The sequence below is a fragment of the Siphateles boraxobius genome, unplaced genomic scaffold, assembly GCF_051911475.1.
Source record: "Siphateles boraxobius isolate OS27281-9 unplaced genomic scaffold, OSU_SipBor_1 31, whole genome shotgun sequence".
In the NCBI taxonomy this organism is placed as follows: Eukaryota; Metazoa; Chordata; class Actinopteri; order Cypriniformes; family Leuciscidae; genus Siphateles; species Siphateles boraxobius.
Window position 1 is genome coordinate 4990155 of NW_027508931.1, and position 288358 is coordinate 5278512.

At 37.6% G+C, this 288358-nt stretch overlaps 16 protein-coding genes, 2 long non-coding RNA genes and 1 pseudogene across 36 annotated transcripts; 11 read left to right on the top strand and 8 right to left on the bottom strand.

The window, feature by feature from the left end:
- Positions 1-831: 831 nt before the first annotated feature.
- On the top strand, positions 832-6544 carry mterf2 (mitochondrial transcription termination factor 2). Its single transcript, XM_077193505.1, has 2 exons — positions 832-943; positions 4139-6544. Exon 2 carries the CDS (start codon positions 4200-4202, stop codon positions 5328-5330), a length of 1131 nt encoding a protein of 376 aa, XP_077049620.1. The 5' UTR covers positions 832-943; positions 4139-4199; the 3' UTR covers positions 5331-6544.
- A 533-nt stretch (positions 6545-7077) lies between these two features.
- On the bottom strand, positions 7078-11561 carry LOC143696799 (dihydrofolate reductase). Its single transcript, XM_077193507.1, has 6 exons — positions 11302-11561; positions 10437-10486; positions 10213-10318; positions 9808-9934; positions 9605-9720; positions 7078-9356 (listed from the first exon to the last, which is right to left on the bottom strand). Exons 1-6 carry the CDS (start codon positions 11412-11414, stop codon positions 9278-9280), a joined length of 591 nt encoding a protein of 196 aa, XP_077049622.1. The 5' UTR covers positions 11415-11561; the 3' UTR covers positions 7078-9277.
- Positions 11562-11867: 306 nt separating this feature from the next.
- On the bottom strand, positions 11868-29211 carry cry1b (cryptochrome circadian regulator 1b). 2 transcript variants are annotated; one of them, XM_077193491.1, is made up of 13 exons: positions 28498-29211; positions 24962-25070; positions 24693-24835; positions 23619-23803; positions 23445-23533; positions 22741-22881; positions 15617-15928; positions 15280-15431; positions 14981-15183; positions 14750-14851; positions 14132-14224; positions 13970-14020; positions 11868-13374 (listed from the first exon to the last, which is right to left on the bottom strand). In XM_077193491.1, the coding sequence occupies exons 1-13, from the start codon at positions 28653-28655 to the stop codon at positions 13289-13291; spliced, it is 1824 nt and encodes a 607-aa protein (XP_077049606.1). In that variant the 5' UTR covers positions 28656-29211; the 3' UTR covers positions 11868-13288. The 2 variants fall into 2 exon arrangements, with proteins under 2 accessions (XP_077049606.1, XP_077049607.1); XM_077193492.1 differs by having other exon boundaries at positions 23445-23521; positions 28498-28859.
- Positions 18202-20446, bottom strand: LOC143696791 (general transcription factor II-I repeat domain-containing protein 2 pseudogene; annotated as a pseudogene). Its single transcript, XR_013186061.1, has one exon. The product of XR_013186061.1 is annotated as a general transcription factor II-I repeat domain-containing protein 2 pseudogene (transcript).
- A 2716-nt stretch (positions 29212-31927) lies between the features above and the next one.
- btbd11b (BTB (POZ) domain containing 11b) lies at positions 31928-108187 on the top strand. The gene is made up of 17 exons (XM_077193511.1): positions 31928-33008; positions 80044-80187; positions 93350-93554; positions 94431-94583; positions 94864-95029; positions 96664-96753; positions 99494-99595; positions 100455-100548; positions 100650-100785; positions 100899-101119; positions 101953-102131; positions 103725-103830; positions 105058-105160; positions 105371-105452; positions 105607-105675; positions 106757-106870; positions 106961-108187. Exons 1-17 carry the CDS (start codon positions 32147-32149, stop codon positions 107168-107170), a joined length of 3036 nt encoding a protein of 1011 aa, XP_077049626.1. The 5' UTR covers positions 31928-32146; the 3' UTR covers positions 107171-108187.
- A 2528-nt stretch (positions 108188-110715) lies between these two features.
- Positions 110716-120170, top strand: mlc1 (modulator of VRAC current 1). 7 transcript variants are annotated; one of them, XM_077193478.1, is made up of 12 exons: positions 110716-110848; positions 114410-114664; positions 114758-114847; positions 114928-114981; positions 115208-115309; positions 115596-115697; positions 116280-116348; positions 116452-116568; positions 116665-116721; positions 116909-117031; positions 118495-118647; positions 118945-120170. In XM_077193478.1, exons 1-12 carry the CDS (start codon positions 110768-110770, stop codon positions 119023-119025), a joined length of 1284 nt encoding a protein of 427 aa, XP_077049593.1. In that variant the 5' UTR covers positions 110716-110767; the 3' UTR covers positions 119026-120170. The 7 variants fall into 7 exon arrangements, with proteins under 7 accessions (XP_077049593.1, XP_077049596.1, XP_077049597.1 ...); XM_077193481.1 differs by lacking the exon at positions 110716-110848 and adding an exon at positions 111659-111755; XM_077193482.1 differs by lacking the exon at positions 110716-110848 and adding an exon at positions 112590-112855.
- Positions 120171-121185: 1015 nt separating this feature from the next.
- panx2 (pannexin 2) lies at positions 121186-130706 on the top strand. Its single transcript, XM_077193473.1, has 7 exons — positions 121186-121418; positions 121536-121592; positions 123041-123601; positions 125266-126380; positions 126490-126628; positions 126717-126908; positions 128608-130706. Exons 3-7 carry the CDS (start codon positions 123373-123375, stop codon positions 128895-128897), a joined length of 1965 nt encoding a protein of 654 aa, XP_077049588.1. The 5' UTR covers positions 121186-121418; positions 121536-121592; positions 123041-123372; the 3' UTR covers positions 128898-130706.
- Positions 130707-134645: 3939 nt separating this feature from the next.
- trabd (TraB domain containing) lies at positions 134646-143597 on the top strand. Of its 2 annotated transcripts, none has more exons than XM_077193514.1 (10): positions 134646-135048; positions 135732-135778; positions 136368-136425; positions 138639-138805; positions 138919-139059; positions 139174-139284; positions 139505-139644; positions 140309-140481; positions 142289-142385; positions 142475-143597. In XM_077193514.1, exons 2-10 carry the CDS (start codon positions 135758-135760, stop codon positions 142644-142646), a joined length of 1080 nt encoding a protein of 359 aa, XP_077049629.1. In that variant the 5' UTR covers positions 134646-135048; positions 135732-135757; the 3' UTR covers positions 142647-143597. The 2 variants fall into 2 exon arrangements, with proteins under 2 accessions (XP_077049629.1, XP_077049630.1); XM_077193515.1 differs by having other exon boundaries at positions 134648-135048; positions 138642-138805.
- A 2865-nt stretch (positions 143598-146462) lies between these two features.
- selenoo1 (selenoprotein O1) lies at positions 146463-155604 on the top strand. Its single transcript, XM_077193512.1, has 9 exons — positions 146463-147151; positions 147650-147853; positions 149533-149710; positions 151230-151360; positions 152108-152385; positions 152489-152657; positions 153823-154008; positions 154207-154363; positions 154624-155604. Exons 1-9 carry the CDS (start codon positions 146598-146600, stop codon positions 154819-154821), a joined length of 2055 nt encoding a protein of 684 aa, XP_077049627.1. The 5' UTR covers positions 146463-146597; the 3' UTR covers positions 154822-155604.
- Positions 155605-156605: 1001 nt separating this feature from the next.
- On the top strand, positions 156606-162088 carry mapk12a (mitogen-activated protein kinase 12a). The gene is made up of 12 exons (XM_077193490.1): positions 156606-157060; positions 158270-158399; positions 158524-158582; positions 158692-158803; positions 158878-158907; positions 158994-159041; positions 159134-159248; positions 159504-159575; positions 159729-159808; positions 159924-160002; positions 161056-161229; positions 161443-162088. The coding sequence occupies exons 1-12, from the start codon at positions 156942-156944 to the stop codon at positions 161514-161516; spliced, it is 1092 nt and encodes a 363-aa protein (XP_077049605.1). The 5' UTR covers positions 156606-156941; the 3' UTR covers positions 161517-162088.
- A 1575-nt stretch (positions 162089-163663) lies between these two features.
- Positions 163664-167001, bottom strand: LOC143696789 (uncharacterized). 2 transcript variants are annotated; one of them, XR_013186059.1, is made up of 4 exons: positions 166891-167001; positions 165256-165312; positions 163821-163858; positions 163664-163709 (listed from the first exon to the last, which is right to left on the bottom strand). It is a non-coding gene; the product is annotated as an uncharacterized LOC143696789 (long non-coding RNA). The 2 variants fall into 2 exon arrangements; XR_013186060.1 differs by having other exon boundaries at positions 163664-163712.
- On the top strand, positions 166875-198253 carry mtss1la (MTSS I-BAR domain containing 2a). 6 transcript variants are annotated; one of them, XM_077193483.1, is made up of 15 exons: positions 166875-167401; positions 172752-172813; positions 173231-173304; positions 185712-185796; positions 187446-187537; positions 187622-187696; positions 189361-189518; positions 190604-190711; positions 190937-191034; positions 191414-191546; positions 191653-191727; positions 192130-192279; positions 192572-192727; positions 193679-193847; positions 196916-198253. In XM_077193483.1, exons 1-15 carry the CDS (start codon positions 167330-167332, stop codon positions 197689-197691), a joined length of 2283 nt encoding a protein of 760 aa, XP_077049598.1. In that variant the 5' UTR covers positions 166875-167329; the 3' UTR covers positions 197692-198253. The 6 variants fall into 6 exon arrangements, with proteins under 6 accessions (XP_077049598.1, XP_077049599.1, XP_077049601.1 ...); XM_077193484.1 differs by having other exon boundaries at positions 192575-192727; XM_077193488.1 differs by lacking the exon at positions 166875-167401 and adding an exon at positions 171178-171258.
- An 11477-nt stretch (positions 198254-209730) lies between these two features.
- On the top strand, positions 209731-223190 carry tshz3a (teashirt zinc finger homeobox 3a). Its single transcript, XM_077193510.1, has 2 exons — positions 209731-210453; positions 219390-223190. The coding sequence occupies exons 1-2, from the start codon at positions 210414-210416 to the stop codon at positions 222422-222424; spliced, it is 3075 nt and encodes a 1024-aa protein (XP_077049625.1). The 5' UTR covers positions 209731-210413; the 3' UTR covers positions 222425-223190.
- On the bottom strand, positions 212775-215902 carry LOC143696807 (uncharacterized). Its single transcript, XR_013186063.1, has 2 exons — positions 215789-215902; positions 212775-213900 (listed from the first exon to the last, which is right to left on the bottom strand). It is a non-coding gene; the product is annotated as an uncharacterized LOC143696807 (long non-coding RNA).
- Positions 223191-239504: 16314 nt separating the features above from the next.
- uri1 (URI1 prefoldin like chaperone) lies at positions 239505-249343 on the bottom strand. Its single transcript, XM_077193513.1, has 11 exons — positions 248583-249343; positions 247086-247120; positions 246665-246743; positions 246065-246200; positions 245889-245980; positions 245708-245768; positions 245434-245620; positions 244482-244737; positions 241685-241836; positions 241356-241599; positions 239505-240331 (listed from the first exon to the last, which is right to left on the bottom strand). Exons 1-11 carry the CDS (start codon positions 248664-248666, stop codon positions 240149-240151), a joined length of 1509 nt encoding a protein of 502 aa, XP_077049628.1. The 5' UTR covers positions 248667-249343; the 3' UTR covers positions 239505-240148.
- Positions 249344-249521: 178 nt separating this feature from the next.
- On the top strand, positions 249522-252265 carry pdf (peptide deformylase, mitochondrial). The gene is made up of 3 exons (XM_077193522.1): positions 249522-249643; positions 249884-250503; positions 250678-252265. Exons 2-3 carry the CDS (start codon positions 249918-249920, stop codon positions 250833-250835), a joined length of 744 nt encoding a protein of 247 aa, XP_077049637.1. The 5' UTR covers positions 249522-249643; positions 249884-249917; the 3' UTR covers positions 250836-252265.
- Positions 251105-254748, bottom strand: spata2l (spermatogenesis associated 2-like). Its single transcript, XM_077193521.1, has 3 exons — positions 254612-254748; positions 253099-253438; positions 251105-252997 (listed from the first exon to the last, which is right to left on the bottom strand). Exons 2-3 carry the CDS (start codon positions 253435-253437, stop codon positions 251585-251587), a joined length of 1752 nt encoding a protein of 583 aa, XP_077049636.1. The 5' UTR covers position 253438; positions 254612-254748; the 3' UTR covers positions 251105-251584.
- Positions 254749-255281: 533 nt separating this feature from the next.
- Positions 255282-259043, top strand: LOC143696811 (uncharacterized). The gene is made up of 6 exons (XM_077193523.1): positions 255282-255439; positions 256045-256152; positions 256259-256398; positions 256583-256679; positions 257578-257702; positions 257882-259043. The coding sequence occupies exons 1-6, from the start codon at positions 255355-255357 to the stop codon at positions 258056-258058; spliced, it is 732 nt and encodes a 243-aa protein (XP_077049638.1). The 5' UTR covers positions 255282-255354; the 3' UTR covers positions 258059-259043.
- Positions 256259-285950, bottom strand: vps9d1 (VPS9 domain containing 1). Of its 4 annotated transcripts, none has more exons than XM_077193519.1 (16): positions 285800-285924; positions 285124-285196; positions 284269-284460; positions 283508-283667; positions 278756-278867; positions 276486-276548; positions 275070-275122; positions 274755-274842; positions 274233-274318; positions 273635-274143; positions 273245-273374; positions 270063-270268; positions 268881-268965; positions 266420-266524; positions 263275-263391; positions 256259-256389 (listed from the first exon to the last, which is right to left on the bottom strand). In XM_077193519.1, exons 1-15 carry the CDS (start codon positions 285896-285898, stop codon positions 263280-263282), a joined length of 2073 nt encoding a protein of 690 aa, XP_077049634.1. In that variant the 5' UTR covers positions 285899-285924; the 3' UTR covers positions 256259-256389; positions 263275-263279. The 4 variants fall into 4 exon arrangements, with proteins under 4 accessions (XP_077049634.1, XP_077049635.1, XP_077049633.1 ...); XM_077193520.1 differs by having other exon boundaries at positions 256283-256389; positions 263279-263391; XM_077193518.1 differs by lacking the exon at positions 256259-256389 and adding an exon at positions 259988-261043 and having other exon boundaries at positions 263279-263391; positions 285800-285950.
- Between the last annotated feature and the right edge of the window lie 2408 nt (positions 285951-288358).

The window sequence follows — 288358 nt, forward strand, 5'->3', positions numbered from 1 at the left end:
CTTTAATCAAAATAACTTCCCCTCACTCTTGCAGCTCATCTCTTCTAGTCTTTTCTCTGATGACGTGTTTACTGGCTTGAGGGCGGGACAACCAACACAGCAAGCAAACCACAACAATCCTCAATTCGTGTTGGGGAAAATCAAGTCCCGGCCTACATTTGTTTGTTTCTTGTTCGAGAAGCCAGTTCACACTGATATGTCACAAATAGGGAAGAAAAGATTATCGCAACTTCCGTTTCATGCCAACCTTGTGTGTGACCACATATGCCCCCAAAATTATGTTTGGAAGATGTCTAATATGGTTCCTCAAAAACGTTTCTTTTTGAGAGACAGAGATTTAAACGTGAGAAAAATTAGTAATTTCCTAGTCTTCAAAATATTGAAAATCCTTTGTCTTAACCTGTGCCTTGAACGGGTACCTGTATTCGTGGGGGCCGTGTGAACGCAAGCTCTTTGTAAATCGCCAGATTGTAGAGACTTCAAGGGTGGGCTGAGTGAACAGTTTGAGTAGGCAGGCATGATCCAGCATTGTGATTAAGCTCCAACTGTGACTCACTCTCCACTGCCTTTCAAACAAATTGCTTTCTGTGCTGATTATAGAACTCAGTCTCTGATGCCATTTTAAGCAACGTTTCCATTTTGAAAACACTGTCCCTTAAAGGATGCTGCAAAATATTTCAGAATTAGGCTATCTGTTTGCTTGAAATAGTTTGTCTGCTATTCACAAATGTTCCAATTATTTAAGTGTTTGTAGTTCTTTCCGCTGCGCTCCTGTTATCTATCAAAATCTAGAAATCAAAAGGGTTACATTTTTTCTCCCGGACTGAGGGTAGCGCTGTTGTGCTCAGACAGAATGGCCGTCACATTGACACACTCACAACAAGAACAAGAGGTGCTCGTATCTTACTGAAGAAGATGTGACCGCTGTCACTACAGTACAGAGGTAATCAGTCTAATTTACTGTATGAGCACGTTTCAGATGTAATATTACTGCGACTAATACATGCAAGCCGTATTAGACTGTGGAGATGATTTCTTTATCTCAATGTCACGACTTCTGTTTTGTAACAGAACACCCTTCCCCCTCATGTTCTGTGGAGATTCACTCGTTTGTGTTTGATAAAAGTGTAATAATCACACTTATATAATTATTTCTTTACCTTTACCTACCATTTCTTACCTTTTTCCATTCCTATACTATATATATATATATATATATATTCTCTCACATTTAGTTACATTGTTTTTTTAATGTTTATAAAATAAGTCTTATTCTCACCAAATAATGCATTTATTTATATGATAAAAAACAGTAATATTTTGAAATATTGCAATTTAATTCTGTTTTCTAATTTAAACTGTTTTTTAACATGTAAATTATTCCTGTGATGGCAGAGCTGAATTTTCAGCATCATTACTCCAGTCTTCAGTGTCACAGGATCCTTCAGAAGGATATATTAAAATAGCCCCACATCATCACATTCCCTTCACCATACCTATAGATTGGCATGGTGTTATTTCAGTTAGCCCTAATGGCTTTTTTGTGTTGCATTGAGAGATGATCTTATGGAAAGTGCCCCATGCCAATCTCTAGGTATGGTGAAGGGAATGTGATGTGGGGCTGTATTAATTCCAAAGGCCAAGGGAACTTTATCAGGATGCATAGTATCCTGGATCCATGAAACAACTGGCCTTTAAAAATAAAAATCTGCCTGCCTCTATGGGAGTTTAACATAGGGGTGTCTTGACTTATGCACCCTGTATTTTAAGGAAGAACATTTATTTATTTACGATACATAATTCATTAACAAAGAAATTTATGGAAGTAAAATAATGTCAAATGTTTTTGAAATAAAAAGCCTGTTGAATTGCACTACTTGAAAAAAAATAGGCATTGCATTAACCATGATTGCATTTTAATGCATTGTATTTTTAGGGCTTGCATTTTATGGGCTGAAATTCAACATGGTTGAATATTTAAGCTGTGAATATTTCAATTAAAAACATTTCAAACACATTTTCATTGTTAAAAATCCAATAATCCATATTCACCATTCATATTTAATTTCCAAAATATTCAAACTGTTTAAAAATACAACCAATAATATTCAACAGGCAATTTTCGGTCCATTTTATTTCGCTTTGCAAATTCGCTTCCACAAATTCAGTGGTTCAAATTCGACAGTAAATTCAACATTGACGTCCAGGAACTGCAGGAAAAGCAGTCGATTGCCGAGCATAATCTCCATCTGCTGTTAGTCGACCTCACCATCAGATGGTGCAAAAGCGCGTGTTGTTGACGAAGACATTCATTTATAAAATGGAAATGATTATCTGTGACAGTATATGCGGAAAAGATGAAGTTTTCATTCAATAACTTCATTGTTACGTTCCCTGTGTATTCTACATGTCATCAGCTTTCTCCACCATGAACAGGATTATAATCGGTTTCCCTCAATACCTCATACTCAAGGATTCCCTTTCCGTTGGGACAAAACGCTTAACAAATACAGTGATATGAAAGACCAATCTTGCACCTTATTGGGGATGTAGGCTGTAGGCTACTATATAGGCTACAGGCAAGAAGATGGACTCAGATTATAAACTTTACGCGCAAAGTTTCATGCTGAGCGTTTCGTGATATACTGGCATAAAATCAACACTTGATCAATTAATACTAACACTTTCTATTCTATTCTCTCTCTCTCTCTCTCTCTCTCTCCATATATATATATATATATATATATATATATATATATATATATATATATAAAGTCCAAGTCCTAAAATGCTTATGTGTATTGCATTAGCTTAAACTGGGATCATAGCACTTGCAAATTGTTTAACTGTAAATCGCTTTGGATAAAAGCGTCTGCTAAATGACTAAATGTAAAATTGGCTTGACATTGGACATTCGGACATTTAGGGACCGTCTCTAAAGTTGCATACAACATTGGCATGTACGTTTCTAACTTCAATAGCAAACTTAAATTTATTTGAATAAATATCAAAAATCCAAAGGGTGAGTATTATGCCTGACACTACATGAACACTTTACAGTTGGTTTTATGACTGTAAGTCGTTCTATTCAAATGCTATTGAAGTTAGAAACGTGTATACCAAAGTCGTATACACTTTAGAGACGGTCCCTAAATGTGCGAATGTCCAACATCAAGCCAACTTTATGCCAGTCTATCACTGGGAAACGCTCAGCTGTGCGTGTTATTCTGAGTTCTTCTGTTGAATTTCAGCCCATAAAAATGCAAGCCCTAAAAATACAATGCATTAAAATGCAAGCATGGTTAATGCAATGCCTATTTTTTTCAAGTAGTGCAATTCAACAGGCTTTTTTTTTTCAAAAACATTTGACATTATTTTACTTCCATAGAGATTAGTGTCCTTAAAGGTTGGATTTGTCCTGATTTTTTAAATTAAGGCATTAAGATCAATTTCCAAAAGATGATTTTGTACTCCTCTTTTTCTCCTCTTTTTAGTCAACTTTAGCATGGGTGTGTTCACTTATGCTATCCACTGTAGATTGCATAAAAATCCTCACAAAATGTTAAAAGGTTTCTTTAAAGGCATGAAAGACCCTAAACAGAACATAAGGGTTAATAGTTTCGTCTCTTTCAAATTCAAAAACTATTGGGACGTCCTGGTCCCTCAAGGTATTTAGTGTTTTTTTTTAAACCTCAAGAAAGTCTCGATCTCATTATAAAGGAACCATCTAACTGTAACTTTTTCTGTTTGCATATCTAACAATGGTTGTTGTGTAACTTCACCGTTTTCTCCAAAGCTAATATCTAGTTATCATAAGTAAATAATCTTATAGAGGTGTTGTTATAAAAAAAAAACTTTGCTCTTTTGTAATAATAGCATTTTGCGGGTATTAGCTACCAGATAGAAAGCTAGTTAATATCAGCTGGCAATAATTAAATGAGTACCTGGGCATGTATCAAGTGCATCTTCAAAATAACATCCTATGGGTAGATGGTTCGTAGTGTCTGGATTCTCATTCTGTTCATTAAACTCCAAAGATTGTGCATATGATATCAGCTCTGCATAAGTAAATAGGAATGAGGAAGTGTTTTATTAAAATAATTTGAAACTATCTGAAATATTTTTCCAATTATTTCAGGCATGTCACTTGTATGCAATGACCCAACGGTCCCACCCACAGACCTGTAGATTGTGCAACCATGTTGCGATTAGTCAAGACATCACTTTCTCTCTACTGCCAGCGGGCTCAAGTAACAACTTCACTCCTCACAAGGCCCAACTCCTCGATCGTTCATGAAGAGAACCTGGTTACCGTAGACGCCTTGTACGACTTGTCCGTAGACATCAGTAAAGTCCGGAAGGTGAAGGGTTGGGTGTTGCGGCAGAGCCCCGTATACGTGAGCGAGACTGCCGCCCTGCTGAGGGACATGGGGGCTAGCGGGCCTGTCATCGCCCGTGTTTTGGAGCTCCATCCTGAGGCCATCCTCTGCAAACCTGAGCAAATGGAGGCGCAGAAAAAGCTGTGGATGTCTGTGTGCGCCAGCCAGAAGGATCTGGTAGGAATCATTGAAAAATTCCCCGCCTCGTTTTTCTCCTCGTCCTCTGATCACGACAACCAGAAGGCCAACATTGTGTATTTCCAAACGCTGCATCTTAACAAGCGCATTATTAGCAAGCTCATGGCCAGCGCCCCTCAGAGCTTCAGCCGCCCTATGAAGCAAAACGAGGAAATGATCCAGACCCTGCAGAAGACCTATTTGGACTTGGGTGGGAAGGAGGACAATCTGAAGATCTGGTTGCAGAAGCTGCTTACTCAGAATCCTTATGTGCTTCTCAAGCCCCCCGAGGTCCTGCGCGAAAATTTGATGTTCTTGCGCGACAGGGGCTTCACCAGCAATGAGCTCTTGCGGCTGCTTTCCAAACTGAGGGGTTTTGTTACTGAGCTGAACCCTGAAAGCATGAGACTCACCCTCAGCTACTCACAGGAGACCCTGGAATGCACAGAAGCAGAGTTTAGGGAGGTCGTACTTCAGTGTCCAGCCTTGTTATACTATTCTGTGCCTATACTAGCTGATCGCTTCAATGGACTCCTCACCGCTGGAGTAAGTATTGAGCAGATCATGGAGACTCCCACAGTGATAGAACTGACAACACAGATTGTTCAATATCGCATTCAGAAACTGCGCTCTTTTGGTTATGATGTACGTACTGGCAGCCTGGAAGTCCTCAACGGCACCAAAAAGGACTTTGAGATGAGCTACGGGAAGCTGTGTTTTAGGCGAGAGAGGCCACTGTTTAATCCAGTAGCTCCACTGCGAACGGAAGATTAGATTTCTAATCCTAACCCTCAATCCCTAACCCTCACCCTCTAACCCTAACCCTATGGAAGCCCGTTTCCACCACAGAATAAAACATTTTAAAATGTAATTGTGACTTTTTATCTCAATTCTGACTTCATTTCACTCAATTCCAAGTTTATTCTGAATTTATTTCTCTGCAAATCTGAAAAAGTCCTAATTGCATGTTTTTAACACAATTCTGACTTTATTTGCCCCAATTCAGCAAAAAGTCAGAAGTGCGACATATAAATTGGAATTGCATAGAATTGTGTGCAAGTTTTTAACAAAAGATTCTGACTTTATTTCTTGCAATTTCAAGTTTACATTTTGCAATTTTAAGCTAACATCGTGCAAGTTTATATCTCGAAACTCAGACTTTCTTCTTCAGAATTGCTCGTTTTTTACATACAATTCTGACTTTATTTCTCACAATTCTGAGTTTATAGAGAAAAAATTCAGAATTGTGAGATAACATCTGAATTGAGATAAAAAGTCGCAATGACCTTTTTAAGTTTTTATTTCATGGCAGAAACAGGCTTCCGATCGTGATTAAGATTGTAAGTGCTAAATCTATTAACGGTGTTTTCCTTTGTTTTCTGTATGAATACATTTATTTATTTATATGAATAAGATAAATGATTGAAGATTCTGTTTATGTTGTGGAAGTGATTCTTTCCAAATAAATGTCAACCCATATTGTGCTCAAAGAAAATGTAATTTCTCGACTTTACATTGCACATTTTGCGATTGTGGCACTGATTCATTAGTTGTATTGTCATATACAGACATGTTGTGCCAAGAAATTGATGTCGCTTTTGAAATTCCTCATCTGAGTCTCTCATAATGAACAATGTAAAATACCTCTCGGAGGTATGCATTATGCAGATAAATATTCAGATCAATGAATGTTTACCCGTATGGTGCCAAATCTCATTTGCAAGCATTTCCCAATATTTTGGCCTCTGGGCAGCATTTTGAGATAATTTTGTGCTTTTTAATGATTAGACTAAAGACTTTACTGGAATCTATAATGAAGTTACATTACATATTGCCTTGTGGCATCTGCTGTTTACACGGTGGACTTTATGATTTCTTTAATGGTAAGCTATTCAATTTCTTACAAGCTTCTCATAGCCTCTGAAATCAAAATAAGGATGTTTCTGAGTTTGATTAGAGTTGATAATTAAATTAATTTATGCATGACATTTTTGGGCAGGTTTCATTCATATTTATCGCTGTTCTGATGTTTCCACATCTCCAGATTTTCTGCCTCTCTCTTTTGTTCTCTATTCTTTGTCCACTCATAGTGTACGGGCCAAACGGATGGCTGCTTTATCCTGCAAATGACACTTTGAGTTATACCCGAACACATAGGAGGTTAATAAGCGGGGGTATAAATAGCTCTTTTTCATTTGAAATGTGACAGTGGGTATTATTAGCAAATGTTACACATTAATTTTATGGGGCATAACTCAGAGAAATTATGAAAATAGATGACATGCAATTAAAGTATATAATTTCCTGCCCTGGTCTTTGCATGCTGGAAAATTAAGGTGGTAAATATTCCATGCTGAGGTCATGCTGAAGCATGCCGCTGTCCTCTGTGCAATCTGCTCTCAGATCTCCTAATCAGAGTGGTGTCCAGAAAAATCTGCTTTATGTAGTCATGAGACTATTTTTACAGATGTCAATGTGAACATTGTGGATTTAAAAACTCAAACAATTCAGAAAATTTTCATGATTTATCAACTTTTTTTATTTTGTCAAATCAACTCAAGATTATTAATGTGGTTCAGATAACATGATATTTTAAGTTTCTGTTGATTAAACCAATCTCCATAGTATTACAAATTTTTTTTAATTTTAATGGACTCAAAATTATATATATATATATATATTTAACAGTTTACCAGCCTTTCATGTTGCTGTTGGCTGAGTGACTTTATGCCACTCCTAATGCAACAATTCAATTCAGCTTGGCTTTGTTTGATGGCTTGTGACCTTCCATCTTCCTCCTGATCGCATGATAATGTTCCCGCAGGACAATGCTCCATGCCACACACAGCCAGGCCTATAAAGGTGTGGATGGAGGACCACCTGATCTAGAGTCTGTCATGGCCAACCCAATCTCCAAACCTGAACCCCACTGAAAAACCTTTTTTGTTCCTAGCTGTTGACTCCATCTAGTGGGGAAAGGCATTCGCTGTTAATGTACACTGGAGATTAAGCATTTATTCCAATATATACGTATTATCCCAATTGTTTGTGGTCATTAAGTTGTTGCACACTTAAAATTTTAATTTGTTTTAGAAATTAACTTTAATATAGCACCAAAGATAATTTAGTAAACAAGTGTATAGAGTATCACAAATCTGAGAACTGCATACAAAGCACACACACACACACACAGCAAAAAAATGTATACTAACTGCAGTAACGCAGTTTGCACAGCAGATAGTATGTATACACAAACCAAATGTGACTACTGTGTCCCATCCTTTGATTCACTTGTGTCACCATGGTGACAGTGAGATGAGTAAAACTGGATCTGGTGAGTGGTCATAAACTGTTTCATGTGTAATCGTGAGGGAAGTGCTACTCATCACTGGAAGCATTGTCTGATTCCATCTGCTGTTTCATATCATGTGTGGTGTGATTTCTTATGTAATAACTGAGCAAAATAACACATGAATATTAGGAAAATGATAATGGGATTCATAGGGTTTATATACCTGTACTGTAGAAATGGATATGGTTTGGATGGTGGTGAAGTACCACAAGTTAGCTGCTAACAGAGCCTTTGAGATAAAGTGTTCTTCTGTGCAATAGAGTGGTGCAGGTATGACATCAGAACCCGCAAGTCTAATTCGCCGCTGGTTCCTTCGAGATTTTCCTGTGGGGTTTTATAATGAGTGTTTTCAATTTATGAGTAAAATAAAGCCTACGGTAACTTGACGATACTTTGACGTTTTGTTCTACAACGTACACTGCACACACTCACACCCAAAACTGTCTTATCTAGATACGTATTAAAGGGTTAGTTGACGCTTCAAAAAGTTCATTAAGAGATTTTAAAACTAATCTATATAAATTGAGCAGTTCAGTCCAATTTTTTTTGATCGCTTTATATGATGAACCGATTTAATTTAGACTTTGATTCACATATAAACATTGATCAGCAAACATAAACAGAAGCTCAACCGAACATGCTTGACACGTGAGAACAAACCTCTTGCAGAAGCTCAAATGGCTGCGTAACACGAAAATGAACCTCATTGGTTCTCGCACGTTAAGCGAACATACTTCAGCTTCCGTTTACCACAACTGATGTGTGTTGATGAATGTTGTGAAGATAGCCTAAAATAAAAGCCTAAATTCAATCTGTTCATCATATAAAGCGATCGTGTCTCTTCAGAAAATTTTGACTAAACCGCTCAATTCATTTGGATTAGTTTTACAATCTCTTTATCAACTTTTTGAAGTGGCAAAGTTTCAGTTGTGTAGCTGCCAATGGAGGGACAGAAAGCTCTCGGATTTCATCAAAAAGACCCTCATTTGTGTTCTGAAAGACGGGTTGAGAACGACAAAACTAGTGTTTTTCAATATGGGTGTGTGCAGTTTATGTTGTAGAACAAAACGTCAAAGTATTGCCAAGTTATGTTTACCACAGGCTTTGTTTTACACATAAAAAAACAAACAAAAACATTATAAAACCCCACAGGAAAATCTCGAAGGAACTAGTGGAGAATTAGTCTTCAGGGTTCTGATGTCATACCTGCATCACAGTGTATAGTTAGATTCTATAAAGCTGACATAACTGTATTAAAAACAAATAATATGCTGTAAAATACTGTTTCATACTATGTAAATATCTAGCATCAACAACAAATCAAGCTTCACGTTTGACAGTCTTGATTCCAGTCCTCACGGCTTTGGTTTTAAGTTTCTTTCTTGAAGACTTGAAATTGAAATTTAATACCATTTTCTTCATGAATTTCATCTGGTACTCCCGGAAAGCTATAAAGAAAATATACAAAGACAAATCAAGGTTATATAGTTGACTACAACTGAAACGAGAAGCATCAAAAATACATTTTCATCACTGAAAATTAAACTTTAACTCAAATAAAGTAAATATAAAATCCGTATTGTAGTATCTCAATGATACTAAAATAACCAACACAAATAAATAAAAAAACATCAGTGCTCAAATGAGGTAAGTATTATCATTGAAACACAAATAATAAATCAGAGGATAATCCTACCCCTTTTGTTTTCTGAAAACGTTGCGGTCAAACTTTGGGAAAAACACATCGCAGTCAAAGTCGGCCATGATGTTGGTGAGATAGATGAGATCACACCATGGATGCTCAAGACTTTCCTAAATAGCACAGTTACAAAAATAAACTAAATTATTGTATTAATAAACATTTGCATATGTAAACATTGCATAAATCAGGCTTCTCACCTTATACACTTCTGGGCCCCCTAAAACCCAGATGGTCTCCACAATGTGACATAAAGGAGGCTCAGAAACCAGGCGAATTACTGACTCAAAATCCTTACACAGATAGTGGGCACGTGGAGGATCTGCACTGAAGTGATGCAAAATAATCAAACGAACTTGACGTACAGTAAATAAACACAGACATCAGGGTAAGTAAAAAAAATGTAAAGAAGAAAAAACACCAAGGCTGCATTTAATTGATCAAAAATACAGCACAAACTGTAATATTGTGAAAAAAGTATTACAATTTAAAATAACTTTTTTATTATTATTTTAATTATTATTTTTTAAAAAAATATATTTTATTATTTTAGATGCATAAAAGAGTGTAGATGCATAAAATTGTTTATAAATGAATATGCTTACTTCAGCTTCCTGCTCAATACCAAATTGATGCAATTGGCCAAAGGGAAGACTGTCTCAGGACAGGAGAACCAGCTGACTCTGCCCCAGACAACCAGGTTCTTCTTCCCTGAGGTGCACACCAAAATAAAATTCTTTCATTTATTTTGTCTTCATACGTACTATAAGAATTAAGCTCACTGTGCCAATTAGAATATAAATCAAACCAAACATTAAATTAACCTTACCAGGTGCGGACACAGCTGTAATTGTATCCAGAAAGAACTGAAATTCTTTTCTGTGAACAACATGAGCACATTAGGCATATTGTGTGCCATTTGGATATATTAATACAACTTTGTTAACTGCATAGTGTGCAAAATGCAATTTGAACTGCATGACAAATATCTTTGATGTGTTTAGCTTTCAAAGAAGAAGGGCTGTGTGCCTAAATCTAAACTAAATCAGAGTTGAGCCAAGGTTATCCTGCATGAATGATTTTATTTAATATTTATGGCTGAACAGGCTTATACCAACATAATATTCTATACAAGAAAGATTAAAAAAACAACAACAATTGGTTACAACCACTATGCTATCTGTCTGCATGATGTTATCTCTTATCTGGAATGGGTGGGCGTTGGGGTGCTGCTCAAAGTTTCCACCCCTCTAATTCAAAAACCTGCTGACAATGACATTCAGTTAGAGTTCTAAAGTTCAATGGCATATTCCACGAACAGGACACAAAATAGGGCGTCAAAATCAATTGTTATTATAGGCTAGAGTCAAGGAAGACCTCTCTTGACAGACACAGGTGATGATTTGATGTTTTTAAAATGAACTGCTTTCCATGCTAATCTCGTTTTGTGTTATAAAACAATTTATATGAGCTAATATATATCTTTTTTTTTCTCACAACATACATGAGATTTTTGTGCCTCTAATGCTAAAAAAGTAAAGAGACTGTGTGTACGTACGTCAATGTTCGGTCAAAAATTCGCCAGACGTCGCGTCGTTTATGAATTAATTTGTTTATTCAGTCATGTCTAATATAATTTACAAAATACAGGTATTCCAACTGCATAAAATTACTGATGATTTGGTATCTCTTACGGAAGACTCCAGGGAAGCTGTCCGTTCTTTCCTATGCCCATGTCCCTGCAGGCAGCCGCGATGAGCCGGATTGGTTTGCACATCTCCTCCCCTTCGATGTTCATCGCCATCATTTATCACTTTCACTAAGAGCAGATTATCTGGTTTCTTTCTGTTACAAACTACCGTCGTCCATTGGGCTTTGGTTGAGGTGTTTGCTTCTTTCTTCGACCTCAAACCCAGTTAGATTATGGGGCATTTAAATATCTGTTTGGTTCACCATGTGACATCCAATGGGAGTGGCTGGATATAATAATCAGATAAGTAAAAACCTTTGCTACTTGATTATTTGCTAATATTCGAATTCTTTCTTTTCTTTTGCTGCCTACATCTCTAAAAGGAACATATTATATCAACTTCCCCTTTATCAACAACACAAAGGGCCCTGGCAACATTGTCTTAATAGCATGTTTTGATGAAAATCTAATGTAAATTGTAATTTGTACTTACAAACACTCCTTCCATTAAACAAAAGTAGAAAGTGACAGACCTTTACATTGTCACAAAAAAAGATTTCAAGTAATAGCTTTTTTTTCTGAATTTCTTTTTATTTTCCAAATAAAAAGCAGATATTAAGCAGCATAACTGTTTTCAACACTAATAATGTTTGATGAGCACCAACTCATCATATTATAATGATTTCTAAAGGATCACGCAACACTGAAGACTGGAGTAATGATGCTGAAAATTCAGCTTTGCCATCACAGGAATGAATTATATTAAAATACAGACAAATTATTTAAAATCCCAGAAATATTTATAAATATGATGTTTTTTACTCAAATATACAGCCTTGGTGAGCACTAGAGATTTCTTTTAAAAACATTTTGTCAACCCCAAACTATTGAACAGTGTATTGTAAAACATACATTTTTGGAAAGCAAGGACTTTAATTGTGGGGAAAGCAATGTGTTTTCCCTGTATATCTATATTTTAAAATGTAGTAATAGGGCGTAATCTAGGGAAGTAATCTTATCACGTATACTAGATTACATGTGGTCCATTACTAGCCAACACTGATAATGAATGTTAAGAAAATTCTAATTTTTCAATTATAATATTTTACATGTGAATACTGATGAACATGCTTAAAATTATATATTAATTCCCAATCATCTCATAATAATTGCAATTTACTAACAGGTCTATCATATTTTAATGGTGATTTATAAAGACGTTACAACAATCCAAAAAAAATCTCATATAAAAAAATAACAGCGAGTCTGTAAATAAGCAAGAAAAAGTTATGTACAATGTTTTGCAGACTGAATTACGGTATACGTTTATATACATAATAGGCATGGTTTCCCAGTAATCGTCTTGAAACAAATCCACTTGTGCTTAAGAGGAAAAGGCCTCCTTGATATAGTTATTTCATTACAAAAAACAAATCTGACAAAATATACAGATTTTTTGCTCTGGACTTTACAGACATGTTACTGTGTCTATTTATAAATTAGCCTAGTTATAAATTAGAATTGAACATTTAGATCAAACTAATTCTTTGACTTGCTGAAGAGCAAATAGTTGAAACATTGTCAATTGGGGGATTGTATACATTTCCAAATAAATCCCTCTTAATATTATATAGAATTGTATAAAACAGCTATTGCCAAAACAATCAGATAACATTGCACAAAGGTACATCAAATGGTATGCAACATACACAGACTTGGAAAGAGAAACCGATGAATGACAGTAGGATTGTGTAAATACTACAAAATAATTTCCTCCACAATTCATCAAAATACAGCTGGAAATAGTACCTCCACGCTTGACCTCAACGCAAACTCGAGCTTTACAAGCAGAATGACACCATGCCAAAGCAGAGGGCAAAGCTAAGCATGGAGGAGTTGATAACGGGCATGCGGAGACACTGTCCATCATGTCTTAGGATCCCATTAAAAGACTGAAGAGAGGTGTGTGTATATCCTTGCTTCAGTGGTGGCTAGTAACTATATTGCCTCTGAAACTTCAATGCATGTTCTGATGCTTGTTCTTCACTATGTCGCTTCAAAGTACTCATCCCACTTCCTGGACACACACACACACAAACACAAAAAAACAGCATGTGAGGTTATATATTTTTTATGCCATTTTTGTTGGATTTCCATTCAAAATTTTGGGTTCAGTAAGATTGTTGTTTTTTTTAAGAAGAAAGTAATACTTTTATTCAGGAAGGATGCATTAATTTGATCACAAGTGACAGTAAATACTTTATTTGGACAATACGGTTCTTTTGAACTTTCTATTTATCAAAGGATCCTGAAAAAAGCATCATGGTTTTCACTAAAATATTTAGCAATCAATGAGAAGAAAGGAAGAAATGTTTCTTAAGCAGCAAAACGGCATATTAGAAAATTGAAATTTTCTAAAAATCACAGGAATGTGTTACATTTTAAAACATATTAAAAATAGAAAAAATATAAATATAATATTTCACAATATTACTGTTTTAATGTATTTTTTTGCTGATTGGTGATTTGGTTTTTTTGCTGATTGGAGAACACAGTATGGAGTCGTTCAATTAAATTTTATGCCACAGTAAGACAAAACTGCATTGCGGTTCAAAACAGCTTAAAATGAAAATCTGTTACAACTCCTCGGAGATGGTTTGGACAGAACTCACCACTTTGTAACTGTTTGTGAACTTGTCCAACTATATCACCACCTGAAAGACCTGGTTTGGAAAGAAAGACATGCTATTCAAGTAGCCTACGAACTGGTTCACACTTCACATGTAAGCAGCATTTATTTATTTCAAAATCCAAGAATCTGTGTCAATACACACCTGGCTGTGGCTGCACACTGTTGACAGGCTGTTGATCACATGACACTGTTAAATGTGGGAACTCTGGTTGAGAACTTGCTGTAGGTGGGTGCACTGGTAAATAAAGGGAAAATATTTCAACACCAATGACTGAAATTATCCAAACTGCCAATAATACACATAATGAATAAAAGTCCATAATTTTACAATTCGTATAAATTCAAATTTTTTTGGGACAGAAGTTTACAAGAATTCCGCCAAACTTTTCCACCAAAATACAAGATAAGAGGAATGCAAATGTTTAAAGCTCAAAAGTTTGTATACTAGTTATGTGACTTGTAGTTATTTTTTAACTTTTTACAGTAGTTACTTTTTCATAGAACAATTGTAATATACAACAGTAACATTTGTCTTAAGTATATTAATAACAATTTTTGTTTTTTAATTATTTGTAAATATTACATTTTATTATTAGTAGTATTCAATTTGATTGGTTTCCTAAAACACCTGTGTGAATGTATTGTGGACCGAGACACCATCACAACTAAAAACGGGTATGAGTCCACTACAAAAGTCAAAATAAATTATTTATAGAAATAATTTAATTATAGAAATATGAGATGCATGACAATGGTATACCTGTAATGTGAGTGCTCTCCTGTGAGTTGTCTGCTGAGGAAGGACCTGCTCCATTACCATCTCCATTGTTGGCTGTGCTGGATGGAACAGTTTCAAGGAGGCCTGACAAGCATTACGAGAAGATCCATTAAAAAAACAGTGGCATTTAATTTGACATATCACTCAACAAATGGACTCTCAAGCGAAACTAAAAGTTCAATAGTTAAACTAGATTTTTAAGAGTTCTCTTACCAAGGCCCCGGTAGCAGGACAGCTGCTGGTAAATCTGCTTCATTCGCTCAATGTTTATCCTGCTGGCCTCAGCGTGATTAACCATGGGTTTGGGGTAGTGCACTCCAATTATGCACTTAGCGATCTTCTGAACATTTTCTGGGGCATTCCAAGGTTCATAGATGAATTTGGCAGGGAAGCCCCTCAATATGGGCAAATACCGCCTGTAATAATAATAATAATAAACAGCTTTAACCAAACTTGTAATTTACAGTGAATTGAATATTAGTATGTAAACAAGGGTTAAGAAGGAGTGGCACCTTATATAGTCTCCATTAGGGTCGGTACGTCGACCGAAGCTCACCGGACAGTAACAGTGAAAGAACTGCTGGAAGAATGAGCTGCATGAAAGCCACATCCAGCTTCCTGCGTTGACGCTCCAGTCAGCATCCAGCAACAACTCTTCAAACACCTTTGAAAACAAACATAATATCAATATGGATTCTAATGCAGAAAGCAACAGCAGATATTTGAATGAAATCCAGAGCACTGTTTCCATCCACCTATTTTTATGATTTCACATAAAATGCTAATATTTTTTATACAATATTCCAATTTTGCAACTTTAGATGGAAATAGAGCTACTGATGGCAGTACCTTCATACCCTCTTCCCAGCTGATCCACAGGTCTCCACATGTGAGGAAGCAAGCAACAGCATGCCTGGCCAGATGGTGGATCCACCCCTCCTGCCTCAACTGGGTCATTATGGCATCAATCCATGGGAAACCAGTCCGACCCTCAGCCCACTTCGCCAAGGCTTCGGGATTCCTGTCCCACGGGATCTGCACGCAGATGGGATTCACCTCCATTTTGTCGAAGTGTGGGTTGTTAGTGGCAGCGGTGTAGAAGAACTCACGCCAGAGCAGCTGACCGTAAAGGGACAGTGGTGGGACGCTGTTCTTCTTGACCTGCGATCGAAAAGCCAAGGGAAAAAACGTATGAGAATAACTTGTCAGCCACTTACGATCTTACAATCAATTATGACAATGATGAACAGTGTTGGGCAGTAACGCGTTACTAATAACGCATCACTGTAACGCAGTTACTTTTGACAGTAACTAATACTGTAACGCATTACTTTTCAAATAAATTAACTCCGTTACCGCTACCATATGGTGCGTTGTCTGTTACTTTTTAAAATTAATTAATTTTGGCTGAAGTGTAGCCTACAGGCTAACCTGTTTGCAGCAGCGACGGATTGTAGGATTGGTGGTAGGGTTGCTTGCCACCCATCCCTTCAGATACGGAATTGTCCCGTATTTACAAGTAAAATGATGCGTCCCGTATCAAATCAATAAGGGAAGCGATTTGTCCCGTATTTTACATAAGGCCCACACATAGCCTAGTTGGATAAAAACATAAGGATTTACTATACTAATAGCAAATAGCCTATAAAGAAATCAATTTCACAATAATGTTACATTATGATTAGAATCAAATTAATTTTGTCCATTTTCTAAGCTTAGAAAATGCACATTTATACGGGCTGAATTTTATAGGCCTAAAATATTGTTTAGTAATTCTGTGAATTACACTTCGCAAACCAAAGTAATACTACCCACCGGATGAAGAAGGGTTGGCTCTCAGTCTCCACAGAACAAAATATTTATTTTATTTTATTTTTAGTGTTCGCATTTATGAGGAAGAAACAATGTTATGGACGTGACAGTTCTCCGTACGTGAGCGCTCTGAAAGCGGCACTAAAAGATGCTTTAAAACTTTCACAGAGACATCAAACAGAAAGCACAAAACCTTTCTTTAAAGTGAATTTCGCTTTGTATTAATTGTATCTTAATTTTAATCAATGTTTCATCAACCAATTGCCTGGATTTAATAAATAAGAAGTAAATATAGCAGACGATAGATAATCACGAAACGGAGGTGCCAGCGCGTGAACTGGAGCTCGTCTCATAAATGAACCGAAACTCGGCGTATAAGGTAGCCTACTTGCCTCACAGACATGTCTACTTTTAAACAGAACAATTCAAAACGAAAGAAAACAGACTACAGACTGCACTCTGCTTATGTAATCCATATGAAATGTGCATTTCTCTCTGGCGCGTCTACTGCGAAGATCACGAGTCAGCATAGCGAGTCACCTCAGAAATCCTTGTGATATATTCAGTTTGTGCTGGTCTGACTTAAATAAAATAGTGTTTAAAAATTACTTTCTGTTTAAGTTAGTTTTGTGTTTGTGTAGACCATAACGCATAAAAGACCATTAAAGGGAAAATTAAATAATGTTTTTTTTTAAAGTAACTAAAAAGTTACTTTTAACAGTAATGCATTACTTTTCGGTGTAAGTAATCAACAAAGTAATTGAGTTACTTTTTGAATGAAGTGACTAGTAAGTCAAGTCAAGTCAAGTCAAATATATTTATATAGCGCTTTTCACAATACAGATTGTATCAAAGCTGCTTCACAGTATCAATCAAAACAACTTAACAATGTTTGTTTATTACTGGAAAAAAAAGACATCCAAGTTTGGTAGAGTTAATCAATGGTATGATTGGTTAATTAATTTGAATATCCCCAACTGAGCAAGCCAAAGGCAACAGTGGCAAGGAACCGAAAAACTCCATCCAGTGACCTAATGGTGTCCTAACACCCCATCAAATGACCCAATGGAGAAAAAAAAAAACTTGGGAGAACCCAGGCTCAGTCGGGGGCCAGTTCTCCTCTGGCGTTTATGAACTAGAGGCCGAATTTACAGTAACTGTAAGATAAAAATTTATATGAATGCCTGGCTAAATAGATGCGTCTTCAGTCTAGTTTTAAACTGGGAGAGAGAGTCTGAGCTACGAACAATATCAGGAAGGCTATTCCAGAGCTTCGGAGCTAAATGTGAAAATGCTCTGCCTCCTTTGGTGGATCTGGTTATCCTAGGAATGACCAGAAGCCTCGAATCTAGTGATCTTAAAGAGCGCGATGGATTGTAAGGCGATAGAAGATCCGTTAAATAGACTGGAGCTAAACCATTTAGAGCAGGGGTGTCAAAGTCAAATGGACGGAGGGCCAAATAAAAAATTTAGCTACAAGCCGAGGGCCGGACTGTTCGAATGTTCATTGAAAATTTTTTAAATGACGCATATAGTCTAGTGAACCTAATTGAACCTACTGAAAACCTAACAAATATATTCCAATATGATCAGATAAATAAAGCAATATTTTCTTATGGCTCTGTCAGTAATCTTTAATTTTCAACAGACACAAAAGACAAATTTCCTTTATATAAAAATCCCCATAACATGAACATTAAATGAAAGAAACCGGTATTCAAGGCACCATCAGTAGCCTATATTTTCTATTTTAGCAAAAGTGGGCTAAATTTACTTCAAAGAAAAAAACAATAATAGCAATTTTCTATCATCCACTCAACTGAAATATTTTTAAAATATAATTGGATTGAAATACAATAAAATAAAGTGCAGAAATCTATTAATCAAAAACAACACTTTGTTTAAGGAGAAGTAACATGCAGTGAAAACAAATATTAAACTTTAACTTTTAAACTTGAACTGAGTAAAAACTCTAAATATGTGATTGCACAGTAATGTTCACTTGTTTGAGGTTGAGGGTGATACTTGGTGGTGTCCCATCTTTTCCACAAGTTCATCAATGTTCGGGGTAAGGCTCTGAGCTGAGGAAATCCTCAGAATTGAGTGGAGGTGTTCAGCAGTAAGTCGACTTCTGTGTGATGTTTTGTTCAGGTTCATCAAAGAAAACAGTTGTTCACACAGGTATGTGCTGCCAAACATAGACAACGTTTGAGCAGCCTGGATGCGCAGCTGGGGCATTGTGTCGGGGAGGAAACGGGCGAACTCCGCAGCACCCACTGCCGCATATTTTGCCCTCAGTGCATCATTGCATTGGAGGTCAATCAACTCCATTTGGAGGTTTGGTGGTAAGCTTTCCACGTCAACAGCAAATGGGTTACCGAGCAGTTCCAACCTGCTTTTTTGTGCTTCAAAGTCAGCAAATCGGCGTCGAAAGTCAGCGGCAAGCATACCTATTTTATCAGCCAACTGTGCGCTCGGGAACGCACTGGTAGAGAGCTTCTCTTTCATGGTCTGGCAGCTGGGAAAGTAGCTCAAATTTTCTTTCCGCATCTGCGTCTCCCACAGAGTCAGTTTGGTTTTAAATGCCTTCACTGTACTGTACATATCAGAGATGACACGATCCCGACCCTGCAGCTGCAAGTTCATTGCATTCAGATGACTCGTAATGTCACACAGAAAAGCCATTTCACACAGAAAAATTTCGTCTCGGAGTTGTGTTGTGTCTTTCCCTTTGCTGTCCAAGAACAGACAAATCTCCTCACGAAGCTCGAAACATCTTTGAAGCACCTTTCCCTGGCTTAGCCATCGCACCTCTGTGTGATAAGGCAAATCACCATGCTCCGTTTCTAACTCCGTCAGAAATGCCTTGAACTGGCGGTGATTCAAACCTTTGGCTCTGATAAAGTTAACTGTGCGCGTGATGATGCTCATTACATGCTCCATTTTCAAGGCTTTACCGCACAACGCTTCCTGGTGTATGATACAATGATAAGCTGTCAGCTCACCTGTCGCGTTTTCCTCTTGCATCTTTTCCCGTATCTTCGCCACCAGTCCGCTCCTGTGTCCACACATCGCAGGTGCTCCGTCGGTTGTCAAACCCACGAGTTTTTCCCAAGGCAGCTCCATCTCATTTACACATCTTGACACCTCTTCATACAAATCATGCCCCGTAGTTGTGCCATGCATAGGACGTAAAGCCAAAAACTCCTCTGTCACGCTTAGGCTGGAGTCCACTCCGCGGATGAAAATTGACAACTGGGCAATGTCAGAAATGTCGGTGCTCTCATCCACAGCCAAAGAATATGCAATGAAATCTTTTCCCTTTTTCACAAGCTGCTCTTTTAGATTGATGGACAACTGGTCTACTCTCTCGGCAATGGTGTTTCTGCTCAGACTCACATTTAAAAAGAGTTGCCTTTTTTCTGGGCAAACTTCGTCACAAACTTTAATCATGCAGTTTTTGATGAAATCCCCCTCCGTAAATGGCCGGGCTGATTTAGCGATCTCTTCTGCCAAAATAAAACTGGCCTTGACAGCAGCCTGGCCTTGTGATTTGGCTTTTTTGAACAGAGCCTGTCGAGATTTGAGGCCTCGTTTTAATTCCTCTGCCTTTTGTAGCCTTTGTTCCATGTCCATATTCTTGTTTTTGTCCGCGTGTTTCGTTTCATAATGTCGTCTCTGATTATACTCTTTCAGTACCGCCACACTTTCTCCACACAGAAGACACACAGGTTTTCCAGCTACCTCCGTGAACATATACTCCGACTCCCACCTTGTTTGAAACCCCCGGTTCTCAGTGTCCACCTTCCGTTTTGCCATTTTTGATGGGTATCTGAAAGTTAATTTTACTGTGATGCTGACGACTGCTGTGCCAATAAATATTGAAATGAAGCAGCCTACTGCTCGGTGCGTCACCGTTGCATTGTGGGAAATGTAGTATTGGTGCGTGTAAAAGATCTGCGGGCTGCCGGCTTGCTGCGGTCTGCGGGCCGGTTCTAATAATAAATCAAGATCATCCCAGGGGCCGTAAAAAACCTTCTCGCGGGCCGGATGTGGCCCGCGGGCCTTGACTCTGACATATGTGATTTAGAGCTTTATAAGTCAAAAGCAATATCTTGTATTTAATACGGAACTTTATAGGTAACCAATGAAGTGATGATAAAATCGGTGTTATATGATCATATTTTCTTGATCTAGTAAGAACTCTAGCGGCTGCATTTTGGACTAACTGTAGCTTGTTTATTGAAGATGCAGGACAACCAGCTAATAAAGCATTACAGTAATCTAGTCTCGAGGTCATGAATTTAACATGAACTTACTTTTCCGCCACACTTTCTCCACACAGAAGACACACAGGTTTTCCAGCTACCTCCGTGAACATATACTCCGACTCCCACCTTGTTTGAAACCCCCGGTTCTCAGTGTCCACCTTCCGTTTTGCCATTTTTGATGGGTATCTGAAAGTTAATTTTACTGTGATGCTGACGACTGCTGTGCCAATAAATATTGAAATGAAGCAGCCTACTGCTCGGTGCGTCACCGTTGCATTGTGGGAAATGTAGTATTGGTGCGTGTAAAAGATCTGCGGGCTGCCGGCTTGCTGCGGTCTGCGGGCCGGTTCTAATAATAAATCAAGATCATCCCAGGGGCCGTAAAAAACCTTCTCGCGGGCCGGATGTGGCCCGCGGGCCTTGACTCTGACATATGTGATTTAGAGCTTTATAAGTCAAAAGCAATATCTTGTATTTAATACGGAACTTTATAGGTAACCAATGAAGTGATGATAAAATCGGTGTTATATGATCATATTTTCTTGATCTAGTAAGAACTCTAGCGGCTGCATTTTGGACTAACTGTAGCTTGTTTATTGAAGATGCAGGACAACCAGCTAATAAAGCATTACAGTAATCTAGTCTCGAGGTCATGAATTTAACATGAACTTACTTTTCTGCATCAGAGACTGATAGCATATTACGTAGCTTAGCAATGTTTCTAAGGTGGAAAAAGGCTGTTTTTGTAACATATGAAATATGCTTTTCAAAAGACAGGTTGCGGTCTAGTATAACACCCAGGTCTTTTACTGTAGCGGATAAAGTAACAGGGCATCCTACTATGTTAAAGTCGTGCTGTGAAGGGTTTTGTGGACGGTTTTTAGAACCGATAAGTATTACCTCTGTCTTGTCTGGATTTAATAAAAGAAAATTACGCGTCATCCAATCTTTTATATCATTAACACAATCTGTCAATTTGGATAATTTAGCGTATTCATCTGGCCGTGATGAAATATATATTTGAGTGTCATCAGCATAACAATGGAAACTAATTCCATGTTTCCTTAGAATATTACCAAGTGGCAGCATATATATTGAGAATAATAAAGGGCCTAACACTGATCCCTGCGGCACTCCATAGTTTGCCGAAGTTATAATCGATTTTTCTCCATTTAAGTAGACGAAATGGTAGCGGTCAGATAAGTATGACCTGAACCAGCTTAATGCTTGTCCTTGAACACCAGTGTAATTTTGTAGTCGATCTAAGAGTATTGTGTGATCTATAGTATCGAACGCAGCACTAAGATCAAGTAAAACTAGTACTGAGATACAGCCTTGGTCCGAAGCTAAAAGTAAATCATTTGTGATTCTAACAAGGGCAGTTTCAGTGCTATGATGTGGCCTGAATCCAGACTGAAACTTTTCATAGATGTCGTTTTCTTGCAAGAAAGAGCCGAGTTGAGCAGACACAACTTTTTCTAATATTTTTGACATAAATGGAAGATTCGAAATGGGTCTGTAATTTGCTAGGTTATTTGGATCTAATTGTGGTTTCTTAATAAGAGGTTTTATAACTGCCAGCTTGAACGTTCTTGGAACATGACCTAAAGATAAAGATGAGTTAATAATATTGAGAAGAGGCTATTCCACTACAGGTAACACTTCTTTCAGTAGTTCAGTTGGTATAGGATCTAATAAACATGTTGTTGTTTTAGATGAAGTGATAAGTTTATTTAACTCTTTTTGTTCTATGGTTGTAAAGCTTTGTAATTATATATTATATATATTATAAAAATAACTGTAACTAGTTACTATATCTTAGTAACTAGCACAACACTGATGATGAATAGTGCCTTAAATATCAGAGTAAGACAGTGTTGTACTCTTTACCTTTCTGTAGAGGTCTGTGAGTTTGAAATAGAAAAGTCTGCAGGATAGGCAGCCAAACCGAAGGTAAGGGCTCAGGCCGGTGGGGCTGGCCAGCAAGGAATTAGAATTCATTCTGGGACGCTCGAAATTAGCCACCCAAGCCTGCAAAAAAAAAAAAACCTTAGGAAGTAGTTCACATACTACAGTTCAAAACTTTGGTGTCAGTAAGATTTTATGCTTTTGAAAGAAGTCTCTTATGCTACAGTAAATCCCGTAATATTGTGAACGTTAAGTAAAACCGATTTTATATATTTTATAATTTATTCCTGTGATGTCAAAGCTGGATTTTCAGCATCATTACTCCAGTGTCACATGATCCTTCAAAAATCAGTCTAATATGCTGATTTGGTGCTTGAGAAACATTTCTTATTATTTTCAATAGTTACGTTTACGTAGACACTTTTTGTTTCAATTGTTTCAAATCATTCCAATGGACGAATCCGAACGTAGTTTGGATGAGCGCTAAATAAAGTGATTGGGAATGACTCTGTGCTTCCGTGTTTGTAAATATGTCATGCGTCGGGTCAGAGTTCACTCTTCCGCAGGAACTAGACTCGCGCATGGCTGTTATCAGAAGCCAGCGATTATAGTTTATTAAAGTTATAAATATGGATATATTGTCTGTATTTATAAATGTAAGACAATGTAACAGAGTAGATGCTTACTTTCCTCTCCAGGTGTCTCTCTAATCGAGTCAGAGCTTCAGTCTCTCCACCAGGCCACACAGCTGTTGACAGCCCCTCTGTTTCAAAACCTGAAGCCATATATACTGTTTCAAAATCTCATCTACAACAGACACATGCACACATGTGCAAAGTTAAGGACCACGGGTGTCTCACCGAGCTCCTCCAGTGAGGGTACGCCAAACTTGTCATCATGGTCTTCGCTGATGGGTGTTACGCATTTGCCCATGACTTCAGCCGTAATAGTCTCCGCTGAAATTTCCACAGGACCCATTCTGCTGATGAGTGTCTGAAATCGTTTATAGGTGAGAGGAGACTGTCCTCCGTTTAACTCTATAATCCTAGAGACAGAAAGTGAACACATGAGTCAGTGATTAGGATCTACTGTATAAGCAATATTATTGGATATTAGTGTTGTCAAGATATCAAAATTCAAAGCCAATAAAAAGAAATTGCATGATTCTCAATACAGCAAAATCTACTATGCTTTTGAACAGGCAGGCAACATTATATATATATTTACATATAAAATTACATTAAAACATTGAGTAAACACTTTTTAATAAAAAAGTTACAGTTGATATAACAAATAAATGATCAACTAAAAGATACAAATTAATGGTGAGGTGTGTAATTTATTACCCACAATTTTCTCAGGTAAACCGCAATATCAAGTATTAATGTAAACATAAATTCAGGAATTGAAAATATGAAAAATTACAACAAAGGTAAAATGTAATCTATTATTTAATATTAGGGGTGGGGGAAAAAATTTCTCTCTCCAACGATTCTGGATCGATTATGAAAATTTCAAAATTGATTCTGAGCTCAGTTTTTAACCACATGAGCTATGATGCAGAGAGTGTTTTAGAAACACATGAGCGATGATGCAGAGTGTGTTTTAGAAACACCCGTATTCTGCTTGCTTCCAATTCCTCACACACACATAAAATAATCTTTCATAAAGTTCGGAAAGGTTGAAGCGAATTCATTTTTATTGAGGCTGGCAGACTGTATTTTTTATTTTAGTATTAGAATATTTAGCACTTTTTGACATTCAAATGACAGATTAATATAACTCTGCATCTTGTGTGATCTCTCAATATCTGTCTACATGACATTCTCAATAAAGAGTTAAATACCAGACATGATGGTTAACAGCTTCCCACAGGACTGCTGGCAACTACGTGGGAGTCATATGGGCATATGGCAATGACTAGATACACTCACTTGTCCAGATCATAGAGTGTGTGGGAGATCCTGACGAAGACTTCCACCCCTGCCTCACTGGCCAGCTTCTTAATGGCTGCATCACGATCCTTCCCGAAGGGCTCGGAGTCGTACTCATATGACAGCCGGCTGATTTTCCACTCCTAATCAGAAAAAAAAAGAGAGGGAGAGGCGAGTCAAATAAGTGGCACAGCATAAACACACAGAGCAAGTCATGTACTGGCTTTACAGAAAACGGTTGACTAGTCTCAAGTGGTCAGTTCGCTGACCTTAAATAGTTTTGGAAAGACATCCGTGGGTTGTCCCCTGATGACAAAGAGGCGAGAGTTAAGTTTGCGAAGGCTGGCGTCCAAGTCCTCAAGACACTGCAGCAAAAACCTGTAACACAAATAATAATGAATCAACATTTAATCTCAACAGTCAGTGATGAGCAAATAAAACAGTACTTTAGATAGACATAGTTATTATTCATTTAATTCAATCTTGCAGTCAAAGAGTCCAGCAGAGGGCACTAACGAACTATCAGTATGAAAAGCACACTAGTTCCATTCTGTATTACATTGACTGTTCAGAATGCCTAATATTTCTTAAAATAGAAAGTGAAAACTTTGCAGAAATACATTTTGCTTATTTATTAGTTTGCAACACTAGCCTAGTGCTTCTCAACCTTTTTAATTCCAAGGCCCCTCATTGTCCACAACTTTTCGAATCTTAATCTATGGGTGCTGCTACATCCTGTTAGGAAAGTGTTGCTAAAATAATAAAAATAAAAATGAGTACATTTCAGGATTCCATTTTTAAAAGCTGAATGTTCTTCAGGGATCCGACTCTTCTTAACCAATAAATTTGCATGAATATGCGATTTGCTGGATGAGGATTAAGAATATTTTTACTTTATAAAAATGCCCATGGAGTTTTAAGACTTAAATCATTTACAATACTTTTGAGCCTCTTAAATGAGTCTACCTCATTTATCCAGTTTTCCAAGGCTGTGGGGTTTTTAGTTGTTTCAGCTTACTTTAACAGTCGCCGTTTTGTTAAATGACCCAGTTAAAACCACTTATACCTGGATTGAATCAATAATGAAATGAACACTGGGCACATTTTAAAATACTATGCATGATTTTCTTTTTGGCTGCACTAAATATATAATGTAATAAAGGAGTAATAGGGGTATAATCCTGTAAGAGCTAAAGTTGTGTGTTCAGCAGACTACAGTTCCCTCTTGTGGGACTGTATATTAGTAGCATCCAGTCGAGCCTGTCTGCAACCCTTCCTCGAGACGTCTGATCCCCTACAGCACGTCCTGGCCTCCAGGTCAAGGCTGTTTCAATTTATCTGCATATGCAAACATATATTGGCTTGTGCTACTACGCCAGCATTAACCAGAATGTATGCTACACCAGCAAATGTTTTGTGTTTTCCAGCGCAAATTTTACTAGCCATACATTAATGTTTGGGGTCAGTAAGATTTAAAAAAATAAAATACAAATAAAAATAATTCAGCAACAGCAAGGATGCATTACATTGGTCAAAAAAGACAGTAAAAACATTTAGAATGTTACTTACAACAGATTTCTATTTCAAGTAAATACTGTTAATTTGAACTTTCTATTCATCAAAGAATCATGAAAAAAAAAAACAGTTTCCACAAAAATCATGTTTTCAAACTTGATTATAAGAAACGTTTCAGGGGCACCACTTCAGCAAATTGATTTCTGAAGGATCGTGTGACACTGAAGACTGGAGTAATGATGCTAAAAATTCAGCTTTGCATCACAGGAATAAGTTACATTATTAAAAATATTAAAATAGAAGTTATTTTAAATCATTATAATATTTCACAATATTAGTTTTTACTTTATTTTGGATCAAATAAATGCAGCCTAGGTGAGCATAAGATAAAAATATCTTACCGACCCTAAACTTTTGATAGGTACTGTTCAATTCTGTACAATTATATAAAATCATTCAAATTTATACACAGTCTTGTCCTTTAAGTGTTTACTAAATATGTTAAAAGAAAAACTATCAATACTTTATCAACAAACATTTCACCATATTTAAATCCTTTTTGAAAATCTGTTATGGTCATGACAGGGCATGCATTTCATAATTAAGACTTAGCTAATAGTTTCAGATTTAATACATTTTTACCATTTAAATTGAAATTATGCTTCTGGATAACTCACTTCAGATGCAGTTTCTGATCTGCATTTGCATTGTAAAGATGGTACAGTACAAATGAGTGACAAAGAAACTATACACGTGGCCAGCCTTTGCATGGGTTATAATTTTGATTACAGTTTAGCAACTTTAAAGAGGAGTGGTGGCATAATGTAGGCAAAATGCTGTTAGGAGGAGAAGGACAAGTAGGTCAGTGCTGACAGGGAAATGAGGTAATAGCATACTGACACACTGACCTACTTCCTCACATCCTGCACCGGTGGAGAGGAGAGTTGGCAGAGTTGTACGTTACATCAGAACTCTGCTATGAGGGTGACCGCTCCAGGATGTCCCACCACAAAGTACGCAAGATACATCTTTCCAGCACCAACAACAGGCCATATGGCAGTTTCTTACTGCAATAGTCTGAATTTACTCTATTAATCCTTACAAAATTTTTAAATAACTACATAAAATAGGGCTATTCATGGCTAACAAGTTAAATTTTTTAAGCTGGTCTTACAGCTAAGAGAGTATATAAAAGACTAAAGAGAGTATATAAAAAAGAGAGAATAAAATAAAATGGCACAGCTTACAGAAACTCTTTTAGATTTCATATTCATATTTCGACAAAATATGACAGGTAAAAGAGGTCACAAGAGATCATTTTGACCATTCAGATGCAGACCTGTACTCAATTCAAGTCTTAAAATCATCTCATCCAAAGATTTTTTTCCACATTAAAAAAAAAAATGCAAATATCACCATCAGTAATGTTTTAACATCTTTCCCACAAAATGAACTAGTATCTATATTTTGTCAATAGTAATCCAATAGTGACTAGTATCTTTATTTAAATTCACTATAAATTATAGATGGCGTAGATGGTATAGAATAGTACTAGTCACTATGTAAATAGACAATCAATTTTAGCATTGATTAGTGTATATACAGTAATACAGAATGAGGGAGAGGTGCTAGTGATTGAGTATAGTATTATATATATAATACAATTATATAACTATATAATTACACATTAACATTTATGCCACTGAATTCTATGTGGATCTGTGGTTTTTTACTTCATTTAAGTAATATGTTATTCCAATTGTTTGCTGGTACCCATTTCAATTTAACCAGAAACTATAGTAGTACTTATTTTTAGTCACAACAAGTAACTATTCTAGTTTACTAGTGCATGGTTCAGATAATAACTGTTCACTTCAGACAAGTAGGCCTATGTATTCCCCTGGCTGTTGGTACCAATTCCACTATTACTAGAAATGACTCATTAGGTAATAATATTACACGTACTGTATACTAGTATCCATGCCTTGTAAAAAATTTATTAAAATAGCTAATGTTCCATTGGACTAGTTATTTGTCTCTTCAGGGATGGTGCCTAGTACTAGCAAAGGACTAGAGACTAATTTAACAGATGCTTGTCACTTAAATTACTAGTCCCTAATGAATAGTTACAAGGGAAAGTGAAAATATACTAGTTATTATTGGATTACTTTGTTGTTAATTAACATGTACGTACTACGTAGTATAAACATAAGTATAGACTACTGCATAGACTACATACGTGCTGATGTCTGATCCCATCTGTCCTCTGTGTGATCCAAAGGAAACTCACCTCCATCTGCTGATTCCCACGTTGGACGATCCTGCAAACCAGGGGTCCAGTATGTAAACACATCTCAGAGTATCAGCTCCTATTACAGAGTCCAGCAGTGATGGGTTATCATGGAGCCTTAAGCCCTTTCTGAACCAGTGGATCGTATTGACAACCATTACTCCAAATGAACTGCAGACTGAAAATGCTCCAGCTACTCCCAAACTAGATTAGACAACACAAGACTTCTCAGTTCAGGTAAAAAAAAGTAGATCCGGTGACGTCTTCTTGCTCAAAATAAACTTTTCGCATGTCTAAGCTGGATCTCTGCGCCCGTAAGTGACTGATGAAAATATGACGTGTCGTTTAGCTGCTTTACACACGCTGTGTGATAGACACGATGCGAGTGCCTCAGCAAATTTAGAGTGTGTTCAGAATATACGCCGTGACAAAACAGTCAACACTACTGTAAAATGACGTAATAATATATATGGGGAAAAAAACACTCATAGGAAAACAAGCACGCGAAATTGACGTGTGGACACGAGAAGACAGAAAAAAACATCCGATAAACTTATTTTTCCTAAAACAGTAAATACATGTTTTTTAAGATTATATCCATATGTAAGCGTACGTACTCTCCATCTAACTCTAACTCTCCACACGATTGTTGTCCATTAGTTCACCCGAGTTCACCCCGCGAACTGTCAGCCATTAGTCGACTCCACCCACTCATTGACGCAAACTGGCTCCTACGCAGGTGATTGGTCTGATCCGCCCGCATACGTATTAGAACATCACGTTTCTGCGGTGTGCTTCGCGCGAACCCGCACTTTTTTTCACTGTCAGAAACTATTAGTTTAGTGAAGTCAGTGGTTTGTTCTCGATTAACTTGTCTTTGACCACGATACCAATTGACCACTTAAAATAATAGTGCATTTAGATAAATACATAGGAAAAGATTGTTGTTACAATGTTACTGCTCGATTCTGATTGGACAAATTGTCAGTACCCGGATAGGCACATGAACAGAGGTACAGGGGAGCAGATGGGTTTTATTATGAGAAATATTTCTGCACTAGTAGGACGTAATTCACTTAAAGTGTATAGAATATTATGGCCAGAATTTCACTTAAACTTTAAGGTAAACTAGTAGCAATCTAATAATATATTATAACTGTATAATTTAGTGGTGACTGGGGCTAGTTGACTTGGGCTAGATTTTGAGTCAAAAGTCCAATAACTCATCTTTTTCTAGCAGTAATTTTGTATGTTGGTTTCAAACACCTTGTGAAAAACCCTCCAAAATCAAATGACGAATTTGTCATATTGTTGTTGTAGATATGGGTAAACAACAAGTGAATACAATAAAACCACACTGGCATACATTAAGCAACAACTACTTATTGTGAAAGCAGGACTAGAGAGTGTCAGTCATAAATGCCTTGTCAGGGTAAGTTGTCATGTTTTAAAAGTTGATTTTTACAATTGTTTGTACTGTCTAAAATTTGCTGCAAAGACTCTAATAGTCTGGCAGGTTCCTACCTTTGTGTCTAACTAACCCCATAGAATGTAACTCAGATGCCCTATTATTGGGGCATGTTGTCATAAAAGGTCGACAAGCTGTGTATATTTTTCCTGGGCAACAACAGTGGAAATGTTTGATCACTTTGTTGTATATTTGCAAAGAATTATCATGTTTCAATCTGCTATTACTTTTCTTAACATCAGCAAAGCGCTTTTGGTACAAATCTTGTATTTGGAGGCAATGCATGGCCTGGTTGAAAGATCTTTATATTGATCAGTGTGGGGAGAGAAAAACATTGCAATTCACAGTGGGAACTACTACATCGATTCAAGACATAATTAGTTTATTGATTAGGTTTGCACTTGCCTTTAGATTCTGTCACTGGGAACATTAACATACAATAAAATAAATGAGGAAATTCATCTTAAAAAGCTCAAACCCTTCTGCTACTATTACTGCTGATTTAAAATTACTGCTTTTCATTTTAGTTGTTAATCACTGAAATTAGTCTGGACACACCTAAATGTCAACCAGCTATAACATATATCTTACATCCCTTATAAAATTATTGACGGATTTCAAGTGAATGAGTTTAATTGTAATGCACCTGACTCATGTCTGAGCTTAGTTTGTTGAGTGAATAAGACATGATGGTTTGGTTGAAGTTTTGTTGAACACTAGATGGCAGTCTATCATAACAATATGCTAACTCATATTGCATATCTCAAGTGAAAGTTCATTGATCTGATACTCGTTAATTATGACATACAAATTAATTATCAGATTAAAAATAGAATTGTAATGAAACTATGAGGTTCAGTGTCTTTTTTACTCTCGGCAAAAACAGCTTTCAAACTGTTGTATCCCCTTTAGTCTCATGTTTCTTAAGAGGTGTTGTCCGAAGAGGTCAGTGTTGAGTAAAATAAGGTCCGCTCTTTATCAAAGCCAGGTTGAAAATACTTAAATGGTTAAGTGTATTTCAAGTCGAAAAGTGTTATGCATGCTTTCTTATTATACAGTTACCGGTACTGATTCATGCTGTTATCTTCAGTCTTTAAACATAAAAGTCTTGATGTCATTTTTAACTATTTTAATGTGTTTTTTTTGGTGCCAAATAGTTACTGCATTCGTCAAAGCTACTAGGGAAATAACAAGTGGTTGATGCGCAAATTCTATTTTATATTGAAAACATATGACCTTTACAGACTCTGGGAGTGAAGTTTACAAGCACCCTCCATTCAAGATGACTAATATATTATGCATACTCTTTATTATTAATGAACAGGAATCTCGTTACCCTGAGCCCCATCTGAAAGGGAGAATGGGGAAGAGGACAGGTGTTCATGTGATCCCTTGCTTTTTCCCCTTTCATGCTACCCTGGTTGGTCTACTGGATCGGAGCAGTTTCATGCATGCTGACTACTAGTTGTATAAACTCTATCTATTTGTTTCGGCCACTTAAGACCACTATATCTAAAGCTCTGTTTCCACTCCAGAGATCAATTACAGTTGATTTACTGATGGTATTCTCAGTAAATGAAATGCGTTATCTGATCAGAGTCAAAATAGTTTTAAACGATATAATTAAAGAGAATTTAAATTTTATTGGAAACATCTATCTATCTATCTATCTATCTATCTATCTATCTATCTATCTATCTATATATATATCAATGATCTGCAATGATATTTGGGTTTTACACAACACAGGGAGATTCCACAGAAATTACAATACTTTATGCAAGTGGGTATCTGGCAGTTTCATTCTTATACTGTCTGACATCTCTCCATATTTTTTAGAGAGGATCTCCAGATCAACAGAAGTACATCATGCAGTACCGTGCACATTCAAAAGGAACTGTACGCAGCAATGGTCCCTTCAGCGTATTGGATGCAGTGTTGTATTTGGCTCCTCCTCCAACTGACGCTTCACAGCCTTCAAACACACTGGTGTGTGCCATAATAACACCACTGCTCCTTCAAAGTTGGGGGCGCATTTTCAACAGTGAACGCAACAATTTGGAAACTCGCCTGTGTCTTTCCAATAACAGTGGACATAATAAAGCCGTCAAGCAGTGGCGTTTGTTTACAAAGGAACGTTTCCTTTTGCTTTCAACCTTGTGGACAATATGAAGTGCAGTTATGGCAACAAGGGGTAAATCCGTGAGGACCCTGGAGGATTTGACGCTGGATTCGGGTTACGGTGGAGCCGCGGACTCCTTCAGGTCATCCAGCTTGTCTCTGTGCTGCTCCGAGGCGCACATCTCCTATGCGCATGGAGGGCACTGCTGGCATCTGACCGACTCCATGCGCAGTCGACACAACAGCCTAGACACCGTCAACACCGTCCTGGCCGAAGACGGCGAGACCCTGGAGTGTTCCGGACACTGTGCGAAACTTCCCGAGCTTGAGGATGTGCCCTGGAGCCTCGGGGAGGTGGAGAACGCGCTCAACAAGGAGGAAGAGTTGAGATTCGGGACCGTGTCCGCGGATATGCTGGCGCGCCTCTCCGCGCTCGTGAGCCGCGCGCTGGTGAGGATCGCCAGGGAAGCGCAGCGGCTGAGTTTGCGCTACGGAAAGTGTACCAAATACGAAGTCCAAAGTGCCATCAAGATGATACTGTCATGGACCATCTCGGTCAATTGCATCGCCTCATCGCTCAGCGCGCTGTCCATGTACAACATGAGTACCGAGGATAAATTTAGCCGTGGGAAATCGGAGAGATGTGGCTTGGTCTTCTCCGTAGGGAAGTTCTTCAGGTGGATGGTGGACGGCAGGGTTGCGGTGCGCGTCCACGAGCATGCGGCTATATACCTGACCGCCTGTATGGAGAGCCTCTTCCGAGAAGTCTTCACTCGGGTGTTGAATAGCTCGGTGGTGGAGAAGGATAACGGGATCCCCAAATTTACATTGGAATCCTTTGAGCAGGCTCTGAGCAATGATGCGGAGTTGTACGGCCTACTTTTGCCCTATCAGCATCTCACATGTGGGAAAAATGCCAATGGTAAGTTCTGCCCTTCAAAAGCAGTTTAACAGTCTCACAAAATTAACAGATAGTTTTTCTTGTTTTATTCTGGGACAGGGTGAACACTTGTTTATGTTTTTCATGCCTCACCTTCGTTTCAGATTTTAATTATTGTAATGTGATGCTGGAACTGACGGAAAAATCGTAACTGGCTATGATGTTTATAATGTCAGTGACATTAATTTTTGGGCCCATTGCCCAGAGACTGACAGAATCTCTGTGTATTATTATGCAGCCTCAATGACTGTGTTTATGTGCACAAGAATATTATATTATTAATCAGAATTTGTGGGTCATACATTCTGGTTATAAGCGTCATGTAAATACATTAATCTGATTGCCATTGCCAGTTTACGCCAATATTCAGGTTATGCCAATGTTCAGGTTAAAGATAGTTATGAAATGTCAAGCTAATGAAGATGTGCATGTAAAATTGGCTACTTAATTTATTTAAATTAGCTCATTCCGTTTTATTGTTAAGGACATGAATGGGATTTAATGAGCTGATTAAGTTACTGTTAAAAATGACAAAAATGGAGCTTAATAAATGGCAAGATCATAATTCAGTTTCTTTTACGGATGCTAGAATATGGACCTTAATTGCAAAACAATGTGCATGTAAACACGTTAATTATGATTTTTGGCCCTCAGATATAATGTATAACTTAATTTATCTGGGATGTTCTTTGATTTATGTGTGCTTGGACGTATTAGACATTATACATAGTTTTGTTGTGTGTGCCTTGTGTATCATTTAATGATGTGTTAGGGAGAGGTTCATTTCTAATACCAAGCTCAGCTGCATTTGCATGGGTAATCAGCTCACAGTACCATCTTGTTCTTCTTAATGTATCATTTGTACAGTTATGGTAATGGTACTTATGCATGTGCCATCCAGAATGTTTCCAGGCTGTAGTTTACATGCATGATAACATAATCCAAGTGATTGACCCTGGAGGAAAGGGACTATTCAATGTATAACTTCCAATAATGCTTGCGCAACAATGTGGACTTGACAGTATTGCAGCACCAAAGAGAGTGATGATGTCATTGATTTAATACAGATGCCTGGCAGAGGGGTTTTTCTACTGTAGTCTATTGGTGTCCACACACATACTAACCTATACACATCACCATATATCAAGTAAAGTCTTAATGAATGACGAAACAAAGGAATCTCAGATAAATTGTAATGGACATAATGGACACAGACGTCATTATCCCATTACAGAGTGCTCTCACCTCAGTCGGAATGCCTCATTTTGCATAGATTAAGAGGTGAGCGTTTTAACAAACTACTTATGAGGAGATTACATCTCCTCCATGGTAAGGCACATTTCTTCCTCAAGGGTGAATATAAGACGGGCTGCCAGATAATAGCCCAGCCTTTGTTATTCTCTGGAGTAACAATTTATCAACTCTGGGGTTTATTTTAAGAAACACTGAGTCTTCTACCCCTTAAAATTCTGTTAAGAATAAGCATACATTTTTAAACATGCAATTGTTACACAACCTCTTAATTTCCTTGAATATGCATAACTGCATTACATGCGTCCCGTAATGCAATCTGCAAGCTTCCTCCAGCCTGCCCTGCTGTGGTTTAGATGTGGAGGCAGTTGGTTCAGTTGCAGAGGTGGCCTGCTTTGAGTTACCAGGGCTGTTGTGTGCCTGTGTCTGTTCTGTGGCAAGCACTGAGGGGCATTTTAGTGTGTGTGTGTGTGTGTGTGTGTGTGTGTGTGTGTGTGTGTGTGTGTGTGTGTGTGTGTGTGTGTGTGTGATAATGGAGGCAGTGTTAGGGAGCCCAAGCATGACACGGCTCTAGTTGTACCAGGCTGTCCCAGTACACAGCAGGTTCTTTACTGTCTGGAGATTTGGGTGTCAGGGATTTCTTCTGCGGCGGGTTTGCTGGAGGCATTAGAACAATTAATGGTAATGTTGGAGGATGAGGTAACAGTGGAGTCTTGGTTTCACAGATTAGAGTTTTAATACTTTAAACCCATTTCTCTTTTTATCTATCAGGAATCACTGAGAAATGGAAGGGCAACACAATCGTAGTTGGAATTCTAAAAGCTATCAATTGATTCTGATCTTAATGACTCAATTCAATTTGTCACATTCAAAATCCATTGATGTCTTGACTGATCTCTCAGACAAATTAGTTCTTATCTCAGAAGAATGCAGGCAGTACTGTTCATTTTTTTCCAGGATATTCTGAAGGCTCTTGGCCATCAGATTCTCTGCCCACTGACTTTACTGAAAATGTAGATGATAACATCACTACGAAATTTGCATTCTGCAGTGCATCAATCCAGCAGGAAAGACAATTCAGATAAAAAGCAAAGGTAACAACACACAGATACACCTCCTGGGGTGAGATATCTGCCTTACTTGAGTCTATAGGGAACAATTTAAGCAAGCAAGAGGAAGTTTCATTTGATCTACTTGTGCAAACCTTTGCATTCCAAAATTGCACAATGATGTATTTTAAAGTCATAATAAGGTTGTGTGACCTTATGAAGATATATGACCAATATCTTATCTCTCAGAATGACAAATTTTGTGTCACAATACATATATGACATAACAGTATTTGTCATGATAAATATATGACACATAGAATTATGACAAAATAGTTTTTAATGGAATTTAAAGCCTCAGATGGTTTATATATTATATTATTTTCTTAGTGTTGCATACTTGCATAGATAATGGGCACTATAGTAATTACTGTATATGTTTATAGCAAATCATTAAAATTATAAATAGACAGTAGAGACAAAACTGATTTATTTTAATAACAACAACAACAACAATAATAATTTGGTATGATTTTAATATTATTTTATAACCCTTCATTTTTATATATTATTTAATGATACAATTTGCATTATATATAGATAACGTCACTACATTATAATCAAGTTTAGAAGACCAAGTAATATTATAAGAAGACAGTGGCTAGTAAATTGTATAATAATTATTTTAATTATAATTATAATAAGACAAAATGACTCATTCACATGATTTTTTTTTATCACTTTTTTGATTTTGATTTCTGACACTTGTTCTATCCTGGCAGTTAAACTTTTTTTTATGACAATAGATATATTAGAGAGTGAAAAGTACAGACGATGATCTTCTGTAGGCATGTGATGTAGCATGTATGAGAGTGAAGCCCAATCGCACAGATGGCTCTCAGCATGACCGATGTGGCAGGTCCTGAGAGAGGAACACTTCTCTATTCATCAAAATTTACTGAGCAATGAAACATAATGAGCTGAGCATTACACACTGTGTTTCTCACTCGAGCACAAGTATGTGTGGATTCACCCACACATGCACACATTCCAGCTCTTGTAAATAAACAGACACACATATGGATGCGTGGCAGGAGTGAGGGCACCCACATTCACACGAACACACATACACACACACTCTTAGACAACATACTGGGTTAATAACGTGACACAATTTTTTTATGTAGAGCTATTCATTTATTTAAATTAAATAATTTATTATTTTCTAGTTCAAGTCCTGATTTTTTTTATGGGGCAAAAATGTCAAGGTCGTATAACCTTGCCTGTGATTATAAAAAATCTCATTAAATGTTTGAAATTCTAGGGCGAAAATATAGTTTGGCATTATCTGGTTTTTAAATTATTTCTTAAAAAGAATAAGAATTAGTGAAGTAATTTTAAATAAACTTAAGTCTGTCAAATCAAATGGAGTAACTAACATGCGGGAAGCTGTGTTCTTGTCGTAACAAAAAAATGATAGTCAAGGTCAATAATAATAAATGTATATAAAAAAAAACCTTAATAACTTGCAAATACTGCTCTGGCAATGTATTTGAGTATCTATACATAGGCACATACCCTAAACATCTTTTCAATTCAATTCAATTCAATTCAAATTTATTTGTATAGCGCTTTTCACAATACACATTGTCTCAAAGCGGCTTTACAGAAATTGCATTTCGGAAATGTACATAGAAAAATACAGTTAGTTAATCAAGTATTAATTTATGGCATAACATATCGCCGGCTTTGAGTCGTCTCTTCACAGGCGTCGAGTCGTCTCTTCACAGGCGTTGGGGCATCTGAAGTCTCCGTGAGAGGCTGGATACCTTTTCTATATTTCATACTGACTAGAATGAGATTACAAGCAGTCCTCACAGCAAAGAGTCATGATAAACAAAGGTGTCCAAGACCAAATGAAAGACTGGATTTTTATCAATGTAATGTCTAGACTGAAGTTTACAATTCAACATTACAACATTCTGAGGGGAAAAGACATAGATTCATTTGTGGTGACTGCTATCAGCTGGCTCTTGGCAGTAGACAGTAATGACAAAAATCAGTTTGTAGCGCAACATAATGAACACATTCACACAAGCCCAAGGTCAGACAGAGTTCAGACAGCCTCCTTCAATAGCATTCGATACCACTAAGGGTTTTAGCTTACTAGATTGTCTCTATGTTCAATAGTTATTACAAGCTTCTGTTGCTATCCACTTGGTATTCCTATCATATACTAAAGGAATGTTCTGGGTACCATTCAAGTTAAGCTCTATTGATTGCATATGTGTCATGCTCATCACAGGCAACTCATTGACTCATCATTCGTTTGCTGAAAACAAACAAAAAACTTGTTTGCATTTTACCTACAATGGCAGTCTATAAGGGCATTCTAGATGGTTTAAAAGAAAAAAAAGCTTTATGTATTGTTTATCCTTGTATATTAAAGGCATAGTCCTATGCATAGTATATATATATATATATATATCACTTGAAACATTGTCATTGTATTTTTATGGTGAATTTCTTTTAACCGCAGCCATTTTTTTACAGTAAATTTAACAGGATTTTTTTTTATTGTTTTGACAATTTGTATTACAGTAGCCACATGTATTTTTTAAATCTCAAATACCTAATTTAATACTTAAAAAAAATCTATTTGACCCAAAAGATGTGCTCTCAATTTTTTATCAAGAGCTCCTTACCAAAGGGAATGCTGAATTTTGAATACTCTGTGACATCCAACACCCACAACAAGATAACACATTAAGTTAAGCTTTATTGCGGTAGACCTGTACCTACCCTTACCTGTTTGATTGTTTGTACTTATCTAGAAGATGACATTGCTGCTCACATCCTGTGGAGATATCTTTTCTGTTAGTGAATAGATTAGTGCTCCTGTAAAAGAGAAATACATAAAGAATGAAAGAGATAGAGAGAAAAAGAAAGCAACACACAGTGAATGTAGTGGTGCTCAGATGAAGAGGTACTGCGGGCAGCCAGCACACAAACAGCTGATGTAATTCAGAGCTTTTTTAGAGTGGAAGGATTCATAAAAAAACTCCTTTTCATGTCAGACAAAACTATGGTGTGCGTTTTGTCTGTGTGCATGTATGTGTGCAAGATTTATGTGTGGGAAACCACCACATGTGCAAGATTGAATTTATAAATGTGCACACCAAATCAAAACAACAGAAACCATAGTTCATATTAAGGTGTACAGGGTTCTTTTACTCTAGACTTGGAAAAACAAAAGTTTGTCATCCTGTGTGACCGATTGCTACAGCTTCATCCTGTGTAGTTGGCATATGGTTTATATTATTTCAAGGTATGTGTGTGTGCATGTATTTTTTTCTCCTTTCATGACATTTTTATTACAAACACATGCTCCTTCCAGAATAAGACATTTCATGTAAAAAAAGGGGCCACTGCAAACATGATAAGGAGCCCCATGTATCATCATGTACCCATGGGTCACTTTCTTGAATGGACGGACACAGATGAGTTCAATTAACAGCTCAAATAGCCTCAATTTATACCGCAGAAAATTACGTTTAGAAAGAGTCTACTTCTTTCTTTTTTTTTCAATGACATAAGAGAAATCAGTGTGCAATTACTGAAGTTGGTCTGTTGTACTTGATTCTGTTTTCCATTAATGTGGCTATTTATTAAAGGACTGCTTTGCTGCTTAATGGCATTAGACATTGGTTGAGACATTTATGAAATATAGCAGAGTTTAAAAAGCATTCTGACCTAATTTGAGTTGAGTATCTCAAGCCCTCTTGTTCGACCATCAGTTCAAATGCGCAATTTTACATTTACAGTCACATTTATTCATTTTGCAGATGCTTTTATTTAAAGCAACTTCTACTCATAATTTTAAATCTGATGTTATGGAACCAAATTACCACCCGGATTTTAGGGTTGCCAATTCCAGTCGTTGCGCCTCCCCGATTCTGCACAGTTTTTTTGGCTCTATTATCTGAAACACCTGATTCAGAACATCAGCTCATTAGAATAGAGTTCCATGAACTTGGGTGCGTGCCAACTGACAGGGTCCCTATGCAGTGTTCACTGCAACCTACTCCCTGAGCACGGACTCTCTGTTGAAGTTCACTTCACTTGACAGCATCAGAGACTGACAAGGAAGAGAGGAAATTGTTGAATATAGTGATTATTTTAGTTTTTTGTGCACAAAATGTATTCTTGCGTCATACCATTAAGGTTGAACTACTGCAGTCACATGGACTATTCTATGTCTTTTCTACCTTTCTGGGCCTTGAAAGAGGTAATAACATTCCCTTTCGTTGTCACTACGAGTTCCGTCATGACGACGAATGGGGTTCGCTTAGAAAGCCTATCAGCTTCGAGGATACATAACGAGCCAATGGCAAAGAAATGCCATGGGTCTGCAGAATTTGTATAGTGTATCTCCGCCCCACCTCGTGGGTATAAAAGGAGGACGCCGGCAACATGCAGATATGTTTTCGCTTCGGAGCCAAGAGTATTCTTGACTCCACAAGCCATTCTGAATCATCTCTCTTCACTCTTCGAGACGAGCTTCTCTCCAGGTTTTGGTGTGACGGTGATTACCAGCGAGTTTCACATTGCCTGCTGATCTGTGCAGTGGTTTGCCTGTCGTGTGTTTTTCCCTGGTCGCTTCAGCATCTGCAGAGTTTTCCCTCTCATAAAAAGAGCTTGCACGCGGAACGTCTTTTTAAAGACGCATTAAAAATGCCTGTGCACTTCTGGGTGTGGTAGTCTGGTTGATTTTGCTGTTGGGCGTGAACGCTGCTCGGCGCATGTGGCTAAAAATAGATCACGCTCGGGCAGTGTTCATGGATTCGTCATGTTTTCATTGCGGGAACATGACCATCGCAATGTCGCGGGCAAAACTCAATGAACTCATTAGAGTGAGAGTCCCCTCATCCACACCCCAATCTATTTTCTCTACACAAGGAAATACTTTGGCTGGTCGCCAGGGTGACCGGAGGCAGTTGATGTGGAAAAAAAACAACGATTTCTCCTCGGTACACACACATCTCTCTCACATTGCAAACCGTGCGGTTTCCGGATGAGATCGCTGACCAGTCGCGTTCAGTGGACGTCGACTGGCCCAGCATCTCATTCGGTGCCCCGGGAGATGAAATCATGTCTATTGCTGCATCACAAGGCAGGCTGGAGTCCTCTGGAGATGAGGATTCAGCTGTGCTGCCGCCTTCGGGTGTGCCAGCATTGCAGAGTCTGATCCAGTGTTGACAGCCATGCTTTCCCGGCACGATTAGTTTTGGAGGCGGTGCGTGCTGACACCAGCACCCGCCCTCAATTCCTTTCCTCCTGGACGTGCATGAAGAGGTCATGAGATCGTGGGAGTCTCCTTTGACTTTTCGCGACAGCTCAGTGGCCTCTTCCGCCTTCTCTGCCCTCGCAGAGGCCGCAGCCAAGGGTACACTGAGGTTCCCCCCGTGGAGTGTTCTGTGGCTACACATCTGTGTCCCCACAGCGCCTCCACCTGGCGTGGCGACCCTAAGCTAGGGGTCAAACAACTAAAAATCAAGTCAGGAATCTGGGTGTGTCTCTGGAGTCAGACCTTAGTTTCAGTAGTCATGTCAAAGCAATAACTAAATCAGCATACTATCACCTGAAAAATATTGCAAGAATTAGATGCTTTGTTTCAAGTCAAGACTTAGAAAAACTTGTGCATGCTTTCATCACCAGTAGGGTGGATTATTGTAATGGACTTCTCACTGGCCTTCCCAAAAAGACCATAAGACAGTTGCAGCTCATACAGAACGCTGCTGCTAGGATTCTGAGCAGAACCAGAAAATATGAACACATCACACCAGTCCTCAGGTCTTTACACTGGCTGCCAGTTACATTTAGGATTGATTTTAAAGTATTATTACTGGTATATAAATCATTCAATGGCCTAGGACCTCAATACATTGCAGATATGCTCACTGAATACAAACCCAACAGATCACTCAGATCATTAGGATAACATCGGCTAGAAATACCAAGGGTTCACTCTAAGCATGGCGAGTCCGCTTTTAGCTACTATGCCAGCCGCAGCTGGAACCAGCTTTCAGAAGAGATCAGATGTGCTCCTACAGTAGTCACATTCAAATCCAGACTCAAAACACATCTGTTTAACTGTGCATTTACTGAATGAGCACTGTGCAACTGTTCGTCCGACTGTTTGTACTGTATTTTATTTTATGTTTTAATTATTCTGATTTCATTTGATTATTTCTGTATTTTATCTTTTATTCTAAACTGTTTTAATTATTCTGATTTCTTTTGATTATTTTAATTTCTTCTATGTAAAGCACTTTGAATTACCATTGTGTATGAAATGTGCTATATAAATAAACTTGCCTTGCCTTGCCTTGCCTTGCCTAAGCACCCCTCCAATGCCTGTAGCTTTTTTGTATACTCCGGTGGCAAAGACCTATAGAGCTGCGGGGCAGGCTGCTGCCTCACTGCATGCTATTGCCATCCTTCAGGGTGCTCAATTTCATGCATGAGGGTAGAGATGATTCAGGGTTCATCCAAGAGCTGCATGCTGCCACCGACCTCGCTCTGAGCGACGAAGGTGGCCGCACGCTAGAGGTCTGCACGGGCTTTAAACTGAAGCCCGAACCCGGCCCGTACCCGCGATCATTTAACCCGACCCGACCCGACCCGACAATTACATTTACATATTAAGCCCGAACCCGACCCGAACCCGAGGTCCATTCTGTTTCTCACAGCAAATACCATTTATGCAATATGCTATGTTGTATTTAATGATTGCTTGACACATTAAACAAATACATGTAGGCGCAGCGGCCCTATCAGCAGGCAGCACAGCAGTAAGAGAAAAAAACTTACCAATTACGTAACTTTGCTGTGGTCGAACAGGTGTAACAGTCACAAATTTCTCTGGAACTCAAACTTTAAACTTTAAAAAGTTCACGCACTGTTGCAAAACTATTTACACAAACATCCTTCTCAGTATGAGTTATGAAGGAAGAGAACGGCATCGACAGTTGATGGTTTCAGCGCCGTCCTCCTCTGATTGAAAGTTAGTCCAGCTGCACTGAAGTTCCTCTCGCTGCTGCTGCTACTTGCAGGGATGCTGAGGATACTACGGGCCAGTTTTGACAGTAAGGGGAAAACACCGCTGTTGTTTTTCCACCAACCCAAGAGATCCCGCTCTTCTTCCATGTCGTGGTTGCGGCTGGAGTATTGCGTAACTTCATCTGCGGTTTCACCGAGGGGCACGTTCACCCACTCCTCAAACTCTGCCACTATCTTGCTTCTTTTAGTGACCGGTTCAGCCACGCGTTCAGCTGGCTCGTTGCCTGTGGTAAAGCTGGCTATCCGAAGCCTGGCTTCTTGCTGGATATCCTCTCTGTCAGGGAGAGACAGCATGCGGAGCTGACAGAACTTTGGCCAAAGGAATATGGCAAGCTTATGTAGTGTCTGTATTTTGATTTTACGGTTCAGCCATTCAAGATGCCGCTCACGAATGATGGCCTGATGAGGACTGTCTGATGCCACAGGTCTGCAGTGGCGCTTAAGCCTCTCGTGCCACAAAACAACCAGGTTAAGTGTGGGGTACTGGTCACCCTCTAGTTCCCTCTGAGCCTCCTAAAATGGGCGAAGAAATTCCAGCAGGAACTCCAAGACATCTGGAGATATTTCGTCGATTTTTCGGCTTTCCCCTCGGCTTTCAAGTTTTTCTCGAAGCTCAGCGTACACCTGCTTAATTGAATCCAAGGTAAGGAACACCGTGCTAAACCTGGTTTCTGACATTTGCCTGACAGTAGTTGATAACTGACTTATTATACCCGTTTGCTTGACATATCGCACAAGTGCCTTTGCTGCCAGTAAAGTCTGTGTGACCTCTGGTGCGCTGTCTCGTAGTTCGGCAGAATCAAGCGCGTGTTTGAGAACTGTGTTATAAACATGGTCCTGACAATCCAGTCGATGATACGGCGCGAGTGCAGCAATCATGTTTGATCCCTGGTCAGTGACCCAGACGACTTTGTTCATAACACAAGCATCAAATCCTAGTAGAGATACGAGCAGTCTCTGTAATTCTCTCCGTATGTTGTCACCAGTTTTCGCTTCTTCAGGAGGGAACATCGCTGTTGTAAGGACTCTGCTTCGAAGCAAAAAATCAGGTGTGATGTAGTGGCAAGTGATAGTTAAGAAACTGATCTTGCGATAGTCGTCAGTCCACATGTCAGTGGTCATCCCAACACTAATATCAGACATGATCTCCGATATTTCTTTGACCAGCGCCTGTCTTTTGGAGGCCGTGGTTTCCTTGCATCTCCGAGAGATGGTTGTGGGATCAGGTAACACACTGTCCACTGAGACACGGCCATATGTAGCCCCCACATTTATTAGGTCTTGCGCTAGGTTAATAAAACCTCGTCCAGCAACCGTATGAAACGATCTAATATCCCGACAGCGAAACTCCACACATTTTTCTGTTACATTAGATTTTACAGAAGCTGGTACTGACTTGGCTGTTGGAGATAGATAGTCCGAAAGAGATGACTGTCTGTTGTTACTAGCGGCTAGGCCTGCTGTTGGACGAGTGCATCCACGGTCAGTGTGTCGCTGTAAAGAAGATGTACCTGTCTTTTTGCTGTCATACGCCAAGACAGCTTTGCAAGCTCTACACTGCACGTAACCACTGGGCTCTTTACTGGATGAAACGACAAGATCATAATGCTTCCAGATTGCAGCTTTTCCTGCATCATTTGGAACTGTCATAAGTTTTCCCTCAGTAATTTTTTGCTTTATCAGACTCATGGTTTGCTTGTTGTCGTCTGCTGTCTGTCTGTATTGTGACTGAAATAGCGCGCGAGAGCGGTAGCACATGCGCAAAACAGCTTGTGATATAAATAAAACAAATAATTAAAAAAATATATTTATATAAAATTATATATATATATTTATATATCATTATCATTATATTTGAGAGAGAGCCTGTGTGTCTGACTGTGTGTATGCACATATTGCACATCTGCGGCTGCGCACGTGTACTTTCTCTCTCTCGCGTGCCGGTCACCACAACACAGCAAGCAGGCAAAGCACACGGCACGCAAACTATATATAGCATATTTAGTTTTTCTTAGTTAAACCCGAACCCGACCCGAACCCGAGGCTGTTCATTAAACATTAACCCGAACCCGACCCGAAACCCGCACATTTTTCGGGACCCGTCGGGCTCGGGTCGGGTAGCAGACCTCTACCGCACGCTCCCTGCGGTCAGGTGATGTCCACATGCGTGGTCAGACTTCTCTGGCTTAACCTGGTTGATATGTGCAAGGCTGAGTGAACCCACTTCCTCAACTCACCCATATCCCAGGCTGGCCTCTTCGGCGGCGCGGTCGAGGACTCTGCCGAACAGTTCTCGGCCGCCCAGAAGCAGACTGAGGCTATAAAACATTCTGCCCTGAGGGCCTGCTGCTGCCTCCACAGCCGTCGGCTCAGAATCCTCAGCCTGCTCGCCGCCGAGGGCGCCCTTCTGCGTCCTCGTCCCTCCCGCCCGGCCCCAGCAGTAGCCTTCACCGGGCCGCGCTGTGGAGGTGGTCACAAGAAGGCGTCCAAGCCAGCTCCGGCCCCGCGCCCCGCTAATGCCAGGCTAGCTGCACCGCTGAGATGGTGTTCAGTTCTTCCAGGAGTGGTAGCAGGTTCACTCCTTCCCCCAGTGGAGCGCCGGGGGAGAACTTCTTCTTCTAAGAACTGACTTACATCTCTGAGCACATAGAGTTCTCGGATGATGGTGCGCACCTCCCCCGGGCCGCACCATTCTCATCCTCCTTTGTCATTAGACCCCTGGCAGAGCAGGTCCTCGCGGAACACTGGTCCTTCCCTGGCATCCTCTGTCAGGGTGCGGTTAATCACCGTTATGCCATCCACGTCCAGGCCGGTCATTCCACTTCGCTGCACCACCGAGGGGACGTCTGTGGTTCGCATGACCCCGCTGGCACAGTTCTTGGGAGCCTGGCTAGAGCTTCCCAGCATGTCGCGCTGGGTCGCACGAACCATCAGGCATTTTCGAATGTGTGCGGTCACAGGATTGGTTTACAGCAATTGACCTGAAGGACGCCTACTTTTATGTCACCGTTCTCCTTCGACTCAGACCATTCCTGCGGTTTGCTGTCAAGGGGCGGGCATATCAGTACTCCGTTCTCCCATTCGGGCTAGCCCTGTCTCCTCGCGCCTTCACGAAGATTGTCGAGGCAGCCCTTGTTCCTCCATAGGAACACGGGGTTCGCATCCTGAACTATCTCGGCAACTGGCTATCCTAGCTCACTCTCGAGACCAGGTTTGCGAACACAGGGACGTAGTGCTCCGGCATCTAGCTCATCTTGGCCTTCGGGTCAACTGGGAAAAGAGAAAACTTTGCCCCGTGCAGAGGATCTCTTTTCTCGGTCAACTTGGTCGCCTTCTCCACTCAGCCACTGCTGATTTGCTTTGGACAAATCAAACGCAAGAGTGCGGTTCCACTAAAGTTATTTCAGAGGCTCCTGTGGCTCCAATGGACACGCTCCCGCGGGCTCCTGGACAAGACCCTAGCACCCTTAGCATGTCTATTGCCTCGAGTTGCAGGCAGTACACCTTGCTCTGCAGCGCTCTCTTGCGTTGCTCAAAGCTCAACACGTACTAGTCCGCTCAGACAATACCGCGTCAGTAGCATACATCTACCATCAAGGTGGTCTACGCTCCTGCCGTATGTGGCAACTCGCCCGCTACCTTGTCTTATGGAGTCAGAAGCATCTGAGGTCGCTTCGAGACATTATTTTCCCGGAGCCCTGAACTGTGCAGCCTACGAGCTCCCACGACTTCAGCCCCTCCCTGGAGAATGGCGACTCCATCCCCAGTTGGTTCAGCTGGTTTGGGACCAGTTCGGGGACGAACAGGTAGTCCTGTTTGCCTCCCACGACTCGTCCCATTGCGCCCTGTTTTACTCCCTGACCGAGGGCACGCTCGCACGGACGCACTGGCGCAGAGCTGGCCACGGGGCCTCCGCAAGTATGCGTTCCCTCCAGTGAGCCGTCTTGCACAGACCCTGTGCAAGATCAGGGAGGACGAGGAGCAGGTCATATTGGTTGCGCCTCTTTGGCCCACCCGGACCTGATTCTCTGAACTTTCTCCTCGCGACAGCACCTCCCAGGCCAATTCCTCTTAGGAGGGCCAATTCCTCTATGTCACCCTCAAAGGCAGGTTTGAGTACCCAACCACCACCGGTGGTAGCTACCATCACTTCCGCTAGAGCATTGTCCACTGACATGCCTACGTGTTGAAGTGGAACCCCTTCGTCAACTGGTGCTCTTCTCACCGAGAAGAACCCAGGAAATGCCCGATCAGTGTCGTGCTTTCCTTCCTGCAAGACGGGTTGGAGCGAAGGCTGTCTCCCTCAACTCTGAAAGTGTATCTTGCCGCTATCGCCATGCATCACGACACAATCTCCGAATGGAGCCTGTGTCCTCTCATGTACTCGCTTCAAGCAGCCAGTACTAGGACCCGCTCAGGTTTCTTCGCTTGCTCACCATTCCACTCCGCGGACTGGATACGTGCAATATTTCTTCAGGTGAGCTTCCCCGACAAGCCCTGAGTTCCTCCAGCACTGCCAACACCAGTGTCTATTAACGTTGTGCGTTGGCTAGGTGTCTCCGTGTGCATGGTCCCCCCTCTGGGTGACCCCCATATGTGTATTTCCACTGTAAGCCTCTCTGAGCATGTGTCTTTCCCTTGGCAAGCCACCTTCCCACCCCTGGGGTTGAAATATTCCACCCTGCGGGCTGGACACCCCAGTGTTCTCCATTTGCATCCCCCTCCGGGTCATATGTGTATTCTGTAAGTCCCTCCCCCTTGGGTTGGCATTATTTGCATATTTCCTCTGAGATATGCTTCCCAGTGTACCTTGGTATTTCTGTGTTAAGTAAGAGTCCTTCGTCCGTGCTTGTCCACGACAGGGAGCTCAGAACTACGCAGGGCACTGCAATACAGCTGTAAAGGTGGCGTGATTAGACTGGAACTCCATTCGTCGTCACGTCGGAACTCGTAGTGATAACAAAATGTAACGTCTCGGTTACGTATGTAACCCTCGTTCCCTAAATAGCGAACGGAGACGTTCCGTCTTCCTGCCACTTCCGCTGTACCGCGGGGATCGCCTGAGTTCAGTCTTGGCTCCTCAGCGAAGAAACATATCTGCATGTTGCCGGTGTCCTCCTTTTATACCCACGAGGTGGGGCGGAGTTGCGCCATGCAAATTCCGCAGACTCATGACATTTCTTTGCCATTGGCTCATTTTGTATACTTGAAGTTGATAGGCTTTCTAAGCGAAACCCCATTCGTCGTCGCATCGGAACGTCTCCGTTCCCTACTTAGGGAACGAGGGTTACATACGTAACGAGACGTTTCTGTCTATAGTAGGGTCAGAAAAACATCTTCATTTGTGTTCCATAGATCAGCGAAGGTCTTACGGGTTTGGAACGACATGAGGGTGAGTAATTAATGACAGAAATTTCATTTTTGGGTAAACTAACCCTTTAATAAACATGCATATCTGTATAAAATTTAATTATAAATTGCACTATATATAATCTGTCAAATTCAAAACCCCAAACCCTGAATGATTAATTTACATTGGAATCGTTAATATGAAAATAAACGTAATTTGGTTAATTTAAATATGTTTTTTATTTAACCCGTAATCATGATAGTTGACTTGTAACTGTCGCATCTCACGTACTTTACACCTACAAACAGTCGCATACAAACACACCTGCTTCGAGGATGGCAAAATACACTTTTAAGTCCACTTCACAGCACACTTAAGGTTGAATGGAACCCACCCCTCAACTGAGCATGTCAGATAAGAGAGACATACAAAATGTGCAGAGCGGGGATCTGCAAAGCTAGAATTGGGAACCCCATGGAGTAAACCAATGTTCCATTGAAGACTTTTGCATTTTACTATTGGCCATTTTATTGTACTGCTGTATTTTTCCAATACTTTAGTCTGTTCAGATCAAGGTTACCTGAAGATATGTATTTGTGCATATTGGTCGTTCTGTTTTTGCACTTTGTGTTTATCCATTTGTGTGTGAATCTTAGCCATTGGGAAAGTTTTGTAACTGAGTCATTAGAATATTCATACTTTATTCCCCAGTCATGGAATCCTGGCTGGCTTGGTGTCTGTGATTAAGATGATGGATGACAGAGGGTTTGATTTATGCAAACAAAGAATTAAGTTATGACTAAAATACTGTGGCACAGTGTTTGACATCTGGATCGAAGCATAATTTTATTGCGAGGTGTTTGGACATAGAAAGGACTTTTTGTGACCTTTGACCTCTTCAAAATTACATCCAGTAGAGGTGGTCAATCTGGTCAGATATCTAAAAATCAATCTCTACATTACCGTTAAAATGTTTGGGGTCAGTAAGACGTTTTATAGAAATTAATACTTTTATTCAGAAAGGACACATTAAATTGAAAAAAATTGACAGTAAAGACATTTATAATGTTACAAAAGAGTTATTTTGAACATTCTATTCATCAAAGAATCCTAAACAATGTTTTTTAACTGATCATAATATTAAATATTTCTTGAGCACAAAATCAGCATATTAGAATTTCTGATATATATATATATATATATATATATATATATATATATATATATATATATATTAAAATATGCATGACGTTTTTAAATTTTATATCACCAGCAAAATTATTTTGAATTTATCTTGTTTGAATATTCAAAATATTGCCCAGCAATAATAACAGTTTAAATGGTATTGTGTTGAATTTTTGTTATATCACATGCTTAACTGTCATGACCCATCCTGTCATCTGCCTTTAGTAACTTATTAGTCTGCTCTCTTTCTGTTTCATCAAAAGTTCCCCCTTTTTAGAATTTTCCTCTTGTAGTTCTCTTTCAGGAAGTCTTTAAGGAAGTCCCCCTAAGCTGTTATAAACATTTTCAGAGAAGTTTGCGTAATTTTACTGGTTTCAGGTGACTTGTCTTTGATGTAATTAAGGGAACTGGTCCACAAGCAGATGGATCATGTTGTGACCATTAATCACATGCACATGGGCATCATGCCTGAACGCTAATGATGATAACCAGTTGTTTGAAAGTATGACTGATGGTTTTCATTTCTTCAGTTATGTAATACTTGATATATAGTCTAAGCTTTAGGTGTCTCACTCTCTGAATTTAGTTTACAATGCCGCCTTGAGAAAGTACCTAACAAGGGTGCACACAAAATAAAATTACTACATGCCCAGGCATGTTAACAAATGAGCACTATGTAGCACGTTTGCTAATATACGGCATCAGAGATGCAGAAACTCGTAAATTCTGACCCGCATGCTGTGGTCTTATCTTTTACACTGTCTGCGGGGCCACCGGAACACAATTAATTACTGTTTACACACACCTTTAGGTGTTTCATTGACATGCTGACTAGTCTAACTCACTGCACATCTGAGATTAGCCCTTATCTCCACATCAAAATACTGCCCTGATGTGCTTATAGCTGCATTTTTCCAGAAAGGTATCAACTGAGTCTCAAGTTACTCACTCTATCCTTGCCATCTAAAGCTATAAAGCTATAAATAGGTTTCTACTCCAGTATATCCAGAAAAAAAACTAGCCTGCCATTTTCTATTTGTCTTTAGAAAGTATGCTCCCAGTTGTGTCTTGTGCATTTTCCTTAGGAAGTGGGTTCTAAGCGCCTGCATCATAGAAGTCAAAGAAGTAATCTTCCCGTGTGTCTGCCTGACCAACCAAAAGCCTTGTGGTGAACGGTCAGAGTTCCCAGCGTAAAAACGTTTCCATCCAATTTAGTCCATTCACTCTCACAGTCGAGGCCGAAAGTAGGGCAGCCAATGGCTAAACGCTGAGCTGCCTGAGTAAGCCTTTATGCGAATGGAACGATATAGGGCTGAAGCTGGCAGTCGTTTCGACCTGGAAAGCATAGTGACGTATAGTCTAATCAAACATACGCACTGAAAATCCACTCACCGTAACTTCACATGCACCAGACCGCATTAGCACTGTCAAAAAGAGTGACCATCTGGAAAACAAAGTATTGGATGGAATATGTCATAAAATGTTGAACTTTTCCTCTCTGCATCAGCTCAGAAGCACACTACCAAGCTTTGCTTGACTTTAAAGAAGTTATATGATGAAGAAATTCGCCATCTTCTGAAATAAAATAATTTGATGTGCTACGAATTACGAAAACACACTGCAGCTTTCAAAACTTGAAACTTTGTTTCAGCACGGATTGTCATTTTAAACTGTCAAAATGTAATCGAGATTTGGCGAACAAACTGTTTTTGAAGGATGGAGCTGTTAGAAACTGTATTGGAGCTGACAGCAAATTCAAAGTTCTATTACTGATTTTATGTTAAAAAAAAACTTCACATTAAAGTCTCAAAGGCAGCATTTCATACAAATAAAATAAAAATGACTGTTGTCTTTTACTTCATAAGTTCATGAGGTTATGAGAAAAGATTAAGAATATTTATCAAAATGTGTCATTTTGTTCCACAGTAGAAATAATGTCATACAAATTTGGAACAACATGAGGTAATGAGTAAATTATCACTATTTAAAGGGGTCATGAGTCATGACATGGATTTTTTAAAATTATTTTAATATGTTCCTTGAGGTTCATTATAATGTTAATAAAGATTTGTGCATAAAAAAACAACGAGAAGTATATATGTGGAAAAACAATTATATTTTTCCCTCATTCTGACCCTCCGTTTTTAAGGGGCAGCTCCTTTAAGACTTGTCAGTAAATAGCCACTTTTATGATTGGCTAACATCGTTGCATTGGAAACAGTATCATCGCCCACTCGCTATTGGACGTGAGTACGTTTTTTGAAAACATCCATATTAAACCGTCATTTACAGATAAAGCATTTTGAAATAATTTACTTAGGATTTTTTCGATATACTGTAGCTGCTGTCAGATACAAAACAGCTGACTACTTCATCTTTCAACAAAAGTGTTTTTGCAAACTCTACATTACACTGGGCAGTCAAATTCTCTGAACAAACATAATCCTCCGATGCAATCTCGAACGCCATTAAAAATAAACCATCCTCTTGTTGACACTGGTATCCTTCTGAAGTCTCTACAGAAATAAACAAATGAGTTGTTTAAGCAGGACGCATCAAAACGAATGTTCCTTTACCCTTCTATTTACTCTTCCATTTGTCCTATTGTCGACAGACTCAAGTGTGTGGAGTAAAGTGAAGGGCATCTGTTTACTGTATACAGTGTAGACAGCATCAGATATTATAATGGGTTTCATTTGCTTTTGACTCGCAACCGGTGTTGGGAAGTGTCAGAGGTTAAGCGACTGAACGGCAGTGGGCGGGGCCTATGGTGAGATGATGTAAAACTATTCGTCGATGTCTTGCTCTGGAGACAGGCATATGCAAATGCTTTTGCATGTGTGACGTCACAAGGCCCCCATTATCCAAACGAGTCGTTTTTGGAGCTTGATTAAATAAATTGTGTTTATAATGAAGAAGACTTTTTAAGCTATGAAACGTACAAGATGTTTTAATGGTATGAAGACCTCTTATTTCTTAAAGATCAAGGCAAATTTGATTTCTCATGACCCCTTTACATTTTTGCCTGAACTCTTGTTTTAATTCCACAGGTCAGATAGGGTGGACAATGGTCAGACAAGCTCAGGAATTATGTTTTAATATTTTAAGTTAAGAGTGAAAATAATAAGGAAATTAAAGAGCAGTTTTGGCTAATTGGAGAGGGTTGAAGCATCTTATCAGTGACTCATATACAACACTATCCTCCCACTCTAACAGGCATTCAGAGGTGACATACGTGCTGATTTCTGTTTCTTTATTTCTCAAGAGAAGTTAGCCTTCGTTACCATCCATGGCAAAAGAAAATTCCATGGTTGTGCAAGATCTTTCAATCTTTTGCTATTGTTTTAAACCACACCTGCCAAGAAAGTAGGACATCAGATGACTGACTGATTCTGCATTGATCTCAAAATATCTCAGATTGAAACTAAAAAAAAAAATGTTAAAGGAAGATTTGACTGATTTAGAAATCAGCTTGTGTTTATCATATGACCTATATTTGATGAAACCATTTAAAGGAAATTTCTTTAAAAGAAGAAGTAGGGGTTTATTTTGAAGAATATATAGGAACATTGTGGTTTAGGATCAATGTCTTATGTCTTGTCAGAATAAAAACTGCTGTACATTCAGTAGATAGTGAGATGCTTGTCTTTGTTGTTTCTGTCAGCAGTCCATATTTAAGCAATATATTTCAAGGGATCATGACAGAACTGGTTCATATTTAACAAATATTGGTTTTCAGAAATGCAGCAAAAAATATTTAGATTGTCCAAGCCTGGGGTGATCTAAGGATGCATTACCAATTGCTAGCTGGATCAGATGGATTCTAATGAGAACAAATCCATATCCGATTATTGAATGTTCCACGACTTTGCAGCATAATTGCCCTCTTCATCCAAAACACAAACCCGTGTCTGTATTAATATCAGATCAGTTTCGAAATTGGTTCATTAACAACGAATGTGAATCTTACCACAGTTGATTTTGATGTATAACAAATTATACTGCAATATCATGCATAAAGCATACATAAGAAAACAATACATACACTTCCGTTCATAAATAATGAAATTACTGATTTTATTCAGAAAGGATCCATTAAATTGATTCAAAGTGTCAGTAAAGGCATTTACATTGTTACAATATATTTCTATTTCAAATAAATGCTGTTCTTTAAAAATTGTATCACGCTTTCTGCAAAAAATATGAATCTACACAACTGTTTTAACATTGATAATAATAAGAAATGTTTCACCATATCAGCATTAAATGTTAATAAGAAATGTTTCACCATATCAGCATTAGAATATTTTCTGAACTTCTAAAGGATAACGGGACACTTAAAATAAATAACTTTTTAAAATGTAGTGTATTTTTGATCAAATAAATGCAGCCTTGGTGAGCATAAGAGACTTCTTTCTCTCAAAATTTTTAACGGTAGTACATATCAAAGTTATATGAGATTATAAACTGCATTTCACACTGTTACACCATCACCAAATGAAGTCGTCAAACCTCGCTAGAGTTTAAAAAAGATCAGTTTTGGTGATTTAACAGTTGTTTTTTGGGATCCTTGCCAGAGTTCTTCACTCGCTTGCCTCTCTGGAGACTTTTGAGTCTCTATTTAGAGTATGTCGATAGATGTTTACACAAAAAATAGCTCAACACGCTAAAGGGCCCGCGTGTCAAAAGAAATCAGTGAACAATAAAGCTGTGCCCCTGCCAATCCCTCTGGCTTTTGTTCAGAACTCATGCAACCAGCCCATCTGTCCTGAGATGCTCCCTCTGAAACGCTCCTGCCTGGCTCGCTTTTTATATTAATCTTCCTGCCAAGCGCAGCAATTCCCTTTGGTAGAGTTGCACTGTAGATTGGAAAAATGTGTTGTGTGTATGCTAATAATGAACCATGCAAAAGGTATTTGTGATACTTCATCTCCATCTCTGAAGTGAGATGCTTTTAAAGCAGGTATGCCCACATATAACAGGCTATTTACTTCTGAACCTCATGACAGGTGCTTTATTTGGTATTGAGAGCATTGGAAGGGATTCTGCGATCGTAGTTTCGGAATAAAAATGCAAGACTGCACTCATTGACTGAACTCTCTCCAACTGAGGTTCTTGTGAAAGAGGAAGCAGTGCCTGTCAGCTGTATTAATAGCATTGATATTGTTGTTTAACACCGTTTTCTTATACACTGCCTTTGACATGGTGGCCTATCGCCTTAGGATGCATTACGCAGAAGAAAAGAACAAGCTTGTTTGAATTACGTTCTGCATGAGGGGTTATGCCACTGCTGCTCTTCCATGTCTGATTGACGTGTTCTGGCAGCAGTCTGTAACAAAATATAGAATTTTCAGAAGGAATACAGATTCTTATTGACAAAATAAAAAATAGATGGTAATTGTCATTTATTTCTCGATTTCATTTCCTAATTTCCTGTACTCAACCTCCAATTCTCAAAATATCCCTGTTCAGTGGTGGTAAGTAACGAAGTAGAAATACTTCGTTACTTTACTTAAGTATTTTTTTCGGGGATCTATACTTTACTTGAGTATGTTTTATTTGCATCTACTTTTACTCTTACTCCAATACAATACTGAAGACAAAGTTTACTTTTTACTCAGTTACATTTCCCCATGCCTGCTCCAAGTATTTATTACACTGGCTTTCCAAACCAATGAAAAACTTGGTTTTATTTTGGAAAAAAAGAACGCGCAAGCTCTTTGCCAGCATACGCTCACATAGCAGTCAGTTCGCCATTGTGGAAGATGACCGCAGAAACAGGTGAAGGTGCAGCTCTGCCCAGCAATGATCCTGAGATCCCTTGTAACTTGCACATCTTCTGTTTGATGAAGCTAATGTTATGGAACATGTCTATTGCAGAGCTGCCAACTCTCACTCATTCAGTGTGAGACTCACGCAATTGACACTTTCCACACGCTCTCACGACACACATCCATTTTCTCACGCAGAGAAAAATCGCGAAGCAAAGAGGACACTGACACCGACAGACAAGACAGATTAGGTTACTTTTGATATGAAACAAATTCTCAGCTCTCAGATACAATAAATACCGTTTTGGGGCTTTTAAATGCGATGTGACAGATAGCTAGCGCCTGCTATGGGGTGCCGTTAATCTCTTTACTACTAGTTAATTGTAAATAAACACAAATGAACAATAATAGGTAGCCTATGTTGAAAGATAAAGTACAACTTACCGAAATGTATATACATTATACATAATATCAATAAATCAGTGTTTTTCAACTGCAGATAGAGATCAATAAATCAGCTGGAGAACAATGTCACATAACGTTACATTTACCTCAGGAAAAAAACAAACATTTAATGACCATAGTATGTTAGTTGGCTAGAAAAATTAGTATTTTATAATATATGTAATATTAGTATAAATTAGTATTTTGTTAAATGTGCACTATATATTTATTATATTTTTACTTATATCATTAAAATATTATAAAGTTGTTATTATAATAAAAATCATATGTATTTTTAACATGTAATAATACCAGCTGACAGGGCTCTCTGTAGCCTATGTTTACAGAATTAGGTGAGATTTTCCTAATTTAAAAATTAACATGCATCTACTGTAGCAAATATTTATCAAAATGAATCTATTGAATCAAGATCAGAATCAAACCACAATAATTGAATTGAAATTGTAAAATTTGTATCAAAGAATGGCCTACCAGTCATTGCACCATAATATTCTGTCACTAAACTTAATGAAATTGTTTAGAATTGATGCAAGGTGCTTCATTGTCTCTTATGATTGCAAATCTAACAAATTCTTAATTGCAGTATCTAATAATTTGTTCAATTAAAACAGATCAATTGTTTTGGGAGTGATATGCAATGTTTAATTATTGATATTTACAGTTTGAATATTTACGTTTTACTTTCTGTACTTAAGTACGTTTTAAAACGGATACTTTTGTACTTTTACTCAAGTGATGTTTGAATGGAGGCTTTCTACTTTTACTGGAGTCATTTTTTATTTAGGTATATATACTTTTACTCGAGTATAATTTTTGAGCACTTTTACCACCCCTGTCCCTGTTCGACAGAACATTGTGATGCTACATTAAAGGGATAATTACTCCAAAAATTACTTGAAAATTACTCCATGATTTACTCATCCTAGTAAATTTAGTCATCCTAGGTTTATATGACATTCTTCTTTCATACGAATAGAATCGGAGTTATATGAAAAAAATGTCCTGGCTATTCCAAGCATTATAATGGCAGTGAATGGCCGTTTATGTTTTGAAGTCCATAAAAGTGCATCCATTCATGATAAAAGTGCTCCACACGGCCCTGGAAAGGGTTAGTTCACCCAAAAATGAATATTCTGTTATTAATTACTCACGCTCATGTCGTTCCAAACACGTAAGACCTTCGTTCTTCTTCAGAACACAAATTAAGATATTTTTGATGAAATCTCAGAGCTTTCTGTCCCTCCATTGACAGCAACGTCATTGGAACTTTCGAGGCCCAGAAAGGTAGTAAAAACATTGTAAAAATAGTCCATGTAACTACAGTGGTTCAGCCTTAATATTATGAAGTGACGAGAATACTTTTTGTGTGCAAAACCCCCCCAAAATAACGACATTATTCAACAATCTCTTCTCTTCCACGTCATTCTCCTACGCTGTTGACGTAGTGTAAACAGTGCTGTGCTTCTGGGTTCTACGTCAGAACGTGAACGTCTTACGGGTATGGAACAACATGAGGGTAAGTAATTAATGACAGAATTTTAATTTTGGGGTGAACTAACCCTTAAATAAAGGCCTTCTGAAGCGAAGCGATGCTATCGTGTAAGAAAAATATACATATTTAAAACTTAATCGACTAAAATAACTGTCTTCCAACAGACGGCCTATGCAAGTCGACTTATGCCAAAAGAGTAACACTTGACGATGTATGACGTAGGAGTAGCGTAAGCTTTGGCGCCTCTCGCAGTTCGAAAAAAAATAGGGCTGGGCAAAAAACTCAAGCTCCCACAACATTTCTCTTTAAAAATTCTCGTTTTAGACTTCTAAATTGTGACTTGTGTTTTGTTTTGCTCTATCGTCTACGCTTCTGCATTCGTCAATCCATCATGCGTCATGTCAAAGGTTACTCTCTTGGCGTAAATCGATGTGTACGGCCATCTGCCGGAAGCTAGTTATTTTAGTTGATAAAGTTTCAAATATGGATATTTTTCTTACACAAAAGCATCACTTCGCTTCACAAGGCCTTCATTAACTCTCCAGGGCCGCATGGAGTACTTTTATCATGAATAGATGCACTTTTATTTACTTCAAAACGTAAACGGCCATTCACTGCAATTATAAAGTTCGGAAGAGCCAGGACATTGTGTTACTATAACTCCAATTGTATTAGTCTGAAAGAAGATCCAATCCAATCCAATCCAATCCAACTTTATTTGTAAAGCACATTTAAAACAAGCAGGTTGACCAAATTGCTGGACATTGACAAGATTTCGGACAGATTATAAATACATGAGTAACAAAAACAAACATTTAAAACAAAGGACAAATAAAAATAACTAGAAAATAAAAATGCAGAATACAACTCTCAAGCAGGTTTAAAGAATGTCATAAACACCTAGAATGACTTGAGGGTGAGTTAATCATGGGGTAATTTTCTTTTTTGGGTGAACTAGGCTATCCCTTTAACACATCACATGCCTACATATATGGCTTAAGCCTATTGTATTGTATATAGCTGCACTTGGTCAGATGGCTTTCCTATGTAGTGACTGATTTGTAGCCAGGGTCATTATTTCCTGACCTGGGTTAACATCTGCCATGATCCCTGTTTGTTTGACCACATAGTGCTTGCTCTAAAAATAAACCAGCAGCAGGCAGTTCCTCCCCTACTGCTCAGTTCACAGTGTATGTGTGCTTTTACCCGGAGTGGTCTTAAAACTACTGATAATTAAATATAATATTTGATACATAAAGTAAAAGTTAGTATGTGAGCAACTTTTGTCTGTTGGCCAGAGGGTATGGAATGAGTCAGAGAAGATCATTTCCATTATTTGATAATGGACAATGACGACATGCTTGATTGGTTCGTTCACTTCATTGTTTTGTCGTTTAAGTCTAATTTTAGTCATTCATTGCCAGTGGGAGAGCGTCAGAAACATTTAAATTCCATTTCAGCAGCACAAAGACCTATTAAAATTATCCTCATTTTGTTGTAATTGCTTCATTTACAGTTGAATGAAAAGAGATTATTTATTTGTGGTCAGATACAACCAACATATAGTTCAGTTTACATTGGGTAGAAGATTAAATGCATTGGGTTTGGGTAAAGGAAATGCACTTATACCAGTCCTGGGTCTGTATTTATGATTAATATACGACATATTCTGCTAATCTTTTACTGTGGCTCTGAAGCTTTATTTGCCTCTGAAGTCACTAGTTAACCCCTCCTATAGGAACAGAAACACAGCATGGAACATTTCATGTCTGTGGCCACAACTCACTACATGACTGGAAACCATTGAAATAATCTCTTGCTAACACCCAGCAAACTGACATCATCCCTTAAATATCCAGAGTAAACAAAGTTTCCTACTCCACCATGGAAGAACTCCCATGTGCTCAGAGTATGTCCTGCAAATGCTGTGGAATTTACAGCCTCATTATGTGTCATCGATTCATATCATCCGCCTGAGACAGCAGGTCCTTCCTGAGGGGGATTTACCATGGGGGAGCCACCATTAACTATCTCAGGTCCGCGAACCAGGGCTGATTCGGCCAGTTCGGGGCCACAAGGATCACTGATGCTCTCTCCTTCCTGATTTTGCACAACACCATTGGCAGAATCTTCACCAGAGGGAATGCGTAAAGCCTGGCTTCCGGCCAACGCGATGTCAGAGCATCTCCCGTCAGCGGGGAGTGAGATAGCGAAAAGAACGTCTGACAGTGCGTGTTCTCGCTTGTGCGTGTTCTCCCAAGCACACTGCTCCCCAGCCTGAGGTTGACTCGTCCGTCGAGACCACGGTGCGTTGTGTCACTATACCCAAAGGAACTCCTGGGCTAAACATATCCGGGTTGCTCCACGGTCGCAGAGTGTTGACGCAACTGTGAGTGACCGTAATGCGCTTGTGACCTGAAGACCACGCCCTCGGTGAAACTCGAGTTTTCAGCCAAAACTGCAGTGGACGCATATGTAGCCGGCCCAGATGGCACACTGAAGAAGCCGCCGCCATCAGTCCCAGAAGCCTCTGAATTTCCCTCAGTGAAACAGACCTGCCCGGTCTGAAACGACGTAGAGGCGATGAGATTGTCTCTGTGCGCTCTTGAGAGAGGTGGTGTCGCAACACCATCGAGTCCAAATATACTCCCAGATATGTTATAGTTCAAATCGGTAAAAACACGCTCTTCTGCATATTCACACGCAGTCCCAGCGTATCCAGATGGCGAAGCAGCGTTTCCACGTGACTGATTAGCACATCTCTTAAGTGGGCTAAAATCAGCCAATCGTCCAGATAATTCAGGATGCACATTCCACTCGATCTGAAGGGAGAAAGCGATGCGACCGTCCACACACTTTGAAAAGGTGCGGGGGGCTACTGCCAGCCCGAACAGAAGCACTGAATACTGATAAGCGGTGCCTTCAAAGGCAAATCTCAGAATGCGCCTGTGGCGTGTCGCTGTTTGAATATGAAAGTACGCATCCTTTAAATACACTGATGCGAACCAGTCCCGGGGGAAGATCTGTAACAGGATCTGTTTCAGTGTTGTCATTCTGAATGCGCGCTTGTGAAGTGCTCGGTTGATGGGTCTCAGGTCCAGTATCGGACGAAGTCCTACATCCTTCTTTGGCACCACGAAGTAGCGGCTGTAGAATCCACTCTCCTGCTCGCTCGGAGGGACACGCTCTATCGCTCCTTTCTCGAGCAGACTGAGAAATTCTTGCGGTCCGTGTCCTTCAGGTCAGCTAGGGTTAGCCATAGGTGCCTGTTAAGGATGACCATGAACCCAATGGAGCGACCGATGGCCTGTGCAGAGCGCTTGGTAGCCATCAGCGCGAGGTCCATTGCCGCGCACATCCCTAATGACGTCCGTGTCAGTGGCGCCGCCGTCCAGGGATTGTAGCAGTTTGGCCTGGAATACCTGCTGTATTGCCATGGCTTGAAGAGCTGATGCTGTCCTGTCCGCAGATGCATAGGCCTTGTCCGCCTGGTGGGCCATGAACCTGAACGGCTTGGAAGGCAGGCTGCAGTCTGAACCCAACGCAGACGAAGACGGGCACAAGTGCGCGGCGACGGTCTCCTCGGTGGGGGGCATGCGCACATATCCGTGGGCTTCCACCCCGTCCACGTGTGCGAACATGGCCTGCGTGGCAGAGTGGGTGTGCGCTGATTGGGGTGCAGCCCACAACTTCACCACGTGCTCATGCACGTCTGGAAAGAACAGGGTTCTTCTCCTTGAAGCAGCCTGCCGGCGGCTCGACTGGAAGAATCACGAGTCCAACTTACTTTTCAGGGGCTCGTCCGGAGCGTTCCAAGTGAGGTCCAGCTACTTGACGGCCTTGCCGAGGACCCTGACGAGCTTCTCCTGGAGGTCTGCAGGGCCATCTTGGTCGTCGTCTTCCCCGGTAGCTCCGAAGGAGACAAAGTCCGCTACGGCATGGAGGTGGTGGAAGCTGACAGTGCCAAAATCCTCGCCTTCGGGCGGGAAGGGCCCACCAGTGACTCGCTGGTGGCAGTGGGCCTCATCCCCGCTTTTGCCCAAGCCACTTGCTTTCTGGCTCTGAGGGCACCCATTGGCAGCTCGCCGCAGTGGGCGCACGTGTAAGTGCCACCTCGGCACAAAAGTGGTTAAGGTCGGGCGGGTCGATGGGGCCCGCACAAATCTGGCATGGGGCCCGCACAAATCTGGCATGTAGCAGCCATCGGATGCAGAGAAGAAAAAGATAATTAGTCCTCTATGTACAACTTCCACGATTACTTCTAAGCGTGAAGAAAGAGATTATGACGTAATTGTCGTGCCCATGCATTTTATACTGCCTGCGGACCTGCCAGTATTTGCATGCTTCGCGACAATCGGCCTGCTGTCCCCAGCTGGCGCTAGCCCATTAGATTTCAGCAAAAGTGGAGAAGGGAGGAGTTCCCATATACGTCACAGCTGACGTAATGTTGTGTTACCGCCTCGAAAGGGAACATTAGTTTACCAAGGAACACAAATTCAGAAAGGCCAATGTAAGATGTCCAGGGCATTATCACTGATTTTGCTGATTTTTTAATTAGATCTGCTGAGGCATTAAAATGACTTTGAAAACATTAAAGAACTATTGAGAAAAAGTTTTGCCCTGATGAGATCTGTAAGATGGAGCCAATCCACACAGACAAGCTTGCTGACATTGGGTTTCTCTGTTACTGAACGATCTTCATCCTGAGTGTGCGATTTGATCTCTAGAGACTGAATTTGTTCCTGCTCTCACAGATATGCCCGTGCTAGGCTGCTTCCCACACAGTAGTCAGTGCCATATGGAAATTATTTCACCAATCCGCCTGGCAACTCACAAGGCCAAAAGTGATAAGAATATTCCCTATAATCTAGCTAGACATTTGAGCCTTTGTGTAACTGACGGGTTCACTTTTCAACTCAGCACACCTGTCAGCTGTCTGTGTATTATGTAGAGGACATATTCAGTGTTCATGGTCCTATATATGATATTCTGGAGCATCAGTGATACAAGCAGCTTAGGTCAGATCTGTTAGTAAGTGTACAAACATGTCATCAACAGCCAAAGCTGTGGCTGCCATATTTGTGGCTTACTCATTACTTGGCCAAACCCCATTATGCACTTGACATTATGGGAATATCAGCAAACTAAATGTATTCAACCAGGATGGATAGATGTCCAGTTTTTCTCAACACAGTCTCAAATTTCACCCAAAAAAATTACTCACCCTTATGTCTTTCCAAACCTGCCTTTCTGTGTTTCTTGCCCACTCTTGTCAATATAATGAAAGAAAATGTGGACCAAAATGCTCTAAAATGACAAAAAAAAGCACCATTAAAGTGTCATGAGACTGGAAAATGCACTGCCTATTTTGTCTTTTGAAGCCATATGACAGAGAAAATAAGAGAAGCAATATCTATTTTGTGACAAAATCATTATTTTCAGTCATCTTTTGAATGAAACTTTATTTCTTTTCACAAAACAGTCTGATTCAAAACAGTCACAAATTGGACCGATTTGGTTATCAAGTTCAACTCGTTGACTCAGTGATCTAGAAGCATTGATTAACAGTGGTTATTGATGAATAATATATTTTTCTATCTGTTTCTCACTCAAATTGATCATATGTCTTCAGAAGTTAATACTTAATACTAAAGAAGATCAAATTAATTAACATAGCACTGAGGTTTGTGTGATCAAGTGCGTTTTGTGAAGGTCATGGAGGTTTTTGTGTTTTGTGGTTTGGAAAACTGCTGATGAAGTCAAGCTGTCTAGCTGACAAAGGACTGATTGTATTTCATATGCTCCAGCAACAAATTTCATGCTTTTTCAATGCAGTCAAATCTTATGCTTTATATGCAGGCGTGTTTAAAAAAAAATCTATTTTGTGCCTATATTTTATATCTATTAAGGTTAGCCATTTAGTACTTTTCCCAGGGATCAAGGTCAAAGTTATCATCCAAGACATTTCACATGGTTAGATCATGACTGAGGTATAGTGATGTATTGGTGACTAAAGAGGTGGTCACACTGTGAATTTGTCAAGACCCACCTGCACTATTGGTGCAAAATAAAAATTAAGTTCTACTCAGGTATGCCATTGTTTTTCCACTGCTGGTAGATAATGCTACCACACCATCTGTCAGAAAAAGCATTTTTCTCTATGGACGATTAGAGAAATTCAAATGCATGTATTTTGCATGTATAGCAGAGAATTTACTAGTGCAAACATGTTTAAAGTGTAAAAAGGACAACTGAAGGTTATTGGTGTTCTTGTGTTGCCCTCAGCCAATTAAATACTAAATACCAAAGTAATTTATAAGTAAAGTAAATTAAAAAATAACGAAGTAATTCAGGGTTTTTTCTCTCTCATTTTTTCTTGTTATTTGCAAATTAATCAAGTTGTTTTGGTACAAAAGTACATGTTGAGAACATATAGTGTGTTTCTTTAAGTATGTGAATTTATGTTATTAAATATATGAATATGTTATTTCTAGCACTTTCACTGCAAGTGATTTATTTTTTCCCTGGCAGTGGAGTGGTTTGTTGTTTCTTTCATCACTTTGTGTAAAATAATTTTTCATTACCATGTACTTCTGGAGGATGAACAGGGCAGATTTACTGTATACTAGTTGTTTGTCTTAGTTTCCTCTCATTTTTGTTAATTTGCCCTTTATTACACACTCCAAGCGAGCAACAAAACCAAAACAGTCTCGTTATAATCAATGGAGCTGTCAATGCTCCAAGCATGCAACATTGATTATGTCAGTCTCAGTGTAGACAGTGTGTTAGCCTGAATATGAACTGTATGCCTCTCAACAGAAGCTTCACTGCAAGATCTCACATTTCCTCTTGAAACTCATTCAATAAAGTTGAACAGAACAGAATTAAAAGCAGAAGTGTAGAGAGCCACAATTTAGCCCAAGGCTGATGTTTTGTGATATGGGGATAGATAACACTAATACCATCGTACAATCACTCTCGTGTGACATTGCCAGATTGCTTACTTTGTTTCAGCCAAAATGGTACGTAGATTGAATTAAGGCCAGAGATGGAAGCCGAGAACTTATACTTGTCCACGAACTGTTATTGATAAAAATAGTGATTTTTTTTCTGCTATAGATTTTAATCTGTTAGTTACCTTTGGCCATCTCTCAACTGCAAATTCAGGAAGTCTGTAATTCTATCAGGTTTACTCAGTCACCGAGACCCAAGAGACGGACGGTGAGTTCAAATCCACTCAGCTCTGTTACGCTGAACAGTATTATGTACGGATGTCATGTCTCGGCTCACAGTCAAAACGCGATAATGTTTAACTACTATGGACTTTTCCCTCTTGGAAACATTTTGGTGTGTTTTGAATTTTATTAAGTTTAATAATACTATTCTAAACTTAGTTTGCTTTTGACATTTAATTCGCTAGTTCACCCAAAATCTTTTTTTACTCTAAAAAATGTTTTTTGCCCATTCTATTAAAGGATACAATGTTATTTGGGCGCCATTGACTTTCATATCTTTCTTTCAGTCTTGCCAGCTTAATGACTTTTTTGCTAGATTAGTGACCCTTTCAGGGTTTTTTGCAACACAATGAGTTTTCATTTTTGGGTGAACTGTCCCTTTAAATAGCCAAGAAAAGTTAACAAACCATATGAACATTTGGTCAAATTAATGTTGCATGTTAACCAAGCCCTAGCTAAGTATCTAAATGCCTCATTTCTGTTCATTCAACTTCCAAGTTTACAGTGAACTATAAAAGGTGTGTTTTAGTAATTAAGATTAGGTAAATGGGTTTAGTCTTTATTCTCTGACGGGGAACCTTTCCAGTTCTCCACACCTCTGGAAAATCAGGAACGCTTTCCAAATTCAAGCACAGTAGTAACATTAAGCTGGTCTCTGCACCTCCAAAACGTCTTTTATTCTTCAGGCATTTTCTACAAATCTCGTACCTTGTAATTACAGCATGAACTTTTCCCAGTCTTGTTCTTCACTGAGCATTCATTGCTCATAATTGCAGCAATCACGTTTTATGAAAAGTGTGGTTTGGACCATTCTCTTTAAGCTTATTAGTGTGTGTTGATTGGGTAGGAGTTTGGTGGAACGAGGCACAATAAGATGAGAAGGATGGAGGACATGAAGTGAATGGGGTATTGCTTGTCACCGAAGCAGAAGTTGTCCTTTACAACACATGCTGTCACTTGCACATGCTAATCTGCAAAGCTGTTGCTCGTAGGAGTAAACAATGCCAAAGCGGCGTGGCACCCACATGAAGGAATGACAGGGCGATATTTCACATGAATAGTGCAAGCTGACTCCAGGTGACGTGTGTATTTCTGTGAAGTCGGTTTCGGTTGACGACTATTCAACAAGCTTTAATGTAACACTACGTAGTTTTTCAACCTTCATAATATATTTCCAAGACCCTTGTGATGGTACATCGACTTACAATAGGTTAAATGACACGTCTGCTATAGCCTGACGTGGTCTGTATCGCTTTTACTGGAACTATGTAACTTCGGGTTTCGGGTAGTAACCGGAGCACAAAAAGAACTACAAAATTCGACTGCTTTAAGGCATACATAGTTTTTCTTCGTTTGTGATGTCTTTCATAAAATCATGCATCATACTCTACCTTGTCTGTGGCCATTGTTGATTCCAAAGCCGGTGCTGGATAAACAGCGAGCGTGCGCGTGCGACAGTAGGCTGCGGTAGGCTAAATTATTTACGACAGCGGTAATGGACAATTCCGCTTTCAACCTGTAGGGCGACTGCAGAGGAAAAGTTCCTTGATGTTGCTTTAATGTTCACTTCTAGTATTTTGAAGAAATGGCCATTTTTTGTGGTTTTTGTTTCTAAATCATTCTGTTTTGTCAGAGTGGTTTTCAAGGAGACCTTTAGAAATGCTGTTGATTAACTCTTTCAGGAAGCATTCTGTAATTTCTGTGCTACACTTTTTAGTCATCTTTCTTTTAAACATGTTTATGACAGCATTTTTATGATGAGAACTCTGTTGCACAATTGAATTAAGCCTATGATTTAGTGTTGAATGATGTCACCGCCACCGCAGAGTTTCAGTAAGTGGATTTTGAAGCAGTTCTGTGAAGCTGCACTGATAGCAAAAGTGTCACCCAACAGCAAAATTGCATTGGAAACGTAAGGAATAACCTGGAAATTATGTAATACTTCTGCAGTGCTGGTTAATGTCTACAGACAGTGAGGATTAGAGCTGGAGTCCAGGGGTCTGGAAGTATAAAAAATAATCTCATTGATTTTAAATATGTTTTGTTACTTGACATGCAATCTGTTGTAGGATGTACTTGGTCTAGCCTTTAGAAACATTCCAAATTGGACCTCAGGATTGGAAGATCACCACCCAGATAAGCAAAGTCAAGGTCAATGCACCCAAGAAGTTCGCTAAATGAACATTTTAGTCACAGGAAGTGCTTATCATAGCTGTTGACATCATATATATGGAGTTTAGAAGGGTTTGTAGTCTCTTCTCCTCCTTGCGCTTGCATTTTTCTTAGAGATATAGAATTCAGAAGTTCACCAAACCCACGCACGCACACACACACAAACACAGTTTTGAAAGTGTAACTTTTTCATGTCCTATTTAATTTTTAAAAAGTGAATTACTGAAAAAAGTGTATTTATCTCCCAAACACAGGGTTAGATTCTAGCATTAACATTATTATTTTTGTATTCCTGTCAGAATTTTCCAACATATTTTTTATTAATTTAGCTTGAGTCATTCTTGTGTGATAGATTATAATTTTTTTTACAATTGACTATTATTTAATTGACTTTGAAATAACCTTCTAAAGTACAAGGCATGACTCATATTGGCTCAAGCTAGCTATGCAATTAAAGATACATAGCTATTAATACAAAATCTTTTCCCCCACAAATCTAACATTATTTTGATTCACCCAAGATTGGACTTAAATTTCAAATTTGGAAACAAATCCTGGAGACTGGTCTGATTTTCTTAGGGGGTTTCCACCCTCTTTTCAAACAACATTAGGTGTGACCTCTTTGGCAGTCAATTCAACATTATGTAATGCATGTGAATATGCCTATTGAAACACTTTTAGCTGGGCTTTAATGTATTTGGCTATCACAAATAAGAAAGCCACAATCGGTCATTAGAGGTCTAAAAACAAGCCTAAAAACAATTTTTAGCTTGAAACATTGACCTTGACATGTGAATTGTGAAAAAGTTTCAGCAGGGAACGTTGAACTTTAATCTGTAGTTAAGAGGCTGTTTCCAATAATATTTTTCATAAATGTGTTGCATAAACCTCTCCCAGTTTTGGCTCTCAGCTTGAGGAGTTTGTTCAAAGGGGAGGAACAAGGCAAGTTGAACATTTGGAAATCAAGTTAACACGCTTCATCTACTCCGGGTCTCTGGGTTGGAGCTGGTTTCTGCTAGACTGCGAGCTGGAGCCAAACTCAGAGCTCTGAGTCAGAATATGCTAGTAGTGATCCGCTTCCAGTGTGCCACAGCCGAGATCATGTCGAACAGAATAATACTTACACTTTTGTTCCATAAACACAGGCTCTGTTGTCTTAATGGATATGATTATCTTCGAGCCCTCTTGCTTGCCGTAGAGGGGAGCACCAGCTGTTGTTTTGCATGCTCAGCTAATGTCGTATAGTTTGTTTACAAAGGTTAGAAAGTGTGTCTCTGAACACACCAGAGCTGATACACACCATCATTCAAATTCATTAAACAAGCATATTTTGCCAGCTGAGCCCCAAATGCGTCTTGCCACAGTTTATTCATAAGAATTAAAGCAAAAGATATATAAAAAATAATAATTTATTTCTTGACATCTATATTCACCTTGTGTATATGAAAGGGTTTTTGCAATGTTAAAGTGTGAATGAGGTGCTATGGTGGCATGCTGTTGAGAACGTTTGAGAAAACTTTTCCCTATTTTCCCATCACTTTGCTATTGCTAGATGCAATTGTGTGTGTAATACAGTATACGTTTCTATGTGTTAGTGTATGAGATGAAGGGAGCAACAGTAATGTGATGGTAATGCTATTATGCCTGGAGGAAATGCTGTGACAACAAGTAGGTAAGATGCATTTGTGAGTGATCACCTGCATAAAAATTGGACTAAAGTTCATATATCTACATGCTTATTTTGCAAGAACAGAACGGTTTAATTTGAAATAAGCAATGGCACCATAAAATGAACAGGTCTAATCATTTTGCTATGAAAAGCTCATAAGCTTATTTCTCCAGTGTGTATGACAGGTTTTATTGGTGGATAATCCCAGAAGTCCTGTGTTCAGAAGTAATTGAGTAGCTGAATAAAGAGGTCAAAGCCATGCCCTTGTGGAATCTGTTTGGCAGATTTTAGCAGTTTTCCAAACAACTGGACTAATCTTCATTCAAAAAGTTCTACTTTATCTGTATTGCGAGATTCACAGCTATAAGAAACAAAGTCACAATTACTGCACCTTTTTGTACTCTGTGGTAAAAATGGGCTTTCATAAACAAAAGTGTAGTAATCTAATCTCACATTTCACCACATTTTAAATCCATTCTACAGAATGACCAAAAAAGTTTGAGAACCTCTGACCTAATGTAAAAAATCCTGCACATTTCACTTGGCCCTGGCCAAAACTCAAATTTTTGTCTTAAAAGGAATCGATTTTTTCTTCTTCCCAAAAACAACGTAGATTGCAGTAACTGAATAAAAATAGACTGATGAATGACAATGCATGAATGTTGTTCTTAATTGTATTAAATGCCATAGAATCTGGCAGACCTTGTTAAAAAGTGGGTGTACCATCAGAAAATTATAGGAAACTATTAACTGTTGCGTAATTATGCTCAGCCTTTTACTGGAACTCATAAAAGATGTGGACTTGCAAATGCCAATTTCAAGTATCAAATGACAATTTTAACTATTGGATTGATTGGTTACTCTTCTGTGCTGTTTCAGAATTCCCTCATTAGGCATCAATCAAATCATTATCTGACTTCATGTGCGGCCCACATTAAAGAGCCAGTTACCCAGCGTGCTTGTCAACAAAGTCAAAATGATGAATCCTGCAGATCCAGTCAAACAATTACTGTGCAATTTGGAGCCCAGTTGCATACGAATTACCACTCAGCACCGGGAAGAATGCAAAGAGTAATGGGTTCCAACTAAAAATAAAATAAAGTTTTCAGATACGAATTCCTCAGAGGAAATGCTCACTGGAATCTCCTCCGAACTGTTTAACAGTGTACAGTGTACCCCTCTGTATGAATGTCCGGAGATTGGTCTTCGTGGGGGTTGGCTGATAACACGCTGTCCCAGATTGCTGAAAAGAGAACAACGTGTGTTTTTGATTGTTAGTGACAGCAAGGCTTACTTCAGCAGGGGAGAGCGGGGGGGCAAAACTCGTGCTGTTTTGGTGATGTAATCGGGGTCACTGCAGGCGGTAGTGCTTTTTCAAGAGTTTTCCAGAGAGAAGTACCACAGGCTATCCGGGCTAGCTATGACACAGACACTTAGTTCAGTATCACTTTGTTGCACGCAGCAGGCAGACACAGCATGGTCATTACCCAATATCCATTCACAGGGCAAGTTTCCACATGTAAACACAACCTTATTTGTGTTTTAGTGCCTTTCATCTCTTCTGATAACAGTTATTATCAGCTTTCCCGGAGATTAATATCAGTTCTGCCTGTGTGAATCGTATTATTTTGAGGTTTTTATCAATAACAAATGCTCCCAATGAAGATTACTGAATTTCCAATAGGACATTTATTCATTTGGCAAGTCAATAATTTACAATAATTCCATACAATTTAGATTTTAATGCAACACTGATTCTAAAGATTCCATAGTGAACAAAGTAAATAGAAAGATGATAACACTAAAAAATACTGGAACCGGATGACAATCAGTTGAATATAGAGCGAAACGTACGGGGTGACAAGTCTGATTCCCAAAGAATGACTCAGTTCAATGACTCATGAGCCAGTTCTTTTACTGGAATCAAAATATACAGTACCAGTGTAGTTTGAAACCCAAATGAATGACTCTTATGAACCAGATCTTTTTATTGATCAAAACCATAGAGCGTGACCAGGTCAGTTCAACTGATTCCCAAACTAATGATTCTTAGGAGCTGGTTCTTTTTAGTGAATCAAAACCATATAGTGAACCAGTTCTTTTTACTGAATCAAACGCTTACCGTATACATTTAACCTAGGCTTGTGAACACATTTCTGTTTGTTTAGTATTGTTATTTAATATATATTTAAGACCATAGATTTGCATTTATGCCATGTCTAAAAAGGCCATCATTAAATATGTTATGTAAGCACACCTTTTGCTTTAATTGTGGTAAATTATTGATTAATTTATTTTAATAATTTGGCAGTGGCATTGGGGAGACCTGTCTGAAACGGTTGTAGTTTTTGCATTTTATGAATTCCAGTGGCTCATAAATCGCACCCTTCACTTTAAAACTCAAGTCAATGAAGACTGGGAGAAAAAGAAGTTAAAAACTTTTGTGAGCTCTTGTTTATGTGACCTGCAATTTAGAACCATCTTGAATCATTTTGAAGTCAACGCACAATCTGTCCATCCATCATTATTGTTAATAGGCCTTTTATGGTGAATGCTGTTTATGTCACCTTTTTTATTGGCCTTGTGTTTGCTTGTCCTAAATACGTTCTAAGTGTCTTCAGGGTAATCATTACATTAAATACTATTTTTGTACACAATTTCTTTGAAGGAAGTCTCTTTATTCTCTCTAAAGTTATCAGTTGACTTAACTTAAAAAATTGAGGAAACCTGTTGCCATAAAATGTAGTAAATAAACTTTATGCTTAATCGAAAAAAAATAAGTAATGTGGAATTGTCAAGTTCACATAACTTAATTTTTTCAATTAAGCATTACGTTTATTTACTTAATAATTTTATGGCAACGAGTTTACTCATTTGTTTTAAGTAAGTGAACTGAACACTTTTTACACATTTATTTGATCAAAAATACAGAAAAACAATACTATTGTGGAATATTATTCCTGTGATGGCAAAACTGAATTTTCCGCATCTTTACTCTATTATAAAAGTCTTTAATGTCACTTTTGATCGATTTTAATGCATCTTTGCTGAATAAATTTTTTCTTAATGTGTATAGTGTATGTATGTGTGCGCAGTTGCTTAGTGGGAATGTTTAAGGGTTTGTGCTGACCGTTTCTCTGACAGTCATGTGTGTCTTAAATTAGAAAGAAAGAGACATGTGAAGGCCAAGTATGCTAACCCATACTCGGAATTTTTACTCTGCAGTTAACCCATCCAAGTTAGTGCACACACGTTAGGAACAGAGTAGTGAGTTAGTGAACACACACAATGCAAACCGTGATACACACCCAGAGCAGTGGGCAGCAGTGATGTGCTGGTTGATCCAAAATGAGCGGGTGCCTGTGGTCACCCGCGGTTACCCGCGGTTACAAGTCATCCAAATATTTTTAATGATATTCGGGTCTCGGTCGGTCGGGTGGTTTGAAATAAAGATGCCAATTAAACCTTTAAACGCAGGACAAAATGCCCGATTTCCCAACACGTTGAACTGAGCAATGCCATTGTACCATTTTGATAGGCTACTTTTAAACGCATATAGCTCAGTAATGTCAGTTTTATGTATTTTCTGAGAGGGGGCGGGATTTTTGTTGGGAAAGTCGAGGGAGAGACGCATACTTCGATTAGACTGGATAACACATGCAGCATCTTAATTGTTAAGAAAATGAAACAAATTAAATGAATAAATCAAGCCTTTATTAAATAACACTAGGCTGTATCATACAGCATTCAGAAACAGAACAGTTTGCGCTCCTAATGGCTTTCACACTTTTCTCTCAGTTTATCTACTGATGAATTCTCAAGCAGGGTCGAAACAAAAATATTGCACACCGCACCGCACCCCTAGTTCCTACGTCTATGGCCCAATGACGCTACGATGAGCATTTACTACTTTTAAAAAATGCGGGTCAGGAAGCGGGTCGGGTACAATATCTTCTTTCTTTTTTTGCGGTCCGAGTTGCGGGCGGGTTGGTTGAAAACGTTGGTCGGGTGCGGGTTGTTTATACATTGACCCGTGCATCACTGGTGGGCAGCCATTATTCTGTGTTGCCCTGGGGAGTGGTTATGGGTTAGGTGCCTTGCTCAAGGGCACCTCAGTCATTTCCTGCCAGAATCGAATCAGAAACCTTTGGGTTACCAGTCAGACTCGCTAACCATTAAGGCCATTACTGCTTCCCCACAAATAGACATATGCCGTCAGTGACAAATCCGTGGACCTATCCAACTTTCTGATCACCGAACAACTCGGAGCAAATCCCTGGAGATGATTCCAAAAACCATTAAAGCTCTGCGGTCAGCCAGCACTGGAGACATACTGCGCAGTCACACGACGCATAGACATAGCCGCATCTCTCTCTTCAAACTCCTCCCTCCGTTCCCCAGAAATGCAGCGTTCCTGGTTCTTATTGCCGTACATATGGACTCCATCTGTGGGGCTGCCATAATTCAGCATGTGTGATTTAACCTATTACAAAACTCTCTCTTGTTGTTTCGATTGTTCACTACATGGTTAAAATGATTTTGGATGTGTTCATGCAGGGCGTAGGATATAACGCCATTGCACAAGTCTCTAGTGTGTCACTGAAACACCATCTTGCACAAGAAATATTGGATATTATTTTACTTATGTGTGGGTTTTAACCTAGCGTAGGGTTAGTAAAGGAGTTGACCAAGCACATAGCTGCGTGAGTGTAATAGGTGTTGTGGGTGTAGGTTTACATGGTGTGGCTTGAATCACTTTCTAGCTTTTGCATTCTGGCATTGCTCTGTGAGAAATCCAGGGAGTTGTTTTTCCACATTTGTGCTTGGAAAAAGACAGAAAATGTGTGTATGTGTGTGTGTGTGTTTTAATCTGCATTCTCCGGCTAAGAGAACAAGCTGGGCTTCACAGGCCTTTAAAATAGATTTAAATACAGACTCTGAGGTCAGTGGCGTATCCACACTCGGCACGCGTGCATGGGAAAGCTGGGAAAACTCTGGTATGTCTCAGCGGTTCCTCCCCATTGACTGCCCAAGCACACAGCTCTTCTAATGTCGCCTTGTTAGCCTGTCAAAGTGCTTTTGGTCAACTGGTCCACTGTAAAGCAATTCTGGCACCCTAGAGGTGAAATGCAAATCATTTTATAGAGCCTCCTATCTGAGCCATCCTGTGGATGATGTGTTTTCCAAACCAAAGCCTCTGGTTTTGGCCAAAAATGGTGTGTTACCAATGTGAATTCATTAGGTTTTGACATTGTTGCAGGGTTCTGACGCCTGTATACCCACAATCCTAAGCTGGTTTAAACCTGGCAAACGCCTTCATTAGACGTTCCCTCGTATTCATCGACTTATATTTAAATCTTCTCGGTTTGTTTAATAACAGTAACAGTTTTCAACGTCCATTCTGCTGGTGTTTTGATAAGCTCAGCGGTTGTTTAGCGAAAAACCCTTGGCAATTTGAGGCCAACCAAAAAGCTTTATTAAAAACAAACTATATCACAATGTTATGACTTATCACTCTTATAATAACACACTCCAGTTGTAATGTGGGCTCCCCCCCAGGTTTGTTTATTGGTTTTCACTCTTCACACACACACACACACACACACACACACACACACACACACACACACACACTCACTCACTCACACACACACACACACACACACACACACACACACACACACACACACACACACACACACACACACACATTAATCACGATTAATCACGATTAATCGCACCTAATGCTCAAGGTTTTAATATATTTTTATATTGTAATCATTTCACATTTATTCTCCAAATTAATGTAGAAACAACATAAAGACAGTATATTTTCAGGGGTGATAGTAGAAAAAATCCTGAGCCTGAAATGTTTACCCTGGGACAGATGCGTAAGGGCGAGGTTTTCCTTCGCTAATTTCTGACACAAAATGATGAGCGATTGTTCTTCTAGTCTTCTTATATTGTTGTCATATATTTTTGTCATAATTTTTTGAGAATGCAAGACACACACAAACACATGCCCATCTTCATAATTCTTGACCTCTAAAGTTTTTTGAATTCGACCCAAATCCTAAATTTCACTTGCACTGCACTGCAATGTATTTTTTCATGATTAATATTGCATTGCAAAATAATGTGTGCTGGTCAACTAGTCTAAAATTAAGAAACCCCTAGAAAACAGTAAAAAAACATTTGTACATTTAAGATAGTTCTACTTAATTTGTTATTCCAATATCCAAATATGATAGCCTACTTGATAAAAAGAAAAGAAAAAAGGGCTTTTATTTGAGACGTGCTGTCTTTGCATTTGAACATTGCACATTTTAAACAGGACACGCATTAGCTGAATAAACGTTAGCCAATACAAACATACTTATAGAAAATAGTTGACAATGAATAGACAGGAGTCCTGTCACAGGACCAATAATAGCAAAACGAATCACTTATTCTAAAAAAAAATATATCAAGTAGCCTATATGTTAGAAGAATCTGAAATACGGCTGTGTTAATAGTAAAACGTCCGTCATTTAACGAATTTTAAAAACACGGGATGGATAATAAAAAATGCTTTCTGTCATTTTGACAGGAAAAAACCCACAACCAAGAACAAAACAGTTCGTCAATTTTCATTTTACAATTATCATCTCTCTCTGTGCGCGCGGTCTGTGTTTGTGTGAGAGAGAGCGAGCAGTACTAATACAACGGTGTCTTATCCAAAAGTAACGTGCTAGTTTTCATACAAAATTATTATGTAACAACATAATTAGGTACTTTAGTTATTATAACACAATAACGTAACACATGCAGGCTACGTTTCTCAACACTGAGAATGAATAAATAAACGCCTGTTTGCGGACTCGCGCTTATCAGTAAATCAATCCACAAATCACAGCACTTTCATAATCAGTAAGCCATAGCGATTTTAATTTTATTTAGATTTATTGTTCATCAATACTTAAGCTTTCTGTATGATGTCTTCATCTTATCTGAGTGACATGAATGACGGAGTATTTTAAGATAACCCATGCGATTGCGATCACTCTGTGTGATAATAAAATCCAGATTAAGTTAACTCAATACAATACTTCAACTTTCCACATCCACCCCAGCCCGTTTACCTTCAGGAGTCAGACGTAGCCTACCGTGACTACTGTAGCCTACTGTCCTCGCTCATGAACTCAGTCAGAGGCGGCCGCGGGAGTGGAAGCGGGATAGGCTATTGCTGTCGATTTTCAGTATCTTTTTAATGATAGGCCTTACGCATCTTTCAATCAAGCCCGCTTGCTATTTGGGGAATGAACCCAGCGCTATGATTGGTCGAACTCCGCTTCTTTTGCTGTTGCTTTTTTTTTTTTTTTTGCAGACACGTCTGTACGCCGGTAATCCGGCGTGGCGCCGGAGCGCTATCAGGCCTGTATTTTATATATTTGTTTAGTGACTTTTTTTTTTATGAATGAAGGCCAGTATCACTGATACCAGTACTGATACCGATGTCCCTAGATTGATTTTTTTTATTTATTGTATTAATTAATTGTAGCCATTACCTTATTGTAATAAATGTCACATTTAGCGCCTTTACGCCTTTAATATATCAGGCCTCAACGCTAAGGATTTTTTCTACTGGCCCAGTCAGATCAGTTTAGATTTTTAATTGCCCTGTCAAAATGCCCCCAAAAGTTATTGTTTTCATTGTTTTTGACCCATGTAACCTTCTAAACAGTACATTAAGATTTTCAAGTATACAAGGCTAACTGGTAAATATACAGAAATTGGATAAAGTTATTAAACACTTCACGTTCACATTCTTCGCATAAATTCTAAATTAAATATGGATGTATCCTTATTAAAGCTGCAAATGTTATTCAGTCGTCAAGAACAGTGATTGATTCTCTCTATGTCTTTTGTTTTTTTGATTTACAGTAATGACAGACAGCAGCAGGTTTATTAGGCTGCAGTCACTTTAAGAACTGCAGCACATGACACAGATCTGGCACACATCCGATTTACTCACAACTCTTTATGTTCATTTAAGACTTTATTTAAGTCATTTAAGACTGTGCTCGCGAGGATACTCGACAAAACGGGTACTTTGGGATACTTTTGTGTTTTTGTCCATTCAAGCACTGTCTAAATCGGCTTTCTGTGCGCACTCTTATCGTGCTTGAATGGTTTAAAAGCATTTTGCAAGAATAAGTGTAATCATATAATGTAAAGCTAGCTAAAGGATGACGGAAAGAAAACGATGCTGCATTACAGTAATTGTGTTGAATATTTTTATGCGTTAAACTGGAAAAAAAAAATTAAATGCGTTTTGACAATCCTAATACATATATAGTAAATAAATATAGTATATATATATGAACATATAGTAAATAAATATATAAACAAAGGTCAAATGTCTTAAATGAATCTAGTGATGTCCAGCAGACAGTCAAAATGGAGAAAATGTATATCGTAAGTTGAAAAAGAAAAGCTGGAGGCTCTATTTTTCTCAGTTTCCCTATGTCATCATAAACTCAGCTCCTTGAGAATAGAGACTTTGTGGAACTGGTATCACTTTGGACACACTTTTAATGGTTTCCAAACCCACAGGCCTTTTGGATAGCGAGCTGGAGCGAGAGAGGTCTTAATCTGCAGTGGCATCACTGGAAGATTCTACACACTTGAGGAAGACGAATAAGGAGCTTGAGGGAAAACATTTCACACCATGACCTGGCATCATGATCATTTATTTATTATTATGCAGCATTATGCAAATGCATTTTCACACTGATCGCCATAACTCATTACAGCCACGAGTTAAGTGGTGGAGGCGCTGTATGAATGACAGTATGGTCTCAGGGTTTAGGCTTTTTTCCCCCTGCACCCTGATGTTGTTCCAGTAGATCGGTTCATTTATTTACTCTTTATAAAATAAACATTTCAAAATCTTTAATACTGACAAAATACTGATTTTCTTCTTCTTTTCAATCAGTTACTTTTTAATTATTTAACTGTAGGTAATTGTTTTTGTTGCCTGGATAGGCTCCCTGACCACTGAATAACCTGCAGAATATGAATACTAAAATATTAATATTACTATTCTAGGTTATTTTCATTTATTTATTGAGTATATTGACCCACTCAGGGATCTACAAAGAGAAACTTCTGATATATAGAAATTTTGTTACAGTGCTCTGTTTAGTTTCTTTGCCCTGTTCTGTTTCCTTTTCCCTGTCACTGTTTTGAGTCATTCATTCTCATGTATTATTAGTTGTCATGGTTTCTGATTAGTACTCACCGGTTCCCTGTTTCGTTAATGATCTTCCTCTGTGTATTTAAGCCCTAAGTTTTAATCAGTTCATTGTTTTTTGTTAACACATTTTCCTCATTTTTGCAAATACTTTTTTTAAATTTTTTTTGCTTTTAACGTTTGTCAGACAACATAACATAAAGTGTTCTGATTTTGTTTGAAAGAAACTATTGCTTTTATTCAGCAAGTGTGCCTTAAATTCATCAAAAGTGACAGTCTAGACATTTAAAATGTTACTAAGGATTTATATTTTAAATAAATTATATATAAATTTATATAAATTAAAAAGAATTTAAAAAATGGATCACGGTTTCCACAAAAGGTAGTATAAAAATATAACTATTTTCAACATTGATAATAAGAAGTAATTAGAAAAATCTCAAGAAGAGCACCAAATTAGCATATTAGAATGATTTTTGAGGATCATGTGACACTGAAGACAGGAGTAATGATCATCAGAGGAATGAATTAAAACACATAGAAAACATATTATTTCACAATATTACTGTTTTTACAGTATTTTTGATCAAATAAATACATCATTGATAAACATATGAAACTTTAAAAACATAAAAAAATATTTTTGACCCAAAACCTTTACTTTATTTTCTAATTAGTATTTACTTTACCTTTTAGCTTATTTATAACTTATTTTTGTGAAATATTTTAGCTTGAACGATTTTTCTTTAAAATAACTTTTACATTCCCTCATATTTTGTTATATAATGTGTTTACCTTCATAAATTATTAAAAATGACTATGGTAGGCCAACTACCATAAAATGTTTTAGCACAATTTCTCTTTGAAGTATAATCATACTCTGTGTGTGTGTGTGTGTGTGTGTGTGTGTGTGTGTGTGTGTGTGTGTGTGTGTGTGTGTGTGTGTGTGTGTGTGAAGTCTTTATAGACCTACTGCAATTTGAAAAGTTTACCCTGACCGATGTTTGAGGAAGTGGAGCTGAGAGGAAAGTAAGCGAGATGCCAGTCTTACCACCCGTTGCTTTAAGTGTTTCAGGCTGGCTGTGCATAAGCCTGGCACACTCATCTGTCACAGAGACCCGCTGAGAGTTTTAATAAGAGCTCTGGACTCAAGAGATTGTAGGGAACAAAGGGGAATTTTGCTCCCATCTAGGATCTTATGCACCTGTCAGTCAATCTTCATTGAGCTGAGACCAGGGAAATGGAGAGCAGGATCTTATTATGAACATTTATGAACATCTGCAGGACTGTGAATTACTTTGTATAACACATGAATACAATAGCAGCGTACTAGACCCAGGTCAGTGAGGTGTGGTCTTGCATTGCTAAACACCTGTACTTCCTCCCATGCCGCAGGCAAGTAACCATCACTCCACCCCTGCCTTGTCTCCATGGCAACCTCTTTCAAATTCTATCAGGATGCGCCTTATTTTTTTTTTATTCCTCCTTCAAGCAAAACACACTTACTGTAAGATGGACTGCACAATCTATATTACAGTAATTACGAGAGGGTGCATTTTTTGAATAATAATAACATGCCTTAAAAGACCTATGATGAGTCTGTTGAGCGATATATTACACAATATACATTATGATAAGCAACATACAGTACTCTGCCGTCATATCTCCCCGGGTGGAATCGATTAAGGATTTACATCATTCTCTCTCTCAGGCAGCCCCCTAAAATTACATTTGCCTCACAAAAGTAAATGAGACGGTTCATACGAAAGCCCCTCTCTCAGAGGACAACAAAATAGAGTCAATTGCTTCAGCCACATCATAATTTAACATGCTGTCGGCTCCAGGAGTGTTCGGCAACAATGGAAGTGATGAAAACACAAGGATGAGAGTGAATCCAATTTTCGAGGAGCCCAACCATCCTGTTAAAAACAATAACCAGTGTGATTCAGACACTAACGGAGTCTCACCTCAGTGGTTCGGCTGTGAGCCGGGATGAAGAGCTTTGTGTTGGTGCAGTAATGCTGAACAAGTGAGCCCTTGATCTAATGCTGATTTCAGCATCGCTGTGTGATGTTGAGTATGTTGCAATGGTACAATGCAGAATCCTTACTTTTATCATCATTTTAACATTAGCATTAAGTTGTATGCAAATCCGTGTTCCACAAATAGAAGGCGGCAGTTCTTTACAGTAATTGCTGGTTGTCCGGAAAGGTGATACGCCTCCCTTTCTCCTTGTGAGCAGACAAAAAAAGAGGCCGGCCAAGTTTCTCACCTGTTACTGCCCAGGAGGGAGTCCTGTGGGACCTGTTGTGTAGTTTGCCTGCGTATTATTAAAGGAATAGTCCACACAAAAATTAAAGTCGCATGAAGATATTTTAAAAAATGTTGGTAACCAGTTTCAGTTCCCATTGAAGTTTAATCATTTAGTTACCAACATTCTTCAAAATATCTTCCATTGTGGTCCACAGGAGAAAGGGCCCTGTTTACACCTGTATTTAGAAGAGTTTTCCTAGATCGGATTACAAGTGGATGACGCTAAATTGGTAAACGGGGTCTAAAACGCTTTGAGCTTGTCTATTTTTGACCACTTCAAGAGGTAATCAAAAATGCATTTGAACAGCCACAAAAAGCTGCCTACTCTCCGCATTCTGAGCTTATGCGTAAACATTATGGAAAGCGCGCTAGCCAGACGGGATTTAAATCTTGTTGACTGAAGACCCAAGTTTGGTTTGAAAAAGAAAAAAACGTACCAAGCACAGTTTCACCATTCCTGATTTCTAACACACATTCACAGTGTTTGGTTTAAGCAGACGAAAGTTGCTGCTTTCCGCATGTTTTTCCGCTTGATGGTGCGTGAACTTATTTCGACCCACCCATAGATGTTCATTTCCCGAAGTGTGTTTTTGATGTCTTTAATGCACTACAAGTTGCGTTTGATAAAAGGTTCTGCCCAATTAATGAAGGTTAAATTACATCTGACTGTACATGATTTTTTTCTTTTTGTTCAATTCTTTTGTGCAGGAATCCTCAGTTTGCCGGACAGTTTGAGCCTGCACAGGAACCAGCAGCGCTCAAATAAATCTGGAGACGCCTACAGTCAGTCCGAGCAGCGGACTATTGAGCAGTCCCTGCTGGCCACACGCGTGGGGAGCATCGCTGAGCTCAGTGAGTAACCAAACATCTATTTTTCAACTTAAATTGAGATCTTCTGCACCATATACTTTTTTTTGTACTAATCATTCCTTGCTCAGAAAAGCGGAAGCTGCCATCATTCTTTTGTTTTAATACTTGTTTGTGTATGTGTGTATGCACACATCTGTTTAAAGAGTTTTATTCAGTAGACGTTTTGTTGGGTGATCTGCAGCTCTGTTTGATTTGCATGTACATCACATTTTCACAGTGTTCAGGAACGGCTGCATGGTAGTGTAGTGTAGTTTGGTAAAGATATATGAATTAAAATGCAAATTCAGTTCGTTTTAAGTAAGAATTAGCCCCAGGTCACTGCAGTATCTCACACCAGAGGTATGTGTTTAGTAGTAGGAATCCACCTGCTCAGGATTCAGGTCTCGCTCTCTTACCAAATAGGCCTTTGGCTCTCAGCATCCCATACACACAATCCACTCTCATACAAGTGCCATACACTGTATTTGATTTTCCCATGAATTTAATAGAGTGCTTTAGACATCTGTTTTTAAAAGGGTCAAATGTTCAACAGAACACTTAGACAGCATGCAGTTTATCCTATGTGCATTATCAATCTGGTTCTTCAGTACAGTGTAATGTCAAATAATTAATTAATTAGGCAACGGCAACACTTCCATGTGTGTGTGTGTGTGTATGTAGGCAATGGCAACACTTTCGTGTGTGTGTGTGTGTGTGTGTGTGTGTGTGTGTGTGTGACCCTGGACCACAAAACCAGTCATAATTTGCACGGGTATATTTGTGGCAATAGCCAACAAAACATTGTATGGGTCAAAATTATGGATTTTTCTTTTATGCCAAAAATCATTAGGATATTAAGTAAAGATCATGATCCATGAAGATATTTTGTAAATTTCCCACCTTAAATATATAAAAAATATATTTTTGTGAATGGATGCAGCAAAATAGCCAACAGAAATGGACAACTGTAAAGGCGACTTTCTCAATATTTAGATGTTTTTGCACCCTCAGATTCCAGATCTTCAAATAGTTGTATCTCAGCCAAATATTTTCCTATCCTAACAAACCATACATCAGTGGAAAACTTATTTATTCAGCTTTCCGATGATGAAAATTTGACCCATAAGAACCAGATTGGTAATGCACATAGGATAAACTGCATGCTGTCTAAATATATATATATATATATAATTTCTTATGTACAGTACCAGTTAAAAGTTTGGAAACATTACTATTTTTAATATACTTCCATATATATATATATATATATATATATATATATATATATATATATATATATATATATATACCATTCTTTTGTACTTTTCTATTTTAAATATTTTATATATATATATATATATATATATATATATATATATACACATTTATATATATGCATTGTCTTAGCTGTGTGCTTAGGGTCACTGTCCTTTTGGAAGGTGAACCTTCTGCCCAGTCCGAATGCACTGGACAAAGTTTTTTATTAAGACTTACTCTATATTTTGCTGTGTTGGGCATTCCGTCTACTCTGATGAGTCCCCCAATCCCTGCAGCTGAAAAACACCACCACAGCATGATGCGGCGACCACCATACTTTACCGTTGGGATGGTATTGTGCAGGTGATGAGAAGTGCCTGGTTTCCTCCATACATGATGCCTGACCAGAGAATCTTGTTTCTCACAGTCTGAGATAGTCCTTTAGGTGCTTTTTTGCTAATTCCAAGTGGGTTTTCCACGTGTCTTCACTGAGGAGAGGCTTGAGGCTGGCCACTCTGCCATAAAGCCCAGATTGGTGGAGTGTTGCAGTGATGTTTGTCCTTCTCTAAATTTCACTAAACCAGAGAGGCCAGCTCTAGGAAGAGCCCTAGTTGTTCCAAACTTCTTCCATTTAAGCTACATGCTTCTGTCATCCTTCAATACAGCAAAAACATTTTTTGCTCTGATATGCATTTAGCCATATGCTGAGTGTCTTGACAACGACATATAAAACCATAATAGAAATTTAAAATAGAATTTTTGCTGGAATGTTCATCATTCAAGTGTAGCTCTCAGCTGTGCCCAAATTTCCATTGTATATTTTTGAAAACTGTGGTGAAGGCTTTTGTCTTCCTTGCATATGTTTAGCCAATTATAGTTGCCTGTACACTGCACATTGACGTGTGATGCGCAGCCAACTGAAAACATGACGCATGCTGAGTGTCATGACAATGACAGCATTTCATTTATACAGAAACAAATCCTTAAACTCATTCTTCACTAAAACTTTAACACTTTTCTTTTGCTGCCTTGCAAGCACTTTTATTTCCATCAGAAAATGCAAATCTGATTAGATATAAATCTCTCTTACTTAGGAGAATGATCATGTAATTCAATATATTTTACAGCAGAAAGCTTGTTCTATTCTGGAGAACATCGATTTTAAACGCAATACTATATGTTCTGCAGTACAGAAATCTTTTTAGCCACAATGCCTGCCTTGAACTCGGCAACAACAAACACAATCATTCACATCCAATGCAACACATACGCATGGCCCTGTGTAATATCTGAAAAGTAAATGGAAAACATACCATAGCTAGCCCACAGAAGCAGATATGCACAAAATGCTGCAATCTGTTCCTTTAAAAATGCATGTGCTCTTCAAATCTTAAATATCAAATCTCCATTAGTACTTTTTTATAGACAGTATCCATGGAGATTTCCTTAAAATGCTTAGTCTATTTCCAGCTCTTCTCTTCTGTCTCTCTCTTTCTCATTGTTGTCCCCAGTGACCCAGCAGGGGACGTTGAGGGCAGTTTGAACCCTGTGTAGGGACAGCGGTCCTCCCCTGCTTTACACATCCACTGCCTCCAGCAAGGGCAGGAACAACAACTGTCACATAGAGAGTCTTTCTGCATTTGGACAGTCACAACAGAGCACTCTCTTACTCAAAGGGCAGAGTTTATTTTAAGAGATAGCTGAACTTGCAAAATGTAGATCTAATTATCCAGTTTTATTTTTATAATGATATAAATGATTTTGTGTGTATGTTGCTGATTTTTTTTACAGGGTTTCCCTGTGCAGCAAGCTTTAAAATATTATAAACTTAATGTTAACAAGACACCAAGTCTGTATTCAGAAAATGTTTCATAATATATATTACGTAATGTATATTTACAACTGTTGCGTGCTTTTTCAATATGCACGATTAGCTGTAGGATCAGGGTTATTATGAAGTTCAAAACTGTAAGTTATTCAATTGGTATGGAAGGCATTCAGACTGTCAAAGTCGGTGCCTCTCAGGAAATCCTTGTTATCTGGAGCACATATAACCTTTTGTAGGCTTGTCACAATCCTCTCACAGCCGTACATATCCAGAGGGAATTCTGAAATCTCCTATTCCATATGGTAATTGTATTTTAATATAATTACACTCTTATAAATCCCATAACATCAGAGCACGGCAATAGATCAAATCTTTCTATTACAGTTCATAGGTTTTTATGTGTCACTCATGAGCCAGTTAACTAGAATACATCTCTCCCTGCAGAGCACTAGAGGGTCCAAAGGTCAATGCATTAGAAGCCTTTTTTGTCGTATTTGTCTCTTAAAATTCCATTGTGTTCTATTCCCTCGCTGGATTTGCCAGGAAAAATAAATTTTCTTTCTGGGGTTATTTTAACAGTGCTTATTTTAATGCAGATTGAGTAGCTATTGCTTGCTGACTGTATAGAAAAGATAAGTGGTGGATATTTATATTTAGTTTTCTATTATTGAAAATAAGCTCTCCCTAGTAACCAAGTGACAAATTAACTCCAGAGAAGCTAAGCTCATTTACACTTTATGGGCTTTTTTTCTTACATACTCCATTTGTTCATGTAATGGTTTGGTTGATCTAAATAAGACAGCAGCCATATCACCCTGTAGCCCTAGACTGGTTGCCCACTTAAACTAAGCAGGGCTGAGCCTGGTCAGTACCTGGATGGGAGACCTCCTGAGAAAACCAGGTTGCTGCTGGAAGAGGTGTTAGTGAGGCCAGCAGCTCACCCTGTGGTCTGTGTGGATCCTAACGCCCCAGTAAAGTGACGGGGACACTATACTGTCAAAGAGCACCGTCCTTCGGATGAGCGCTAAACCGAGGTCCTGACTCTCTGTGGTCATTAAAAATCCCAGGATATCCATCGAAAAAGAGTAGGGGTTTAACCCCAGCATCCTAGCCAAATTTGCCCCTTGGCCTCTGTCCATCATGGCCACCTAATCATCCCCATATACTGATTGGCTTCATCACTGTCTCCTCTCCACCAGTAAGCTGGTGTGTGGTGGGCGTTCTGGCGCAATATGGCTGCCGTCGCATCATCCAGGTGGATGCTGTACATTGGTGGTGGTTGAGGATATTCCCCCTTCCATGTAAAGTGCTTAGAGTACCCAGAAAAGCGCTATATAAATGTAACGAATTATTATTATAAGACTTATTCTCTGCTTTCAGCATTTGAGTGTACATACAAGAACTTTACTTTGGGCTATTGTAGTTACTTAGCCATTAACAGCTAATTGGAAAATGTACAAATGCACAGATTCTAAAAACAGCCCTAAAGGAGAATCAACTCTTATGCAGAGTAAATAGCTGTTTAAGTGTCTCACATTAGGCTCTGTCTGAATGAGACCTGCACCCCAGTCAGCAGTTTTTTTTAGATTGGCCAGAAACCAATCAAAGACCTTTGTGGCTAAATTGCCATCAGTGAGTGTTTCCATGCCATCTATAATATTTTTCCCCCTTTTTCCTAAAAGTCCCTGTTTCCTCCCATAGCTCTGCTAAAGCATCTATTCCCTCTTGCGTCATAAAACGCTCATTACATTTTATTGCTCTGGAGCACCACTGTTGCCCAATGACTGGTTTTTAATTGTTTATCTACACTTTTCTTACAGTATATACAGTAATTCTGCTAAACAGTGAGTTTTCTGTTTCAGGAACTGCTGTAGCTTTGATGGCTGCTGGAATATTATGTCTGGAAAATCCAACTGCATTATATGGGTGTGATGAGACCTAGGCCAAGTGGTATTTTTAACAGAACAATAAAAGAAAACTATGGGTGAAACTCATGAAAAGTGTAAATATACAGTATCAACTTTAAATATATGTTATATATCAAAAAAAAAACTCAAATGGTCCTAGTATTTTTAAATATTATTAAAATATATATAAATAATTTTGTTTCATCACTTCACAGAACACAATACCAAAACTTCTGTGGCTTATTATTTATATGATTGTGAGCAAATTGGAGCCGACTTGTGCTTTTGGGTCAATAGTTGTGTACGTCTTGGAGTTCTGGTATGGAAACAGCATGCGTTTAGTACGCGCCTTAATGTTAGAGTTGTCAAAAAGAAATGTTAAAATTGTGACGCTTTCAGTGCAAAGAATCTTAAACACCTCTGATTGGCCATTCTGTTCACGCACTTATCAGATATGTCTGTGATTGGCTACAATGATCAACGCACGGGAGTGTGTGAGAGAACACGGATGTGTTTGAAAGTGTTTGAAAACGTGAGCATTTGAAAGCACAAGTAGTCCGCTGATAGACACCTGTTTTCAAATGCTCCCGTCTGTATCTGTGTAAGCGCTCGGTGAAAGAGCATCATTGATATGTACAACATGTTTTTGAAGCGCTGATCATTGTAGCCAATCACAGACATCTGATTTTTTACATTTTTACAATATCAGTACCGATTTGGTACTTAAGTCGGTACTTTTTGACAACTCTACTTACTGTACACGCTGAAACCTTAGTGCCAGTCCTGGTGCCTGTTGCAAGTCTTGCTGCAGGTCTTTTTCAGTCACTCGAGGGTTTTTCTGAATCTGCCTTCTCAGAAATCTGGTTGCAGTCATTGATAGCTTCCTTTTTCTGCCCCGTCCATGTAGTGGAACCACTGTTCCTTTAACTTTGAACTTACGAACTATGCTTCCAACAGTCTCTAGAAACATTTAGCGCTATCTTTTTGTATCCTGTTCCTTGTTTGTAAAGGGTGACAATATATTTTCTTAACTTTTTGGAACATTCTTTTGACTATTGTTGCAAATTAGCTTGAACAGAAATATTAATAATCAATTATAACTTGTTATAATTGATTACGAATATTTGGATCAGTTAATAGAATTAACTTAATGTTGTAAATTAATATTACAATCGATTAACCTGTTCGTCCCGTCAACACTCAGTGCAATTGTTTATTAATTCTAAGAAATGTACATTTCCGGGATATGGGGTCCTTAGAAAACTTTATATTCAGCATTATCTTCATTAGGATTTCAGAAAGGGACTAAGAGGCATGATCTTGTGATCAGTGATTTTTAAAGCATGAAGATGTCATATTCTCTGGAGGTGTGTGAGCCAATAAGAAGTTTTACCTTTGGGGGGAGATTTTACGACCCATTGTCGAGGAGGGCAGTTGTATAATTTGATTGGGTGTTTAAGAAAAGAATCTTCAAGATTCTTTTAATACTAATGCGTCACAACTTTAGAAAAATGTAATGTAAATTAACAAATGGGGGACGAAGATTGGAGTTTATAGAGAGAGTCTATGCAAGTCTGAATTATGCAAGTTAGGGCTGGGACAACGTGTCGACGTCATTGATTACGTCGACGCAAAACAAAGATGGCGGCGTCGGAGAGTAGTTGCAACACGAGTGGCCTTCGGACTATCAGAAGTGCAAGGTGGCACGCACTCGTTCCTCTAAAGCACACACACACACACAACCCACAGAAAAATGTGCGTCAGTATCGAGTTCTCTGTCGGGCTTGAACGAACCTTAACACACACAAAGTATACCAAACTGTCCGTTTTGTCGAGTGTCCTCATAAGAGCAGTCTTAAATGAGTAAAATAAAGTATTTTATTTTAAATAGTAAATTACTCACTCAGACCCAGCGCCAGGATGATTATTATACCGGCAGCCTAATAATCATGAATGCATTCCGCTATCTTTTAACACATCTCCGGTGAACGACTTCTTCGCGCAAAAGGAAAAAATGTCATGAAGTGCAGTGAAATGCAGCGACCTTTGTGGCGTTTCCTGATGGATCGAGGTTGTTCGTTAACTTCATTTTATACGTGCAATTCACACGAGCTCTAAGCGCGTGCGAGACTGCTGCAAGTATGCGCTTATAGCTATGTCGTGAAAAATATATAAGAGGACACTGACAACGCGCTGACAGACAGGACCAAGAAGGTAACATTTAATATAATCTCAACTTTCAAATTCGTTCAGTCAAAGAAAATTAAACATAAATAGGCCTACTATTTTGTGGCTCTTTAATGTGTCGTGACAGATTGCACTTTTTTTCAGTAAGCTAGGCCCATGTGTTTTCAAGGCTTCTATGTTTTATTGAATTCTACCGCTGACTAAGAATGCTTTACTTTGCACTTGTATAGTCTTTTATTTTCGAATTTTAAGAGCAATAAACAAATTGCAATGTTAAGGAATTCATGTTTTTTTTTCATTCAGATCTGTCAATCAACATGTATAAATTGCTATTAGTCAATTAATGGGGAGATAATCGAATCGAAATCGAATCGGACCGAAAAATGAATCGTTAGATTAATCGATGCATCGAAAAAATAATCGCTAGATTGATCATTTAAAAAAATAATAGTTTATCCCAGCCCTAATGCAATTCATTAATCCAAAAGAGTTTAAAAGAGACATAGGCCAAACCAAATAAAAGGAAAATCATGAGATGGGAAAATTAGATACATGTTTATACATTTCTCACGTGGTAATATATAAAATATATAGGATTAAAAAGGTTTATTTCTCCTTCTCAGCAAGAATTAAGTGAGTCACAATTCCCTGCAAATTCCTTTTGGGGTTTTAAAATTCTTATCAGTCTTAATGTGATGTTATCAGTTAGTTATGGTTTTACTTTCTTAGCAATCAAGTGGTTTAAGAGCTATTTATCGGAGAGGTTGCAAAGAGTTTATTTTAATGGTGCATTATGTAGTAGCAAGTCCCTGGATTGTGGTGTTCCTCAAGGAAGTTGCCTCGGACCTTTGTTATTTTCAATTTTTACAAATGATATGCCGTGTATACTCAGTAAGGCTACATTGACTATGTTTGCTGATGATTCTACTCTTTATTATGCAGCCCCTACATGTTCAGAGCTTAATCTGGTTCTGTCTAGCAAGATTAGCAAATTGTATAATTGGATCAAAACAAATAAACTTGTTCTAAATATTTCAAAAACTGTGAGTATAATATTCGGTTCTAAGTATAGATTATCTTATAATCCTAAAATTGATTTATAAGTAAATGGTCAAAATGTACAGCAAGTAAAAAAGGTGAAGCTTTTGGGACTTTGGCTCAATTCCACATTGTCATGGTTGGATCACATCAACAAAGTTGTTGCTAAAATGGGTAGAGCTGTTGTAGTAATGCGTAAATGTGCACAGTTTTTAAACTTACAGTTGTTTAGTCGTGTTGTTTGTACATTGGTTTTGTGTCATTTGTATTACTGTTCTGTTGTATGGTCTGCTGCATCAAGCAGTCATTTAAAAAAATTACAAGTGGTTCAAAATAAGGCTGCAAGACTGGTTCTCGGTTGTTCTTCGAGAACTGGTGATGCAGAGATGCATGAACGTCTTGCTTGGCTGGTGGTCAAGCATAGACTATCTGTTAATATGTTAGTATATTTTCATAGAATTATTAACACTCGGATTCCTACATTTCTTTATGATAATGTAATTTATTGTTCAGATATGCATTCACATTACACAAGAGGGGTGAATAGTCGACAGATTTCTTTACCCCTACCTAAATCTGACTATATGAAGAGGACTGTGTTTTATAGGTCAATTGTATTTTGGAACAATCTTCCAGTTGGGGTTCGTGAAATCAAGGGAATAACTGGTTTTAAAAAAAGACTTAGATTGTATTTGTTTTCAAAATCATAATATTGTCTGGATGGGTTGAGTGAGGTTGCATTATGTGCTATGTTATTCTTTATGTGTATTTATATATGATATATTTGGGAGTAATTGTGATTGTAATTATTGGCTTTTGGATGTATTGTTTGGACCCCAGGAAGACTAGCTGCCGTCTCGGCGTCAACTAATGGGGATCCTTTTAAATAAACAAATAAACAAATGTGTCCGGTAACAGGATACCGGCTTCTGCCAGTGTGTTAGCTTCATTTGGGACGTTAGTTTTGGGGGAAGTTTCATAGACCTTTGTTGGGAGAGTGAGTTTGCTTGATTATTCATTAAATATAATTAATAATTTGTGTGTCTGATTGGTCCAGATGCTACACTTTATATTTCATAGTTCAAGCATCCAGTCAAAAGTGACACCTAACCAAACCTAGCCAGTTCAGATATTTCATGTGTTGTAGCTCAAGTACACCTTATACTACTAATGAAACCCTTGATTAGTTGCATCAGGTGTGTTTGAGACAGCAATTTGTGCTATTGTGAGGGATTCTATTCAGGGGGTTGAATAATTTTGAGACTGCAGAAGTCATTAAAAGTTGCATTTACAGTTGAATTTGGGGAAACCACTTGAAACATTTGTTGTGTTGAGCTATTTCAATTACTTTTGTTTGATTTTTTCATTGCAAACAGCTAGAAGCCTGTACATTTTTCCAATACCTTGTGTGCAATGGAGGTTGAATACTTTTGATTACAACTATATATATCTATATATTCATTTCTCATTATTTTGGTATTTCCTTTTTGTATGTTATACTCATAATTTTCCAGACATTTTAAATAAAACAAACTACAGTAAAGTAAATCCCAGTTTGACAGATCAAAAAGACCAAAAAATATGTTCTCTCACATAAAGCCATGCAGAGCACCTTTCTCTCTCATGGCCTTTCTTGGTAATTTATGTCTTGGCTCTGGGAGGACAGCCAATCGATTCTGCTCAGTTTTCACAGTAAATCACCATTCTACATCCTCCATTCCCAACGTCTCATTCTCAGTCTGGTGATGAAGGGCACCTTCTCTGCTGTTACGCATGAGAGTATCATATTTAACCCAAGACACTCAAGCAAACAGAAAATGTGCTGCTGTGTTGGTTTCTTACATTGCCATGCTTACTCACACGAACAGCCTGCAGTACCTGTAGATGATTAGCCCTCTTGGTAGTGAGGTTTACGGACACGACTAATCGTCGAAGACCTTTTGCCGTTGCTGTGTTTGTTTAGCCGGTTAATCTTGAGCATATCTCTCAGTCAGTTCCTTTGCTGCCCCTCTGACTTGAGGAAATGTCACACGCTATCATGAATAAGAGATGAGTGTCGGTCACAGAAGTGCCCCAGGTGGCTTCCAGTCCCTCTCCTCCTCTCGAAAGCCTCCTGCCACCACCTCTGACTGCTAACGCTGTGTGTTTCTGTGCTGACAGGTGTATTCTTATACGCTTTATTGTTTTGTGTGTGTACTTTCGTGGCTCCTGATAATGTATTCTGCATAATCCTGTAATTACTGTGTATAATTACAGTGGATATCTTTGCCTTCCGCTGATATATCGACTACATAGCTTCATCTCAAACTCATCAGTATTCCCTCTTTATAATGGCACCATTCTTGCTTTGTTCTGTCATTATTTACTCACGGTCATGTTGTTCCAAACCCAAGAAGTAAACTCTCTTGGCTATATATAAATGAAAGTCATTGGAATCCAATAAAACTTTGGATTCTTGCTTTCATTTAATGAAAAAACAAAACAAAAAAACATTGAGACCTTTTTCAGAATGCCTTCTTTTATGTTCCACAGAAGAAAGAAAGTCATGCAGGTTTGGAACAACATAAGGTTGACAGAATGATGAGAGAATGTTCATTTTTAGGTGAGCTATTCCTTTAAATCTGCTGCCTTCGCAAAGGAAATCAGAATTACAACAGTGTATTCTCTAAATGAATACTTATCTCGCACAGGCAGCCTTGTTCATTCATTTGGAGTAACAGAGATGCGAAATGTTCTTGAGAGAACAAGTCCGAGTGCTATAGTTATTTAGCAAAAGATGAGGCTGTTTCTTAGTGTGCCTTTCAGAGTCTGTTGTTGACTGTACTGAACACACCGCTGTTCAGTTGAACGCTTTCAGAAGAATTAGGTCTCATGGACTAAATGAGACCGTAGATGATCTGAAAGTTTCACATATGAAAGGAAATAGTCATTGGAGCGAGAGGGAGAGTGTTTAATGTTCTGTGTAATGAATGCTGAGCTTTGTGTGACCTTGTTTGAAAAGAGGTTTGTGACCTCTTTCTCATCCATCAGATAGTGTGCTCTTTACAAAAAATCTCATGCAAACATGCACACAGTTGTAGAATATCTTTGCGTGTGGTTTACTAAGCTATACATGCAATTTATATATATATATATATATAAAACACAGTATATATTCTGGTTAATGCTGCTGTGAGGGTTTCTCTAATACAGCGGCTATGGGAGTGACGGTAAAGTCGACATTTTCTCTTTTCTGACTGCTGTTATCAATCTGTCTCTATTTTTTTTTTTACTCTTTTTTTTGGTTGTGAAAACACTATTGTGGAGTTTTTCCTTTGGTATTTGAGCAAATAGGATCAGCACCAAATTAGCAAATTTCAATGATTTCTGAAATATCATGAGACACTAAAGACGTGTGTAATGCCTACTGGAAATTCAGCTTTGCCATCAAAGGAATAAACTGCATGTGAAATACAGTATATTAAAATATAAAACAATGCTTGGTGAGCAAAAGACTCTTCTTTAAAAAATACTGCACTTGTAATTATATGTATAGGCCTATGTATACAGTAGTGGCCAAAAGTGACCAGCCTAGGAAAATGTACATCTTTCCCCTTTATTCAAATTATTCAAAATTTGTTAAAGATTTAGTAAGCATATTGCGTAGTTGTGCTTGGAGTCAATTGTTTTATTTGTGATAATGCAATCAAACATGCGAAATTGTGTGGGCATAATTTTTGTCTGGGCTCTCATACAAAGAAATTATAAACACTTGCAAAAACAAGAGACAACTAACGATATATTAATAACTGATTATGGTGTATATGTATGTTTTTCCTGTGAGCTTTTTGTTTTTCTATGCATTGCTTTTGCATAGTAAAATAAAACCTGTAGCTGTAAGTTACTCCCTTTTTGCCAAATAATTTCAGGCAATTGTGCCATGCAGTATGCATTTACAAACATTTGTGGAAAAAATGGGTCGTTCTGAATAGCTTAGTGAATTCAAGCATGGTACTGTGATAGGTTGCCACCTTTGCACTAAGTCAGTCCACGAAATTCCATGGTCAACTGTAAGTGGTAATATTGGAAAGTGGAAGCATCAGGAACAGCAGCAACTCAGCCACAAGGATAACCAAGTTAAGTCACAAAGTGGGGTAACCAAGTGCTGAGGCACATGGTGTGTAAAAGTCGTCAACAGTCTGCTGATTCCATAGCTAAAGATTTCAAAACTTGCACTGGCATTAATATCAGCACAAAAACTGTGCAGCGGGAGCTTCATGGAATGGGTTTCCATGACGGAGGAGATGCATGCAAGCCTCACATCACAAAGTACAATGTCAACCGTCGGATGGAGTGGGGTAAAGCACGCCTCCACTTGAGTCTAGAGAAGTGTTCTCTGGAGTGACGAATCACACTTCTCTGTTTGGCAGTCTGATGGGCGAGTCTGGGTTTGGCAGATGCCAGGAGAACATTTGCCTTGACTGCATTGTGCCAACTTTAAAGATTGACGGAGGAGGGACAAATGGTATGGGGCTTCTTTTCAGGGGTTAGATCCAACTCAATATCTATGTGTTCAGAATGCGATGTCATTAAAGAATATAGGCTATATTCAAATAGAATTTGATAGAATTTGTGAAGTTAAATTTTGAAATTGTATATATATATATCTATATATATATATATATATGTATATGTATATTAGTATTAGTATTAGACTGATATATAGGGTTCTGACAGGTATACTGTGGCAATTTTACAAAACTGGTTTGGGTAATATTCATTTTGATGGACTGGCCAAGAATTTCATTACTGACAAACATGCTGCCAAGGACCTACAAACAGCTGACTAGCAGACAGTGATTGACGGAGTTGCTAATATTTTTATACTTTAACGTCAATGCGATGACAGTACTGTCCTTCACCATTTACATCATTCTCAGCAAACCAAAGGTCTCTTGTACCCCGGCAGGTGATTTAGTGTCCAGAGCCATGCATCACCTCCAGCCTCTGAGCATAAAGAACCACAGCAACGGCACTCCGCTCCCTCAGAAGAGCAGCCTGATCCACTGGGAGCCCGAGGCTTTATATACGCTCTGCTACTTCATGCACTGCCCTCAGATGGAGTGGGAGAACCCCAACGTAGAGCCCTCCAAAGTCACCTTACAGACCGAGAGGTGAGGGGACTTCCATTGTACCTACTGTAGGCGTTGCAAAGTGTCTGGGTATTTTTGTTAGGGTGGATTCTGATTGATGCATTCGCTCATGGTACTTACCTTAAGCCAAGTAGTCGTTTATTCAACTTGACACTGTAAAATGATGAAATGCAGAGGAGTATAAATGTGAAATACAGTTCAACAGACTGCAAGGCAAAGGTAATGTAATGAAACAATGCCACGTTATGAATAAATGCAGAGTAGATTAAACACTTCCTCTATCTGCTGGAAAATTATAGCGTCATTTTAAAAGATATTAAATAAGTGAAGATTTATTGGTTAATTAATTTGCTAAATTTTTTACTTTTTTGGTATAGAAATGATCAGAATTCAATGTGTTGCTCAACTGCTAATAACAAAATAAAACAAATAATTTTCATCTTCCAAGGTCATTAAAAGGTCTTTTGCTATGCTGTGATATTAAATCTAGCTTTTTTCTTTCTGAGATTTAGGCATTTAAAGACAAGTGTTGTTATAATTAATTAAAAACTAACTGGTAAGAAACACGTTTTGTTAATTGAAATATAGCTGAAATCAAATAAAATATAAATATTAAGTGAAAAACTTAAACTAATTGACATTATAAATGTTGCCTTGGTAAGTAGGTTACTAAAATGACTAACTGAAATACAATTTGAAATTAAATTAATTGTAATTTTTTTTTTTTAAAGTACATAAAAGCACAAACAAATTCTCTAAAAATGTAACTAAAATTAAAATGAGAAGTGTAAAAAGTAAACATAAAATGAATTCAAAATGTTAATCTATAAATAATACTTAAAATAACAATGATGTATTTGTTAGAGAACAGTGATCTCATTTTGTCTCCCCCTGCAGGCCGTTTGTAGTACTGCCTCCTCTGATGGAGTGGATCAGAGTGGCTTTGGCACACACAGAGCACCGCCGCAGCTTTTCAGTGGATAGCGATGATGTTCGGCAAGCGGCCAGACTCCTGCTGCCCGGGGTGGATTGTGAACCCCGCCAGCTGAAGTAAGCGTGATGCCATTAAATTAACATCCAGCTACCAGATATTGCTACCCATCATGAGTGAAATGGAAATGGCTCATAAACAGTCTGTACAGGGAAAACAAGCTTAGGCAACCTCACACAAGCCCTTCATTGCACCATAACTGCTGCTTTATTGCTAATAAGCTGAGTGTTGCAATGAAAGATTCACACATAGATGAATATTTAACTTGGAATGTGTGACTCAAGCTTTTTTGCAGAGGGTTAAGACATCAGAAAGATGTTTTTTGTGTGTGTGCCGCAGGACGGATGACTGTTTCTGCGTGTCACGTAAGCTGGACGCTGCCTCCACCGAGGCGAAGTTCCTGCAGGACTTGGGCTTCCGCATGCTCAACTGTGGCCGCACTGACCTTGTCAACCAGGCCATCAATTTACTTGGGCCCGGTGGGATCAACAGTATGAGTGAACAGGTTAGAATGAGTATCACATGTTTTCAATGCAACACTAGTGATAACAGACACGCTCATAAATTCAAGTACAAACTGGCATTAAGTTTGTTTTAAACCGTATGGTAGGGTAGGTGTTGTTGACTCTTTCTGAATAACCACAATATTAGAATTCGTCCATGTGGGAACACCTTCCTATAATATACACTACCCTTCAAAAACTTGAGATAAGTTTTTTTTTTTTTTTTAAATGAATACTTTTATTCAGCAAGGACGTGATAAATTGATCAAAGGACGTTTGCATTGTTACAAAGCTTTTATATTTCATAAACGTTCTTCCCAACAAAGAATCCTGAAATAAATTGATCACAGTTTCCACAAAGATACTAAGCAGCACAACTGTTTTTAACATTAATAATAATAAGAAATGTTCCTTGAGCACCAATTCAGCTTATTAGAATCATTTCTGAAGGATCATGTGATGCTTAAATCTGAAGTAATGATGCTGAAAATTCAGCTTTGCCATCATAGGAATAAAGTACAATTTTTAAATATAGATCAAATTAAAAATAGTTACTTTAAATTGTAATAGTATTTAATAATATTTACTGTACTTTTGATCAAATATATGCTAATATATCTAATAAAAGATGATGAAAATCGATACATATTTCCTCAATTAAATAATTGGCTTTTTGGCTAATTGTTAAATTATTGTCTGAAAAAGATTTTTTAATTTTATATCAACTTTTTATTGAATTGATCTAAAATTAACTAACTTTTGTTTTTTTTACAAAACTATTTGCATATTTGTTTTCTTTAAAAAACATTATCTGTCATTAGAATAAAATAATCACAGTTCATCTCAATTTAATTAATGTAATTATCCAGCAGAAATTAAATAGTTAAATAAATAAATAAATGTTGAATGTGAGTGCAAAAAAAATAGTTTAACATATTTCTTTAATATCCTAGACTTACATGTTGACCTTGACAGCCCTTGACAAAAAAAAAAAAAACATTTTGCAAACTGTCTGCTGGGGGTTTGAAAAACTCTGTGGTAAGTGATTGTGTTGTAATGGTCTTTGCCTGGTCTTAAAACCTTAAAGGTTGCAGACTCCTGAAGCGGTTTGTTCATGAGGTAAAATCACCAGTAAAAATGCAGGTGCAACTCCAGGTGCAAAAATGTAAATGCATAAAAGCAACTAAATGTAGATAAATGTGTAAGCCAGAAGGTTGCACACATTACTATATTTTCCCTATATGGAAGCCCAGAAAGAAAAAGTGTTTTAACGGTTGACTGTATTAATCAGAGCCAGCTTTTAGGAAACATCCCAGTGCTCTTTCCATTACTGATTGCTTTGCTCCATTTTCGACCTCAGGGAGTGGAAATGTTTGCCATTACATTTGTTTCTTAGCTAGTTCACTTGTTATCTGATTTCCCAACTCTTGATTTGAGTAGCATTAAGCTTTGCCAGTAGATTTGTTATCAGCACAAGAAGACTCTTTCAGTGTTGGAATTTCGTCCATATAAAATAGAGTAATGTATCTGAATGAAATCCTGCATAACAATATGGTCAAGTTGCATTCTGTCATTACTCCACCATCAGAAGATATGTCTGGCGTATGCTCAGTGTGGTCTTCTGTGTGTTTTCCAGGGCATGACCCCTCTGATGTATGCGTGTGTCCGCGGTGACGAAGCCATGGTTCAGATGCTGCTAGATGCAGGAGCTGACATCAACAGTGAGGTTTGTGACTACATCTCTGCTGTGTTCTTATATACACATTATGTACACTCATCCTGCTCGTCATGTAGTTTCATTTGTAGTGTTTGTGTTTTCTGTGTTGTGGCACAACAGGAGAAAACTCAGACTGCTTTGCATGCCCATCAGGGATTCATCAGGGTAGAGTTCTGCTTTTTGTTGAAAGTCACTGTCACTAGGTGTTGTTTTGCCAAACACGGTCCTAGAATCTAGTACAGACAGATTTCTCAGTAATACACACTCTCAGTATTTGTTTCTATTTCCAGCAACGTCTCAGGGATGTTTTTTAGTCACCTGTAGCAGAGACATAATATTGTTTGCAACTGTGTCATAAAAATGTGAAGAGTTTATTGACGTTTGCTATGAATCGGGTGCTCTTTTCCCACTCGCAAAGCCTTACACCTTTAGAAACATCTCACAAGACCGACTTGTTTGTATGGAAAATAAGGCAACATATTGATGTTATGAAGTTAACCTTTAAAGCAAGATTATCTGACCATCTGTACAAAGGTGGTCATGATCATGAATCAATATCACAGTTTTGCTTAATGCTAGGGTTGGCAATTTCAGAGAGACTAGCAATAGCAAACTAGCTTTGAAAGCATAGGATCCCACCCTCCCTGAGCATCTCTGAAGCCACGCCTCCTTCAAAACATATGAACACACACAGACAGAGCAAAGTCTGCAAAGCGTCACGAAAGATGACGTTAAATTAACTCATGTCTCAAAGCACATAACATTACAATAATAATGAACGTTTACAACTTACAGAGCTCTGACTTGTACCTCTTGACTGCTGCAGATTCATTTCGCCGTTGATTTGAACCGAATGCGATGATTGGACATTTTTTGGTCCTTAGACTTCCATGGAAGACCACTTTTATTATTGGTTGCTATCCGGATGTGAAGAGAGATTCAAACAGTATAAAAGCGTTACAGTAGCCGCGTTTCCATTACCCTTCAAATTGCGCAAATTGAAATTGCGGATTGAAAATACACCCAATGGAAACATTGGCAAAAACTCCCATATATCACAAAAAAAGTTTTTACGCTCGTATGAGGTGTTTTTTCAGGCAATTCGAAAAATGAATATTTATCAAAACTGCAATGGAAACAGTTTTTGCACATTTACAGGTCACCTGACGTAGATTGCGCTGTATGTTTGGACAGAAGACGAGACAGAGTTCTTCATTAAACTCATAAAAGACAAAAGTATTATGGAAATACTGGATTTTAAACAACAAACAAATGCCACAACTTATCGAGACCTTGAAGCAGAAATGAGGCAGAAACACCTCATAAGTGCCGCTCCCAGTATAAGGGGCTTTCCTTGCCATTAATGCTTGGATAACACGCCTACGAGTCCTTCTATTAAAAATAATGGCTTGTTACTGGGATATACATAAACCTACCAACATCCGTTGCCATGATTTTGGATTGACTTATTGCGAGAGGAAAAAATTACGTTTTAGTCGCAAAACATCGGTTAATGGAAACACCGTCATTTCGCAATAGTTTTTTATCGACATTTAGAAAGTATCGCAAAAGTTTTGCGCAAATCTGTAATGGAAACGTGGCTTGTAACAGTATTTATGAAAAACATTGCCTACCCCTAACTTTAATTGATTAATGATCTAAAATAGTGTAGTATCGTAAATATTTCTTCTACCTTGAACTTCTTCTTTTTTTCATTTTTTTTTTCAAAATGCTAATGCAAATGCTATGCTAATCCTAGTTTTAATTAACACAATCCCAGTTTTTCAAAGTGGTTTCTGACATTTGGAGCTCACTATATAGACACTGACTTTCAAATGCTCACCAATAATGATAACTATAATAACAATAAATATATTAGCGTCCACACCAACGAATGATAACATTCTGTTTATTATAAGCACACACTACAGTTTTGCCCGTTCATCAGCTGGAAAAACGTTCTGAAAGTAATTGCCGTGATATCATTCTTCTTGTGTCATCATTATCATTATAGTTATGGTTGGGACTCTGCTGTTCTTTAAAATTTAGATTTAAAAAAAAAAACTACACATTTATCATCCTTGGTAAGAATGGGCCTTTATAATTTAAAATTTTTTTTTATCTTTTTTTGATAGTTTAATTTATTCCTGTGATAGGAAGGCAGAATTTTCAACAGTCATTATTGATAATAATATTAATACTGACAATAATATTATTATTATTAACAATGTCTTGTGTCATATGATCCTTCAGAAATCATTCTAATATGCTGGCTTGGTGCTCAAGAAGCATTTCTTATTATTGTCAGTTTCAAAACAGTTGCTGCTTAATATTTCAATGGAAACCGTGATAATTTTTTCCAGGATTCTTTGATGAATAGAAAGTTATAAAGTATAGAAATATTTTGTAACATTATAACTGTAACCGTCTGTACTGTCACTTTTGATCAATATAATGTATCCATGCTGAATAAAAGTATTCATTTCTTTAAAAAAAAAAATCTTGCAGACCCCAAACTTTTGAATGATATATATATATATATATATATATATATATATATATATATATATATATATGTGTGTATATGCTGTGCAGGCAGCTCCTATAAAGTGGCAAAAAGGTCAAAGCTCCTCTCCTATCTCCATATTTTCAGCTGAGCGCAGCATCTCTGCGCTTTTCCCAGGACAGGTTTTTAAAGGTATCCATCTCTCTCAATTGTGCCCTGCTCTGTCCCCTGTACCCCCCGTAGGTGCCAAACACAGTGCAAAAGTACCCCTCAGTCTTCCCAGAGACCCGGCAGGCTACGCCTCTCACCTTCGCCATACTTCACCAGCACATCCCCGTGGTGCAGGTAGTGACCTCTCTCTCCCACCCGACCTTTCGGCAGATTTTTGAGCCAAACAACTGAGTCAGAATAAAATTCCTGTAGCGTATGCATCAGTTTTCTCCTGAAAACCTTGTCTGCATGAATTGAAGTGCTTGGTGCTCTCTGATTTTATCATTAAGCCATTCAACCATTATGATTCATTATGTGTTTGCTTATTTCATTGTCATTGTCTCTTGGCTGAGCTAATGCCTCTTATTAAAGGGATATTTCACCCAAAAATGAAAAATGATTACTCACTCTTATGCCGTTCAAAACCCATAAGACTTCCATTCATCTTCAAAACACAAAATCTATTTACCTATAAGACTGATGATTCAAAACATTCATAAAGAGATTGTAAAAGAAATCCATATGAATTGAGCAATTCAAGTCTTCAGAAGAGAAATGATCACTTTATATGATGAACAGATTTAATTTAGGCTTTTATACACATGTTTAAAGTGCTCTGTGTAAGTTAACAGATCAATATTTATATGTGTATGAAAACCTAAATTAAACCAGTTTATTTTATAAAGTGATCGTGTCTCTACAGAGGACTAGGATTAATATGGATTAATGTTCAATTCATATGGATTTCTTTAATGATCTCTTTCTGAACACTTTGTACCGTCATAAATTTGGGTGAATAGACTTTCAATAGAGGGATAGAAATTCTGTCATTAAAATATCTTCATTTGTGTTCTGACGATGAACGGAAGTCTGATTGGTTTGGAACGAAATGAGTAATTGATGACAGAATTTCCTTTTTTGAGTGAACTAACCCTTTAATCTCAGCGGAAAGTTTAAAAACTAGTTAAAACCTCTCTCTTTCCTTTTATCTCAGCTCCTGCTGGACGCTGGCGCTAATGTGGAGGGCTCTCTGCAGGACGGGATGGAGAACTACACTGAGACGCCTTTGCAGTTAGCTTCCGCTGCAGGTAAGAAAGCTCACACTGCAGACTGCGGACAACAGCGCCACTTCCTTCTCCAATTACTGAATTAGGCCACAAGAGAAGACTCAGCAGTTTGTTTGCTGTAGGAAACTTTGAGCTGGTCAGTCTGCTTTTGGAGAGAGGAGCAGACCCCATGGTTGGGACCATGTACCGCAACGGCATCTCCACCGCACCACAAGGGGACATGAACTCCTACAGCCTGGCTGCTGCGCATGGACACAGGTACCATGCACACACGCACCAGTCAAATACACACACACACACACACACATACACACACAGTCTCGTAATTTATTAATAAAAACCTGCAAAATCGTATCATCCTCGTGCTGCAGGAACGTGTTCTGCAAGCTTCTGTCGCAGTCGGAAAAGGGGAAGGCGGATGTTCTGTCTCTGCAGGAGATCTTGGCTGAGGGATCAGAGATGGAAGAGAGGAATTCCCTCAAGATGGAAGCATCCCGCACAGGGAAAGCCAAACTCAAAGCTCTAAGAGAGGCGATGTATCACAGCTCTGAACATGGTTATGTCGACATCACATTGGACATCAGAAGTCTAGGTCAGTGCTTTTATAGTATCTACAGTAATAAAATAATGGTATTACAATGTATTTGCAGAACTTAAGTTAGAATTTACACAGTGCTAATGCTTACAGTGCATGTAGCTTAAGGTTATGAATAGCTTGTTAAGGTTAGCTATTGCTTTTATAAAAAATTGGCAATAAAACTGCCACAATTTGCATGGACCTGCATTGAAGGAGTTATATCTGGACACCAGAAAATCTGGGCTCTTTTGGCTTGTGCCAAAAGAATTTGCATAGGCAAGCACTACAGATATTTTCTTCTTTAAATGTAAAAATGTACATTCACTCCCATTCAAAACATGTTTTTTTTTAAAGCAAGGGTGCATTAAATTGTTCAAAAGTGACAATACAGACATTTGATATCTTACAAATGATTTATATTTCAAATACATACTATTCTTTGATCATCAAAGAATCCCCCCCAAAAATATTGTGGTTTCCTAAAAAATATTAAGCTGCACAACTGTTTTCAACAATGATAATAATAAGATATGCTTCTTCAGCACCAACTCAGCATATTATAATGATTTCTTGAAGCATCATGTGACACTGAATACTATTGTTGGAAATGTAGCTTTGCCTTCATATGAATAATTTACATTTTAATATATATTAAAATAGAACACAGTTATTTATTTATTTCATATTATTCCCGTATTTTGTATTCTTTCAAAAATATTTCCAACCATAATTTTGAATGGTAATACTTTTGTAAAAAGCTCAAAGTTCAACTCCACATTACTGATCGCATAACATTCATACATGTTAAAAAGTAGAAAGGTGATTGTCATGTATTTTGTGTGTATCAGGCGTGCCTTGGACGCTGCACACCTGGCTGGAGTCCCTGCGGACTTGTTTCCTGCAGCACCGACGGCCACTGATCCAGGGTCTGCTGAAAGAGTTCAGCTCTATTGAAGAGGAGGAGTACACAGAGGAACTCATAACACATGGCCTCCCACTCATGTTCCAGATCCTGCGTGCCAGCAAGGTGAACTAACACACAGGCAAAACTTGCAACAATTTCTACATTTGACCTCATATTTCTTCATCTTGCAACATGGTTATTATAGTTTTAAAATGTTACTAGGTTTATTTATTTATTTTCTTTGTATTTTGGTTTTTAATTTCAGTTTACAGTATACACATAGTGGTACAGTATACACGTATTGCATTGAACATTTATAGTTTTATTTTAATTTTAACTGATTAAATTCATTTTAACTTCCAGTTTTCATCTTCATAATTTTGTTCTGTGTTGTTATGGTTAACTGAAACTACTGAAAATCATTAATTGAAAAAAAGCTACAATTTAAAAAATATATATAAATATTAGATAAAATAAACTAAACAATAACTTGAAAAATAAAAATTAAATATGTTGCCTTGTCAACTAACTGAAATAAAAAAAGTTGAAGGACTAAAATTACTACAACTAATTTAAAATAAAAATATATTAAAAAACGAATAAAAATGACAAAATCACATAACAAAATTACTAAACCTTCAAGTAAAATTAAAAATAAAATCCATTTAAAATTATTAATACATACTATGATAGTATATTAATAATTCCAAAATAACACATTTTGTTAACAATAATGCCTTATTTGGCAGACACATTCATTCAGAGCGGGTTGCGCTTACACTTTATTAGTGTGAAATCCTTTGGATACTTGAGAATCAAACCTCTGATCTTGGTGTTGCTAGTAGCTTGCCTGAGATATATGATTACTTCTCTCAGAATCTTTAGAGTCCAGCACCCTAGGGAACAGATTGGTTGTTCAGAACAGGAAGTGAAGGCAGAAGCTCACATAATTTGAATTGGGCGTTCTGTTGACGTCCTCCCACAGTGTTATGTAATAGTGAGCTTTGCTTTGAAACCTAGGGTGCTAAAAAGTATCCTTAGACACTGACCATTATATCTACTTCACACATCTATATCTACTCCCTCTACAGCATATTAGACAGTACAGGAAGTAAAGATAAATGTGGACTTCCTTCCATTGGGGCAACAGTAGGTGAGAGTGTGTTTGTCAAGGTTGATCTATGGTTGAGTCAAGGAACCTTCCTCTGAACCCTGCAGGGATGACTGACAGATTCCACTCCCTGCTCAACCTTCTCAAATAATGTGTGTCTGCTTGTTAGTACAAAGAGTGAGAGACCAAGAGAGGAAACGGTGGAGAGAGAGAGGAAATAGTGGTGCTGTGCTGACAGCAGGTGATTTGTAGAGACAGAAGCAGGCCGGGTGAGATAAATGTCAAGTTGATGAGGAACCTTTAACAATCTCTCAGAGAAGCTGATCGCTCAAACTGCAGAGGGAGCGATCTGACAGGGATTTAAGCATCTTCCTGCACGCAACGCACTCCTCTCACCTCTATAACAAAGTACTGATCCCAAAAAACACCATGCATTTATACTTTCTCAATAACAGATGCTGTGATTTTGCTATGCAAGCTCACACATATACATAATAACCCTTATATTTGCACTGCTAACACCCTCAAGCAAGTCAAAATGTGTTGTTTTCTGATGGGACTTGATAAGAGGGGTCTTACCCTTTACTCTTTCCCATGGTTTGCAGAATGAAGTTATTAGTCAGCAGCTGGCTGTTTTATTTACTCAGTGCTACGGGCCGTATCCAATCCCCAAACTCACCGAGATCAAGAGGAAACAGACGTCAAGACTGGGTATGTAGCAACAGATATCAGGTTGTGCCGTGCTCTCTGTAAAATACAATCAACTGCAAGCTTTTTATGACCAGAACGAATGTATCTTTTTGAATTGAACTGAGCACTCTCTTTGTTAATAAAATGTCAAGTGAAAATGTTATATGTGGGTGGTTCTGCCATTAAAAAATGTTTTTAAATGCAAGTTGAAGGGGTTGTTCACTCAAAAATGAGAATTCTGTCATCATGTCGTTCCAGACCGTGTGACTTTATTTCTTTTGTGGAGAACAAAAGGAGACATTCTAAAGGATGTACCGCAATTAAATACAGTTTTTATTTTAATTAATTTCCATCTTCATTATAATTTTGTTCAGTGTTGCTGATGGTTAAAAAAAATAAACTAATAAAAGTAATTTTCGTTAATATGAATAAAACTAAAACAAAATATAAATATTAGATGAAAAACTTAAAAATGTTAAAAAATAGTTGCCTTGGCAAGCTGATATAAAAGGTTTTAGTTGAATTAAAAACTGAAATGAAAACTTAAATTAAAAGCTAATTAGAAATATATATATATATATATATATATATATATATATATATATATATATATATATATAAAATGGTAAAAGCACATGTACTGCAATTAAAAAAAGGAACGACAAACGGAACAAAATTGAAATTGTTCACTCAGTGAGATGAGCCTCAACAGTCCGATTCACTGACAAATCATTGAGACCACTTTTGTGAACTGTATCAAAGGATTAATTCAAAAGATCTGACCCAAGAGAACAATGCATTCACAGAACAAACTTTATTCTCACATACATTGCAAGGAGATATAGGGCTGATGTAAAGATTTTCAGTAAATAGAGACTTAAATTTCAGTTTCTCACACAAAGCAGTCGCCTGGCCTCAGCAGACTTGCATTTATAATGCACAATTCACTTTTTCTACTTTTGTGGTGCTTTTGCATCTTTAAAAGCTCCATTCCCCTTTCCCTATTCTTTGTAATTGGATGAAAAAAACAACCAGAACTTTCTTAAAAAGCATTCTCGTTTTATTTTCCACAGCAGAAAGAAAGTAATATGGGTTTGGAACATTGTGAGAATTGAGAAGTAAATTATGACAGAATTTTAATTTTTGGATACTCACTTTGAGCTCTGTTGACAGCAACTGTGGCATACTGTTGATTTCCACAGATGACAATTGCGACTAATAAAAATGCATCTGTGATATGTGTGTCAGATCCTCATTTTCTAAACAACAAGGAGATGTCAGATGTGACCTTCCTGGTGGAGGGCAAGCCATTCTACGCTCACAAAGTTTTGCTCTTCACCGCCTCCAACAGGTCAGGCGATGTACTGCATCCAACTAAAAGGAATCTGTATAATTGCATGCAGTGACAGTGACGTTTAACTTGTGTTTTGTTGTTTCAATTACAGTACCTTATTAATAACACAGATATGAGGCATAATAACAGCTTATTTTCCTTCATAGTTACTCTGTATAGAGTATGTTATGTTTATCATTGTTTTAACTTCTCCTTCCTATACCCAAGGTTTAAATTACTTCTAGCAAACAGACCAGCTGCTGAGAACACCTGTATCGAAATCAGCCATGTCAAATACAATGTATTTCAGGTAAAGTCTGGCTGCTGCACTAATGCTCTGAAAAGATGCAAGCATGTCTTGTTATTTTTTTTGTAACTTTTATTGAGAGTGAAAGCTCATTTTTATATTGTGGTCTGTTGCTTCTGACTGATGCATTCCCTTACACTGATGCTTTCCCTTATAGCTGGTGATGCAGTATCTGTACTTTGGTGGAACGGATTCACTTCACATCAGAAACACTGAGGTTATGGATGTAAGTATTATTAATTCTATTTCAGTCCTTATATTATTTCGAATGTTTATATTTAAAGGTAGGGTAGGCAATTTTCAGAGAGGCTAGCAATAGCGAGCTAGCTTTGAAAGCAAAACACATTAACACGTACAACAGGGAGCAAACAAAAGTGTCACAAGGAAGACGGCGCTAAACTACCTCATGTCTCAAAGTGCATAACATTACAATAATAATGAACATAAACAACTCACAGAGAACTGACCTGTACCACCTGACTGCTGCAGATTTATTTTGGCATTGATAATTTTGCCATTAAAATAAATTTTGAGTCACAAACCGCTCTGAGTATAACGTCACGGGTTTCCATCTTTTCCAAATTACAGTAGTTATGGCGTGAACGCAGCATAAAGTTGTTGTTTTGGTTGCTGGGTAACTGACATCTAACTCTGCATAGCATGAAACACGCTAATAACGTGTGATGTCTGCGCGAGCAGGGTGCCGGAGGTATGAAAATACATATGTTGGCAGGCAGGTATGACATTCAGACCGAATGCAATGATTGGTCGGACATTTTATGGTCCTACACCTTCCACAGACGATATATACATATAAATACATTTAGACCACTTAACTTAGTGATTGCTAACAGGACGTGAAGAGTCTTTCAACCAGCATAACAAAAAATGTTTCTGATTTTACTGTGTATAATATATGTACAGTGTTTAATATATTTTAAAATGTAATTTTATTCCTGTGATGGCAAAGTAAAAATTTCAGCAGCTATTACTGCAATTACTCGAGAATCATTATTATCAATGTTGAAACAGTTGTGCTGCTTAATATTTTTTAGTGGAAACCATGCATCTTTTTTTCCTGGATTCTTTCTTAATTCATTTATTTTAAATAAAAATGGTTTGTAGCTTTATAAATGTCTTGACTCTCACATTTAATGCATTCTCGCTGTCAATAAAACACAAAAAAACACTAATTTTATACTTATTTATTGAAAGTTATGGTTATATTAGGCTAATATAAAATTAGCCTTATATTGAGGTTTATATTTTGAGATTCTCAACTTCTCTCCTTTCCCCCTCTCTTCCAGCTCCTCTCTGCATCTAAGTTCTTCCAGCTGGAGGCATTACAGAGACACTGTGAGATCATCTGCGCCAAGAACATCAACACCGAAACTTGTGTGGAGATCTACAACCATGCTAAAGTAATGGCAGTCTGTTTATTTTTCCATCTGGCATGTATATGGAATATTCTTTACGTTCTCAGTATTTTCTTTCCTCTGCTTCTCTGTTAGTTCTTGGAGGCACCTGAGCTGTCGGCCTACATCGAGGGCTATTTTCTGAAGAACATGGCAGGTCTCATAGAGCTTGAGCCATTTAAACAGTTGCTCTATAACACTCCGGTGGATAACTGCTGCCCTGACGTGTTGCACGACCTGGAGAAGACGCTAGCCACGCGCATTCGCTCCATTCATCTGTCATCCTCAAAGGGATCCATCGTCTAAAACCTCCAGACCTCATCAAAGCATGCTGTGATCCTAACACGTGCACTTCCTCCAGGACTCTAGCAGTGCGATCTAAATGTGTTCATTCATGGGCAGTAGCAATGCACTTGTAGTTCTCCATCTAAGACTGTGGTGATCTCTTCTTAACAGACTTGATCTGTGTTTTAGGTTACAGCCATAAAGGAAACAATGCCATTTTGCAAGTCGTCTCAAGATGGAATAACACTTGTGACAGATAATGGCTTTTGTTAGATGCAGTACCTCTACTAACCTTGGAATATTGAAGCGGTATGATGAAATACAGCAGCAAGTGTGATGACCCAAAAAAGTGGCATTGTTATTATCGCTACAGCAAGCAGGTTCCACTTTCTGGTATACGACATCATGGCTTAGGGGTGCAAAGAGTTAGTCCTCTGGGATAGAAAACAACTCAATCATTGTCAGCACTGATTATAGATGTTACTAAATATGCTTCCTAGATTTGTATTTTCGAGCATTGAAATTATGCCTCTCAGTTGTACAGATATTGCTCTTATTATCAGCAACCATGTGTGTAAAATGTGGGCGGAGAATGTGGCTGCCAATGTAAATATTCGATCGAAATCTGTCACATGGAGTTGTTGATCTCCAGCTGTAAGTAGATGTATATAAAACGTCATCATCGTAAGACTTCCATCGAGAACTCACAATAATGTACAATAGAAGTGTTCTTGAAGTCTTGTTAACTGTTGCAAATGTAGATGAGCATGTAAGTATTTTCATGCTTGGGTTGTTGGTATCGTCATGTCTTACATTGACTTTACACTCTTACGTGTCACGTGTGTGTGTGTGCGGGGGTCTGTTTTGTCTGGGAAAATGAATTATCAGCATGGAGTTGCAGAATTGTAGCTGTGAATCCCCTGACAGAAACGACTGATTCAGAATGTGCCTGCAATACGTTCTGATGTGCTGTCTCTCTTATAACATTAGTCACTCTGTGACTAAATCAGTGTTCTTTATAAAGATTATTACAAAATACTCATGCTTCTTGTCTTATTTTATAGAAACAGAATATTTATTCGGGATTTTTTTTTATATAGGCTGGAGGTTTATCTTTCTTTTTTTTCTTTTTTTGTGTGTTGCAGAACCCTGATTTTACTGTATATTAGACATCAAGTGGTAACCCAAAACCAGAACTGTCTATTGCACAAAATAGGTTTCTAAATTAATATTGAATTTCAGTGGTTTGATGCTCTCTTCAACCAATAATAAATACCTTTTAAAATGTAAAACACCTATTTATTTTATTTTTTAATTAATAAATATATGTTAATTTATATAAAAAAGAAGATATAAAATGTCAAAAGGGTAAGGAATTTTCTTATTTTGCCTCGCCCCTTTTCAGCGCTGCTCTCGTCTCGTTGTGTTCTGTCTTCCGGTTTCTACTTGAAGCATGAATCTGATGGATTTATGCATAGACATCATATAGATAGACGCCCTATCGACCGCTACTGCCTATTGGCGCGGACGAGCCGTGGGGCCGCCATCTTAAACCGGTCATCCGCTCCGCTCAGTGTAATCTGTTTGGCAGGTGCAATGAGCTGCCAGCGCATTTAATTTATCATATCTCACTGAATACCGAACTGATTTTCACGCTGGGTTTTTTGCTGCAAATGTCATACACGTAGCTACGATACAGGACACATTGAATATTTTACTCATGAAATACAAACAATAGTACGGTAATGTTAAATGTTAAATCTTACATGTGAAAAGTAATCCCCGATTGATGGTCCGCCGCAGGTGGTACTAAAACCAGTACTGATTACCAGGGCCCCAAGGGGAGAGAGGGCCCTTGAAAAGTCTGGAATATATTTTATTTGGAACATAGGGGCCCATCAGGACTGCCTATACATAGGGTCCGGGATCTTGTGCTACGCCCCTGGTCCGCCGATTTGAGCAGGAATATGCTGCACAGTGCTCTGGGATCTACTGCTGCTATTCAACGCAAATAGGAGTATGACCGGTTTAAGATGGCGGCCGCATTTCTTGCGCCACAGCGGCCAATAGGGCATCTAGTCTCTATATGATATCTATGGATTTATGAATGAACAGCTCATTTTAAAATCTTCCCGTTCTACTGACAGTTGTTATGAACTCTGGTTCCAACATTACAATGCTCATGTTAACTCTACAATAAATAAACCCATTTTACCAGCTAATTACTCATTGACAACGATGCCATAGAAATACAAAGAGCTAACATTTACTACAAAAACGGAAATTCAAAAATTTCTAAAAATGGCTGCGTGCTTATTTCTCTGGCTCACAAAGTTAAAAAAGGTACGTTAATAATAAACTCTCAGAATTTTGAGATAAAAGTCGCAATTATCTTTTACATTTCCGTGGCGGAAACAAGCCTTCCATAATAATTGGCTATTTATTTTGTTATTATAATATATTAAATTAATAAAGAAATTGCAACTTAATATATTATAACAAAATGGCAAAGAGATAAGGAATTTTCTCCTATAGGCTACTTTTTTAAATTTAATAAGGCTATTTATTTTGTATTTCACATATGTGGTTGGTTTCATTACTTGCATTTAGTATTTCTTTTCCTCCCTTAGTCTATGTCCAGTATCAAAACAGACCTGTGCTGTGATCCATACGCTCCTCCTCACCAGCTGAGAACCACTGAGCCCAATAATGCTGCTTGCTGAATTTTAATGCTGCGAGCTGATTTCTCTTGATTTCTGAGAAATGTGTTTTTGTAACTTTGGAGCGCAACTCAGCCCTCAAGTTGTTTGCACTATGTTAAAGAAGACTTAATCTCAGCAAACCAGACAATGTTTACAGGCACAACAGATGCGATTTAGGGAGAGGGGTAGCAGGGAAGGAGAGAAACAAGAAGGAATGCTATGAAAAAGACAGGGATATATGAGTCAAAAAGTGAAAAGAAAGTGGGATTTAAGGAAAAGGAACAAGAGAAGCATTGTCCTTTTATGTGGGAAGTGGTTACCAAATTGTAAGGGGTCTGAGCTAAAGAGACACAGTTTGCAGGCTAATATCGAAAGGAGTAGGCTAACCTGTGAGTTAGAGATGCCCTCCATTATGCCTTTTAGTTTGTTTTACGTTGACCCCAGATTGCTAATGATTTACAAGAGCATAGTTTTATGATAATGTTTTTCATATTTTAAAGGTTAAAAAGGTAGGGTTGGCAATGTTTTTCATGAACACTTTTTGTTATTCTGGTTTAAACTCTCTTCACATCATGATAGCAATCAATAATAGAAGGTCAAATATATATTTTTTACTACCTATATTTTCTGTGGAAATCTCAGAACTAAAAAAAAATGTCCGTCCAATCATTGCATTCAGTCCAATGTCCTGCCTGCCTGTCAACGTATGTATTTCCACCCTGCTCGCTCAGACATCACACGTCATCAGCGTGTAGTTGTAGACAGACAGTCACCGGGCGGCGTAAACAAACAGAAGCCCAGTGTTGCTTTCGAGAGCGCTCTGAAGGGAGGGTGGGATCTAATGCTCCATTCACTCCTTGTCTTAATTACCATAGTCTCAAAATGACAACACGTGATATTATATTTGGAGCTGTTCATGACCTCAGACTGGGAATTATGCGTTTCTATGGCACCTCTAGCAACACCTAATTTAATCAGAAGCGGTCAGGCGGTACAGGTAGGAGCTCTCAGACAATTCCCATCTTACAAGCTGTAATTGCAAGTGCTACGAGGACATGAACGCTTTTTTCAAGTTGAAATCCCGTAATTGTGGTATGACACGGCACGAATGCACCTTAATGCTTTCAACGCTAGCTTGCTATTGCTAGCCTCTCTTAAATTGCCTACCCTACCTTTAAATGACCACTGGGCATTTATGTTGTGTGAGCTTTCCCATCAGGCAACTACAGAGGCAATTTACTTATGATTTACGTGAAAATAAAAAGAAACATTTAAGTTTCTCTTTGCTACAGCCCACAAACTTTACACTCCTCTCTTGCCTCATAAACCCATAAAATTAGTATTTAAAGCTAAGTTACAGTGAATCAATAATGCTTCTGCAGGGATTTCAGTGGTTTGCCATGCCTCTGGTGTGTGTGTACTTGTCTAAATGAGCGTGTGATCTTTTTGTTGAGCATATTCAGAGGGCAGTGAAGTGTGGTGGCCAGCCATTGGAAGGGGGCTGTTTAAATGGTCTCCATGGATACTGCCTTTCAAGGACACTTTTGAACAGTCGCATTGCAACAAATACAGCCGTGAGAATTTTTACAAATACAGTATGTTCACTCTTCTCTTATTTATCTCTTTATTAACCAAAGAATGGTATAGAGTTGTATTTATGATTCTCAAAAGAAATGGATTCGATTCAATACCTTCAAAGGTATGTGTGACAAAATACTGTTTATGAGCCCACTGGTTATAGAAGCTCTATGGGACGTCCCAATTCTCTGGTCTGTTTTGTCCACTCCAGTAAAACAAAGGCACAAGTGGGAGGGGCCAAGAGAGAAGTGCAGGACTGCACAGCTTTGAACTTGTTATGCACAAGAACTGTACGTGCATATCTTGTTTTCTGCCATATACTACAGGTCAGTTTGGGATAATTAATTGTTTAATGTTTTTGAAATAGGTCTCTTGTACTCTTAAGGCTCCATTAATTTTGTTCAGTAAATACAGTAAAAATAGTAATATTGTAAAATATGATTACAATTTAAAATAACTGTTTTTTATTTTATTTTAATTTTTTTAAATCATTTATTTATTTGATGGCAAAGCTGAATTTTCAGCAGCCATTACAACCATTCTTCGTGATCCTTCAGAAATTATTCTAATATGCTGATTTGTTGCTTTAGAAACATTTATTATTATTAATGTTAAAAACAGTTACGCTGGTTCATATTTTTGTGGAAACTCTGATACACTACCATTCATAGGTTTGGGTTATGTACGATAAAAAAAGGAAAATAAATAACACTTCAGCAAGGGTACATTAAATTGATCAAAAGTGACAGTAGAGACATTGTAATGTTACCAAAAAAAATCTGTTTTAATTTTCTATTCATCAAAGCATCCTGAAAATAGTGTATCACGGTTTCCACAAAAATACACAACTGTTTTGACTGGTAGTACATGTACTCCCATGCATGAGAAAAAAAAACAAGAAACATTGTGGATGCCTGTTTGTGTGTGCACATGGGAAAAGTCGTTCTAGGTTGTGTGCATTCTTTCTCTGTGTGTATGGCAGCGAGGGGGTGTTGATTTATGTGTGAGTTCTCTCATTGAGTTGAACAGAGCAGTAAGAGGCTCTGGCCTCAGCAGCCCCTGATCTGAGCCCCATCTCTCCGCTCCATTTGCATTCACTGGCTAAAACTGGCTGGCAGGGCAACACTCGCAACTTTCTGTTCCAGCCTTTGAAGCGTTCCAAAAATTTTTATTGACTTGGAGTGGAGGGGACAGAGCGAGAGCGAGAGAGAGAGAGAGAGAGAGAATGAGAGAGAGAGAGAGAGAGAGAGAGAGAGAGAGAGAGAGAGAGAGAGAGAGAGAGAGAGAGAGAGAGAGAGAGAGAGTGGAGAGAAGAGAAGAACAAGAGGAAGAAGACAAAGATAAAGTAGGTACAACTAAAACCTTAGACTTCCACTGGAACAGGGGAACAGGTGGGCTAAGCCGAAATAAACGAAGCTGGAGGCAGGTGAGTAGGAAGCTGAGATTAAGATAAAGAGGGTTGGAGAGATAAGATGAATGAATGGAGGGAAGAAAGTGAGGCTCAGAATGAAGTTGTGCAGCATAGGTTGAGGGAGGAGGGGTTGGTGTGTTTTCAAAGTTTTTTATGAATCATTGCCTTGCATTATCCCTGCACTGTATCCTCTTTATTGCTCTGCGTTCCTGTGGCTGTTTACGTAATACCGTGAAAGTGCTTTATATTCATTGTGCGTGTGGGTTTTCAAGAGGGGGCTGTTTGATTGCATTTTATTTCTTTATTGTTGACCAAAAATATTATCCAACCCCCCTCCCCACCAGAGTAAAACACTCAGAGCTGATATTATAGGTTGCATATTATGATTTTATCACTGCAAAAATTGAAATAGTGTATTTAGTACGGTTTTGTTTTCTTGGAGCTCCTTCAAGGCCCTGCTGTCTCTAAATTGTACAAATATATATATATAAATTTCAAAAGCGGGTCACGGAGAGTAAAACTCAGCAGGCTGCGGTTATGTCACTGTAAAGCCAGAGTTTTATGGTCCACCATATGTTTACTTAATAGTGTCTTATTAAGGGAAATTTTATGAAAATGTATTTAATGAAACAAGATGCTAAAAGTTAATCTGTTCAGGCTGTTTTCCATGTATTTCAGTAGTTTGATTTGTTACATTGTACATTGTGTTTATTGTTAAACAAATCCAATAAACAAAGCTCAGACCTAACAGGTGGAACTGTCACTGAACACACACAGGAGGCAGAAAATCCAAGAGCAGTAGTTTTTAATTAAAGGGCAATCCAAACTCGTAGTCATCCAGGCAGGTGTCAAAATCCAATAAGGCAATCCAAAACACAAGACAAAAACAAGAAACGGGCAGATACAGACTAGAAAGTGAGGTGACATAAACCAAGGACTCCGTAACAAACACTAACACAGACAGGGAATATATACACACAGAACTAACAAGGTGATGGGAAACAGCTGAGTGCAATAATCAGATAAGTGACAGAACAGAATGCTGGGAATTGTAGTCTAATGTGAATGACACCGTGAGAACGAGGACCTCTAGTGATAACCCAGGGAAACACAACCAGACACTGTGACAGAAACAATGAGTTGGAAAATGTATGAAAAATGTAATGTCTGTTTTTTCCCGTTTTTTTACAGAAATTATGTATGGCAAATTAAGTAACAACCCACATTGATATCCATTATTATTAAATATACAATATCAGCCAATTTTTACCAGTTTTATACATTTTATCAGTTCATCAGAGTTAGCTAGCTACAGGAATGGAACCCAATATTCATGTTTAACACTATGTTTAATGCTTCAAACTTGTAGATTTGTGATTAGTTGACTTTCAAATCCGCTTAGAAAAGTAAAAAGTTTCATGTACTGAATGCAACTTAAAGGCAACAGGGATGAGGTAAGTTTAAGTGTCATTAAAAGGATCACATGGCAATCTGTTTGTAAGCCATATGCTTTACCTGCTTCTGTAAAAAAAAAAATTCTTGCCTAGTCAACATGTGATTTATATGCAGATTCTCATAGGGGTCATGGATATCAGGACGCAACGAGACGAGGCATCAGCCCAGGAAGTGTTCAGCTATGCCCAGATGTCCACCCTGGAGCGAAACAGTGGGGTAGGGACGCTAAGTCGGCATCTGGAGCGGGAGAGGTTGGAGAGAGACAGCTACACGGTGGATGTCAGGGCCAGTGACCTGCAGCTGGATCGGCCTGGGCCATTACATCCCTGCTTTAGCTACAGAATCTGGCTGTACAGCGTTGTCATAGGGGTATAAGAGCTTTAGCTCAGCAGATTTTTCACTCCTGTGGCTAAGAGACTTAACACACTGTTTTTCTTAAATTCATTTGTTTCTAACCCCCAGAGCAGCTTGCTGATAGCGGCAGCTTTTTCTCTCTATATGGGTAATGTGTTTCCAGCTGCAATGGACTACCTGCGTTGTACTGCTGGATCTGTGAGTGTCTCTTCGTCATACTCATGGATGAGGCCACTGGTCAGTTTGACATTTATAAATGTTTTGTTTCTGGCTTGTAGAGTATTCCAGCTGCAGTGGTGAGCTTCGCTATTGCCAAGAACAGACAAGTTGCAGTAAGTGGATATATCACAATATATATTATAAAGTATCAATATAACTTTATAATATTTATTACATTAATTATATAAATCAATATAATATTTACACTGCCCATTAATCAAGTTTTCAATTCATATGGCTATAAATCATGGTGTATTCTTCTGTATAATCACCCTGATTGAGTTTTTTTTTCTTTTAGCAGATAAATACTAACATTTTATACCTATATTATGTTTACAGGTCTCAGACTTTCAATTGGTCTACGTGTCCTCTTTTGCTGTGACAACCACGTGTCTGGTGTGGTTCGGATGTAAACTCGCCATTAGTCCCTCAGCCATCAATGTGAGAACATCACAACTCTTATACCCCTAAAATGTTTGTCATGTAACATAAAAAATGTGTTTCATGTGGTAATATCCAAATTAAATGGTTTTGTGCAAGCCTAGTATATTTAATAATATGACAATAGCAGAGCAAAAGTAATTTTAAAGGATTTGGAAGAAATACGTTTCTTAAGTTTAGTTATTAAATAAACTGCATGTTAACACTGCTCTACAGACACCAAACTATGATGTTCATGTAAAAATATATACAATTAAAACGGTTACTGCTATCTGTCATCCTAAAGATTAACTTTAACCTGCTCCTGCTTATTGTGCTGGAAGTGCTCACGGCTAGTACTGTTATCCTATCAGCTCGCTCAGCGGAGGACTGTTGCAGACACTGCAAGGTGTGTATAATGTGTTTCTGACCTTTTATGTGTATCGACTGACTGCAGTATATCATCATTTCTGGCCTGTGTTTATGCAAATTGTGTAATCAATCAGAAAATTATCTACAATATTTCATTATGAATTATGTATGCTTAGTGGAAATTGAGATTCAATTTAATTATCTTCATTTTCTTTCTATCTGACTGAGACACACAGTTAAATAAATCTGTATAGGAAAATGTAAAGCTACTGGTAATTTTATGCCAGAACATTGTCCATTGTGTTTATGGACATTTCCTTAAAACCCTAAACTCAATGCAATGCGTAATTCAAAAATACAGGTTTAACACCTGTGAAAAATTCATGCAGTACTTTGGGTCCTATTTTTACAGACTTTTCTTGTGGTAAAATTTGTCTTAATGCAAAATAACAGCAAAATCCTTTTATATTGCCAAATCCCTGCCAGCTATTATCGCCATGTGATATGTCTATGACTTACTGTATTTGTCTCTAGCTTATGTGATTTGCATTTTATATGTGCTCGTGTCTCTCTACTCTTTTTCTTTTCCTCATTGCTATCATCCATCTCTTTCCTCCAGCCAGTGTCTGATGGCCCTGTGGTTGTGACCCCTGCTTCATTCCCCACACGTCTTTTCAAGGCTTATGCCGTGAGTTGCCTACAAATGAGATCATATGTGAGTGTATGTGTCTGTATCTGCTGTATATCAGCATGAAGTACACTGTAGATCTGCTGCTCTTTCTCTGGTGCAGGTAATTGAGGTTATACTGGGCATCGCCGCTGTATTCGGAGGAATTATTGCTCTCAATTTGGGTGCTCTCCTCCCAGAGCCATACCTCTCTGTCACTTTCTTCTGGATTCTGGTAGCTGTGAGTTTAGCATATTATATTAAATATAATTCCATTTCAGATTATAAATGATTTCGTTCGGTTCTTGATGGTCGTTTGTGTGCGATCCCTCTGCAGTGTTTCCCCAGTGCCATTGCCAGCCATGTGGTGGCAGAATATCCCAGCAAGAGTCTGGTGAGTCACCATCAGTGTCTCTCCAGCAATAAAGCAACGCAATCAAACGTCCCTAAAGGACATACTCTATTCTCATTCATTTAGCTGCCTGCATGATTTCTCTTTAGAGAGATTCTCTCTCAGGACTGTCTCTCTCTCTCTCTCTCTCTCTCCTTATTTTTTTTTCTCTTTCTTTCCACTGCTGTAGGTGGAGATGCTGATTGCTATAAGTAGTGTGACATCACCACTGCTTTTCTCTGCTTCTGGATTCTTGTCCAGCAGTGTGATTAATTTTATTGAGATCTTTCTGCATGAAGTGACATTAGTCAAGGTGAGTCATTTCTGCGCATCAAATCAAATTAGTTTCATTATTTCAGATAATGACTTTTTGACCCCTTAAAGGGATAGCTCACTCAAAAATTAGAATTATTTATTCGCCCTGATGCTGTGTTGTGTGGGATCACAAATTTAAGAATCTGTTTAAGATCTGCTGATCCTGCATCCTAGAGAATCTCACCTTTTGTATTTAATGGCTCTTGGAGCCCCTGTCCCATTCTTTGAAAAGTTATTCTGATTGAATTAAGACTGGTGATAGAGTCTGGGGTGGGTTCCTATATCTGGATACTTCATTTGCATGCTTTAAGGTTGTCACCCAGGTGCTGTGTCTCCATTTCTAAGTACTGCCCCCTTAAAAATTTATATAACCTACAATGTATCACTGCCTAAGTTGGACTTGATGACTGCAGCCCAACAGCACATTCTTAATAAAAAAATCCTGCTGAAGATACAACTGAGTCTCCTGGTCTTCGCTTCTGAGTTTCCAACAGTTGTTATTGTTAACTGAAACTATATATTAAAACAAATAATATAATAATTGGTAATTGAATTAAAGCTGAAAAAAAATATTGGATGAAAAACTTGAAAGCTTAAATAAAAATTGGAAAGTTGCCATGGCAGCTAATTGAAATAAATATGTTTACACTGAAGTACTAAAATTACTAAACCTAAAACTTTAATGAAAATTAATTAAAGATAATTATTGAAAAAATGCATAGAAATAACAAAAGCACATTCAAAATTTACTAAAATTAAAACTCAAAATAAAAAAATAAAAGCTAAATCAAAATAATAGTAAATACTATAATAATATATAAATAATACTAAAATAACACTGCCCTCTTGTTCTCCAAACCCAATATGATGTTATTCTTCTACAAAAACTCATACTTTTCCATATACAGAGTGAGCATAAAAAAATCGTGTGCCATAAAAATAAAACAAACACCAAAAAAGCATGTAAACTAGTACATTCAGTCTAAATTCACAATTGTTAAATATCGAAAATATTGCTCTGTGCTAAACATATTGTTCTGTGCTGCAATACTGACATCAGTTTGGATATCAATGACATCATCAAACATCATTGTTTCTGACATGTTTTGTGACCAAACAGTATTTTAATTGAGAGCTGCTCTTTTTTTAATCCATTTCTATAAAACCTTTATTTTTATTTTAGTCATTTTAATTCTACAACTTAAACTTATTTATTTAATGTAGTTGCCAAGGCAACATTTCAAATGTTCATCTTTTTTTTTTTTTTTTATCTTACAGAAAACCATTTTTAATAGTTTACAATAACAACACTGCTGAATCCGTTCAGATAAGAAGCATACAGGTTTTGGCCAGGTGAACTATCCCTTTAAAACTAGGAATTCAGATACATGTTCTCTTTCACACCCATCTTGAAGGTTGTTGGAAGCGTGTAAAATATGTGAATGTATGTTGTGCATGCAGCAGACGTATGAAATACTGCTGCTTGTTCTGATGGGACTGCTGCTGGTGCAGGCGGTGCTGACGTTAGCCACCGTAATAAAGTGTGCTTCCTACAAGAGCCAGCTCCGCATGGGAGGTACTGAATGGGACACGCTACACAAAAAGAACTGTGAGGTAAACACACAAACATACACCATACGATTACTGACAGGTCAATTTAAGAGTACAGGAAATGTACTGTGTGTGTTATATGTGACTACAACTATGCAGATGATGTTAGCAAAAAAAAAAATTAATAGAAAACTGTACTGTACGGTGCCAAATGTAGCATGAAACACAATCACACTGGAATAGCAGAGTTGTTCCGCTCCTTTGATTCCGTGAATACACACATGCTTGATGTTGTGATTAACAAAGGAAGATGTGGTTGTTGTACCATTTCTTTTCCACCATCTCATTCTTTTCTTACAGCAACACATATCAAATGGCACACTAAGGGATTTTGACAAAGAAAAGGCCTGGAAAGCAGTGGTGGTCCAAATGGCCCAGTGACCAAAGATACAGGCAACAGAAGGAAATACACTGAGAAAGAAAGTTAATGAACAAATATGGAAGATGAGAATGTCAGTTGGAAGAGAAGCATCACTTTTCGGGGTATGAAACTTAAGAGTTCTGTCATCTGATCTGTTACATTTATGAGTCGTACACCACCGTTCAAAAGTTTGGGGTTGAGATTTTATAGAAAGACTTTATTTTTAAATTTTTTTTTTAAGAAATTGATACTTTTATTTAGCAAAGATGCATTAAATTATTGATCGAAAGTAAAAGCAAAGACATTCACATTGTTACATAAAAGTAGCCTATATGATGTTTATTTGAACTTTTTAGAAAATTTTGAAAATGTACCACAGTTTCTACAAAAATATTAAGCAACACAAGTGTTTTCAACATTGATAGTGATGATAAATGTTTCTTGAGCACCAAATCAACATAGAATAATTTCTGAAGGGTCATGTGACAAAGTTATTGCTGATCTGATGAAAATTCAGCTTTGCTATCACAGTATAATAAATGTATTTTAAAATATATCCACATGGAAAACAGTTATTTTAAATTGCAATAATATTCCACAATATTACTGTTTTTACTGTATTTTTAATCAAATAAATGCAGCTGGTGAGCTTAAAAGACATCCTTAAAAAAACACAGTTTAATTAACGACCCCAGACTTTTAAAAAGTAGTGTGTCTGTCAAAGATATTATTGAATGACAGTTTAATAAGTAAAAGTCAAAATGTGGGATGGGTTTTGAAAGTCCATTGTAAAGATCCTTAAAATTGTGTCTCACAATCATGAATATAGCCTACCATTCCAGTTTGAAAATAGAATCATATGTGATGGTCGAACGACTGAGCAAGTTTATATGCAAATAAATGGTGAACACACCATGCTTGTACAATCCACAGCACTTGTAATGCATTATTTAGAAATCCCACTGGTGGTTGGATGTTGAAAGAGTAGGGGACCTAATATATGATGCATGTAATAATTCTAACACACTTTAATGGACCACAGTACTGTTCACTACCTTGCTGCGTGCAACCATTTTTACTTTGTTAGATTTTATTTTTGTATAAATATGTGCATCTTGTGATGTTATTGTAGATCAATAAAATTTTAAAGACTTTTCATGTGAAATGTGAATACTAATTATTCCAGATAGTGATGTAACAGCTTGGTATGTTTGTTCAGGTTTTAGTCCAAGTGCAGTTGGAGCCTTGAATAAATACAGCAAAATAGAGAACACTGCACAGGGGTGGACCACTGATCTATATATAATGACAGTGGGTTGGACACATGCGTTAACAGAATAGTTCACGTCAAAATTCTTAATTTACTCACCCTCGTGTTGTTTTATTTATATAAATTTTCTATTTATTTATGTATTTATTTTTTTACATTTATTTAAGATGCTATGATAGACCAAAGGGATTAATAAACACTATAACTATGTCTTGCTATAGTATATCAAAAGTATTTTCAACTTTTTTTTATGTTAAACAAGATTCAACTTAGTTTTTAAGTCTGTTTAATGTAATTTAAGTTGAAAGACTTAAACATTTAAGTTGATTGTACTTAAAAATGTAAGGCAGCAACTTATTTTTACAGTGTATTTACATGATTTTAAACAAATTTATTATTTTCCTCAAACATAATTTTGCCCTATAAATATAAAAAATAGGCCCAAATAAAATAAAAATAGCTATATATTTTGCTATAAAATAAATTATGCTAAATAAAAGCTACTGCACAATAACCAAAACATCTTCCCAAATTTCACCCTACAGTGAACATTACAAATAATACATACGATATAGAATAGAATAGAATAGAAACAGGGCTGGTGGATTTTTTAGGTTATAGGCTACAGCGCACAATACAACCAATTATACATGACAGATAATACAGGGGAAAAGTTGATATATAGCTTATTGTATTACATATTACAGGCTACTAATCTTTATGGTTTCTGTCGCCTTTTGGTTAAGCCTATTTTATACGTTTCCACACACTCATAGCCTACTAAGTAACGATAGTCTTGTGCAAGGCAGAACAAGCGATGCCCAAAGTAATTGAAGGTCTGTGTGAAGATGGTCGCGTGAACTGGAGACGTGTGTGAGGTTTGTCAGTGAGAGGGATGGCGAGAGGCGGAACAAACCGGTGTGTGTGCCCGGATACACGCTGAAACGGCTCGCCCGCACTGCAGATTAACTCTACAGACGCCGGGGATGCTCAACAATAAAGCACAAGTCACTGCATCCGCGTCCGTTGTTTTTTGGAGATTGGTGGTCGTTGCGAAGAGAAAGAGATCTGTCCTGGTGTTGTTGATTTGAGCATGGGATTCAGGCTCTGCGTGCTCCTCAATATAATCGAGTAATCTGACAGGTATGTGACATCATGACGATGAGAGTCAATGCAGCCTATCTCTTTCACTCATGCCGTGTAGTAGGCTATCATGTATTTTATCATATCTGTGTCTTAAGTCGTTATTTGTCTTTCTAGCCAGTGATGATGCCGGATAGCCTGATGATCTGGTGATGGACAGCTCCTCGACTGAGCGTAAGTGATGTGCATGACCTTTAATGCACCTAAACATTGTCAGAATGTCAGTATGTCGGGCAGTGTCGTTACAGCATAAAGTCGATAAAACTAGATTATGTCTGAGGCTGTGTTACGTTAAAAGATAGCCTACTACTGCTGTTGCTTTAAGTTTAAATGACACATTCGTATCACTATCAACTTCTTTGAGTTCTATCAAACCTGCTATCCAAGTGTCTCATAGAGGAACAAATTGTCCATAACTAGGCCAAAGTAAAACACATAGGCCTACAACAAGATAGGATACTGAATACTTCTACGATTCATTCCATCAAATATATACAGTATTTAATCCTGCTTTTAATACATACATTTATTCATTTTGCGGGTTGAATATTTATTTATTTTAAAAACCTTCTGCATTTATAACATTTTTATTTACTTTTTGCATTTATTATATATTAATATATATTTGCATAAGTAAATCATAAACATAACAGCTCTGACCATTAAGACATTGCTTAGTTTACATTTTTAGATTAACATAATGTGAAAAACTGATTGACTTCATCCCAAAAATAAATTTGTATTTATGTTAACTTACAAACTTGGAATTCCTGCTGTTTTTTGTTGTGCTTTCCATTTGTTAGAAAGCTGTTCCTTATTGATTTCTTGAGCTCAAAGCGAGATATATTGATTTCAAAATGTACAACAGCTATTTTCTTGTCTGTTTTTATGCCATGGGCAAAGACACAATGCAACATATAAAGCAATGAGTTTAAGACCAACAAAGCATCATGTTTACTCTAATCTGGACTGTCTTGAATGATTAAGCCTTTAGTAGGGATGTCATTGTATCCTTTTGTCCTTGTCACACTAGTACATGCTCTCGAAGGACTTTGCAGAGAGCCACACCTGGCACACTCCATTGGTTTCTGAATTAAAGGAATATGCACTTTCATAGAGTCTGAACGTGCAGGAGCAAAAGCAATATAGGCTACTTGGTTATAGATTTCTTTTATAGTTATAGATACTACGTTATCACCAACATCAAGAATACATTTTCTAATTAAAAGTTTTTATTTTAAATTTATTTTAAATTTTGGTTTAATAGCTTTATGTTTTCTTGTGAAAAGGATAGTTCACCCAAAAAGAAATGTTGACATCTTATTTACCCTCAAGTTGTTCCAAACCTGTTAGAGATTCTTACACAAAAGAAGATATTTTAAAGAATTTTGGTAATGTTGGAAAAAATTACTATGGAAGTCAACGGCTATTGTCAACAGTCTGGTTACCAAAATTCTTTAAAATATTGTCTTTTGTGTTCAACAGAAGAAAGAAACTCATACAGGTTTGAATCAAAATGAGGGTGAGTAAATGATGACAAAATGTTCCTTTTTGAGTGACCTATCCCTTTAATCTATATCTGTTAAATCAGATTCTGAATGAACTCTCTTGATCATTTACAGGTTTTTGCAGAATGGAATAGATAGGATGACAAATTCATCTCAGCTGTCAATATAAGCGACAACAACAAATCATCAGATCTCTTCAATCTACCTCTGACAAGATCAGCTATCAATAACCCATCATCTCAGGCTGATCACAAAGCTTCCTTTGTGACTCTTAGAAGATCCACTTTCATCCTACAAGTCAACACCTCTTACACATAACTCATTATATTGTTGCAGGGAAAAGCCCTCAGCCAATCCATTGGCTGACGGGTTAAGACTAGAAGGAGGAGCTTCTATTCCCATCAGGAGTGTTGTGAGGTTAGCAGCGAGCAGGCTGCTCGGACCGGATGCAGAACATCTTCGAGCAGAACTTGGACATGGCCACGGCTCTGCTTGCGGGTGAGAAGCTGAAGGAGTTGATCCTGCCAGGTTCCACACAGGATGAGAAAGGTGGAGTTCTCGCAGGTCTCATGGTGCAACTCAAACTAGAGTTGCCCTTTGACCGGGTCGTCACCATAGGAACTGTCATCATCCCTATTCTGCTGGTTACATTAGTATTCACACGGAACTTTGCAGGTTAGTGGTGTTACGCATTATTTGGACAAACGTATATGATGAACACCTTACAATATGCAGCGACAAAGAATTTTGAAAGCCATTCGTTTTTAATAAGAGTTAGGGATTTCTGAAGACATGAGCAACTGCAGAGCTCAACTTTATGCAAATGAGCAGCGAAACAGTGATAGTAGTCTATAATCTGAGCAAATGATTCAATCACATGACTTTCTGATGCACTTACAGGGATTTATTTGGTGAATGTGTCTCCTTAAAACTTTATGTGCTTCTTTTCCATTAAACCCATTTATACACCTCATTTGAGTGTGAACATATTGGGATTTTATTTCATTTCCAGTATTTTTTATGCAAATCCTAAAATTTTCATAAAAATGTATTGAAGGAAATATGCTTAGATTGAACACACTTAATACTTATGAAAAATGTATGATATGGCAAACTCTAAATCAGAAATATTTTTGGATTTACACTTGAATGTAGATTTCTGCCAAGTTTTTAGAGTTGACCCATTATTAACAACACTATAGCACTTTCTATATTCCTGTTGTCCACTAGTATCCAGCAGATGAGTGGTTAAAAGATTGTTTCTAGAGAGATTGTGGGGTGATTAGGCAGGAAGAGAGAAAGAGAGATAGATAAAGAGGGGTTGTGGTGGTAGGAGGGGGGTTTACTCTAAACGCTGAGTCAGTCTTACTGCATAGCAGCACCAACTGGCTGTGACTGAACATTGAGAAACCTGCTGGGCAGAAACATGCAGTATAGTTTAGATCTGTTGGAGATATACAAACATTTACACTTCGGAAAATTGTGAGACTGTAGCTAAATTGCCTTTTCACATCATTTGAGGGCTACTACATTACAATATTTTTCATTAGGAACACTTATTATATCAGAAGGTCACACCCTCATTGTCATGTTGGTTGAGGCTGTTTATAGGATAAAATGCAAAAACAATGAATAATCTGAAATTTGAAAGCACTGAAAGAAAAAGTAGAGCCTGTAACTAATAAGGGGTATTATCTTGCTTAACTATCTTTGTCCAGCTGGCACTGTCAAATGTAGCATTGGTTTTGATCACTGATTCATCATTAGGTTGGCCTGTGCTGCCTTACACTAGGCAGTAAACCCATTCCACTTCAGAAACCTGATGACAGCTCATTACTAGAAACAAATCCCAGCTGGATACACCGATTGCCAGATTTTCCTGGACAAAGTCAGTTGTGATATTATACAGTATTCATTTTTACAAAGATTTAGTCAGTTTTTGCCTTTTGATGTAACTTCAGTATTACATCATATCATAGTCCTTGATTTGAATCCTTTTTACTCAGACTAAAATGGCAGCTAAGTTTAGTTGATGAAAATAACTTGTTGATAAAGTTTTTCATCAATTTTTTTTATTTTTTATTTACATTAACAAAATGTTTTTAAATATTATTAAATATTATTTAAATATTAAAACTTTAAATGCTTAAGCTCTTTAAAATCGGATAAATTCTGTTTATCTGTCAATGTTTTTTATCGATTCATCAACTGAAAAAAAAAATGCTTCCGTTATCATTATAGTTGTGGTGTAGACTTTGCTAATTCTCTTAGAATTATGCAAAAATCCTGATACTTTTGTGAAGTGGGATTCTTATGATTTTCTATTTCTTCTCTTTTAGAGGAATCTATATATTGCTACACCCCACACAACTTCACCCGAGACCAGGCCCTTTATGCCAGAGGTTACTGCTGGACAGAGCTTCGGGATGCTGTTCCTGGTGTCGACCCTGATCTTCGGCCCTCCCTGTTCGAGCACAAGTTTCTGCCCTACGCTCTGCTTGCCTTCGCAGGCATCATGTACATACCTGCCCTTGGATGGGAGTTCCTGGCCTCCACTCGTCTCACCTCTGAGCTCAACTTCCTACTTCAAGAGATCGACAACTGCTACCACAGAGCGGCCGAGGGCAGAGCGCCTAAGATTGAAAAGCAGATCCAGTCCAAGGGGCCGGGGATTACGGAACGTGAGCGACGGGAGATCATCGAGAATGCAGAGAAGGAGAAGAGCCCCGAGCAGAACCTGTTTGAGAAGTATCTTGAGCGCAGAGGGCAGAGTAACTTTCTGGCGAAGCTGTACCTGGGGCGACATTTAGCCATCATCTGCCTCAGCTCAATGCCCATCACGTACCTGAGCACCTACTACGCCCGTCAGAGGCAGAACGAGTTCACTTGCGCTCTTGGCGGGCCGCCGGACACTAGCAGCATCCCCGAACTGCGACTGAATGTCAACTGCAAGCTACCAGCCGTGCAGCTCCAGCGCATTATGGCCGCGGTGGACATCTCTTTGCTGTGTACTATGAACCTCATTATCCTTGTGAACTTGCTACATTTGTTTGTAGTACGCAAGTCCAATTTTGTTTTCAACAAGCTGCACAAAGTTGGTATTAAAACACGTCGGCGATGGCAGAAGTCACAGTTTTGCGACATTAACATTCTGGCCATGTTCTGTAATGAGAACAGAGACCACATTAAGTCTCTCAACAGACTGGACTTTATCACAAACGAGAGTGACCTCATGTATGATAATGTGGTGCGGCAGCTGCTGGCAGCATTGGCTCAATCCAATCACGATGCCACTCCGACAATGAGAGACTCTGGTATCCAGACTATTGACCCCAGTATGGACCCGTCAGTGCTCGGTGTGGGAGAGCTGGGAGGAGAGCCCTCAGTAATCAAAAGACCCCGCAAGAAGATGAAGTGGATCCCATCGTCTAACCCTTTGCCACAGTCTTTTAAAGTAAGACTTGACTCGAGGTTCTCATTCATATTTAGTGAACGAATAGCTTACTTTTAGTATGGTCCTTCTATTAGTGAAATGTAACTTATATTTCTTTGTTTCCATACAGGAACCCTTGACTCTTACCAGACTGGATAATAGTATAAAGGCAGATAAACCTAAACCAGTCCGAAGGAAGAATGTACCAGATAGCATTATGGCTCCACTTCTGGACAGCAAGAGCACACAACATCCTCCTACAAGCTTAAGTAATGTCAAAGTAAAACCTGGTTTAAGTTAGTATGGCTAATGTGGTCGAAATCGTCCTCTAATTGTGTTTCTAATGTTACTTTTCAGCTACAGAAACATATAATATAGAGAAGAAACACTCTCTGAACCTCACGTTGGATGTTCATCCCTACATGCTTACCATCCAGAAAGCGAAAGCAGAGACAGTCAACCCTGACCCAGCCCCTGTTGAGCACTCTCTCAGTAATGTGTATATTGAGGGTCCACATGCAGTTGTCCACGTCTCCTCCTCTCTTACTGGTATGCTTGAATTAGAAATGCACAGTACAGTATATCAGAACCATATCTGGCATTGCTAGTGTCACCCTGGTTTCTTCCACAAAAAGCCAATAGAAATGTTCCATTAGCATTTGGATAGATGCCGCAAAATAGCTTTGTGACCAACACAAGTTTATAATTCTTACATGTACACATCAAGGTAATTCACAATGAACACAACCATAACAAATTTTAAAGCCTAAATACAATCAGCAGAAGTAAAAGGTACACATTAGGCAACAAACAAACTATTCCACAATCACATGACTTCAACGTCTCTTCCACTTTATTCTTTATTTAAAAAACATTTCCCTTTAAGTTTGAGTTATAATAGTTTGCAAGAGCTCTATAATAAACACAAGGCTGTGAAAGCGAGTTAGTGTGTAGATGACTTTTCCTGTTTTATGTGATGGTTAAAGGTAGTAATGGTAAAGGTAGGGTAGTCAAATTTTTGGAGAGGCTAGCAATAGCGAGCTAGCTTTGAAAGCATAAGATCCCACCCTCCCTTCAGAGCATCTCCAAAGCTACACCTCTTATAAAACACATGAACATGTACAGCAGGGAGCAAAGCGTCATGAGAGACGACGTTAAACTACCTCGTGTCTCAAAGCACATAACATTACAATACTAATGAACCTAAACAACTTAAAGAGCATTGTAGATATATTTTGGCGTTAATAGTATTGCCATTGACATGCATAAATTCAAGTCACGCATAAATTCAAGTCCGCTCCAGGTATAACGTCACAGGTTTCCATCTCTTCCAAATTACGGTAGTTATGGCGTGAACGCAGCATAAGCTCGTTTTTTTGGTTCAGGAGGAACTGAAAAAGGTGGCAGCTGTTTCGGTTGCAGTGCTCGGTGACTGAGGTGTGATGGCTGCACAAGCAGGGTGCGCGGAGGTATGGAAATACATACATTGACAGGCAAGTAGGACATTGTATCATTGCAGTCGGGCCGAATTCAATGATTGGATTAACATTTTATGGTCCTATGCCTTCCACAGATGATATATGGACATATAAAAACATTTAGACAACTGAACGTAGTGATTGCTATCAGGATGTGAAGAGACTTTCAACCAGCATAACAAAAAATGTTTCTGGAACAAATCACCTACCCTGCCTTTAATGTCCTTGACAACCTTTGTTGTCCCATTTAGTCACATGTTAGCAAATGCCTTTTCCCAAGACACATAAAAGCTTAGAAAAATCTTATTTCAGGCATTCAGAAAACCCCATTGATTTGGAACTATTGAACCAGAAGTGCAAAAATCCTTTTAGGTTTGGACTGCAATATTGTGCATACTATAAATTGCCTTAGTTTTCCCATTTTTACATTTTCTCTATTTTTACATTTCTTTCACCTTCATCTAACTCACCCACTTAAGCTTACTTAAATGTAATCTTAAAAAACTGTAATAATTTAGTAACAGTGTGAAACGTTCTGTTAAATCTTAAGCAAATCTCAAAATTAATTTATACATTTTTATACTGTACAATGTACATTACAATGTTGTGAGGTCTACATTCACCTGGGAGGATTTAAAACAATTGATTTTAGTTTTTTTACAATTATTTATTTAGAGACAATAGTATAGCATTTTGGTATCAGACATGAAACGTGTATAATTTTATATTGGTATTACCGATAATTCTATATCACCTTTTTGTCCCCTTAGAGAAGAAAGAGTCTCCTCCACTGTCCACCACCACTACCTTCTCCACAGCCACTCTCTCCACAACAACATATATGAATGGTGTAATGACCAGCGTGCCTCCTCCAGACTCCCCAAAGGATCCTCTCAACCATGGGGCAGAGCCGGAGAGCCAGTCCGGGCCTTTTAGTCGAAAATCCTCACACCCGCTGCTGGGCATTCATCACACCTTGTATGAAGAGGACGAGGAGGAGCAAAACAGAAGGGATAGACTAGCCAGACCAGGCGAGTTGATTGCTGCTGGAGAGTGTTGAAGGAAATGTATACAAACCTGCACACGCACAAAAGCACTAGAATATGAACTGAAGCACAAAGGAATATGCTGTTTTTTGGGGGGTTTATGTTAATGGTTTTGCTATGGGTGAATCTCAGATTATTTCATTTTCAGAGATGAAGATTATTGAACACTGGGGCAGGCAGTGTTTAACATATTTTATGCTCTTAAAGTTGCACTTATTTTTTGATTATGTTGAGCTGACTGATATGAAAGTGGTTGCAGGATGGATACAGGAGTTTTCGGTTACTGGTGTCACTGTAGAAATGCCCTATTCGCAGTCTGACTAATTTATTCTGCAAGCAAAGGTTTCCCATAACAGGGACAATGATACAGCTGAAATAAAGTGAAATATTGGGCTGGTCATATGATCTTAATATGTCAACCAACATAACGACATTATGTCGACAATGTGTTTTTTTAGAGCACTGATGTATCTTCATTTCATGTGATTGTATATCACTTTAAATATTAACAAACACTATACTTTGTGTAAAAAAAGTGCACCTTTAAACATCATCTCCCAGCCTTACATCCACATGCTTGGAAGTGCGTGTAGTTTGAGGAAAAATAAAATTACCCATGACCTTGTTGCTCACCATATGGGATAATGAATTCCCTATGACATTCTAAATGAAGGCAAAGGCACATCAGAATTTTGCACAAAACACAGTTTGTTCCTGTTTAACATCAATGTCAACATAGTTTTGTGTTGTTTGTCTGTATATACAATCAGCGTCTGTTTCATATAGATGTCTTGAGGTATTCAACGCAATACATGTAATCTTAAAATATGCAACCTCATTTCTTATTGTTGCAATAATATGCACATTTGGAATGTATATACTAAGCTGTACAGGAAAAAAGTTCTTACATCTAATAATATGAGATTTTTTCTTATTTAAAAAAGAAAAGAAAAAAAAAGACTGTCACATGACGTTCATCCACACACCTCTGGTGCCCTTATTCAATGAGACTATATCACTCTGGGTGTCTGGGCCAAGTGATCAAAGACATTCAACTCCGGATTGCCCGAAGAAAAATGGATCCTTATACCAGCTTTTTGTGACAAAAAGATTTCAGCTTCTTCAGCTGGACATTTTCAAGCTAAGCAGGATTCATAAAAAATGCTTTTGATATCGAGATCACAATGAACCACAACTCGTGTAATATACCAACTTTGTAAGTCCTGGTTAAAACCTTTGATATTCACTGATGCACCTTGTAGTGAATTTTAACACACTATTATGATTGCGAGTGAATCGCACAGTAATTCACAATTAAAATCCAAGAGCACCTCTAACCACAAGGCATGAGATTGATATTAGGGATAGCTAAAGCTCACTTTTTTTCTTGCACATATCATGATCAAAGTGCAATATTTTTTATGTGATACAGGGAACACAGATCATGAATGGCCATACCTTCAGAGGGGAAGGAAACACCGGATTTTCTAGGCTTGAATCTTTAGATCTGAATTTAATTTGATGGTTTTATTGGTACTAATCTCAAACTTGATATGTTCAAATGGGGTTAGACAAGGTATGTATAAAACAATTCATGGTCATGTCACCTTTCTTGTTTGTTCTTTTCTTTTTTCTATTTTTGTGTCACAAATTCTTGACAAATGTTTGAGTTTCATATATGTGTATTGAACTGCAGCATTTCAACCAAATAACCTGCTTAGAGAAATAGATTAATCTATGCTAAAAAGAAAAAAATGTTAGATTACCTCATGGGTTGTACACTGCATGTTCAATTGTTAATTAAACTCATGTTACATAATTTACATGGGGGGAAAATACTTGAATTTGATTCATAAACTCACCTAGTCTGTCTTACAAAGGTCTTTATCTTTTTAATCTCTGTGTGTTTGATCAGATATCTCTGTTATACATGAACCTCAGAAAAGGGTGTATAATGTTCACAATGTTGTAAGATGCTGAAAGCGATTTTTTTTAATCCAATGCATAAAATGCTTACTAACTCACAGAAAACATTGAACAGTATCATGAGATATCCCACCTGTCTCTGTATCTGTAACAGTTGCGCATAAAACGTTAACAGCATTCAGAGGAGCGCTCATGCTTTTTAGCCAATCAGAAACACCCTATGGCTGTGAATCGTTTTTTGTGTGTGTGTTAGAGCTTGCTAACATCTTATTTCTGTTCTTCGTCGTACCTCGCTTAAAGAAATAGTTCAGCCAAAAATGAAAACTATCCCATAATTTACTCACCATCAAGCCATCCTAGGTGTATTTGACTTTCTTTCAGCCTAACACAATCTGAGTTATATTAAATAATATCCTGGCTCTTCAGCTTTGTAATGCCATTGAATTGTGCCCAATCTTTTGAAGCTCCAAAGGCGCATCCATCCATCATGAAAGTAATACAACTCCAGTGAGTTAATAAATGCTGAGCTCACTCGGCTGGTTGCAAAGTTTTGTTTTCCTGTGCAAACATCTTTGAGCGCTTTGGATTATTCTTTGGACTGGATTTACCTGTTTGACCTTGCATGTGCTTTGGATTTGATTTTTGCTTCTTCCCCTGATTTGGATTATTCAGACTGTTTGCCTAGTCACCATTTTCTCAGTTTCACTATATTCTGCTGCCATTATTTGCATGATCTTTGTAATTCTCACCTTTGCAACTAATAAACTGCACATTGAGCCTAACTCTCAAGCCTCCTTGTCACATAAAACTTCGCCCACCATGGATCCAGCATGGATGCAGATTCTCAGACTACAAGTAGAAGTATCCTCCCAAGTGACCATGCTTTCTTCACATCATTAATAATTGTGCAAAGGAGCTAGTCAAGTCCTTGCAAACACTCCAGTTGCCGTCTTACTCCGATCCACCCAGCACAGCTAGCCCTTCAGCTACAGCTAGCCCTTCAGCTACAGCTAGCCTCAGTCTGTCTGCCTGGCTTCCCTTTGGCTTTAACCCTTGTCTCTCGCTTCCGGACAAGTTTGTTCAGCACTCCAGGAACCTGCAATGGATTCCTGTATACAGTGTGAGTAACTTCTCGCTCAACAGCCACACATTTATTCCACTGATGAAGCCAAGATAGCATTTTAGAGATCTGCTCTCACGGGTCGAGCACTCCGAGCAAGGAAGCTGGGTAAGTACCGTTAATGCTAAGACTCGTTTGGAGCTGGGCCTTAAGCTTTGGTGGCAGCGGAGCCTGGCCCACCATGGATCCCAGCGCTACCAAGTCCGGTGGTCTCAGCGTATCCAAGTCAGCTGGTCTCAGAGTTACTGCCACCGTCATCTGCATTGTCTGTGATGGCTACGACCATCTTGTGTGTTTAGGGGCGCACACACTGCTACAGCGCCTCCTGAGGCGGCGGCAACCACTACAGCTCATTCCGAGGTGGCGACTGCTCCTGAATCTACTGCCTGCTCTGATACGACCAAGGAGGCAGATTATGAATCACCTGTGCTCTTTATTGACTTGATAATGACCACAGAGGTCATCCTTGAACTCTGTCTGCTCTGACACGACCATGGAGGTTGTTCCTGAATTCTCTGTCTGCCCTGGCATGACCACGGAGGTCGTTTTTGAACTCTGTGTGCCCTGACACTGCCACAGAGATAATCCTTGAACTCCTCCTGCCTTGACACGACCACGGAGGTCACCCCTGAACTTTCTATCTGCCCTGACACGACCACAGAGGTCGCCCATGAACTCTTAGCCTGCCCTGTCATGACCAAGGAAGCCATCCTTGAAATCTCAACCTGTTCTGTATTGGCCAAGGTGGCCTCCTCTAAACCCTCTGTGCTTCCTGTTACGGCCACAGAGGCCATTTCTAACATCTCTGTGTTCTCTGTTTTAGTTTTGTCGAAGCCGCCATGGTGGTCTCCAGTTCAACCTGATCTGCCGAGGTGGTCACCGTTTCCATCTGCTCCAATGTGGTGGTCTCTAGCTCCACCTGATCTGCTGTGGTGGTCACCAGCTTCGCCTGCCCCGCCTTGGTGGTCTTCGGCTCCATCCTGGCCCGCTGCTCTGCGGTCTCCGCACTGGCTCTCTGATCCTCCTCAGTCTCCAGTACCTCCAAACTGGCCTGGCCGTCCATCCCTCCTCCTGATCCGCCTCCGCTCCACCACCCTCCTGAACTCTTGTTTGTTGTTTTACATTTTATGGCAGCATCTGGAATACGCTCCTTAATGGGGTGCTCATTTACGTATTCCCTGGTTTGTGTTTCATGTGTTTTGTTGATTGGACTTTTAGTTTGCATTTTACACTGTTTCTTGTCCTGTGTGGCATTTTTGTAGCCCTTTTTAGTTTTTCTATTGGATTAGTTCTTTGATCATTCCCAGGTGTGTCTTGTTTGCCTATTATTAGCCCTCTAGTACTTAACACCAAGTGTTTCTTGTGTTCCTTGTCAAGTCTTGTCCCTAAATTGATGTTTTGTTTGTGTGCTCATTCTGTTTCCCTGGTTTTCTAGATCCTGTGTTTGTTTTGTTATTTTATTCTGTTTAATAAAATAACTGCATTTGGATCCAGCTCTCCTTTGTTTTTGAGTTCACCCTGCATTACAAATGCCTTCTGAAGTGAAGTGATGGATTTTTGCAAATATGGCTGTTGCCGGAAGTGAGTGATTACGGTTTATAAAATTTTAAATATGGATATATTCCTTACAAAAAAAACATTTCTTCGCTTCAGAAGGCATTTATTAACTCACTGGAGTTGTGGATAACTTTTATGATGGATGGATGTGCTTTTTGGAGCTTCAAAAACTCAGTGCCATATAAAAGCTGGGAAGTGCTAGGATATTTTTTAATATAACTCAGATTGTGTTCGGCTGAAAGAAGGAAGTCATAAACACCTATGGCTTGAGGGTGAGTAAATTATGCGATTTTTTTTTTTTTTTTTTTTTACATTTTTGGGTGAACTATTACTTTAATACCTCTGATATGATTTGGCAGATGCCAGATCTTCTAATTGTGATAATTGATCTCTGGCTAATTTGGTTGTTCAAACTAATTTGCGGATTTTATAAAAATATCTGGATTAAGTTGCCTTGTATTACTGCATGTTCTTGTGTTCATTGGAAATGTCAGATATATCGATACTCAAAACTATGATCAGCAATGAGCGAAGACAGACTTTCACCAGAATAATATTGTTTACATGAAATATGACTGGTTTCAGCTTACAGACTTATTGCTATGACCGCAAGTCCAATATAAGAAGAACTTTACAATCCTGTATCATGTGAATTAGTACAAAATAAAATCCAGATAAACGAACAGGCCTGGATTGGCTGGCGTGGTTTTGTGTTGAAGGGGTGGTATTGGGCATGAACAGGGTAGGCTAATGAATTACAGTAATAAACATGTTAGACATGTTTTAAGATGTTGTCTTTCGCAATATTCTGAACAACAACAATGAATTACATTTTACAAAGGACGCAATTACAATCTTTGAATGTTTTAACTGCTTTTTGTTTGAGAGAAAGCAAAAGTCAATGTAGTATTACATCTCCTTTTTAAAGTGATAAAAATGATAAAGCAAGTTTTTTTCCGGTTAAATATAATTGATATGAAAGTACAGTCGACATCCTTTTTTTTTAAAAAGTAACATTATTATTGTTAAAAATTAAAATAATACGTCCTTAGTTCTATTCTAATCAAATATAGATTAAGTATAGGCCCGAACTTTTCCAAACAATCATCTGTAATAGTAGGCTATTTGTCCTCCTATACTACATTACCCAGGAAACATAGCAATAATGGGCGGTCTTACATATCCACACTTCATGCAAGCAGCTGACTGTAGCTATAACTTTAATCATTTCATTTTTTTGCCGAGGCTAGCAAACAAACAACAGTCGAGGCGTTTGTTTTTAGTATTCTTTAGATCTTTCTATAATGTAAATACAATATTATACTCGTAACAGCGAGCGAAATAAATAAATTATTCTCGGTCAGTTCTGTAAAGTTTTTAAAGGGGCTTAAGCTTATATTAGCATAGCATCAGCTAACAGCTGCGTGTATGTGTGCGCAGTTAGCCTGTAGCCGAGCTACCTTGTCAAGAACCATTCCTCTCTACAACTGACAGTTGGATCCCGGTCCGATTCGTTAGCTACTCTCGTGGGAAGAGTGAGTAAGCTGTCTACCAAGTCAAATGTAAGATTTATTTTAATTTTTTGGTCCTTTTTCGGACTGGTGGCTGAGATTGGAGCTAGTCCATCAGATTTTGCGGTTTAGTTTTGTCTTCTGTCTGAACTGTCTGTTTACAATTTGAAGGTAAAATTCGCACGAGAGGCTTTTTTCTCACAAATTTAACTGTTTACAATCCCGTTTTGAAGGGTTGACGCGGTAAACTGTCTTGAGTTTGATGTGCTAACCAGGTGCTCTGATAACAGCAGGTTGTCACCTTTAATGTCTGACTTCTGACTGTAGGATTAGATCTGTTACATGGTCAAATTAAACGCTTTGTTGTGCAACTTCAAATAAATGTTTATCATATCTAAACCCTCAGCATAACCCCAACTAATACTGGTGTGCTGGAATCACTGTAGTTTGAAAAGTATACGTGGTCTAGTTGCACAAGGCATTGAAGGCAAGATGGCAGGCTGATAGTCAAGCCTGATGACTCAATTTACTCAGCCAACTACACAAGTAAAAAAAAACTTTACAAATCCTCTAATTAAACAGTGTCTGACTTCGTAATGAGCAATATTTCCTACAGGCAAGGCCAGTACACAGCCTTCCAAGGGTGTTTAACTCTGCTGAATGGTTAAATGCCATTTTGTGGAGTCATATGTCGGTTGTTTGTGCACTGTGCATCTGACTCATGATCTTTCCAGGTTGAAGGTTTACTGAACGGCGGACAATGGAACAGGACAACTCGGAGGTAAGATTTTGGCAGAATATATGTATTTTTTTTCTTATTTGACAGTTTAAAATAATAATAATAATTATACATATATATATTTATATACATATACATTGATTGGTTTGCTTGGTGATGGATGCTTATCTGTAATAATTAAGGAGGGTTTGATTCAAGTTGCTTAATAGAATCCCATCTGTGGTTTGCAATTGTAAAAGAAAGAAAGAAAAAAATCCCATTGTAAAACTTATGAGACACTAAGTTTCCTGTGCTTTTTGTTGACTTTCATTCTGATTTAATGTACATTTTCTCTTTATTGCCTTCTTGTGGGTACTGGGAGTATTGGATAATGGTCTTTTGTTTATTTAGCTGGGCATTTCCCAAGATAGAGAAATATGCACACTTGCACAGAATTCTCAGACTATTTTTTTTTTTTACTGAAGCTTCAAAATAGCTTAAAATATCCTTTGCTCAACCTCGAAAATGAAACCGCAAAAGTTCTGAGTTCCTAGAAGTGAATGCCAAGCTTGTTCGCACCCGTTCTGTGTATATTGTCAGCATGTTCATACAAAGAATTATATAGGTTATAACACATTGTTTTTGTTTGTAGGATGACTCAGTTGGCCCGGCAGAAGATGACACACAACCTCCATTTCCTCTCGGACTGTGTAAGTAATCTCTGATTACTCTCTGAAGTTTACAAAATAGTATATCTGAATCCCAGGATTCTTTCATATGGTTTTATATGAAATGGTGCTCAAAATGAATGTAATACTATATCATTTCAAACCTGTCCTTGTTCAGTGCAGGGCTATTAGAGTTTTGAATGTTTAATTAATTAGTTCATTTATTAATTAATAATTACACCAGTTAACACCTATACGTTGGCAGGACTAAAATATTAAAACTAAAAATACTTTTCAATCATTTTCTTAATAAGAAATGTGTTTAACTGGTGTAATTTAAAAGCAAGTAATCATGTTAAATATCTCAGAAAAATCTACTGTTATTACCGTCTAGTATTATCACTTTCATTTTAATACAGGAGGGTTGTTAAGGTTTCAAGTTCTATAATATAGGCTACCATGTATCAAAACCAAAATTAATTTGTGGCTATTTTTATTTTATTTAGTTTTGGAAACATAATTTATTTTCGTTTCATTTTTCCCAGTTATATGTTTTAGGGTTTTTCATTTTCATTTATTGTTTTCATTTAGTTTTCAAAATTGTTTTTGTTAACGTTGTTCCAGTGCAATGAAGTAATACTAGTTTGTTTAGAAGCTAAACTAACTAGTGTTAGCCTTAGTTTAATTCAGCAAAGTTAGAAAATAGAAATTCAGCAGGTTATAATCATTTCAACTTTTTCCATACGTCACACCACCACAAAAGTTCAAACCATATATTTTCTAAAGCTCATCCTTTCTATGTTTTAGTTCTAGTACTGCTTGAAGAACAGAGAACTAATTTTTCCATCTTTCCATTGCTGTTTTCTTTTGTTTATGATCTCTTGATTATCAGCGCTGAAACTAGTTTTCTAAAACATATATCTGGTAGCTGCTACTCTATTTTTGCCATACATTTTATATTTATATATATACATATAGTTTTTGGAATTAAATTCCAAAGCATTATCTTATGCTCGCCTAAGGCTGCATTTATTTGATAAAAAATACAGTAATAATGTAAAATATTACAATTTAAATTAACTGGTTTCTGTTGTAATACATTTTAAAATGTAATTTATTCCTGTGATGGCAAAGCTGAATTTTCAGTATCATTACTCCAGTCCTTCTCAGTGTCACATGATCCTTCAGAAATCATTGTAATATGCTGATTTGGTGTTAAAGAAACATTCTTATTAAAGTTAAACACTGTTGTGCTGCTTAGTATTTTTAGTGGAAAATGCATTTATTATAAATAGTACTTTGTTTGTAAAATGTATTAGTTTCATAAATGTCTACTGTCTTTTATCAATTTAATTTGCCGTTGCTAAATAAAAGTGTTAATTTCTTTTTTTGTTTTTCTTTAGAAAAAAAAATTAGTCCGCTAAAACTGTTTTCAACATTGATAAGAAGAAATGATTTTAGAATGGTTTCTGAAAAAATTCTACTTTGCAATCACAGGAATAAATTACGTTTTAAAATATAGAAACAGTTAATTTAAATTGTATTATACTACAGGGCTGTTGAATGCTTGATTCTGATTGGTTGAGAACGTTCTAAGGTGTGCAATAATTTTAAGGGAAACGCACGGCTAAAGTAGTCTCAGGCAGGTTTGACCGCATTACAGCTCCATATCACTGCGCGTAGTTAACTGTAATAACGGAAATAAGATACAATTCATAACAAGAAAAAACATGCAGCCCCATGCGCTTGATCTGCGATTTTCGATGTCTAACTTCACAATCAATGGACACATACAGTTTAATTTTAATAAATAAAGTATATAGGCCTATCTATAATAAATAGAAAATTAAACTGAATATATAAATAAATTGATAGTCCTGCTGCACAGGTTTTCGTAATTATTCCAGATAATATAACAAATAAATAATTATTGATAGGTCTAGGTACTTGTTAAAAGGGCTTTGTGTGTTTCATTTATTAGGTTATCTACTCCGCTTCGCGTCGTGACCGGATTACCACCTCGGGTGTGCATTATTTTTCTAATAATTCAACGGCCTGTCATCAATTATTCCTTACATATTTCACAGTATTACTGTTTTTTTTTTGTTTTATTTACTGTAATTTTTGATCAAATAGATTTCAGCCTTGGTGAGAATGAGACCAATTTCTAAAACATTAAAACACGTTCCAAAGTTGTGTATGTGGTGTTCTTGCTCCACCTCTTAAAATTATGAAAATATTTTTTGTCTTTTTAGCAGATTCTGAGGCGGTGGAAGTGTTGTGGCAGGTTCGTACCCAGCGCCGGCAGGCAGAGCCTCACCTTCCGGACACAGTCACACGTCTCACCACACCTGAGGGCAGTATTGTGTACCTGGTTGGCACCGCCCACTTCAGCGACAGCAGCAAGAATGATGTTGCCACTGTAAGCATTGGCTTTCTTTTTATGGGCTCTCGACCAATTTTTGAGTGTAAAACACCTTAGTATTCGCTACTGATCGACTAAAGGCTGTTTTGATTTGATGCTCTTTGCTTTAGACAATCCGAGCGGTCCAGCCTGATGTGGTGGTGGTGGAGCTGTGCCAGTACAGAGTATCCATGCTTAAAATGGATGAGAAAACGCTGCTAAAAGAGGCTAAAGACATTAACTTGGAGAAGGTCCAGCAGGCTATTAAACAGGTCAGCCATGAAACCGAAGACTGCGCTGACAAAGTTATTATACTGCCAAACACATTCCTCTGAATTCATTTATCAACATGCTAAATCCTTTTTTTTTCTCATTTCTTGTGTCAGAATGGAGTGATGTCTGGCCTCATGCAGATACTGCTGCTCAAAGTCTCAGCTCACATTACAGAACAGCTGGGCATGGCCCCTGGAGGAGAGTTTAGAGAAGCCTTTAAGGAGGTCAGTGCGAATACACATGCTCTCCCTCACTTTCACAGTCCTCATGGTTCTGACATGCGCTGTAAGCCATGCACTCGTTCCTGACTTCTAGCAGATGTCACCAATTATCAAAGAACAATAAATGCACAAAGTCACGAAACCTGAAACATGAAACTTGTAAACAGCAAAGACTGATCTGCATAAATAAAATATGCATTTTCTTCTCTTTTATCCAATTCAGGCAGGAAAGGTGCCCTTCTGTAAATTTCACCTTGGGGATCGTCCCATTCCAGTAACCTTTAAGCGTGCAATAGCTGCTCTCAGCCTGTGGCAGAAGGCTCGTCTGGCCTGGGGCCTGTGCTTCCTCTCTGACCCAATCAGGTACAAGTCAACACCACTTTTTCTTTATATGGAAGCGATAAGCTTATGTTCAATGATATGTAATAAAGCAAACTAATGTTAGCAAATTATGTTAGCACATAATAATATATTTATAAAAGTTCTACAGGTTATTCTATAGTATTTGTCCAATACAGCATGATTTAATCTGCCTTACGGTGTTTTATTGTGTGCCTTAATTTATTATTATAAAAAAAAAAATAGGGTTGTTTTTAAAAATTGATATAGAATAATTTGTGATTAATTCAATATTTCAAAAATAATATATAAAAAGTAAATAAATTTAATTGAAAGCTTTAGCATTTTTTGTAGTACTTATGTTTATTTAAATCTGCATAAATTAAAGGTGGTACAGCAAATACTACCATGATGTATAAATTCTTCACAAATTAAATGGTGTATTACAGTTATTAAAATGTTTGTGACAAGGTCTTCCAGTAATAAGAATGTTTTTCCCCCCTTAAATTTAGCATGAAGCTCCACTGAGCTTAATGAAGCCTATAATGGTCTTAAATAAAGGGTTGAAGCAAAGTTTAAGCAAAACATAATTTTTTTCTTTGATTGTGGGGAAGTATGGCCTGTATATGCTTTTTTGTTTTGAGATTCACATGAACAGATTTTTGGTATGTGTTTTTGCTCATATCAGCAAGGAGGATGTAGAGAAGTGCAAACAAAAAGATCTTCTGGAACAGACCATGTCAGAGATGATCGGCGAGTTTCCAGCCCTCCACCGCACTATTGTTGCAGAACGAGACATCTACCTCACTCACACACTTAGACAGGCAGCGCGCTGTGTGGAGGCGCCTCCTAATGCACAAAGTGAGTATGGCACGCTCATCTCAAGCTGCTCGTCTTTTCCAGTGCTCTGCCTTGAAGTTAATTTGATTTTAGAAAAATTTCTTGAATTTAAAACTGCATATTCAGGTATGCCCTGTGATCAGTGTTGTTATTGTTAAAGAGAAAGTCCACCCAAAAGTGAAAATTCTGTCATTTACTCATGTCATTCCAAACCTGTATGAATAACTTTCTGTTGTGGAACACAAAAGATATTTTGAAGAATGTTTCCGGTTCTCGTCTTCCTTTTTTTGTTTTGTTTTTTTGTCTGTACTATGGAAGTCATTGGGAAAATTAGTAAATGATGACAGAATTTTCATTTTTGGTTGAACTATCTTTTTAAAGTTCCCCTGTGGTGAAAATCAAGTTTTTAATGTTGTTTATATGTGGATGTGGTGTTTTTAATTTGCTTTAAGAAAACCATGAACACCATTGCTGAGTATTTTCTCTTTAATACTGCGGTGAACGAAAGACCGTCTTAAAAAAGCGGTTTGAATGATATGCTTTGGTATATCATTAACACCGAACTAGCACGGGAGTCTCGAGAGATGCCAGATTATCCCAGTAAATTTTTCTGTAGATATGAAAAATCGGGTAGATTTCGCAATATAGCGGGTGTATGAACGTTTAAATATGTCATTTTAGTGATCAAAGATGAGATTTAGGGGATAAAATCATTGACTACAGGGGGACTTAAACAAAAACCAAACCTGTTCAAAATTGTTTTTGTAATCAAAATCGCACTGAAATAAAACAAATGTTAGATGACTATCTTGAAAAATGAGAACATGAGGAAAAATGAGAACAATTAGAACAGAAGTTTAAGTACTAAAATTACTAAACCTAAATGAAAGCGATGTAACTTAAAGCTAAATAGTAGTATTAAAAAAAATAAAACTAATAAAAATTAACATAAAATTACTGAAAGTAAAATAGTGACCATTGAAAATATTAAAATAAAAGTAATAGTATATAAAAAATACAAAAATATCACACCCAGTGCTTCATACAGGCACAGAACGTATTTGGAGTCATGTTACATGTAACTAGAGGCCTGCACTCCCACGGGACCCGATGCTACAGAGTGCGGTGTGGGACAAGATTTGATGGGTGAGTGCGGGACACTCATGTGTTAGGGGTCGCGGGAGAATTAAATTAAATGACTAAATGAGTGCAAAATAGAAACATCTAAAAATAAAACATCTAAAAACAAAGAAATTGTTATTCATCTATTGCACAAAAACAACAAGAAAAACTAAATTAAAATAAAAAACAATTTAGAATCCACAAAACTGAATAATTTTTGGTCATTCTGCACCATCGCGATTCCTCTCATTATAACACAGTGTAGACATTATGCGAGATTCATTGTGCAGTGTGCTTAGATTAAAATTTAACTTTGTGAGATCGCGATTAACAAAAAAGAGTGACAGCTTTTTAGTGATTATAAAGGGAGTGCTCTTTGCACGCTTTCATGCCATAACGCATGCAGGAACCTGTGCTTGCTTTTCTGTTCAAATTAACAGTGGTTTGTTAATGTAGATGCTTTAATAACAAATAATTTATCAGGCACATTTATGCTGGGATGTTAATGTTGTTGCAATGTGACCCATAACTTGAAACTTATTTTATGGAAATTTTATGAATGTACTGGAAAAATCTATGTACTTTTACCTGTGGGCTTTTGCGCGCGGGACTGGGAGAAGGTAACCTATATTTCTGTGGGAACGGGACCGAATCCTGCGGGAGCTACATGAAACCTCTTGTTCATACACACTTTTTTTCTTTTTAGAAGTGGCTGCTGTGGTTGTTGGAGTGGTTGGGATGGGTCATGTGCCTGGTATTGAGAAGAACTGGGATAAAGAGCTTAATATCCATGAGATCATGAGGTGTGTATTGGAACAGTTTTTATGTACTTCAGTATCTAAATAGTACAAGATCTGTCATGACCAAATCTTGTTTTGTTTTTTTCTCTTAGCGTGGCCCCACCATCTCGTTTAGGCTGGGTAGTACGCAACGTGTTGAAGGGAGCCATGTGGGGGCTTCTGGGTTATGCCTGCTTCCGTGCCAGCAAGGGCGTGGGGAGGGCGTTACTCTCCTTACCGACTGTCCAATCGTTGTTTGAAAATATACAAAAGCCTTCCATTTGACACTTCTCTTATCGGCACAGACTTTTCAGCAATGAGATCAGGATGCACACTGAACACCAGTAGCCTTAACTACAGGATGGTGGTTGGGTAGATTAGGAGGAAGATTAGAGGGAAACATCGTCTCCATCCCATATGAATTAAGCAATGTGGGTGGAAGCCTTTGACTAACACTCTGTCACCTCCTCAACCCTCTGTGTACCCGTGGACGCAGAGCTGTACTGCCAAAGAAATCGGACCATGCTTTCTTTCCTTTTTCCTCATGATTAAAGTATGACCCACTAGAAAATTAGCTGCAGCAGGATTTCCCATGTTATCATGCAACTTGAACTGAATGAAGTTTTATTTTGCTGTGTTTTTTTCCTTTTGGTTGGCTCCTGCAAATGATTGAATTTTGTTTCCCAGCAAGTCCAGTATTGTTAGTCCCTGTAAGTCAGCATTTGAATCTGCGACCTACTCCATCCATAATCTAATAGTTCATGAAGTGTGAGTAGTAAAGCCACCTTTTTTATGTGGGTGATTAATGGAATAGTATCCCAGAACTAATTTTTAAAACCTGAATTGCACTAAAAGCGCGATTGGACCATTTATTATGAAAAGCATAAATCAGATTTGATTGAAAGTATGACTTGATGATAAATACATGTAATGCACATTAGGAAAATTATTGACCAAAGTATGTTTGGTTTCAGTGATTGAATTATGTATGTTTCTGAAACAATGGCTTGAAATGAGTGAAACTAAAAGAACTGCACACAGTGTTTGAGAGTTTCAAGTCTCGTTCACTCTATGTGCGGTTTCTTGGTTTTTCTTATTACCTGATAAACCAAGCATAAAGTTTGCCTGTGTTTGCTATCAAGTGCCTCATGACCTGGAAAGGGCTAAAAGGAACAGAGACTGGTTGGGGTGTTTTGCTCTCTCTCCATATGGTCATAATAAATGGGTACTATTAAATCTGGAGTCCTCTGTTTCACTCACACCATTTAATAATTGGTATCAAAACCAACCTTGCTAAAGAAAAGCTTGGCATTTATAGAAAAGAGCAAATTGTGAAATTAATTGGACAAGATACATTTTGTGTTTACGTAATATAGGAGATTTTGCTTGATTCAGTTTTTTTTAGAAGGAAACGTCTGTTTTCCCCCAATTTACGGTTTTGTTTTTTTGCTGCTGTGTTCATAAAAATCTATTTGCATAAAGGTTAAATTCACTAAATTAAAAACAAACTGAAAGCTCATTGTTGGTAGTATGGTAATACTCTTAGTCTTAACACTTGTAATGAAATGTCCCTTTTTTCATCCTTATTCATTATTTACCACTCTCAAAAGGTCACATGAGACCATCAAAATAACTTGAAACTCTCCTGTTGAAAGTGTAGACAACAATTAAAGACGGTATGTTGACAAGAAAATGCTTCTTCAGAAAAGCCTATCACTAGCATGAGCCATCAGGGCAATAATTGGGGAGCATGCTTTATATAGATAGAAGTAATGAGTGTTTCTGCTTTTGTGCTACTGGAACTGCTGCTTCATATTTTTACTTCGTTTTTCCAGGTAGCTTTTTGAGTGTGATAGGGAGTGCTAATGCCAAAAATCCGCCTTTCTTTTTTCATTTAAACTTTTAGGTGCTGCATGGAAATTATGCATCTCGAGTAATAGTGGGGCTTAAATTAAGATTGAAACTTTGCATGTGTGCCATGAGCAGTTATGCTGGAGAAGGAGATTATATGGATGTATCTGCATTCTACATGATTTCTTATGTAAACAGATTATTGGGATTATTTAATTGGAGTTTAAGAAATCGTTACAACATATTATTTGTCAGTACCCTGGTGTTTAATGAGTATTTTTATTTGTAGAGCAACAGTTTGTAGTCTCAACATTTGTTGAGAATGCACGGTTAAAATGGTTGATTAACAGGTTGCTTTAAAAAAAAACATATTTTAAAGATCTATTGATCCAATAACCCAGTAGGCTAGTTCTACTCTAAAGTTTTTCTCGAAATGCTGCTGACTTCATGAAAACTTAAACTCGGTCTTCCTGTCAGCTACATGCAGTGCTACTTTTTCTTATTAGGTGAGAAATTGACATGGTCAACTAAGTAATGTATATTTAATGCACCTCTTTGTATGTCCTTGAAATGGACTGCTGAAATAGTTTTTCCCCTAATCGCTGTTAAGAATGTGAAAAGGGGGAATAAATGGTCCCTCTCCTTTTGTTGTGCTATATTTTTTTGTTGTTATCCTTCATTTTCAACAAGCCAAATAGCTAATGCTCAGATCGAACTAAAAATATATCTTAAAATCAAAAATAATTTTTCCAACATGTTATATTTACCTTTTCATCACGTTATGAAATAAATGTTTTTCTCCAAAACACCACAATTGGCCACAATTATACATACAGAATCTCTCCAGATCCTTCAGATTCCCAGATCCATGTTGGTGCTTCTCTTCAGTTCACTCCACTCATCAGGTCAGGGAACTGGGACGAAGCTTCATGGCAGAAGCTTCGTTTTGTGCTCCGTAACACATTTTTGTGTTGATATTTATGTTGGTTTTGGACGGTTGTCCTGATGGAAGATCCAACCATGGCTCATTATAAGATTTATAGCAGAAGCATTCAGGTTTAGATTTTTTATCTGTTGATATTTGATAGAACCCACGATGCCATGTATCTGAACAAGATGTCCAGGACCTCCAGCAGAAAAATATGCCCACAACATTAAAGATCCAACGGTATTATTAACATTTTACACATGGGGTACTTTTTATCCTTGCCACTCAAACTTTCCTCCTGACCGTGCATTAAGACAATATAGACACGTCCTCTACCCGGCAGATTTGTAGCATCTTTTTGTTGATTGGATCTTCTTAATTATTGCCCTGATGGTCGAAATGGGATTTTCAATTCTTTAGCTATTTTCTTATAGCCACTTTCTATTTTGTGATGTACAACAATTATTTGATGCACATCAGAACTATATTATTTGGTTTTACTCATTGTGATGGATGATTTAAGGGAATTTGGCCTTTGTGTTTCCTCATATTTAAACTCCTGTGAAACAAGAAGTCATAGCTAGAAAATGTCATGTTCCTAGTCACCCAGGTGTGCTAAAAAAAGGTAAATATTAATGGGAATATACTTCAGAGATATTTTACACCTAAAAAAATTCTAGGGGTGCCAAAAATTGTGGCCAACGTGTTTTGGATAAAAACATTTATTTCATAATGTCTTTGCTGTGTGGGAAGGAACACTCTCATGTATTCCAAAGCATAAATTAACTCACTTTTCTCTTCCTGTAGCCTGTAGGGTCTTGTAGACCAGCAACCCCAGCATGATATTTTGCTTATTTTAAGCAAATTGTATTCCTTTGTCTTGGGACTCACAACAGCGCATATTGAAGATGTATGCCTGCCATTTATGAGCTTTTTTTTATTATCAATATCAGGCCCTTAATAGGCACACATAAGGTGTAGCAAAACTGACTATTTTGGAGAAAAAAAATATTTTGGAGAAGAAGATATTAAAAGATTTTGTACACCCAGACATGTGTTAGTTTGAATTTTATATCAAACGTGTTAACTTAATGATACATTTCCCTGCTTCCAGCGTTTTCCTAAACAGTTGGATAACAAAATGTATAGCCTATAAATGGCAGCCATTCACTTTATAAAGAAAGTAAACGAGGACTGTTCCACTGTGAAACCTGATATATTAATGACAACCATTCACTCAATGAAAGTAAATGGAGTTTTTTCATTAAAAAAAATCCAATAAGCGAATAATTAATTTTCGAATAGTACGTTCCGATGCGTTTGTTTCTAGGGGGGCAAAAACAACGACGGACCGGATTTGAGTACAACTCGGTTCTATTAGGAGTTATTTAAGGATTGCTCCATTCGCTTTCGCACTGCTTACATAACAAGCTTTATTAGACTTTAGTACCATGTGAATGGCTTCTGTTGGAGCTCGTTTAACACGGCTTTATATCTCATGTCCCGGTGTTATTTTACTTAGATCACTGTCAAATGCGGGAATGGACGACATGGGCATAAGCACGAGCCGCTCTTGCATTGAACGACTGCAGTTTGAGAATGTTGCTCTTAAACAACTTCCACTGGACCCGTCCACCGAACCAGGAGCACGACAGGTCCGGGGGGCGTGCTTCTCTAGGGTACAACCAAGTCCTCTAAAGAACCCAAAGTTTGTGTCAGTTTCAGGTCCAGCTCTGGCACTTCTTGGTCTTGATGCTGATGAGGTTCTGAATGATCCACTGGGCCCAGAGTATCTCAGTGGGTCTAAAGTGTTGCCAGGATCAGAACCTGCTGCCCATTGTTACTGCGGACACCAGTTTGGACAGTTTGCAGGACAGCTTGGTGATGGAGCTGCGTGTTATCTGGGAGAAGTGAAAGCCCCAGTGGACCAGAGCCCTGAATTACTGCATGAGAATCCCACAGGACGCTGGGAGATCCAGGTGAAGGGTGCTGGACTGACACCATACTCTAGGTAGACTTGCTACTGTAATATATCTTTGCCAGCATATTATCTAGATATTGCCACATAGTGTTATGATATTCTCATTGGGCGTTCAAGTGTTTTCCTATTGCATGTTATCATACTAGAGATGGCATGCGAAATTAAAGTAGTTTGTTTATTTATTTAATTGTCTTAAGCCATGTCGTACACCTTACATAGTATAAAAGGAGCATAATAGGAACAAACTTATAAGGTGCCCATTCTACCAAAATTCCACCAAAATAAACTTTTTTTCCCCCTTAAGATAAATATCAAGTCATTTAAATAGCATTATATAAATATAGACATGTAAACACACACACACACACACACACACACATATATATATATATATATATATATATATATATATATATATATATATATATAATATATATATAAGTAGCTCTGCAGAAAACAGCGGTGTCATCATCCAGCTTAATTCACTTCAAGTTTTCACTTTAAAATTTTGTCCTTTGTGCTTTTTAGACAGGCAGATGGGCGTAAGGTTTTGCGCTCTAGCATACGAGAGTTTCTGTGCAGCGAGGCGGTTTTTGGCTTGGGAGTGCCGACCACGAGAGCTGGATCAGTAGTGACTTCTGATTCACGAGTCATGAGGGATATCTTCTACAATGGCAATGCACGCATGGAAAGATGCTCTGTGGTCTTACGCATTGCTCCCAGCTTTATTAGGTAACCTTAGTTGTTTATTTTGTTCCTGAATGCTTTCTCATGGAACTGTTATTTTAATGTTATTTATATACTATTATAGTATTTATTAATATTTTGATTTTGCATTTATGAATCTTAGCTTAGGTTTTAGTCATTTTGTTGTCCTTTCGTCATTTATTTTTTATTTTTAGTCGTTTATTATATTTTTATTTAGCTTTTATTTCAGATTTAGTTTTAGTCATTTTTGCCAATTATTTTTGCCAGGTCAGTAAGTCTTATTTTAGTTATTAGAATTTTTTCATTATGTTTTTATTTCAGCTTTAGAAAACACTTTATTTTACAGTCTCCTTGTTATATATGTGGTTAGTATAGTAATAACAGTAAAGAAACAGAATTATGTTACAAACTTTAACAAATAAGAGACAGATTCAAATTGTGATTAATCAGCATTAATAAAAAATATAGCTGCAAGCAGCAATTATCGGGGCCAAGCGCAAAGACGACAAGACATGCCAACATGGCTGGGAGTGAGTGACATTTAAATATGAATTTAGTCTAAATAGCTGAAAAATTATATACAGTAACTAAAAATATGATTTAATGAATTATCACTTTCGACCAATAGGTGGCACAGTTACGAATTTGAAGTGATGTGGTCAGAGTGAAGTGACAATGACACATACAAAGTTTGGTGTCAATATGCCAAGGCATTGCAGATATAAAGTCTGAATAGTCATTTTGGCATCATACCTCAAATTTGCTGCTGCAGTATATGAAAACGGATTTATCCATCAACACGAAATCCATAACTTTTAGTCGGCACGGACTGGAGATGATACGATTAAATTTGGATGAAAATCGGACAAACAATCTAGGAGTTAGAAAATGTAATTATTGAATGAAAATCAAGATGGCGGACAGGAAGTTTGGCCAAATATGGCAAACTTGGTATCTATGTTTTTGGCATAACCCAAGGAATCTATTAAGACCAGTGTCATTATAATAGGCAAATTTATTCAAAAGTTATTAGCATTTTTGGTGGTGCTGCCCTAAACTTTGAGTACCTTCAAGGCATGTGTTTCATGACGGAAAATGACGTCATAGTGTGCAATCAAATCGGCTTAAGCCAAGGAATTAGAGGAAATAAGTAAAATAAATTTGTCAGTGTCCTTTATCAGTGTGCCAAATTTAATAACTTTCCCAAAAGCGATTCTATGGGCTGGCATAGACTTCCATGACAGAAGAATAATAAGAAGAACGCCAACGATTTCAAGAGGTTCCTACGCCACTTTCAATCTTTGGCAACCAATTAAGACTCATTAATCGGCGTAATTCAGCTGTAAAGCAGCTCTACAGAAGACGGTAGTCTCAGTATTTATCTCAATTCAGTTTTGTTCTCATCCGATAATGTCAGTGCAGTCAAATCTGTAATATTATTGAATATTAAGTGTCCCTAACTAAGCAAGCCAGAGGTGACAGTGGCAAGGAACCTAAATTGGTAACAGAAATGGAGAAAAAAACCTTGGGAGAAACCAGAATCAATCAGGGGGCCTGTTCTCCTCTGACCAATAACAACACTGTTACTACTTCAGTTTTTATGTCTAGCCTATATTTGAAATAGTTTAACTAGTAAAGTTCTTTTAGGTCTAGCAGTAATTGTTGTTCTAGATGTGAAGAAGTTGTCCTGACTCCTGATGTAGGTTTGGATCATTTGAGATCTTCAAACGAGCGGATGAGTTCACGGGCCGACAAGGTCCCAGCTATGGCCGCGATGACATCAGAACCCAGATGCTGGATTATGTCATTGTAAACTTCTACCCAGAGATCCATCAAAATCACTCCGACCGCATTGAGAGGAATACTGCTTTCTTCAGAGAGGTAGACTGAGATCATTGCTGTGTTTTTTTAGTATTAATCTATTGAAATGCATTATACAATGTTTTTACCCCCCACAATTTTCAGTTCCTTCAATTGTTTGTTGGTCTATAATCATCTCATTATCCTCATTGACCTTATTTAACTATGCCAGGCTACCATCATCTGATTTAGATTCTTATCCACAGAGACTACATTAGAGCTTAGCAGTGATAAGTTTAGCTAGCTAGCTTTTTTTTTTAAATAAAACTCTTTTAGATTTAAATTTATATTATGACTTATTAATGAGGAAACATGCTAGCACAATATTTTATTTTTTTATTCTATTTCTTTAGTAAATTATTTATTTACTTATTTTTATAATACTTTTTTAATAGTTCAAGCAGAAAAGGGTATTATAGGAACAGATGTGTACACTTGTAAGGCCGTCTAACTCGATCCAATGGCGGTATTCGAATTAGCGGTGAAGGTCTTTGCGTGTTACTGTCTTTTCTCGTGGCAAAGTATTTTTGGTTAAATGCAATACATTTTATCTTATGTATTAACTCGTTTCATCTGACTCCATAAAATGAAAAGGTTTTTCAATGATATCTGTGCATCATTAAATATACGTTAATGTTTGACTATTCCTTTTAACTCCAATGAAAATAAAGTCAAAGTCTGTTAGAATAATCAAATATAACAATTTATTATGTCAGGTAAATGTATTATTACAATTCCTTAATCAATTGAAAGATAATCAATGCAAACCATCAAATGTTCTAGAACAAAGAGGAAAAAGTTTACCCGACACTTTATGGCTACGTGAGCTGAGAGTCGCGAGACCCTCAACCACACGGGCTAATCTGAATACAGAAAACAGCCCTGAGCTCTCGTAGCATTTTCCTTATATAGCCAGACCTTATTTGATATGTAAAACTTGAGTTTAGTGGAAATTTACTGTATTCCCCCACCATTACTGGGGGTAGAAGTTGACCATCTGCTAAGAATAGTGGAAATTAGCATTCATGAATTTACACCTTTGGGAGTGCCTAGAGACCACATTCCCTTGTGTGCCAGTTATTCCCAAACTCTTAAAAACCTTATTACCTTTTGTTTTACTTCTTTGAGAATGAGACATTTGTACCAGTCGCACCGAGACATTTCAAATAATACCAAACATGTATAAACCTTGATGAAAATCATTCACATTAAACCATTTAGATTCTTGTGTGAGTTTGGGAGATCTCTGCCAGGATGAAGAATGGGGGAGAGAAATGTAGATTAGGATGAGGGAGGTGAGACCTTCGTCTCAATAGTGCATGAGGGGGAGTTCAAATGTTAATTTCCTTTGTTTTCTCAGAGAGTGGCCCTCTCTTAAAGTCCTCAGAGTTTTTCCAGTCTTACACACTTATTCGTACTACTTTTTAAATTAGTAATTTATATAATTGTATGTTTATATAAAGCATTTGCATTTTTATTGTCTATATTTAGTATATAAATATTTAATCTGTGATACTTGAATGTGCATCTTTATTACTAGGTGACTTTACGAACAGCAAGGCTGGTGGCTCAGTGGCAGTGTGTGGGTTTCTGTCATGGAGTCCTCAATACTGATAACATGAGCATCCTGGGTCTGACTTTGGACTATGGGCCTTTTGGCTTCATGGATCGGTATGGTCTCACTTAAACATTATCCCCCTGTTTCACAGGCAATGCTTAAGCTAGTCCCAGACTAAAATGCATGTTTGAGCTGTTTTAACTGTAAGCAACTTGCTCTGACATATCTAAAAATATGACAGTGCCGTTGTTTTATTTCAAGATGCACAACAGTAATGTTTTTTTCTAAGGCATGTTTATAAAAGCTACTTAAATGGCCTAATTGAACTAAGGCCCTATCCTGGCTTGATCTAATGGCGCTTTTCCACTGCATGGTACGGCACGGTTCGGTACGGCATGCTTTGGTGCTTTTCCACTGCATGGTACGGTACGGCTCGGCTCGGTACGGCTCACTTTGTGGCGCTTTTCCACTGCATTGTACGGTACAGTACGGCTCGCTTCAGCTCGCTTTAAATGGTACCACCTCTGTTGAGGATTCAAGCGTACCGTACCGATACTAAAATGTGACGTGAAAACACTGCAGATCACTGATTGGTCAGACAGAATCGTCACTACCAGCGGTACTAACTGCAGTGGAAAAGCAAACCGAGCTAAAGCGAACCGAGCCGTGCCGTGCCGTGCCGAGTCGTACCACGCAGTGGAAAATCGAATCGAGCCGAACCGTACCCAGCCGTACCATTCAGTGGAAAAGCGCCATTATCCATGTCTGTGAAACATGGCCTTAATGTTATTCAGAATGTTCAGCAATTATTTGCATTATTGTTCATGAACATGAATTTCCTTGTTTTGTTTTCTCTTTAGTTTTGACCCAGATTTCATCTGTAACGCTTCTGATAGTTCAGGCCGGTATACTTACCAGGCCCAGCCAGCCATCTGTCGATGGAATTTAGCCCGGCTGGCTGAAGCCCTGGAGCCTGACCTACCTCCAGACCGGGCCGAACAGGTGTTGGATGAGTACCTGCCGCTCTACAATGGCTTCTATCTGAGCAATATGAGGAAGAAACTGGGTCTGCTGAGGAAGGAGGAACCAGAGGATGAGATGCTCATCATAGAACTTATGCAGACCATGCATAACACAGGTATGAAGATTGTGTAGCAGTCATACTAGAGTGTCCAAATAAAAAGTGTCAAATATAGTAGAAGCGGGATAATTGCAGGACAGTAACCTCTTCCTCCTCTTAGGTGCGGACTTCACCAACACTTTCCGTAGCTTGAGTCAGATTTCCTGCCCGACACAGGAGGCAGGGGAAGATGAAAGTGAGGTGATAAAACAAGCCGCAGAGATGCTCCTGCAGCAGTGTGCTTCTCTAGAGGAGCTGAAAGCAGCAAACAAACCCTCCATGGATCCACGGTAACACCTTACTGTATATTCCCATTCAAACTTTTAAGGTCAGATAGATTTGTAAATGTGTTTTTGAAAGAAGTGTCTTATACTCACCAAAGCTACTCAGTAGATCTACAATTCTACTGCTCAGCAGCAGGGATGAGCATCATTCAGAATTCAATTGAGATTGTTCCATTTCACTTCAATTGCTGAATTGAACTAGCAAATAGATTTGCATTATTACTCCAGTCTTCAGTCACATGATCCTTCAGAAATCATTCTAACATGCTGATTTGGTGCTCAAGAAACATTTCTTATTATTATCATGTTTATTATCGATTATTATTAAACAGTTGTGCTGCTTAAAGGGGTCATGAATTGAGAAATACAATTTTCCTTGATCTTTTGACATAGGAGGTCATTGTACTATAAAAAAATATCCTGAGAGTTGCAGAGCTCAAAACATCCTTATTAGTCCAAAAACAGCTTTTATTGAAACCAAGCTGCCCAAATGACTTGTTTTGGATTTTGTCACATTATTACGTAATAGTGTGGTGAAATAAAACACAGCAAAACTTACAGCAATGTTGCAACTGTCAGTAAAAATGTTTTTACCGTGTGTCCATTGCTTTGTCTGTTACAGATCGTTTGATATTTACTGAGTATTTATACTGTAGCAAAAAAACAGTGTTTGAAATCGCCAGTGTTTCTGACGTCACAAACTACCTTGTAACCAATCGCGTCAATGTGTGGGTGGGCTTTAGCATATCATTAAATGAGTCTCAAGAGAAGGGAGGTTTTCTGGTATGTTTTTCTGTTGATATGAAAAATAGCGGGTGAATTATGTATATGATGTATATTACAATGATATGAAGAACTATATACCTTTCTCCACTGGCGTTCTAAGTTGTTCAAAGCGTTTCTAAGGATGCTGATTTTTAGAAGGCAGCCTTCACGTATGCTAAATGAAGCAAGGGTGTAGTTATATTCAAGCTATTTTATGGCATAAATAAAAAAATCACAGGGAAAACATTTAAATATGCCATTTTTGTGATCAAAGATGAGTTTTAAGGGATTAAATTATTGACTACAGACTCTTTTAATAAATAATATAGTATGTAAGTAATATTAAAATAACACTGAAAATAAAATGGTTAAATATCTTTATTATTTTTTTCCCCCTTCAATGTAGTGAGCTTGCAATGCTTCTGTCCATGGCTCAGAGTAACCCTGCACTGTTCCAGATGATTTCAGACAGGAAGACGGTCGCTCAGCAGCTTGAAAGACTCTCAAGACTGAAGGAGCTGATGGACACCACTGCAGAACAACTGAGGGCAAAGCAGACTGAAGACTGGTCCTGCTGGATCAAGAAATACAGGTACAGAAAGAAAGCTTTGAGTTCTTTTTGATCTGATGCCTTCATTTCCCATTGGCATTCATTTCTATTGAAAATTGTATTATAAAGCATTGTTATTTGAAACCAAAAAGACCTGAATAAGACCCAAGTTTTTTTAATAGTTTAGGTTAGATTTATCTGTGTAAATGAAATGCATATGTTGTCTATTTAATTCCCAAGGCAGCGGCTTGCTCATGAGTGTGAGTCAGGTGTTGATGTGAAAGATCTACAGAAGGAGAGAGTATGTGTGATGAACAACAACAACCCACATGTGGTACTCAGAAACTACATTGCCCAGAATGCAATTGAGGCAGCTGAAAATGGTGACTTCTCAGAGGTGAGGGTCATACTAGCTTTGTAAATCGGAGCACCTAAATTGCAATTGCAAGAGACATTCAGTACCAATACAAGTTTGGGCCAAGAAGATTTATTAATTTTTATTTATAATTAAATACTTTTATTAGGCAAGGATGCATTAAATTGATCAAAAAAGACTAAGACTTTTTTAAAGATATTTTATGGTTTGTTTTTAATTTGTGATTCATAAATTCCATAAAGTCTTAAAATTTTTCATTTGCATCGTCTCAAATCCATTAGGTTCAGAGAGTTCTAAAAGTGTTGGAAAAGCCGTTCTCTGTGCCGGAAGGACTTGAACAGCCAGGCTTGGACGCAAGAGGAGGAGCGGCAGCTCCAGAGGAGAGAGATGAGACCGGAGAAGAGGCTCGAGTACTTGTCCCATATGACAGCAAGCCCCCCATCTGGGCCAATGAGATCTGTGTCACCTGATCATCATAAAACCTTTGTGACAACTAACCTGCTCATTTAAGCAGCGTAATCCTGCAGAAGCTGGTTAGGTGTTGGTGAAGGTATTAAATGAGGTATTAAACTCCTGTCTATCAGTTAAAAACATGCAGTAAGATGGTGTGTAGGGGCAAAATGAAAATCCAGCACGTTTACTGCTGTAACTGGTTACCAATGATGACTTAGACCACTAGTCTTACCATGACAGGTCTCAGTCTGAAAGATAGAAGTTGTGCCTCTATATATAAAATGACTGTGGATTTGAATGTAAAAGGGTGTTTGAAATTAAACGCACAAGCCATTGAGCAACAAAGCTCTAAAGCTTAAACGCACAAATCATTTACTTAAAAGGTATCTATATCACTTTAAATCATGTATGTAGCGCTGATTTAACACAATCTATCCGAAGCTAGAATAGTATATTATTAATCAACTACACCTACTTGCAAATAGTATCCTGTATTTTATTGTCACTTAAGTATTTTCAGTTTCCCTACCACTCAGCTTCACTTAATCTGAATAGTGTGATTACAAAATGCATATATCATTAGAAGTGGGCATTTTACGTTTTCATTTTGGAGTCAACTAAGTATTTCCATATGCTTTGTATCCATTCCTTTAAATGTTGTTTAAAACATGGCTAAAATAATGTTAACGTTTTTCGGCATAGTTTCAACAACTGTGAAGAACGTATTTATATAATTTTTATGAACTTCCCTGATGAATATGCATTATTTCTAAGATAAAGTACTAATTTAATAAACATAACAGATACCACATCTGTGTTCTAAGTTTTGTCAACCAGGATTAGCAATTTTCATTGTTTTAGGGAGGAATGTCAATGCCTGGGGCCCAATGCTTCAACATGTTAACACAGGTTCAGGTATGCACCTAAAAATACTAAGGCAGATTTAAACAGTGTCAAAGGCTTGAAGACAAAAAAAAACTCTGTAATCTATGGCATATAACAGTAAACAAGCATCCTTCGTTCATATTGTAAAATACCAAAACTTATGGGACTCCCAAAGCCCTTGTTTTATCATTTTCAAGGCTTTGGAACATGCAGCAGTTCTCACATTCACTGAAGGACAAACATGTTCTTGGTATTTGGTCTCAGTAATGCAACTCATGTATGGAACATTTATTTAGCTGTTTTGACATTTATTCCTTAAAACCAACTAGTATAGATTTTATGGTACCAATACTTCTAATTATTATCAAGTAATCCAACAGTGACAGTCTTTTTCAATTGTATTGTTAAATACTAAGAACTTATTCCTTTACCATCTTGAATCTTTTATATATTCATTATATAATAGCATTTATTCCTTTTTGTACTAGTCACTGCCCTAATAATGACAAGTAATTATTTATACTGGTAACAAATTTCAATGCCATTGAATTCTTTGGGAGTATGTGGTTCAGTTATCAACTATTCATTTCTGAATGTTATTAACTAGTATGTTTTCCATTTGTGCTCATGTCCTCTTTCAGTTTTATTTGATCTTTTACTTTAAATAGGTAGTATTCCAGTTATTGTAGTGCTCAAGTGAAAAGACGTTAGTTTTTTAACCTAAGATTCTCACTTAGGACTGCACATGCACATTGGCTCGTCTAGCCTGAAAAATAAGCCTTTTTTAAATGCTTTTTGAGTATAAGAAGAAACAATTATGAGACAGTTCATGTCAGATTTTGTTGCTGATTTGATACATGAAGATATTTAAGGATTGCCCATTAAAATATAGGATTTGGTCTTGGCTGACCTGGGCGTTGCAAATATGGCTGCCGAGACTCTCCTTGAAAATGACCTAGTGTCAGCTATTATCTAAAAAAAATAGCTCTTATAGTGACATTAAAAAAAAGATATACAAATGCCTTCACTATTGATTACTTATTTTTTTAAATTACTAGTAAGTAGTAACATAAAAATGACAATTAGTTCGGTTTACGCAATAACTGTTCAAACGGCTTGTCATAAACAGCCACGACGGAGAGGGCGCGGTAACGTCGCGCACACGCACGGTCTGAACGCGGACAGGTAGATTGCTATTATCAGTGTTCAGGTAAACCTGGAAATCACAGCTGCGGTACTCGGGACAGAGGTATTCGCCAATATGTTAGCCCGATCAAGACCTGGATATTATCGCCAGGAGATAAATAAAAGCGCTTGGGAAGTCCCGGAGAGATACAAAGAACTGAAACAGGTGGGGACGGGGGCATATGGTACAGTATGGTGAGTTATATTCCTCTCATTTTCTGTAGCCTACTTCCGGGAAAGAATCGTGATTTATATGTTAAAAACACTTAATGCATTGTCACTGTAGCAGAACAATATGTGCCTGGGATCTATTCAAAAATGATGTGGACGTCCGGGCGAGTGAAATTTTAGAGGCTATATGCCTCCAAAATGTTTTGATGCTATCCAAATTCATACAGCATAGTCAGTCTATATGTTTTGTCCATGCGTGTTTACAGGGATATATAAGATTAACACAGAAAATGAGAGTATAAATAAAGTGCCTGCAAAACAACGTTGTGGTTAATAAAAGATGGCAGCTATATTGACTATGCTGCGTGTGGCCAGGTGATGAAGGTTTATTACGTTTTCATGCTTCCTTTAAAAAGTCCCAGAGGATTATCTCCGAGTAACCACTGTTCGCCTCTTGACGGACGTCCCACAACTTAATCTGCCATTAATTTAGTAAATAGCAACATTTCCACTTTGAAATTATATTATATTAATATTATAGGCTAATAAAATATAATAATATATATTATATCACTTACTACCCCTAAAATCACTAGTCCTCCTCAGAACAGTCCTTCATAAAATAGATCACTTAAGAAAAATAGAAACATACGCTGTAAAAAAGTCGCTGCCTTAAAGGAATAGTTGTATGCAATATGCTGCATTATGCTGTATGCATTTCTTTCTTCTGCTGAACACAAAAGAAGATATTTTGAAGAATGTCGGTAACCAAACAGTTGATGTACCCCATTGACTTTATAGTAATTTTGCTCCTCCTACTTTGGAGGGTACATCAACTGTTTGGTTACAGACATTCTTCAAAATATCTTCTTTTATGTTCAGCAGAAGAAAGAAATTCATACAGGTTTGAAACAACTTGGTAAATGATGACAGCATTTTCATTTTTTAAGTGAACTATTCCTTTACATTTTTAAGTATAATCAACTTTGACGTTTTAGTGATTTCAACTTAAATCACTTTCAACCGACTTGAAATGTATAAACATTTGTTGTCAACTTATTGATCATGTATATATATTTTTTTACATAGCTACAGTATGTGTGTTCAAATGTTCAATTCTTTGTGAATAGGCGTTTCTTTTGCGAAAGCAAACTTCTGTTGTGGCAAATTCTACTATGTATTGGTTTTCTAATTCAGAATGTAATTGTTTACAACTGGTGATTCATTCCTCAGCTATGCATTTGACCGGAGGACAGGGGCAAAGGTGGCCATCAAGAAACTCCATCGTCCCTTCCAATCTGACCTGTTTGCCAAAAGAGCTTATCGGGAGCTCAGGCTGCTCAAACACATGAAGCATGATAATGTAGGACACCAAAGATACTCTGCATGCTCTGGGCATGCTCATCTGCCCTGTTGTAAATGAAAAGATTTACAGTCTCGTGTGGTGCTGTATTTGACGACCACTTTCTCTTTTTGAATTGGTAAAGGTTATTGGACTTTTGGATGTTTTCACTGCAGACCTTTCTCTAGACAGATTCCATGACTTGTGAGTATTTTATCTTAAACTGTCATGCCTTGGCCATTTGATCTAACTGTGATTGTTTTGGATGTATGGACACATGATCATTTTCTGATTCTCCTTGTCTTTTGCACAGTTACTTGGTAATGCCTTTTATGGCTACTGATCTTGGAAAGTTAATGAAAATGCAGAGACTGTCAGAGGACAAGGTCCAGTATCTGGTCTACCAGATGTTGAGTGGACTCAAAGTGAGTATTGTAATAATGCAAGTTTACAGACCCTCGCAAACATATTTTTTTTATGAATCGCTTTGTGTTTACAGTATATCCATGCTGCTGGCATCATTCATAGGGTGAGCGCAGTTATGTCAGTCTTATACACATATGTACACATGTTTTTCTCACTGCGAAAACACTAACTTCATCTGTTGCCTTGCAGGATCTCAAACCAGGCAATCTGGCAGTCAATGAGGAATGTGAGCTTAAGGTATCTCACCACGTGCATGTATTAATGCTGTATGCCTTTTGTAGAGATTAAGATTTATTTGAAGCCTTATTGTTCCATGTCTTATATTAAAGATCCTGGATTTTGGTCTAGCACGGCAAACAGACAGTGAAATGACGGGCTATGTTGTGACACGCTGGTACAGAGCGCCTGAGGTCATTCTTAGCTGGATGCATTACACACAGACTGGTTAGTCCCACACTGCATGCACTGATCTTTATATGTTGTTCTTAAATATCATAAGTAATAATAATATTATATTTTTTTATTTAATTTATTATAGATTAGTGGTTATAGGTTGTGTATATATATATTGGTTTTATATCAGTGTTGCTCTCATAAAAGCAAATGAAAGTACTTAATTATGTAGATATTCCACAATTGCTATTTAAACTGATGATAATTCAGAGATATGTGTTGTGTTTGTTTGGATTTTCCCCTCAGTGGACATCTGGTCGGTCGGTTGCATCATGGCAGAGATGCTGCTAGGGAAACCACTGTTCAAAGGAAATGACCGTATCCTTCCCTGCAGGACAACTGTGATTTAAAAAAAAGAAAATAATTTATGTACATATTTATTAGATAATATGCAATTGTGGTTTTGATGTAGTGATTATGTCCCCAAGTCTCATCACCAGTGTATTAGAATCCTTGACCATTTTCCGTCAGACTTGGATCAGCTGATGGAGATCATGAAGATTACAGGGACGCCAACAAAAGAGTTCACTGACAAACTACAGTCTGTAGATGTGCGTTTCATTCATATTTTCCTACTAAGATTAGTTTGCAGAACTCTCTCCAGATATATAATGAATACTTTCGAGATGTGAAAATCCAAAGTCACATGGTATATTTTTTTTCTAGGCTAGAAGCTACATAACAAAGTTGCCAAAACTTAAAAAGAAAGATCTTAAGGCATTGCTACCATATGTTAACCCACAAGGTAAGAGTCTTTGGAAAGTGTTTTGCTCAATCAATGCAAAAAATAAAGGGGATTAGTGTTTTTTTTTTTTTTAAATAAACTTGTGAAGGAAAGCTTAAAAGTTAATGTCATGTTAAGTTTAAAAGAAAGAAACTCATTCATATAAATGTTAACCTAAAATCTTGATCATTGTAAGTCAATGGACAGGTTTTGTATGAACTGTGTTTACATTTATGCATTTGGCAGATGCTTTAATTCAAAGCAACTTTGGTAACCCTTTATTTTACAATGTTCTTGTTACACGTTACATGTAGTTACTGTAGTAATAACTAAAAATTATTCATAATTACATGCAAATAACCCTAAACCAATCACTATTCCTAACCCTATAGTAAGTTCATGTAGTTAATTATTATTACTCAGTATTTACATTTATAATTTAACTGTAACACAGACACCTTAAAATAAAATGTAACCACAACTTTTATTGCAGTCAATTACAATTAGTCACTGGAATTCAATTACTTTTCCTTTGAAAAAGTAAAGTAAGGGATTACTCTTATTTTTTTCTGTAATTGAATTACAGTTACAGTGCAATTACTAATGTAATTGCATTAAATACTGTATGGACAATTCTATATAAACCAATAGTGGATTTATCATCAAACTGTAATGTCTTAATTTAAATGTTAATGTTACTTGTTTTTAACGTAACCTTCTCCATTTAAATACTTTGGTCATTTCAAGAATAATTTATGCAATTTTATATAATTTATTTGAAAGTATTAAAAGAGCAGTTTTATGTTGATCCTTGTATTGTTCAACTGGTTGAGATTGATACGGGATTTAGAAAGTAATAAGTAATGTAATACTTTTTTTAACCAAGTAATTAGTAATGTAATTACACTTTTGAAGATCTAATTAGTAGCTACTAATTAATTAACTTGCCCAACTCTGGTTAGCATCATGCTCTACACTATTTGATCCAAGTACATCTTTCGTGCATACATATGAAAACAATTTCGAATGTCTCATAATTGTTTGTCATATTGACTCTGTTGCTCTCCTTTTCAGCGATTAATGTGTTAGACAGCATGCTTCTCTTGGACCCTGAGAGCAGAATAACAGCGGCAGAGGGACTGGCTCTTCCTTTCTTCTCGGACTTACATGAACCAGAGGAGGAGACTGAAGCCCCACCGTATGACCATTCACTAGATGAGGCTGATCAGTCAGTGGAGCAATGGAAACGTAGGTTTCAACTGAACAGCTTGATATGAGTGACTTTAAATTGGTGTAATGGATGGGACAGCTAGTTTTAACGTTTGTTTAAAGATGCATAAGGCATTAATTAGCAATTATTTCTTATAGGTGTGATGGTTTATTCCAAAGAGCTAAATAAATAACCATTTTCCCTCTGTTCTCTCTTCCTCTTTCCACTTTCTATTCTTTCTTTGACCCCAGGACTCACCTTCACTGAAATTCTGACCTACTGTCCGGCACCAGTGGTGGCAGAATCTAAAGAGACGGCTCTTTGAGATTGCTTATTTTTACATCGTCAAGGCTTTATATTTGTATAATTTGTCATATACAGACTTTGAACAGTTTTTTACACAGTGAGTGTACCGTTTTATTTTTCAGCCTTTTAGCCTTTTGTGTGCTAGTGTTTGACACAGATGAACTAGGCACAACTGAACCATGATTATACTGAAGTTGATTATAGTAACTTTATTTTATTTTATTTTCAAGCAAAGCACATGTCACTATCCAGCAATAATGCTGACATAATTATTACACTGAAATGCTGCAATGCAAATGTCTGTATGGTTTACATTTGGGCCTGAAATATTTTTCTGGTTTTTGCCAAACCCCACAGCCATATATTTCAGTATCTGAAAGAGTATTAACTTATCTTCTAAAACAGTTTGTCAACCTGACCACAATCACGAATGCAGAGTCCAGACAAATCATGCAATTATGCAAAGGAACCTGACAATGTACTGTATAATAAGTATTTTTAAATTGATCACATTTTATTTTGTTGTATATTTTTAAATCAGTTTGTCAATGAAAATTAGAATGATTGATTAAAAATACAATTGGTAACTTTTCTGCTTTTGATGTTCTTAATTCTTATCCTCAGTTGTTTATTGTAGGAAAGGAAATGGAAGTCAACAGAATTCTGGACCATTTGGCATGAAATCCAGCAGAGGGCAACATTTACACTTCTTTTGCAATATCTCCAATAACTTTTCACAGTAATAGTTTCTAGAAAGCTGCATTATTACACTAGAAACTCCATTTAAACTTGAGGTCCCTGGGCATCCTCATCTTTTATTTTTATGTAATTAATTTAGGCTTGAGAAGTGCAGTTACATGTCAATACAGTGCGGTAGTCTCTGAAGAGATATCGTCGGTTCATTTCTTAAGTTGACCTTTGCACTTCTAGTTTAGAGACACAATTCCCTGTCCCATTAAGAGTCTTTCTCTGTTCATGCAGCCTGTCTGTGATACCTGGCCTTTTTTTGGCCTCTATTTAGAATCCTTGTGCGGTTCATGTGGTCAGAAAATGTTCAGCCTGAAGGAAAACAGAGGAGAGGGAAAATACATTTGTCATGCTAATTCTTGGCAGCCAGATGTAATGACACAGAATGAAAGAGGAAGATAGCAAGGCAAAGCCAGCAGATTTTCCCCTCTCGCTGGTTTATTTAAAGAACTTCACTGATTTTCTTGACACAAACATCTTTCTTTGTTTGTTAGAATAAGCAGCTTCACAGCGCAGAACAGAATATCACAAAGGTGTTTGTAAAAATCACTGAATTTTAAAGCTGTTTCATATTAAGTGGATAGTTCTATCTAGCACCTGATTTTACGCTTCGGGTAAAACTGAGGAGGAACAAAAGCTTTTAATTTTAATTCTAATTCAGTGCACCCCAAAAGTCTTAAAACAATTCAGAATGTCATTGCATTATGTTTTAAGTAAGATTTGACAATCACAGTTCTGTGATGCTTTCTGGTTTATCATGTTCATAGTTTATATGATGAGCTACATCTGTGCCTGTCTATGAATTGAGGGGAACTGATTTCATACATCTACTAAAATCATTTGTATGATAATAATACAGATGTTTTATATCTATGCAGGAACATTCCGACATTTTAAGTGAAATAAGTGTCCAAATACGTATTGAGGCTACTGTATGTTTATAAATATGCATTTTTTTCATGTATCTCTTTACGCTGAGAACACTATGTCCAGTGATTAAACTATGGTTGGCTGTCCCTGTCAAACATCCTGTCTTGTGTAACACTCTTGAAATGGGATAGACGCAATATTGAATTGTTTGTTTGTGTTTACATAGTTTAAAGATCATGAACTATTGCATAAGTGATTTAGTATGAATAGGTCTTATGCTTAACAAGGCTGCATTTATTTGATGTGAAATACCGGAAAAACATTCTCTGTTGCTTCATGCTCTCTGCATATTTTACTCTCTGTTTTCTGTCTCTTTCACAAGCACAGGGAGATGCACGCGCCTTCTTGCTGTTTAGCAGATCTTCAGGAATCCTTTGGCTTAGCGGACTGCGCGAGAGGAAATTCCACTGGCTCAAATGTTCCCAGTAAAGGCCCCAGCGTGGATCAAACACCCAGAATCCCTGCTTCCCACCGACTCCTCAGCAGGAACAGCGAGGGGCCGGGAGGAACGAACGTGACGGTTCCACAGATGGTTCTCCTCCAGTAAAGAGACAGACTATGGTTAGAATGGTATTTTAAGTATCACCATGCTCATAAAAATAACTGTTACCCAAAACATATGTGCGTGATCTTAAGAAGTTCATACTTGCCATTCGTTGCTTGTTTTCATTCCACGTCATAACTCTGTTGATGGATAATAATAATAAAGGAAAGGTGAGAGTGATCCCGTCACAGATTATAAAGTTTCAGCACTGTTTTTAGAAATGATTTAATGCAGAAAATGCTTTCTGTTCCGTCTTTTTCAGTTGTGAGGGTCATAGAGGTTCTCTGATGGACTGTATGTGTGGTAGTATCATCTAAAAGGCCATCATACATAAGAGCTGTACCGGAAAACATCAAGCTCCCATTCTGGCTTGACCAAACCTGTCAAATTAGGTTTACAGCCTCCTAAATACTGTGAAGGTCGGAGGTGGTTCCTTGACTTTATCTTTTTAAGAGGAATTTAGCTGTTTTAAAGAACAGAATGTTCCTGGTTGTAAGTGATGTTAGAGAAACACAACAACATCCTCCTCCTTTGGAAAAGTTCTGGGGGGCTTTTAGATTTCTTTAGCACTACTCCAGGAAATTGTGGTCACAGTTTCATTGTGGTCAGTTATATGCAGCTGGCTCATTTATTATAACTATATCAAAACAGCCTTTCAGTGGTTCACAAAAGTGGTTTGTTTATTGCAGAAATTCAGTTTTAGAATACATATACTTGCAGTCTATTGGAAGTTATTGATTTTTTGTGTCTTTTTTTATGTGTGGATTGTTGAGCCAAAATATAAAATTCAAGCATAAATATATATGAAAATGAATAATACACTCAAATATAATATTTTATTTATAATTTTAGGGCTATATACATACTACTGTTAAAAGGTTTGGGGATTGTTTTAAAGAAATTAATGATTTATCAAGCAAGGTTGTATTAAAGTGACAGTTCACCCAAAAAGGAAAATTCTGTCATCATTTCCTCATCCATGTTGTTCCAAACCTGTATGAGTTTCTTTCTTCTGTTGAACACAAAATAGGATATTTTGAAGAATATGGGTCACCAAACAGTTGATGAGCCCTATTAACTTCCATAGTGTTATTTTTCCTACTGTGGAAGTAAATGAGGCCTTGGGCCTGTTTAGTTGCCCACGTTCTTCAAAATATCTTCTTTTGTGTTCAGCAGAAGAAAGAAACTCATACTGGTTTGGAACAACTTGAGGGGGAGTAAAATATGACAAGTTTTTTTATGTTTTGGGTGAACTGTCCCTTTAAATCGATCATAAGTGAGAGTAAAGACATTTATAATGTTACAAAAGATATCTGTTTTAAATAAAAGCTTTCTTTGGAACGTGATATTCATCAACGAAACCTAAAATAATGTCTTACTGTTTCCACAAGAATATTGAGCAGCACAAAATCTTTTTGAAAAGCAAAACATCTGATTATTCCTCTTTAGATAACAACTTTTCATATGTGAGAAGCGAACCATTCTGCAATATTCTCCTGTACTCCAAAGCATTATATAACTTTTCACTATGACTCACCAATACCAGCAGCTAAAAAGGCTTCCTACACAATGACAGCTCTTCCTCCATGTTTCACTGTGGTAGATGCATTTATTGTTATAGGTTATTTCATATTTTTGAAGACATCGCTCTGGAGCATCACCATGCAACTCATGTTTCATTGTGATTCATCACTCCACACACTTCTCGTTTTCTGCCAAAAAACTTAATTCTGTTTTCAGACAGCAATGTCTGTAAGTAGTGCATTTGCTTAAATTTGTCTAATTTCCTGAGCAATACTTTGTGGTTATGACCGTTAATAGCTTAATGTTTAGCCATTTTGGGCTTTATCCATTTATTTTCTTTGCCCAGAAGTGTATATTAATTTACTACATGTAATATAAAACTTACCCGCACACAAAAGATTAACAGGACAGTCTTATAATTTTGTTTGGAAATTTTGTAAACCAATCATGCCGCAATCATAACCCACTGCAGTCTGTGGTCATGCTAATTTTAAACTATCTGGTTCCTGTATTAAGTGCTTTGTAGAAACTGTGATGGAAAACTGTGGCTCAAAGTCAGAAAGTGTTTATTTAATATGGGACTCTCTCCTTCTCTTTCTCAACCACAAGGTTACATAACTATAAATACTTGCATAATAAATCCAGAATTTGGGGAGCGTAGGTAAATCAGAATTGTATGGTCAAATAGCCTTGTACCTGCATATGGCAACAGTATGAGATATGCTTGTGGAGATGGCCAATTAAAAGAAGATGAATATATATTATGCGGTGCAGGAGAGGGCTGTTTGAATTTTTTGTATCTTCGCTCATTTAGCTCTTGAGGGACAGTGTCTAGCAGCAAGGTCAAGATTTAGGACACTTTGCCCTATGCAGTTAGATCACAGTTTAGGATTTTCTTCAGGACTACAAAATGCAGTGATTTGCTTATGAAATTTCGAATCACTGTTATTTGGTATTTGAAATTAAGTGCTTTTTTTCATACTGTATTAAACAATTGAATTTTAAGGTTTAAATTTAAATTCATTTTAAGGTTTCCCACACCCAAGATATTGGATTCATGATTACTCTCTGAATCATATCTATGTTTAGTGCTCAATTTCATATTAAATGAAAGTTTAATGTGCAAGCTATATGACTTCAAAAAAAGCTTAGTAATAAGCTACTCAGGTAATATTTGTACTTTTTTATTTTAATAGTTTTTTTCTGTCACACCGCAGGACTATTTATGTGAAAAGTTGATTAAAATGGTTTCACTATTTGGTAAAAAAAAAAAAATATACGGGTGAAGTGCTCTTTTACTTCATCATCATCATCATCATCATTTTTATAATTAGACTATCATGTCAGAATTTAAGAAAAAATGCAAAGTTCTGTTATTTCATAGAAAAAAACGTATTTGTTTTATATTTTTAAATATTTTTCTTGTTGTTACAGTTAAAGGGTTAAAAAAGTGCACTGGCCGTTTAATGGCCTGCAGTGGCAGCTGTGCTTTTAACTTTGTCCCTGCCACACAAAGACACATTAAAGCTACTTTAAAGGACCACCATTCAATTGTCCTCTCTCTATACACACACACACACACACACACCAACTTGCCATATGTCTATCCATAAACCCCGCCCCCAACCCGAAGATCCCGCCCACCAACCTGGAGGATCGAATATCACGTCCGTCTTTCGCTGCATCACTCGACTCCTTCTTTCATCCTAAAATCGCTGTAACAGTGTCAGTTTACGCTGAAATCTCTCATCCACGCGGATCTGACAGCACAAATCGTTAGTATGATACCCCAATCATCATCTGTATCCTAGACCGTGGGTTGGGAGGGAGGGGAGAATCAAATATTTTGACCCCAGCCATCATTCCCTGGATAACGGGCACAGAGCCACCCGACACCCTCAATTGTTGTTTCCTTTTTTGCCGACATCTGCTGCACGTTGCTCACATTTGCATCCGAAGCAACAAGAGGTCTGTGATGGAACACTTTCATCTCAATCGCTGAAGAAAGAAATCAGTTTATTTGGATCAGAACATTTAATCTATTCTGTTGATTCACTGAGCGTATAATAACAACCGGGCTTGGTGACATGATGGAGAGTGTGGAGAAGGAGTGCGGCGCACTGGGTGGATTGTTTCAGGCGATCGTCAATGATATGAAGGTACCAGTAGCCTACTGTTTTATTGATGCAGTTATTTAGCAAAAAAAAAAAAAAAAAAGATGGTTGTGTTTTACTGCCTTTGTTTTGATTAGGGGTCCAGCTGCCTGCACCACTGATGCTGTGATTAATGACATGGGGGTCTCAGCATGGAGGGCTTTGTTGTGAAATTAGAATTGAACCCTTTTGTAGATGTCTGTAGAACCTTTCATATGTTAAAGCATATTTTTGTGCATTCTATTTTAGATAAATACAAATAATTGGCCTATGTAAAAGACGTAAAAGACAATTTTTCCACAGAAAATAGTTCCAGTTAGGGGCTTAGCTAGAAATTATAAAAATTCTTACGAAATAATTTTTCTCCAAAATATAGGGGTTTTATAAGAAGCATGGGCACCACCCACTTTTCCAGGCTTGAACAGAAATGTAAAATTATTATGTTTTGAAAGTCAAGTGTTTTATGTGCACTTTAGCACCATGGACTGTTATTACATGTATAGAGGGTCATGTGTCGTTTGAATTTTACAACAACCATCTAATCCATTTTTAACCCAATTCATTTTATTTGACATAGTCCTCACCATTTACAGACTTGAAAATGGTGCACTAAAAGTCTGCCTAGCTATTAGTTGTCCATTGACCAAAAGACATTTACCACTATTTTGAACTCAAGTCAGAATATCTCTCAGATTGACCCTCTATCATATTGATTATTTCTGAAAGCAATGTTAATGCGCAGGGATTATGCATGGCTCATAAAGATATATTAATGCATCAGAGAGAGCTTAAACGTGGAGCTCGGCTAAAATATGACTTGCTCAGAGCCTTGTTGTGATTTTCAGTGAAGTAAAAAGAATCAAAAACAGCTTTTATACATCTTTTTGTATGCAATGCAGTATGTAGAATAGTGAAAATCATACATTTAGTAAATCATTACATACATTTTTGTCAGAAGACATGAAAAGTGGCAGAATCACAGAAACTCATTCTAACTGCATTTGGGGAGTAATTGATTTAGATATCACAGTGGCTATTTTGTCCAACCTTAGGAATAGGATAAGAGATATAATGTCACATGGCATGTAAATATTGGATTTCTTTATTTGCGCTATTTTTGAACCACATATCTTATTAAGAAGAACCATTTGTAGTACTCCTTAATGAAGACAAGTCAAAATCTTATGTTATTGTGTGAAACGTCTAATGTCAATAAAAACGCATGCAAAAATAAGGTGTTAAAAATGTTGTTGAAAGATCCAAAGGTCTTTGCGCATTTGTGTAAATAAACTGAATTGAATCTGTTCTCCTGTAACATTTAAACCTCTCATGGCCATCTCTCAGATATCATCTCCTTTTCAGCTATTTGCAATTTTTTTGGAGCGCTTTCCAGCCTGTTGTGTTGCTGAAGCAGAACCCTGTGGTTGTACGAACTGTTCCATAAATGGTTTCCATGTTCTCGTGTGGCTCCAGTAGTGAATGTTATTGCTGAAAGTTGGCGTTTGAGTGAAGTTCAGTGGCAAGATGCCAGATCTAGAGTTCATATGTTGTGAACGGCTCCAGACTTGGCACAGGATCAACCCTGGCAACGTCAGCTTGTTTGACATGCAGTATATCAACAGTCGTAAAGAGGGTACAGCCGGAGAGTGTTGTAATGTCAGAGATGATGATTTGAGTAGGTAGGGCAAACTCCTTTTCAAAAATTTGCATATTGTAACACACAGTGATTTCACTTGGCAAACTAAGGTCTATGAAAGAGTTTACAGCTGTGGCCAAAGGTTTATGACAGCTATTTTTGTTAGAATAATATGAAATGAAAATTTTCACTTCCAAAATAAAACGAAATAGTAAAACTAATATTGAAATTAAACCGTTTAACATTTAACACTTTATTTCGATGGTCCACTTTAGACATTCTACTAATTATAAGTAACTTTGCAACTTGTCAACTAACTCTCATTAGATTTATTAGTAGACTGTCTGCTTAATATCTGCTAACCCTTTATTTTGACAACAGACATTCTAACTTTGCAACTATAGGTCAACTTACTTTACTAACCTGAAGCCTAAGCTAACAGTCTACTAAAAGTCGGTTAGTTGACATGTAGTTACAAAGTTACTTATAGTTAGTAAAATGTCTAAAGTGGACCATCATAATAAAGTGTAACCCGGTTCATTTAATAAATGCTATGTATATATTTGTTTGTAATTGTGTACTTTAAATCCCTCCAGCTTTAAAAATTCTGTCTACACAAATTTTGTATAGTATTTTTTTTTTTCAAACGTTTTGGTGTTTGTTTGTTTTTAGCTTTTGGGTTGTGACTGTGATATCCTCCATGAATTTAGATAAACTCAAGGGCTTTTATGATAAATTGACCATGCAAATAACATCATTACTGTTTCAATCTTGGGTTGAAATGTTAGGACTTTCTGTCATCTTGTTTAATGTGTTCATTGGCCACAGGAACTTGCATGGAGCCTAGAAAATAACCACAAAATTTGGCTTTTCTTCAAAGTCTTATCTGGGCTTTGTAACTGATTCCAATCACAACACGGTTCTTCTTTCATAAAAAAAAAAAAAAAAACAGCAAGACATTGATATTTTAATGTATTATTAGGGAAGTCCTATTTCATCCTAGATTCTAACTAACTGATTTCCTGATTCGATACGATCTAATTCCCATTCACAAGCTCTAAATTAGATTCTGATGTGATTTGATATCAATTCATTTGAAAATATTTCATTACAATATTAGCCTACATTTTAAAACAGAGCAGATACATTTAATGAAGAAATACATTTACTGTATCCTTTATTGTACAATTGAATAGCTCAATCATTGAAAATAACACACACAATGTTAGACTAAGTTTAAAGCTGTGATAATGAAAATATATATATATTTTAATCTAAAAAAAGCAAAACGGTTATAACAATATGCTCTTTTCTGAATTTAAGTCTGTAAGATAAGATGATCATATTATTTAATTAAGCTACTGCATTGTCTTTTGTGGCCTATAAGTGAATTGATCACATAATCTGCAGACTGTTCTTAACCTGCAACAACCTTCTTTGTTCATCATTTTAGTCTCAATCTCCTTGTGTCTTTTTCGTCCTTGTTGCCTGAAAGCTAATTAACCGCCTGTGGGTTTTAAATAGAACTGACTTTGACTGTTTAGAGGAGTTGGAGTTAGAGAGTCAAAATCCTTTTTCTTATTGTATGCATTTACAGTATGTACACTACCGTTCAAAGGTTTGGGGACAGAACGATAAAAAAAAATGAAATGAATACTTTTATGCAGCAAGGACAAAGTGACAATAAAAAGATGTTTACATTGTTATATATTTAAAATAAATGTAAAAAAAAACTTTTATTTATCAAATAATCCAACTGTGATAATATTAAGAATTTTTTCTTGAGCACCAAATCAGCATATTAGAATTATTTCTGAAGGATCATATGACACTAAAGACTGGAGCATTTGAAAATTCAGCTTTGCTATCACTGGAATAAATTACATGTTGTAATATATTAAAATAGAAAAGAGTTTTTTAAATTGTAACAATATTGTCATGGATGGTTGCAGGAAGGCTGAAGAAGTTTTAACGACAAAGATACAACGAATAAACAAACTGACAAGGCAACACACACTAAAGCAGCGTAGACCAAACAGAGAATTAATGTGAGGGATCAACTTATATAGCAACACTAACGAGGATAATTAATAGAACACAGCTGACACAAATGAACTAATAATGAGGAGCGGGAAAACTGAACAAAGGAGAACATGATGAGAATGAAAAAAAACTGGAAGTCCATGAAAACAGAAACTAATAGAATATAACAGTGACAATTATTTCAGTGAGTGTTACTGTTTATTTTTTTTATAGCAAATAAATGCAGCCTTAGATGAGCATAAGAGACGTCTTTCAAAAACTTTAAAAAAAACTCATCAAACATTTGTATGATAGTGCAGATTGTGTGTAATTTAAACACTTAAAGACTGTAAGGCCGATTATGACTGTAATTTGATGCTTACGATTGAACATGCCCAAACGCGTCGAGTCAAAGACAGTTGCGTTCAGTCGGTGTTCACAGTCGGTGTTTCAATTCTGCTCCAGTCATTGGAAACAGTCTGTTAAATGTGTTCAGTTCAGTCTTGGAATGTTTCTGCTAGTCGTTAAGTGTGTCCCCGGCATAAAGGTGTAATATTAAGTGCACAGTGGGTAGCAGAGCAGAATTAAGCTTTCTTCCAAAACACAAGAAAACCTAGATTCCAACATCTCCCATGATTTAATTATTATATATGTTTTAAATAATAAGAAACCACTGCTTACAGTAGATATCTCAGGTATTCTACCATGTGGCTAGTGTCTTTCCATCTTTAGCGGTTGTGTCAGCAAACCTGATGCCAGAATTTTTGACCAGTTTTAACACAAATGTCTATAGAGACCTAGGCTGTTCAGACAGATACAGAGACCATGCAAAACAATCTTATTCAAACCTCTCCAGTTTCTTAACAAGAGCTGTCAGCACAGTTTTAAAAAGATTCCTCTTTCCTGTCTCTACAATTTTCCGTTTATTAAAGACAGACTTTCTCTTGAAATGATCCAGTGTGAAAGCCTGAGGCCTTTGATGATTTTTCATTTGTTTTGTATAAAAGTTGCATTTTGGAGTGTGAAAAGAAAGATTTATTTTGGAATTAAAATCTTAGTAATTCTTTTACGATTTTACTGTTGTTTACAGAGGTTCTACTTGACCAAGTAAGTGTTGCTGGTTAAGCTAGTTAAAGGGATAGTTCATTTCGAAAATGAAAATTCTGTCATTTACTCACCGTCATGTCACCCCAAACTTGTATTGTTAGCAATCAAACAGTTTTGGTGCCCATTGACTTTCAGTGTATGAAAAAAAAAAACACATACATTTTTCAAAATATCCTCTTTTATGTTCCAAAGAAGAAAGTAAGGTTTGGAACAGCATGAGAGTGGGAAAATTATTTTTCATTTGTGGTGAACTATCCCTTTTAGTAACCTATTGTAAGAACACCAACATCCTATGTTGGGGAACAACATATGCTGGTCTTTTAAACAGTGTAGGAAGCTATGAGGAAAGACACACCTGGACGGAGTTTAGCTGGTGTTTCTGTCGAGAATGTTCTTTTAAAACAGATGGAAGAGTGTCATGACGGTTTGTATTCAATGAGACATCTGGTCCTCATCTGAAGTGCTTTGCTCTTTCTTTGTGGTACATGGAATTCAGAATGTGTAAGTGTTGGGGTACCTGAATGTGTGCAGTTAGGTTTTAAGGTTTATGTCCTTACTAACTCTCTTATATGTGTCTCTTCCTTCCTGTAGTACTCATACCCGGTGTGGGAAGACTTCATTGCAAAGGCCACAAAACTACATTCCCAACTAAGGTGATTTAACACTTCAGATGTCCTTTTATGGATTTTTTATTTCATCTTTTTATAGATAATGATGCTCAACTTATAGGTCCTGTCCCAAATGTCACCCTCAACCGTATCTGTCTATATTTTGCCGCATGGGCTGTTGGGTAATAGTCCATACCAGTGTGGAATCGACAAAAAGTCGAATAGCCCTCATGAGCACCCTTCTGAATCATAAAATGACAAACGGGACACCCTGAGGTCTCATGGACTTCATGGATTCGCACGAGCGAAGGCCACGAGACCGCAAGTCCACATCAAGCCCCATTCAGGCCTTATTCTGCATTCTCAAGAAGTGAATCAGATTGATTTTCAACAGGTCTGCCTGTTCTTAATCAGCACTGGCATTGATGACTATAAATGTTTTTCTGTTTACTCCCTTCACAGAACCACAGTGTTGGCGGCTTCAGCGTTCCTTGATGCTTTTCAGAAGGTGGCAGACATGGGGACCAACACAAGAGGTACATTTTTCACAATGATCAACATTTTTGAGTTGCAGAAGGTTGTTGATGGTGTTTTTGGAGTCTATAAAAAACTTTTGCATAGTCAGATTGCACAATTACATTCCAAAATATGGCATTGTAAAGAAGTTGGAATTGGGGCTGCACAATTTGGAGAAAAGAATCGAAAAAATTGTGATTGTGATTTAAAATGCGATACAGTTTAAGTCATACCTCCTACGGTGGGTCAGAGGTCACTCTTCCGTTGGAACTCGGCTCTGTTGCTGGAAGCCAGTAATGATAGTTTATGAAGTTTTAAATATGGATATTTTTCTTACAAATCCTTCAGAAGGCATTTATTAACCCACTGGAGTTGTATGGATTACTTTTATGATGGATAGAGGCACTTTTCACAATTCAATGCCAATACAAAGCTTGGAACCACAAGGATATTATTTAATATAACTCCGATTGTTTTTGGCTGAATGAAGAAAGCGCAGGGAGCCCTTAATGCTTCTCTTTTGTTGATAAGCGCTTCTCATTACAAAATGGGAAGATGGTTGGCACATGTTCGTTCCCAAATGCTCATTAGAGTGACCCAAACTCAGATCAGATGCAGAGATTTGTGTAGAGCAGCATTTACTGCGAACATTTACTCGTTCTGAGACACTGAAAACACCAGATCATAAGATGCTCACGTGTACTGTAAGAACACTGTGCTGCGCTTCACTCTGAAGCATGCAGATTAAAATGTAATTAAATCACAGGCTTTGTGGTTTGATAATCGCACTAAGGCATATTGTGATTTTGTTTTAATTTCAATCAATCGTGCAGCCCTTGTTGAATGTCATACTTATGAATACAGCAAAAAGGTCACTTTGGGTTTGTCCTGATAACTAGGAAATGGCTTGAGAGTCATGTTTCATCATAGTTTAATTCTGCTTGAATAAAAGCCTGGCTGCTATTGGATCTCTGAAACCGAATCCTTCCTGTGCCTTTAAAATCCTCTAGTTACTGCCTGCAGGGATCAGACAAGGCCAAACAAATCTAGTCTTCATCAACACAGTTAAAGGATGTGGGGCAGGCATAGCTGTCGGGCTAGAGCTGAATTACTCAATTGTAAATTTCTTGTAAATTGCACCATATGTACACAGGCGCTGAATGCACTGGATCTTTATATCCCATGTAGTGTGCGTGGGTTTGTTTGTGTGTATTAGCATGTGTTCACCAACCAATCACATTGGACAAAATGGATGGTTGCTATTAGGTACTAAAATCTGCAAGGTTACAGGCTTACAGCACTATATGTCCGACCTATATAAAGCTCTTGTTTTAAAGATCTCCTTAGTGTGGGTGAGAAATTATGGTGGAATAGTTTTTTTTTTTTACAGGATTATAAATCTATGATTCATAAGTTTTAGTTTGGGGTTAGACAGGCTTATATGTGGCCTTGGGAAATAAATATAATGGATTGAAGATATATAAAAGATATATGTTTTTTGCTTATTCAATCTAAAATACATTTGGCAGAAATACATTTTGTAGTACTTCATTTGTTGGCATTTAAAGGTTTGAACAAAATATACTTTCAAAAAAAGTATATTTCCTAAGCCACATATATTAGGGCATATTTAAGCATATTTTGGGCAGAGAAATCCATGGAGATATATTTATATATCAATCAAAATTTTACCCGACCCCTACAGCTATACAGCTGGTTAAAAATGGCATACTTGCAGTGATAAGAAATTAAGATACAGACTATACACTATAGACTAGAGTCTAAAGAGGCAGACTATGTCACATTTTATTTTGTTTCAGTCTAGTAACAGCAAATGCAAACCTATCCACCTTCACCTTTCTGCCCAGTTCAGAATCATTACCAGATGCCAGTGAACCAGATTGATTCCATTTGTCCTGCGGGAGCGCTTTGTTCTGCACCGGACTCCAAACATACAGCACTGGCATAAATTAGTTCTGTGAACTGTCAATACTTTTAGTAGATAGCTGTCACTGGAGCATTTCCACCTCTGACCTTGTCTGGCTGTTGTTTATGACTTTGTGTTGATATAAAAGTTACAAGTTGCACTGTACACCATAGTATATCAAGTGATTGTTACCCTAATTCCAAAGGAAATAATTCATTACAAGCTTCTCACTTTTATTTAAATGGGGGGGGGGGGGTATGGTTACTGTAGCTCCACACTGAAATGATATCTACTCTACACCAATGAGAGGGCAGTATATAATCGCTGGCATTAAGTGTCAGCAATAGTAGGCCTGTGTTCTCTTTGAATTAGGGATAGGCTTTGGGCACTGGCACAGCTGGAGATCTCGCTAAAACACTGACATCAGACGGATTCTCGTCTCGACGGCTTCCAGTGACACATTTCTCCCCCCATCACCCCAGTTAGCAGGCCCGTAATCGCACACAGTCCGGACAGTCACATTAACTAACGACCACAGCCTTTCAGTGACCTGAACATGTAAAGTGTTTAAATATGTGGCAGTACAGTACTTTACAGTAAGGTTCATTTTGTTTGCTGTAGGTATCCTGAACTAACAATGAACAACAATTTGTTCATATTCATAAAAATGGCTTTTTTTAAATATCTAAATATAATATAATATAATTTACAATATTTTACACTCATATTATACATGATATTTAATTATAATTATGAAAATACTATTGTACATTGTTAATTCATGTTTATTTAGAATACATTGTTAAAGGGACTATGTGTAGTTTTTTAGGTATTTTATTATCTAAAATCAATATTTTTATTCATAAATATGTCCTCAATGGTGTACAAATACCTCTGCCAATTATCTGATTTATCCTCGTAAACGAAGAATTTATTATCTTTAAATACATGTGACTGGTAGGTCCACGGAGGCTTCCATGTCGTTCCGCCATCTTGAAAAACTGTAATAGCAGAGAGGGTCAAAAAGTACTAGGCCAACGAGTTTCCACAACGAGTTTTCGTTCAGAGCCAGCAGAGCGTAACTGAAAGCAGCAGAATCGGAGGAGCAGAGCAGAGCAGAGCAGTGAGAGGCGCTTGTCACTGCCCCGGCAAGTTTAAAAGGCTGCATTGCACTGTCATACTTTAACATTCGTTTGTTCGTTGTGTCAAGTTGCAGTTTGTTTGAAATAACAAACCTGTTCACCCAAAGGAAAACTCGACGAAGTGCTATTAGAAGACATCCTGTCATAGCTTTTTGGTACATAACAGCTACCGTAGATGCAACACGCATTGGAAAAAGCGAGTCGCTGGAGAGCACAATTCGTTTGAATGCAAAATACAATTTCACCGCTAGATGGGAGAAATTCCAACACAATGTCCCTTTAATGTTAATTTATACAACTTTAAATGTTAGTATATAAGCAACAGTAAAAGTAGAAATTAATACACATTTCTGACCTTATTGTACAGTGTTACCAGTTCACCTTTCAAATTCGTCTTCATGATGGCCTGGATGTCAGCTTTGACCACTACCCTGCTGAAAAATCCAGCATAAACCAGCATTAATTCCATGTTGGTCCAGGCTGGTTTATGTTGGCATTGCATGCAAAACACAAGGTATGCTGTTGACCAGCCTTGCTGGATTTTTTTAATAGGGTATTAAGGGTTCCATCTCCTGTCAACTTGACTTATTGTTCCATATATGCATTTAAGACTATCAATAAAAGTTCAGTTTAAGTTGAGTGTTAGTAGGCTTGCGAATACCAATACAAGGAACGTCAATATAGAAGAAGATTACACACTGCCACTTTCTCTCTCTCTCTCTCTTAAACCTTTCTCTTTTATTATGACTCCTTGCCTTTGATAGCAAAGGAGTCGAGCAGTCTGGCTTGTTTGTGATCTTTATAGTCATGGCGTCATGGTCAGTGTTTTTTATAGAGCAGATGTGGGCAGTCTATTAGAGCACGTGTTAGACAGACGTGGAAGTGTTTGATGTCGGTGTTTGACTTGCATTTGGATGTCTGGCCTCTAAGAATAGCTGCATTTGCTTACATTCACTTCCAGTGATGAATGCTGGAACAGGGATGTTTACTGGAACACAACTCAGATGTAATGATACATGCTTTGTTCATCTAGTTCTTTATCAGCACATTTAAGTCACTGTGTTTATATGATGTCAGCGCATGCACCACCCCATAGTGATTTAGTTGTGTAAAGGTGATGATACACAGGGCAACTTTTTGAGCAATGTTGATGAGACACAGGGCCCACGACCAATCTAAATTATCCAGATAGAGATTCATTGCCCATTTTCAATGGAAAGTGCCCAAGCAACAATCGCTCGGCAACTTTGCTCAAAAAGTTGCCCTGTGTATCATCACCTTAAGTGTATAGTTAGTCCTGTGGGTAATTTCTTATGTTGTGAGAGATGCACCATGGGAGATGGTCACAAACCTCTCTATCATGGGATTGGAGTGAGGTGTGTTTTAATGATGTCTCTTGGGTCTGTATTTGTGTGTTTTCCATCCATGCTGATGAAAGGCTCTTCTCAGCGCATGTATATACTGTATGAGTGTGTATGTCTATACAAGGAAGGACCTTGGGAGCGATTTCCCCCGGCTTGCAGTGGCAAGATAGAAATGTGTAATCCTCTTTACCTTGTTCTGACACACAGACTGACTTTGTGCATGTTATTGTGAGTGTGTGTCAATGGGACACAGTGGGCTGCTAATCTTCCCTGCAGCTCTGGACTGGCAGATGGCATGTATCCGTGCCAGCCATCTGGAGTGTGGGGCATGGGCAAGAGGGCAAGAATTTGCCTTACTTGGCACCGGAGATTATACCGTCAGATTCACATTTCACCCTTTTCTATTAACTCGCCTTTTTATCAGTATCGTGGTTCCCCAAACTGCTCCCAAATGTTTTATTAAGCACTTAGAATTTGTTCATATGCGGTCATTATCTTTGCTAAAATGAGGCTTGTTTAAGTTATTTGTATATTGGTGTAATATGTAGATTCACCCTTTGAATATAATATATAATAGGCTATCCATATATATATATATATATATATATATATAAAACAAAACATTGCTGTGTACATATTAACAGTAAGGAAATGGATTTTGAACCTCAGATTACAATAATTATTCAGTAACAAAAAGTGCTATGGTTTTTTGGACATGGTCGCATGAAACTGGCCGTGTACTGTTGCAAAACCACAGTTTTTTTTGGACATTCATCAGTGGACATGCCAGTACCTTAATTTTTGGACATCTAATGGTAATACCATGGTTTTATTGACATGTATGTGTGTACGTATTTGCAAGCCGGAAACTTAAATGGGGAAACTGTCAAGTTAGACAAAATGAAGAACCAGCAGAAGTTAAATCCAGCTTCTGTCCTTCATTATTTGTCTTTAGTAAAAGAAAGCACTCATTTTACATCCTTGAAATATTACACAAATTTATTTGTGCATTTAGAAGCTCCCATAATCAACACTATTATTCAGTTATGTTCGGCTGTTGAAGCCAAGCAGAGATGCATGGAAACAATATAAAGTATTAAAAGAACAGAACACTATGTTCTACATCCTGATGAAAAGAGAGTTGATGATGAAAAAAACAGAAAGCTAGAAAACAGAGGGTAGAGTATTGAATATCAAGATTAGAGGAAAAGTTAGAAGTTATGATATCTATCTATCTATCTATCTATCTATCTATCTATCTATCTATCTATCTATCTATCTATCCATCTATCTATATCATTTCATACATTTGTGTGGATGACTTTTACTTTTTTCTTTACAAACAAGTCATAGATTATTTATAATTATTTAAATTATTAAACACACACACACACACACATACGTATAAACATATTTACATATAGTACACAGACACACACACACACACACACACACACACACACACACACACACACACACACACACACACACACACACACACACACACACACAGACACAGACACACATTTATATATATATATATATATATATATATATATATATATATATATATATATATATATATATATATATACCATTAGGTTAAAATTGTTGGATTAAAATTAATTAACTATTGTTTACTAATTAATTATCTTTTGACATCACTTTAATTTTGTAATTTTACATTTAAATTTGTGAATTCCTTTGTAAAATATGGGTTCAGCAAAGCAAAATGTGTTCAAGTGCCCCCAGAAGTACCTCGGGAACACGTACAAGAATCAGCGATGGAAAAGAAGATAAGGAATAGCAGCCAGGGAAAAGTAACTGATGTTGTTATCTCCAACTCACGCCTGACCGAACTACTGTCAACCTTAATAGAGAGACAGATGGACAGAGAGAAAGGGAGAGAGGCAGACAGAGAGGAGGGGTCCCTATTATGTCTGTTTTAGTAAAAATGTGTGACTGTGTTTTTGATGGAGCTATAATGTGAAGCACATCTGGCGAGGAGGACTGCAGAGTATTTTTAGCAGCACTACTCTATCCCCCAGACAGGAAGTCTTATACTGGCTGTAAACACACATGCAAAAGCTCACACGAAGCCATACACACACAGGGGCATTCTTAATGTCCCCTCCTCATGCCAGGAGAGAGTCCTGGGAAGTCTGGAGTAATTGAGAACAGATAGAGTGAAAGCAGGGGGCCAAATTCAGCTTTGCTGTCATTGTTCTTCCTGTCTCTTGTATCGTTCCATGTACTCGTGATAGACTGAATGTGTGAGAGTGTTTTTGACATTGAGTTTTTTCAGTTGAACAGTCTGATGGTTTATTAGATTGTTATATAACACTCAGAAACTTTCACAGACATCTTCAGAGTTCTAAAAACGTTAGAAGAGGGGAAAAGCTGTGGATGTGTTTGTTTTTACTCATGTGCATTTATGTTTGAGGTTACCGCTGGGTTACGTCAATGTGTTTATATGAAGCATTGAGTATTTCAGCACTTCATGCTCTGGCCCCAAAGAGATATTTCTTAAATGTAAAGTGAATCCTCATTCGTAGCCCAATGTACTTTTCTAATGTGATGCATTTCTGAGTCAAACTATGAAAAAATAAACAAAATTTGGAAAGACTTAATTTTAACCATCAGGACTTGATTGGAAAATCCCATAATGGAAACAATCTGAATGTGAGATTGCTAAAACAATGGCTACACTGAAAAAAGTGAAACAAACGTGTCAATTATTCTAAGTGCATTTTTATACTGGCCAAGCGAAAATCATGGTTTCCGGTTTAAACCTTTTTTGTTCTCCATTGAAAAAATGACCAGAATATATTCTGTTTTAATAGTATTTTCGCTTGACATCACGTTGTTGATGTGCAGAACACATTCTGGCAAAAATACTGACTGCAAACATTTCTGTTTTTTTTTTTCTGATTTTTGCATAACAGAACATATGGTGCATATTTTAAAAAAGACATCACAATAAATATTAAGGTCTTTTGAATTTGTCCTCATTTAAAAGTAAGTAAACTAAATTAAACATTGACTAATTTAGCTAATTTAGTTTTTGTTGAATAATTAAGTTGTACGAATCCCCAAAAATAGTATATTGACCTAAATGAAGTAACATTTTGGCTTATATATAAGAAAACATTGATTACGTGTGGTATGGCCTTTATAATACATATTTTTGTATGAATATTTTTTTGTCTTTTGTAAAGTAAATATTTTAATTAATATTACATAAAAATTTAAACCATTAATATAATTTGAGATAAACTAATGATTTTGGTTGTAACAAATAAGAGTATGTAAACATTTTGACCAGTGTATATATATATATATATATATATATATATATATATTTGCACAATGCAGAACTTTCATAGTGACCTGTTGGGAGGCCAAAGAGAGAGAAGACCATGAATCATCTTGTTTGACTCTTTCATGATGACTGTTGCAATGCCAGCCATTCACAGGCTCTGTTAAGAGTGTCTGCCAACCACTTCTGCACCTGCACACGTATCCATTCACAGAGAGAGAGAGAGAGAGAGAGAGAGAGAGAGAGAGAGAGAGAGAGAGAGAGAGAGAGAGAGAGAGAGAGAGGGGGCTTATCTGAGAGGTCCGTGGCCACTGGTTCTCCGTTTAGATGGCAGTGAAGGCCGTTACTTTATCAGATGTTTTGACTGAACTTATGTTAGGGTCTCGTTTAGTTGTTTCCACACTTAGGTGGCTAAAACAAACTCTTATTTACTTTCTTAGTGTGCATTCTTCATGTCATCGTGAACATTTAATCTATGCACGTTATTCTTTAAAACTTAATCTATAAAAAAAGAAAAAATTCACACTTGTAGTTGCGCAATAAGTTGTACTGCTATAAAATGATTTTCATTCTCAGTTGAGGCCACCAGTGAACCAGCAAGGTCAAAAGTGAGAATTATGCATTTACTCACCCTCATGTCGTTCCAAACCTGTGCACTGTAAAAATTATTTTTCAGTACATTTTATTAAAAAAAATACTTTTTTTTACTACGTCAAAATTTCACATTTATTTCAATGTTTGTAATTGTTTGTGAAATTGACTAGCAATTTTTTTTAGTGTATGACTTTCTTCTGCAGAACATAAAACAAGACATTTGAAAAATGAAAAAGTGTTTTTTGTCTATACAATGGAATTCAGACATGTTGACTTTCATTGGATGGACAAAAATAGTTTTCTGAAATGACCTTTTTTGTATTCGCCTGAAAAAAGCAAGCCATACAGGTTTGAAACGGCATTAGGGTGAGTAGATCATGATAAAATGTTCATATTTGGGTGATATCCCTTTAAAAAGCCATTGATCTCATGAGTAGTTCCTCAAGGGTTCACAGATCTGCTAAATAGCTTCCCAGTCGTGGGCAGGTGTTGGAGGCAGTGAGAGTCTGACTGAATGGAGCATCTGAAGCCTGGTCACGTGATCTGAAGGAAGGTTGTGGGAGTTGTGTGTGTCCGGTCAGGGTGGGAGGCCAGGGGACTCCTGGATACAGGAAGTCTCTGAACGCTTTCAGGATGGAGCTGTCAGCTGATCCCTCAAGGGAAGGGAAGAGGATGCTGGCAGGTGTGTGAGTGTGTGTGTTTGTGTAGCATATCATCTTGACTGTAGCAGTGACGTTGAGAAGGTCTGTTTTGGAGATTAAAAAAAGCCTTCGTTTTTGAGCTAAAGTGCAGCTGTGAACTTTGCATTGCACCATGCAAATGCGTGTGTGTGTACTGGTTTGACCCACATTATGAGGACCCAAATATCTTATATTGCAGAGTAGGGATGTCCCGATACCATTTTTTATGAACCGATCCGATACCAACAATTCTGAGTATCGACCGATACTGATCCGATACCAGCGCAGTTTTTTTTTTTTTAAATAAAGTAGAATTTCTATAACTCTGTGTGTTGAACTGATAATCACTGTTTTGTGTGTTAAGCACAATCTACTTAATACAGGCAACTTCATTATAAAGAAAAACAACAAATAAAAAATAAATTCCCGAGGGCAGAATGATGCGCTTGAAGCAACACAGAGTCACATCGCGCAGTGCGTCGAGTTCGCATTGAAAAGTTCAAAGCACAAAGGAAAGACATAATGATGCATAGTGTATTACAGTATCTGTCTATGCAATAGTTTGAGCATTTTCTTTTAACAGTTTTAGATTTCAGCTACTGTGCGCGTGAAGAAGAAGTATAGTGCTCTCCAGTGTTGGGATCTAACAGACACACGGTAGAAACGAACATGATTTACAGCAATACAGTCCAGTAAGATAGTCATTTTATGCGAAACTATAGGGCTTTATCTACAGATCAAGTATAATAATATTAACATTGAATCATCTTGGAGAGAGTTTTATCGTTCACTGTCGTAACCGAACGCGACACGCTGTTTGAACGCTGAATGGAGAATGACTGACAGCCGCAGGAGGGAAAAGTTTACGTGAACTTAAATTTAATGACTTATATATTCATTTCTATCTTACATTATACTATAGTATGGCTTCAGAACACGTATAATATAGTGCACGAAAACCTTATGGTGCTTTATGCTTTTGTGGGGCTTAACAATAACACAATAGTAAACGCACAATATCGGATTTGGATCGGCCTCGTCTGACTGATACCCGATCCGGCAAAAATGGCAGTAACGGAGCCGATACCGATACTGAGTATCGGATCGGGACATCCCTATTGCAGGGATGCGTATTGAATTTTAAACAATTGCGTAAACAATTTTAAAATAAAAAAAATGCAGCTTTCTGCAATGGGTAGGTTTAAGTGATAGGGGCTAGAAAATCTCATAAGCTCAGTATAAAAACGTCCATGCCTGTGTGTACCTGGTATTCCCTACGTTATGGAGACCAAATATCCCCAAGGATAGGAATACCAGTCATTTTTGACCTTGTGGGGACATTTCTGTGGTCCCCATGAGGAAAACAGCTTATAAATCATATGAAATGTGTGGGTGTGTGTGTGTGTGTGTGCAAATCAACTCATGGACAGCTCTGTTGTGTTACAATACCAGTAGCGTTGAACTTGATTTGCCTCGCTGAAGACCTTTGGGAATAGGATGCGAGATGTGTGTGCTCTTGGAAAAGCACACTGTGTACTGACAGTAGGACTTTCTCTCAGCAGACAGACACCATGGGATGGACCTGTGTGTATGTGCCAAATGCGATACACAGGGATTTTTTAAATGCATTTTGCCATATCATTTCCTTAGTAAAGCTCTTCAGACCGAGGATTCAGATGGCTGATCTTTAACATTCATTTCTTCTTATTCACACCTGGTTTGGCCAGCATTCAATCTTTCAGTGCCCCACCCAATGGGACAAATGTGAAAATCATTGGTTTGAAGAATTTTAAAAGCTTAAAAATGTTTAAATGTTTACTTTACTCCTATTTGAAGCTGTGCCTCTTCGCGATGAGCTCCCATGTTGGAGGCTGTTTGTTTTGAGGGTTTTCAGTTCTGGTGTTTCAGTAGTTGTGTGTGTTTCATTGAGAGTGTGTTTGTGCATGTGTGGTATAGGAGGGCAGGTTATTGCTGGCCTCTCCCATTCTCTCCTGTAATAATGGTGTTTAGGAAACATGAGCAGACAGGAAAGGCAGATACAGAGTGGAAGAATGGAGGGATATCCCTTTACCGGGTTCCCTCCTTTTCCCTTTGGACCTGGATGGAGAGTGAGTGCGGCAGTGCTGTTCTTCTGGGCTGCTCCTATTTCTTATTACACACACACAAACACACACACACACACACACACACAGACACACACACACACAGACACACACACACACACACACACACACACACTCACACACACACACACACACACACACACACACACACACACACACACACACACACACACACACACACACACACACACACACACACACATTTATATTTGGTGTTTAAAAAACACCAAACACCATCATATTAAATTATTTTAAAACTTTGTGAAATTGTCAATCAGTTTGGGTCGTGAACCAAGAATCAGTTATTTTTCAGAATGCTTGAAAAAAAAATGACGCAAGAAGTTCTGCTACATTAACATTTCTCTCACATGCATTCTTCTGCCAGTGCGGACAAAATACAGTAGTACGGTATGGAGTTTGCTGTAATGCTTAGTTTTAGACTAAATGTTAGCATTCATTTACTCATCTCATGTGCACAAAAACAGATTCAGTATTCCAAAAAATGAATAAAAACAGTGAATTGCAAACTCAGACTATTACACAAACCTGCAACAATAATTTTATACCTGCTTTTATGCTTCTGACTAGTCTGTTGCATTGATTCTGCATATAAAAGGTCTTTAAAAAGGCACAGTTAAGAAACTAGAATCATCAAGTGGAATTAATACGAGAACTGTTTATTTATTTACGATTACCATGTCTAGTTATCATAATCAATGAGATATTCCCTTATATCCACTGGCCCTTTGAACTCTGCATATAGAGACTTTGGCCCTTCTTGCCCATGTAACCTACTGGCCCTTGTAGCGGCAGAGTTCAATCTCATCAGATCTGGCTGCAGGATTGAAATCTTGGATGAGCTGGTTGTATTAAGGCCCAGGCAGCCTGGGTTTTATAGCTTAAGACCCCATTTTAATTACACTTGGCTGGAGAGGAAAGTTAACACCGCTAAGTAATTGTGTTCAAGGTCACCAAGCCAGTGAGCACTTCTTGATGGATCAGAGCCATGCAGTTTGGGAAGTGTTCTATTTGTGGTCTTTGAAGGTCTGTCTCTTGTGAATATGGTGCAATTATCTTGCTTTTTCACGACTAAGCACACACTTTTCCCTTTAATAGACCTGCTTTTATGCTTCTGATTACTCTGCCCCCTTGTGGCCATTTTTATATCTGTGATTAAAATCTATATGTGGAAAACAAAGTTGTCTGATGTTTCCAAAAATATTGATTCACAGCTCAAATGTTATCTATTTATTTAACTTCCATTTGTCTTGTTGTCAGGTGCCACCAGGGATATTGGCTCCGCTTTGACCCGGATGTGCATGCGACACCGCAGCATCGAGGCCAAACTGCGCCACTATACCAAGTGAGTGATCGACCCATCCATGGCGTGACTACTTTCATGCCTTGCTCCCCGCCAGACTCCCTTTATGTCTGTGCCGAGCATTGATTTTCCACTGCGGAGATACGCAAACATCCATAGATCAATCAGCCTGCTCTAAGGCTTTAATGTGCTGTCTACAGAGAGACCAAATTAGCTCACAGCTCAAAAGATTTCAAATGCTGACCTTAACGGAATAGTTCACTCTTCCTCAAGTCATTCCAAACTACTCATATTATTTTTCCCTTCTGTGGAACACAAAAGGAGTCAGGCAGACTGTTCCTTTCCAAACCTCGACTTCATACAGTAACCATTGGCTGTCAAGCCAATATATATATAAACTCAACAATAAAAGAAATGTTCCTTTATCAGGATACTGTATTTAAAGAGAGTTTTGTAAAATCCAAATAAGATCTTTATTGAAAAGGGTTCAAACAGTGTTTTTCATGCCTGTTCACTGAACTATAAACGATTATTGCACATGCACCTGCGGAACAGTCCTTGGTGCTCTTCGGTCATTCTTGACCGAAATTTTTAAAAAAGAATTTTTTTTAGAATTTTTTTCTTCATCAGAATGGTACGAAACTCGGTAAAGGTTTTGGCACTTGCTATGTGAACACAAAAAAAATCATGGACATGATTCGAAAAGGTTAAATGGTCCTGAAAACAGTCACACTTGTGCTCCTCGCGGTCAAAGCACAGAAATTTGAAAAGAAATCAAACTTAAGTCTATGGTCTAAAGCAAGATTTAAGTTGGAAATAAAATGTTTAGGTCTATGCTCAAAAAGTGAATAAATGAATTATAAATACAGCGTAAATATAATTTAGTACCATAAAATATTAAATAAAAAACATTATTGAACTAAAATATAGTACATTAATTTCACTGAAATAAAAAAATTAATTTCGGTCATTTTGGACCGACACGTGAAGAGCACCAGAGGGTAGTTTATAGGCGGTAGACAATTAAGGTCACACATACAAGAACTTAGGACACTAAAGAGACTGAATCTGAAAAACAGCAGGAGAATGATGCCCAGGATGCCTGATCACCTGTGTGAACATGCAAGGAGGCATGAGGACTGCAGATGTAGCCAGAGCGATAGACCGCAGTGTTCGTAATATAAGATGCCTAAGACAGTGCTACAGGGAGACAGAGAGGTCAGCTGACTGTCCTCGCAGTGCCAAACCTCGTGTACCAACTTGCATGTGCCTTAGTGGAAGAGTGGAGTAACAACTCAAAGCAAGAACTGGTAAAGCTACTGCAGTGCATGAAGATGAGACGCACTGCAGCACTGCTGGCCACACCAGATACTGACTGCTACTTTTGATATTGACCCCACCTTTGTTCAGGGATTATTCCATTTCTGTTCATCAAACGTTTGAGAAATTTGTTCAATTTATGTCTGAGTTGTTAAATCATTTTTGTTCATACAAATATTTACACGTTAAGACATTTGCTGGAAATGTAGTTCTATAATAATATTTATATACACATATATCATTTATATGTATTTTGTGTATAACTAACCATAGTTAGTTTCATTTTATTGTTGCTACTATAATAATACTGCAAACATGTGTTGATCGCTGTATTATTTCTGATGTTTAATTTTTGCCGTTTTTGTGCAAAGTGCTCTAATGGAAAAAATGATCGCCCCACTCCAAGACAAGATAGAAGAGTGGAAGAAAACCGCTGCCCTGCTGGATAAAGACCACGCCAAAGGTGGGACTCACAGTGGTCTCAAACCTGTACTTTCTGCATTATAATGTCTCTGTCCTGAATTTACACCTTCTTGCTGTTCACCAGAGTACAAGCGCTCAAGGCAGGAGATCAAAAAGAAGTCATCTGACACAATAAAGCTGCAAAAGAAAGCCAGAAAAGGTCAGTCTCTTTTTTCCCCCTCTGTCAGCACAATGATTTCCCCTCTCGCTCACACTCTCTCCACGCTTTGTTTTTAGAGGATTACTGCGTTCAGTATGTTAAAGATCAGTGAATGTGTGCCGTGCTGGGGATTTTTCTCACTCAGCCCCCTCTCTTGCATGCTAACTAATTCTGATGTCAAGATTAATTAGGTCAAAGACAGATTATGAAGTTCGAGTCAGGTCAAAAGGTCACAGGAGCCCTATTGACTCAGATGACCAGTAAACCATAGCACCATCTAGCTTTCATTTTATGCGCTTGATTTTAAAGGGGTAGTTCACTCAAATGTGAATATTCATATTTAAAAGTCCTTATTTCCCCATCTTCGTGTTGTTCCAAACCTGTATGACGTTCTTCTGTGGAGCACAAAAAAAGTATTTTGCAGGGGAAAATGTATTATATTACATGTATCATAATACACACACTTGCAATTGCATTCCCTGTGCAATCTCTTCATGGCAATGCTCTTTTTTTCTCTTTCATACTGTGATTGGCTTGGCTTCTGCTTATTAACTGTAGAACTATCAGGTATGTATTCAGGCAGTTCCTTCAACGTTCATCACGTTTAGCATGAGTAACATCGATTTCATTTCATCCGAGTTATTTTGTGTGCATTTCATAAGAATGTTTTAGTGTCCTTTGCGAACGCCCCACACAATTCCATTGTTTGCAAAAGCGTGCTTATTTCATTGTCATTCTTTCCGTCAGACATAATAAGCATCTGTGTTGTGAAAGTAAATCACAATGTACAATCATGCAATATTTGGTGTGTTTAGATTCAGAGCATCAACTCTATGTCATTTATTTTCATTATATGGTCATAAAGGTTTCCTTGCATGAAGCCTGACAATGCTTGGTTGCTGTGTTGACATTATCCACCCTAATCTGTCTTCATCATTCTGACCCATGGGGCATCTGTGTTGACATCTGCATCAAACATTTCATGTGTTAAAAATGCTCATTTTCAGTTCATTCAGTGCATCTTGGTGTACACTACCGTTAAAAAAGTTTGGGTTTGGTAAGAATTTTAAAATGTTTTTGAAAGAAGTATTTTATGCACACTTTATTTGATCAAAAATACATTATTAAATGTATCAGATTTGATCAAAAAATTACATTACACAACATGTTTAAAAAACATTTTTTTTTAAATTGCTATTTTATTCATAAAAAATTTCACAACATTACTGGTTTTAGTAATGTTGTGAAATATTTTTATGAATAAAATAGCTTTTTTTTTATTTATTTTTTAAAATATGTTGTGTAATGTAATTTTTTCCTGTGATGGCAAAGCTGAATTTTCCTCACAGCCATTACTCCTGTCAGGAAATCATTCAAATATGCTGATTTAGTGAAGTAACATTTAATATTATTATCAATGTTGAAAACAGTTGTGCTGCTGTGTGATATATTTTTCTCAAGATTCTTTGATGAATCTTTGATGAAAGTCTTTACTGTCACTTTTGATCAATTTAAAGCATACTTGCTTATTAATTAATTTATTTCCCAAAACTGTTTTACTTACTCCAATCTTTTGAGCGGTAGTGTAATATTCCATTCATGGATTGCTTATTCACCCATGTCTTTATTGCCTTTTTCCTCTCCTCTCCTTCTCTTCATCTCAGGTCGAGGAGGACTACAGCCGCAGCTGGACAGTGCCATGCAGGATGTGAGTGACATGTACCTGCTGATGGAGGAGACTGAGAAGCAGGCGGTGCGCCGAGCCCTCCTGGAGGAAAGGGGGCGCTACTGCTCTTTCATCAGCTTCCTGCAGCCTGTAGTGGTGAAAATCAAGTTTTTAATGTTGTTTATTTCTCTATGTGGTGTTTTTAATATGCTTTAACACAAACAATGTGCAAATTCATAGGTCAACACCATTGCTGAGTATTTTCTCCTTAATACTGCAGTGAAAAAAAGATATTCTCAAAAACAGTGGTTTGAAATCGCCTCTGTTTCTTACATCACAAACTACCTTGTAACCAGTCACGTCAACGTGCGGGTGGGCTTTAGCATCTCATTAAATATGCTGCGAAGCAGGGGAGTCTCAAGAGAAGCCAGGTTATCCTGGTATATGTTTCTGTTGATATAAAAAGTTGTGTACATTTAGCAATATAGCGGGTGAATTATGTACATGATGTCTGTTACGATGTTATACGATGTTCATCATACGATGTGATGAACTAACTTATATGCCTTTCTCCACTGACGTTCCAAGTTGTTCAAAGCTTTTCTATGGATGCTGATTTTTAGAAGGCAGCCGTATGACTCTGAGATTGCGAACTGGAACATGGTTTGTCGTTTGTGTAACATTAGCAACACATTATTAGCTGTTTGATGATAACATAGTAAAGCAGAAGGCTAATTATATTAATTATCATTATGTGTCCAACGTTGAAGAGAGTGATAAATGAAACGCATTTCCATTCTGAAACAGCGACTTGTTGAATAGCCTGTATGACTGAGTGGAGTCGGGACTCATTTGCATATTCATGTATCCGCATACTAAATGAAGCAAGAGTGAGGAGTTGCATTCAAGATATTTTAATACATGAATACATCTTTTTCACAGGAACAAACTTTAAATTGCGATTTTGGTGGTCAACGATGAGTTTTACTTCTAGAGGTCTAGCAAGATTATTTCTTCTTTTTGTGTGTGTAATATATTGTATGTTTTTTTGAGGATCTATCTATCTATCTATCTATCTATCTATCTATCTATCTATCTATCTATCTATCTATCTATCTATCTATCTATCTATCTATCTATCTAATTTGAGTAAAAGAGCTTGTTGCTATTTAAAATTAAATTGCAAAATTAAATTTAATGAATCAAATATCTAATTAATCAGCATCAACGTCTTTCCTCAGATTGGTGAAATTGCCATGCTGGGAGAGGCCACTCACCTTCAGGCCATTATTGATGACCTCACTGTGTTGACCACTGACCCACATAAACTACCAGAGGCCAGTGAACAGGTGCTTAAACATACATATCATTGAACACACCCACACACACACACACACACACACACACACACACACACACACACACACACACACACACACACACACACACACACACACACACACACACACACACACACACACACACACACACACACACACACACACACACAGAGAGAGAGAGAGATAATAATAATAATAATAATAATAAGGAAATATTAATTTGACTTCCAATAGGTGATTTTGGATCTTAAGGGGTCTGACTACAACTGGTCATACCAGACCCCACCTTCTTCTCCCAGTAGTGTTGGATCCAGGAAGAGCAGCCTTTGCAGGTTCTTGTCTCATCGTTTTTATCACAAATAAGATTTCCCATCTGTGCAAAATTAAATGTATTCATGTCGGCTACTGATTTATAATGATGTAATTAAGCCATACACTCTTAAAAATAAAGATTCCAAAAGGGCGCTTTCATAGTGATTACCTTTTTTTGGTTCCCCAAAGAACCTTTCAGTGAACAACTCTCAAAAGAACCATTTTTCCTTACTTTTTTGGAATGAAAAGGTTCAATGGATGTTAAAGATTTTTATGGAACCATAGATGCCAATAAAAGTGTATATGTCTCAAAAATACTCAGTTGCATTTAGAGATTCTTATTTGGTTATTTGCTAGTTTTGAGAATAACGCTAATGATTCTCTAACGGTTCCTCTCAGTTTGGTGCATCTGCCACCTGGTGGCGCCCATCGCCTGAGCAGCGTCTCCTCTCATGATTCTGGATTTGTCTCTCAAGATGCGAATGTGCACTCCAAACCTCCCTCCCCCATGCCGTCTGACATCACTAGCCAGGTTTTTACCAGTTCATCTGGTGTTTTGTTTTCATTTGTTATGTTTAATGCTGTTTAATTTCCACATCCATTTCACTGACCTATCTTTATCTATCTCTGGTAAACAGAAGTCCTCCAGTTCTGCATCCTCAGAGGCTTCAGAAACCTGTCAGTCAGTCAGTGAGTGCGGCTCTCCCACAATAGTAAGTATTATTTTATGTCTGGAATTTGAATAAATATATGGTTTAATTACTTAAACTCTTTGGCCGGCACCTCAAACTTACTTTTTTTTGTTAAGTTGACAGAATTCTGTTGTCATTATTTGCCTTATTGTCTTTTATGTTTCTTTGAATTAAAACTTTCAAGCACAATGCCCATATATGAGGACTATAAAATTCCTAATGTAACATTATCCCCCTCTTGTCAAACAGCATTCAAAGCAATTCTTGATCTGTTTGCCATATATATTTTATGCATTGAAGGGTTAAGCTAGCAATTAGAATTATTTTGTTTGTATATTATTATGCTGTTATTTGGTGTGGGGTATTTACTGTGGTGTTGTTCTCCGTATTTGATTGGGCCATCCTGTCGTTCCGTTTCCACAGTTCGGCTCATCCTTTGCTACCTTTCGCCCTGCTCACTGTTTTAATGACTCCATCAGGCCTCACTCTTACATACTTCCTGCGTCCCCTTCCTATAATCAATCCCCTGGATCAAACTCCCCTTCACCCACATCAAAGGTTCCTTACTGGAAGGTTTGTTTTTCATTTTGACCATTCGGTCAGCCATTGTTTGCTTTGTTGTGTTCTGTTATTCTTTGCAAAACATTATTAGTTTTAATTTGTTTACTTTTTATCTCATCCCATTTAATTTCTTTGTCATCAGCTTTTCTTTATTAACCAACATCTGGCTCAGGCTCGCTGTTTATTTTTGTTGATTAAAATGAACATCTACTAAATAAGTCAATTGAAATTGCAGACCCAATGCACAGGTCATGTCCTATTCTGGCTATATTTTCATGACCCTGAAAACAATTTCCTCTTGCAGCAGGACTGGTCAAAGGCAGGTCACTATGAGCAGACGGCTGTAACCCAACAGCGCAGGACTGAGGCTGCAGAGCCCTCTAGTGGACTGGGAGGAAATGGACTAATTCACCCTGAGGATCCTTATAGGCTAGCTAGGATGAATTCTAAAGATGTCAAGGTCCTGAGAATGTATTTTTTATATATAAAAATGAAAACATTAATGAATATATACAGTACCGGTCAAAAGTTTGGAAATATTACGATTTTTTTTGATAGAAGTCTCTTATGCTCATCAATCCTGGATTTATTTGATCAAAAATACAGAAAAAACAGTAATATTGTGAAATATTATTACAATTTGAAATAATGGTTTTCTATACTTTAAATAGAATTTATTTCTGTGATGCGAAGCTGAATTTTCAGCATCATTACTGCAGTCTTCAGTGTCACATGATCCTTCCGAAATCATTCTAATATGCTGATTTATTATCAATAAACAGCTGTTTCAATATGAAACAGCTGTGCTGCTTAATATTTTTTTGTATAACCCGTGATATTTATTTCAGGACTCTTTGATACATAAAAAGTTTAAAAAAAGAACAGCATTTATTTAAAATTGAAATCTTTTATAACAATATACATTACCATTTAGTTTGGGGTCAGTATTCTTTTTCTTTTTTTTTTTTTGAAAGAAATTAACAGTTATTCAGCAAGGATGTTTTAAATTGATAAAAAGTAATAGTAAAGATTTATATTGTTAGAAAACTACTATTTTGAATAAATGCTGTTCTTATTAACTTTTTATTCATCAATGAATCCTGAAAAAAGTATCACAGGTTCCAAAAAAATATTAAGCAGCACAGCTGTTTTCAACATTGATAATAAATCAGCATAAAGGATGATACCTGAAGGATCATGTGACACTGAAGACTAGAATAATGTAAATTGTAATAATAAAATAAAATATAAAATAAAAATTTAAAAATTTCACAGTTTTTTCTGTATTTTTGATCAAATAAATGCAGGCTTAAGAGCATAAGAGACTTTTATCAAATAGATTAAAATTAGCAATGTTTCCAAACGTATATATGTAAATTAAATTTTTTCTCTCCTTTTCTTTTCCCCACAGCATGTTAAGCCGATGTCTTCTGCCGCTAGTGAGCTGGCGATGGTTCTGACTCGTGGGCTTAGTGTAGATCAGCAGCAGAAGAGCAGCTGTGACTCTCTGCAGTACTCCAGTGGATACAGCACACAGAACACTACACCATCATGCTCGGAGGACACTATCCCTTCACAGGGTAATACACACAGACAAACATGAACATAAAACAAAGTACAGTTGGTACAAGCCTCTAAAACCCATGTCCATTCCATTCAGAGAATACTTAGTATGTATTCACACACGCAAATATTGACAACATGCTCTTTTTTGAAAACTATTGGTAACTGTCTGTAAAACAATAACAAAAGTGACCAATTTTGTTAGCAGGTTGTAGATTCAACAGGCTGCTGCTAAGTTAACGAAACTGAACTTTGATCAACAAAAAAGCATAGAAATAGTATAATGTAGAAATTATGTTACCAATATAAATAACATAAACCGTTTTACCTAGATGTAACAATTTCTATTCATAGTTTTCAGTATTGAATGTACTATAAGTTTATATAAATAAACTACCGTATAGTTGGGGCTCCCCATACTAAAAATAAGTTTATTCAATTGTGCTATTAGTATACTTTTTTAACACTAAAAATAAGAAAGTCTACTTTTTATGTACTTCTCAGAAACATACTTAAAATTTCACTTAAAGGAATAGTTGACTTAAAACTGGAAGTATTGTCATAATCTACTCACCCTCAAATTGTTTCAAACCTGCATGAATTTCTTTCTTCTGCTGAACACAAAAGAAGATATTTTGAAGAATGTCGGTAACCAGATAGTTGATGGACCCCATTGACTTCCATAGTAGAAAAAAAATACTTATGGAAGTCAATGGGGTACATCAACTGTTTGGTTACCGACATTCTACCGAAGTTTGTTTTTCTTTTAAAAATAAATTAATACTTTTATTCAGCAAGGATGCATTGAATTGATCAAAAGTGACGGCAAAGAAATGTATAATGTTACAAAAGATTTTCATTTCAAATAAATGCTGTTCTTTTAAACTTTCGGCTTATCAAAAAGTCCTGTAAAAAACAATAATAAAGACAATATTCATCATGAAAAATAATGTAAATTCTTTGACTGTGAATTGGTCATTTAGGAGACAGGCCTGAGTGACCCAAATGACCTAGGCTGCCATGGTCAGCTAGAAGAGTAAATATATGTTTTAACATGTGTTGGGTGCTTCTCTCACAGAGAAGAGGGGGCAGGTTTCAGTGAACAGACATGTAAATCTCATAAGCTTGAAGAAGTCATTCAAATCATTTGATATTTATAGGATAACTTGATTACAGTTTTTCTCGATTGCTTAAACGGATTTCTTGAAACTATGCCTCGTATTCTCAAAACAGTAAACACAAATCCATAACTTCTCACCCAATTCCCCAAACATCCTATTTTCTGGTCAAAATGAAGCTCTACACTCAAAACCATTCACTCTCGCTGAAATAACAAAACTTTACCCTCAGACATCACACACAAGCCCTCGCAAACACACACACTACAACATAGTCATACACACTGGTGCAATAAATTCAAAACAACATTTCCAAAACTGTTAAGTTATGTTGCTTGTGCAACAGGCTATATTTGCCCTAGCCAGGTAGCGGGGGTAAAATCCTCTTGCATGCCTGTTCCCTGCGGGCACGCATCAACTGAAATATTGGGCAGGCTTCTTCCATTTCATTGTCTCTGTGTCCTAGAAAAATAGAAGTACTGATTACTGTAACACATCCTTTTTACAAAATGGAAGCATTCAGAAAACCCTATCTGTATGTGAGGCAATTTGATGCATTTCTGTTTGTTACAGTAGTATAGTGCGACGGCTGCAGTACATGTACAGTATCCATTGGATCCATTGTTCCCAAACTGAATGAACTGACTCTGGCCCTTTTATATATCTATTGAAGGTTCTGATTGGTGTGTGATCAATTTTGACTCTTAGTGTTTCCACTTTGGTAATTGTGTGCTAACTGAGCTGAAGCTGTGCTGACGTGAACAATATTGAATGCTAGTGCTTTCTAAATGACAACATGGTGTAGGCAATGAGAAATGAAGGGATTTGTGAGTTTTGCAGTGACAGTTCAACAAATCTAAGTTATGTGTCAAAAGAGGGGAATAGTGTTTGTAGTTTAGGGAAATGGGTGTGCTTTTTGATAAATATTTATAATACATATGTATATATATATATATATATATATGTCTATACAAGACATTTACTAATCAGTATCAGTACATATAAATTACATATAATGTCTATACAAGACATTTACTAATATATATATATATATTATAAATTATTCAATAATTATTTATATCAGTATCAGTAAATAATTTATATGTACTGATACTGATTAGTAAATATAAATTATCAGCTCAATATCCATAGATAATTAACTTATTATTAATTTACTAATTTGTTAATGCAGTATTTGTAGTGACTTGGGCAATGGGCAGTTTTGCGTGATCAACAACATTGGCATTATATATAACATTTAGTGGCATATGCCACACAAATACTGATGTGCCACAAACTTGAAAAAATCATTACCGACTTTAATACGTTTAACTGACATTTATTTAAAAATATCACTAAAATAGGCTATTTATTTATCATCTGTCAGTCACTACTGGAGGTGTCACAACATACGGCGATTTTCCGTGACACAGTGTCAGTGTTCTGCGATAATGTCAGTGGCACATGCCACTATCCACTGGCACATGTCATGTCACTGGCACATGATATATAAAAAGAATAAATAAAATATAGTCAAGACATGTCAAATTGAGACTTGTTTGTCAGGTGCTTTTTTTGACATGAGGCACCACCCAGCATACCCTGTTCACCACTCGCCACTGGTGTATACAGTATACTTCTAATCAACATTTCTGTCGCATTAGTTTATCTTTATGCATTATGGGATGGCTGCATGAAGTGCTTCCTTAAAATGTATCTTAGCTTATCTTCTGGAACAATCTTTGAGTCGGGAATGTGCTTATGATGCCTTAAAATACTACCTAAGATTATACTAATACTACCAGAGCCACAGTTTTATCAATTTAATAAACTTTATTTGATTATAAACCTTTTTGCTAACAGGACAAATCACAAATACGACCCATTGCTTGAAGTCAGAGTTTGTCTGTTGTTTGTTTAGGCTAAGAGAGTTCAATAACATCTTCTCTTCCGTTTTCTCTTTGCAGGATCTGAATATGATTGTTATTCCATGAATGGCGATGGTGATAACGACACACAGACAGACTTCGACAAGTCCTCCACCGTCCCTCGCCATAGCAACCTGGCTCAGAACTACCGGCGTATGATCCAGACCAAGAGGCCCGCCAGCACTGCAGGACTGCATGGAGCAATGGGTACCCAGGGAACCTCAACAACCAACGGGAAGGGAAGTGGTGTTATAGCCTCAGGAACGGCCACCATTCGTAGAACCCCTTCGTCTAAAACAAACGTGAGACGTACCCCGTCCAGTGTGGGTCCGATCCCTATTCGACCACCTATCGTCCCCGTAAAGACCCCTACTGTCCCAGACTCACCTGGATTCCCCAGCCCTCCTCCTGAGCACAATGGAAGTGAGGAAAGTCTGTACAATGATGAAACGTTGGAAATTTTAGAGTACAAAGCCTCTCCCAAGCGAATGAGTCTGCCATCGTGGGGAAGAGCTGGCGGTGGGAGTGTCTATGCCCAGCAACATGGAGCTGCGGGCTTCAGTTCAGAGGAAGAGCAGACACTTGCCGCCAATCGCCACAGTCTGGTGGAGAAGATTGGAGAGCTGGTCGCTAATGCTCACGCTCTCGGTGAGGGCCAGTTCCCGTTCCCCGCGGACCCTCAGGCCAGCCAGGGCCACCAGCAGGATCAAGGACACGAGAAAGGGGGAGAAGATATGTTGAAGACCATCCGTAGAGGGGTGCGTCTCAGAAAAGCGGCCTGCAATGACAGATCAGCACCAAGGATCATGCGATAGTTCAGTACTGCATATCTGCCAAGTCTATTGCTATAGACTCTCTGAATGAAGAGGAACAATATATAATGTAAGATATGAGAAGAGTGTGATTTTTCAGTGTTAAAACCTGGCATCTAACAACTAATAGGCCAGTATCAATGTTACATGTTGAGTGTGTTTGGACACAATACTCATCTGGACTATTATTATTGTAGTTATATTCACCAGATTTGGACTTGTATCTCTTTGACAGGCATATTATGATGGACATATTATGTCCTGAAGGACAAGAATGTAATGTTTAAAATGTGTATTAACATACTAGTAATGTCGGTTGTTCCTTTTTTGGAGTCACACTTTGTAATGACTATGTTCTTCATGTTACTTCAATGTAAATGCTATGTTAAAAAAAAAGACATTTCTTTTCCCACAAGTAATTATTTTAAAGAGCCAAAGTCTTGTTCTCAACTGAAAAGCTGCAAAAAATGGCTTACACCGCAGCTCAGTCTCAGATGGACCACACAATCGAATCACCGCACATGCTGTAAACTGCCAAATAAAGCACATCAGTTGTACTAGACCAGAGTAAAGATTGTTGTTGTTGTTGTTGTTGTTGTTGTTGTTGTTGTTGTTGTTGTTGTTGTTGTTGTTGATGATGTTGATGATTAACAAAAAACTTTTAAATACTTGTGGATAATTTTAGAAATGTGCCATCCATTTTTTATAGGAATTGTCCAGCAGGTGGTGTGAGTTCCTTAATTCATGAAGCAGATGTTTGTTTGTTTGTACACTGTATCATGGTAATGAAATGTTTGTTGGACATTACCATGATTGGAGTGCCGTGTAAATATCACTAAATATAAATATGCAGTCATTCAGTACAATGGTATATATTACCATGTTTTGGGGTAATACTATATTATGCTTTGAAGCGTTGTGGCCATTGTAAATACAACTGAATATTGGTACAATCATATAGTACCATAGTATGTATTGTGTAAATGACATATCATTTATAATTTTTGTGCATTGCCATGATGATACCACGGTATTCTTTGCTTTGAAATTCCATGTAATACCAATGAATATGGATATGCAAATTATAAACCACTGTGGTATTTATCAGAGTACTTTTACTACCACAGTAAGCTACTTTGTTTTAAGGGTACTGTACTGCCTATATTTCACTAACAATGTACTTGTTTTTATGCACAGAACTGGCTACCAAGTACAAAAAGGTGTGTGATCCCATTTACTCTTTTACAGATCTTGAAGGCTCTTTTGATCTTTTGTACTTTTGTTCAGCAGTGCCCGAGATTACCCGCATGTGGGGTTTATATGACCCATCCCTGCGATTAAATCTAATTGATGGGATAAAGAGCCGGACGTGGGCTGAAGGAGGCGTTTGATGTGGCAGCTGGAGATCGTGAGAATGAGGAGAGGCAAAAGCCTCTTCTCCAGTCACTCATTCACTCACTCACTCATCACATCCCCGTCGCCGTCATCCCCCCCTTCGTGATGGACGGGACCCCCACACTCCGCTCCGGGCTACACATACAGGGATGTGACACTGGTGCGCATCCCGCCGTCAGTCGCGCAGCAAAGTGGCACGCGTGTCATTCTCCCTGACAGACGTGCTCGTCTGCCTATCCACGTTCCTCCGTTGCAAATGCGAGACATGACTGTATACTGATGGAGCCACGTCACAAACATGACAGCGCAGCAGAAATAAACACATCTTGAGCAATGCGATCTGATCTGGAGAGTATAGGGGGGTGTTTAGAGAGGGACAGCAGAGAGAAAGCACTTACGCACAGGGGCACTTGGCTAAAGCTTTGTTTGTCTTTTTAGTCTTATCTGCAAAACTGGACTTTGGGATTGTATGTTATAGCTATGAATTTAGAAATGTTCAATGATTGTACAGGGTGTATTATATTTATTGTAGTATTATATTTACATAAGGGGTGTGGTCATGGCCAAGACATTGGCATGACTCGGGCCTTTACAGTAGCGTATTTACAAAACACAGGCTATATGGTTGCTAAGATTATACAGAAAGTGAATTAAAGGTAAATTATACGGTGAAATGGGACAGTATAACTACGGAGTTTATTTTCTCGCCTAATGAGTGAATTTCCTTTTCTTTTCTTTTTTTTGGCTGAGCTCTGTGAGACCATCGTTAATGTGACGTCATGTAGGTGGGCGGTACAGGCACTAAACAGAAAGTTGACCTTGAAAGGCATAAAGTGAGGAAAATGACATGGTTAGTTTTTATAATAAGGTCATACAATCGTCATAGCTACTTTATTCCACAAACCTTTGATGGAAATATGAATATGATGTAGGCTTACTACTGCAACAAAATAAGTAATAAAAAAGTGCTAATATCACCATTCTTTTTTTAGAATCAGGTTGTTTTTATTTTGTCCCATTCCCCAAAAACACACGCTCCCACAAGTTAATATGTTGTGGCCACAACAAAACTAAATTAACAAAACATGTCCCCTTGCGTGAGATGAACATCAAGAACATTTGTAAACAGAAACGTGTGAACGTGTTATATAGGGGTATAACTCTTTGGTATTATGATTTTACAGCATATAGGCCTATGACTAAATTAGCAGTAGTCTATATGGGGCTATTTAAAGGTTATTTAACGGTATACAATGACTGACTGAAATTTTAGATATTAGAATAGTGTATGCCAGTATGTTCATATTTATAACTCTTTGATTAGGGTTATAGAGCATATATTATGTGGTCTTGAAGCCTATACATTATAAGTGACCAGTTTATATAATTCAGTAACTCATGGTATTGGACATTGGCATCAGTGTATTTATTTATATTCTGATTGTATTAGAGTTTAGAGCAGATGTTTTTTTAGCAATTTTTTTTGCTGCATTGGACAGGCTACAATCTCATTAAATTGTACTTTTGCAGTTTAGCCATTGATTATTTTTCTAATTATTTTGTCAATACTGTGATCTTGCAGGCCATTAGGTGTGGCTTTTTTTTCAGTTGATATTTTTGGAGACAGGTAACACAAGCTATTTAAAAATAAGTGGTGTACTGATGAGAAATAATTCTTTTGTTCTTTTCAAAACAAAGCCATTGACATAAGCTTGCTGACAGATGCTGATGCTTTCAATACCTCAGAGACCAATGATGAATTACTGCAGACACACAGCGCTGAGCATGCAAATATGTCCAGCTACACTCTGATATTGCAGCAGGGGAGGACAATGTGCTTACATCTTTAAAAAAAAAAGACGCCCTGTTTGACTATCTCACTCTGCATTAATTTTGTTCATGATGATTAATAATTTGTCAAATTAATGTTTCATTTACCATGTGCTTTATGTATATAGTGCTTTCTATATGTGTTTTTAGGCTAATATATAAATATATAGTGTAGAAATGTATTCTATTACATTGCACTTTGTAACAGCGGTTATATTAATTCTAGTTTGTAGGCTTATAAACTGAAATTTCCTATATTATCTTCTTTTCCTGTTTATTCTTAAGCCATTTGCTTTTGTGTCTTCATCATTAAATATAGTCTAGACAGTCTAAAAAACACTTCATTTCAGAGACAGATTATCTAATGAAGAGCACTTCCTCTGTTTTTTTCATTGCTGTTGCTCTAGGGCCATATGCAAAGCAAAACAGATCCACTTTTCTCTCTAAAATGATTAATTCCATTTCAAAAGTATTTAGCAACAATTTTTTTGCAACAAAAAAACTTTTTGTTGTTATTCCTTTTCCCTTGCAACACTCTTAGAAGAAAAGTTTTTATAGAAACTTAAAGGGTTCTGTCAGGTGCAGTACTTCATATATATAACCTTTTAGGGGTTCCCATCATGGGATCATTTATGGATTTTGTTTTAATTAATTTTTAATTACATTTTATGAATTAATCTTTAAACATGAAAGTAATATGTCATAATTTAAGACATTGCTCCATATAGACCCTTTTTTGGCATGAAAGTGTTCTTTAAAATAAAGTCAAGAACCCTAGGGTTCGATATAGAAACCCAACAAACCTTAGGATTAAGAGTTGAAAAGTGGGATGAAAATGTATCTATGCAATATATAAAAAATGTGTGTCTGTGGGATTATATGGCAATATCAGTTATACAGCAACACACAGTATCGTTGTATTCCACGGTTTGGTATTGTGTTTGTATAGAGGATTTGTTAGAGCAAGTCAGATGACAATGAAAGAGAGATCAGAGTTTAGCTTATGCAACACCTCAAGGGAAGAAAATGTTCTTTAGCCTCGCGGTCCGTGTTTGTATGTGTCTATGTGGCTTCCAGATGGCAGGGAAGAAAACAGACTGTAGCTGCGGTGGATGGAATCCCTGATGATCTGGAGAGCTCTTTGCCGGCAGCGACGGTTGTTGAGGTCTTCGATGGCAAGTAGCCGAGTCCAGTGACGCGTTGGGCAGTTCTGACTACCCGCTGAAGGGCTTTCCGGTCTGAGGATGTGCAGCTGTCATACCAGACTGTGATGCAGCAGGTCAGAATGCTCTCAGGAAGTTCTCAATAACTGGGTGGGTAGATTGAGTTTGAGACGGGAATTCATTTGGGGATACAGTATGTGGTGAAAGGAATGTCACATGAATCTTTCCAGTCTTTTATTATCATCTTCTATTGACCAATACAATAGAATCCAATACCCAAATACAGTTGTAATCGAAATCATTCAACCCCCATTTCAAATCAGGTTTATTGGCAAAATGTTCAAACTTTCAGCTGTTTGCAATGTAACAAATCAAACAAAAGTAAATGAAATAGCTCAACACAACAAATATTTCAAGTGGTTTCCCCAAATTCAACTGAAAATGCTACTTTTAATGACTTCTGCAGTCTTAAAATTATTCATCCCTTCAAGGCAAGCTTATTTAGTACTTAGTAGAACACCCTTTTTTGCTGTTATGACCTACTGCAAACAAGATGTATAACCAGACACAAGCTTCTGGCTGCTTTTCTGAGGAATCTTAGCCCTTTCCTCATGACATGAGCAATGGCCTCCAGTTCAGTAATTTTCTTGGGTTTGGGTGCTGCAACCACCTTCTCCAAATCCCACCAGAGGTTTTCTATCGGGTTCAAGTCAGGTGACTGTGATGGCCACTGTAGGATCTTCCAGGACTTCTTCAATGCCTTGGTAGAATTTGAGGTAAGCTATGCTTGGGATCATTGTCCTGTTGGAAGTTCCAATGACGCCCAAGCTTCAGTTTCCTCACTGACAGCATTACGTTTTCTCCTAGTATTTCCTGATACTTCAATGAATCCATCTCACCTTCCACACGCTGCAGGTTTCCAGTGCCAGAGGATGCAAAGCAGCCCCAGAGCATCAACGAGCCTCCACCATGCTTAACTGTAGGCAGAGGGTTCTTTTCAGCATATGCTTCATTCTTCTTCCTCTAGACATAACGCTGATCCATAGGGCCAGAAAGTTCCAATTTTGTTTCATCGCGCCACAGAACAGAATCCCAAAACTTCTGTGGCTTATCTATATAATTTTTAGCAAATTGGAGAAGACTTTTCTTGTGCTTTTGGGCCAGTAGTGGTGTACGTCTTGGAGTTCTGGCATGTATTTAGCGCCTTACTGTGCAGCTGAAACCTCACTGCCTGTTAACACCAAGTCTTGCTGCAGGTTTTTTGCAGTCACTCGAGGGTTTTGCCCTGTCCAGGTAGTGTAACCACTATTCCTTTAACTTTGAACTTGCGAACTATACTTCCAACGGTGTCTAGAGCATTTAATGCCTTAGCTATCTTTTTCTGTACTGTTCCTTTTTTGCGAAGGGTGGTGATATCTTCTCTCAACTTTTCGGACCATTCTGTTGACTTAGCCATATTTATAACATGTAGTGAAACATGGCACTTAACAAACCTTCAGATATTTCATGTGTTCTAGCAAAACCACACCTGGTGCAACTAATGAAGCCCTTGATTAGTTGTATCAGGTGTGCTTGAGACAACACCTGTTTTGCAGATTTGTACTGTTGTGACGGATTCTATTCAGGGGGTTGAATAATTTTCAGACTGCAGAAGTCATTAAGTTGCATTTTGAGTTGAATTTGGAAAACCATTTGAAACGTTTGTTGTGTTGAGTTATTTAAATTACTTTTGCTTGATTTGTTCATTGCAAACAGCTGAAAGTCTGTACATTTAGACAATGAACCTGATTTGAAATGGTAGTGGAATAATTTTAATTACAACTGAATAAGTATGGCAAGTTATGTACTTGAATACTTAATTGTAGAAGTATTCTTGTATACACTCTTAGAAGAAAAGGTTCTATAGAACCTTAAAGGGTTCTATCAAGCTCTTATAGAACTGTTTAGGTTTTCCCATCATAGGATCATTTTATGGATTTAGCTTCAATAAAATGTTTTAATTCATTTTTGTTTTGATAAAATTTTATGAATTAAACATACTTTATCACTAGAAAAAACTGAAATAAACCATTAAACCTGGAAGTATTATGCAATTATTTAAGACATTTCTCCTTATATATAACTTTTTTTGCATTAAGAGTTCTTTCAAATTGAGTCAAGAACCCTAGGGTTCTATATAGAACCTCTTTAACCTTTGTTCAAAGAGTGTACATGACATATAATTAAGATAAAATCCATGCATGCCCTTGGATGTGCTTTTTAGGGTTTACTACACTATGTGTGAACAAATTATGTTTGTGATTCATTTGTTTGTTATTGGAGTATTGATACACATTTTGTGCTCCTCCCGACAGCCACAAATCAAGTTAAATTACTCCATCAGGAGGGACAGTTAATTGCAAAAATGCATCTAAGTCACAGATGATGGATTTTTGGTGAAAATATCCTCCAGATCATAATAAGTAAACCTTTCTCCTCAATCAAAACACTTAACCTTGAGCCATCTCTCAATCTTCAGACTAGTTTGAAAGACATATAATACCTATCCATTTATAAGAATAATGCCATATATAACTTCTTTTATATGCTTCTTATAGGAAGAATGAGACACACATACACTTTCTCTCATTTTCTCTCCCTGCCTGAACTATCAGAGAAAACGCAGGACAGGCCTACCTGAAGATGGAGTCGATGTGTCTCGGACGTCATGTCTCCTGTCAGACGTGTAAGTTGAGAGACAGGAATGGCATGGCCGGTGAAGCCCCAGTGAGCAGGAGGGGTCATCCTTCAGCTCAAAGACAGGCTGAGAGACAGCCACATGGCACACATCTCCAAATGACAGCCTGTCAGTGGCAGGAGATCCACCATACGGCCCTGTCACCTCTCACCTGACTGAACTCGGCCCACTGTATTCTCACACTGAGGGGAAACTGCGTCACTGTCAAACTAATGGTGGTTAAAGGTGAAAAATTTCCATTTTTGTCATAAGCCCCATCTGTACATTTATATTTTAAGATCAAGACTTAATTATCTATTCAGAGCGGCCTATGACCATGCTGTCACCCAAGAGAGGAAGTTGGATTAGTGGAAATGTGAACATGGTGATTTCTCAGTGATAACTGCCTTAATTAAATGTCTTTGTGAGACCAGGGCATATTGTAACACTATATTGCAACATTAGTGAATATTTCTCAGGCTAGTTTTATTTCATATCTATGGGCAACTTAAAAGTATTGGCTTCCAAAAGTCTATTTAACATTTTCACCATTATTGCTTAGGGGAAAAAAATACCTTTTCACCATCGTGTTGAGCCATTCTCGTTGTGTAATCTTATTGTATCGTTCCGTTCCGATCAATTGGCAAGGTTAAGGCTTTTGTTAGTGGAAATACAACTATTCTTTGCCGAGTTCAAAATAATTCACCCCTATGGGGAAAAGCACTTTATAGTTCAGACGTGTTGACGCTTTGTGATAATGGAACATGTTGCCACACTATGGGGCAAGTTGTCACAATGAGATTATGATATGAGAACATAATTTTTGAGATTTCAGCAAAGCATGAAATGATTATGAAAGACCAAAACAACATGTAAAGATTTGAACACATGTGACAACTTGCTCCAATATAAACATTGTCCTGAGAAAACAGTTCAACCATAAATTACATTACATTACATTTACATTACATTAGATTACAATCATACAGAGCTAAAATGTGCTTTAATGTATCCTAGCGTGATATCATTGTGCTTATTTTTTTAATCCATCAGCTTTAAAAAGAATATGATGTTTTAGCATTGAATTACCCACATTTTATTCTAATACAACATATGAAACCAACAGTTTTGGTTTAAAAAATTCATAATTGGACTTTTCTACACAATTGTTCCTAAAAAAGTTTCATACTGTTGTAAAGGAGGCAAAACTGTGTTCATTTTACAACCTACTGCAGTTACACTGAATTATTGCAGGGATAAGAATAACATCCTGATTGTGTCATTGAGCAACACTTCCTAGGCTTGTAATCTCTCTGCCTGATCAATACTTAGTCAGAATGAATTGCTAAAAGCAGTATTTGCAGATACTTTCTCTAGTTTGCTTTAATCAACATCATCACTTTCGCTCTGTTTTTAACATTCATTATACACCCAGGTACTGCCATCTCCAACGCATTTACCTCACCATCTCTTCAAAACAGATTTGTGAGTCTATCCTAGACAAATAACCGGAGTTGGAGAAGGTGAGCCATGCTGTTTTGACACACTGTTAGAACATGATGTTACAGAACCAGACACCTGACTTAGGAAAAAGGTCATCTGTTCATCATAGATCAAAGTAGAGGACAGCACCTCTCAAAACAGTGGCGGAGAGCGGGCAGGAGGAGATAAAATGAAATCTTCACAACAGAACTGATGGACATGTGGCTCAAATACACCCTCCTGTGAGCTGTAGGGAGGGTGGGTGTCCTGCTGGCAGTTGTCCCTTTTCGTTTCAGATCCTGCTTGACAAGATTGCTCTGAGGTGGGGAAGACCAAAGAGGTCTGGGTAATGACACAGTTGCCTCCTTAATGTTTGCCCTAACATCGCTGCACAAGCACAAAAACAAGAAGACATCTCTGACTAGTTACGGCCTTTTGAGTATTTTAATGTGCTGAACAGAATGAACTGAGCAAAGTAACTGACTTATCTGCAGAAATCAAACAATGAGCAATGAAATAAGATTTGATAAAACATACATTTCCTAAAACCATTACATTTCATAAAAATAACCAGTTCCACTTGATTAAAGTTAGTTTAACCCTTAAATGCATACCTTGGGTTTTTAGTGACCCGGGAAGTCATTCCCTACCCTCACCCTCATTCATTTGTTTAATAGAATACAATAAAAAACTAAATTAAAATTATAAAAGATGTCTGTTTCCCCGTTCATTTAAAAAACAATGTGTCTGATACACAACAATGAAGTGATGTTTCGTTTCACTCATAGTACCACAGGCCGAAAAACAAAAGAATAGGAAGTATCATCAGCAATCTAATTATATGCAATCAAATGGCGCTTTTCCACTACACAGTACCAGCTCGGTTCGGCTCGACTCGACTCGCCTTTGTTTGGTTTTCCACTGTGTAAAAGTTGTACCTGTACCTGCTTTCGGGTACTTTTTTCGTACCACCTCCGGCGAGGTTCTAAGCGAGCTAAGGCGATACTAAAATGTGACGTGAAAACAATGCCGACTGCTGAATGGTCAGAGAGAATCGTCACTATTCACTGCGTCATCATTGCATGCGCCAGATGGAGTATCCAGAATAACCCCGCCTTTTTTAAATAGTTTAGCCAGAGATAGTTACTAAACTTACTACTATTATTATGGCAACTCGGAAGAATACGCCGTGGTCAAACGAGGAGGTGCAGACATTCCTTTGTTTGGTTGCCGAAGAGAGGATCCAGCGAGAGCTTGATGGGGCAACGAGGAACGAAAGTCGTCGCTATGACGACCGGGTACTATTTGTGGCGATACTTTCTGCAATGGAAAACGGAACGAAAAGCGAGCCGAGTCGAGGCGAGCCAAGGCGAGTCGAGTCGAGTCGAGCTGGTACTGGTAATGGAAAAGCGCCAAAATATAGTGTCACTGTCACTTGATGGTGGATCTGTTAAAGAAGCCGTCAGCGATCAAAATATTGATTTAGAAGATGTTGAATATGATAGTTTTGAGAATATATTTGTGATGGCAAATATGAGCCAGATGCTGTATGTTCTGGGAAATGAGCTCTGACGAGGACAGTGATGACGGTATACAACATCTGCTCAAACTGAACCCTTCCAAGCTCCAAAATTTAACAAAATATGCTTTATTTTATTCTTCTGTAATTGTTACTCTAATATCAGTAGAGTTTTATATTATTACGACTGGTAGAGATCCATCCGTGTTAGATAGATCCGGGTCGCTACAGACCCTAATATGTAATAATGATTGGCGCAACATTCATGCATTTAAGGGTTAAATTAACAATTCTGTGTATGGACAGATATATACAGTCTTTATTTCGTTCATTGTGCAACTGTGGTTTGTTTAGTTTAGTTCTCCTGACCCTAGTCAACAAACCCTCTGCATCCCATTCAGTGAGGACCAATACAGGATGTCACTGGCAGACCTTGCCTTGCATTTGATTTATGTTGCTCTAAAAGTAAAAATCAAAGATCCTCTCTAATGCAGCTCGGTGGCAGTGGGATGATATATGATGCAGCAGAGCAGTTAAATGAGAGCACTATATCTCTGCCTGTGTTTTAATGGCACGGTCAGAACTCTGACCCCACATCTGAATGACTTTACAATACTTAAAAAGACATCCTCAGACAGTGCTGATTTGTAAAAGAAAGTCCTCAGGGCAAGCATGTTTTGGCCACGCAGTTTTGATTACACTAGAGACTGTTTTCAGGAAATACAATAGAGACATGCACAACAAACGTCTTTTATTGTTTCTTTTAGTAGAATTTGACCTTAAAAAGAGGCTTAAAATACATTAACATTGAGGCAGAAATGTAGTACATTTTTAATTGTAGCAAATGCTATTTTGTTGCTCATTGTTTGATGCAGTAACGATTCCGATTTATCATTAAAAAAAGTGTGATAAAAACACTATTATGTATTAGGATAATCATTAATCATGTATTATGAAAGTAGGTTGTAGTAGTATTTATTACTTTATGCACAAAACCAGGTCGGTCAATCACAATTTTGGGTAACACTTTATAACTTTCAAATCCTAAATGCTTTACAGGTCAGTTCATGTCTACATTAAATATGAATATCTATGATAATATAAAAAGAGAAAGTTCATGACATATAAAATATCTGTATATACATAAGAGATGCAATAATGGTTGTTATTGTTATTATTGAAAGTTTTGATAAAGAATTTTGAGCATGATATTTAAGGGATTGATAAAATTTAATAAAATTACAGCTGTTCATTGTTTGCTCATGTTACTTCACAGTGCATTAATGTTAACAAATACAACTTTTGATTTTAATAATATATTAGTAAATGTTGAAATGAACTAAAAAAGACTAATAAGTGCCCCAGAAGTGCAGTTCATTATTAGTTCACGTTAACTAGTTAACTAATGAAACCTTATTGTAATATCACTCATTAAATAACTGGAGATTATTTCATAACCTTTACTTTCGCAAATTAGTCTTTGGCTTTTGGCTGCTCTACATCGATAACTGTTAAAAAGCTTTAAACCACAGGCTATATTTCCTTAGTAAATTGCCTGTTTTGACTGGTCTTTTCAATATATGATCTGGTTACAGGCTTGCTAAATAAAACATAATACATTTTACCCATGTGCTTAAGGGCAAGCATTTCTGCTTGCATCTATATTTTTTCCCCCATATTTTTCAATATTTTTTAAAGCATGTCTTATTTACACATCAAACAAATATATTTGACATATATATGACAGTGGTTTCAAACAGCGTCTTTTAATTAATTGTAAACTGACATCAATGTAGAATTGTGACAAATGCACTAACAATTAATGGACGTACATCAACCGTTTATGCTTAAAAACTTTAAAATCTGTAAAAACACTGAACATTGTTTGTTGTTATTATTGTTACAAAAACTATGTTTTCCCCTTGTGGGTGTAGGCTACCCATTAAAGGGTTAAGTTACATCCTCCTTGTCGGTTAATGCACTCTTAAGGAACATATTGGCAGTGTCTCAAAACCCTACGAGCTGACTACCTAGACTGCATTTTTGGGCATGGGATTGTGAGTGGGAGTGACCGGTAGGAGCACAGGAAGCGTTGTTTGTCTGCTATTGTATAATTGTTGGTCAACGCACTACGCACTCATGATGTCTTTGGTCTTCGTCGCGTCTCTCTGATGTTTCACTGTCTCGCGCCGTCAGCGTTGTCGAGTTAAACGTTGTGTAACTTTTATTAACTTTTAATCGCGACAAACCCCTGTGTTCTGTGCCATTTCGCTGCATTATATCTAGCTGGTTTAGACACAACCAAACGTGTGAACGCCCCGTACTTTTCGCTAGTGTATCGGTTGCCGCGGACTTTTGAGTGACGTGACAAACTCGTAGCGATCGGCTAGGCGTTACTGTCCTGCCGTGCAGTTTTCCTCATCACTCCAGCGGACTGGCTTTAAACAAAGACTATCGCTGAACACGGAGCACCTGGGCTTTCTCCTATGCCCAATGTGAAGTGGCGAAGCTGTTGTGACTGTGCAGTACTTTTGTTTAATGGTGACACGTCTGACTGGGAGCATACATAGTAGAAAATCGTTTCAGTTTGCGTATATAAACACACAGTCTGCGCGCAAGTATGCCGCGAAGAAAACAGCAGGCGCCGAAACGAGCGGCAGGTAAGTTCATCTGAATTTCATCTTGTTCATTTCTCCTCCATTATGTACATTTCGTTTTAGTACATTTCATAAGGCACAAAATCAGTGTATTATCGCTTTTATTTTTATTCCTTAGCCAAATTTGAGTCATTCTTTTTTTGTTGTTGTCATGTTATTGTTTCTTTTTTTGTCAAAAGTCAAAGGTACAGTAGGCTACAACGCAGTTGATTCAAAATTACTTACAGCTTTTGAATAATTGACCAGTTTGTAGCATTTTTCATTTTTGTGGGGCTTTAAAACAAAATTGTCTACATAAATGTCTGGATATTGTAAAAAAGAAAGAAAAAAAAAGGCTGCAATTCTTTAAAGACAGAGAAAGAGAGAGAGTAAAAGTAACTCTTTCAGTCATCAAGTAGCATAGTGTTGGCAAAATCCTTTATTAGCTTTTTGTTATTTATTATTTCAAATGGAGCTAAGTAATTTTGTTTTAAAATATTACCAACATTCTGGAAGCCATTTTGTTGTCATGTGACAAGAGAAAAACCCAGAAACCAGAAAAGACCCATTTAGACCCTCCATCTGTAGGCTGTCAAGGTCATTAAGTTGTTGCACAATACCTTGTTGAAAATAAATACATATATATATATATATATATATATATATATATATATATATATATATATATATATATATATATATATTCAAACCAACATAAATACTAATATTCTATTTCAAGAACTTAACACAGGCATTTTAAATTTTAATCCTTTTTTATCAGCTTAGGCATTATTATTTACACCTATCCATTTCAGACTCTTTTAACTTCTTTAGATAGGTGAAAACCACTGAAGCTGCCTTCATGTTAACCAAAACATTATCTGTCTGGTTAATAGAATAGATTATTTGAAAGAGGAGTTCGGGGGTATTTTTATATTTATAGCAGAGCTCTTTGAAACAGATACAAAGCCATTATTATATAGCCTTCACTGTTTGTGTGTGTTTGAGGCAGAGATGATGTGGAGTTTAATGGAGGGGTATGGCTTGCTCTGTTAGACTGGCCTGTCAGAACAGCTTTGTCTCATGTTGGATTTAATTGTTATCCTTGTGACAGCCTCATCCATCAAAGGCTTTAATGGTCAATCAGAGCAAGGCCATGTGAGTGCTCTCCTTCTTTTTCCCATAAGCTTGCCTAGGCTTTTATTTCATCAGTATGCTCCACCAAACTTCACTCATGGACCCTGTGCAGAGTGGTGACCATATTGGTTTACAAGTGTGAGTTTATGGTTTACAGGTATGAACATATTTAGTGAAGTGCTATTTACTTTCAACCTGATGATGACCGAATTCTTGATTCTGATGCATTGTTTTTCTCTGTACAGGACGTACAGCTCAATAGCCGATCTTGTAGGCGAAGTCTTAATGAGAGATTTAGAGCAATGTACTCTTTCCCCATCTCTCTCTTGCCTTAAAGGTTTGCAGTGCTCTGTAAAAAGAAACATTTTGCTTTGCTTAGCACACTTAATTAGCTGTAAACTTGATGGATTCCTGACATGTGATTGGAGATGACAAGGTATGCGTCTGTCACCAAGTCATATTAGGTTTGTGCTCCCCTGATGTAATCAAGTTGATATTAGCCACTCTTGCTCGCCTTTCCTATTGCCATAACACAATTTAGCACCTTTACGTGACAAATAAGCTTTTTGGTGCCTTTCTTGAATTTAGATGATTCTGAACTGTTATGAGGAGACAAACATGTGGAACCACCTACAGTCCTTCTGAAATGGATGTTTTCATCTGTCTGTTAGGCTTTGAGCCATATTTGGAACGGCAGATTAGACATCAAATCTATTTTGAGAGTTGTACTTTGTTTCAACTTTGTTAGTTAGATCTCTCTCCGTCTGTGTGTGGGTTGATAATGTGAGTTAATCGGACACGCCTCTGCAAATCCCAAGGGCCACCCTGGCCAAAAATCTTCTCGGTTCTCAGGCTCTGTTGGGCCCGACTCCAGGCCCTGCCTTCTCCCTCTTTCTAAGGGTAAAATCAGTCGCTGTCAGATCTAAGGTGCAAGGCAGGTCATCTGGACAAGCGGCCATCAGTCATGCGTGGATGTGACGCAGGAGCTGGGCTTGATGGTGGCGGTGATGAAAGGGCAGGAAACCATAGAGGCCCACTATTCCCTAATCCAAACCAGTGTCAACATACCTCTCCAGCCAGGCATGCCTGTAATCACTGCCAACAGCTTCAAAACTGCTAGAACCCTATTGATTTACACATGGCTGAGACAAAAGATTAAAGTAATCATACACATTCTTGCATACACATTTAACACATGCACACAGATGGTGTGTTCATAAGTTTAATGTGTTCATAACTGTTATTTATGTGAATGGCAACATTTTGTTTTACTTAGTGAATGTTCTGTTTAATCCTTAAAATCCTTTAAGCCAAACTTAGTAAGTCATAGCTGACTGAATAAGTAGATGCCTTTTACTAGAGAGTATAAGAGGGGTATAATGCGGTACTATAAGAGCCGGTCCATGATAATTAAAAGGAAAAATCTAGTTTAAAACACGTCAGGTTCATCGAAATAACTATACTAAACTGTATAGATATTTTTGAAATAATTGTATGGTTATAATAGTGTTTTACTGTTTTTTGTTTACAAATACTATGAATTATTAATTTATAAATAATTTTGGGGAGTCACAGCACACAAACTAACTTTGCTTTGTCATAAAAAAAATCTAATTGTGTTATTTGCAGAGACTTATTGACACAGTCATGAAGGTCTGCAGGGATCCTCTCTATTACATCATTTCCTGTTTGATGTTATTTTAAAGCTGCAAAGATTTTGCAGATAAAAGTGTTTTTTTTTTTAAGTGAAGCAAATTATTTTTATTGTCTTAGAAATAATAGTAAATATGCCCCCAAAAAAAATCTTAAGATATCTGAACAGTATTTTTCACCTTATGCCCCGAGGCAAAAACATTACAATTCTTTTTTTTTTTAACAGGAATTTAAATCATGCTTATTGTAGAAGAGGTGTACAATATTTAAGTCATAGTATGTATTGATTGTATTTTATTAAATAAATTTAAATAGGACAAAATATGAGCATCACATTATTGACCTGCTATCTATCCAAACTCTCAATTGAACTAGCACTCTAAACTTGTAAACTTATATGAATGTTACTTTGCTGTGTTGACAATGAAGATATCAATCTTCCGTTAAGAAGACAAGAATCCATCTCTTTTTTTCTCATGGGAGGTGGCTTTTAGCTTGTGGTCCATTTTAGAAAAATGAGTCAGTCTGGTCCTCAGGGGTCCAGAAACCAAACCCTGGTGGAGAAGATCAGCACAATGCCAAACCGTCAATTACCCTTTCAACAGAGCCGTTAATCACGCTGCCACCCTTTACTTCTGGCATCCTGACACATGTCATCTATCACCCAGGCTTTCCGAGACACTGAGGGAGGGAAGAAAGGAGAAATATTGTTGAGAATTGGACAGAAAAGGCTGGGGAGAAAGTTAGGAAGTGAAAGATATAGGGCAAATGTTTAAAAGCGAAACGGAGACGGTGCTGTATAGTAGTTAGTCTAATTGTAGTTAGACTAAAAGAAATTGACACAGGCAAGAAAATTCAATAAATTGTCACACTGCTGAGTTAAGCTGTGAAGGCATTAAGTCATTGAAAGCCTTCTTTGGGTAGAGAACTCAACCGATGACAGACTAAGATATGTGGTAACACTTTATTTCGATAGTCCACTTTACACATTCTACTAACTATAAGTAACTTTGCAAATGGGGGTGCGCCGATCCGATACTCAGTATCGGTATTGCTCCGATACTAGCAATATTTGCCGGATCGGGTATCGCCAGACGAGACCATCCAAATCCGAACCGATATTGTATAGCCTACGTATGTTATTGTTACACAACACAAAAGGCACAAAAACATTATAAAGCACTATAATGTTTTCGTGCACTGTATTCCAAGATTTCTGAAGCCATTACATATAGTTTTAATGTGAGGTAACGTTACAGATTTAAATCGTTAAATTAATCTTCACCTAAGTGCTTCCCTCCGCTGCGGCCGTCAGTCATTCTCAGCACTCGAACAGCGCGTCGCGCTCGGGTAAAACAGTCAACACGATGAAACTCTCTCCAAGATGAGTCAATGTTCCTATTATTATACTGTAGATATGTAGATAAAGGTCTATGGTTCGCATAAAAGGACTTTAACGTGCTGGAGTTTCACATGTTACTTTCAGACGGGTGTCTGTTGGATCACAACACAACTCCTCAGTGATCACAACACTGGAGTAGAGAGCGATATAATTGCTCTTCACACGCACATTAACTGAAATTTAAAACAAACTGTTAAAAGGCTCAAACTAATGAATAAATAAAGAAATATATGTATATCTTACTTTTGTGCTTTGAACTTCTCAATAGGACGCGCTGCGCGCCGTGACTCCATGTTGCTTCGAGCGCATCATTCTGCGCACGGGATGCGCATAAGGTTTCGAGCCGCTCACAATTGGAGCCTTTCATATTACAATACTTTTGCGCAATGGCAGTTTATTGATAGCCTTAGTTGTTCTGTCCAGTCTATGCATCATATGTTGCTGCTTCATTAAAAAGTTGTGCTTAAAATTTTAAAATAAATGTATTTTAATTATATAGTATATATTTTGTCTGTATTGTTTTACAAAGTAAGGAAAATAATGTTTAAGTCAAGCTTTGATGCCTTTAACAAAAGAATAATCCCAGTCTCTTCCCCACAGTGAGGCATACAGATACAGTTTATTAGGTAATATGGCACTGTTTTTTTAATTATTATTTTAGTATTGGATCGGATCGGTATCGGGCAATACTGAGTCCCAGGTATCGGTATCGGAGGCAAAAAAAGCAGATCGTGCCACCCCTACTTTGCAACTACATGTCAACTAACTCTCCTTAGAGTATTAGTAGACTGTCTGCTTAATATCTAACACTTTATTTTGTCGGTCCCCCAACAGACATTCTACTGACTATAAGTAACTTGGCAACTACAAGTCAACTTATTCTACTAACATGAACCCTAACACCTAACCATAACCTAACAGTCTATTGACAGTCTACTACAGTCTACTAATACTTTATGAGAGTTAGTTGACATGTTGTTGCAAAGTTACTTATAGTTAGTAGTAGAATGTCTAAAGTTGACTATCGAAATAAAGTGGAACCAGATAGGTTACATGTTGAGCAAGTAAAACGACAAATGAGTTCTTATTTAGCTAAATGCATGATCATTTCTACTTAAGCAAAAGGTGGGAATGTCTTTCACTGCACATTTCAAAATTTTCACCTACCAAACCACGTTTTGAAACAATCAATCAGTCCGTCAATCACCAACTTCTTGCTTCTCAAGAATACACGTTTGCGTGTGCGTTCATCTTCGTCTGTGGGTATTCAAGTACGTGGACATTTGTACGTGTTCACGACTGCGCATTCCCGTCCAAGCTAAAAATGACACGCATCACTCAAGCACAGCTGGCCTGTAAATGAACTCTAGCGTTCTCTTCTACAGCTCTAGCCCTGCTCCATGATGGATGCTCCTTTAAAGAAAGAGATTAATGAGAGGTAGGCGACTTAGAGGACCATTTATCACAGTGAATATTATTTAGACGGCTATGTAAGCCTGTAACCTGAGAGTTAGAGAGGCATAGACAGAGAACGGGGTCTTAGATGTCCTCTTTATGATGGATAGCTTTGCTTTCTTTCTGTGTTTGTTAAGAGACACCAGCTGTACACCGGGTGGTCATTGCCGGATAAGATTGGGAGTTTGGTATTGCATTCCCAACGAACCCTTCTAATCGGAAGCTCATTAAAGAGGGTAACTCCGGGACAAAGCCTCCCTTGAAAGGTTGGTGGGTGGGTGAAAGTCTGTTTTTTATTTTATTTTATTTTTTATGTTGGTTTTTGCCCCCACCCTCCCCCACCTTGTCCCTGCAGAGTAGAAATATGAGTGCCATCCATCTCACTGAGTTCTTTGATGCTGGGCCATCATCTTAGCAGCTGCTGGCTTAGATACACATAGAATTGTTGCCAATCACTCTTGGCAGCTGAGACGCATCAGACACACTGTTGTCAAGGGGGAAAAGGAATCAAAGGCACACAGAGTGATAATTAGAGAGATATCTCCCCTGAAAGGATGTTTATGGTCAGTAGAATTCCAGTCAGCAGAGACTGTTTGCCTTCCCGCGTTTACAGTAAATGGTCAGTTTGTAGTTTCTCCAGCAGAGAAAGAGAAACACTACAGAAAGGGTAAGACCCAGGGCACCGATATAAGCCAACAGTGTTTTTGTTGTAGTTTAAACATTAACACAGTCCTTTGCTTCGATTTCAGCAAAGAACACTATTTTTGGCATGGGGCCATCTCAACATGTTGCCTGAACGCTGCTTTATTTTGATCAAAGTGTCATGTGTTGCACATTAGCATGGCCTGAAGCAAGAACAATTCTCACAGTTAGCCTCAATCTGTATCGTACTGTGAGGTTGCAAGAGAGTCATGTGAGCTCTGAGGATGAAGTATTTACTGACAGAAAGCTTTGTTTATGTCGAGCACCCATTCAAATGCATATCATAATCATCTTATTGGGTATTATTGCAAAGTTAACTAAAAAGACCTATGTAAGAACTAATCTATGGCATTAAATTATTTCCTCTGATTTTTACTTCATGTAAAAATTTTATCATCTAGAGAATCACAAAGTGCAAAGCAGTTGTGAGTAGATGCGCACTCACAAAAATGCTTACTTTTAATTGTAATCATGTGTCTGACCTCTGTACTGTCTTAGAGTAATCAATAATGCATGCACGTTAAATAAATAATGTTATGTATAGTACTTGATGTTCCAATTTAAATGTCTTATGTGCTGTTTCTGTCTGTAGGGTGGAGGGGGTTAATGACTGGTCATATGGAGACAAATGTAATAGTTACATAAATCAAACAGGGCGAGTGCCACTAAAGTCTCCTGGATTTTTGTCCTGCTAGAGCTCATTGCACACATCACATTTTATTAGCTTAATAAATCACCCAGCCTGTCAATCAAGCCTTTTGAGAATAATTGGTTATGGTAGGTGCCTCCTGAGATGGATTATAAATCATTCGAGGTTAAAGATTGTGTTCAAATTTAGTGGGCTTTGGTTTTGACACACACACACACACACACACACGCATTAGTGAAAGTTTATGGTTTTTCTTAGGATGAACGTGTTCTGAACTTCTCCACCCCCTATGAGTTTTATGAGAACAGACTTGAATATATCTGTACAATATCTGTACCTGTTAAAGTTGACTTATTCTGATTCTGTTATATTTTACCTGCTTTAATAACCCCCCCTCCCCTCCAAAAAAGTTACAGTCTTGTAGTCTTCGGCATTTGTACAAGAAAAAAGCAATTTGCCATTGTGAACCCTCAGTGTGTCACTGTAATTGTCTCAGGGATATGAGAGGGCAGGAAAATGATCATGTCATTGTAGTTACACCTGGTTCACCCTTTTTTCGAACTGCTTTGGAGTTCATGCCAAATCAGGCCTTTCAAGTGACATCTTTTGATCAAGGCTGTCGGGCACGATCAGAGGAGATTGGCAAGTAATGGATACCTAGTGACAATCCAAATCTACAGAGGGGATAAGACTGGCCTGCACCTGCCAGTTATCCTTTAGAGCCCCCATCCTGCAGGCCGCCTGGCTGACAGCCAGTGAGAGGCTAAATGAGAGAAGCGTGGGCTTGTGAGATTGTGTATTATCATTTGAAATGAGAGCTATTTGTGCTTTAACACTCTTGTCAAGACTGTGGTGGATCTTGTAAGAGAAAGGAAGTGAGACCGTTAGTGTGGCACAATGCACTTGAATCACACATGCAGCAGCACACCATGTTAGCTTGTAATTCAAGGCCTGCTGTATTTCCAAACATCTGACATGTCAAGCATTTTCCTTTTGACATGAGCAACATAATCACAAATGCGCACACAAACAAGAGTGAATAGGGTGGAACAGAGACGAGACGAGGGGGGGGGGGTTGGTATGGCTTTCAAGAGGGCATTTGTTCCACTTAAGGAGTCAGAGTGACAGTGTCAAACTAGCAGGGGACAGGCTGTCAGGAGACGGGATCATCAGTCCCGAAGGATGGTTGTGGATGGGCTCTTTTGAGGGTGTGAGGGCAGCTGGCAGGGAGAAGGGCGACCGTGTCCCCTTGGATCTGTCATCTTGAGGTGCTCGAGCAGACACCTTTCTCGCAACATGTCACCTGTCCAAGGTGAACAGTCGTCAGGTGGGATTCAAAGTGACAGGTGGCTTATGTGCCGCCATCTTATGTCATTCCCCTTAACCTCTCAATCTATCTGTCCACCTTTTCCCTCTATCTATTTGTCTCTTCATATGTGCACAGGTGTGTGGACGTGGGCCAAATGGTAGCAGGTGCAACCTCTTGTAAATAGCCTGATTATATGCTCAACATTTAGATTAAAAAAAAGCTTTGATGTTCACTTGACTAGACTAGGCCAGACTATTTCAAAATCTTAGTTCTAGAAGAAAGTTATTTCTCAGTCCTCCGTTATTTGTTTGTGGATGCACTAGTGCTTATGTGCCATTCAGAATTGAATTCAATTCCTGAATTTGATTTGCATTTGAATTGAGATAGACAACAGTATACAGAATTGTAACCTGAATGTAAGACTTTGATATTTGTGGGCCAGGGTGGAAGAACACCTCTATTGAACTTCTTTAAATTGGAATTTCAGAAAGAGGAATTTGCTGAATTGCAATTTAAATTCAACTTCATGTGGGGTGTGGCCCATACACTTCATTCATAGAAGAATGTCATTAGGCTAAATTTTTGTTTACCTTTCAGTGCTACTTATGTGGCATTTACTTATTTATTTTTTTCTCTCCCCCCAACCCTTCTAGCTTATGATTCAGAGAATGTTAAGGAGACCCCCATAGAGACTGAAGATACTGGAAGTGATTGCTCAGTGGCCAAGGAGACACCACAGGACGAAAATTATTTGCGAGAAGACTTAAAAACACCAATGGATGAACAAGATTCCCCTGCTGCTGAGCTATCAGGTCATGATGTTGACAGTGAATCTCACATAAGTGAATCTAGTGACCCCACATCCGATACAGAGAGCACCCGAAACAAAAAAGAGGAGGCCACAAGAGACTTTCTAAAAGACAGTTCTGAACACTCTGTATGTATTACAGACAGTCTAGATCAGATGAAGGCTATTTACAAAAGCTTCCTCAATAATCCCTACTGGTCCTTTTTGAACTTGAATTCCTCTCAACCGTATCCAGATGAACAGGCAGCCAGTAGCAGCGGTAGCAGTAGCAGCGACAGCAGTCCTGGACGCAACTGCTACGATTGGCATCAGTCTGCTATCGCAAAGACATTCCAACAGGTCTCTCAAAAACAACCTATTGCACTTGAACCAAGTATTTTCTCCACTGTTCAGCTCTACCGCCAAAGCACTAAACTTTACGGATCTATCTTTACAGGTGCTAGCAAGTTCCACTGCAAAAGCTGCAGTGCAGCATATGACACGCTGCTTGATCTCACTGTTCACATGAATGAAACAGACCACTACCGTGATGACAACCTCGAAAGTGCTAGCAAGGGTGCCAAGTCATGGTCCAAGCCACGTAAGCGCTCAATTTTGGAGATGGAAGGAAAGGAAGATGCCCAGAAAGTCCTACGCTGTATGTACTGTGGACACTCTTTTGAATCTTTGCAAGACCTCAGCGTGCACATGATAAAGACTAAGCATTACCAAAAGGTTCCTCTGAGAGAGCCAAGAACAGCAATTGCTGCTAAAGTTGTGTCTTCATTCAGGAAGAGGGTTCCAATGGAGTTGAATGTTGCAAAATCTTTGCAAACAACGGAGCAGACAAAAAGTACTAATGATGGGCAGGCCAGTGATATTTTTCAGATGTATTCTGAACAAACCAACAATAAAGACTTTAATGATCAGAAGACGACAAGCCGTGATATACAGTTCAAGTCTCAGAATCTTAAATGTATGGAGTGTGGTATTTTGCATGACTCTATTCAGCACTTGAGTGCTCATATGGTGTTGACCGGCCACTTTGTAAAAGTTACACAATCTTTGCAAAAAACAGACAAGCCTCATCATAAAAGTAAGTCTGAGAAGTCTCAGTCAGGTACAACATGTTCTTCCCCTCTCTCAGCCACAGGAATCTTGGAGTCATCATCCATCACATCTTTAGCAACTGGGGACAACAAGAACAAGACACAAGAAATTACTTCTCAGAAAGACAGTGAATGCAAGGAGTCTGCAAATGTAAATGATGTTAAGCAGAAATTCAGCACATTAACAAAGTCTGATTACCTTACTGAAGATGATCTGAAAGAGAGTCCTAAAATGGATTTTGATATTCTAAAATCACTGGAGAATACAGTTACATCTGCCATTAACAAAGCACAGAGGGGTGCCCCAAGCTGGGGCGGTTACCAGAGCATTCATGCAGCTTATCAGTTACAAAACCATCTGAAACCTGCTCTGCACAACTCAGGCTATAGTTCTTCTTTAAAACAATCAAACAGTAGTCAGGAAGTCCAGTCTTTAGACAAAAGTCATTTGATTCCTCCATGCACTCCACCAAGAGCTTCAACCACAGTTAATCTCCATGAGGTGGACAAACTGGAAAACAAAGTAACCGTAACAGTTACTGAAGTAGACAGACAATTTAATGACTTGAATGGGCAGGGATCACCACATCAGCAGCTGCTGAATCTTAAAGGGAAAGCACTAGTGTCAAAATCTCCAAGCCTGGATAACATGATTACATATATGAGCAAAATCACTGAGGGTAACACAAACGAAAGAGAAATTCAGAAGCACACGCAAAACTTCAGAACCCACACCACCTCCACTTCAGATCTGTATGATGACACTGGTCTATTATCTACACACCCTGAGCCAAAACAACCCTCTGTCAGTCCTCTAAGTGCCCTTCAGTCTGTTATGAACCTTCATCTGGGTAAAGCTGCCAAACCGCTAAGGCCTGTCCAGGACCCTATGAGTATGCTTCTCAGGATGAGCAACAGCATGGCAGAAAGGGCCGCTCTCGCGGCTCCATCTGGACACTCGACGAAACTTAGCCAGTCACATTCGGACTGCCATGAAATTAGCAGAGACCAACCGATAGACTTGTCCAAAGGCAAAAGCGAACAGTGTCTCGGAGCTGCCGCTCTCCCAGGCAAAGCTGTGAGTTCCTCTGTGCCTGGTGCATCTGTGAGTGAATCAACTAGTTCAAAAATCTTCACACCAGTGAGTCCTTTGCGTGAAAATGCCCTCTCTGACATATCAGACATGCTGCGAAATCTCTCAGACTCTCGAGTTTTGAAACCCCCAACACTTTTATGTAGGCCAGAGCAGTCAGAAATCGAAGGATCTCATACATCAGATGAGGCAGAGGATACTTCAGTGGTGCACAAACGTAAAGGTAGGCAGTCACACTGGAAACCCCAGCACTTGCTGATTTTGCAGGCTCAGTTCACGTCCTGCCTCAGGCAGACAGCTGATGGAAAGTATGTGATATCAGACTTGAGCTCCCAGGAAAGGATGGTCATATCACAAATAACAGGTCTATCTATGACAACCATCAGCCACTGGCTGGCCAATGTGAAATACCAGCTCAGACGAACAGGCAGAACAAAGTTCATAAAGAACGTTGACTCAGGACAGCCAGTTTTCTACTGTAGCGAATGTGCAACACAGTTCCAAGCTCGTTCTACTTACATCTGTCACCTTGAGTCACACCTTGGGTTTAAAATGAAAGATTTGGCTAAACTTTCTTCTAAGGATTTCAACCGGAAGATTACGAAGCATTCTAAAAGCAATTCCTTAAAAACTGTGCTTCCAGCTGTATCGCCAGCTAGAGGATGTCAGGAGCAACTGCTACCAGTGCCAGTGCTGTAACATACAAACTAACTACATAATCGTACAGTTAACATTGTATGCTAGGATATTTATTGTACTCCAAGTTGAGAAAAGACAATAGGATCATAGTGTGACGATTCATTCACAGTTACTCACATATTGTTGCATTAATATACATAAATTGGCCTTGTAGGCTAAGCTTTTCTCATCTTTGGTGTTGTCGGAATTAAGCATTAAAAGTTCTAAGGTGGCTAACGCAAGCTTTACCAAATAGATACTCTGTATAAGGAATCTATTATATGTAAACGTGTCTTAAAATTATGAACATTCTAAAATAATCATGAACATTTTGGGGGGAGATGTTTCTGATCTAATGAGAAAAGAATGTAAATATGTACATAGACAAACTATGTTATGCATATTTTCCAAAATATGGCTTGCTTTCATTATTGCCTGTGCTACTGCTTGGTTTGTTTGTGCATAAGGAATCTGATTTATTGAAATGTATAACTAAAGAACTGTATATAAAGTGTTATAAAAGACTTGGTCTTAAACCTTTTTGTTGTTGATATAAATTGCCATGACTTGCTTTTTTTACAGATGCGTTTTCACTTCTGTATCACTTCTTAATTTTATTCTAGCCAGATTTGTTAATCAGTCTATTTAACCAGACATTTGTGACTGTTTTTATTTACACAATTTTTGTTGAATGTTAATACATTGAATGAAGCATGCCATCCATATATGTAAAATGTAAAAAACTGCAATCTTTTTATAGAAAAAAAAAACAATTTGAAGAACTAAACCCTGTTTGTCTTTTTCTCAAATACTTGATTCTCTTTCATACATGCAATTCACATTTTTATTCTGTTTATTTTTTTACTGATTAATTGGCACCAGTTTAACCTGATTTCAGTATTCAGTATATTTAAATCCCATTGTTTAATTAGTCATCCGAGAGTTCAAAACACTCAGTTTTCACACTCAATGATCTTATGTGCGACCAGTCATTGGATCAAGGTTTTTTTCATAATTTGAAATCTCATGATTGTGCTGCAATTACTTCATCTTTAGTGCGGATCTTTTAAAACATACCATGCCAAGTTTAAACATCTACTCTGATATCTGTACTCTTTGTAATGTTAGCTTGTTTCCCATTTACTATTGACAGATAGAATTGAATTGATATTGTTGTGTCTTTTTGTTTTGTTCCTTTGGCACAGTGAATTTAGTGGGGGTAGTCACGCCTCAGTGGTAATAAAATAAGAGAGAGAAGTGCTCCCTGTCAGAGTCACATCAGCCTATGTCATCGCTCTAATGAATATCATCTAAATTGCTTTGTATATCTGAACAGTTTGGATGTCAATCTAATTTGAGCGCATGCACTGATGGGAAGGGGCCCAGACTAATGAGAAGAGAGCTACATTTGACAGTGCAATAAGCTTCAACCTGATCAGACAAGTTTGAACAGGAATTCTGACACGTGCCAATCGAGAAAAAAAAAAGTTGATGTGAAAACAGTAGCTTGAATTTGATGTGAAATGCTGTACAGATTGTACTAGCGTCATGCTTATTTCTTGTCTGACATCTTGTCTAAAACTATAGCATGTGGGCCAGTACCTGAAAAAAAGTGATCAATTATTTCAAACATTAATTTTCAAAACATGTTACTTCTATAGTTTGGATCTCTGTTCTGGTGTAAGTAGCAAAACATTTTCATGGTTAACCTGAAATAAATTGATCACTGAGCTAGAACAATCTTCATCTTATCATGGCCTCTTGGAAGTCCTGTTCACCCGCTTCTTGAGTGTCAGTTCATATTGTGACCAGACCTGAGTTGATGTGACAGTTTATGACAGCTCCAGAGTACTCATGGGACAGAATCGAGGCAGCTGCCCACAGAGTCCACACTGACTGAATTATTCTCAGCACAAGGGTACGGGTTAAGGTCATTTTCCCTTTCTTGAAGAATGGGAAAATTGTCCTACTACTGAACAGTCAGTTTAAATTAAGTTTGACATAATTTATGCTGAAGTGCTTTAAATATGATTTAAACGTGTTATTGGTTCAGTCATGGAAGATCATGAGTTAAAAACTAAGCAGTATGAAGAACTACGGTGCATTACACCCTTTTCAATCTGCCCAATAAACAAACTCAAGAAAGTTGTTGTACGTCCCAAAATATTTAACAGCTGGACAGGGAATATTTTGAGCAGCTGAATTGCTATTCACTAGCATTTCCCCAGACAGCTGTCAAGAGCATTTTGGCATGATATCTGACAGATTTGCAAAAGACACTCGTTTCAGGGCATTACACCATACATTGTTAATTTAATGCATGATGACACGACCAATTATAGTGAGCTACATGCTCAAATAGCATGTCAAAAGCTGTGTATCAATCCTTTTGATCCTGTTTTCCAACACCTTAAGTGATACCTTAAGCAACATTTCTGACTGCGAGTTAAGTGCTGACCAAGTAAAACGCTTGAGAGGAACACACTGGCTGAACTAGCTGTATTTGCAAGAAACAGTCTAAAACAAGATGTGTTGGTGTATAAATAAAATCATATATTTCATTTTATACACTAGAGTGTACCAAACAACCCCCAAGAGAACTGTGATATCTCTCTGAGAACTATAGTTTTGGTTTTGCTCAATTTATTATTGTATTCCCTGCCTCTCTTGACAGAATTAAGAAACAAACATCTTTTTGAACATGTTGGCTTGTACCGCCCTACAGAATCTTTTATCACAGAAATAAAAATGTTATCACAGAAAAATAAATACATTTCAAATATTTACAAACGAAAGACTCTTGGAACACCAGCGCAAACGCCTTATGTAGATTGCCTATGACTACATATCTATAAGTTGTGTTCTGCACCCAGTATTTCTGGTTAGATTTACTCTGTTCATTTATGTAGCGCTGTATTAGAATGGGGACAAAAAGTCTGAGAGCTGATGATTTGGGATTTAAAAAATATATATTGAACATTTTAAAATAAAGAAAATAATGACAAAAAGAAAATTCCAATTTCATAGCATGATTTTTAATTTCACAAGTTAATTTGCCCATATAACCTTTTTAGCTTGCTATCTGCAATGGAGGGGTTCGAAGAAAACCATCAGATAGATATCCGATTTTATCAGATCAGATCTTGTTTGTCTATTTGGTTGGATTTACTTGTTTGTTTGATTGTCCATTTATGTATGGATGTACAATTGTGCCAAAGGTTTAAGACCACAAAAAAATCTCACCTTAAACCTGAAAAAAAAAGATATGTATATATATATATATATATATATATTTATTTTTTTTTTATTTATTTTTTTTTTACTAGAAAATAATGCAAAATATAGTAATCACTAGTCATAGACAAATGTTTTTGTCTATCTTGTTTCTTTTGAAATGACCTCATTTTGAGCAGAAAAATGTCAGACATGTCAAGATTTCAAAAAAGAAGCTGAACATTGTAGCATGCTAGCTCTCTACCATCGCCAGAGTTGTCTGACATGGTGGCAAGACTTCTGGCAATGTGTATTCAGAATGATCTGACAAGGCATCCACTCATGTTCTGTCAAGGCTCATTCAAAATGTGGTAATGGTCTCATCCCTGTCCATCGTCCCTCTCCGCACGCCTCAGCCGTATGCATAGGTGGCGTTTAGATGCAACGTCCCAGAAATGCATGAGCTGAGCGCTTCACGCGACCTCCTGGGCCGTGCTAGCCGTCCGGAGATGGCAGGGGACGCGATTCAGTGTGACACTCCTGGTTGGAGCTGCCAAACTGCCACTTCCTGTCCCCTTTATTCACACATTGAGGGAGTTGAAATACAGTGTTTTGAAAATCACTGATAAGACATCTGTCTGCTTGTCTGGCCTTTCTGTTTGACTGTCATGATCATGTTTTGGCCACCTCTCATTCAAAGTCAATGCCAGCAGATAGTGCTGCTAAGGCATTTAATGGATAGTTCCGTTATTTCTAATCTAAATAAGAATGTTTTACAGATAAAAAGTTTAACAGAACAAATAAATAAAATCTTAATACACTGTAAAAATTAAAAGATCCTGGAGGAACCTTTTGGAGCTGCTTATTCATGCTAGCAACGTGCGAAAACATGCTAATTCATGCATTGTGCTAATCTATGTTAGCAATGTGTTTAAACATGCTAACAATGTGCTAATTCATGCTTACCATGTGTTAAAATGGAACGCTTAAAATTAACTGGTTGAAATCCTTCCTTAATTAGCCTACAATAACTTTTGGTTTCACATACCCAGAGAGATTTTTTTTTAAATGGAAGGAATCGAATTTTTGGATGGAGAAAGGTATCTGGTCGGTGTCTCATTTAGTCTATAGCGGAGGATGTTTTATAACACATGAGAGTTTCTGTATCAAATACGATATAACCTGCAGTCAGAAAACATTTAACTCTATGATTAAAGCTATCCCCAATTCTTTCATGTGTTTGATTCAAGGATATCTTTCAACTCCGAATCCACCCACCTTTTGTCTCCCATTACTTTTAGTTAAAGGTGTCGATTTTAAAGAAATTAAACTTCCAAACAAAATTATTAGAAATATGTTTGATAACATCTTATTCCTTATAACATCCTATAGAAACTTGATTTCACAGTTCTTCTAAAAAAATAAATAATTCACAGGTTACGAACAACTTACTTCAAATTCCCATTAACTCTCAAAGCTAAGGAAACCCATTTTAAAAAGATAAATGTTATATATCCATCAGTGAATTGACTGTCCATTCACTGTACAGTGAAGATTTGGATTTGAAACTAGTAATTGTGTTTTTTGTGATAATATTGAAACTACTGATCATTTATTTTTTCATTATATGTAGAGGCTTTATGGCTTGATATTCATGACTGGCTTTACCCAAAGGTTCCTCATGTCGAAGTCTTCTCTAACAGGGACATTGTTTATGGACTTGTTATGGAAAGCAACAAATCGGATTTTTTGGTATAACATCCTTATTCTAGTTCAATTTTATACACACAAATCTAAATATCTGAAATTGAATCATAATTTCTGTGTATTTCACAATGATTTTTTTTCTTATACAAATGCCCTTAAAATGATGAAAGTAAAAATGCAAAAAAACTTTTTGCTATAATAGAAGAATATGACTTGAAAAGTAGCCCACCCCCCTTCCTTTTTTTCTTTTCTTTTTCTTATTTTCTGTAATGCACTTTTGCACCAGATTCTACTGTCATTGTGTAATTATATATTTTTGTTGCCATGTTTTTTTTACATTACATCTTGTTCAATAAAAAAATGTGTTAAAACATTGTAGCAATATGCTAACTCATGTCATGAAGCCAACTTCAAAGTTTGTCTCGACAAACATTTTTATCTAGTTTATTTATATTTCTTGTTGGTATATGGTTGCCATTAACTTCTATTGTGATACCAAACAGAAAAACTGAACCAATTGCATAAAAATTGCATATTGTTTTGAATACATACACTTGCATGCACATGGAAAAAAGCGAGTAATAGGCTAAGTAACAATACATAGAAAAAAATATTATAATAGCCTACATAAGCATAATTCATACACACTAGGGCAGGCTATTCAAGACATCTAAAAAAATAAATATAATATATTACAATACAATACAAATATATTCCATGTAATAAATGTAAAAAAAAAGGGGGGGGGGGGGGGGCATATTGACTACACTAATTAAAAGTGCACCAAATATCCGCTATCAAACCGCTTGTTCAGACATCGCTGTTTCCAGGTCCAAAAGCTCAGATGCCAAAAGCAAACAACATATGGTGCTAATTTACACTCACAGTTTGTTGTAATACTACCCAAAAATCATGACCCTTACCCTTTTCTCTATACCAAAATCTCAGATAGTCACATTTATTCAGCTTTTATGAAATCTTTAAAATACTGAAGTCCAGGGCAGGAAACTATGAGCCTGGAGAATGTCAACAGTAAATCAACAGTGCGCATAAACGGATGTTGAGTATTCTCACTAAAACGAGTAGCGGCTTGGACCCGGAAATAGTATTCCTTACATCATGACTTAACATTTTATCTCATAAGAGACTTAAGGTGAAGTCACATTTACTGTTGTTCTATGAATGTGCACAGGTGAATTCCACTCATTTCAATGGGAATTTCTTGTGAAGTAAAAAAAATTCAGTTCGGGTCCAAGTTGCTCACTCGAATTAGCCGCATGGATTGACCAACAGACAGCTGCTTAAAAAGATTTCTGTGTCAGTTGTTCTTCATACATTACATCGCTACACCATTGACATTGGACAATGAACCTTTTTGCCAACAAAATTTCACAAATGTAACTGCACCTTTACTCCGTTGCAACACAAAATGCAATCAACTAAATATTCACAAGGGACGTTTGAGGTTATTTCACGAGTTCCTTTGCCCATATAAACTATGCTAATAAGGTTAAGCCTATTTGGCTTGCTGTCCGCAAAGGAGGGGCTCGAGGAAGCAGCTTCAACTCGAACTTAGATATACCCCCCAAAGGGACTATGTTTGGATGATGAGTATGGTAGCAAGAAGCCTAAATTATGTTGGTGGAGTTGGAGGGATGCCAAAACAGCTGATGCCAGAGCATGGTGAGCGGTTAATATAAAAGATTAGATGGGTTCACTCCTCACGTTGTGAACTTCACTAACGAGTCAGAAAAGTGAAAAGGTACCAGCAGCTTCGTTTTTCCTCTTTTCTGGTGGATGGTACTGGCACTTGATTTTCAGGTCTACAAGAGGTTTTCATTCCTGTTCAAACTTGTACAGAATACTATGCCAAGTATGCCAAATTCTATATTAACATGATAGTTGCGAAAATAAAAATAATTTCCCTATCCTTGTGAAATTTCAGACCTGTTCGACTTTCTGTTTGTAGAACCCAAAAGTATGTCTCAGACATAATGAAACCCCAGGCACCGTACACTTTCATATCATGAAGAAAACTCTGTATATCATTCATGAATCCATTCTTACGTGAACTCATCTGATTCAATGCATTGCAACAATGGATAAGTATTCTCTTGAGCTACAAAAACGTTCAAAAAATTATAAAAAGTATCATGTGAGTCAACATTTCATGTGTTATGAGTTGTAAGTCTTGTGGAGACTCACCACATTACAGCCACTTGTCTAAAATTATCAGTGAATACCTCCCAAATTATCAGTGAAATATTTACAGATATAAAGAGGATCAATAAATAAATAACACATTAAAAACACAAACACAGTCAAACAATAGCTACAATTTCACACAGAAAAGTTCATAGTAATAAAGTATTTACTTGGGATGCTGGTACTGTAATTCAACGTAGCCTGATATTTTTAATTATTTCAGAAATGTAGGTCTACTGGTTGTTCTGGAGAAACAAAAGAACAAAGCTGATTATATCCATGCACAACATACATACTCATTGGCAAGCAAAGGGCTTTTTAAAAATGTATTTGAGGGAATGGTGGCACCTGTAAGTAAATAAACAAATTATATTAACCATTTGTGTAACATCCTGCAGGCCTTTAGGCCTATCGAAAGAAATGGCAATGATGGCACATATCTGCTAAAATGTCGACTAAATAACAGTTGAACACAATTGTACAATGACTTAAACACATCAAAAGACAAAAAAAAATTGCATTAAGTTGATTTTGTAGCACAATGTTCATTAGATTCGTAAAACCAGTGGTAAAAACTGTAAAACATTTTATGTAGGCCTATAATAATAAATTACGCATATGTATGTGTGAACATATATTGAGTAGACAGTATTTATTTATTTGGCGAGTGCACAAACCTTATAACGAAAAAAGTGGATGCAGGCTTTGATGAGAGGAGCCGTTATTTTTCCAAAGGTGAGCTGAGCTTTTTTGCGTCGCGCGCGCAAGCAGCGCGATGATCCATAGAGGAATAGCAGCAATTTCGAGACAGCATAACAATTTTCATCAACTTCTTTTTCTTCTTCTTATTATTATTAATGTTTATTAGGGTTTAAATGACTCAAAAAACTATACCGAATAATTGTACTAAATGGATACAGAATCAAACGTAAGTAGCCTAATCATAAAATTATGATCATTATTAATAGTAAACGTACTAGCAGTGCTCAAAGTTGGCTGGTATTATCGGAGAAAGAGTTTTGAGGCACTTAAAATACATTTTGAAGTCCCTTGAGTAGGCTATCACACAGGATAGGCTATTTGAAGCACCTTTAGTTATTTACTCTGTGTCAATTACTGACACTGTTAATTTGATTCAATATAGCCTATGCTTATATGCTTGTGTTTATATATTTGTGTTTATGCATCTTTGTTAAATGTTGTGTTTTGTTATGATTTACTGTGTGATAGTGGGTGCTTTTTCTTGAGGAGCCCAAGACAAATATTCACTTTGGGATAATGAAGTACACTAACCTATATTGCTGAAAATTGGCCGACATCAGGGTCTTGTATAGTAAAATTATTATTAAAAATGATTTTCTAGCTTCACTCTGCTTACTTCTGTCCTAACCAGAGGAAACCTTGAATAACAATAGCAAGGATGGCCACATTACTTCTTCCAATAAGCCTTTTCAGTTTTTCAGTAATTTAGTTGTAGCCTTTTAATATTGTTCAGACAGCACAAACATGAACACAAACACACCCACAGTCTCTCATGCTTCTTTCCCCATACGTTCAACATGTCAGTTCAGCACAGAAGAATGACAGAGACGTGATAACGTGTTGGAGAACACACGCACGTACATCTTCGCATACAGACATCAAAGAGGTGCAGAATCTTGTCAAAGCTGTGAACATCAGCCTGTGTGCTTGGCAGGGTGAGTCCTTCCCTCATGAAAAAATGCCCCAATAATAACATGAGCTGTGAGACAGAGGTGTAAACTCTGTCCATCAGCTTGGTGTAAGGATATTACATTTTACCTATAAAGAATTCACAAAGAAAACATCTGTAGTTTTTTTTAGAGAACAACTCATGGTGCATTTATAAATGGCTACATTTACTTTCAAATTAATAAAAGAATATGCTATTGCTAAACTGAATAAAACAACTTTCCAGATAAAACGTGCATGTAACTTAAATGTGGAAAATGCATGAAATTCTTACCTTTCATTAACAATTATATTAAAACTAATTCATTTAAAGTTTGATTCATAAGAAATCATCAAAATGAATCCTATTGGTCATCATTGTTCATTTTCCACATATTTTCTACAGCCGACACGTAATAATTTAATGCATTCGCTTACCTTAAGAATACAAACAAAAAAACGAGGATACATGTAATCATGTAATGTTCTAAAAGTTACATTTCTCTGTTTATTAACGTAACTATTTATATAATTAATAATGATCATGCCATGTAAGTATATATATATTTGACACAAAAAGCACAAAAAATGTAGACAGTGAAATAAAGCATTGTATAAAAAGGATAACAATTGCAGAAAATACTGCCAACTGTAGTCGCATAGTGTAAAATACCATGTTACAATGCATATATTGTATGATTTCTCTCATCTCTTGACATTTTCTGTTTATTATAAAGTATAGTTAATTCATTTCAAAATACATTTGATTTCATTCGCTGTTGCTTTACAAGCCAGATAGTTACTAAACAAAAGTATCCTGAAATAAACACAGGCACTGAGCGCAACATGCTTGACTCTGCCAATGTGATCGGACTTGACCCTGCTGTGACAGGTGTACTTGTCAAGGACGAGCCTGTCCCTTCCGATTCCACTTCATGTAAATGCACAAGAGACAAGAGTTTTCATGTTTTTTTGCGTGACAGGAATCAAATCTTTTTTTGTTTAAGTGAAACACTGTAAATACAAACTCTTTGAATGATTAGACAACAATTCGTCAGCAAATATCATAGATCATGATTAATAATCCACTGCAGAGGAAACATGAAATGCAGACATCATTAGCATTGACTCTAACTGTTGCAAAACCCATTCTGACACTCTTCTGATTAATGTGAGTTGGCAGACATCAGCGTCAGCTTTAATCTGAAGGCGATGATAGGCTTTGAAATATGGCCAGGATATTGTAAACTCTTTAAAACCCTGAATGCCTCATCCAGACAGATTTAATAGAACCTTCCTCCACTGCACTGACCCAATCATGGGATTTCAAATGTGATATATAACAAAATGCAAGACACTCATTAAATTGCATATGTCAATTTTCTGAGCATACTTTAATAGGCTATTTGATTTAGTCCTCATGTTCTGTTGAGATTAACTTTATTGTTGTCATGTTTGGAGTCCAAGTGTAAAAACAATAATAGCAAAATCGAAATTCACATCTTATTCTCCTGTTAGTATGTTTATGTACGTTCCTCAAAGTGCAGTAGGCATATATTTCTCTTTTAAACAAACAAAAAACAAACTTTTAAAAAATGTGATTGTCATCCATTAAAGAAACACTGTTTCTGATTGGGGTAAATCTGACTGACAAAAAACAAACAAAAAATAAAACAATCTCTAAAGTCAGTCAAGCAGCAGTTCTAAATGAGGGTCCGGGGCCCACTGGGGGCCTCAGCAAACTTCCAAGGGTGCCTGAAGATGACTCAAAAGGATTTAAAATATGGCAAAACAAGCATTAAAGTAAGTAGAAACCATTAAAAATAAAGATTTTTTTTTTTTTTACATTTTAATTCCACGTTAAGAAGGAACTTCAATAACTTCTCCATTATCAGAACATAGTGAATAAAAAAAAAAACTCCATTTCCCTGGGTAGTTCTAAATGAAGAAAAGTCCTATAAAAAGTACATTTAACAGACAGCTATGAAGTTATGAAGCCCGGAGAACGTACATTAAACCATGCTTCCTCTGGACTCTTTATGCAAAGTTAGCCCCCAACCCACCACTGTCTCTCACATCATCATTCACAAGAAGTGTTGCTATGACAGCAGGATATTGACAGGTGTGACAGAACTTGGATTGCAGCGTCAGCCTCCTAGCTGGGGCTTGTCATCTGTCAGGTGTGAGCAAAGCTCTGCTGGGCTGTTGACACTTACAAATATGGACGGCAGAAGGAGGGAATGTTTTAAAACACTTAGATAATGATTTAACTGATAGTCCTGTTCCTGTACGGACATCATACATTTACATCCCGGCAAACTGCACCAATGACACTACTGACATTTCCGAAAACACTCACGAACTTGACATGGAATTCATGCATGTCTAAAAATGTTCAATCAACCCATTGTGAGAAATCAACAAATTGAAGATACACAAGCACAGGAAACACTTCAATGACTCATTTTAAATTCTATTGTGCTCTTCATTCTAATTACGTACACGTTATTGAATGCGCGATTGTGTAACTCGATGCCTGCTAAAAGGCCTCAGCAGGCCCAGTCTCAATGGACACCAGGTACAAATAAAACATTTGATTGGCTGAGGAATCTGTCATTTGGACAGATTATCATCCACACCCTTTTTTATTTTTTCCTTTGGGATTTTTAAAAAGTCTTCGTTAAAGCGTTATAAGACATGAATTAACCAAGCCAACCAGCAACGAGGTGAATCGCAACACTACAACCTTTGATTTGAAGCAAAAACTATTTGAAAATCGGACAAAAATACAAAGGTTCAAGACTGTGTACAAAAATACAAAGGTTCAAGACTGCTGTTCGCAATGTTTAATGGGATTGAAGTTCTTTCCCTAACTAAAGCCAAGCCTTTGTTAGGGAAATAACTTCAATCCCATTAAGCATTGCGAACAGCATAATCAGATTAAAAACTACTCATTTAAAAATGTTTATTATATGTAACAACAATATATTTAAGTTTATTGCAAAATATGCATACATATACAAATGTTTAAGTATTTTAAGAGTGTAGAAAGATTGACTCGATTTTCGTCATTCGCAGTGCTTCATGGGAGTGGTCGGAGCTAATGAGTTCTTTTGGCACGTGTGGCTATTTTCGCCTCTCTTATTGGTTTCATTATTGGTACAGCATCATGGGTAATGTAGTTTTTCACCTCGAAAAATCTCTGTGCTGTTAAATACGATTATTTCAAAACTAAGTTGAAATAGTGCAGGCCATGGCTTCAACAGAAGCAAATACTATCAATTAACAACCTTGTAGCTCACAGTATAGGTCCGTCTTTAAAGGTTTAGAAATTATCATTAAAAATCAGTTTCCCTAAGGAGAAATTGAATGGACTTTTTTCCGTCCGGAACCTGACTGTCGCACTTATTCTGCCCATTCTGCAGCATGCTCTAGAAGGGGTGGATTGGATGAACTTCGCGCTATTAGTGATGCATCAGTTATTTTAACCACAAGTATCCTATTGACTAAATTCCTCCCTAAATTATTTGTTTCTTGAATTATTCAACATGATGTCCAATGTATTTTATGAAGCACTATGTAGTTACAGTTATATATATTTTAAATGAATACTGTTTCTGCATACTTAATTTCAAGGGAGGACCTGATTTGTCACGAATTGTTCAATGTAAATCCGCTCGGATAGAATCAATGCAATTCGTGAGCTAATCTTTCAGACTGTATTACAAACTGGTTTAACTTATTCACTGCCAGCAGAGAAGAGTTTGCTGGCCTTCAGATTGTCATTGCTTTAGTGAGAACAGTAAATTCAAACCTATCTTATGACCATAAAACGTAGGCAACTACATTTATGTAAAATAACTGAACATTTATTTTAGATACTTTGAGTCAACTATTAACTCACACAGCTCAATAAAACTGCTGAAAAAGAGCATTCAAACAACACTGAGAAACAGACAGCAAAAAAAAAGAAGAATGTTCTCACTTTGCTAACAAAAAAACAACAACAACAAACTAAAAAAATAGCAACTGGTTATAAATGTGAATGTATATGTAAATCTAAAAGGACAGCTCAAATTTGAGTTTAAGAAGGCATGAGAAGACAATGTGAACGGAGGAAAAAGATGTTTCCCTGCCACCACAAGTGTTTGGAAGCTTTGACAGGCACATCTCACACAGGCTGACAGCTCTGTCAATAGCCCCAGGATGGCAGGTCTGATTGACAGCTAGCAGGTGGTGGCTGAATGGAGTTGTCAGGGCAACTGTCAATCAGCAGCATTGCCATGGAAACAAGGGAGGTAACACAGCTGCCCGTGGTGATCTATTGTTTTACCAGTCAAGCACATGCATAGTAGAACTCTTTCACTGCAAATCTGCAAAATGAATGTAATTGTTTAGTCTCTGAAAATTGAAATAGGCTGTATAAAATCAGACCAAAAGATGCGTAACATGCATAGTAAAATCAGGAACAAGAATCCATCTCAAGCATGCATTAAAAAAACAGCGCTCTATCTTTTCAGCTTCATTCACTGCTAATTGCACTCAAGCTAAATCCAGGGCAGGTTTGTCATTCGAGCATAAATTGATACTCCCCATCTGGCTCCATTAGATGTGTTAACTACACAACTAATTGGTGTGTAATTGCCCTTAATAACTGTTGCTTTGAGATGAGAATCAGATGTTTCAATTATGGGGTGAAATGGCCACTCTGAGGCACTATGGTTTGGTATAGCTGATATGTTGAGTCTAATGATGACATATCCAGACCGAGCTCAGTCACCTCGGAGAGACTCTGACCCCTAAAATGGTGGATCAGCATGAGAGACCCGCTGGACGTTATAGAGCTCATTGGCCCAGAAGCGATTATTAGTGCGATCCTTATAGGTGACAGTTTCAGTAACACAGAAGCCCTTGAGACAGTGGCATAAAATAGAAGGCACCACAGTGGCTCTACATTCATTATTTACTGACACACCAAACAATATGAAAACACTGACTTATGAGTGAGAATTAAAGTGATAGTTCTCCCAAATACTGAACATTTTGTCAGCATTTACTCTCATGTTGATTTAAACTTTTTTCGTATTACTTCTGTGGAACACAAGAGAAGTTTAGTAGAAAGTTCATGCTGCTATTTTCAGTGAAGTGAATGTTGACTAGAGGTTGTCAAAAAGGACCAATGATAATCAGTGTTCAATTCATACTTTGCACGTGACGTCACAAGTACTGGCTGGCGGGCAAGAACGTCGTTCTCTAGCAAGGAAACCAAGAAAACTAATCAAGGATCTTTCCAGGACGTCGCCAGTTTTAATATACAAAAGTTGGTGTTTTGAGGTGTAAACGACATGCCAGATAGTTGTTGTGCGATTGGATGCACTATTATTCAGCATAATCGGGTTCTCAGAGACAACGATGGATATAACGGTATAGCGACGACTATCTTAATTTACTGGCTTAATATTTCTCTTGTGGACCTACATTAATGACGGTAAAAAATTTGAAGAATATTTCTTTTTAAACAAGTTTTTGAAGCTGCTTTTGATTTTCACAGATGGCAGAGTTGTGCTGTTTGTGAACTAAAGACTGTTTTTAGGCCTATACCATTTTAGTGATATTATTCATATTTAGTAATTGTATTGTTTTTAGTGTTATTAGTGTCATTAAATGTGCTATGGACAGTGCTATGGACATTAAATGTGCTATGGACATTGACGTTTTGTCAATGTGCTATGGAAACAAAATAGCCTCACTATATAATTGATTGTAGTATTGGCCATTTTGTCAGCGTTTGTTGCCCGCCAGGTATCCATGGTAGTCACGTGAATGCAAAATACGAATAGAAGAAAAAAAACACAGGCTTGGAATGTAATTGTAACGCTAATATCCAGAGAAGGCGATGATACTAATAGTAATACAAGGTTTATTAAATAATAACTAATAAGAGACATGCGAGAACACAAACAATTCTGGACAATGAACAGAACAAAGGGAGGAACTCAAATACACAGTGATGATTAACTAAAAGACAAACAGCTGTGATGATTAGAGTCCATGGTGGGTGAGTCACTGATGAGTGGCAAGAACTAGAACAAAGGGACACATGTGATGTATGAAAACAAACTGAAAGTCCATGAAAACAAACTAACTAAGCATATCATGACAGCCATGAGGGCGAGTAAATTGTGCCTGATTTTTAATATATTTTTAATAAATTTAACAGTTTTTACTTTTTGCACACAAGTCCAGCTAAATTACATAAAAAAATAACTCCAAGCCATTTTAAGCATGGCTTGAGATCAAAAAAATTTTGATTTGAGTTGATCATTCAGTCTTTCTAGACAGAAATTAATTGAATGGACTATGCTTCATTCAGCCCAGCTGCTGACTCAGAATCTGTCCACATCCAAATGTCAATGTGCTGATGGATAAGTCTGCAGTCAAACACAAGTGACTGATACCGGTGCAAACAAAGGCATTAATGGAGGCAGTCCTACTCAGAAGTACTCAGTCCTTGCCTTTAAATGCCAAAAGTAATAATGGAGCACTCTCTGGACTATTCTGACTTTTTCCAAGAAGGTGAATGCTATGCAAACCATAAATGACTCTTAAGAAGTGCCTGTGATTTATTATGACATATCACATCATTCAAAACAAAAACATAATCTAACATGACTAACAGGCCTACAAGCTAGAGTTGCCTCAATAAAGTTAGTGACAAAAAGACATCCTGCCACATTGGCTGATTATATATTTGCGTTACTATACAGTATATATATATATATATATATATATATATATATATATATATATATATATATATATATATAGTATATCATTACTGGCTAAAGGGGCGGTTGCCGGTCACACTACACATTTCGTTTACATTGACTTCCATTCATACGCATGTGAATGCATCAGACTGTTATGGAAGGCCAATGGGGCCAAAACGTGTGAAACTAAAGTGTAAACTTATAATTACGCATTTATACTTTAGTTTTACACGTTTTGGCTCTATTGGCCTCCAATAGACCGCAAAAAAAAGTTTTGCATTAAGTGAAAACGTGTTTAGAAGATCAATATGTCAGCGTGACCTCTTGGCTTAATTAAGAGAACATTTATTTTGCAGTAAAGTTGAGTAGGTTGTATATTTTTTACATTTTGAGTGTATTACTATTTGTCATTCATGTTTATAAAAAAGACGCTTCAGAGCGTGACGTCATATCATGAGCGTTGCAGTGTCCGAAGACATTTTGCACGCACAAAGTCTAGTGTGGCTTAATTAAGGGCAAGCTCACACTGGTAACACTAAACAACAAGGTTTCTTGTCATCTGTCGTCATCTTGTCATAGTAGCATGCATATTAGACAACACAAACCAGACTAGGTGTACAAACTGCAAGACATTTGATCAAGAGGCAGTCCTGACCAACAGCGGGGAAAATGTCACATAAATTCACGCAAATGATTACGAGATTTCTCTGCCAGGTCTGCTAAAATAATAAATAAATACACATACAAATAAATGTAACCCCACCCCACCTCACCATTATTTAAGAATTTGACATATATGATGATGCAAACAATTAATAAGGTCAGAAAAAATCGGAATAAATTTAAGGGGCGAAACATCACAGCTTTGTTTTTGGAAGATAAATTAAAAGTCCTTTAAAAATCTGAGGGGGCACGACAGATGCTGTTTGAATGAGCATAATGCTTCTGTGTATGTCTTAAAAATGTGTGTTTCGCTAGCTGCGTTTACATGAACACCATTGGAATAATTCCAATTGATGATTAAGACGTGATTAATCAGTATCTAAGAGCAGCATCTTTGAAATTTGCTTTATATTTGATACACTTGAATTGTCGCATGTAGTGCATGCAAAATTAAGAAACATGAATGTAAACTGAATTTGTACGTAGATCATTATCCTTGCGTAGACTTCAAAGTAATGCAAGAATGTAATGTTCTTCTATGCATTCTGAGCTGGTGCGCGAGTCTCATTAGCAATAAACGTAAGCTCTTATCAGCCCAATAAGGTGTCCATGTGGCCTCAAAGCGTTGCTCTTGCCACTCTGAGCTCGATTGCTGTCTGAGGTTTTAGCTTTGCTTAGGATAAAAAGTGCAACGCTTTGGCGCCCTCCAATGGCTCTGACTGAGCAACACCACGATGACAAAGGAGTTGCTTCATCATTAGAATTAAAACATTTTATGTCCAGAAACGAATGCAAAAATGTATGCTCCGTGTAGAAGCAAGAATAAGTCATGTTCTGACCATTTAAAAAGCATGTATAGTCAAAATCATTTATTTTGTTATTCTTCAGTTACATCATTTTTTTCTGGCAGTCACAAAAAGGCTGATGTACATTTGGTCAGAAACAAAGCCAAAACTCTGTAAACAATACAAAAGAAGATAAAAGGAGAGTCAAAGACAGAGTTCAGAAGGGATAAAAAAAATTTAAGCCGAGAGAAATTAACAGCCGATTCATTTCCAATATAGATCAGAGTTGCACGTATATTTTTTTGATAAGTTTATTCCTTTGATAAAGCATATTTCAAAGAATCCACACCATAGACCACATCACAACAATGACAGCAGTCATGATGTCCCTAAGAATTTAATATTTTTAATTCTTCGATTCTATTTGAACTATTATTTAACTAATAAACGTAAACAGATACCAAAATGTGCAGCTTGTCCATATTTAAACTATTTGGCCTTAAAAAAGCAAACTGTTAGGAAAAATCATGTGACTTCTCCATTTCTCTTATAGAGCAAATAAAATGTCCAGTGTGCATGTCACAAAACAAAGCATGAGACAGATGACAGTATAGAAGCAGTGTGGAGGACAGAGGCAGAGGACAACTAGTGAGACATCAGTCTTGTAGCTATATAACCGAATTTCAAATGCTGGGCCCTAATGAGATGAACTCTTATTTCTGATGCAACCGTGTAGCTTTGAATTTAGACATCCTTTTGGGTGGCTCCTGAGGTGCTTCTTGGCCCACCTCCTCCAGCTTTCTCTCCGGGATTGTGGGTAAGGCAGGAGGGGCGATGGTCAGGTGTGGAATTGAGCAAGGCAGGGGGTCCTTTTCAATCACTGTGCCTGTAAAAGCCTAAGACACAAAAAGATATTTAAATATTTACTGAGATTATTTTTGCCAGAGCAAGACATAAAAAACAACTTTACATTTTATATAAATTCTGGACTGAGAAGAAAATCAAACTACTTCCATGATGCTAGGGCAGTTGTGACTTGAGTGGTGCAAAATACATCCTTTAAGATCATTATACAGTGCTTGCCATTGTAAAGACTGTAAGTCTATCTGTCACAGCCTGATTTTCATCTGCAAAATGTGCATTGGACCGAGCATCACAACAAACTTGTAGCCAATCAGCAGCAGGGGGCGTATATAATCATGATGGGGAGAGAGCGTGAGCAAGAGGGTGATTAGAAGAAAAGAGAGATGGCTGAGAGAGACATTACAAAAGATAAAGATTCAGAGGAATATTACTGGAAAAAGAAGGGTTATGATCAGGCAATAGCTTTAGGACCCTGCGTTAATTTAAGAAAAGCTTTGCAGTGTGGAAGAAATACAAGCGGTAGGAATGGATGCATAGGTTGCATTGTTTCTGCTCCATACATGAGTAACATGGTTTTGATTGTGTGCTGCTGAAATGTATTTTAATCTAATCTTAGGAACACAGAGAACCATCTGGATATATGTCAGATGCAGAGTGTTTAATAGGAGTGTTTAAAAACAAAAAAACAAAAAACTAGAGGTCAGTAATATATTTCGGTGCAATACCATGCTGGTTCTAGGCTGCCAGCCTCTATCTCGATAATACAGGGGTGTCCAATCCTGCTCTTGGAGGGCCACTGTCCTGCAAAGCTGCAAAACCCCAATTAAACACACATTAATCAGCTAATCAAGGTCTTAATAGGCATACTAGAAACTTCTAGGCAGGTGTGTTGAGGCAAGTTGGAGTGAAATTCTTCAGGACAGTGGCCCTACGAGTTTGGAAACCCCTGCGGTAACAGTTTCAGATCAGGTTAAGATTTTTTACAGGATTGGGAGATAGATGGGGCGAATTTTCATTTCATGCCAAATTTAATCAACAGCAACAAACATTCTGTACCTCAAAGCGTTCGTTAGTGCGGGGACTCGTCCCATAAGGGCTCTCTTCCTCTGCTATGCCATCGCTGGTATCACTGTGCATGGCATCATCATGGCTCCATGAACGTCCAAAAGCCGCACGGCGCTCTTCAAAGTCAGCTGTGCTGCTCTCGCTGGTGTCACTGCACACGCTGTTCTCGCGGCTGCGAGACTTCAAAATGGACTTCCGTGGTATTGGCTCTCCATTCACCAAGTCCACGAACACCCTAAAAACATAGACTGTGTTTAAACTGAAGAGATAAAAACAAACTAGCAGTGGAAGACGTGAATTAAAATAGATAAGGCTGTTACCTATAAATGTCTGCTGGGCTTGTGATCTTGTAACTTTCGAGAGGAGAATGGCCGTTACTTTTGCCATTTTTCTTTTTTCGTTTGGCTTGCTCCTTTTGTTCTTTTCTTTCGCTGAACTTTAGAGTGGTGTTCTTTCCTGTATTTATCCTGACCTTCAAAGGAAAAAAGGAAAGATTAAAAGAAAGAATTATGCTAAATGTTTTATTTCCAAGACAGACAGGAGAAAGTAATTCAATGCAAAACATAAAATGTTAATATACACTACTGTTCAAAAGTTTGGGTTAGGTAAGATTTGAATGTTTTTGCATTAAAGTCTCATGTACTCAAGTCTGCATTTATTTGATCAAAAATACAAATAAAAGTAATATTGTGCTGAATTTTCAGCAGCCATTACTCCGGGCTTCAGTGTCACATGATCACATTACCTTTTCTTTCTAAAATTCTAGAGAAAGTTGTCTTAACTTTTGACCGTCAATTTCTGTACATGAAAAATTACAATCCGGTTTTAAAATCCTGTCACAGTACAGAGTAAGCTCTTTTAAGAGTTTTGAATGATGTCATGTTATTCACTGACTCTTGGCAGTCTATTGCTCTGGTTCTGTTAGACCTCAGTACTGCCTTTGATTTAGTCAACCATGATACTCATACATCACGTCATGAAACATGTGTTGGTCTTCGTGGCACGATATTACAGTGGTTTCAGTCATATCTCAGTGACAGGAGGCATGTTGTCAATATTGGACAGTGGACACCATTCCTCCTCTGAAATACACTTAAGTTCTGGTGTTCCCCAGGGTTCAATTCTTGGTCCGGTACCGTTTTTCCTTTATATGCTTCCTCTAGTGTCTATATTTAACAAGTATGGGGTCTCTTTTCATTTGTATGCAGATGACACCCACATTTATATCCCTTTGAAGCGTGATAAGAAGCAGGCTATTGTGGATTGTTTGGAAGAACTAAAACTCTGGATGGCAACTAATTTCCTGAGCCTTAATGAGAGTAAAACTGAATTTATTGTGTTTGGTTCAAACAAACACTATGTACATGATTTTTAATTTGCATCTTTGTCACCTTATTGTACTACATGTCAGAAACTTGGGTGTTTGGTTTGATAATAATCCTAAACTCGATAAGCATATAAGTACTGTGTTAAAGGTACAATATGTAAGAATTTTGTAATAAAATATCCAAAAATCACTTGCACAGTGTGATATATTTCTTGTAGTAGAGTACTTGCAATATCCCAAAAGTCACACAGTAATAAAGTGGTTTACCATTAAGCCTATTTAAAAAAAAGAAAGAGGACAGACTTACTTATTCAGTCGCGTCTGTTTCTGTTTATTTGGGAGTTACAGGACATATTTACATCACATTTAGAAAGAATGATCATTTCTACAAATATGCCACCAAAAATACAACCAGAGGAGCTTTAGCACACTCTCCCAGTAGGCTATTGCCTACAGTTATATTTCCAGTCAGAGAAACAGAAAGAAAAAAAACTACCTCAAACGATCTATAATGATAATGATCAGAATCCACATCGGATCACAAACAGAAGGCACTTTTGAGGTTTTGAGGTAAATTATTTTAAAAGTCTTTAATAAAAGACTTTTAAAAAGCCTGGCCCCGAGGAAGCAATTACGAGGCCCGATCGAGCCCCGGAAGTGACAGTGGAAGCGCGACTGGCCCTGGCACGCACTAGCACGCCCGCTTTTGGCACGACAGTGGAAACGCAGCTAATGCAGCGGCTCGGCTTCTTTATGGGAAGCGTAAACATTGAGTCTACCACGCCGGTCTTGATCTCACTACATTGGCTGCCAGTCAAATATAGAATTGATTTTAAAATTCTATTGTTTGTTTTTAAATCTCTCCATAATCAGGCACCACAGTACTTATCTTATCTGTTACATCCCTACACTCAGTAAAGGTCACTTAGATCTGGTAATTCTGGACAATTGCAAGTTCCCAGGACAAGACTAAAAAACAGAGGTGACCGAACTGCCTAACCCTAACTTTATCTATTTTTAAGTCTACTCTTAAGACTCATTTAAAATCGTTGCCGTTTAATATATCTTGACTTGCTGTTTACTGATTTTACTTCCACCTATTTTACAGCTTGTGTTTTATTGTCTTTTATTGTTTGTAATTCTTGTTTTCTTTTGTACTTGTACAGCACTTTGGTCAACTTCAGTTATTTTATGATTGTGCTTTAAAAATAAACATTGTATTGTATCCTTCAGAAATCAATCTAATATGCTGATCTGTGCTCAAGAAGCATTTCTTACCATTATAAATGTTGAAAACAGTTTTGCTGCTTAAAGGTGCTCTAAGCGATGTTGGGTGATGTCACATCTTGTTGACGTTCGAAGTATTGTCAAACAAAACAGGTTAACCAGACCCTCCCTCATCCTCATCCGCGCACTAACCCCCCAAACCGCACCCCAAAATCCTTCTTGTTGGTTATTGGCTGGAATAGTTTGTTATGTTTCGTGGTGCGGGTTAGCCCAGTTTGTTTTTGTTGCCGTTTGTAGAGCCATGTTTTTTTTTTTTTTTACAGTGTGTTCAGGGGACAGGAAGCGAGCGGATAGTGAGGAGATGTTTGCTGTATGTGACAAAAAATGTTTTGGCCTAAAAAACGCGTGACATCGCATAGAGCACCTTTAATATTATTGTGCAAATTGATCATTTTTTTCAGGATTCTTTGATGAATTCGAAAGTTCAAAAGAACAGCATTTATTTGAAATAGATTTTTTTTTTTTACATTATCTAAAAGAGTTTTGTGTAGCTATCGACTAACCTTTTTAAATTCCACAGTGTGAGTAAAGTAGATAGTTGGAAGCCCATTGTCTGTTTCCTCCTCACAATCTTCCTCCTCCTCCTCATCCTCAGGGTGCGAGCCATTAGTGCCGTTCATCTGACTTGTGAGAGATGACGGTATCCAGCCATTTTCGTTCTGATGGCCATTAACCTGGACACCGCTGCCACCATCTGCTTCCTTCTCTTCCTCTGAGGAGGAAGTGGTGTCTTCTCCATTAGTGTCTGTGCTGTCCAATCTGGTATAATAGGGAACAAAATAGACCAAATCTATGAGTATCTTCTTAAATGGTTGTAACAGCTACTTTTTCTGTACTGTATGTGCATTGCATTTTCATACTACTTAATGTATGCATACATGGAGATTTAGTGGTCAAAAAGTGTATAAACCTTGCTTTTCATACCATGACCTTTCTGTGAAGTTTGTGATAACTGAATAAGGATTTATTTTCAAAAACCATTCAACTCCATTTGTATTCTAGGAACCAATACTTGATTGATTTAAAGAGAAAGACCATTTTGTATCCCACAGGAAACAATTTTTAGCTAGTATCATTTGACCCCATATTAACTACCATTCAAAAGTTTTAGGTAAAGTTTTTTTTTAATACATGTTTTGAGAAGAAGTCTCTTATGCTCACCAAAGCTGCATTTATTTGATCTGAAATACAGTAAAAACAGTAATAGTGTGAAATATTATTTCAGTTTAAAATAACTTTTATATTATAATATATTTTAAAATGTAATTTATTCCTGTGATGGCAAAGCTGAAGTTTCAGCATCATTACTCTAGTCTTCAGTGTCACATGATCTTTCAGAAATCATTTTAATATGCTGGTTTGGTGCTCAAGAAACATTTCCTGTTATTATCAATGTTAAAAACAGTTATGCAGCAAAATATTGAACACCGTGTTAGATTGCAAGTGTTTTTTTACCGGTATCTCGCATCCTGCAGTTCCTCCTGACGCTCTAGATCATCAAGTCGAGCCCACAGCTCTTCCTCTGACAGCACCCCTGTCTTTCGCTCTTCATCAACTTCTTCCTCCTCTTTGTCCTCTTTCAGGTCCAACACATACTCCTGCTTAGGTTTAGAGTTCGGTTTGTGGGCCAAACGATGTTTTCCTGGGGAAGCACAATAGAGTGTAAACGTTATGAACAATAGAAGTAGAAACCTGATCGCATGACAGATAGCCTGAAGACTAGATTTACCTTTGGTAACTTCATCCTCCTTTATTACCTCTTCTCTAATGTCTACAAAATCTCCAGTACCCTGTTGAGAAAGAGTGGACGTGATTTTAGGCGTGTGCTGAAGTTTCTTCCAGAAATGAAAAGATCAGTATATGGGTTTTCAAATGTCACACAGTATTGAGGTCATAGTTAGGAAACTTACACCAGTCAATTTCTCAAGATCATTTGTAAAATCAGCCCTGTTCTGAAAGTTCTTCATCACTTTTTGTAAGTCATCTAGTGCATTTTTGACATCTGGAAAAATATCACATAAATCAGCTCAAGCTGTAGGCATTATTCAAAACTGGTCAATGGGAAATATTAGTAGAAATAACTCACGTTTCTTTCTGTGTTCCACAAGAGTGTCGGCTTGTTTGGCAGAACACTTTGCAAACCAGTTATCCCCGAGGAGCACCGTTAACTCATTAGTGTGAACTAGCTTTCCCGGCATGAAAGCCAAGGGACCAAATGGTACCTATCATGTTAAAAAAACAACCAAATAATGAGCAAAATCAGGGCTTCCATTAAAAGTGTCACTTTCAAATCTGACAAAAGGTCCATTCACACAAAGATCAATAAATATAAAGATAACTTTATTGGTGTCCACACCAACTCCGTTAACGTTATGTTACTACGCCATCTTCTGCTTTAAATGCTCAAGCTCTGATAGGCTGGCAATTGTTTTATCCTTCAACTGAAACAAATTGTTTTGAAAGTGATTCCAATGAAATTGTTCCTCTATGGCACTACAGACCTTATTAAAACATTAAATATATAAAAACTTTATTGTTATCGTTGGTATAAATGTGTCTTAAAACCAGCTAAAAGGAGTGAATAATCCTCTGATGATAATTAAACATTTTGTTGCTCAGTCACACAAAATATTTTGTGTATGAAGATTAAGTTGGATGCATTGCTAATTGAAAAGTGATGCCATACCATAATATCATAAGACAACTTGTCAGGCAAGGTCCTGAGACGGTCCTGAAGAGATTCATAGTCTTTTTCCACCTTTTCCCTGTCAATCACAGAGAAAAATTAATCACTTAGAAGGTTATTACTGTTTTTTTTTTTACATTTAAATTCTATTTTTGCCCTACTAACAGAATGTGTTTTTAAAATACTGAAAAGGAATATAACAAAAGCCTGTCAAATCTTTTGTCATAACCATCAAACATCTACATAGTGATTCACAGTATAAACAGCATTTCCATTCCAAATATAAACATGCAAAAAAGAAAAGAAAAAAAAAGACAAAAGACAAGACAAGCTAATGTGCAGCTAGTTTGAGCAGTTATTGGCATTGATAAGAATGTTATGCATGTCTGAGAGAGCTGTTAAACTGCATGAGGACACTCACCAATGCTCAATTTGACTTCTGCAATCTTTCACCACCTGTTGTGGAAGACAATTGGTCATTTCACAACCACTGAAATTCCCAAAATGCCACCGTGACAATCACTGCTAACCTATCTGTAATATTCTGGTAATGTAAATTGACCATAATAGAGAGAGCGAATGATAGTCCTGAAAATTTCTTGACGTGAGAAGTTGAGACAAGGTACCATGTAAGGATTTTTTGGCAATGTCATTGTTAAAAACAATAGCTATACATATAAAACAACTAAAAAAAGTCTGTAGACTCAAATAGTTCAGTACTATCGCTCAAAGAAAATTAAGCCCATTAGAAATGTTTGCACTGTGACATTAATTTCATAATATGAACCCTTTATTTCACATACTGTAATGCTCACTTGCACAGTTTTTCTATTACTGTATAATTCCATTTCACCTCACACTCTTACTATTGTAATTGAGAAATGAAAATGCCTCTTGACCGAACATAAAACATTTTTTTTTATTATTAAAAAGTAAGGTATTATCATGATTTTAAAAAAAGTGTTTTCTATTACAGTAATGAGAGAGAGATTTTAGTATAATGACAGTGAAAATTTAAAGGTCAATGTGCTTATTTGTCATGGAAAGATGTCGAGGTGCAAATCATCTTAATTTTCCTTCTGCAAAATACAATTTTCACAGTAAAGTTGATTATTTTTATGTTGGAGAGAAATATGACCCAGTTATGTTCTTTACAGGCTTTAGGAGATTCACCCACCAATAGAACAACATCAAGCATGTCTAACAGCATGCTCACATAAGCATTATATGTTTCTTATTTTCCTTAATAGAAGAAGTGTTGCTGAGGCTAATGCAACAGAAAGTTTCCAAATTTTTTAAAGAACAATACTCCAGTCTTGTTGACGTTAAATGAAGCAACACAAATGTAGCTTTCATATCCTGCCAGCTGAGGTTTATCCTCCAATGTCAACACATGGCATGGGTAAAAGATCTTTCTGCCTTTCACCTGACCTACTTATGTTACTCAAAATACCATGCAAATATAAATAGGTCAGTTAAACCTTAACTTCACACACGGAGTCATTTCACAGGATTTGTACCACATACAGTAACCATACTGTAAGCTTTTGCTTGCTGTATGCATTTTGGCAACGTGGACAACTTTGTATTCGATTAAACTAGAATTTACATTACATTTTTGCTAGCTACCTTACATGTACGATAATTTACTGTTAACATTATATAAATTACATGTACATATGTACATGGATTTTATTGCTAAGTATAAAAAAAAACACATGTAACAAGCAATCAGCTAACCAACACGTGATACACAAAGGAACTTTCTAGAAAATGATACGCTATGCGACTACACTGAAAAACAACATAAATATATAACAGATAAATTGGTGCTAATGATAAATCGCGTGCATGAACATTGGGTTTTAATATCTGCAGGAATGCATCGGTGGTATATGAAATAAACATTACTCCTGACCTTTCGGTGCTCCTCTTTCAACCTCTCAACACCTTGAGGCAAATCATTAACGTTACTCCGTTTGACTTTTCCAGTTGCAGCCATTTGGTCGTGAAGGATGTCATCCACAATAAAACAAGGTTTGTTTTCAATATCCAAAACAATGAATGCTCAGCGGTTTGAAGTCCTATAGAAATGTTTATGAATGCAATTCGATGCGTTGCACTCAATCTGTCGCCTCGTAGTCATAAATGAAGCAGAACAAACGGTCCAGTATATCGAGATTGATACCATTTCACACGTGCATGGTACGATGTCGATCTTATCCCAAAATTTCCTCTTGTTTACAGTCCACGAACGGCCTGTTTCCCCTGCGCCATGTTCATCTAATCACGGATGTAGTAGCCTACGTCCTCTAGATATCTCTCTCCCTACTACTACGGTGCAAACACGTGATCGCCTACTTCACCTAATTAATTTCACTTTCATTTTTAAATAACAAATAAAAAGGTTACGATAAAGTACATTTCTTATAATGAAATAACTATACGTGGACTGAAAATAATTATCTGCATGAAGCTACACAAATTATGTACTATTATTCTCCTCAAACTGGCCATAATGCAGCATGACATGAATAATTAAATTAAAGACGTGTATACTATTTTTTAATAATCATTAAATGTGGTACTATTAATAGTAAGATTTGTTTGATTGAAAATGTTCATTCCTTGATATGAAAGGGAGGAGTGTCCTTTAACGTAAACAATCCTCATGCCGACTACATCACGTGACGTTTTGAAACAGGACGTTAGTTTTTGAAAATGATTTTACCAAAATAAAATCCTTCAACTCAATGCAATTTTTCCCTCTGTGGTGTTTAAGTTAAGACTGTTTTAATTTAATTTATTTTATTTTTTTTACCCAGACTTTTATTTTAAAGAAACAACACTGTGTCATAGGTCTCAGTAATTCCGTTTTCCGGAATGGTCTCTCTGGCTGTCCTCCTCACATTGAAATGCTTCTAAGCTGTTAAAAAAATCTGATGTGAAAATCTTATTACAGGAATTATTACAGCACTGGTGAGTACTGACACTTGTTCATAAAAGTGACTGTATCCTATGTTTATTTCACCCCTTGTATATAGTTAATGTAGCTACTTTTAAGTTACTGCTTACTTATGTAAATGTGCATTTGAATATGCATTCAGCTTTGATGAGCTAAAATAAAACAGACTTGTCCACATTCAAATTTATTGCATTAATAATTATTTTGTCTTTGTTGACATATGACATGACATGTTCTTTTTTTCCTTTCTCCAGTTGTCAAGAGAGAAGCTTTCCACTGCAGCCAGTCATGATCAGGCACTGGAGGACATTTTCACATTGTGTCTTAAGAAGTCAGACAAATTATGTCCTTCCAAAACCAGTTAGAATACTTTTACCCTTGTCACCACTCACATGTACTGCATCCCCACGTACTCATTCTACCAACATCAAGATGCGCTCCTACTTACAGTACATGAAAAGGAAAGTCAAAGGTGCACCGGCTCCTCCATACAATCACGTGTGTCAGGTTGGAGATCCTGTGTTACGTTCACAGGCTGCGGCAGTGGAACCTGGAGCCATTCAGGGACCAGAAGTGCAGAAGGTCATAAAGACTCTGGTCAAGGTGATGAGAACGCTTGAGTGTGTCGGCCTGAGCGCACCCCAGATTGGTGTTCCTCTACGGATATTAGCCTTGGAGTATCCAAAAAAAATGCTGGAGGAAAGCTCAATCACTTCCATTGAAGCTCGGGGTCTGGCGGTAGTGCCCCTGATGATTTTTGTAAACCCAAAGTTGCGCGTACTAGATGGACACACCGTCATCTTCCAAGAGGCATGTGAGAGCATCTGTGGGTATTCAGCATCCGTTCCACGCTATGTGTCTGTAGAAGTCTCAGGTAAAAGTGGCATTCTGTAAAATCTCAAAAAAGAAAGAAGGTAAAAAAAGACTCAACCTGTATTAAGTGATCTATAGCTATGAGGCTAGACTTAAAATCATTGTGGCAACCCTAATATTTACTTTATGATGTTATTTAAAGTATCAAATAAAAACTGTTGTCTTCTTTCCAAAGGTCTTAATGAGAAAGCAGAGCCCATCAGCTGGCAAGCGAACGGCTGGCCGGCCAGAATACTGCAGCATGAAATGGATCACCTCAATGGAGTTTTATATATCGATCGCATGGACAGTAAAACCTTCATTAATGTAAAATGGGAAGAGTACAATGAATAAAGCTTTGGGAACTTTATTGCAACCTTACGTTTGGATTTCGGAGAAAATGGACATTCAATTCAATCATTTGTTATTTGAAATAAGCCTTTTTATCACATTTCACTCCCAGATATGACCTCAATTATGAGCATTTACAATCAAGTTTCCACTTTTCCTTTGCGGATACTTGTATATGACTATGTTGAGATTACAACACCATCTTCAATAGTAGGACATTTTTTATAATAATGTTTAGGATTTTGATCTTTTAAATGAGAGTACAAGCAGAATTCTCTTACTTTCCCTTTATTTTTATATTAATATCATGAAACCATTACAACAATAAATGTGTGCATTATATTATATGGCAGCATAGCACATCACTCTAAGCAACATTATAACATTGTGAAATGTTAACATTTCACATTAACACTTAGAAATGTTGCTAAGACCCAAAACCATAATTTACCCAAATATTGGACAGGCCATCGCACAATCTCAAACAATAATATACAGTTATGAGCAGTGTTATTGTATGACATAAATTGGTTAGTGATAATTAACTCTACTGTGAACTTTGTAACGTTTTTGTAATATATGGCTCCTATCAAGATGTTGCTGATATCAAAAAATCAAAAGTGAAACAGATTGTCATGTATTTAACCCCAAGTATTTCAGATCTGCTGTGCAATTACCAAAATAATAACAGGCTTAATGTGCAGATTAAAAACAGTCTTCAACAACACATGGTCAACACTGACGCATAGATGTTATACAGAGGAAGAGGAGATGAAATACATTCCACACTTACATACCATGGTATTTTTAAAGCAACATCGTTTGCAATACAGGGCACCACAATACCTGCAGTAGGTGTAAAGTTCAGAACCGGAGCAAGTGATGCATTTAGTTCCGATATCTTGTATTTTGTGTTTTTGAGAGCAATGCCATCCATCACGACACCCAGAGAAATGAAAGGCTTTACAAGTGAGGCATACAATTTCAGGCAAAGACTGTTTATCTGTCAAGCAATGATTGAGAAATGGTATTGGTGCAGGAGGTGTTTCTGAAGCACCGGTTTCCTGGGAGTACTGCATATTATGTGCATACTTAACACAATTTTGCCAATCTTGACATAATAAATCATGGGAGTTATTACAGGTGTGACAGATTACAAATACTGGAGCTTCAGAAGAAAGACATGTGTGCCTTTTTTGAGCATTCCCTCTTTCTCCTTGAGGGGACTGTAATTTTCCTGTGGGCAGTACGTTGTGGTTTAATTTGCACTTTTGAATAATATTACAGTTGTGGTCATGGATTACCTGGCAGCTGTAGCAAACCAAAAATGTATCAGAAGTAGAATTGACCATGCAATTATGTGTCTTCAGGGAATCTTTTTCCTTGGCCAATCTAAGCTGGTCTTGTGCTAAATAAAAGTCTTCACCTTTGTATGTGCACAGTGCTAAAGTATGCTCTCTTAAAAGGCACTCTTTATAACGGCTACACAGTTGACTGTGAACATCTTTGCACTTCCCGCACTGGTATAAAAAAAATAAATCTGGTGTGATACAGCTGCACATCACATTTACTGCTGCTCGTCTCTGGGCATCACGTTTCGATTGATCTTCACCAAAGCTTTCCACTGGACCTGGATTGTTGATTGATCTTCCCTGCCTTGCAACGTCATTATTCCTCATGTCTCTGTCTGACTGTAAGGGCTCTGTCTGTAAAGGCTTGCTTTGAACGATCTCTTTCAGTTGCTTATAAGAAGAAGGAGTGGATGTCACGTCTGTCTCCTCTGTGTACAGATCAAGCTCAGTGTCCATGCCGCTTGTCAGGATGGCGTCCGAAGCACTAGCAACCTCTGACTTTCTCTTTGTGTTCTCTAAAGCTACCTGAAGACTGTGGCCCGCATGCCGCTCTTTAACTAACTGAAGAACCCACTCCACACCTCTGTGCGCTGAGCCCAAGGAGGAAAGTAGCAGCTGGCACTCCATCCGGGCAGTGAAGAAACCACATGCCAGGCCGAGTAAGAAATCAGAAGGAGCTGGTTTGGAGTTCAGTGCCAACTCCTCGTCTTCATTAGGGATTGAAGGCTGGTACCCAAGCAATCCAAACAGCTCTTTAGCCTGCTGAAGGGTGAGTGCAGGTTTGATCAAATGGGTGAACATGCCTGAAAACATCTGGTGAGATGGAAGAGAATATTTTAAGGAGGTGAAAAAATTTCATTCAGACAATTGAAAAAATCTAGCCCTGTAGGTGTAACACCAGTATTTCCACATACCTTAACCAGTCTGTACTCTCTTCTCCAGGGGAAGACGTAGAGGTTTAACGCAGCGAGCTCCAACACTTCGAAGGCCTTGGAAAGTTTTTCAAGCCCCATTTGGCCAGTTTTAGAAGGAAATGCATGGAGAGATATTTCCATCACTGTGAGTGAATCTAATCCATGTAGATTATGTATCTTCTGGGCATTGTTATTGCTAAGGAGCACCTCTACTTCCTTACACAGTCCCTCATCCCTGCATACTAAACTTTGATCCCCTTTATCAATTCGTCTCTCCAAGTTAGTCTGGTACCTATTTATAAGACCATTCTCTGTCTTTTTATTAGCAAAAGAATTCATCCTGTAATGAAGAGACAATCAAAGAATTATATCAATAAATATCACATTAATCACTTAGGTATCAAAATTTAGTATAATACTTGAAAAAATACAGCAACAATAAGTAGTTTCTTTTCAGAGTTAATCTGATGACGGCATTAATATGCTGATTTGCTGCTCAAGAAACATTTATTATTATTATCAATGGTGAATACCATAATGTAAAAAAAATAATTAAGATTCTTTGATGAATAGAAAGTTCAAAAGAACCGCATTTATCTGAAATAGAAAGTTGTTGTAACATTATACACTCTCGTTCAAAAGTTTGTGGTCATGGGTCATAGGTTACAGTAAAGAAATGTATGATACAAAAGATTCTATTTCAAATTAACGAAATAGAACTTTCTTTTCATCAAAAAATCCTGGGGAAAAAATGGTAAGGTTACGCAGCAGTTTTCAACATTGATAATAACAATGAATGTTTTTCTGAGCATCAAATTAGCATATTCGAATGATTTCTGAAGGATCATGTGACACTGAAGACTGGAGTAATGATGCTGAAAATTCAGCTTTGCATCACAGGAATAAATTACATTTGAAAATATATTCAAATAGAAAACAGTTATTTTAAATTGTCATAATATTTAACAATATTATTTTTTTGTATTTTTAATCAAATAAATGCAGCCTTGATTAGCATAATATACTTTTTTTTAAAACATAAACAATTTAACCGATCCCAAACTTTTAAACGACAGTGTATATATAACTATATAAAACATGTTATTATCTAAAGATTAAATATGCACTTCAAATTCAATCCAATCCAATCAGACCGCCGATTTCTGAATATGTGAACACAAAAACGTATTATAACTTACCACTCCTAAATCAACAGACTAAAGTGAAAGTGAAGATGGAAAACACAGTTCCGTCATTTATCTAAAAACAGCGTTCTACATAGTGCTGTAAATTCAGATAAAAGTATATTTAATGTATAGCCCATTGTTATTAGCATAAACGACGCTACAACGTTTAAAGATTGTGTAATCTTGAAACCTTTCCATACCAAAACCGCTGCCACTGACCTTTTTTTCCAACTAACGTTAACTTCTTAAAATCAAGTCATCAAAGCTCGTGGCACATTAACACCGTTCACATTAGACAGTTACGAATGAAAAAAATAATTTGTTACCTGATCAACGTCCAGCGTCCAAAACAAACCGATTTGAAAAGCGTCAGTGCTTCTCGGCGGAGAAACTTTTCTTTTTTTTTCTCCCTTTTTTTTCTACATCACTTCCGTATTCGGCTCACGTGAAAGTTGCAGTCTTCGGATTAAATAAAAGTAAATAAAAGTTTACAAACATTAAAACTCTAATTAAATAACAATTACAGTAATTAAAAGTAATTGAAATAAAAAAAACAGTGCACATTTGCATTTTTTCATATATGAAAGTATTCCATATAAATCTTGAGATCCCTATTCCAAATTTAATAAACAGAGGCTCTTCTAATTTTTTTAATTAAAATTACCAAAATAATTTATACAACTTCAGACTATTTTAATTTAGTTTTTATGTATTTATACCATTGATTGTTCACAAGAGGACGCTATAATCTAAGATGGAAACTGTTAGTTCTGACCTTCTCGCACTTTTAAAAGTTCATTATTGTAACCTTGTTGTCTACTGATATGATATTACTGGTATTCACTATAGTGTATTTTTTTCAGTCGTAAAATTTATAATTGTTCTATAAAAAAGTTACTTTGAAACTAATAAGATAAAAGAATGCATAATTTGGTGGGAGTGTCATTCTGAAGGGGGCGTGTCACTCCTGCTGCGGGTAGATTTAAAGATCTTGAGCAGCAGGAGACATGAACCCCATAAACCATAATCAATCTCAGACGTCTGCACTGCTGCAGCAGTTGTGTGCGCGATGTCAAACGAGGGCAGGTTGGTTTTAGCGCTCGGTGGAGCAGGAACCGTCGGCTCCGGCATAGTGAAAGCTCTCCTGGACAGAGGTAGGAGCACATTAAGTATTTAAACTTAACAAAGTAATAAGCATTATCTTTATAAGAAAAAAGAGGAAATATTATTTATAATTATTTATAACAACAACAACTATTATTAGGCCTATATTATATTATATTATATTAGTCTTTATTAGGTTATATTATATTCTTTATTGTAATAATTATATTATATTAGGCTTTATTATATTAATAATATTCTATTTTATTATATTACATTTATACATGACTGCCTGTAATATCTATTGGAAGTGAATACGAATGATTTATCAGTTATTTATTTAAAAAAACGTATAAAGGATCAGGTTTACTACAACATGACACGTGTAACAGTCATTCGACTTTTTATTCTCTCTCTTGTTTTTTTTTATTTTTATTTTTTTTTATTCAGTGCGGTTATGATTAGGAAAATATTCATAAATCAAATACTCCAAACCTATGCGCTTATTAGAGGTTAAAACGAGGAATTATTTTCCATTCTGATTCTGTAATTTAAATCTAAGCCGATTAAACATTTTTCTTTCTTTTACTTTAAATTGTAAAAATACATTTCGTTGCATAAATAGCATTCGTTTTACATTGAATGTGTGGTTTAGGTTTCAAAGTCGCTGTGATCTCCAGAGACAACAGCAAGTTGGAGAAACTCAAAGGGTTTGTTTCACCTAACACAAAAAGTAACCTGACCACTTTAGTGGGTAATGTTGGTAAGTATCTTCTCCCTTTGTAGTTTTTTAAATGTTATCTTTGCAACTCTAGTCATCTTGAGGTCTCATTGATTTTGGATTGTTTGTGACTCTCCTAATCTATAAGGCTCAGTGGAAGGAGTGGAGGAGGTGAAACAGGCCTTGCTTAAGTCTGTGGGAAAGATCACAGATGTGGTGTCCTCTCTGGGCTTCAGCTGGTGGCAGGGAGGTCCACCACACACTCAACCCCTCAAAGAACTGCAATGGGTGAGATTCAAATAAAGAGAGCAGCATTTACTTCCAGTGATATCCTTCCACTCTTTATATGACATACGACATTTCACCATCCACATTTTGCTTTCTAAACTAACTTTCATCTTTGGGTCTGCTTCTCTCATCATTCAATCCATTATCATTTCATTACTCAAAATTCATCTTCTCTGATCACCAGGTTATTGAGACTCTGCTTTTCAGCACATTTGTGTCTTGGAAAGCATTCTTTCCTCTGGTGAGAGATGATCCTAACTGCACCTACACATTTATCACAGGTAGGTTATCATTTGCCCTGCAAAACATATATTAAGTGAAAGCTATTTAGTTGTATGTGGAAAATAATCTTGAGTTTACTAGTAAATGTATTTGAAGTGCACATAAAGGAGTATGAATAAGATCTACAAACGTCCAAATTTATATTTGAGCAAATTCAAAGATCTTGTCAATAAAACAGCGTCACTGTTCACAGCACCTGCAACAATGCACGCACGCACGCGCACGCGCACGCAAACACACACACACACACACACACACACACACACACACACACACACACACACACACACACACACACACACACACACACACACACACACACACACACACACACACAGAGATAGTACACAACAGGTTATTAAAATGTTCCTCACACTAAGAAACATTTTTTAATTTAAAGAGATAGTTCACCCAAAAAATTAAATTAAAGTTGTTCTAAACCTGTATGAGTTTCTTTCTTCTGCTGAACGCAAAATAATATATTTTAAAGAATATTGGTAACCAGACAGTTGACGGCACCCATTGACTTCCATAGTAGGTAAAAAAAAAAAAAAAAATTATATATATATATATATATATATATACTATGGAAGTCAATGGGTGCCGTCAACTGTCTGGTTACCAACATTCTTTAAAATATCTTCTTTTGCGTTCAGCAGAAGAAATTAATTCATACATGTTTGGAACAACATAAGGGTGAGTAAATGACAAAAATTAAATTTTTTGGTGAACTATCCCTTTAAGAGCTGTTAACTTAAAAGATGTTCAAAAACCCTTTTGGAATCTTTTTTTAGGAACCAAATCCCCCCCCCCCCCAAAAAAAAAAAAAAAAAGCCTGATAAATTAAAAGTTAACTATGCATGTACTGCTCATCTAGATCCAATCTCTGTCGTACAGGAGGTGCTGGAGAGAAAGTGTTGATGCCTGGCACAGGGTTCCTGACCGTAGGGGCAGCAAGCGCTCTGGCGTTCTGTCAGGTTCTGCGTGAAGAGTACCCAGAGGTGCCATGCAAACTCAACCAGGTGTGTTTGCTATGTGCTGTCTAAAAGTCTCATCAAACTCTCCTAAAAATGACAATTTCATGGGGTTATATTCCGGCTATGACATGTAGACTCACTGTAGACACGTTTAATTAAATGTCATGAAAGTATTTCCTCATATTTGTTCCTCTATGATACCTGTCTTTATAATCTTCCAACAGGTGAAAATCAATACCGGTGTGGCGGCCCCAGACCGAATGGCCCCCAGGTACCTGAATCACTTGGATTTAGGGGAGGCTGTTGCTGCACTGGTGGAGCGCCGCAACACGTCCCATACAGTCTTCTCTGTGAGCTGTCCTGCCGATCTAAAAACGGTTATCTTGGGGGGCAATCTGTAAGCCTCAGACTCGTCTTCAGATTTTCCTCTGTATTCCCTTTATCCTGTTAGTATGCGTGCATTGTTTTAATTGCATGTAAACAACATTCCTGTATTGCAAATAGCCAGCTTTGTCATAGTACAGTCATAGCCTTGAAATACTCATTGTGCTCAAAACAAATCAATATAATAGGCAATGGAATGGTACAGATGTTTTGGAGAGCTGCAGAGCATAAACTCAGCCCCAGATATGTAAGCTTGACATTGAAGAAAAGAGAGACGTGTGAGAACGGATGTGAAAACAAACTCAGTTTTCCTCAGTTAGAATAAGATAAAAAAAAAAAAAAACTTGGCAGGTTGTTGGCACACTTGCAACCCCATTGCGTGACTCCCTGCCCTCGTTCACTCAAAACTTATCTTGCTGTTGCTTCCATGGCTCCAATTATTCCCAGCCGTGTGGCCCATAATAAGCGCGTGAGGGATTCAGAAATGGCCGGCCTCCAAAGTGGAGGACATTGTCTTTGTTTACTGTTATCATATTTGCATAAATGCTTTAGCGACATGAATGTAAATTTGCCATTCAATCTGGATTAAGTGAAGTGTCTAATTATAAATGGGGAAGAAGGTTAGAAGACTGAAGTTTATGGTCTGTGGTTTTGCTTCGCATCAGCTTATTAAAGTGATAGTTCACAAAAAAGTTAAAATTCTCTCATTTTCTCATCCTCATTTTGTTCCAAACAATAATGATGTGACTAGATCGATTTCGGCATAAAGGAAAATCTTATATGGGTGTAAAATGACATGGGGTTGAGTTAATTCATTTTTGGGTGAACTATGACTTTAAATCTGAATTAGACCAAAAAGTGTGCTATTCTCTTCACATAACCTAAACATAGTCTCTGTTACTCAGTTTAGTGTTTGTCTGAGTGAAAAAAAAAATCATGACTTGGCGCATTTATCATGTGTGTCTGAGGAAATTAAAACAATAAAAAAGAAAATCTCCCAGACTCCTAGTTTCTTTGAAGTAGTAACCCTTCGTGACATGAGCCACAAAGGCTGAGGGTGTGACTCGATCAATGCTGGATTTCATTATGATCTGGCTTGGAGTCCTTATTTCAAAAATTGTTTGGGATTTGAAATATTTAAAACAATGGAAAACAAAGAATCCAGTTTGGCAAACAAAGATGTCCCTTTTCGCGAGATGATATAGTGAAAAAAAAAAGTTTCTCATCAATATTTTCTAATTTATAAGATATTTTGAATGACATGAGGTTGAGTAATTGACAATTTTCATTTTTTTTTAGGACGAACTCTTTAAATTGCATGAACAGTTAGGTTAGGAAAGATCAGGGATGCAAAATTTCAGACCAACTAGAAACCACAAAAAGGTTATGATGAGCAACCTACTGGCTTTTTAATGCAATTTTACACAACTCAGTCACAAATACAGCCATTTATTTGTCAATGACAAGAAGAATCGACCTAGTCACATCTATTTCTATAGATCAAATTAAACTGAGATCACTGTTTGCAAACTTTCCCTAACAACTCTTGCTGTGTTTTGGTGTTTAACCCCAAGGCTTGTCTCAAGCTATTTTGGGTGCCACAGACAGGAATTGGGGCATTTATGTAGAGGGACAAGACAAGTGGACTGGAAGGGATTTAAAATACTGCCCATAGACAAAGAGTCACACAGTGAAGCCGTTAGAGTAATCGTCATCCACACAGAGGGTATTCTAGGACAGAAGTTAAGCCTCCTGATGCAGAGTGGCATGTTTTCTCCTTTGGCCTGGAAACTTTCAGAACAATCCAGCCATCAACAATTCAACAATCAGGCGGCTTGGCCTCCCTCTGCGCAATCGCTTCTCACAGCGTTTTCCTTCCCCTTCAGATTATAACTAATCAATTAGAAGAATAGGGGGGGAAAGGAAAAACACTACGATGAACACTAAAAATTTTTACATATCTTTATTATTAGAAAATTCACATGCCATGCATTTTCAAACCATGACCATGTGCATTATCCAATCCCAAAAGATCGAACAGACTCATATAATGTATAAAAAATACATAGGCTTGAATCTCTTTGTCTGAGAGACAGCAACGTTCACATTCATTACAGATCTTCAGCAACAAAAACAAAACTCCGCTCAAACAAAACATATATAAATATATTTATTTATGCCTTTGCACACACACGCACGCACACACACACACACACACACAATACCCATTTCTTATTAAATCATCTCAACATCAAACTAAAGACAGTTATTCCAGCAGCATTAGTGTTTCTTGCACAGCCAAGCTTTTTTCACATCGATTTAATTTCTTTGACTATTAGTGGATAGCATTTAAATAACAAATTAAGATATTTAAAAAAAAAAAACATAAAACCTGTACAGCTTAACATGTCTGCTTAGTGGTTTATTTGCTTGCAAGAGAAATGCACAGCTCAGCATATAAAAATCTGTAAGACCAAACTTGACAATTTTGCTCCATTTTCTCCTACTCAGGCTAAAAGTCTGAGCTCAAATACAACAAAAAAATCTGTATTAGTGTTGCTCATGTTGTTTAATAAATAGGGTGTAACAATGATAAATGCTAGTAGTTCTTTAGTCTCGTTTATATTTCATAAAATTTTGTGAGGAATACCATTTTAACAAAAAAATAAAAGTCAATGGGATTAGAATATATAGAAATAAAATAAAAAAAACTAACCTTTTCACAAGTCCCTTCTTAACATCTGGCTCATTTCATCCCATGTAGTCTCATACTATTTTTTATTTTTTTTGCTTTGGCTACAACACTGATCTCATTTCTAACCACATTCGGATGAACCTGCCCTGTAGCGCCCAAACACAGTATAACCTTCTCCAGTCCCTTTAAAGCGGCAGGTGGTGAAGATTCGAACTGAACTAAACCTTGGCATGATTTGGGGCTAAACAGGCTGAGGAGAGGAGACCCAGCAACTCCTGAGGACCGTCAAAACCGCTGGCTACGGCACCTACAATCAAAACACAAAGGGTTCTAATTAAATTGGATGTACAAGAACAATGTGAGCCAGCCAGCTACTTTAAGAGCAGAGTCTGTTACAGAAGTAAAAGTGAATGAAAGTGTTCTCCATCACTCTGGCAGGGGTTGAAAGTTTGTTTGACGTTTTGGCATGTTTACAGTCTCCATTGGGTAATCTAATTAGAACTTAACCGTAGACTATCATTATTTCAGTAACGCAACCTTAAATAGAAACTTCAGCCTGTGGCCAAAAGCAAACTGCACAATTTCACTTGAAATCAAGTTGAAAGTTCAGCAAGGTCAATGTAATCCATCCATCAAGGTAAAAGAGCAGCATTACTCTGTGATCAGGGGAACCGCTCAATCCCTCCCCTTCCAATTGTTTCATTTAAGCTGTGGTGGATGATGACGACAGAGGAGCGCGTTTCAATGTAGGACGCCATAGTGCAAGTGACAGCTGTACAGACATTGCGCTCTGCAAAGTTAAACGCTTGGATAAAATGGGATAAGGCGGACTGACATTGTCGAGTAGGATTAGTGGGATAGTTTATCTTTCCCCGACCCACCATATGACTTAAAGTTCTTAGTCAATTGAAAGATAATATCTGAAAAGCATAAACCCAAATAAATAATAAAAAAATAAAATAAAACTATAATCCACAAACAACCATTCAAATGTTTGGGGTCCGTATTAAAAAAAAAATATATATATACATGTTTTTGAAATTCTCTTGCGCTCACCTACTGCTCTGGCTACTTTGACGCGTGTATGGTGTGGCAGTGGCATAGTTTAGTTGAATCGGCGAAAAAAACAAAAAAAACAACAAGCCAAACAGAGGACAGTCTGCTGGCAAAAGAGACAAGAGCTTGTAATTGATCAACATTGGTTTGGCTTTTGGGAGATGGTGAATACTAACAGATTTGAAATGATGTGAAAGTGAAATGGAGATGGTGTTTTGATTACACAGGTAAGCAAGGTAATTTATTGAACAGATAAATTGCAATATGTAACTCTAACAGAGAGCATTATCTATTGTGAAGGGTCATATTCATCCTCAGTCACGCAGAGCCGAAGCACAACCAAAATAATATTCTTCTGTAAAATGCAGGTTTTTTTTAACTGCCAGAGGGTCAAAAGTTACATAGTGTACTTTTAAAATATATTTTCAAATGTAATTAAATCCTGTGACAGAAAAGGATAATTTCCAGCAGTTATTACTTCAGTCACATGATCCTTCAGAAATATTTTTGTAGCAACTTGCATACATATCTAAGATAGATTTTTTTCCACTGTAAATGCATACATAACACAAACACCCATAACATGTTAAATTATCGACATGTAATACAATAAAAATAAATAAATAGCTGACATCACAAAAAACAACAACAACAAAGAGAGCATAAGTGACATATCAATGGCCGATTTCCTATGCATTTAGAGCTCGTATAGACAAAGGAACAAAACTTACTATACCTGGCCTTTCTACACATTGGTAACATATCTACAGCCAGAAGGCAGGGGGATCAAATTATGGAGTGGGTGGTCTGGGTCGTTTAAGATTTTTTTTGCCTTTCGCAACATGTATGTAGATACACTATCCGATAAATTAGGGGTAGGGATACCAATCATTTTACTTGCTAAATAAGTTACCTTTAAGAATCTGTTCTGGTTGGTAACTTTTAGCATATGAAAAAAACGAGATGGCACCATAAATAAGGACTGGCTCAATAATACTGCGATAACAAAGACAACAATGAAAGAGTCATTGTCCTTCTTAAGCAGAACAAGAATGGCTGTATCATCTGCATATTTAAAGTAATGACGAGTAGTGGTAAATGAACTCTGACAGTCATTTGTGTATAGAATATAAAAAAATGAGATGTCCAGGTGTAGAAGAGACAAGCCACTGCAACATCTGTACCTCTCTTCTGCTTATATGCAAATTGTAGACAATCTAGAGATGTTGTAACATTCGGATGCATAAGGTTTCATTAAAATGTAAGGTCTTTACTGTTACATTTGATAAACTTAATGTGTTCTTGCTGAATAAAAGTATTAATTTGTTAAAAAAACAAAACAATAAAATAAGAATAAAATAAGAAAAATCAATCCATCAGAGTGGAGATCTTAAATGCATATATGCAGCTCACTAGGTTTTGGAACACAGATGTGGGAGTTTGTCAGATAGGATGAACCTGAAATTATATAATTGGCTTTACCTACGTCAGGTGGGTTTGGCAGTTGGGGTTGGAGCCCCTCCCAAGTCCAATGACTCAACATAGGTCAACGCGCTCTGCATTGATGTCAGGCAGTACCCCTCCTCTCCAATCAGATACCTGTAGACATAAATAAACACTTCATTACTGCTTCTCCTCACAAGGGAAAACAAGATATCTTCCACTGGGGTTCAACTTCAAGTGAACCCGTCTGCAAATGAGACTAAGACACGAGATCAAGCTGAAGCCAAGAATCAGCATGTTGGAGAATGCAAAGAGGATAGAAAGTGATGGAGAAAATGAAAAAAAGCAGAGTGAGACTGATCGTTCTATTCTCTCAGTAACCATAAAGTAAAAAACAAAACAACAATTGAGTCCATAAGGAATATTCCCACTCTTTTTCATCAATTCAGTATAAAACGTTTTGGAATTACATTTAATAGGCCTTTTTTGGTGAACTATCCCTTTAAATCAGTCTTAGACATGTATATAGACCCATTTAAATGAAACCTGTTAAATATGCCTGAGAACGAGAACACTTCCTATCACAACTTCCCTCACTCGCTGCAGAGAGTTCCACCCTAAGTTCCAAGCCACCGAGCAGCATAAACTTCTGAAGATATTTTATTTGTATTTTTATAGGGAGAGAAAAACCCAAACCAGAATATACCCAAAATTCCTTGTTAAGTGCCAATCTAACCGGCCTGTAAAAATGTCCAGATTTATACTGATAAACAGAGCTCAGGGCTGTGGTCAGAGCAGGCACGCAAGAGTACAGCACAGGAGGGGTGCAATGAATCCCAACAACTAGGCTTGGGCGGTATCCAAATTTTGATACCGTCAAACCTCCTCCCTATTTTACCGGGGTATACGGTATTACCATGACTATTTAAAAATTATGACAAAGGCTCAGACAGCGTCACCAAACTGTTGGCTTTTGCCTACACAGTTCAGAAACTGAATACCAGATCGGGCAAAAAAAAATAAAAAAAATCATCAAGGCCAACCCGTGCACGTTGTGTCTGATCCCGGCTGACGGCATTAAATGTAATATTAGCCGGAGCCCTATTTAGACTCGACTATTTTTAATACGTGGGCCGTTATAATATGGTGGCGCCAAATAATTTTTTAACCCAGGTGCTGAGGGGGTGGTAGATATAAATACTATTTATAAATGAGCAAAAATGGGTCCAATTAATAATATTTAATTATTTTAATTATGACAATTGTATTCATTTTATTAATTAATTTAAATTAAATTAACAAGCAACAAGCAAGAAGTGCATTTGTAAATCTGGTAACACGCGTCCATTGATTATTATTAATACAACTTTTCTGTCAGTGCCGCAAAGATTAAGTTGACGATCGCCATCTCCTAGTGAACGCGCATATATAGAGAGAAATGCAAATCATGGATTACATAATCAGAAGGTATAGGCTAGCCTTTTTCTTTTCGTTTTGAATCGTTTCGTTTAAAGAAATTGACGATTGATAGCTCCGTGGTGAACGCGCCTATAGAGAGAAATGCACATCATGGATTAATCAGAGAGTATGCTGCCTATATTTCTTTTCCTTTTGAATTGTTTCGTTTAAAGAAATTGAAAAATTGCCATCTCCATAGTGAACGATAGAGAGAAATGCACATCATGGATTACATATCAGAGAGTAGGCTAGCCTATTTCTTTTCGTTTTGAATAGTTTCGTTTAATTTGATGATCGCCATTTCCGAACGCGCATAGAGAGAAATGCACATCATGGATTAAATAATCAGCGAGTGGCCTATTTCTTTTCGTTTTGAATTGTTTCGTTTAATGAAATTTCAAGCTTTATTTAGATATAGGCCTATCTGTCATGTCTGTGAGACATACACTGAGTTTCGGTTAATTTATGATGAGATTTCAATGCAAGTGACCGCGGCGCGCCAGCGCACGATCATGTCATGATTATGTTGTCTGCTATATTTGATTCTTATTTATTATTGGTTGATAAATTATTAAAATTAAGATACAATTTATACAAAACGAATTTCACTTTAAAGAAAGGCCTTTTACAAAATGAAACTTAATTAAGTGGTCAATGTCTGACTCCCAATGCATCCCATCTTACCCGTGCTGTTCAGTTTTCATTATCAACGTAAAAAAATAACATTATAATATTTTAACAAATATAAACTAAAGCGCTTATTTAATGAACTCGGGGCAAAATGCATCGTCGCAGCAGTGAGTGGGGGGTTGTTTCGGAGATGCGACATTAGGTTAGAGGTGTTTCCATCTCCGCCTGTCACCTTTTCTATTGCAACATTTACAAATTGCCTCGTCAGTATTTACCGCCTCTCCCTTCTCTCTCTCTCTCTCTTTCTCCTCCACACTGTCACTTGATGACAACTACATAAGCATTTTTATGCATTGAATAAAATATATTATATATAAGTGCCGGTAATGACGGTATTGAAACTGATACCGTTGCTATTTTAAGACCCCGCGGTATACGATATTACCGTAATACCGCCCAACCCTACCCACAACACCACTCAGGAAACAGGTCAAACGGCCACCTATACAAACTGAGATCTCACGGTTGTGATTTCTATCGCTCAATACATAAAAAAAAAAATGTTATATCAAGTTGTCAAGGTTGGACTCGTATTACCAAAAATAACTAATGTTTTATGGGTTTATTCCAACATGTTTAGACTGGAGGGTATTTTTCTAGCTGAAATATTTATGCAAACATCTGAGACTGTGCAATAGATGACACTTTGATTATTGGTAGCCAGTGAGGTCATGTTCTGTTGACACTTGATACATGCCTAAAGGACAGAGAGACTGGCACTTAAAAGGATGTGAGACAAGCCAAATTTCCAAACAGCATCATCTATATATATATATATATATATATAAAGATTGCCTTTACATATACCAGTTGACTATTTGACTATATATATCTTATCTGCTTATCTTATCTGATGAAGGTCATTAGACATGGCCAGCTGTGAAGTACATGCACAGAATATGGCAGAGTATGCAAACATTTTCTCTCTGTTCTACACAGTTTCTTGTGGCACAGCAATCTATGTTCATTTCTAATTAATGAATACTGTTACTTTGTGGAGAACAGTTAAATATAGCATTTGATTTTGAGGACGCACCCCTCGTGGATGAACTCTTCCAACGCAGCACATTCAGACACCAGCTGAGGCGTTTCACTGCGTAATGCCACATAGGCCAGGATTGGCAATAGGTCATCGGCACCTCTGAGAGAGACAAAAATGGAAGAAATTAACAAGACATGAAGTAGTAAACAAACAAATCCAATGACATTCCTTTGCAGGATAAACTATTCTCAGAAAGAACATTAACAGAACACAGAAACCCCATGATTCGTTTGATGAAGGGACGCTTGCGTGAGAAAGTAGCTGGGTGTCCCCTTTCCTGCCGGACTGCAGGACACCTGATACGTTTTATACAGGTGAGAATAGCTCTACATACCATCCATTTCAACATTGGTTCTGCTGCAATCAAATGAACGTTCATGCACCAAAAAGGTGTGCTGGTATGACGCGGCCATTTTCTTGTTCAAGCCTGTTTGTTAAATTATGGCACGATCTGAGCATCTGTTGAACAGCCGAAGAGTTTGGTGATGCGAACTTCAGAATAAATGCAAAACCAAAATATAGGGGCTATTGAAATGAAACAGTTAGCCAATGCATGAACTGCATGAAAGATGTAATGAATACTAATATGAATACTAAGAATGAGTGAGCAAGGAGAGACAATGGAACAAAACAACCGAAAAAGTGTGAGAATGGCTAAATTGTTCATGTTCATGCATGCATGCATGAGGACATTCATTCTCCCTCACAACCAAACAAACTTAAAAGCAAAACAAAGGCAGAAAGTGCCTTGGCCGTGCTACCGGGGCAAAATCAGGGCAAGTCTTACAATGACACACTTCCAAACAAATCACTGATGCCTTTATAGCATAATCATTATTAAACCGATGTACAATCACAGAATGGAAAACACCCAAATAATGCTTAAGAACCAAAGTCTTTGGGTTAAGAAAGCAACGGTCCATTGTTCTGACAAGAACAAACATACGAATATCAGGGGTAGACAGTGTGACCAGAATCACAATTAAACAATAGTCGTTCAAAACAAACAAACAAATCCTTTAAATAATCCAGTAAATTAAAGATGTGTAATATTCTAAAAATGTAAAATATCAACAACAGAAAATAGTAAATGAAGTAAAACAAAAATATAAAATAAATATTGAAATACCTATAAAACAGAAAGTAACAATTACATAATATAGCATTTTGTATTATAGAAATTGTATACATTTATGATCGATTCAAAGCCTACATCCCGTCTATACGAGACACAGCGTCTGCATGCAACACTTTCTGCGTTGTGCATGATTTTTAAGTTTAGTTACCACAGATATACTGCACAGTATAAATAGTAGAACAGAATCTGCACCAGTTGCTACATTTTCTGCAAATTACACATGAGCTAAATGTTCATCCTTAATAGAAAAACCAAACTGGATGTCATTGTATAAGTGCAGACAGTGCTCTAAAAACAAGCATCTACATCAGTCGTTGTCATGGGGTGCAAAACCCCTGAGCATGTGCGTCACCAGCGAGCCTCTGCTCGGCAAGCTGTGATGCAAAGAGACACATGTAGATATGATGCAAGTGTTCATTCTACCCACATTTCCTAGTAGAAAAGCAAGCAAGAGACAGATGAACAGGCATCATTTTTTAATGGGTGTGGCGGGGTCGAGAGGTTATAAACATCATAACGGCCCACATAACTTCCCAGTACAGTTTTCTCTCGGTGGCGTGAGTTCACTTCACACTTTAACTGTCGAGGTCGCAGCTGAGACAGGAAGAAATTTAAGATGTTTTTCCAAGAGAGTGGAGCAGACGTTGAGGTCTGTGGGAGATTTTCCACAGAGAAACTGAGCCAGTACACTCACTCTGATAAACCTGAATACACACACACACACACTCAAGAAAATGTGTCATCAGGATGATATTACTCTGGTTGAACACACCCGTTTCATGCTGTGAAACCAGAATTCAAGACTTTTCGAGTAAGAAGAGGCGACAGTGTAATCTCGCCGGCGTCAATTCATTTGCCAGGAGCTGTGAACATCTAATAAACCAGCATCTCATTAGAACATACACAGAGCCCACAAGTATCTATCAGCAAAAGAAAAAGCTCCCTTTTTGTTAGAATAATGATCAATTTTACTTGACCTAAGCAGTTCTACATTCAGACTCTCAAAGTGCATCAAGGCCAAAGTCTGCTCCAGACAGGGCGACCCACTTAAAGAGGAAGTCAGCTTCGAGCGCCCCGCGGGGGCCAGAGGGTCAAGACGGGACAAGACGGGACCCCTGCTGAGCTTTGGCCTCCATGAGGTCTGATGAAGTCTGACACAAGGGCAGCTGACAAGCAGGAGATTGTGCTAAAACAACTCTGAACTCCAAAATAATAAAGTTGCTTCTTGATTATTTGTACTTTTTTTTGATGAAAAGGACAGTGAAAGGGACAAAGAGTCACAGCAACACAACATGTTATAACCTTGTGTATACTCACATTGCTGCTGATTTGGGTTGAGGGTCGTTTTCTTGCAGGAGGCGGTACTCTTCAGCACAGACACAGATCATTCGTAAAGTTCTCACTGCAATGAAAAACAACTGCAGTCAGAAACATACTGGTATTGTACCTAAATGGTGCATATTAATACCATAAGGGTACATATTAGCATTAATATACACCCTTTAGGTGTAGAAATATACTTTTATATTACATAAATGGTGTGAAAAACGTACAATTTAAGAACAAAATTATGAAAGCCCATTCCTGGCACATAAAAAAAAAACAGCTTTGGTAAATAAATTTTGAGTGTCATAAGTTGAAATTACGAAATGAGTCATAATTATGAGTGCATGACCATTTTTATTTCTTATGCTATGATTGACTTTTTAAAATCAATAATGATTCAAATGAAGACATCTCGATTTTGACTGCCAACTATCACTCAATTTCGACTGAAATAATTTAGATGTTTTTATTTCATTGATGACATTAAGTCATTTATGATGAAGTCAAAATTATGACATACCAAATCATATAAACTGAAGTCAAAATAAAAATGGTCAAATATAAGATGTATAAATTATGACTGACTATTCATCTCAATGTCTATGACAATTTTGACCTTTCATTTGTCAAAATGATGACATGTCAAATATAAGATTAAGTCAAAATTATGACATATGAAGTAATTTATGAGATGAATAGTCCAAATTATGAGATAAAAAGTCAAATATAAGATGTAGGAATTATGACATTTAGATTTTTCTTCTTAATATCTATTTACATTTTGACTTTACATTTTAGTCAAAATTATGACGTCAATTTTAAAATGAAGTCAAAATTATTACATAAGACATTTACGAAAGAGTGAAAATTATGAGATAAAAAGTCAAATATAAATAGAAATTATGACATTTTGACTATTCATCTCATCACGTTAAAATGTTCTCCTATCCCAGCTTAACATACAGATATAGCTAGAAGACAGCAATCTGTAGTCTAATTTCTTCTTAAAAACAAAACAAAAAGGGTGGGACTATCTGTCTGTCAGAGCAGATGGGGAGAATGTTTGTTAAAACATATTTGATTTTTTTTAAAAATTCTTTTTAGGCGTTGAAATGACAGAGTAGAACACACAGAAAGGCTTTGTGGTTTCATTAAGCATCTCAGAGATCTTACCAATACACTCAAGTTTCTTTTGAGGACAATAGTCTCTACACAAAAGCTTCAACTCCTGTACTGCAGACTCATATGGGTAGGAACCATGCAGCACAGCTGTGTCTCTAGGGAACAATTTGGATGCTACACCAAGATCACCAGGTGAAACATTACGATGAAGACGCATGCTGTTCTCAACAGCCAGCTCCCGTTCTTGATTCACCTCCCTAAAGAGTCAAAAGAAACACATAAGATAATTATATGCAATTAACTAAAGCATTAAGCAGCTATTAAAGTGTTTTGATGACTAAATGCTTTTTTGGGAGCAGTTGAAAGGGAAAATTGTTATTTTCAGCCATGCTGTAACTAAAGAACAAATGTATAAGATAACAATTGACAAGCAGTGCCATCTACTGCTCAATATCTAGATAAATCATGGAATGAGTCTGCGATCTCTGCCACCCAAAGGAAAGGCTGCCACTGCAGAGCCAGTGAGTGGAGCTTGACATCCAATCCCCCCTCTCTGAACCTAATCGGTGGAGCTAGGCTGTGTTTAACTCCACTTTTAGATATACACTCGCAAACTTCCCTAAGCACTTCCTCTCGGGGAATCCCCGCTACCATTTTGAAGCGGGTAGGAAAGTTTATTTGGACAGAGCCTCGACCCCACGATATTGACCGAGGGAGCGAATCTACTAAATACGAAAACTTCAGGCAAATCAATAGACCACTATGCAATGCTTGTGATGTCACAGGTGATCCAAACTTAATTTACCCCCAACCCACACAACTCTACTGTATGGTATTGGACTTTGACATTTAACTGCATCATAATACTTGTCTTGTACCTACCTTAAGCTAGCTGTTTTTTGTTTTTTACACATTTATAGTATGGTTATTTTCATTTTTGAAATGTTTTATACTTTCTCCAACAGCCCAAGTTTACATACAGGCTTATAGGCCAAATTTATTTAAAAAATAAAAAATAAAATAAAAACTCTGTAAATAATGAATCTGCTCCATTGCAGATTCCAGTGATCCAGGGTTTTTAGGGTGTGTTCCATTTAAACACATTGCAGGGGTTACGCCAGCAGAGGGCACTCATGCAACGTAAGCAATGATGTACATCTTACATAGACAAGTTGTAACAGAGACAAGTTTGGGAGGGAAGGGCTTAAAAAAAAAAAAAAATAGACTTAAACACAGCCCTAGAAAATCCAACCGCACCCTAACTTTAACCTAGAGATGCACCGATTGCAAGTTTCTTGGCCGATTCCGATTTTTGTTTTGTAAGTGTGACCTGCCAATACTGATTTTTGCCGATTTCGGTTTTCTTTCAAAGAACAGCATATACAAAACAAAAAATCTACTTTTCTTCAACGCAAATTTTTGTTTTTCATATCTGTCTTTATTCTATTTCATTTATTTTTTGCTGTTGTTTGGAATTTGTTCCAAACAACAGCAAAAATAAATGAAATAGAATAAAGAGAGATATGAAATAAACACGGCTTTAAGCATTTCAGGTAAGAAATGCAACAGAAGTTAAAAGTAATCTAATGTAAAAACACTTGATAGTCTTCAAGAAAATACAGATTACTGCTTACAATTAGTAACAAAAGTTATTCAGTAAAGAGCAGAGAGTGATTTTCTTTGTCTTTTGTTTTTGTATTATGACCGACAGGCTGCTGTCACTTTAAGAGTGTATGCACAGATCCAATATACTGTTACACGTGATCTTGCTCTACTAATTAGGTTCCAAAACTGACAGTGTTTAACCAGGGTTTCTGCACATTTTTAAAAGTCAAATGTAAGGCTTTTTAAGACCTGAAGAAATAAAAATTAATACTGTACATTAGGGGTGTACAATATTGACCAAAGCAAATGTATCGCGATATTTCCAAAGTTTTGTTGATTATGTGTTTTTGTGCTTGTACCATGGCTGATTCAGGCCTGTTGATGACAGCTGACAGTGGTCAGTTCACAGCAGTGACAGAAATTTATAATTTTTTTCTAAACATATCAGATGTATGCATCAACTTTTATGTCAAATTCTAACATTCAAATTAAATTATATTAGAATAATAAAAGTACAGGGCTGTTACCAGTCAAATTAAATCATTATCAACAAAATCCATCTTTGCTGTGCAGAGATGACACAAAAGTGGCATTAATATATTTACAATTGCATAAATAATGCAATGAGATTTTTTTTAATTCAATATTTAAATATGAAATTTCTATTTTTTCAACTTTTAATTAAAGGGTATTTTAAATATGAAATTAAAACCGCCAGTAGGTAGCAGAAAGTCACTGTCTTAAGGGAGTTGAGGGAGTCATTCATTCAACTAATTTGTTCTAACGGCTAGGAAAGAAGCAAGTGATGGGCCATTGAATCATTAAGCCGTTTCATTCAAAATCATTGTTGTCTGTTGCATGGAGACTCTGCTACGGTTTCATTTTGAAATTTTTGGCAGCGAAATAAAGGAAAAACAAATAATATTGTGTCTAAAAATTTAACTTTTAACTTACTGTTCATTTAACTGTTGTATAAAATAAATATCACATTTGGAATTGTGCTGGGGAAAAAGGGCACTTTTGCTTACGCGATATTGTGATATAACTACATAATATGAAATGAACATAAGACAAACTCATTTGGGGACATATTACCTATCACTGCACACATCACGCAGGGAAAGCACGAGTGACAAATGCAATGTCAGCTCGCAGTGACTCGCACACCGTTAAAACAATAATTACAATATCATCACAGACAATACATATCGCACACCCCTAAGCACAAAGAATGAACTTACAATTGAACTGACAAAGGTGACATTTACCCATTTTCTTCTCTCCTCCGTTTTCGCATTCAGGAGACAGACGTAATGCTGCCGTAAATAAAGTAAATCCACAAATTATATGTACGCTAATTAGATCGTTTTAATTTGGTAAAGCATTCAGATATGTCCAAGTCAAAGTGTCGTCCAAAATTGAAGACTTCTCATTAATAAAAATAAGACTTTTTATGACCTTAAATTTTAAAAATCTAATTTAAGACTTTTTAAGGATCCGCGGGAACCCTGTTAACTGATACTCGCCAAGACGGGCATTTTGACATAACTTTGGTGTGAGCGCTCACACGACCCCAAACTTTTGAAAGGTGGTATACATTTGTGAAAAACACTTAATTTGTGACCTACCTAAAGAGTGCCAACAAAGGGCGCCAAATAGGGGTGAAGAAGACTTCCTCTATGCTGGCCACACATTGGTCCTTAGAGATGGCAGTGTTGAGACATTCAAAAGACAGAAGACACAGAGACAGCAGGCGATCTGTTTCACATAAAGACAAATCCATTTACCATAGAGAATCAGCCAACTAGTACATTTCATAAAAGGACCTTTGACAAACACGTTTATGGTGGATTATGGCACTCTGGTGTTGTTTACACCCTGAAGCAGTATAAACGCATGATACAACCCTACAGATCCCACTGGCTATAACAGGGGATTTCCATGAATGCTGGACTCACATGTTGCACATATCTTGAGTCACAACTAAGGCCTCAGTCACACAACAAAAATGTATTTACCGATAGCATTGTGAATATCTTTGACGATGGCCTTCAAATGTCCCTTCAGAGCACGCTCTTTAAGATCATGAATGTGAGACTCTAGGTCCATGTGTGTTGTGTCAAAGGTCACATCAGAGTCTGTATCATCTCCACTGTGAGAAGGAACCCAGTCCAGCTGAGTAAGAAACTTCTCCAGATCCTCAAAAGAGTTCTCCCTATCTGTGGAGATCAGAGTTGAAGACTCGGTTTCGGACTTAGTGTCGCTTGAGTTGAGGTCGTGGGATGGGGAAAGGGAGATGGAAGCATCAGATAAGCTGTGTGTCAGAGCAGATTTAAGTGGGCTCTGCTGCGGAGAGATATGACTGTCGAACAGGAGCAGGCTCTGGGCGCTGCGAGAGGGCTTTAAGGGTAGCGAGCAACCAGGCACTGTGTCCAGAGGAACACACTGGCTCACTATGGGATACAGTCTGTTATACACACGATACTGAAGCTTCTTCAGCAACTTCATGACTGGGTGATCTGGATAGCTAGGATCAAGAAAGAGAAAAACAGCTGACATTAGATACAGAAGAAACACTCATTTATTTTGACAGATGATCTGACACCACGAACCTACCTGAGAAGACAGGAGATAAGACCGATAACCAGTGTCGGATCATTTGGATTCATTTTCAGATTAGCTTTCCAAATTTTGGGCCATTCCTATGATAAAACCAATGAAACGATTATTTATACATACTCAATTAAGAAGAAATGTCAAAATCTGTGGTCAGCAAGGATGCTGTTCTTTGATTAACTTCCTAATACCTATATAAACATTCTGTGAGCACCAAATCAGCATGTTTATATTTACATGAAGGGTCGTGTGAGACTGAAGACTGGAGTGATGGCTGCTGAAACGTTTTCTTTGCCATCACAGGAATAAATTACATTTGAAAATATATTAAAATAGAAAACTGTTATTTTAAATTTTAATTAATTATTTTACATTTAATGTTTTTACTGTAAATGCAGCCTTGCTGAGCATAAGAGACTTCTTACAAAAACGAGCATTAGTGTAGGTTTACTAGTTCAATTAAGAGATGCACAAATATACATAAAAAGTCTAAAATCCATGCTACAATATAAATATACTTACATGATCATGCTCATATTCAAGCACACTTGCATATAGAACTCGCTGCTCTTGTTCCTCAGGTGTAATGATCCCACAGGTTGCAAACCTCCTGCAAAAATGCAATTTCATGCACAAAAATTAACACAGTCAAATTCTAGAAAACCATTGAGCATTAAATGGCTTAAAGGTGCTCAGATTATTAACATAACTTCTTTGTCATTCGAAAGCATTATGTGATGCACAACACTGCAAGAAACATAGGCAAAACTTAAAACACTCCATGTGCAACTTAACGTTATGAATGTCCATCTGGCCCATGGGTCAAAAACTGCTCACCTGTTGGCTTCTTCCTGCAGCCGGAGTCTCCTCTCCTCCATTTTCCTTTGAAGCTGCAAGCTCTCAGGAAAACTTCCAACAGTTTGAAAAATTACCACATTCAGAAAAATCAGAAGCAGCTAACTTTGCTCACAGCACATTGATTAAATGGATATGTCACTCAAAAGTGAAAATTCTTGCATTAATTACTCATCATGCAGCATGTTTGCGATTCCAGTTCAGTTGAGCTTCGGTTTATGTTCGCTGACACACGAGAATGAACCTCATTGGTTCTCGCACGTCAAGCGGACATGCTTGAGCTTCCGTTTACCACAACTGATGTGCAAGTTGATCAATGTTTTTATGTGCATAAAAGGCTAAATTCAATCTATTTATAATATAAAACGATTGTGTCTCCAGAAAATGTGGACTAAACCACTAGATTCATATAGATTAGTTTTACAATCTCTTTATGAAATTTTTGTAGCGTCAAAGTGGTAGTTGCGTAGCTGTCAATGGAGGGACAGAAAGCTCTCGGATTTCATCAAGAAGATTTTCATTTGTTTTCTGAAGATGAACGAAAGTCTTACGGGTTTGGAACGACACGAGGGTGAGAAATGAATGAAAATTTTCTTTATTGTATATGCTTATTTCACGCAGCCGTTATTTTGAAATCGAAAGCGAGGCTACGGTGGGAAGAAAACCGGAAGTGTCGCCTTTAATCATAGGAGAGTCGCGAATGCGAGGGCGTATTGTTGCGTTTAATGTAGAAATTAGTTATTCTAAAAATGTACATACATTTATTTCATACTTTAGACTATATACAGTGAAATTCATTTATAATTTTTTCTTTCTTTCAGAAAGTAAAAAAATTAGCAGGAACGAACTATATCTACATATCCTATATTGGATATTAACATCCAATAGTGTAAATCGCGGCAGCAGCTTCAGGTTGGTAGTCCACGGCATTGTTGTTTATCTTTACTTCCTGCCTTCTTCCCACCGGAGCCTCGCTTTCGATTTCAAAATAACGGCTCCGTGAAATAAGCGTATTACTGTAGACATTATTGTTTAAATGAACACATTCTTGTATAAATGTGGTAGTGCTTTAAGCTTTCAGTAAACTGTTGAAATTGTTACATTTAAAAAAATATATATTTTTAATGAATCACAAGCAGTATGTTTAAATTTTAAAACTTATAAGGAACTTTGAGAGTCTGAATAATAAAAACCTCTGGTTTGCAGAGAAAGCACAAAAGGTCAAAGACCAGACCTTGAAGTTGGCATGAAACGAAGTTGCGATCATCTTGTATTGGCATTGTAGCCAATGAACACATTTATAATAGCCACTGCAATATTACATCAACCAAGAATTGTCCATTTTGAATTCATGGTGCCTTTAATAAAAGCCAGGGCCCAGGAAACTATAAAAGATACTGCATCTTGTCTTGCTTTGCCTATTATTAGATTCTCCATCATTTGCCTCTGAAGTGAGAGAGTCTGTATTAAGAAAAGAAATAAAGACCATCATTATCCATCATTATACAAGTAATTATTTCAGTTTCAACTTTGATTATTGACATTTACTCATTAGTAGAAGAAAAGTTGAAGAAAGTTACATGACTATAGTGCATGCATAGTGAAGCATCCCTGCAGATTTAACAGATGGAGTTAAACACTCATAGCAAACACTGATCATTCAGTTTGAAGGGACATCCACCATAGCCATTAACAAGAACCAAACTATTTCTGTCCTGTAATTGGTCAACAGTTCTTACCCATTTGTAAATCACACTTTTACCCAATAGATTTTTTGCCAAATTAACTTTAAAAAATACAAAAAGTATTGCCAATTAATAAAGTAAACTAAACAAGTGAATCAATAATTAACTTTTAAAAGCGGAAATTAGCTAAATGCAGTCAGTTAAAATTGTTTTAGATGGACCATGTCACAGCATGACATGTCAACTTTCAATAACACTTTACAGTAAGGTCTTATTTGCTAGCATTAGTTAATGTTTAACTAACATGAACTAACCATGAGAAATAGATTTGTTACTGTATTTGTTCATCTTTGTTGATGTTAGTAAAACTTTTTTTTTACAGCCGTTCATTGTTTGTTCCTGTTACTTCACAGTGCATTAATGTTAACGTACATACGTTAAAGTTTTTATTGTAATAATGTTTTAGTAAATGTTGAAATTAGCATGAACAACGATTTACTACTAAAAAAACTTATTTTAAAGTGGTTCCCAACCCAACTTTCAAACTTACAATATTTTAAAATGTCATTTTACGCACTGGATTTTCATATGGCAAAGATTCTGTATTTTAGTATACTAACATACCAAAAACGCATTTAAATATACGTTTCCCCCCTCCAAACCACTAAAGAATTTTATATAAAAACCGCTTATTTTGAACAGCAACAGTTACCTTTTTTCTGGCCACGTAACTGAATAAATAAATGTTGTCAAAACGAACCTTCCAGAATGTCTTGAGTTTTTTCCAGTATAAACGAAGATCCATTGGTGTTTCTCTGTGACTCCGGATCATTCTTGAAAACTGGACAGCACACGAATGTTTGAGTTCCGCCGAACAACATAAAAGTTTGTTTGACCCGCCACCAAAACTTATACGAAAGAACTTACCGTGCAACTAACTACTATTGCTAATTAAAACGACGATAGCGACCGCAAATGAAATATGAATGGTCTTTGTCTCTGTGCGGCTAATCTATCGAACACCTGACTGGATCCCACCTTCACTGCAAGCATCACAGCAACAGCACATGGACATGTGAGCTCAGTGAATCGCGCAAAGCCATCTAAAACAAGAGGTGTGGCGTCGGATGTGTTATACGCATGCGCACAATAAAGTCATGGTGCGTAAACATCCGAAATAAGGTCAAATAATTTTGGTCAGGTCAAATAAAACTTTATTTTCAATTTACAATAAGGTTCATTAGTTAACATTAGTTAATGTATTAACTAACACTAACTAGCAATGAGCAATACATTTGTTACAGTATTTATTCATCTTTGTAAATGTTAGTTAATAAAAATCCAGCTGCTCATTGTTTGTTCAAAGTGCATCAACTAATGATCACATACAACCTTTGATTTTAATAATGTATAAGTAAATGTTTAAATTAATATTAAGTAAGATTAATAAGTAGAAGTATTGTTCATTCTTTGTTCATGTTATCAAAGGTAGTTAATTAATATTTACTAATGAACCATATTGTAAAGTGTTACCGTTTATCGTGTACAGTTTTTCCCTATATAAGCAATTTTATATATGAAGGTGGAAAAAATTTTCCTTGCCTTCATGGGTCTATTTCATTCATCATTTTTTTCATCATTTTATTTTTCTTCTCTATTATTTTTCTTTTTCAAAAGTTTTTTTTTTTGTTGCCAATTCCTTTTTTATTCATAATTTATTTAGATAGTATAATGGTGGTGAAAAATACAGGCAAAAAATATGGATATAAATATTTCCCCCCCAAAATAAAAAAAATACAGCAGAATGAAAAAACAGACTCAAGAAGGCACTAAGGCACTTTATTTTAGGGCTTCTGTATATGGACATATATGTTTTTATTTATTTGCTAGAGTAGAGCATGTAAGCATATAATTTTTTTAATAGTCATTTTCCAAAGATTTTTTTTTTTAATACAATCTCACATTTAATTTTTCTAGACTTACCAATGAAGTTTTTTGTGTGGCCTGACCAGGGGTAAGTCTTGCCAGTCGTGCTTCATAATTAGCCTTAAGTTTCTGGTTCAGACGCGACGCTTCTTCAATAGGCGTTAATTCCCTGTCATACACATACAAAAACTTCTTATTGTGAACATTCTGTGCATTAGGGGCAGCTCTTAGTGAGACTAAAAGAACATGATGTACTATTAACTTCCTTTATATGGATGCAGAATAGATTTGTTCTCTATCACAGAACTGATAACCTTGAAAGATCAATTGTTGGGGCTTGGGGCCAAAAGATACCCTGTTGTAATATATTACTTAATAATTTAAGGAAAAGCTTCAAGTTTATGTCTTGGGCTCTTACTCTTACAGAGGCATCATCCAGAATAAAAACAATCATTGGTTTCTTAAAGGTTGGTTCATCCAAAAATGAAAATTAGCCCATGATTTACTCACCCTAAAGTCATCCAAGGTATATGACATTCTTCTTTCAGACAAATACAATCGAAGTTATATAAAAAAATGTCCTGGCTCTTCCAAACTTTATAATGGCAGTGAATTGCCATATATTTCATAGTCATAAAAGTCCATCAAAGCGCATCCATCCATGATAAAAGTGCTCCACACAGCTCTGGGGGGTTAATAAAGGCCTTCTGAAGTGATGCAATGCGTCCGTGTAAGAAAAATATCCATATTTAAAACTTTATCGACTAAAATAACTAGCTTCTGGCAGACATTATAAAGCTTGGAAGAGCCCGGATATTTTCTTATACATCTCCGATTGTATTCATCTGAAACAAGATTGTTATGTACACCTAGGATGGCTTGAGGGTGAGTGAATCATGGGGTAATTTAAATTTTTGGTTGAACTATCCCTTTAAATAATATCCCTTTGTTTAAATGCCTTTCAAGTATTTTACAGAGGCTATTCAGCCTCTTGCCAAACCAAGCATAATGTTCTTGGAGAATAAAATTTATTAAAACAGGTCCATTCATTATGGAGAAATTTTTATGCGAATAGTAACACTATTATTATTAAATGTAGGGCTATGATGTGGTGAGATCATTTATTATATTAACGCTATTTATAATGTTATTGTGGCGAGTGGGGCGTGGTCTAGCGAGCACTGCAATAGGACAGAGAGGTAGGAAACGAGCGTGTGTAAGTAGGTCAAGTGCAAATGACAAACACCTGTGTCTTGTTGCAGTAATTGGTGTGGAAAGACTGCATAATACCACTAGAGAGGAGGAAGTAAGAGAGAGAGGGGACTGGAAACTCGTGCTGCCCGGGAGGATTGACTATTGTCATTATTGGACTTTCTATCTGTGTGCTGTAGTAGACTGTAGTAGGTGAATGCGCTGTGCGCGCCGATTTCGTTTTGTTTGGAGATAAATAAAATCATGAGTTCCAGTCACGCTGACCCTGTCTTCTTCCTTCCACCCTTTGAACCTTATCACACTGGTGCGGAAACCTGGGAAGGAAGAAGAATGTGCCCGCCACCATGCAAGTTTCGCCAGGATCGCCATTTGCGGAAGTCATTCGCTCACGGGCCTGCACCAGGAACACCATCAGGCACCGCGAGCTGTTCCGGAGCTGGATAGACTGGATAGGGAAGTTCGGGCTGCGGGAACCCCATCCACCGTGGCCCCGCCCTCTCACTAGACTCTGCAGAAGATGGGTCCACTGGACGATCCAGAGGCGTTCGTGGACTTATTTGAGAAGTCCGTGGAGGAATGTGGGTGGCCAAAGACAGACTGGCCAGTGTGGCTTATCCCCCTGCTGTCCGGGGAGGCACAGGTAGCTGCCCAGCAATTGCCGGTCCAAAACCTCCTGGTCTATGAAAACCTGAAACGCGCGAACATCCCGCGGGTCGGCCGCACCCCAGAACAGCATCGTCAAAGCTTCCGGTCCCTGGATCTGGGAGAGAACAGCCGGCCCTTCGTGATGACTCAACAGCTCCGGGACGCCTGCCGCAGATGGCTGATGGCCGAGGTAGGCGACGTCAAAAACATCATCGACAAGGTGGTACTGGAGCAATTCATTGCGTGTCTGCCCAGGAAAACGGCGCAGTGGGTCCAGTGCCACCGACCAACGCCGCTGGACCAGACCATCCAACTGGCGGAGGACCAAATGATGGCGTGCCCTGGGGTCGGCGAACCCCTTCCATCCGTTTCTCTCTCTTCCCCTGGGTCTTCCCCCTCTCCTTCTCCCTGTAGACCTCTCCCTGTCCCTAGGTCCAGAGTGAGTGTCCTGCCACGACCCATGCTCCGGTGGAGGAGCGGACCACCACCAGGACTGGCAGCTGGCCAGAGGCCTGATTCAATCTAGGGCATTGGATACGAGCCGCATTGTTAAGGTACGGTGTGTGCACAGGGATGTGGTGAAGTATCCTTTAATGCCGGTGGATATTCAATTCAATTTTAATGCCGGTGGATATTCAAAGCCGTCAGGAAATGCTTTTTGAAAGAATTGGTATGGACCTCATCAGGCCATTAGAACGGTCTGCACGTGGGCATCGCATGGCATTAGACCTGGTGGATTATGCAACACGATACCAAGAGGCAGTGGCGCTCCGCAGCATCTCGGCTAAAAGTGTTGCGGACGCCCTGTTTCATTTAATCTCCCTGGTGGGAATCCCAAAAGAGATTCTCACCGACCAAGGCACAGCGTTTATGTCATGGACCCTCCGCGAACTGTACGAATTGATGGGCATTAAATCGATTCGCACCAGTGTCTATCACCCACAAACGGATTGGCGGGTGGAACGATTTAATCGCACATTGAAAACCCTGATTCGAAAGTTTGTTCACGAAGACGCCAAAAATTGTTTGCTGTGCACGAGGTCCAGCAAGCCTTCATGGGGTTTTCCCCTTTCGAGCTTCTCTATGGGCGTCAGCCCCGCAGGTTGTTAGTCGTCCTGAGAGAGGCTTGGGAGGACGGACCTTTGGACAGTAAAAACAAAATTCAGTATGTCCTGGAACTGAGAACAAAACTCCACACTCTGGGGCGGCTCTCCATGGATAATTTGTTACAGGCTCAGGACAAACAAAGACGGCTATACAACCGGGGAACCAGATTACGCGAGTTGGCACCTGGAGATAAAGTGCTTGTAGTATTCCCAACCTCTAGTTCAAAATTGCTTTCGAAGTGGCAAGAACCCTTCAAGGTCACACGGCGAGTTGGAAGTCTCAATTATGAGGTGGTACGAACAGACAAGAGTGGGGCACATCAGATTTACCATCTCAATCACCTTAAAAAATGGAATGAGGCGGAGTCAGTGATGCTGGCGACGGCGGTGAGCAGAGAGAAGGATCTCGGGCCAGAAGTGAGCACTAAGAACCAATCTCTTGCTCTGGCCCCAGGAGGAGATCACCTCTCGCCCTCCCAGCTCACTGATGTAGCCAAGTTGCAAGCATGATTAGCAGATGTGTTCTCGCCCCGGCCAGGTCGAACGGACCTCATTCAGCACCACATTGAGACAAAGCCAGGTGTGGTAGTGCGCAGCTGGCCATATCAATTACCTTAACACAAAAAAGGTAGTCAGGTATCTGGGCTTCCACTTGGGGCACGGACAGGTGCGTCCCCAAATTGACAAGACGGCGGCAGTTTGCGACCTGTCCGAGACCCAAGACCAAAAAGGAGCTGAGGCAGTTCCTGAGGCTGGCGGTATATTACAGAAGGTTTGTACCTAATTATTCAGACCTCACCAGCCCGCTGACTGACCCCACTAAAAAAGAAGCGCCAGATCCGATCCAGTGGACGGAGCAGTGCCAGCAGGCTTTCACCCAGGTAAAGGCCGCTCTGTGTGGCGGGCCGCACTTGCATTCTCCTGACTTTTCTCTCCCCTTTTTATTGCAGATGGACGCATCAGACAGGGGTCTTGAAGCAGTCCTGTCTCAGGAGGTGGGGGGTGAGGAACGGCCGGTGCTGTACATTAGTCGTAAGCTCTCAGATAGAGACGATGTACAGCACCATAGAGAAGGAGTTTCTCGCGAGTAGGTGGGCCATGCTCACTCTCCACTATTATCTCCTGGGACGGGAATTCACTCTCTGTTCGGACCACGCACACCTACGGTGGCTCCATCGCACGAAGGATACCAAAGCGCGGATCATCCGTCGGTATCTGGCATTACAGCCCTTTAAATTCAAGGTGGTTCACAGGCCGGATGGTGGAGTCGGGCGGTGGGGGTATGTGGCGAGGGGGGCATGGTCTAGCGAGGGTTGCAATAGGAGAGAGAGGTAGGAAACAAGCGGTGTGTAAGTAGGTCAAGTGCAAATGACAAACACCTGTGTCTTGTTGCAGTAATTGCTGTAGAGAGACTGCATAATACCACCAGCAAGAGAAAGGGAGGACTGAGAACTTGTGCTGCCCAGGAGGATTGACTGCTGTCATTACTGAACTTTGTATCTGTGTGCTATAGTAGACTACTGTGAATGAAAAGTGTGCGCCGTTTTTGTTTTGTTTGGAAATAAATAAAAGCATGTGTTCCAGTCACGCTGATCCTGTCTTCCTTCCACCCTTTGAACCTTGACACAGTTATATAATACTAATGCATATGTTTCAGTGTTACGTATATCTTGTTTTTGTTTGTTATCTTGAATTTATTAGATGTCATACTATATCTTTGGGAACAAGATGTGAACTCAATGATCAATGGATATTGGGACTCTGTACCCATCGTTACATAAGTTCCTCCGCATTCTACTGGTATGTATACAGTGCTTGTGAAAATGTCAATGGATTACTGACTCACTTTCGATTGTCTTGTGACTCAACTGTCTGAAACTTTTGGAAGACTTCAGGTGGCAGAAAGGGGGAGCCTGCCACCCCTCCCTCAGAGAGGACTCTGCGATGTCTGGTGTGCTGTTCCTTACTTTGTGTCACAGAAACCAATGCCGGCTCATTAGGCATTTCTACAAAGCAAGGAGTTTGGAATATTAGGTAATTATACAAATATACAGTATATATATATATATATATATGTGTGTGTGTGTGTGTGTGTGTGTGTGTGTGTGTGTAACAAAAACATTATATTATAAAAAAGCTGTTCTTTTGAGTTTTTTATTTATCAATGAATCCTAAAAAAAATTATCACAGTTTCTACAAAAATATTAAGCATTAAAAACTTGAATGCTTATGATAATAAGAATGCTTGAAATAATAAGAACCTTATTAATAATTCTGCACAAATCAGTATATTAGAGTGATTTCTGAAGGATCATGTGACACTGAAGACTAATGACTGCTGAAAAGTTTAGCTTTGCTATCACAGGATTAAATTACATTTCTAAATATATTAAATTACAAAACAGTTATTTCAGGTTGTAATATTTCACAATATTACATTTTAACTGTATTTTTGATAAAATAAATGCAGCCTTGGTAAGCATAATAGACATCATTATTCTAAACTTTAAAAAAATATATTTTTTAAATAAATGTCTAAATGTTAAATAAATTAGAATTTGCAACTTCGGGGACCTCCTGATTGAAAACTAGGAAAAATAGGCTCACCTGATATTTTGAGATCACTTAATGTATTAATAGCTGTAATCGTGGTCTGTTTCAGATCGGACAGAGAAGTGGAAGAGGTGGCAGGTGTAGGGGACTCTCGCTTCCTTATTATACATGATTTGACCCTCTCTAAACATTGCTCAACCAGTTTCACCATCTTTTCTAATTCCACCAACTCCATCTCTCCTTCCACTGCAAGAGGAAGTGCATAAGAGTCATATGTCTCTTTATATTTCATTTTGCTCATCCAGAACATAAAAACAGCACTTTAAAGGTAAGTTTGAAGGTTTGAAGTTTTAACGGTCAATTCGCACTGCACCAACATGCCGACAGTCACCAGATTACAGCATGTAACTTCTCAAACATTCAAATTACGATTCAGCATGTTCACTTGGCGAAAACAATAGACTCCTGTTGGTGCGGTGTGAACTGGCCTTAAACAACTCGGCATTAGCCTGAAAAGTTAGCCTAATCATGAACAAAGATGAGAAGATCTAGCCTTATCTTAATTGAACTTTAGGAATCATTTAATGCAATCTTTTCCACACGAGTTAAGACACAGTGCATTTTAACCTTGTTATGCTTGTTAATCAAATTCACTGATGTCATTATGATGAAGCACATAACATTGTGTGACACATAAAATCTCTTCCTTTAAAGTCCTCTCTTGAAATAGGAGCCAGGTCACAGCACATGACAATGACTGTCATAGAGGAAATACAATGTATTGTGAAATGACAATTGAAGCCTAAACACTCATCAATTTTGAATAGAAGAGTTGGATGATGTGTAATTGGAGAACTCATTTTGATTTATGAACTCTCATAACGCAGGTTTGATGTGTGAATAACTTACGGTTAGATGTGGCATTTTCAAGCAGAGCATGAGAGATGTAGTTGATACTTCTTAAGTATTCACAGTATGCCTCCTATAAAGAGAAATAAATAACAACAGTGGTGGGTGTGGCAGGAAGATTTTATTGGATCTGTTCTGCAACACAGTGCCATATTGTTAAGTTTTGTTGCTAGATATCCTTTTGAACTTCTGGGGTAACGTTATCTCGAGTTGCCACATCAAACGTTACCCCCCAAAAGAGAGAAGGACAACATCATGTATTATCTAGTTTTATTTATTTACTTTTTTTAAATATAAATATGCAATGTGTCTGTGTTTTCACAGTCACTAGTTCAAACCAGCTCTGATTAATCGTTTAACACTCTGAGATCAGGTGATTCGGAAACAGGTTAATATCAAAAAGTAAACAATGCAAATCACCATTGATATCATTATATCCTAATAAAGTATCAGTACTTTTAAATATTGTATCAGCACTTCATTGAATAAAGTTCACATTTTGGACACGATCGACTGGACTCGCAGTTTTTTTGGGGAAATCATTGGGGTTCTCATGATCATCAGCTTCTATCTATGTTTACGCTGATAAAAGACGTCGCTCTCGCATGCACTTATTGGCTAAATATGACCATATCTGGACCAAACAAGGCAGGTTTAAAGATTTAAACATATCTACCTTGTGTCTGTTGGTGGTGTCCAGCTGAATGGCCACTTTTACAAGCTTCATGGCATTCTGCAGTGGTCTCTGATTGCTGTCACTTAGAAGGGCGGCCATACTGCCAAAACAATCGCGCTAGTCTGACAGCACCACCGCAACAGCCTCTAGTGACGTAATTACTGTGTGTTTCAAAATAAAAGGCCGGGTTTAATTATGTGATAATAGCTTTAAATAAACAAAGAAAATTCTACGTATATTATACTATTATATTACGTATATTGTAACAATATATTATAATATTTGTTTGACATTTTGGTTCTTGCATTGAACTGAAACTTGAGTTATGTGTGGATAACACTAAAACAAAACGAAAACGTCTGTTCAAGTAATGTTATTCACAGTCATTATTTACTCAATCCAAAATTGCTATTCTAAAAACATGTTATAAAAAAAACTATAACTAAAACTTATAAAAAAAATAAAAAAATATTCAAAGACTGAGATCAAATTAAAATAAAGTGCCTATATTTGGAATACATATTAAATTGCAACAAATAAAAAATAAAATGTTTTATATATATATATATATATATATATATATATATATATATATATATATATATATATATATAATCAATTAATTTTGAAACCATTTTTTTGTTTTAATAAGTGTTAACAATGAGATTATGTGGTTTGTACAATCAATTAACACTGCTTATGTCATTTTTTTTACAAGATGAACAACATTTGGCACCAAAAAATTAATTCAGTTTAACCATGAATATTTCTAAAATTATTAATTTGCAGATAATTATTAACGAAAAAACCTGATTTGTCATTGATTCTGAGATAGTATATAGTGTACCACAGAAGAAATATAAAATAACATTACCACAGATCTCATAAATGTAATCATTTTATTGGACTACTCTAAACCCTCCTACATATTCAAGTAAAACATTGCACACGGAAATGTGAAAAGGGGAAATTTAGAAACAAAAAGCCTAATCTGCTTTATATTTGTATTATTGTAGTTCCTTTAGTCATTAAAAACAATATTATTCTATTTAAATATTTACTATATTTCGGTTTTAACGAATGACCAAGGCTGGTTATACCGAATGACTATGTCTGCTGCTGCCCTTGACATTATATGAATATTTAAGACAATACACAGACAAAAATAGTTACAAAAGCACATTTTATTTTTAATATTAAATTAATGTAAAAAAGTATATCAAACATAAAAACACCCAGGACCACTATCATCAAATACAATTGACAATTAGCACAGTTTCAATTGGCGGTATGGTTCTGTTCTGGGCAGCCTAGCGTGGATAATAGCAGGGAGAGCAGCAATAACCCCCCTTAGGGTAAACGGAACAGAACCAACATTAATGCAGATACCATTAATTCAATGTTTTAACGTACAACATAATTCGAGAATTTATTCTGATTCAAGGGGAATCAGAATGCTAAATCCTGACTGGAGACAGGAGCAGCTGGGGAGTTGTTTTTGGAACCAACATATTTACATACAACTCATATTGTTAATGTGATAATGTGATAAAGTAATTAAAACACTGAAGCATTTAATTGTTCTTGGAACAAATGTTTAAATTGTTAAACATTTAGATTAGATTAAATTGTTAGTTGCTATATATTCATCAAGGTCATCCAGAGCATAATCTTGAGGACCGTGAATTTAGAGGTTCTGGCTCACTAATGGCTGTATGCACGTCTTCTTTAAAGTAGAAGATTTTGTCTGGCTCTGATGCCAAATGTGGTTCCTGTGGCACCTCATCCACTGGGACGTCAGGTGTCACATTTAAAGACTCTGGCTTCAGGTTCAGTTTATTGTTTATGGTCCTCAACTTCTCTCTCTGCCTCCGTTTTGCCCTCATCCATTTAAAACTTCTTTCATTTCTTGATCCTTTTGGCCAAGTTCATCAATTGACACTTGTTATTTTTTGCCACTAAGTTTTCTTCTTTGGTAACTAAAAAGAAAACTATACCACTACTACTACTTCTAATAATAATAATAATAATAATCATATAATATTGGCAGGTGTTCCTGTTAATCACTCAGTTTTCTTTAGTTACTAAATGCAAAATAAAGCTGATTGTATGCATTGTAACAGTGTTATAATGCAATTACTGCTATATAGTATTATAATAATGAAGAAATAATAAAAACAAATTATACTTTTCTCTTCTTTTGGCAAGTATCTCTTCTTTTTTAACAGGATCAGCTTTGATCCTTTCCCAATAGCAAGCTGCTTTTTCCTTATTTGATCTGCAAAAGTAAAATTTGGTCAAAATGATTGTCGTGAGGGGGGCGTGGTTCTCGCGGCGACTGTAGTGAGAGACGAGTCAATGAGCTGTGCGGTGAGTAAGTAGTTCAAGTGCAGATGATGAACACCTGTGTCTGATTGCAGTGATTGGCGTGGGGAGACCGATAAAAGCCACACAGTGGGAGAATGCCGGAGAGAGAGAAGGGACTGGAACTCGTGCGAGAGCTGTTCAGGAGAGAAGGTGATCGATACCGACGTGGAGAGAATTTTGTGGACTGAGTTG

Coding starts and splice junctions, on each gene's coding strand:
- LOC143696811 (XM_077193523.1), top strand. CDS start 255,355: ATGTCAAACGAGGGCAGGTTGGTTTTAGCGCTCGGTGGAGCAGGAACC. Junction 255,440..256,044: donor GAAAGCTCTCCTGGACAGAG/GTAGGAGCACAT, acceptor TGTGTGGTTTAG/GTTTCAAAGTCGCTGTGATC. Junction 257,703..257,881: donor TGCCATGCAAACTCAACCAG/GTGTGTTTGCTA, acceptor ATCTTCCAACAG/GTGAAAATCAATACCGGTGT.
- LOC143696799 (XM_077193507.1), bottom strand. CDS start 11,414: ATGATGGCGATGAACATCGAAGGGGAGGAGATGTGCAAACCAATCCGG. Junction 9,935..10,212: donor GTATTGAGCAGGAAGCTGAA/GTAAGCATATTC, acceptor GCATCACTTCAG/TGCAGATCCTCCACGTGCCC. Junction 9,357..9,604: donor GTTTTCAGAAAACAAAAGGG/GTAGGATTATCC, acceptor TTTTCTTTATAG/CTTTCCGGGAGTACCAGATG.
- mtss1la (XM_077193483.1), top strand. CDS start 167,330: ATGATGGAGAGTGTGGAGAAGGAGTGCGGCGCACTGGGTGGATTGTTT. Junction 172,814..173,230: donor AAACTACATTCCCAACTAAG/GTGATTTAACAC, acceptor CTCCCTTCACAG/AACCACAGTGTTGGCGGCTT. Junction 189,519..190,603: donor GCTTCCTGCAGCCTGTAGTG/GTGAAAATCAAG, acceptor GTCTTTCCTCAG/ATTGGTGAAATTGCCATGCT.
- panx2 (XM_077193473.1), top strand. CDS start 123,373: ATGCAGAACATCTTCGAGCAGAACTTGGACATGGCCACGGCTCTGCTT. Junction 123,602..125,265: donor ATTCACACGGAACTTTGCAG/GTTAGTGGTGTT, acceptor CTTCTCTTTTAG/AGGAATCTATATATTGCTAC. Junction 126,909..128,607: donor CGTCTCCTCCTCTCTTACTG/GTATGCTTGAAT, acceptor TTGTCCCCTTAG/AGAAGAAAGAGTCTCCTCCA.
- tshz3a (XM_077193510.1), top strand. CDS start 210,414: ATGCCGCGAAGAAAACAGCAGGCGCCGAAACGAGCGGCAG. Junction 210,454..219,389: donor GGCGCCGAAACGAGCGGCAG/GTAAGTTCATCT, acceptor CAACCCTTCTAG/CTTATGATTCAGAGAATGTT.
- spata2l (XM_077193521.1), bottom strand. CDS start 253,437: ATGAATTCTTTTGCTAATAAAAAGACAGAGAATGGTCTTATAAATAGG. Junction 252,998..253,098: donor GAGAGTACAGACTGGTTAAG/GTATGTGGAAAT, acceptor CCATCTCACCAG/ATGTTTTCAGGCATGTTCAC.
- mlc1 (XM_077193482.1), top strand. CDS start 112,655: ATGAGAGAGAGAGAGAGAGAGAGAGAGAGAGAGAGAGAGAGAGAGAGA. Junction 114,665..114,757: donor TGTACAGCGTTGTCATAGGG/GTATAAGAGCTT, acceptor TCTAACCCCCAG/AGCAGCTTGCTGATAGCGGC. Junction 114,982..115,207: donor CCAAGAACAGACAAGTTGCA/GTAAGTGGATAT, acceptor TTATGTTTACAG/GTCTCAGACTTTCAATTGGT.
- trabd (XM_077193514.1), top strand. CDS start 135,758: ATGGAACAGGACAACTCGGAG. Junction 136,426..138,638: donor TCCATTTCCTCTCGGACTGT/GTAAGTAATCTC, acceptor TTGTCTTTTTAG/CAGATTCTGAGGCGGTGGAA. Junction 142,386..142,474: donor AATATCCATGAGATCATGAG/GTGTGTATTGGA, acceptor TTTTTCTCTTAG/CGTGGCCCCACCATCTCGTT.
- btbd11b (XM_077193511.1), top strand. CDS start 32,147: ATGGCAACAAGGGGTAAATCCGTGAGGACCCTGGAGGATTTGACGCTG. Junction 80,188..93,349: donor GGGGAGCATCGCTGAGCTCA/GTGAGTAACCAA, acceptor GTACCCCGGCAG/GTGATTTAGTGTCCAGAGCC. Junction 105,453..105,606: donor TCAAATACAATGTATTTCAG/GTAAAGTCTGGC, acceptor TTTCCCTTATAG/CTGGTGATGCAGTATCTGTA.
- uri1 (XM_077193513.1), bottom strand. CDS start 248,666: ATGGCTGCAACTGGAAAAGTCAAACGGAGTAACGTTAATGATTTGCCT. Junction 247,121..248,582: donor TGAAAGAGGAGCACCGAAAG/GTCAGGAGTAAT, acceptor CTTCCACAACAG/GTGGTGAAAGATTGCAGAAG. Junction 240,332..241,355: donor GCACTAACGAACGCTTTGAG/GTACAGAATGTT, acceptor TTTGTGTCTTAG/GCTTTTACAGGCACAGTGAT.
- mapk12a (XM_077193490.1), top strand. CDS start 156,942: ATGTTAGCCCGATCAAGACCTGGATATTATCGCCAGGAGATAAATAAA. Junction 159,249..159,503: donor GATGCATTACACACAGACTG/GTTAGTCCCACA, acceptor TTTTCCCCTCAG/TGGACATCTGGTCGGTCGGT. Junction 159,576..159,728: donor ACTGTTCAAAGGAAATGACC/GTATCCTTCCCT, acceptor ATTTTCCGTCAG/ACTTGGATCAGCTGATGGAG.
- cry1b (XM_077193491.1), bottom strand. CDS start 28,655: ATGGTTGTCAATACGATCCACTGGTTCAGAAAGGGCTTAAGGCTCCAT. Junction 14,852..14,980: donor GTCCTGCTACCGGGGCCTTG/GTAAGAGAACTC, acceptor AATGCTTGTCAG/GCCTCCTTGAAACTGTTCCA. Junction 14,225..14,749: donor GGAGAGCACTCACATTACAG/GTATACCATTGT, acceptor TTTATTTACCAG/TGCACCCACCTACAGCAAGT.
- mterf2 (XM_077193505.1), top strand. CDS start 4,200: ATGTTGCGATTAGTCAAGACATCACTTTCTCTCTACTGCCAGCGGGCT.
- vps9d1 (XM_077193519.1), bottom strand. CDS start 285,898: ATGGCCGCCCTTCTAAGTGACAGCAATCAGAGACCACTGCAGAATGCC. Junction 278,868..283,507: donor GAGTCACAAGACAATCGAAA/GTGAGTCAGTAA, acceptor TGTGTATGACAG/GGAATTAACGCCTATTGAAG. Junction 276,549..278,755: donor CCACACAAAAAACTTCATTG/GTAAGTCTAGAA, acceptor TTCTTAATACAG/ACTCTCTCACTTCAGAGGCA.
- pdf (XM_077193522.1), top strand. CDS start 249,918: ATGATCAGGCACTGGAGGACATTTTCACATTGTGTCTTAAGAAGTCAG. Junction 250,504..250,677: donor TGTGTCTGTAGAAGTCTCAG/GTAAAAGTGGCA, acceptor TTCTTTCCAAAG/GTCTTAATGAGAAAGCAGAG.